This window comes from Anomalospiza imberbis, chromosome 6, assembly GCF_031753505.1.
Source record: "Anomalospiza imberbis isolate Cuckoo-Finch-1a 21T00152 chromosome 6, ASM3175350v1, whole genome shotgun sequence".
Lineage (NCBI taxonomy): Eukaryota > Metazoa > Chordata > Aves > Passeriformes > Viduidae > Anomalospiza > Anomalospiza imberbis.
The window spans coordinates 25287886-25558950 of NC_089686.1; the positions used below are offsets into that span (position 1 = coordinate 25287886).

The 271065-nt window shown below is 40.1% G+C and overlaps 6 protein-coding genes and 4 long non-coding RNA genes across 21 annotated transcripts; 6 read left to right on the forward strand and 4 right to left on the reverse strand.

The window, feature by feature from the left end:
• The first annotated feature begins 233 nt into the window (after positions 1-233).
• On the forward strand, positions 234-5202 carry LOC137475540 (uncharacterized). Its single transcript, XR_010999942.1, has 2 exons — positions 234-1375; positions 3042-5202. It is a non-coding gene; the product is annotated as an uncharacterized lncRNA (long non-coding RNA).
• Positions 5203-11145: 5943 nt separating this feature from the next.
• On the reverse strand, positions 11146-22174 carry PSMA6 (proteasome 20S subunit alpha 6). The gene is made up of 7 exons (XM_068192915.1): positions 22000-22174; positions 17974-18068; positions 17120-17201; positions 16805-16960; positions 13650-13828; positions 12912-13006; positions 11146-11352 (listed from the first exon to the last, which is right to left on the reverse strand). The coding sequence occupies exons 1-7, from the start codon at positions 22073-22075 to the stop codon at positions 11295-11297; spliced, it is 741 nt and encodes a 246-aa protein (XP_068049016.1). The 5' UTR covers positions 22076-22174; the 3' UTR covers positions 11146-11294.
• A 4229-nt stretch (positions 22175-26403) lies between these two features.
• Positions 26404-65483, reverse strand: PRORP (protein only RNase P catalytic subunit). 2 transcript variants are annotated; one of them, XM_068192917.1, is made up of 8 exons: positions 65463-65483; positions 63520-64924; positions 62391-62438; positions 60906-61038; positions 50190-50297; positions 29305-29453; positions 28491-28686; positions 26404-26817 (listed from the first exon to the last, which is right to left on the reverse strand). In XM_068192917.1, exons 2-8 carry the CDS (start codon positions 64518-64520, stop codon positions 26686-26688), a joined length of 1767 nt encoding a protein of 588 aa, XP_068049018.1. In that variant the 5' UTR covers positions 64521-64924; positions 65463-65483; the 3' UTR covers positions 26404-26685. The 2 variants fall into 2 exon arrangements, with proteins under 2 accessions (XP_068049018.1, XP_068049017.1); XM_068192916.1 differs by lacking the exon at positions 65463-65483 and having other exon boundaries at positions 63520-65059.
• A 48-nt stretch (positions 65484-65531) lies between these two features.
• On the forward strand, positions 65532-79394 carry PPP2R3C (protein phosphatase 2 regulatory subunit B''gamma). 3 transcript variants are annotated; one of them, XM_068192924.1, is made up of 13 exons: positions 65532-65649; positions 66547-66674; positions 67787-67891; positions 68480-68592; positions 69374-69471; positions 71820-71890; positions 72620-72752; positions 73862-73917; positions 73990-74065; positions 74680-74816; positions 76429-76566; positions 78199-78258; positions 78960-79394. In XM_068192924.1, exons 2-13 carry the CDS (start codon positions 66582-66584, stop codon positions 79146-79148), a joined length of 1269 nt encoding a protein of 422 aa, XP_068049025.1. In that variant the 5' UTR covers positions 65532-65649; positions 66547-66581; the 3' UTR covers positions 79149-79394. The 3 variants fall into 3 exon arrangements, with proteins under 3 accessions (XP_068049025.1, XP_068049024.1, XP_068049026.1); XM_068192923.1 differs by lacking the exon at positions 65532-65649 and adding an exon at positions 65678-65756; XM_068192925.1 differs by lacking the exons at positions 65532-65649; positions 78199-78258; positions 78960-79394 and adding an exon at positions 65679-65756 and having other exon boundaries at positions 74680-74867; positions 74913-76498.
• Positions 79395-80161: 767 nt separating this feature from the next.
• Positions 80162-115524, reverse strand: LOC137475542 (signal recognition particle subunit SRP54). 4 transcript variants are annotated; one of them, XM_068192922.1, is made up of 17 exons: positions 115369-115524; positions 111796-111904; positions 110426-110517; positions 109764-109848; positions 108731-108835; positions 107018-107084; positions 106874-106931; positions 106035-106185; positions 104959-105107; positions 103502-103602; positions 103311-103397; positions 102838-102911; positions 102523-102631; positions 101599-101769; positions 100984-101079; positions 83194-83291; positions 80162-82387 (listed from the first exon to the last, which is right to left on the reverse strand). In XM_068192922.1, exons 2-17 carry the CDS (start codon positions 111871-111873, stop codon positions 82175-82177), a joined length of 1734 nt encoding a protein of 577 aa, XP_068049023.1. In that variant the 5' UTR covers positions 111874-111904; positions 115369-115524; the 3' UTR covers positions 80162-82174. The 4 variants fall into 4 exon arrangements, with proteins under 4 accessions (XP_068049023.1, XP_068049022.1, XP_068049021.1 ...); XM_068192918.1 differs by lacking the exons at positions 80162-82387; positions 83194-83291 and adding an exon at positions 99895-100358; XM_068192921.1 differs by lacking the exons at positions 100984-101079; positions 101599-101769; positions 102523-102631; ... (10 more) ...; positions 111796-111904; positions 115369-115524 and adding exons at positions 85004-85070; positions 92107-92283; positions 93568-93666; positions 94266-94387.
• On the forward strand, positions 94373-95495 carry LOC137475544 (uncharacterized). The gene is made up of 2 exons (XR_010999943.1): positions 94373-94528; positions 94778-95495. It is a non-coding gene; the product is annotated as an uncharacterized lncRNA (long non-coding RNA).
• Positions 96505-110243, forward strand: LOC137475545 (uncharacterized). Its single transcript, XR_010999944.1, has 2 exons — positions 96505-98376; positions 107762-110243. It is a non-coding gene; the product is annotated as an uncharacterized lncRNA (long non-coding RNA).
• Positions 115525-150552: 35028 nt separating the features above from the next.
• LOC137475546 (uncharacterized) lies at positions 150553-161569 on the reverse strand. Its single transcript, XR_010999945.1, has 2 exons — positions 158034-161569; positions 150553-157290 (listed from the first exon to the last, which is right to left on the reverse strand). It is a non-coding gene; the product is annotated as an uncharacterized lncRNA (long non-coding RNA).
• A 7685-nt stretch (positions 161570-169254) lies between these two features.
• Positions 169255-233512, forward strand: BAZ1A (bromodomain adjacent to zinc finger domain 1A). 5 transcript variants are annotated; one of them, XM_068192928.1, is made up of 28 exons: positions 169255-169396; positions 170074-170223; positions 177102-177380; positions 190018-190161; positions 196708-196809; positions 198710-198797; positions 200336-200470; positions 200964-201066; positions 203075-203241; positions 204022-204117; positions 206571-206709; positions 207158-207304; positions 209664-209759; positions 209888-210112; positions 210766-210931; positions 211204-211317; positions 211959-212083; positions 213676-214284; positions 216812-216975; positions 217158-217312; positions 219735-219883; positions 224564-224644; positions 227112-227359; positions 227470-227693; positions 228948-229417; positions 230433-230575; positions 232652-232739; positions 233258-233512. In XM_068192928.1, exons 2-28 carry the CDS (start codon positions 170111-170113, stop codon positions 233446-233448), a joined length of 4761 nt encoding a protein of 1586 aa, XP_068049029.1. In that variant the 5' UTR covers positions 169255-169396; positions 170074-170110; the 3' UTR covers positions 233449-233512. The 5 variants fall into 5 exon arrangements, with proteins under 5 accessions (XP_068049029.1, XP_068049028.1, XP_068049030.1 ...); XM_068192927.1 differs by lacking the exon at positions 169255-169396 and having other exon boundaries at positions 169748-170223; XM_068192929.1 differs by lacking the exons at positions 169255-169396; positions 224564-224644 and having other exon boundaries at positions 169750-170223.
• An 11993-nt stretch (positions 233513-245505) lies between these two features.
• Positions 245506-251237, forward strand: CFL2 (cofilin 2). 2 transcript variants are annotated; one of them, XM_068192932.1, is made up of 4 exons: positions 245506-245664; positions 247101-247408; positions 247505-247581; positions 247673-251237. In XM_068192932.1, the coding sequence occupies exons 1-4, from the start codon at positions 245662-245664 to the stop codon at positions 247783-247785; spliced, it is 501 nt and encodes a 166-aa protein (XP_068049033.1). In that variant the 5' UTR covers positions 245506-245661; the 3' UTR covers positions 247786-251237. The 2 variants fall into 2 exon arrangements, with proteins under 2 accessions (XP_068049033.1, XP_068049034.1); XM_068192933.1 differs by lacking the exon at positions 245506-245664 and adding an exon at positions 245787-245810.
• Positions 251238-271065: the final 19828 nt, after the last annotated feature.

The window sequence follows — 271065 nt, forward strand, 5'->3', positions numbered from 1 at the left end:
GCCATTTTCTGCTTCATATGATCTTTCCTAAGGCTGCTCTCATCCACTTTCATAATGAATCAAGTGGAAAGCACTGTTGGGACCTGAGTTCCACTGAGTGTGCAGCCTCAGAGGGCCACATGCTGACTGGGAGGTCAGTGACAATCAGCTGCACTCCCCATCCCAGTCCCATTTAACCCCCTGTAGCACTGTGCTGCTCTGAAACACTGCAGAAACAGAAGGTCTGAGACCTCTTCCCCTAGTCCAAGTATCAGCTGGGATCTCTCCCACTCGTTTGCCTGGAGAAGGAAACACTTGAGGATGTTTCCAACAAGCCTGCAGGACCTGGGTGGAAAACACAAGCATCTCTAAGTCAGATTGATTATTTAGGAAAAAAGGATTAAAAAGTCCCATGGGAACTGCAGGACAGATGCTCTGCAGTGAAAACAAGGCACATTCCTCCCATTTTTTCAGCTAGCTTTGCCTTGCAGCTGAGCACAGCAAGAGACCTTAGTAACATAACATTTCCCTGGGCACATTTCCCTTCCTTTTTTTAAATCTTTTTTTTTTGTTGTTTGTTTGTTGTTTGCCTTTTTTCCCCTCTGATTGGTTGTATGTGGCAACAGCTGCTTTAGGAGGAAAATATTGCCGTGGCCTCAGCATCCCCTGGTTCAGCTTACTCAGCTTTTCCTCAGGGGGATTTCTAGAGGAAGGCAATCACTGTGGCTAAAGCAGCTTCCCTTCAACAGTGAACAAATAATCCTGACCTCCAGAAGAGGGGCAAATGCACCTTGCTAGAATGAGCTATTTCGCACAGTCCTCGGTAATGCCTAGTCCCTGTCCTGCTGAAAGCAGGGAGAGGAGAACCAAGGCTTCCAGTCTGATGTGTTCATAGCCCCTAATTCTCCAGATCCCATCAGGCTTGAGGGGTTTTGTGGGATTTAAAGGGATTTTCCTCTTTGTGAAAATTATACTTCTACTAAAGTTAAAAACGCTGTTAATGCTGGTTGTACACCACTCTTCTCCATTTACATGCTGAGTTGGTTTTCCCTTGCTCCTTATCTGCTTAAAATTAAGAACATTTTGGCCAAAAAATTTGCAATTTTGTGGGTTTTACAAGCTGGTTGTGCCCAGAGGCACTGTCTATTTTCCTGACGGAATGGTGTAGGATAAAAGGAGGATTCCTCCCTCCTCCACACACCAGAAGGGTCTCCCGGGGGGCGAGTCTGCAGAGACTATCATGAATGGAGCTCACACCGAGTGCTCTCTTTTTGTTGCTCAGAGGGCACCGTGTGGTTATGAGATGACAAAGGCACTGTGTTTCAGGAAGAAGAAAAGCAGAAGGAAGCTGTGCAAGACAGGGGGTTCCCAGCCTATGACACTGCCTTTAAACATGGTACTTTTGAATGGAGGAGACGCTTGGGAACAGGGAAACCAGGAGGGGGTTTTGGTACCTTTACTTCTTGCTGAGCCAGTAGCTGATCCCAGCTGAGGCTGTGGCCATTTCCCCACCGCAGGCAGCCCACGGCAATCATCGGGCAGGCCCTCGCAAGCCAGGCAGGATCCTGTGAGCTGCGAGAGGCACACAAAGCACACAAACCCTTCTTCTACCTCCTTTGCTTCTGGACCGCTCGTCTTGTACCAACTGCAGGGAGTTCTGCCATTTTCTGCACTACAGTGTTGGAAACACAACTAGGTTTGAGCCACAGGTGGAAAGAGTTCACTGCCCATCTGACCACAAGAGGTAAAGGCATAGACCAGACCAGTTTAGTCTTATCAGAGAAACCCCATTATTGACTCTCTGGCAGGGAAGAAAAAAAACAAAAAGAAAAAAAGAAGGAAGCCACACTGTCTCAGGAAGCTGCAAAGGCCTTGATAGTTCTCTGTGCTGAGCAGGTGCAGCTTGGCTGGGCTGCAGGAGAAAGGCGCTAGCACAGAAAATCCTCAGAAGGGGAAGGACTGTGAAAAGGCCGTGCATGTTGGTGAAGATTTCTACTGTATCGACAGGATGTGGAATCCAGCTGGACCCGGAGCTTGCTGAATGTTTGCCGGCGCTCCGCGCCTGCAATTAGCGAGCGTGGGAATCCCTCCGGGGTGGGGCCCGCTGCCCTGGGTGTGGCACCGATAACAACAAGCGCAGCTTTTCCCTGCTTCTTTCAGGGTGGGGCTCGGAGCAGCTGCGGGTGGGGAAAATTACCTTAAAATGTTTCTCCCCGGGTCGGTAGTGGAGTAATTAACAGCTAAGTGTATGGCAATTCAAGGGGACGGGATTAGGACTAGCAGCGATTAAAAAAAAAAATTAAATTATCCTTATTCCGATATTTTGTAATTTACTCCCAGCAGAACTTCTCATAATTTTTGTCTCCAAAAAAGGGAACTGATCCATTCTCTCAGATCCAAAAATATGGGCATGCAAGGTTTTTAATGACAGCTGAAAATTGTTTATAGAAGTTGCAGAGTCCACTCCATAATAATGTTAAAATTGTAGGAATAATCATAATTTATAATTAAGAAGAGGAAAGAAGGAAAGGTGGCAATATTTCTCATTGTTAACAGTGCCAGAAGGTCTTCAGAAACCACCTGAGATGAGAGGATGTAGCTGTAGGGGAGCTAACAAACCACCAAGCCCTGTGGACCCTTCTGCCGCAGGGTGAGCAGCCAGGACTCGGGGCTGCTGGAGACACGCCGCTGCTATCATTAGCGAGACTGCACCATGCAAGGACATTTTCAATGACAATTTCAAAGCGCAGATCCAGGAGAAACTAGCCAGGCAGGTTCTGCTGCAACTATATTTAATGCTGCTCTGAGTGCTCTCCCACAGCCTGTGGCAGAAAGCTCGTGAGAGCACAGCAGTGCTTGGCTTGGCTTCCTTTCCATGATCTATCCTCACATGACCCTGCTTACTGGGGACAAAGCTGTGTTCTTTCCCAGCTCTAAAAATCAACAAAACGGAGCGCCCAGGTTTTGATAGCAGTTTCTGTAAATACTAGCTGTGTGAAATGTCTATCTTTCAGCATTGATGTACTTGAAGAGATTTGCTGTATTTTATTTATTTTCAACAGACCCGAAGGTAAATTGGAGTCAGAACTTTATGGAAGAGCAGAAAACAACACGCTAGCCAGCACAACTAACCTGTCTCAGCAGCTCCGCTGTATTTGTCAAGACCAGAGGGAGGGAGCTGGAGTCTTTCGCCAGCTGGAGCAATTCCAGGCAGCAGCCACAGCTCTTGACTGCAGCCCTTTCAAACACCAATTTTGCGGAAACTGAAGGAAGCACAGGCATAAGGAGTTTCAGGCTCTTTGTGTGGCTGTGAATGGGGCGGCACCTACAGAGCCGGCTAAAGGACCATCTGGAGGACAGCACTTCAGTGCTGGAGAGTGCCCTGAGCTAGCCATGTGCATGATGTTGGCAAAAAGCAATTGTTTATTCTCCTAGGAAACGATCCATCTGAAAATGTTTCAAATACCAGCACAATATAACCGTAGCAACCCACAGTATGTGGCACAACCAAAGCGAGGGGTGTGCTTTTTGCACTGTGACAGGATGATGACACAGCAGCCTGTGCTAGCCGGCTCCTACCCCTCCCTGTTTCCTCAAGATCTTATCCCTCTCCACAAGCACTGCAGCCCGTGCAGCTGTGCGAGGAGCCAGTGAGCTGGGCCAGACTGAAGATAATCCTGCAGCCAAGGGATGAGCACTGGCCCAGATGGGCTCCCTGAACAGTGCCAGCTTGCAGACACAGGGCTGCCGGTGCCGGCCCAGTGTGGGAGCGAGCAGTGACTGAAGGCAGCTGTTTCTGACTCTGTGGACCTGTGCCCTTGCCTGTTCACACTGAGAGGAATGACGGGTTTATCTTCACAAACAAACCGTGGGCCTGCTGGAAGATAAAACTAGCACTGAGAGATAAAAGAAACAATGGGAAGGATTCCACTGATTGAAGAATGGAAAAAGATATTTGCCTTTACAAACTGTAGGTTTGCTGATAAACGAAATTGGATATTGAAAGATGAAAGAATCAATGGGGAAAACCCCTAAATTACATAAGAATTAAAAATTAAAAAGGAGTGTTATACATTAGAGGGAAATCTTTGGTATCAGGCATTCTGGGAAGTCTGTACCTCTCAAGTACCTCTGCCAGTGGGGAAAGAAAGAAGGGAAATGCATCCAGGAAATTGGGATAAAAAGGAGTCTGCATCCTCCAAATATTTGAGAGACCCCAGGGGAATGCCCCATGGCCTCTCCCTTTATTTGCGTAAAAGAACTCCTCTGACTCCTTTTTGGACATAAACCTCTGATGTCTGTGGATTAATTTTCCTGACAATACCAAGAGCCTAATGTCATGCATCTGTGCCTGGAAGCTCAAACAAGGCCCTTTGCCCACTCTGCACTTGCAGTACATCTTGGTCTTTCCAGTGCTTCTAAAAGCTCCACCGTCCCAGCAGAGTGGGAGTACAGCATGGATCTAGCCACACACATCAATTCTTGTTACAAAACACAAGTGTTCTGGTACTGTTTGGCATGCGTTTTGATTTGCCACCAAAGTGGGAAAGCATCACACACTTGTTATTATCTGTATTTGAAATAAAGACTGTAACATCATTTTGCAAATATGCACTTCATCAACAGAAGCAGTTTCTCAATCATCCTGCTGAACTCATTGCACATGCTTTTATCAATATGTCCAGCATCAGTGAGCAGAAAAATCCAATCTGTTCTGTTTTTCTCTATTAGTAACTAAATTCCCCTCTAGAAATTGACCTTTGCTACTTCATTTCTATAATACAGACCACTTGTAATGCTACTTATCATTAATTTGTTTTGTTATCTTCCTTTTTTTGACAACCTTGTTCTCTTTTCTGTACCTGCATACCAGGACATTCACACCTTCTGGGTCTGGTTCTTTTCTTCCCCCTCCAGACTTATTTTGCAGACCATCTCTGTACTGTAACTTCTGACTTTGAACCTATGGACTATTAATGCACTTTATACAGCTGTCCCCTGATGAACTACCTACACAAGAGCACATTTCTGTTTCCTGCGTTGGAGTGAGAAAGATGTAGGTGTCAGTGCAAAGTACTCAAAGTAGGAAAAAAGTTTACAAAATTACTTCCTTGTAAATACTCTTGTCACCCATGGGATATAACTATTTTTGCACTTCCAAAGCCAATTCTACATTATTTAGTACTTTATTTACTTGCTTTGTTACTAGGTAAGAGAAGTTAGTACTGGAAACTTCTCATGGAGATAGGAATGGGGAACATCATCACCTAATCTTCTAACAAGTATTCAACAAATTTTTCATATGTGCAGACACCCACCAGGTGAAGAAACCAGGAGCTACAGGCTGAAAAATCCACTGGAGACTGAGGTTTTGGGCAACTTGCCACTACCTTGTGGCAAGTCAGGCAGCCTTCCTGGTCATCACTGAGAAACCTCCTTTCTCTCCCATCCTTTCTGCTAACAGCTTTGACTCCAGCAATCCTCAACCTGCTTCCTGTTACCTTCAGGGGCAGTGAGTAACTAAGCTAACCTGCTAGCCTATTTTCAAGGTTCACCACATCCTTAGATGAGAAATGTTTTTTGGATTTTTTTTCTGTCAGCAGGCATTTCCAAATACTGTTAACTGAAACTAGACTAACATTCAATGCAAATAAATTTCTTCACAATGCCCTAAAGGTATGCAAGGCTACAAGTGGTTTAAGAGACAGAGACAGAAAAGGAAAAGAAAGAAAGGCTGCCCATCCAACTTGTGCTAAAACCCAATGCAAGGCAGCTGCTGTCCCCTCTGGCAGCCAGCTTGCTGCAGGTTTTCTTAATACCTTGTGGGAAGTTCTGGCTTCCTAAATGACCTCACAGTGCACTGCCCTGAGAGACCCCCTGCCTAGCCAAGCATGCCAGCCTGCAGTTAGATTCCATAAAGGAGGTTTCTATGGATTATGAGAACTAATATCCTGTCTTTCCCCAAGGAAAATATTTACTTACAAGGGAGAATTTTGACTGTCACTCCTGTCAGGTGTGCCACTAGTTTAATCAGCCCCTCCCTATGGATCCTGTGCTGCACTGCCCCCTGTGCTGGTACTATTATTGCAGGACCAGCATCAGGGTTAAACCAGTGTCCACGCTGAGCTGTTCTGGCTGGATTTTGTTGTTTTGTTTTTTTGTTAAACGTAAGCTTATGTTGTTATCAGGTTTCCTGGGTAGCCCTGGAAATTGCTGGGCTACACAGTGGTGACAGGAACTGAGGAGGAGCTGCTGTAACAGCACTGTCCCCAAAGAAACCTTCCTCAGAGGAGATGGGAGTAGTCTTGATGCTGCCCAAGCGAAGGCTCGAGTCACCCACTGACAAAGGCAAACACAACTCTGGTGAGCCAGATGCCATCATATAGGTTTAAGTCAAAGACTAGCCAAGGGCATAATGAGCTATGGAAACTCCCGTTCTTTGGTGATGCAGGCTGTGGTTTCACAGTGGATTAAAGCAGAGGCAGTGCAATCCCATTTCCCTCTTCCCTCTTTTACATCTGCACTACAGTCGATTTGGACGCAGAGTAAGACCACTCAGGTCACTTATGCAACAGAGAACTGAACCAAAACCCCTCAATGTTTTCCATCAATTAAATAAAGAGAATGGCTCTTTACAAATACAAATGAGCACCACTGCTTGCTGAAGGAAGAGCTGGGGTGGGAAAAAACCCAAGGAGATTGAGCACACCTGCAAACATCACAGCAACATCAGATGGCAATGAGTGGCATCCCTAATCCTGCTCATGCAATCCTGGTCCATGCACATTCATGCTATTTTTCTCCATCAGCTAGTAAATTTGATTCTCTAACTTGAGAGAGTGTTGCTTTCTAGTCTAAGGAATCTCATAAAGGATTAAATACCTTATGTTCACAACTCTTCATGCCACTGGGTGTCACAAGAGTCAGTTTTCTGGAAGAGGAAACAAACAATTTGCTGGCAAAAAACTGATATCTTGGTTTGTGTATGCTAATCTGCACTGCATACTATGCTGTTAGAGACTCAGAGAGAAAACTTAATTCCAGAGGCTTGTGGTCCAATGAATGTATCAGCTAAGCCACAATGACAGGTAGGAGAGAGTCATGCATCTGCAGTGCCAGGAAGCTCAGCCACGGCTGGCAGGTTCTAAAAAGAACCAGGAGAAAAATGCTATCCCCAAAAAGTGGAAGCATACGCTACTTGGAAGATGACTCAGTTCTGTCAAGCAGTTAGCTGCATTTTGACTTAGTGATATGCTGGCTCTATTTATCAGGTTTATAGCGAAGTACCTAAGAGTTACCATATTTAATATTGCAGCACAGATTTTTCATAGAACATGGTGACATGGGTAAGACCATTACTACAGAAAAGATGAGTATGCTGAGAAAATCTTAGAGAAGAGCAGCAAATACTGTCAATAACAGGGGTTTGTCAGTCACTTAAAAATGCAAGTTTATGTATATAGATATACTACAAAGGACCGGTTAAAATGTTTCATGGGGTTTTCTAAAATATGAGAACCACAATAAACAAACAAAGTCCAGACTATTTTAAACAGCTTTGCATAAGCATGTGATTATCCTTGTTTTAGTTTGGGCATGAGAGCTTTACTGTTCCAACAGAGCCTGAACTACAGGATGTCTTGCATTGTTTCCAAGTCGTTTGGGTTACAGCAAAACAACAGAACAGAACAAATTGTTACTAGCAAGAACTGGCTGGAACAAGCTGTCACAATTTAAAAATTTCCCATCTGAAAAAAAACAAAAATTCACTGATTATAAAATGAAAAACAATGTCCCTACCATTACTACCCTGGTAGTGTAGCTTTTTTTTCTAGAAGAAAACATGAATACTGCTATGGATATGCTTCACAAAACTTGATCTCATGACCCAGTAAGGCTACTGTTTTACAGAACTCAAAATACCAGGCTTTGCTTCTGTGCCAGGAAAAAAAAAAAAAAGGGAAAGTTATGTAACTTTTTTTCTTCAGATGCTAGAAAATGACAGACACAGTTCTTTGATCTTACTTCCAACAATGTGTGCTGAACTAAAATATTTCTTATTTGGTAAACCTGGACATTGATTTAATGCAAAACAGGACAGAGAAGGTAAAAAAGAACGTCTCATATAATTCCATGTCATTAAAATTGTTGTGATCTATCTGTATGTAGTCACCCCATCTGAACTCCCCATCTACCCATATCCTTAGACTGTCATCAGCTCTACAGGGAAAAGGTACAGCCAAACATCGTGCATTACACAGTATTACTCTTAAGACACACCTGAAATCCTACAGAAGTTCACTACTGCCTCTTTTAGCAGGGTTGTTGTGTGTTAAGAGAGGGTCTCGTGAGCAGAGCTTGGCCACAGTGACCATGAAGCAATCGAGTCTAAAATCTGTGTTGACAGGAGGAAAAGTGCCAGGAAAACTTCAGCTCTAGACATGAGGAGAGCAGACTTCAGGCTGCTCAGGAAGCTAGTTAGTGAAATGGGAGAATGCCTTTGAACACCTAAAGGATGCAGTCATTGATCACAGCCAGCACAGCTTTGTGAAGGGAAAGTCCTGCTTATCAAACCTGATTTCCTTTTATGACAAGGTAATCCACCCAGCTGATCAGGGAAAGCCAATAGATCTAATCCTTTTGGATACTTTCACAGGATCCTTCTGGACAAAATGTCCTGCACACAACTGGATAAACACATTATGGGATGGGTGAGCAGCTGGCTCCCCACTGAGCTACTTCAGTTTATAATACATACCATTACTGTCTTTGGGACTCCATTTGCATGGAGGGAGGGAGGTTACTCATCAGAAATCCAGATGATTTTCAGAGTTCAATAAATACTGATTTACATAAGCTGACTGCATGTACTTGGCATTTGCATCCTTACACTACAGCAGAGATAAAGAACACTGGTAATGTAAGGTGGACAGTTACAAGGCAGTGCAGAGCCAGTACAGGTAGCACTGATGTGGGTCTGGTATGCAAATAAAACTCGATCCTATTCCTGTTTAACTACTTGTGCATTCACACTGTAACTTGCATCAGCCAGTTTTCAGCACTGGCACAACAAACCACAAACACATGGAGCAACCCCAAGTCTGGTATCACTCTTTCTAAGCTCTACCCAAACTAGAAGCACCAGGATTGTACCATGCATACTCCTGTTTCTTTTGAAGTGCCAGGTTTGAGACAGCACGTGATACTAGCTACAGCTCAGCACCAGCCACAGCTGTACAGCTTGGTTGCAGGTGATATTTGCTCTAGGGTGTGAAGAATGTAATTATGTATTATGTCTAACACATGGGGGTTTCCCATTCCATCAGGCAACCCCACCTGCATTGCTGCCTTATCTTCAGTAACAAAAAGCTTTGACTAAAAAAGAAAAATCCCCATTATTAATATGAGAAGAGAACCACAAATTTTCTCTACAGGGAAAAATACTAGCAAAAATGCCATAAAAAAAGGCAACGTTCACCATTGCCTTTATAAAAAAAAGGAAATGTTCACAGTTAATATATTGTAGACAGCTTATTTCATCTCTGAACATAAGATGGTAGGTTCTGCATTGCAAAACAGGCAAGGTATGAACAAACACCCACTGCTCTAAGAACCACCACCTGAGTTTTACGATCCCATACAAGCTCCAAAATTTAGAATTAAAGGACTTGCAGGGAATTTTGATACTGACTACTATGCAAATGTGCTCTAGTCATATGGATCCCCGATTGCCATCTTCCTTTAATTTTTGTTCAAGAAGTCATTAGTGACATTTTCCATACATTATTAAAGCCGATCAAGAACAAACTATCAATGGATGATATTTTGTGGCAGACTAATGACCTAAGCCTACTCAAACTCCAACTGGAGTATTAGGAAGAAAGGCCCAAGGGGTTTTCAGAAACTGAGCTATCTACTGGCAGCTGAAATAACAGACCTTTCTAAATGTGCTATTAGCTGCACAAATGCGCCGATTGTTGCACAAACCCACACGGAATTCTCAGATAACCAACCCAAAACCAGAAGCAGGGGTGCTTATCTTATCTACACTATCTGACATGAAGGAAGCTGAAATTTGGAGGCATGAATAGAAATCCAAGAAGCTTTGTGAAGTTCACAATTCACTGTACATCTGATCCTCCTCAACTCAGTTATCACGTAAGGTTAGCATTACCCTTTATTAAAGCCACCAAACACAGAATTGCAGCTTCTTTACTACAATGAACTTGAAAAATACATATTTGAGGGGCTTTAACTGTAAAGCATGAAGAAAAAAATTAACCAATCTCAGTTTCTGACAACTTATGAGGCCTTTGCCAAATGCCTTGAAAAAAATCAAAGCGAATTTTGAAATAATTAAAGCCAATATGAGAAGTGCACAGCAGTGGAATGAAGGTAAGGAGTTACGTTGCATTAACTTGGCATTCTGTCAGGGAGACTTGTGTGCAACAACTGAAACTGCCTGGTAATCTTCCCTTTCTCCTCAGTGCCTCCTCCCTCACAACTTCATAATCTCCATGTTTACTGCTGAGGCTGAAACCTCTTCTATTAAAGCAAAACAAAAAAGGCTTTTTGCTTCCCAGAGACCTTCCTGTTCAAGGACTTTGTCTATTGGCCCTGTCTAGCCCCAACACGGCCCAAAGCCTCAAAACCTGGTAGGTGACTAAGCCAAAATCCCAAAGTACACTACACATAGAATATTTTCCCTAAATAAATGTCAGCTTCACAGCTGTTTAATTGTAGAAGACATTTCTTAAATCCACTACATGCACTGCAAATAAATCAGTCCAAAGGACTGGACTCGGACTCACAGCTGAAGCTTTTTCCTTCTGCTTTTGCCCTGTATCTTCATATGAACCTGAGCAAATAAGGTCTTCCTAACTTCCCCACAATTAAACCAGTAATGTTGTAAGGCTTTCAACATCAGGCCACGGAGAGAATGAACATGAATTATCTTAAGACACACACCACAAAAACTGATATTAACTTTACACAAAGAGCCAAATAGCTCAGACGAAAGATGCAGCTCAGAGCATAAAATTTCTCTTAAAATACAATTGAAAGGCAAGCAATTACCACAGAAACACTAAAAGTCATCAAGCATTTTGATGACAATTTCATAGAATTGGAACTTTAAAAAATAACATTAAAAGGAGACACCAAGAATTTCAAAAACCTCTGTTTTATTTGTACAGAGTAAAATACATCATATAGCGAACACTGTTTTCCACCCATAATCTAAAACCATTATTAAGTGTTTTCTTTTCTCCAAACATCCTGGCCAGAAGCACAGACAATGGAAACGGGAACGCTAATTAGTCTCTCTCTGCCAAAGCTACAAGGTGCACATCAATCTCTGCTTCTGTAAGGATCCTGAAAGAAAAAAAGAAATCTTAAATAGTTTAAATGATTCTTCCCCTTAAGCTCCAATATTACAACCTAATGTCTATACAAATAAGTTTTACAGCAATGCATCTTTCTGCCCTTTAAAGCCCTGCTGCCAGTGCCACAGGCTGACATTCCAATTCTCTTGAAAAATAAAGGAAGAATCAAAGGCACTAAAGAGCAAGGAGATAACAAATGATAGAAAAATAACAGGTAATTCCTCATGAGTAATGCATTTGCAAGTTGAGGCCTAGTGAGAAGGTAGCTTGATCCCTTGAGTGGCACTAGAAAAGGGGTCATGCAACTCCCGTGTGCTTTCTCACAAACACTGTGCTGCTCTGTTGTCCTCAGCACACACCACCAAATGCAAAACCACCCATCATCACTGTGTCCACCTTAAAAACATTAGGAAGGAAGCACTTAACAGACTGAACCTGTCGGACATGAAGGTTTGAAGTCTCTCTTCAGCCTCCACTTACCAAGTAGTCAGACTAAAGTAACAGCAGACTTTGTTCCCAATTTTACTGTTCCTTCTTCTTTTTAAATAAAAACATCAAAAAAAACCCCTCAATTAAACACTAAAGCAGAAATAACTTTATTTCTCTGCAGCAAGCCAGACTTACCTAAATTTTAGGTAAGCCATACCTGGAGGGTTCTTTTGCACTCTAAAAACTCCCAAAAACTTTTTCTCCCCATTTCATGCGTACTCCTGCAGCTATACACTGAGTTGTGAGAAGGCCGTCAAGTACACTGTATCCCATGTGAAGCTTTCCTGCCCTCAGCAGGAAGACTTCCAGGTGTTGCCTTGATACACTGGCCAAGTAATCTTGGTGCACACAGTGCAAGCAATAATGGAAGAGGGAAGAAATAGCAGGTGCCTTGCTTTCATGCGAGATGGGAATGCAAAGTACTTGGAAAGTAGATAGTTCAGCCATTTTCAAATCAATAGTGATTTTTTTAAATCCATGATCTTTTAATCTTACTAAATTTAAATACAGTTTTTCAAACTATACAAGTCCATAATCCATTAACTACATATTTTAGATATTAAAAGATGAGCAAGAATAATTTAAAGGTTCATTTTAGAAAAAGAATAAAGAATTTAAGGGACTTGTAAACATTCCATAATATAAACCAGACTTTACTGCATTAGTCAGCATGACTATGATTTGGAAGTGGACTCCAAATACCATTACTATGAAAAATGTTTATGCTTCTAAGCATGAAAACACTTCTAGACCAGATGTAACTACATTCAGTCATCACAGAAAGCAATACCCTTTTAAGACATGAGAGAGATCTCTTTTCTCTACTCTATCTCTTTTCTCTAAATCCCTTAACCATGTCATACATTTTAAAACTGCATAATTCTTTTTACACAATGTTTTCTACCCCTACACATTTTGAGGAGTTACAAGTAAAAAACCCTTCAAAACTTCAATCTCTTAAATTTATCTATTTTTCTCAATTTACAATTACACAAGAAGGTAAAACTAATTGCAGTAATCAGAGAAACACACCAAGTTTTATCAACACTGATTGCTTACCTGAACTTAGGATTTTCCACTGTGACTACACCAACTTCTATTTCTGAAGGTTTGAAATCAATGGATAGTACAGTAGACAGGCATGTTATTGCTGTCTGAAAGATGACAAAATCCCCTATCATTAGAAAGAAAGCACTAATTCTTTTTTTTTTTCTTAATAGACATAGCATTACCAACTATCCTTCCTTCTGGCTTAAAGTTACTTCCTCTCACTTCAAAATCTCAGCTTAGAAATTCAAAATAGTTTCCCCTTGCTACAGAATACAGCCCCTTTCCAGTCCTCTCCCTAAAAAGCCCAATCTACAAAAAGCAAAGGGACATGTTTTCATATCAGAAAAAGACACATCAAAACCAAACCCTTTTATCATGCAAAGATACTGTTTGAAATACCTTCTAATATGAAGATTATTTTAAATGTCACTAAAAGTTAAGTCATACTGGTATTCCCAAAATCAAGCACTGTAGTAACCAAACACCAGCTACAGTGGGAGTGCTACAATTATAGAATCTGCTTCAGCTAACATAAAGCAAAAAAAGCAGATTAGATGACCATTCAAACACTTGCAGAATATTTTCAAATAATTTTCTAGTTGGAATAGCTGCATTTGCTCTGGCAGCAATATAGAACTGTAGGTAAAGAGGAAATGCCTAACTACATTTCTCTGCATCGCAAGACTACATGCAGCACATTCATTAAAAATACTTTAAACAAATTTTAATTTCCTTCTGCTGGCCTACCTCTACTGTTTGTTCATATGTCCAGTCAAATTTCTTCTTTACTTTCTTTTCAAGAAAACTGGTTGACTCTGTCTGTTTAACTCCTGCAGCTGTGGCCTTGAATCCACAATAGTAACCTGCTGGATCACACTTGTACACCTGAGGGCCGTGTTCTTCATCAATACCAATCAAAATCATACCTTGAAGAGAAAATTTGTTAATATATTTACTTCCCCAATTTTAGCAATTTTATTCAACTGAAGAACAGAATGGATATTCCTGTCTGTGAAAAAACATACATGCCAGCAGTACATCTTTGAGAATCAGTCCCAAACCTGGAGCTGTGATTTCCTTATTATCTCTAATTTGCCATTTCTTACCAGCACCTCATTACCAGGCGTGCAACCCAGTTTAGCAGAAACTATATTTCTGCCATTGCCAAAGAAGGCTACTCATTAACCATACAAACATTTTTGCCATGCTTAGTGTGTAGAGAACTACAAAGTCAGGAAACACAAAAGTTTTATCCTGATAGAAAGTTTACCAAGCCAAAGCTCACATCCTGTGTCATATGACACAAAAGTATAAACAATAGTTCTATTACCATGTGCCTTTTACTAGAAGGCACAAACATGCTGAAACTAATGGAAATATTAAAAGATCAAATTTAGATTTCTTGTTTGTAACACTGAAAAACAGTGCATTACATACCTTTTCCTCTTTAAATTAAAAAAAATCTGAAATGAAAAGCGGAAATATCAGGATGTAACTGAGTCTTTGAAGATCATCTGACTAAGTGTTTTGAAGCTGAATAGTTTTCAAGTAACACAAACTGACCACATCACTGAAATGCATGTGTTCACCCTCACTTCTTGATTTATAGCTGCATTGCCTCAATATACATATTAAAAAATAAGTTAAAAGCAATACTTGCAGTAAAAACCCAAAACAGAACAAGGTCATGGTTTTCAATTATTTTCACTTTACACTTGTGTAACTTTCAACTAGTAGTTAGAGGTGATAAACTTCTAAGCAGCTATTACTACAACATTAAAAAAATCCCCTCGTATTGTCAAAAAGGCTAAGGGAAGTAAAGAAAAATACATTTTTATTCTTGTACTTAAAAAAAGGAATTTCCAGCAGTATCAAGGCATGGGAAATGCCAAGGGAAGAAAGAAACAATCCTTCCTGAAAATTACAAGCACTCAAGCATAGGAAAATTGCCCCATCATGGAAACTGTAGCGCAATGGTGAATGTTGCTTCCTTAATGAGAAGTCTTAGCACCTACTACGGTTACAAGAAGTGATTCATCAATTCTGAAACTATTCTCCTTAAAAAAAGAAACAAAACCCAAAACCCAACCAATCAAAAAGAAACTCAAGACAGAATGTTTAATGAAAAAGTAATTGAGGAAACCTGTAAAGTCTTTTACCTCAGTTCCTGAACAGCCTAACAGTATGTTTATAATTTGCTTACAGCCCAACATAAGAGAGAAAGCAAGTTAGAACCAACCCCAGAACACACAGATGAACAGGAACATCGATAAAAAATGACTCAACACATAGCTTCTTTTTAAGCTGCATTTGCTGTTATAAAGCAAGACATGTAGAAATATTTGCAAGGGAAATATTTTAGGCACTTTTCCCTCTACGTTATATATATGATAACTAAGGAGCAAAAACTTTGTAAATCTGTCCTATAAATACTATTTAGATTAAAAAGCCACAAAACCTGCATAAGGTAATTGCACTCTCCATTCCTCTCTTTTAACAGTGACGTTCACCCAGACACAGTGCACTGGGCTTGCACGGCAAGGTTTTGGAAGTGAGACGGCTACAGGGCTGGCTTCTGTGAAAAGCTGCCACAAGCTTCCCCTGTGTCCAAAGGAGCTGAAGCCAGCTAGCTCCAAGACCAACCTGCTGCTGGCTGAGGCCAAGCCCATCCACAACGGTGGTAGTGCCTCTGGGATAATGTATTTAAGAAATAAAATTAAAAAAAAAGAAAAAAAGAAAGAAAGAAATTGCAGAGAGAGAAGAGAGGAGTGAGAATATGTGAGAGGAACAACTTTGCAGGCACTGAGGCAAATGATGGAGGGAAGGAGCTGCCAGAGCAGAGACTCCCCTGCAGCCTGTGGTGAAGACCACGGCGAGGCAGCTGTGGCCCTGCAGCCCACGGACACCCATGGTGGAGAGACATCCACCTGCAGCCCCTGGAGGAGCCCACGCTGGAGCATGTGGATGCCTGAAGGAGGCTGTGGCCCCACATGGAGCCTGTGCTGGGGCAGGCTTCTGGCAGGACCAGTGGCGCTGTGGAGAAAGGAGCCCACACTGGAGCAGCCTGTTCCTGAAGGACTGCACCCCACATAAGGTGGGCTCCTTGCTGGAGCAGTTTGTGAAGAACTGCAGCCTGTGGGAAGGACTCACTTTGCAGAAGTTCCTGGAGCACTGTCTCCCATGAGAGACACATTGGAGCAGGGGAAGAGTGTGAGGAGTCCTTCCCCTGAGGAAGATGTAGCAGCAGAAACAATGCACTATGAACTGATCACAGACCAGCCTCCTATCTCCCTGTGCCACTGTGGGAGAGGTAGAGAACCAGGGATAACGTTAAATCTGTGAAGGAGGTAGGGGGAAGTGTTTCAAAGATTTGGTTTTACTACTCAGTATCCTATTTTTATTTGCTTGCTAACAAATTCAGTTAATTTCCCCAAGGTGAATCTGTTTTGCCCATGGTGGTAACTGGTGAGTGATCTCTCCATGCCCTTATCTTGGCAAAAGCCTTCCATGGTATTTTTTCTCTTCTATGTCTAGCTGAGGAAGAGAGTGATGGAGAGGCTTTGGCAGACACTTGGCTTCCATCCAGGGTCAAACCACCACAAACAGACACAGTTACAAACAAAGAGCATCTCCTGCTCACAGACATCACTGCACGGTGCAAACAGAGCAGGCCCCAAAAACTAAGGTGAAATAGTATCAGAGAGGCTATATTATTTCAAATGCTGAATTAATGGTAAAATCAGGGCTCCAGTTCAAGACCTGCAACACTGCTCCCTCATTCACCTGTTCATCACCCTTACTCACTCAGTTACCCATTTTGAAAATGGGTGAGAAATTTTTATATATTAATTTGCAAACTTAGATAAGATACAGTAAAGATCATTTTCATACACTGTACTTACAGCAACCAAGGGGCCTCATTTCAGCATTCTGTGTATAGACCTGAGAAATATCTGCAATCCTTTTACACAGCATATCCACAGGGATGTCATACCCATACTTGTACTTCCAGTTAGCAGCCTCATAGCGGGCTCTCTGCACCTGGGATCTGCTGTCAGCTAGACAAAAAGAACTAATATTAATTCCACTGAATATGTACCATCTTCATTTCTAGCACTGCCTGAGAATAAAAATTCCAGGCCCAACTTTACATTGTCTTTAAATATACCCATTAGAACTAGGTAAATTCTCCAAAACCGGACTGGTGAATTAAATACCTGTCATTCCTGTCATCACACAACCAATATTTTCAGTAATCTTGAATAAATGAGTCACTGTGTTGGAATCCAGTAACTTGTCCTAAAGAGGAAACAGAAATAATGTAATAGCAAACACTGTCCTTGAAGTAAAAAGAAAACAAACAAACAAAAAAACCCAAACTCTGAATCCTCTGGTTTTTACAGAAGAGCCCAAAAGGATCCATAACAGCTAAAAACTCTTTCAGGCTTTCCAATTTTTACTGCTGTAGGCATGTGAAGGAAGAAATTGGAGAATTTGGAAATTGGAGGGAAGATTAAAACCACAGATCTGGAGAAGGAGAACAAGAACATGATCAACATCACAGTCCTTTTCCCTCTGAAGAAACTTTGAGAGCCCACATACAAAGCTTGCTCTCTTGTTGCATGCTGCCCTTCCAACATAAAAGAATTTCCCCTCTTTTTCTACAGTACATCATCACTGAGCTGAAACACCCATGAAAACCTGCTCTACATGCTATTGGTATAATATTTTCTCAGCAGAAATTCAAAGAATCAGGGAACTGGTTATGGACAACTCAGCCTTTACAAGCCAAAGCAATGAATGCATGCTCAATACAGCAGGGTCAACTTATATTTTAGATTTATCCCTTCAACAACTACAGAGAAAACCAGTATTCAGTACTTAGTGAGAAAATGCACAGTTGAGCACTACATGGAGCTAGAACTTGTAATAAGCAGAATGATAATTAGATATCCAGTTCAAATAGCAATTTTTGTCAGTGCTAATAAGTATAATATCAATACTGCTGAGTTCCACCCCATCTTTTTCTTTCCTCTCCTTCCAGACCTCCCCTCAAAAACAGACTACTTACAGGTACTTTCTTCTGTGTTACAATCACTGCAGAATCTTTCCCACGAACAGCTACAGATGTAAGTCCACCTTGGTTTATGGCCTTAAATGCATATTCTAGAAAAATATACAAATGTTAATAAAAAACTTGTGTCAGAGACACTAGGACAATTAACAATTTCCCTCAACACATGAATCTCACCAATTTATGGCCTTTTAATACTTTATTACTTGTGCAACATTTTGTGTCCTTAAGATCTTTAGTACAGTGTGCATTGACTCTCTTCACAAAACCACTGTCACTGCTTCCTTGAAATGTTTCTTCTAATTTGACTTTTTGTTCAGTTCAAGCTTAACAGCAAGAGAATAAGTTTTAGTACAAAAAGGCTGTTCTGAACTTGACCAAAATTGTCCAACCTTAATCTACAGTAACCATAAATTACAGAAGAAAATTTCTGCCTTGAATTTTAGTATTTTAAAGGATTATTTTCTAATTTTTTACTGATATAGATGAAAACTGGTAGGATGACACAGGAGGCATAGGAGACAGGTTTTAACGATCATATTTGTTGCCTTGACATTCAAACACTGCAATGCTCTTCTTCACTTTTTAAAGTGCAAGCTACACAGATACCAGTTAAACACTGCTATTCATGTAAGTGCAATGGATTAAGAAGCAAACACTAAAGTAACAGTCATTAAATGATCCATGAAATAAATTTCTCCTGATTGAAGGTTTCAAAAGCCTTAGGCACAAGAACTTTAAAAACTGTTTACCTGGCAATATTTGATAAACATTCAGAAATTCCTAATATGTGGCTGAGTGGTAAGTTTCAGACAGCAGCTAAATGTAGGTGAGTTTTTTTTGTTGGCTATGCACGTGAACCCAGAATTTAGAACATGTCTACAAACAGCATAGTAAATAGCTAAAACTATCTTAAAATAATGGGAGCAAGAAACTTCGCTATTTTAAAAGCTGCACTCGGATCTACAGAAGAGATTGCGCAACAGACAAGTTGTAATCTGCAGGTGAAAAAAAATTCACACTTTGCATATTAATGTTCAAACAGCTGAGTCAGTTCTAAGGAAGGGTTCATTGTGGTGTATTTATGGCACTGTATTTACTACTCTCAGACATCAGAACATTTGCTGGTTACCCAAATGTGCCATAAAGGATGTGCCCCCTTTCCCTGTACAACTCTGCCCACCTGGGATGATCAGTGCCAGCCTGCAGCAGAGCGCAAATCCAATAAGACATGAGCCAGTGCTGCCTGCAAACTGGTCATGCTTGAAGCCCTGAGCACAGGCTTTGCAACACTTGTCTATTTATCTGTACAAGCACCTGAAGGGAGGGTGTAAAGCAGATGGACAGAGCCAGCCTTTTTTCACTGATGCCCAGTGACAGGACCAAATTAGAGGTGACTGGAACAAACTGAAACAGGAGGGTCCACCTAAACACCTGAAAACGTGTTTTACTGTGATGGTGACTGAGCACTGGAACAGGTTGCCTGTACTACTCAAGCCATCTGGAAACACTCCTGGGCATCCAGCTCTAGGAGGGCCACCTTGGGCAGGGGACTGGGGCCAGATAATCTCCAGAGGGCCCACCTAATCTCAGTCATTCTGCAGTTCTGTGACACTTAGGTGGCAGTAGGAATAGACGCCTATCACAAATTAATTTTTGCTCAGAACTACCAACAACTAGGCTTGCTAACCTGCAGCCCCTAGCAGTGTTACCACCTCCATTGCTCAGTTTTCAAGGAAACATGCCAAAGGTAAAGTGGCTCTTACAATGTAGCAAGTCCAAGTTGCCAGTGCTGAGTGCTGTTTCAAGTCTGTTTACTGCTATGTAAGTATTTCAGCAGCAAGGCATTCACTCTGAAAATAACAGCCCCTTGCTGTTCCCTGAATACATGGCAACAGCCAGAAATTTTCTTCACCTCCCAAAATTCCACTCAGAAGAAACATCACCTTTGAAGACTGAAACTAATAGGTAGCAAGAGAACACTGATGCTCTGAGGGATTTTAACCACAGTAATGTGAAATAACTTCTAATATGAGATCAAAGGCACATGAGTTTTCTGAGCTTTGGAAGCAGAAGACAGACCTAAGATGAAGTATAGGTGTTTCAGTCCAATATCACTATGCTGGAAATCTCTGTTCCCATACCGCTGAATTCCAGAAAAACTCAAGTTTTAAGGCAATCTTAAAGCAACACATGTCCATGCTCATCCTTGACAGCGCCTAGCTAACCTTAATCCAGCAAAGAGACAAAGATAAAACAAAACCACCTAGATGTGGACATTTGATTGCAAGCAAAGATGAGATTTCTGCCCATGCTGTGACTGGATGCTGGCAAACAGAGACACCCATGTGGCACCATGCCTGAGTTACCAGCCTGGCTGTGAGTAAAGTGAGCTCATTCTTGCTTGAAGTTAACTACGCACATCTACATATTTTTCTTCCTATAGCACAAAGGTACTTAAAATAGCTTTAAGACAGCTTCAGGCTGTGTGCAGAAGCTCTCAGATGCACATGCAGATACTTGTTTCTAAGACACTGTTAAAAGTTATGGAGGTACCACACATTTCTCATACATTAATCTACTGGCTGAATATACCCCAGAGGCAGAAAACCAAGACTGAGTTTCCTCTCTGCTACAGAATGCAAAAACAATTCCCAACAAGTAGTACTGTGACAGTGGGAAGTGATGCTGACCAACCAGCCTGTTTTAATGGCAGTGGAAGGTCAGAGCCTAGGACTCCTCTGCCATAGAACCACTGAAACCCTGTGTGAGGAAGCACTGTCCCTACCATGTCTATGTATAAGGAATAATAAGCATTATACATGTTCCAGATATAAGACAGCACCCACATGTAGGTACCTAGTACAGGTAACTTTCTGTCTGTGTAGACACCTACACACAGGCACCTTCCTAATTCTTCCTTGCAGAAAGGACTGCTCAAGACTGGGCCACCTGTCCATGAGGCCTAATCCACACAGGCTTCTTCCTGAGAAAAACTCAAGGGCAGTCACAAGAAAACTATATGGCTGCCATGGGCAATTAATACAATCTGACCGCAGCAAGCTCTTTCCCTGGAAAACAGATGGATTTATGGACATACTGTGCAGTGGATGTGCAGTGAAGGCACTGCAGCTGGGGAAAGCAGCATCAGGATGATGCTGCAGAACAGTTCATCTGTCCCTGTTGAGAGGATCCTCCAGGGGAACTCTCAAACTACAGTCCTGCCAGACTGTGAGGCAACTGTATCCCGCACAAAGGGCACCAGAATGCGCTTCTGTGCAATCTGGTGCACTGCAAAAACAGGAATAATAGAACCAGCGGCTTACAGAAGAAGCTGAAGCTTGGTTTCAGATTATTCCAAGAAACCTGAAAACAAAGGATGGTTGCTGCTATCTCACAGGGCACAGTGGCAGAACAAGCGGCATTCAGGTGTAACAAGAAAGCGCACGAGTTACGTCCAAGAACTGACTTTGTCACTCTGGCATGCAGGGTTTGAGGCAGTTCAAATCTCGTTTCAAACAGCTATCACAGTTCTCAGATCCCAAAACGCAGTGCTCCGAGGCTTGGCAAGATTCACTCAAAGAAACACTTAAGGGAGACTAAACAGCCTCTCTGGATGGCTGTAAGTTTGGTCTCCGAGCATCTGAAATCGAACACCGAGGACTCAGAGGAGGGCCCTCCCGGTGGCAGGGGACACTCGAGAGAGCCCACCCTGCCTCTAAGTTTTCCTTATCTCATGCGAGGATCCCTTCCCCGGGTCCCCACGCCGGCACGACCGGGGCCGCCGCCGCTCCACGCTCCCACCAGGCTTTCCCCCAGACACCGCGGGACCAGGCCAGGTGGGAGCCGGGACTCCCGAGCCACGAGAGGCGCCGCGTCTCGCCCCTCCGCACAGGCTGCCGGGCTCGGCGGAGCCTTCGCGAGCCGGCCGCGGCCCCGCTCGGCGGGGAGCGGCGGGGGCGCGGGCAGGCCGGGCCCGTGACAGGGCAATTCGGCGGCGGCCCCGCGGGCCCGGACACGCACCGACTTGGTAGAGGCGGCCCTCGGGCGAGAAGATGGTGATGTGCCGGTCGAAGCCGGCGCTGGAGCCGCGGGACATGGCGGGAGCGGCGCGGGAGCGGCGCGCGGCCGGGGGCAGCTGTCCGCGTGCAGGGCCGCGCCGCAGCCGCAGGCACCGCCGGAGCGCTTCCGGGTCACGCGCCCGGCCCGCGCAGGCGCGGAGGCGCGCGCCGCTCCCGCACCGTCACGGCCCGGCACCGGCGCTGCGCATGCCCGCGGCACCGGCGCTGCGCATGCCCGCGCCCCGCGGCGCCGCGGAGCCTGGGGGCCCGCCGGGCGTGCCGCAGGGAGTGCGCGCGGAAGCGGCGGGAAGCGGAATAAAAGTGTCATCGCGGCATCCATCAACACTGGATAAAAGCATCACCGGCCAGCCGCGAAAACAAAACCCCTCCTAAAATTCCAGACTATTTCCGCGTGTCCTCTTCAATGAGAATAGTTTTAAAGCAAGTACCTCAAAAAACGTGTTTAAGGCATTCATAGGTAATTGTTGCCGCAGCTGCGTCATAATGCGATGTTTAAAAGACTTCTTATCGGTGTCCAGTTCAAAGGGAAATTCCCCAAATTTAAACTCGTGAATATTAGTGTTTTGCCTTTCAACATCTTGGAATTCCCCTGCTCTTTGTGGGAAGGCATTTTTTAAAAGTTGGTCATTAAAAGAGTTGGAAAAGCTGCATTCTGGTATCCGCACCTCTATTTTAAAATTATTATTAGGTGAGCTTATTTTTTGTTGAAAGAGCAGAATAAAGGTGGGGTTTGTGTATGCCACGCATTAAAAGTTTGTATTCTCAAATTTTTCCAAAGACTTCTCCTTGCTTATTAATACTATGGAAGAATAATGTCCCGCTGTGTATTACAAGACTCAGCGTTTGTCCCTTTCATTAGGGAAGGGCTTTGTGGGCAGACACAAAAAGTTTAAAGGGGTGCTGCAAGCACTGGAACACAGAGAACACGAACACGTACGACTGCATCTGCTGGGTCAGAACGGAGCCAGTCCTATCCACTGCTGTCTCCAAATGCGGCCAAAAGGGCGATACCCAAGGATTTAAGACTACAGAGAGCCTTTCATGATACACTCCCTGAATCCTCTCCCAGTCTCCAACCATCTGGAGGGACTTCCCAAGGCAGGGATAGTGTCTGGTTATTTAGTAACCCTTGCTGGTTCCCTTTCATGAACTTTCTGGCCTCCCCTTGAACCCACATGTACTTCTTGAGTCCACAACATGTCATGGCAAAGAGCTGGTCAGCATAACAACATGCTGTGTGCTTTTATCTGAAGCCTCACTTCTTAGCTGAAGCTTCTATCTGCCAGTACCATTTGATACTTTTGTATTGACACCGCCAACAAAGGATCCCAAGGTGTTCCTTCCAGAACATTTGTGATTCTTATGACCTCTATGTGTCTTAACACCAGTTTCTCCAAGATGATCCACACCTTTACAGTTCTTCCATCTACAGAGCTCTTTTATTCTCTAGAATGATTTTTTCCCCTGAGAAAAAGGACATGAGAAAATCTAAGTAAATATCAAGTGTTCAGCATGATTGCCAAATAGTAACCAAGAAAATCCTTACGTTTGGAATCAAAGATTCAGTATTTGAATTAGATAAAGGGAAGAGTAATAGTTGCTCAATACCATGGACATGACAGAGTGGAAGTTAAGCTACTTTCAGAATACAGCTTCCAGAGTTCAGCATTGTTTCAGAAGAGCAATCATGCTTTTGGTTTCATGTTACATCACTTCTGATGAGTATGGGTATGGAGTCAAATTCTTGTTGCAGGATCCTGAGGAAAGCTGTTCTCACTGTCATCTTTTTACCACAGTAAGCAGTAAGTGGGAGATCTTGGAGGTGATAATAGCTGGAGTGCAGGCTGAATCAGTTCATCTTTCTCAACTCTATCTTGCCAGTGTATCTCTGTCTCCATGGCACACAGCAAGCTAAGCTAAGGGCACATTCCTTCTGATTCCCAGTCTCCTCACTCAGTGTCACAGCAAATGGCAGTCAGTGTCTCTTTGGGAGTACCAATTGCTGTACTGTTTGGAAGACTTGCCTTTCTGGCATTCAGCATGAACCCATCTGTGTAATAAATTACCTTGAATTTTTACTGTACCACTATACAAACAGCAGTAGATGTCAAATAGATCTGCTATTTGTTACTGGCTTTGGTTTGGCTCTCACATTTATTTTTATTGCCAGTGAAACCCTCAGAATTCTTTTTAGCTATTTGGAAGTAAATCCTCATATTCATCGTTACCTTGAAATGCCGTATTTCAGTAATCTGAAATTTGAAGACTTAGAGGAACCCGAAGAAATGTTATTTCACAGATGTCTTAAATAAAATTCAAATAATTAACCTCAGAACTGAGTCTCTGGATACCATGTGCATCTATGTAACAGGTAGTATACACCTGAAAAAGTCTGTAGGTTCATCACTAATGTTTCCCCTTTGGTTCCACAGAGGCTGTTAATTCCTGTAAGGATCTACAGAGAAGTGTATTAGCAGCAAACATAGAAAAAAGAAGTCACAAATCTGACACCAATATTGTAATACTTTTCAATTGTAAATTCCATATTCTGTTCCCTAAATCATCCCCTAAATATACTAGTAATGTGTATTTAGGAAGTGTTATTATTTAGAAGGCATTACAGTATCTCTCTAAGAACAGTTTTTGAGGTGAAACCCAAGTGATTGATTAGGGACATCTCGTGATTAAAAAGGAAGTAGAGGATGCACTTATTACAGCTGTATGTGGTTATTATGCACGCCTGTTAATGACCAGCATGAGGTAAAATACAAACTTCAACAGATGAATATATCTGGCAATGAAATGGGTACCCTGAAGGTGGAGTTTCTGCTCAGCTAGGGCTCACCTACGGCAGAGCTGCTGCAGGAACCCACCTTCTGCAGCCTGCCATTTGAACCCCACTCCCACACAGGTACCCATACTTGTGCAATGGTGCTAGCTGAGTGCAACAATGCCAATTCTGACCTAGCCAAAACAAAGTTTTAAGACTTGTCTCTGCATTGCTTTGGGCTGCATAACCATCAGAGCTAGGACCAAAGGAGGACTGTAACAGCACTGACTGACACCAGCTTAGGCCATGCACAACTTCAGACAGAGGGTGCAGGAGCCTGGTACAGAGCGGCAGCTGCTAACTAAGCACTCCTGCACAGGAGCAGACACCGAATTTAAAAGCAGTATTTCCATTTCCAAGGCAATGTGGCAGCTCCCTGACTTAATTATAAAAGTAATCTTCTGACAAATTAGAAGTATTGAGGAATGAGAGAAGTAGATCCAATCTCTCTGCTTTCCCTGCTGGACTCCATAGGAGCTGTCATGTTCTGTCAGGAAAAGGGTCTGTGATGAACACTACCAACAATATGATGAATTTAATGCCAAGGTTTTACGTTACCTTAAGAGGCACACAGCTCCTCTACACTTTCTGCACAGTACCTGAAGGACATGACTGTATGCAAATCACACCTGCTGGTTTACAAACGGATACCAGAACATGTGTCAGGAGTGTCTTGGAAAAAAAAATAGCAGGGAACATGCTTGAATGCTGAGTCCTGAGGGAGCTTGTCATGGGGCCCTACAAGAACTCAGAACTGTGAGTTCTATACACATAGACCTTAAATGTTTCATCCCAGTTTTGAACAGGGGATTTTTGTACGAGACAAATGTGACAAGCCTGGCATATTTCATCTGAGATTTATGTGGCATTTCTATGTTTTGGGGGCAGAAAGGTTTGCATTAGAGTCACAAGTTCAATAAACAAACACATTTACCACACACGCACTTACACAAACTTAGAACACTTTTCCTTTAATTTATACTATTTTTTTGCTTTATAACTTGGGAGAGGTTTTATAGAAATGTACAAGAATCAATTTTGTCCTATCATTGTCTTTAAGAATTTCTAGCTATCCGTTTTTATTTTAAAAATCCATGCATTTCCATCAGCAAACTATTGCAGTAATGCCAAATCCTGTCAGAAACGGTAAATTTAGGAGTGTGGAAGAGCCACAAAAAACCCCCCACATTCCACTGGTTGTTTCCTTATTCTTCCAAACAGACTGCTGCTATATGTTCCTCTAAGCAATCTCTTGCATTCTATGTGATCAAACAAATTCTAATTAAAGTGAGGAAGGCTTAGTCTGTGTGTATGTGGTGAATGTTAAATGCACTGTGTGTCCCCCTTAGCTCCATTGAATAGAGGGAGACATTGTGCAACACTCTTGCAAGCTCAGCACCACAAACTCTGAAGGTACTTTGCAAGTCTTGCTTAATTTGTTCAATGTACACAGTTTATTTCAGTGTAGATGAAAAGCTTGAGAAAAAATACAAGATAAAAATGCCCACACTATAATTGCAACAGGAAAAATCAAGTTTTAATTCAAATCACAAAAATTGCCTGTAAAAATGGAAATAATGGACATAATTCACCCCCACTGGACCACCACTGATGTTAAGAGATGTATGCAGGAATGATTTTGTCAAAAGCAGTCACTCAATTTTCTTTAGTTACACACCTCACACATTTAATCCCATAATTGTCCTGCTGAATTCTCCTAGCCAATAACAGTGATTACAAAAAAAAAAAAAAAAAAAAAAAAAAAAAAGGCAGCTTCAGCTTGTCCAATTACATTTTTCATAATTTCTGTTGAATGCAGAGCCATTTTCTTGGTACTTGATATGAAATTTTTTCCTCAAAAACATCTTTATAGGGAATATGCCATGTATCACCTGTAGTCTGTACCACACAGTCGTAACGGAGAGCAGGCTGTTGGGAAAAAACAGAGGGAAAACATTTTTTTTTAGACTTTGTACAAAGTATTAATAAAATGCCATTTACAGGTAGTTAGTTACGACTTCCAATGCTTACCTTAGAAGTCTCCACAGTTTTAACAACTCTCATTTTATTTTCTTATACAAAATAAATCCTAGATTTTAGTACTGGAGGAAAAACAAAACTACCTTCTAGTACTTTGTGGTCTAGGAGTCATTATAAGTTCTGTCTTCAATCAGCACTAGATAATAATGATTTCAGGATAATGCACTCAATTACTAGAAATGACAAAATGATTGTTGTTCTGTTCAGTTAAATGAAATCATATGGGAATTACTCAGGATGTGGAGTTTAAAGGCTTGAATGTAGGATTTAATGACATTAATGACATCTTGTATTTGTTCTCCCACTGTCTCTCTTTATAGAGCTGACTTGTTCTGTCCCAAGGAGAAGAAAAGGACATGTAAGAAAAATGTTTATCACTAACACTTTCATAAGCATCTGGCTGAACAAACTGAATAAACAATTTTTCAGGTCTATTATGTTGCAGGTATACTAATTCAACATATATAAGACAAATACAAAAGAAACATTAATGGTTGGTAATTATGGTTCCCAGGACATACTATCACTCTATATGTATAGTCTTGGAAGTCTACTTTCCTGTGGTAGCTTCCAGAATAACCTAGAAGACAGCTATGACTGGGAATATCAATCACCCAAATCACTTGCATGGGAATTAAGATGTGAAAATTAGTAGTCCCTTTGTACAAGATAAACAAGGTGTAGCTAAAGCTGTGTTACTCAGGTGACCCACCATTCATTATTTTGCTCCATAAGAAGAAATGTATATATGGCAACATATTACATGTTTTTAATAATGAATGTTATTTTACAATTTTAACCAGCAACGGAAGAAAATTAATCTGCATAGGTGCAGTATTCCTTTAAGCAGGCAATAGCAATGCAGACAGACCAGATAACAAAAGAACTGCATATAGAATGTCACATGATAGATTTTTCCCTAGAAAAATCTTAAAACAGCTGCATTCCTGTTAATGTACTGTTCACATGGATACAGAACTCCTAGACAATAACAGTAGTATTCTGCCATAACATGATATTATTTCAATTTCTGTTGCTGAATACTAACTATAAACCTGACAGGTTATGAGCTTTCCCTCATGAAACTTTACACCTATGTTAGGTTACTATTACAGAGAATACTGAAATACCTGTATTTTTCTGCTTCTTTAAAATAAAGATGAAAGAAACTCTATTGTAAAATTGGAAGTATGATATTTTATAATAGTACTGCAGAGGAGAATAAGGGATTTCAAAGTTTAAAATAAATTAAAACATTGGCACTCAGGTTTTACTGAGGCCAGTAATGGTTACAGAGTTTCCAGCTCTGGAAATATTTGTATACATAAACTTTTATTTACATTTTAAACATTTAGGTAGCATTTCTTGGCCCTCTTACAGTTTTCTTGTTTGTGGCACACTTTGTGAATCCAATGAATTTGCTGTTAGCATGGGAGTTTTGAGTGCACTGGTACAAATCCATTTCTTAGACTTCAACAAGATATTTGGCTTCCAGGGTTTGAAACAATGTATCTTCAATGAATATACTCAGTGTGTTTTCTGACTGCAGTGGGAAAACTTACCAAAAATGTTATACTCCTTCCTTCTGCAGAAGGGAAGAACACTATCTGGTGCCCACGCTGCCACTTGCGGAACAGGTGACGTGTCAGACTGTCAGAGAGACAAGCCTTGTGATCCCGGAGGAAGTCTCTAGTAACAAACCTGCAATGCTTGCCTGATCGGAGAGTGGCATATAACAAGAAGGCATCATCTTCAGAGCTTCACAAAACAAATGGAAAATACAGACGTCATTCACAAGGCAGTAAGTGGCTGCAGGAAGTGATTCAAATGCTGATCAGGATTTATTCATCAGCAACATTGAAAATTCCCACCACTACTCTAGTTCCCTGTAAAATAAAAAATTTCTTACCACAGGGCACCAAAAGCTAGAGTGCAATAAAAATTGCATGCTACTTAGAGCACTTTTTCCCTCTTCTCACAATCTGATAATAGAACAATATCATCTCCTGCCATGAAATTTAACAATACTGTGCTATGTAGAACAAAACTGCTAAAAGTTAACAGTGTACCCCCACACAGCAGCAGACCACAACTGCACACTGATGCTACCAGAAATCCTGTAGTTCAGGCCACTGTCCTCTTGGCAGTGGTTTTATCAGTCATAAATCCTAATAAACCATACAGCTGTCAATATGATTCTAAGTGATGAAAGTCTTCATAACACAACTTTGTGTACTTTTGAAGCAAGTATAGCAAGGGATATGTTTCTTTCACAGACACAGATAGAGATACTAGTAATGGTACTAAAAGCTAGAGCAAAATGCACATAAATCAGGGGTCGGTCTCTATTATATTGAGCTGTTTTCTTCAACTTACATATTTTCAGCAAAGAAGAAGTCTGCCTTATTCTGCATCTCCTTCATAATTTCTCTTTTCCAATTTGAAGAGTTCGTCAGCATATGTTTGCGGCCCAGCACAAGCAACCTGGCATTCTCTTTTGCCAGGCAGTTGACAGCATCAAACAGCTGCAGAAAACAAAGCAAACCCAAAGATTTTCTTAGCTGTAAAAACAGAGTGACATGGAATACTTTCATGTGTGTCTCACCTAAAGGGACTTCTAGACTACTCCCATTTCACACAGTTCTTAACTGCAATGCAAATTAAGCAGATAACTAATTTAATTCCCTAATCACAAAGAAGAAAAGAAACAACAAACCAATTCATTGAAGGAAGCTACTCTCGACCACACAGAAAATACAGTGCTTTTTCAAATGACATGAACGGCCTCGGGCAGAGTTGTATGGAGATGTCAGAAGTTCCAAGTCAGCCGAGGGAATGAGTCACGCTGGATTTAAGCGATACCCACTGCGATCACGGAGCACCGGGAGCCCCGAGCACACCGCCGCTCCGGCCCCACCTGCTGGAGCTGGGGGCCGACACGGGCCGGGCCGCCCTGCGGGAGGCGGCGAGCGGCAGGACGTGGAAATTCGCCACCTCGGGACTAAGGCTTTATGAAAACCACATCCAGATTAGCCGCCCACTTGTGAACCAACATACCGCTGGTAAACTCGCTTCAGAGGGACTTTTCAGCAGTCTCTCAGGGCTGTGCCTGTTCTGCAACAAGTCTTCTTAGGACAGGCACTTGTGCCTGGGACTTCCCCTCCGTGCTTCAGCCAGACTGAGCTCAGGGAGGGCAAAGGTTCTGGCTTTCAGGTTATTACTGTGGACTGCTCACAAAACAATGGCATTTCAGTTCGACCCAGAAAGACAGAAGAATTGTTTCTTGAGATTCATGCATCTGTCATATTTGAAAGACAAGGACAGTACGCTCAACCACCAGGGAAAGGTATTTCCTAATTTTTACCTGCATTTGCTACCACTGTTTGCCAGCATACAATCTCCTAATAATTCTTTAATCCTTCCTGCTTTTCTAGCTACTTCCCTCTTCCTTGTTACTGTTCCTCCCTTTAATGCCTTCAATTGCCCTTTTCCTTCTCTTGCTCTTTACCCTCCTTTCCTCCTATTTGTGATCCATCTCATTTTTTGGTATAATTTGCTTTTGATTCAGGGGCTAGAAAGAATTGTTCGTGTAACTCTTGTGTGCCATTTTACAATATATTTCGTTTCATCTACCTGCAAGTACCAGGAGAAAGGGGTGGCCCCATTCAGTCTTCTCTCAAGCTGCACAATCTCACTACTTCTTTTGTATCAGATCTGTACCACAACTACACACGAACTCACTGATCCAACAAAAGACTTTTTTGTAGGCTTGAGCTTGCAGCAACCCAGCAGATAGATTTGAGTCAAAGGTTCAATGACTAATGGGAACACATCTCTGGAGGTGGTGAGGACAGGAAGTATGGGACTGCCCTTTGCAGGAAAGGACCTGCAGGTGGCTCAAACGAAATATGCCATGGATCTGGATCTGAGGTCTGGAAGAGGAAGTCAGAAGATTTTCTACATTAATTTTAACTGTTGAGCTGTAAGTTGCTGTTGCCAGTATTGATTCTGAGGGACTAAAGGCTCTGGTTTCACACAGATACAGGACCTTGGTGCTACTGAAAAGCACAAATGCCAAACAGTACCTATTGGAACTGACTTCCTGCTTCCAGGAGATCACACTGGATGTTGGCTACACATGTGTACAATCTACTTTTCCCTGGTTAAAACAAACAAAACAATGTGAGCAGGAAAAGGCCAAAGGCAATAACTTCTCATGCACTGAACCAGTCCTGCAAATAGCTGGATTCAAATACTAAAGGAGAATTAAGTTGGTTAATCTGAGTTCATTAAAGATAATAAAAGTTAGGAATGTAGCTACTGCATCCACAGACATTTTCATGCACAGAAATCAACAGTGAAGAAATAATAACAATGAGTAACTTTAGCAAACCCTTACAAATTCCAAATAAAAATATTTTTTTCTTTTTGCCTAACATTTTGCTACATTATGGGAAGGTTAGCAAAAAATCAGGTGAAAAAAAGAAGAAAACAGCAGATCCAGATACAGATTGGTCAATAGTAGCTATTCCCAAGTATTCTTGGATTTAGGTCCTGTAGGTCTGTCTTTATGGAGGTTGTAACTAGTGGCACTTTGTACCTGTTAGTCATGTCAACTTTCTTGTCCTACATATTATTAGCATATGAGGTTTTCTAGTGTGAAGTGCTTCTGGGAGAAAATTGAGAGGTTGGTATAAATTAGCTAGAAATGGAAAAACTCAAACCAGGCTTAAAATGTAGTGAAATTAAAGGGAGTTAGCATTTTAAAATTTTGAAACTCCTGCTTACATAACAACCCACTGGCCTTCCTCTACTTAACACAGAGATTAACCTTACTTACACAACTAAAATACAGAAGATAGAAATTATTTTTGTTTCCATAAAAGAAAATTTTGTTCTGCACACCCCCTTATCTGACATAACTTCACTAAAGAACTTTTTCTCTCACTTTAGGCTTGGGTACTTAATGGGGGTGGTCTACAAGGAGTCACAGAACTTACATGGGGGGTTTCCTAAGTGTGCCTACTCCCACGCCTGGCTGCTTCTCAAGAAAGGAAGATGTGAGACACACTAACACTTGTTTCAGTCACAGAGAAAAGTAACTGAACATAATGGTGTTAATGCAAACACAGCAGTAGTGATCTGTCATTTAAAAAGTCAAGGGTATTTTATTAATCTAGTATTTCCAGAAGTTGCATGAGTGTATAATGGAGCATAAGGAAGACAGATTAATTACTCTAACTCATACAAGGAACTATGAGCAGAGCAGGATACAGATTTCCTAAGACTTCACTGCCAATCCCTTTCTGATCACTAGATCATGCTGTGCCATGTGTCCCCAGCTTAAAAGGTTTGCTTGAGGTAGCTTTCTCATTAGGTACTACTGGTAGATTCCCACTTGTGAAATGGGAAATCCCTACACACTGCTGCTGGGAGGCACACCACTCAGTGATTCAGCAAAAGGTGACTCACCCGTATACACACAGAGCATGAAGAAGTAACCACCAAAAATATTTAAATCACATTTTTTATTAATAAATCATGTTTGACATTGCTTAAACATTTGGGTTCACTAACTGCCATTTAAAAGCAAAACTCACCAACAGGTTATCTGCTGGTAAGAGCACCAAACTGCTCTATTACTGCTCTTTTCACCCACTGTTAGTGCTGCCTCCCACCCAGCCAAAGCTGTGAAACTGCAGAAGAAACCCCAACACAGACCACAGGTTCAGAGCTGCCATTACTGTACTGTCAGGCAGGGCTGAGCATGATCATTGTCCCCAGAGTTTAGCCAGCAATTGGAGCCAGTCAAAAGAGGTGATTGTCCCACTTCACTCTTCACTGGTGTGGCCTCACCTTTGAGTCCTGGGTACAGTTTTGGGTGCCACAATACAAAAAAGAGATTAAGCTGTTAGAGAGCATCCAAAGGACAGCAATGAAGATGGTGTAGGGGCTGGAGGTGAAGCCATATGAGGAGCATAGAGGTCACTTGGTCTGTTCAGCCTGGAGGAGACTGAGGGGAGACCTCACTGCAGTTACAACTTCTTTGGGGGGATAGGGGGGGCAGGAAGCGGAGGGGCAGGCACTGATTTCTATGGTGACCAGTGACAGAACCCAGGGGAATGGCCTGAAACTGGGTAAGGGGAGGTTTAGATTGGACATTGGGAAAAGCTTCTTCACCCAGAGGACGACTGAGCACTGGAACAGGCTCCCCAGGGAAGTGGTCATAGCACCAAGCCTGAGAGAGTTCAACAAGCATTTGGGCAACACTGTCAGGGACATTGTGCAATTCTTGGGGTGTCCTGCACAGGGCCAGGAGTTGGGACTGCAATGATCCTTGTAGGTCCCTTCCAACTCAGGACATTCTATGATTCTATAAATGAACTCCTGTCATGACTACATTTATTTGACTTAAGAGTTTTCACCATTTTTGGTTACCTTTTTCCATACTACAGATCAAGAAAATAAACTCAAGAAAAACCTGTTTACTTCAGTCCCACACACAGGAGAGAGACACGATGAGAAGACAGAGATTTTTGCCACAATGTGTGCTGCTTGCAAGAAAAGCTGGACTTTCTCACTGAGCCTGGTAATTTCACCAAGCCACATTCAAGATCATTACCACAGCACCAAACACAAATGCTTCTTATATTCTCTACATTATTACTGATGACACAGTGTAAGTTAGTCTCAGTCCTCTTCACTCAAATACAGGGGCAGTATACATGTTTCTTGATTTCTCTGGAGTTTATCTGTCCCTGACTAGCACGGGTGTAGCTACTTCAAAAGGGAAAACAGTGTTGGATGAATAAGTAAGAGTCACTAAGATTAATCAGCCTGGTTTACTTTCTGCTCTTTAGACAGCAGGTAACTCTTGGGAATTATCCCTTACAACACCAAGGATCTCTGCAATACTGCAGAAACAATATTGTTGGGAATATTTGTATCCTGTGTTACAGTAAGACTAGATTGATGTAACACATCATCATGCAAAACTCTACCAGTGACAGCCTTTCACACATCAGTGATGGCAATCACACAATGTTTAACATGTTTTAACCTGTCTGCATTGACTCTGTGCCTGGAATTGACTTATCCTCTCGACACATTCACTAGAGATATGTCTTAACTCCCTATCACAATCCATTAAAATTTGCAGTTCAGTTTTCGATGTTAGCTTTTACTCTTAACAGTCAACACTATTAATCAAAGGCAGATTATTGATTGAGCAGGAAAACTACCACAGAAGCAGATTCCCAAGTTGATTTAATATAGATTGAGGATGGTACAGTAGCCTCAGTTTGCACAGATGAGGCGATACCTACAGCTGTGCTACTTGCAGAGTAAGTCTGTATTCAGAGTGAAGATGCTTTTGCAGCCAGGTCCAAACTGACTGGTACCAAGTGTGTACCAAGACACCTGGTGCACCTTCACAATCCAGTGTTCCCACTGCCTGGAGAACTTGGCTCAGTTGTAACACTGGGGGAATGTAAACACATTACTTTCAGGTCAAAACTGACTACAGCAATACTCCGTGGACTGTGACCAAGCTAATGAAGCACCTTGAATCCTGAGTAGTGGGGAGAATGAAGCAGAGTAACTGTAAATATATTCAGGTCAGGTACAGAAGCAATAGCACAATTTATATTTTTTCTGTATTCATGATATCCTGGCTGCTATGCCAGTAATGGGGATATCTTTAATTATAACTCCATTTGATTTCAACTGAAGATGCAATCTGCTCAAGACAATCCCTAAAACATTGTAGAAGTAACATGTTTGTAAATAGTCTCTGACACTGCATTCTGCTATATTATAAACTGTAGGTAAAGTTTCCAATTTCAAACAATCTTGAAGAGCCACCCCTGTCTTTTTTTTTCTACTGATGAGCTCAGAGAACAACACAATACAAACCAAAACTGTGTAAATCAACCTCAGATTTGGTAAGACTATTGTGAATTTCTCCTGTGCAGATAGGGAAGGATAGGTGCCTATCCTTCCCAGCAGACAGCCATATAAGAAAAAAAAAAACTTTGAAATAGGTATTTTCTATCTAATTACAGTCATATCCTGCTCTGTCTTATTCCCAAAAGGCACAAGAAGTAATCTGATGGACAGTGAAGCAGTATTTCCTACAAGAATTAACAGAATAACCGTGGGATGCATGCAGAGAGTGACAATATATATATACAATTTAAACACAGAGTAAAGTATGACATGATGGATGGGGAGGTAGGTGACGGATCATCAGGTGGAAGAGCCATTAGCTTTTTGGAATCTGGCTTTTTAGAATGGACTGTCATCTTTAAAAGATCTCACCCACTTTGTCAGACCTAACACCTGAAAAATCTTTTAGTGTGAACATTCTTGCTCACACTTTTTGAATGTCGCTGCTTTTGAATAGTAATATTTTTATCATTATGATCCATAGATGAATGAGGTTCATCCACAAATAAAAAAAAAGAAAAATGGGAAGTGACAATAGTTCACATGCTATTAAATGAACAATGCAAAGAGCTCTAGAAATTATGACTAAAGAAGATATGGACATTTTAGGAATTGCTTAATTTTATAGTACAAGTTGCAAAAGAGAAGAACAGGCAAATTTTTCTGACTCTTACAATTCAAGAAATACACAGACAAATATTCTTCAGTTGTCTAGCTGCATTTTTGGAAGCTGAATACTGTAAGTTACTTCAGTGCCAGTCAAGTTTCTAAATCCAAAAGTTTTGTTAAGCAACTACAATACCATTTTCTTTCCCAACCACTTACTAAAAAATGTAATGTTGATTTAAATGTACAAGCAGACCCTTTCATGTTGTGTCAGCAGTTATGAAGTAGGAATAATGATGGGAGAGAAGGGGTGAATCTGAAATCCAAAGCAGCATTCTTCTGGGGTAGCAAGTGGGAAATGTCCAATTCACCATTAATTATAGCCCAGTGCTAACAAATAATTTCTTCTATTTTAATTAAAACGTTTTCTATTGCAGTTGTGGACTGGCAGTAAAGCATTTTTGTTCATGAATTTGAATTTTCTGATTGTCTTCCTTTCTAGAGTCATGTAAAAGGACAAAGGTATTTGTCCTTTTCTGATCTTCTCTGAGATATTTTTTTCTCCATAGCTGATACCATTGTATACTTTTATCTCTCCTCTTCCTCATCTTCTTTCTTGTAACAAAGAATAAATACCAAGACCTTGACAATGCATAAGGGGCAGATTATGTGGATTTGATTTTATCCAGACATCTCCTGAGAAACTACTATTTTGTACCAAAACCTGGAGATTTACAAAACATTCAAAAGTCTCAACCCTCCATACCAAGGAGAGGAGTTAGGTGATACTGTCTATCCGTGATTATACAAAAGTAGGAAAAGAAACATGTAAAACCTGAAAGTGTTCCCTGTGCATTTCCACATATCAATACTATCCTTTGTTCCCATCCTTGAATTCTTTCTGCTTGCACTGCTGTTTCTTTAACAGTCTTTTCTTACTGATCACTACACATTGTTCATTGCACCAATATGACATATACATCATCTTTACATTCTTGAGGAAGAAAGTTAAATAAAAATGAAAAGGTATGAGGTTTTACTTATTCTTGCATAAGGTTCAGATGTGAAACTTTACCTGTCAGAGCCACTGAGTGTAAATGGAATAATTTTCCCAGCTGAAGTAACAGCTTCAGAGGTCAGCCTTCTTTCACTGGAAATCCAGTCTTTGCAATTACATTGATACTGTTGCTTTTCTACTATTATCAGAACACTGTATACAAAGACTTAAAGAAATAAGGGAGTTTCTCTTACCATTTTTCATTTTAGAAACAATGCAAAATGTAAAAATTTAGCCATTGGAAATGAACTAAAAACAATGTAGCTATTTAAAAGGCACATTTGTGAGCCCAATGGAGCTGTGCCAGTCTTAAGATTTTCAGCGTGGGTCAGAAGCTACATTTAAGTACTGAAAATCCAAAATGTGAGCAGGATCTCCGGGTGGTGGTGGTGGCAGTGGCAATGGGATGTTATGAAAATGAAAGCACAAGCTTGACTGATCCTTTCCACAGATAGGAAATAACTCGGTGCAGGACTGAAATCGGCTTTGTCAGACTGAAACTGACAGTTTAAAAGGTACTAACACTTCAACTCTCACCACTGCCCCTTGCAGATGTCTGTACAGCATGACTGACCTTGTCTGATGTTAAGTGTTTTCCCTGTGTCCTAAAGTCACAGACAATACTTTTGTCCTTTGAGGAAAGGTCCTGCAGCAGCTGGGGACATCACTGTTACAGCAGGCACAGGCATGATGCTGTTATGGTATATTAAACCTATGCTTCTGCAGAGACATCCCACATTTTAATAAACTTGACAGCTTCAGAAACACTTTAACATAAGGACTATTTCTAAGCTCGCAGGACAATGGACATCCAGGTAGAATGACATGATAACCAAGGAAACATCAGTAAACTGACAACTTGCAGTTGAAAAAAAGCATCAGAGTACAGCATGCAGCAAATATTTATAACACAATTTTCACACTGTCTTTCTGCTGTTTCCCAGTAATACTCTTTTCCAGCTGCCTGCTACAGATCATTATACAGAGGTTACTTTCAAAACTTTTATACAACTTCAAGAACAATTGTTTCAATAAGAACTTTTGCAGATCTTAACACATAAATACATTAACAAACTACTGAAATGAGTGGTGATTTCTCTGAGAAGGCCAGAAAGAGGAAAATTTTGTTTAATATGAAAGAGAACATACAAAATGCTCTTCTTCAACACTACAAAAATCAGCACAAATGTTTGAGATGGAGGAGCAGCTGCATGGTCAGAGTCAGACCTATCTGCCCTGGGCCAATCATGAAACCAAAGCTTTCAGCAAGGAACAACCTAGGAGGGAATCTGTTTAATATTGCTAAGAGCATAACTGGTATTTATCAGATTGGAAAAACCTCAGGGGACTTTCTTATCCATCGGCACACCTTGCACTGCCAGTACCATGAGGCAGAAGTTCAACTGTCTCAGTTGGATCAAGGCTAACCCTGGCAAGAAACTCACTGTTCCTACAAAACCAACAAAAATCTGATGCAGTGTAATGCAGCTGATGTAAAATACGGGTCAGCATTATTTCTCTTACACAGCCATTAGTTTTGATAATTGCAGACTCATGCCATTTTACTAGTAGTAACACTGCTAGCAGTGTCCATGCCTGGAGATCCTAGGCAGTGAAAGTCTGAAAGCCCACCATGACAGCTAAAGTCCGTAAGATCTAATTTTTGTACTTTGATGCTTTTCATGTAAGTATACTGGTAGCAGTCTGCAATACTCAATAGCTGGACACTAGGCAGGCCACTGTTTTATCTGAAGTATTTTTCTTTAACTCAAAAGATACAGCAATTTGACAAACAGATGATATTGTCAGCTCCCACAAATTATTTACAGATGATATTTGGCATTTGTCTAAAGGCTTGGCCTCCTGGGAACAACCAGTTATATGAAAAACTTTGTATACTTAGCCATTTTTTTCCCTTTGTCAAGAGAAACAAGCTTGAGAATATGAAAATATGACCACCAGAAAGGCTTGGGCAACAGAAGCCAAGTAAGAACCATTCCCAAGCCCCAACCCTATTTCATAAAAGAATCTATTTTTTAAAGCAACTTTTAGCTTGGGGACTCAGAATTACAGTTTCCAGGTATCTATATGACTATATGAGCTAGCACTTTTGAGGAATTATGTTGTATCTTGCCCTCTTTTATCCATTTCCATGTAAAAGATGCAGATACCCAGCTAACAACTCTGGAGCATCCAGGACTGAACATCAGTGCTCAAGTTCAAAACAGAACTATAATTTCAGAAGTGTTTTGTTTACCAAATTTATCAGATAGCAAATGGTTAAAATTGTGTTTTATTACTGGTTATGTTAACTAGGCTGGTGGACTAAATAGGCTTGTGGAAATGAGAGTGGGTGGGATGACAAAAAAGAAATCCCTAACCTATACCATTCAAATTTCTGAAAGCTCATTTGGGAATGCCCATTGAATGGAAAGTTAAGAGATTTCACTCTTTAAGGCATGATATGCAGATACATACATATAAACTAGAAGTGAAAATGTCAAAACTCTCCAATTCTTTAAGACACTTCCTCTCACTATTGAAATGTATGGCCATTCCACATAAACAGATTCAAACAGCACAGTGCAATGTTTCACAGGGACATCATGTACATGACTTCTGATGATGATAGCAGCATAGTGACATTAATGATAGATGAGCCCAGGGTAACTACTCCTCACAAGAAGCATAGTAAATCACCATCAAATCAACATCATTGAGACTGTGTGGTTCTGCTCTATGATTACTTGCAACCCTCTTATTACTACTTCATTTTACTTATTCAAATGTGTGGCAACTTAGGGCTGTGGTGGAAGAAAACTCCAATCAATCAATCAATCAATCAATCAATCAGTAGTATAGGCAGTATTCAAGAGATAGGTATTCCAGTGCCCTTTTCTTTAGCTTGCACTAGATGCAGAAGCTCAAACTCTGGAGAACCACAGCTCTAACAAACACCTGCATCATACTTCTACTTTTTTTTTTTCCAGTCTATATAGTGTAAGGACTACCTAGTTTACCAAAGTATCACACAATTAGGAAATAAACAAGGAGAGAAGGCATCAGCAAGGTTGATCTTCCCACACCAGTATACGTAAGTCAGGAGCAACTTCTGAATAACAACTACTTCAGAACCTGTGGAACTGAACAGGCTTTTAGCTGCTGTTAGACAGCTTATGGCACACACTGTACACAGCTTACTCAGCCATGTCAACTTGACTCCTTAAAAGCTCAAGAGTCAGAAATTCAAAATTTTAGAGGCAGAAGAAATATTACTGCAAACTCACTGCTTCCTTTTTGTTGAGCATAAAAGCGAGCAGGTAAATGGATAAATGCTGGAGAATAAGGACAGGCATAAGCATCACTAATACTTTCTGATTTATCTAAGAGGTAAGTTGGTATCAACCATATGACAGAAGTACAGGTTCAGTTTTAACAGTCACTACAGGAAGCATTGTGCAAGAATAGGACAATATAGCAGCTGGAAATGGTAAAAACTATACAGAAAAATTAGAAGAAGTAATTAATACTTCATTAAACTGGTTGAAAAATAGAATTATGTTTACGTAATTTTGACAACCTTTTTAGCTTTTGACTCACTATATTTCAATGCGTATTTCCAGCTAGAACTGTGAAAAGAACTATTCAGATCATTAAAGAACTGACCGGTGAATAATAAATCACAAAGAAACAGCATCACAAGCTAGTATCTCTGGGTGGAAAGGAAAAATCAGTAGATGCATGTAAAGATTAATAGTAACTATGTAAAATACTTGAAATAGAGTATTTCTCATTAAGAAAAAGGTTTCCTAATAATGATACAGGGCAAATAGTTACAATGCCAGAGATAAACCATTCAAAGTGATTTTAAAATTGTCTAATTTTGGGGGGGATCATATTTAGGAAATAATAGTTACAGAATAGAAGATTTGAATGTTTATTTTATGGAGATGTACAGAAAAACGAGAACACCAATATAAACGATGCTTTATAAGGTTGTTTCTTCACCTAATGGTTTGCAAGTACTAATTTTTAAGATCTTGATTTAGGCATTTTTCTTGAAGGATGGGAATGAAGATTTCTATTGTATAACAGTTACTTTCCTGAAAACTTGAAGAACAGCAGCAGCAAAGGTAGCCATAGTTATCTTATTATGTTATTGGTACTGCTGTTCTTACTACATCACTCCTGTTCCTCACATGATACCAAGCAACAAAATTGTTTACAAGTCTCAGCATGTACAATACCAGCTTAATGGCACAGTTCTGGTAGCAGTCCTCTGAGAAGTGACAGATATGAGATCTGAGATATGAATAAGATTCTCCTCTTTATATTAACACAAGTAAACATATTAGTTTAATCTAATTTGATCTAATTTAGATTAACACCACAGATAAAGGCATAAATCTGAATTAGCATGGGGACTATTTTATTTCCCCTCATTTTCCCTCCCTTACTTGGAAGAACTGCACAAATGTACCCTTAAACAAGAAAAGTAAAAAGTAGAATAGGGATAGTCTCTTCCCTTTTATGTCTGTATCTGATTTACAAAATCAATACCGGCAAAAGGTGAGGTTTGCATTAAGATGTGCTTGATACAGAATGTCACCTCTAATGGGCAACAGTATTTTGGGTAAGAAGAGTTCTTACCATTTTTCAGAAGTTCAGTTTGAAACAGGAATTCTTGTGAATTGGTTTTAAGCAAGAATACAGCCAGCATAACTGTCATCCCCAGAATGGAATTTTAATTCTGGTGAAATCGGTCTCCTAGATTCAAACAGAAGTTCCTATTTCCATGTTCCAGACAACACAAAACAATCAGTTTATGAAGAGATTTAGATTAAAAGCTGTTTACAATTGTACTTGATTTTCTATAAGTCTAGATTTTAAAAAATAAAATTACTTTAAGTTCAGTTTTAAACTTCATTGCAGGTTATAATAATTTAATAATTTCAATTTAAGTATATTTACTTATACATAAATGTCTCTTCCAATCCTGCTTTACAAACAGAATGCAACTAGAGAAAAACCAACAAATGCAGCTTAATGGATTGTTGGATCATTAAACATCATGTCAATATGTAGAGATCCCTAGGAATAACATACTGTTCAAAAAACTTAGGCTTTCATAGCTTCATAAACAAATCCAATGGACTTTAGGCTTTTGTTACATTGTACCTTTTCGCCTTCAGATAACACAACTTTCAAATATGTTTTCTTTCCTACTTTTACTAGAAATAGCATATTAAATGTAAAAGCCAAGCATGAACCAAAATTGGTTGCTTTTCAAATATATAAATAAATCCAGGTGGACATGAATGAACACAATCATTGTCCTGAGGATTACCTATGCTGCTTTTAAGATCACAGTGAAACCAGCACTTCTCTCATTCAAATCAAGTATTCCTTCTTACAGAGGACTAGCCCATAATAACCCAGCCTTCACATTTTGTGGCCTGCTTCCCATAGCCTCTCACTCCTATGGAGACTTTTCATATGAAAATCATTTCTAAAGAAGCAGTTCAGTTCCCCAAACACCAGGTTTCCAATTTGGAGGCCCAGCACACTTATTGCCACAGTGATAATAATTCTATGATTATGTAAAGCAGTTGAGCTGCCCAAAGAAAATCCCCATCTTGTGGTTTCTAAGGGACAAGTGAAAACAGCAAGATAGAAACTCATCCAGTTCAGAAGACACGTTCATTTGACTTGATCACCCAGATTTTAGACTTCTCTACAACCTACAACAACCAGCCTGTTTGCTACTGTTACTGAGTTCACCGGGACATGAATCATCAAGGCAGGTTCACTCTGCCCTGCTGAATTTCAAGCTTATATTCCTAGTGGTTAGAAGAATCTTATTATGAAAGATGTGACGCAAATTCATTCGCAAAAAGAAAGGTATGATTGGTACTTGGGTGCTCCTGTAGTTACATTAACTTTTGATTTGTTATTATCACCAAATACAAAGGTAAAAATCATAAACACCAGATGGAAACCAACTGAGATAATTAATTCAACCATATGGGTTTTATTAATTTTATAGCCAGAAACAAAGGTTGCAAATAGTAACTGGAATTAACACCAGGAAGAATCTGACTCTGAGGGAAAGTAACAGGCAGAACTTGTCAAATTGCCTGATAGTCAGATTTCTGTAACTTGATCAATTTCTACTGCTCTATTCTTACCAGGAAATGCAAAGCTAGGGCGGAAACCTCTGAAAATAAAAATAATTGTTTACAGCCAACTGATGAGGCATTTACTCAGGGAATCCTGTCAGCTTCCCCTTCCCCATTTCACAATGTTGGGAATTCAGAAGTTTTGAGAAAGTTTCCCCTGTATTCACAAGTCTGACCTTGTGTTTCCCTTCTTAAAATGTCCCATCTACCTCCTACTCTCCTGTCCCAGTGCTGCAGAAGCAGTGAGGGACACTGGAGCACACCGTTATGGGAAGAGCCAGACTTGGTGGCTCAAGGTGTGTAGGCAACACGGGCGTTTCCTCGGTAGAAGCATCCATGCCAACCAGCTATAGTACTTCTGGAACCTCTGACACTGATGTCCAGTACATCTGCACTTACAGTGTAAAGGTATACAAAGATGAACATATTAAATGCTCTTTTATTTCTCTTTTAGCCACAATCAGGAACTGCCAGGTTTCAGAAAAGCTGCAGGGAGAGGAGCACTTGCAGGCCAGGCCTTCCCTCCAGGTTTCACTGGCAACTGAGTCTATCTCCTTCAGCTCTCCTGGGAAGTTTAACAGCCTTGTTCTTCTGCATCTGGTGACCAAAATTCTTGAGCTTGGGCTATGCTATTTTAGGATGGCACCAACATAGAAGGAGAGGGAAAAGATTTCTGCAGATTGGTATTGATCTCTGAGATGTGTCTTCAGAGAAGAACTGAGTTCTTCTGCTGGGATATCTAAGGAACCCCCAGAAATTAACTGATGAGATATGGATGCAATGCTGAATATTTCACTCATGAATCTCTAACACTAAAAACAGGTGAAGTTTCAAGAGTACCCTTTACTGCTTGACCTTCTTTCTCTTCTAAGATCATGTTACACAGACAGTAAAGGTGATTTTCAATGAAAACACCAAAAATCTTCATCTTTACAGTTTGTGCAATACTTATAGGAAATGAAAGTACAGGTCTAAAGAATGAAACACATGTTGCAAAGATAAAAATCTCTCCAAACCTGAGCAAAAGGCCAAATGTTTTGTTATCATGGAAATGCAAACTTGAACCACCATTAGAAGACAGGAAAAAAAAAGAAGAGAGAGAAAAGGCTGAGAGCAAATGAACAAACATGTCTGACTGCTTTGTTGAGTGGTAAGACAAGAGGTGGTCGGAGGCAGAATTGATGAACTGTCACAGTATGACAAATAAGACCTCTGTTGGATGTATTGATTCCAAACAGAGAATGACTCATGGATCTACTTCATTCTTGCTTCATTTACAGACAGTAAAGTACTTGAACAAATCACAGATGCTGCCAAAGGAGTCAGAGAAGAAAAAAATTCTTTCCCATGGATGAGTTTTTGGGGTCAAATTTATTAATAACTGCTTGCTTTGTAGGACAGCTCATAGAGTGGAGCTAATGTTTTGTACAAAGTATCACTGTCTCAATAACTGTACAGAAGATCTTTTATGCATGTTGCACGGTTAAGACTGACTTGAAGACTTGTAAAGATTACCACATGAAAACCTAAGCATACTAGTGTGTGTATTTGTCAACTATACTTGTATGCACAGGAGATGATTTTTTTGTGTGTCTCATGGCCTCAAAAACGGTTTAGTAACTGGAACTTGGGAGAGAAAGTTGTATTCACTATTTTTCTCAAACACTACAAGCTCAAATATGTTTTTTGCTCTCCTTGTTTCATCATAGAGGATTTATAGGCATTAAGGGGAGATTTCAAAGAAGCAAAATTATGTTTCAAAATTGATTTGGGTTATTAAGCCAGGAGACTCATGGGTCATAGATGCCCTGGTTTTCTTTTTTTTCCCCCTTCTTTTTAAAAATTGTGCATTTATTTGTAGAGTTGGGGTGGTTTTTTGTCTTGATAATTGTCTTTATATTTGGAAAATAAGCCTTGCAAATTGAATACAGTACATACCAAAGCAATGGTTCTGAGCTGAATTCACAAAGTGTAATTCATCAAGGTTCTTTAATTCTGTGGCCAAAGCTGTTTATTTTCAAACATTTAACAGGACCATTCACCATTTTCCTGTAGACTACTATCCTGTGTTCTATTTTTCTCCCTTATCTTGATGAAACTTTTTTTTCACTATCAGCTTTTCTTCCAAGACTGCAACCTCTCTTCACACCCTCTTTTCTCCACTGCTGCTGTAGCCAGGAGTCCAGGAATAACTACTACAGAACCACTAGAATAACTAAAATAATAATAATGTTAGTTTTAAACCTTGAATCCTCATGTTAAATATTATTTTAGATCTTTAACATACAGAAAAAGAAAATGCAACAATATGTTTACACACAAGTATTATTACTGCAAAATTCTCTTAGTCCCTTCCCCAATTCAGAGGGCAAACTCCACTTAACAAGCCTGCTGCTCTTTCCCTGGAAGAGATGAGAAACAGATGCAAAACATGAGGTGTCCCCTGCACCTGCCACAGAGCACTCCCAGTTACAGCAGTCACAGCCTGGCTTTTTGTCACAGCCTGTGAGAAGTGCAGGGGGCAGGTCTGGTGGCTTTCCTGGCAGGAGCTGACTGCTGCGTCAGGCCAGAGATGTGGTATGCTGGTTGCTGCCAGCAGATTGGGATGGGAAGGAACAGCAAGGATCTGGCTTCCTCAGCTATTCTACAGGCCTACTGCAATTTATATGGGAATTATACAAACTCATGTAGTCCATTTATAGAAGTGCTGATTAAGTTTAGGAGGAACCACTTTGAATTATCTGCCAAGAGCAAAAACTATTCCTTTGTGCATTGTCAGCCCTGAGTAACTCAATCTGGAACTATTTTACCAGTCGGTTAGATGTCTGAGTTTAATACAGAGATTAGAGTGGGTAAAGTTAGGGCAGAGCTGACCCCAACTGCCAAACTGTTTGAAAAATGGAATAGTGAGTTAGCTTTGATCCGACACACATTTGAAATATATATTCAGTTACTTCTAACACCAGATGGGTACAGCTAAAAAAAAGCACCTGGCTGCATACTTAATTTACAATGTACCAAACTCATTGTAAATTAAGAAGAGCAAAATATTCTTCAGGCTGTTCTTGCAGATCATGCTCTGTCACCCCTCTCTCACTTCCCACCCTGGTCCTCCACAGTTCAGGGGTAGCTGAAGCAGAGCAAAGTGCCTTCACTCCTCTTCTGCCACCCAAGAGCAGTCTCTAGAGCCTAACTATGCTTGCACTGGGATTCCCTCTCATTTCAAAAGGATACTTCTGCAGAAAATTGTCATAAACAGGAAAACATCAATTTAAAAACTATGTAACAGTTTGTTTAGTAGGAGAAATGAACAATTAGTGTGTGGAAATTCCCTCTCTTGACCTTTACAAGGTGAAAGGTGAGAGCACTACAGAGAGTACCAAATGTGATTGTGTTGGGTAAGGATTTATGTAATCAGATACATCTGGAGATACATACATGTCATGATACAGCCTGAATCAACTTTGCTTAGTTAAACTGCAAGGATAGCTCTGTTTGCAAGCCACATGTTTGCAGTACAGTGACTGACTCAGTCAGGCAATACCCATCAGGTACAGTCTTACAGCAGCAGATGACAAGGCTGAATGATGTTAGACTTTAGGGAGGTTTGGAATATTTTTCTATTGATTATATAGCAAAAATAATTTTCATTCCATAATGTCCTTTAATAAGGAGTCAACTTTAATGTCAAATTTAAAATGCTACAGTAAGGAAGCAAAGAGTTGAAAGGAGGTGGTGTCCACTGTTGTGGTTTTACAGTCACTATGTATGCAGTGCCTTCAAATCAAATGGGCTCACCATTCCCTAGCCCTCAAAAAATCTTTGTTCCCATCTTCATGCTGCCTCCTTCTTTTGTTTTTTGGGTTTTTTTTTTCAGATATTAAGTAATTGATATAGCCACATCATAATTTCTACCAGGAAACAGACCAAGAATAAAACCCACTTGGACAAAAGGGCAATTGGGGATTATATTTACAAACCAAGAGTGTCATAAACCAGAGAAACCGCCACAGGATGTTCCAGTACATCTGTCAAGTCAATAATATTCATGATGATTTGCTAAGTGCTGGCTGTAAGGACTGAAGTTGCCTGGGAAATCACATACCTAGCTTTCTAGAATGTCAGAACACTTTGGGAATTAAATGAGTAAAAATTTGACCTTCAACTTTTGCTTGTTTTCTGTCTCCTCTTATCCCTCAAGGTACCTGTGCCTTGCCACACAACCCAGCCACTCCCCAAGATGCCTAAGGCATGCTAAATGGAATTGCAAATTCCATTTCCTCTCTGTTTGAAACAGAGAGGAAAAATTCATCAATGTTTTCTTATTCTAATCATATGACTAAGAGTTAGCTAGAGTCTTGGTCTTCAGCAGAACATCTGCAGTTCTGAAAGCTAAGTCATGAAGTTAAACAGTACTTTTTGTTAAATTTAAATTAAGACCAGAATGCATTTAAATTACCATGTTTTTGTCACATAAATCTTGGGCCTTCTATTGTGTTTAACAACACCCTTTATTTTGCCATTCTCTCTAAATCACATAAGGGACAGGTTCCAAATAAACTAGTAATTTGCAAATAGTAACACTTAAGAGTGTGTTAGAAATACAGCAACAATCTCATTTTCTCTTTCAACCATGTTGCATACTAACTACATACTCTACCAGAAAAGTTTATAAAACAATCCTGACTGGGTCTAACAGATGCAGTAATCAACCCTTGAAAAGACACAGACTGACCCATACCAGGAGACTCAAAATAACTTAGCTTTTTGACAAGTTAAATAATTTAGATTTTGACAAGCTGGAAACTTTAACATAGGTCCTCAGAAACACTGCTCATTTACTACCTCTCTCATCAAGCAGAAGTCACAGCATACCTCTCTTCAAAATGGGACTGTCATGCTACCCTAGCCAGCCAGCTTGACCTCAGTAGCCTTCACTCCTGGCTTCTCCCATTCCTTGTGCTCTGCCTCCCACTTCTCTCACATTATTTCTCCTCTCCATCTTCTCAGTTCAGCACTGTGTTTCCTGTGTAGACTGAAGAACTTCGTAAGGCAGGCTGTAAATGCCCCATATGTGCCACTCCACATTTTCCGTTCGGCTGTCACAGGCGTGAGGATTGGAGCCTCCAGAAGAGGATGCTTTGTGGCAGAGCCAGCCCTCAAAGCACAGACTACAGCATTCAGGGAGGTCAGCATGCACAGATGGGAGACTACTTGGCAGCAACACCATAACCAGAAAAGCAACACGTGAACAGATTAGTGTGGCCTTCCCTTCCCTCATCTGAAAAGAGTTTGTAGACAGAAGAAAGGATTGCTCTGCTTTGTGGGTTTCTTTCTGTTTTTAGCAGTCTTGGAAAAAGTCAGAAAACAAGAATGCATGCTTCTTGTCAGAAGTATCCAAAATAAGAACAAAAACATAGTCCTTTTCTGACATGGTACAACACAGAAGTTCAGAGTCATGAAGAAATAAAAGGATCTGCTAGCATCCAGCATGATCTCACATTTAAACTATGTTTCCACTTGGAAAAAACTAGAAACTCAATAGTTAATACTGTAATTGTGTATAATGACATGTAGCATTAAAAAATTAAAAGTATCTCAGTTCATTGAGAGGATCAATGCAGGGAAAAGTCTTTAGTAGTCCATGTGCCTAGAATATTATTTCTTTTGGGATGTGAAGGAGCTATTTTGTTGTTTAGAGTGCAAATATACACTTCCCATGCCAAAACAGGTACTATTCAGCCAGTGAGTATCTACAGGTCTATGGCAGAAATAATGGGTTTCTGCAATCTCTCATCTCTCCATACTCCCAACAACAGGATCCAGAAAACAGGAGCAGCAAAAGACTGGCAGAAGCCCCAATGATTAGCATTTTTGTTCATGACAAAATGTAATAATCATTCACAGCAACCTAACTCATAGGACAAGTAAATTTGAGCTAAAAGAACCTTCTTCTGGACAAGCTGGCGTGAGACCAAGTTACTGTTCTGTTATGTAGGAAGGAAAGGCAGGTCTGCCCATAATCTTCCTAATCAGTAAACAGCTGGGATTCAAGAGAAATTTGACCTGTACCTATATGGAACAACCTATATAAAAGTTGAAGCCTCCATAGAGTCCTCCTGGAGCTCTTTGGCATCATGGATCCCAAAGTGCTTCCATTACAGCCCAAGCTAAGGAGAAACTCAAAGGCAATTTATGCTGTTCAGCATGCTAGCATCTCCTAGTAAGATTTCTGATCAGAAATCAGGAGTAATTATCTGCCCAAACCAGGTTGGTTCTTTGCTCAATTGCCTCCAGTTTCTACAAACCATTCAGAATCCTGCTTAGAGCTCCCACAGTGGGAAAGGCATGCACTGAGGAAGGCTATTCTTTTCCCCTCCTCATCTTTGGCAGCATTGACCTGTCTTTCTAGATGTTAAAACATTGTGCCACTATGTTCTGCCTGGAATTCTTAGATAATCAAAACTTCCTCCCTGATCCCACCCAAACAACTAGTTAACTTTTTTTGCTGTTTTTGTAGTAAGTAAAGTGCTCTCTTTGTGAGACAGTATCTCATGAAACTACACTGCCACTCTGAAACATCTTTCAGCAAGTTTATCTAACCTCCCTAGCTCACTTTCATCTACATATATGAGTATACATTACTTCCTAACAATAGCTTTAAAGTAATTCTTAGAACAAAAATGTATTTCTTGTAATTAGTAAAAGTGAATTTCTTCTTTTATTATCAAGATAATTTATAAATTCATTTTAATTTTGAGAGTGTGAAAATTTAAATTGTGGCTTTGGAATAAGTGTGAGCAGCTACTTTGCTACTCCTAATTTAAAGTAAATTCGATTGACAAAAAAATCCCGAATAACCTTAAGTCAATTCTTAGTGAAATGCTACAAGGGAATATCAAGAATTCTCAAACATAGGTATTGACAAAGGAGCAGAATTTTTCTTCTACAAATCAAGTGGAAAGAACTGAAGCCAGTTTGAGCTACCCTTGTCAAACAGGACTCAAGTCTCAAAGCAATAAGAAGTGAAATAATGTTTAAATGTGTACAGAGTGTGGTTTGAACTAAGCAAGGGGTTATTTTAATGACAACTTTTACAAGCATAACTATATTACACTAAATTTTCTACACATCAGATTTATCCAGTTCCCCCAAATCCCTATTACTATGAAAACTTACACAATCACAGTGTTTGTGCAATAATGTTATTATTGATACCTTAGCTGTAACTAAAAACACTGAATACATGAGGAAATGTACAACATTTTACAGCTAATACAGGCAAATATATAAGAGCCATCTTCCCACTAATAATTTTGAATTTGTGAAACTTAGATAACTCTTTGAACTTCATTGTGAGCGTGCAACAAAGTATTTTCTCATTTTCTCTAGAGGATAACTAATAATGAGGCACTCACTGTTTTACAATCAGTATACACAAAACACTTAATGAATATTTAACCAGCACTTACATTTTCACACTGCATCCTTCTGGATTTTACGTGGGAAACATTGAGTCCATCAATAACAATATCAAAAGGAAGTCGATTTTCCACAAATGTTTGAAAGGCCTCCAATTCCTGAAATAAATAAATAAATAAACACCAGTGAATAATATGTTGAGTTTAATAGAAAGAAATTCCATTCCATTTTTTTATTTAAAAAGGAAACAAAGCCCAAATGTCTCACTTTTCCTTTGTTGCCTGCACTTTGCATCATTACTTGATTATTTTCTAAAGCAACCACACCAAGAAAACCCACCCCCATCTTTTAAGCCATATGTCTTACACTGGATACTTCCAATATAACCATTACAACCAAAAATTACATTACAACTGAAACCCAAAACTTGACAGTTATCCAAATTTTCGAAATTACAATCTGAACTGTTCACTTCTATAGAGATACATACTATAGTCATTGTCATACAGAAGCTGCTGAACAAAGCAACTTTACAGTCCAGTAGACAGTAAAGACAGTTTCACCACTACTAGCTCTTAACATATCCAAATAAAAAATAATGATCATACTTAGGTTCTCTGAAAGAATGATGAAATTTCTGAATGCCAGTCAATATTTAAATAAACATCCATTTAGAAAGATACTACTCCATCTGCCAGAAACAAGTGGCTTTAAGGCTAAACCCATGAACTTTCTGACTAGGTCAGAAATGTAATGCACTGATTGAGCAAAACATCCAGTTTTTCCCTCATAAGGAAACCACAACTGCTTTAGGTTTGAGAGTCCGTAAGAGAAGAACAGACTACAAATCTATAATAAAATCTTCAGGAATTTCTCTCTTGATTTTGGGGGAAAGATTTAGTCTTTTTTTTTTCAGACACTTGCATAAGATTTGTAGTTTTTGCTTCTGATTGTTGTTAATAAGACCAAGAACTCTGCGTTATCCTCATGGGCAGTGACCTAGCTGCATAAATTACCTTTCTAGTAACAAGTAGTATTTATTTATCACTGACAGAGCTTTCACAGTCCAGACTATAAATTAACTTTCACAGGAACTCAAAACAATTAATATTTCATGCCTTCTGCAAAGGATTCAAGAAGTACTCTTCTCATCTTGCCTTCTTCCATGTAGCAATTTGGCATCATACATCTAAATAAAAACCACAGCCTCAGCACCCAAAAACATATAGAGCATATAGAATTCTTCCATGGAGAAAGAAAGAATTCATTTTTCCAGAAAATACAATGCTGTCAGGCAGTAACAAATGATCACTTCAAATTTAGTTGGAATGCTTATGACAAATTATACTAGGAAAAGGGCTACTTGTACTAAGAGTACAAACCAAGCAAGATAAGATGGCTCACTCAGCTGTTAAAATTTCAGGAATAATTTCCAGGTGAACAGAGGTGCACCAGTCAAAAGCACAGTGATAAGAATACAGACAACACAGGGCTCAGTCCAGCACCCTAGGAATCAATCACCTGTTATGTGATCTTTCATTTCTCCATGGCTTAAATAAATGTTACTATTGAGAAAGTATAAAACGCTGGACAAGGAAATTATAATCTAAAATAAAAATAAATTGTTGGCACTTGTGAAGTATTTTCCCCAGCCCCGTGCCCTAATCTTAATGTATTTTCCATAGATGAATAAAAATTCTCATCACCACCTGACAAGGACACCAAGACACAGAAGGAAGTCACTAGGAAAGGCAGTGGCAGGGATAGTAGGCAGAAACAAGTGCAAAACCAAACAATATGGATTCCTGACTTCTAAGCTAACACCATCCATGGACCTCCCTATGGTTCAAAATCTGGAGAGTCATCCCTGCAATACTGGATGGCTGTCCGAAATGTGGGAGAGATGAAAAGAAGCAAAACACATGCAGCCCAAATGAAATTAAGATAGAAAAGCTGAGACAAAGATGAGTGAAAAAAGAAAAGACAAAAAGTAGAAGCAGGTGAAACATGGTAAACATTCCAACACAGTGTTATTTTCTCAATGCTAACAAAGGGCAATATTATTTGAAGCAACATAGTTACAGTCAAGACATTTTTAAGAAGCAAACAGTACAAGTAATCTTGTCTTTATGGACTCAGTTCAATACAAAACAAGCACTTTGCAGAGAATTTTTCAAGTGGTATTTTACTTCAAATGACAATGGTTATAGAGCAGTTCCTGAAAAGGTGTTTTTCCCTGATGGGCAGAGTAGACTGCTTTGTTCAGGGACTACTACAGCATGAGTTGGGGAAGCAGCAGAGGGGTTCAGTAGGTCTGTACTCTCCTCTGCCCACTCTTGGCTTGGATGCCTCTCATCTCCCAGAAGAGCAGATGGTGCAGGGCTGCCAGAAGAGTCCTGCTGAGACACACCAGGATAGGCTTAGCACTCCTTAGAAGGCCATCTCCTGGCTCTCTGGGGTTTACTCCTGGAGCTGGGGAGATGCTGCAGCTTTTTTGGTGTCATTCCTTTGGCCACTGCAGGTTTCCACACCATCTCCTCCTGTCCGTGTCTCCTAACACTCTCAACACATGCCTGCCAGACAGCCTGCCCTGCCAGCCTCCCAGATCAGCTCAATTGTTTTGCTTCTCTATGTGTACACTCTGCAAAACGGGGAGGGATGGTTTGCTGGTGGCAAGAAGACTTACTCAGGCAGGGAAATGAGGAGTTAATAGCAAAATGCAGAAGACAAATGGCCAACTTTAATTCATGTCATCAACTACAGAAGACTCCAATAAAAAGCCTCAGACAGACTAAAAATCCCAAGGGTCAGTTAATTTTTTTCCTCACCACCCATATTTCCCCAGCAACACATGAGAATGTGTTCTTTCGTTTTCCAGAAAAAAAACAAAAAAACAAACATTAAGAATGACAGAGAAGGTCTCATCCCCTGAGAGACGTCCCCAGTTTTTGAGCTGCCATATTTCTCATCCTCTCTGGACACGGGAAGGAAAAGGGCAAAGCCTGGAAATAAGGTGCTGGCTACCTCATCCAGACATAATACAAACGCCCAAAGACTTACACAGTAGGAGTGTACTGGGTCTGGCTGAGCTGGAGTTAATGTTCCCCACAGCATTAAGGCTGTGTCTCCAACATTCTCCCTCATCAGTAGGCTGGTGGTGGGCAAAATCTTGGAAGGGGACATCCCCAAGACAGATGATTCAACCTGACCAAAGGGATACCCCATCCAAAAGACACCTCCTCAGAACAACATCCAAGAGAAAGAAGGGGGCGAGGGGAGGGCATTTGTTGTAGTGACCTTTGTTTTCTGGAGCAACTGCTATGCATACTGATGCTCTACTTCCCAGGGAGTGGCTGGACATCACCTGTCAATGGCAAGTAGAGAATAAATATTTTATTTTTCTTCACTTCTGCATGCAGCCTTTGCTCTTGCTTTAATAAACTATCTCTATCCTGATTCACAAGTGTTTTTCCATCTCATTATACCCCTACACCTTGTCCTGTTGAGAGGAGTGATAGAGCACCTGGTGTCCAACCAAGACCAACCCACTACAAAGAGAGAAAGTAGACAATTCAAAGAATGCTGATCATTTAAGGATTGGGATTTGTCTGGATTTTATGCAGCTCTTACTTCAGCCACAGTAGTAAACAGATGATTCATTCACAGTTCCCTAAAGATATCTCCCCATTAGCTAACTGTTGGAAGAAATTAAAGGCTTTCTTTCTAAGCAGTAAATGAAGCAAGCAGAGCACAGCTGCAGCTAGGGTACAACTAATCAAGAGAACCCAGACACGATGACCATCAATGCAGTACAAGGATGACATGAAGTTTACAGAATCCTAGAATATGCTGAGCTGGAAAGGACCCACAGGGATCACTGAGTTCAACTCTTAGCCCTGCACAGGACCATCCACAAGAGTCAGGTTGGTTTAGGCAAAAAAAAAAAAAAAAAAAAAAAAAAAGCAAGCTATTCACAAAGGCTTACCCTTCCAAATGGAGACTGCAACACATACCCTGTTCTACACATCCCCCACATGTGGTGTATGCCACAGAAGCATTTACTTGGAAACATCCTGCTCAACAGGACAAGGGGCACTTCCTCCAATAAGCCAACAAGTAACAAAACACATCTCTCTCTCTCTCTCTCTCTCTCTCTCCCCCTCACCCCCCTCCAGGTAAGAGCACCAAAACAAACACAGCAAACCTTACAGTGATTTCTAACTTGTTCTGACTGGCGTCATCTCACAAAGTTTTAAAGGAAAAGACCATTTTCCTTATGTACTCGAAAACATGACTCAAAGTGAAGGAACTAAACTAAAACCACATTTTGTATTGCTTATTGACGTGACCTTCCATAAGGCTCAGGTTCTGCACAGAAGAACTGCAATACAGCAGGGCTGTTACCTCACTGCAGGACTTCCCCCCACACGCACAGCACAGCGCTCACAGTGGCTCCAGTGATATCCTGTTTCACACCATGAACAAAAGAAAAGGGAATTTTAAAAAACTCACCTGATTCCATTCATTGCCTTACTGGGAAAACACAGGAATGCAAACTATGCAACCTTTAAAAATTATTCACTGCACCTTCTATTAAAAAATCTTTTCTTCACAAATGGATGCACACTGACTATAATAACTAAAAGAAAAAGCCAGCTATAACCAAATCCATGACGGAATTTATATTGATGTAAAGAATTTAAGAGTTTTTAAATAATTTATTGTTTAATCACTAGGGTGTGAGTGGCTCAAGTCCATTCATATCTTGGCAAAAGCACAAAGAGTTGTGATTTTTTTTGTATTCCACACCAGCTCATGCACTATTTCACCACCATCTTATACTGGTACATACCAGTGGTGCCCCAGAAAGGGATGTTTCCACCTTCTCCCTTTCCTCAGCCATTCATTCCTGGCTTTGTTCCCGCAACTACCTATGCACACATGTCAGCACATGGAGAAAGACAGTGAATGAATTCAGCCCATACAACAGTTTTTAGTCTCCACCAGTCCCTCTGCTGAGGTTACAACACAGAGGACTGTCCTGGCATGAAAATGCAGCCAGGAAATGGAATGAGAATGGTTGCAGGTAAGACTACGGGGATCACCTTTTCCCACACATAGCCCTGACTATGCTAACTGGCTAAATTATGAAATAACATTTCATGAAATGTAACTCTCAGCCTAGAATATTACAGTAAAGCAAGAGGTTGGTTGTAAAAAAGCAGAACTGTAGGAATTATTGTTTGAAAAAGCAAGCAAGAAACAAAATTACTAGTTTTGCTACCTTAATTAATTAATTTAAAGTTTTGGTTTGTTTGTTTTTTTTTTTTTAAGTAAGTGTACCTTCAGACATCAAAAGTCTGATTTACACAGTGAGAAGTATTTGTAAAAGCAGCAGTAATAAATATGAAAATAGTACTTTTTGGTAAGACAATACTATTTCAGCTTCTGTAAATACATTTATAGATTCATAGAACAGAAATACATCTTTTTCTTCCCATACCACTGTACATACAGATTACAAGCTTCAAGACCACAACAAAAATGAGGGAAAGAATTCATTATTAGTATTTACAGATACTATGTTAAACATGACAACAAAAATAAACATTTCAAAACAAAGAAAATATAGTTAAACAAGCAGTAAGATCAATGAGAGTAATCCACATGAGTATTTTGAAATAATTTTAATGTCTATAACAGTTCTAAGTATATGACAAGTTTAAAATCACAGAAAAAAATTAATCTCTTGAACATTTTTCTTCTCAAGTCTAAGAAAGAAATATGTTTGCAACTAGAAATAAAAATCATGGCATTAGTCAAATTCTCAAACCATCCAAAAGGTTTACTATCTAAATGCAAAAACCCAAAGTAATCTAACATACAAAGGAGATACATGAGTGAATTCACAGAGGACTGACAAATACAAGAAAAGCTATTATGTTCCTGCCAATGTACAGAGTTCAAAAACAAGAATTAAAAAATCCAGTAAAACGTATTCAAATCACTGCAGAAAAGGCTGTTTGTCACTTCCTCTGAACAATAATGTTTTTGTTCATATCAGGAATGGTGGAGAGTAGTTAAATTTAAAAATATAAAACTACAGTACTCAACATATATTTTTTTCCAGAAGAAGTCACAATACTTTAAGCTTTGTACAGCACAAAAAGCAGTGCTTCCTCTCTTGTTTAACAACATCCTCAAGTGCAAGGAAACAGCAAATTCTGATAAACAGAATATTATACTACACTAATGTAACTACCCCTGTTATCAAACAGGGTGTATTTTAGAGAAGTGAAAACATTCAATTTTTAACAGTTTCATAAAATACATCATGGGGGTTGCTTTGTTTTCAGCAATGTTTCTTGGTATCAGAAGAAAAACACAGGAATGAACATTATGTGTGAGAAATAAAATTCAGCTGTCCAACTGAAATCCAGACAGTTCTTTTTTTTAAGGCGCCTTGGTGGAGCACTCTTAAATCTATTTGCTGCTATGCCCAACAGGTTGATTATTTCCCCTACAGTTTCAAAGCCTGGAAATCCCCTTCAAACCCTTCTAAACAGGATGGCTTTTCTCAGTACTGTGTATGGTATCTCTATGTACCCTGGACTGCACACAGTATGTCTGGCCTCTGTTACACGCGCCTCTGAGTTTACAAATAACCCCCGAGCCAGGAACTCCCGTGGCTGTAGCCTTGGGAGGCACCGTCAGGAACAGGAAGGTGCTTGCAGGCACTGGCTGCGATGTGCATGCGCTGCCCGTTCACAGCCTCTGCCCACAGCGGGCACTGCCGGCGCAGGACTCAGCTAACATCCATGGGATTAGAGGTAGAGGAGGTAAATGGCACACTTATCCCAGGCTATACTGCGCCACATTCAGAACAGGACTGACATATAACCTAAGCCCCCTTTGGGTCACTTAGGGGCAAATCATGGAGTTGGAAGGAGAACCAAAGCTTTACAGAAAAAAAAGTATCAATCTAAAAGGTAAGAGTTAGAATTTTATGTTCAAGGTTCCTTGGAAATAGCACGACCTCATTCAGTTGCAAAAGAACTCTGAGATGAATGGGCTACTTCCTCTTGCTCGTCTTCTTATGTTCTAGAAGAATATGTAAAATCCCTGCTTAGCTCAGATCTGGTGTGGGAATTCACATGAGCACAACCCCATCTCTTCCTGCCTTCTCGACAGCATATACATGTCTCCCATGAGCTTCCTTCCCACTGCACAACAGCCCTTTCAGGCCTATCAGAGGTATGTAGGAGCCACAAAGGGAATGAAATTACAGCATTTGCGTAAACACCCAGGAGCAGCTGCAACATGAAAGTCATCACAGCAAAAGTTGATTCTGCCTCTCAGCATACCAATTATATCCTCTCAGGCTCAATGGCATAGCTCCCAATTAAATGCAGCCAGGGTAAACAAGCATCTGACAGAAAATATCACGTAGAATTTTGGTACAAAAGGTGACAGTCTTACTATAACTGTTTCCTTTCTATGGCAGCCTGCAAGGCTGTATTAGATCATCATATGACATCCTAATAGACCTTCCAGAAGCTATGCATAAGGATCTGAATTGATGCCTATTTTTAATGTGTAACATTTATTACAGATAATCAGTTTTATAGTTCATGCAAGCCATCTTTTCAACATATTTGTAAATATTGTTCACTTCTATTCTGATGTACAAACCTATGTTGTTTGATTTTCTTTTCGAAAACTAATTACAAAAAATACTTATTTTTTTTAATCACTGCACAACAAACTACTTTTGGGGGATCTTCAACAAACCAAGTCTTTGCTCCTCATTTTTCACTCTGAACACATTTATTCTTAAGTGATGGAAATAAAATAATGCAATGATGCCGTTGCAAAAGTAAAACAAAAGACTATTCCTCGGTGAAGAAAAAAAGATTCCAAATGCATTTATATATTCAATTTGAAACACTGTTGGAAAAAATATTTAGAACTCAAAGCAACTCAAACTGTTTCCCTGATTAATCATTTCATTGCAGGAAATATAGATCCACTAAAGAAAACTAGTTAGGAGAAAAGAAGGAATACAAAGCTAAAGTTTCCTATTTGAATTACAGCCACTACAAAAAAAATTACTGACTGGAAAATGAAATCCCCCCCCCCCCCACCTTCTCAGATGTATTTACTCACATCCTTATTTCAGCCTCATCACCTAGTTCCCCTCTGGAAGCCCCTGGCTGCAGAAGTCACACAGTCTGACATACCCAAAATGGGCAGCATATTTTCATCGCCACATGTCTGCTTTCATAGCACAAAGGCACTAAAAAGTCCCAAATTTATTTCTGGAAACATCTGATACATTATGACACTGTTTTGCCACTACCCCCACATCCATGTTCAAAATTCACTGAGGAAGCAGACTTTATGCATTTAGACTGTATGCATTTAATCAATCAGGCTCTCACACAGGGCAACATAATTTCTACTACTCTTCAGATTGTGTGTGAAAGTCCTGTTACACAGAACTCCCTTCCTAAATCTCTCCACCTTCAACTGGTACTGCCAACCTAGCCCTGTCTACTTGATCCATTTGAAATTTTCAAGCCATACAGCATTCAATAGAACACAGCCTTTTGTTTATTTTATTATATTATAGAACACCAGTACTAATAAATACTTAAAATGAATGCTATATTTTTAAGGAGAATTTTATTCTCCTGTACAATTCACAGGTAGATCAGATCAGAAGTCCAGAACTGATAATTAGATCTGTGTGGAAATTAGATGACTACACAATAGGCTGCATGTATTACAAATACCCCAAGACTGTTTCAAGTTTCTGTAACTGATAAACATGTTTAATGTCTGTGCCTGCAGAAAGTCTGAAGAATAAACCTGGTGTCCTCTTCCGTATTTTCAAAGCTGGTAAAGAACTGAGGTGCCAGCTGCAGCAAACGCCCAATCAATACTCAGAGATAAAACAAACCTGCCCCGAGATGTGGTGTGGGCTCCATCTAGTGGGGCTCAGCTTTGTTCAGTATTGCTACCACCAAATGTGTTATCTCCACACAAAATGTGTCAGAAATAGAATCATAGAATCATTAAGGTTGGAAAAAACCTCCAAAATCATCAAGTCCAATCTGTGACTGATCACCACCTTGTCAACTAAGCCACAGCACTCAGTGTCTCATCCAGTCGTTTCTTGAACACCTCCAGGGATGGTGACTCTACCACCTCCTTGGGCAACCCATTACATGTTTTATCACCCTTTCAGTCAAGAAATTCTTCCTCATGTCCAGCTTCAGTCTCCGCTAGCACAGCTTGATGTTATGTCCTCTTGCCCTGTTGCTGGTTGCCACGGAGAAGAGAACAACCCCCACCTGGCTGCAGCCTCCTTTCAGGTACTTGTAGAGACCAGTAAGGTCTCCCCTGAGTCTCATTTTCTCCAGGCTGAACAACCCCAGCTCCCTCAGCTGCTCCTCATATGACTTACTCTCCAGACCTTTGACCAGCTCCATTGTCCTTCTCTGGATATGCTCCAGCACTTCAATGTCCTTCTCATAGTGAGGGACCCAGAACTGGATGCAGGAACAGAGATGTGGCCTCACCAGTGCTGAGTACAGGGGAACAATCACTGCACTGGTCCTGCTGGCCACACCATTTCTGATACAGGCCAGGATGCCATTGGCTTTCTTGGCCACCTGGGCACACACACTGGATCATGTCCAGCTGCTGTCAAGCAGCACCCCAAGGTCCTTTTCTGCTGGGCAGTTTTCCAGCTACTTTGTCCCCAGTCTGTAACACTGCCTGGAGTTACTCTGACAGAAGTCCAGGACCTGACACTTTGCCTTGTTGAACCTCATAGAGTTGGCCTTGATCCACTGATCCAGTCTATCCAATCCATCAGCAGAACCTTTCTGCCTTCCAGCTCATAAACACTCCCACGCAACGTGGTGCTGTCTGTGAACTTGCAGAGGATTCATTTGATTCCCTCGTCCAGATCATCATCAAAGGTGTTAAACACGACTGGTCCCAACACTGAGCACTGGGGAACCCCACTGGTGACCGGCTGCCAACTGGGTGTAGCTCCTTTCACAGCCACTCTCTGGGCCTGACCATCCAGACAGATTTTCACCCAGGGGAGAGCATACCTGTCCAAGCCATGGGCTTCCGCAGGAAAATGCTTTGGGAGGCAGTGTCAAAAGCTTTAGTGAAGTCACAGAACTGCAACAGACTGTAGTGTCTGAAATTGCGCCCTCTCATATGTTTACCATGACCTTTGAAAAGCTTAATACTGTATACTGTAATTATAAATATGAAAGTGTTTCTTTAAAATTCAGGAGCAGTTGATAGGTTGGTGGGTTGTAAAAGGTGACAGAACAAAACTATAACCAATTATTTTACTTTTTTGCAAGCTCAAGATGTCTTATTTTGTTCCATTCACAAGGTTTTATTCCATATTTAAAATTTAGCTTTCGGAAGATCAAAAGATTTTAATTTTTTAATGTAAAACCCCCCAACATTTAAATTATTTCAGCTTCCATTAACAGCTGGCTGAAAACGTAAGAACAAGTAACGTATGAAAGATGTTGAGATTTAGATGCAAATTATAAACACAACTGGATACACACAGGATACTTTATGGCCTATCTAACAACCTACCAATGCTTAAAGCAAAGAAAAAAATTTCTGGTGTTCTCAAAGTGCCTGAACATTACCTGTATATATATACATGTATATATACTGAACATTACGTCTAGCCAATGAACCTGACAGTGTAAGAGACCTACCTTTGGAGTTGTCTTTCTAAAAGTGTCAGTTCCATGTATCACATCCCTTATTATTCTCTCACTGAGATTACTGTATTCCTCTTCGGTGAGATTGCTGTCCTCCAGCTGATGCTTGCAAACTGGACATTGTCCACTGCAATAATAGCGAAACAAGAAAATAAAAGGAAAAAGGCTTTTCAATGAGAAATTCTTTAAATATTACTAACTCATCAATAGTCTGTATATGAGCACAATTCTTTAAAAGAACCCCAACACAGTACAATCATCAGAAAATCAGTTGTACTCTTTCTGAGATGCAACCAAAACCTACTAAAGGCACTAGCTCTTATATTCTTTTTATTTTCTTGAAACCATTTCAATTTTATTCAAATACTTATACAAGTAGGCTACCTCAAACTTGTTTAGTTCAAAATAAAGTGTTCTTACAGTTCTAACAAAATAACCACTATGGAACCACTTGTCACGATTTTGTTCACAGATTCTTAACCCATGATAAAATGCGAGGTGATCTAAGTTAGTTTAGCTCTCCAAGTCTTTAACTGTTCAGAGACAGTAAGACAGAAAACAGACTTAGCTCTCAGTCAAGACAACTGACTTCAGAATTTTAAAACTCTTAAAGGCTGGAAAAGGCTGTCTACAATATGATGAATTATTATAACACAGTACAGTACCACACACATCCTTACAGAATAATAATCTATTTTATAGCAAACAAGTCTTAAAAGAGTGAGCTATTGCTGTTCTTTCAAGGAGTTCAAAAACTGTGGGCTCTACATTGTGCTTTTGCTTCACAGTATGTAACATAGAGTATTTTTATAAACCACCTAAAACCCCCATAATCCATTGAAGACATTCTCATAATTAACACATTTATAATTGCCAAATTGCTACAAAAGCATAAAACAAAGTTTCAAATAGAGTAACATTTAAAATAGCGGTTTACAGACATTAAGAAAACTGCATTGTAATAGAAACACACCCCCAAAATATACCTGTGAAAACCTAAGAACCATTTTGTCTTCACTGAAAATGAGACAGGGAGAAATCTTTCATCTGTACAAATTAACTGCAGTGTGCAAACAGTATCAGTTTTCAAAAAGAGAACACTTTACACACCAAAGCTGCTCTGCTATAGATCGTGTTAAACAACAGTATTATAAAGCCAACCAAAAAGAAAAGTTTTTAAATCCTAAACAGGAGACAAATAAACCACACAGTAAAATGGCACCTCTTATTTTTCAGTGTGTTTTTCTGTCTTGGCTCTGCTAAGCATAACTCTTTTCCAAATGTGCATGCTGGGTCTTGTTTAATGTATGAGTTGGAAACTGGAGTTTGCCAAATTATATGTCACAACAAAGGTTCATATTCTCAAGGACTGAAATACTTTTGTATAGAAGGAATGCAATTTTTTATATTTTTGAAGGATGGGTTCAATATAGACAAATCAAGACAACACCTCACTTACAAATAGAATTTTGCATTTACCTGTCTTTAATGTTGGTCAGGTGTCCTCTCCAGTTCCCTCCTGGTAAACTAATATGTACAGAGGGAAAGATAAATAAAAGCATTAAGTAGGCTCTTATTTAACAATATCTGAATTACAAGTCAGAATAATTATATTTTGGTCAACATTTAGAAATAAAAAAAAACAAACGATCATCTACCTTACAAAGGAATTATATAAAAAACCATATTAATTTAGTAACACCTGGAAATATTATATAAAGAACCAGCATTTAACAACACGCAAAAAACTAACAACACCAGCAGTTTATGCTGTCCCCAAATTTTAAGAACCACACAAACAATCAGTGTGCATTGACAACTTTTAAGTTACTGCCCTACACATTCATAAGCCATTCCAATAATCGTAGTGCATTCCCACTGCCACATTTTCCATCCAGGAAGACTTAACTTGTAAAATGGCTCTGTAGCTCACATAAATCAAAACCAACAGCTGAAAAATCACAGATGGGCTCACATCCAACCTCATGACAAATATGGAATGGGTTCAGGTGAACTCCATTGTGCATGTGCACTGTAACTAGTTGTAGTCTGCAGAGTCTGACAATCACTACTCATGATAACAGTGTGACCAGCTAAATATTGTGCTAAAACATAGAGCCTCCTATTAAGATTGTATAGAATACTAGGAGATTAAGAAAGTCAATGCATTTAATCTTCATTTTACCTAGTGGAATTTGCTGCCCCTTTCCTTTAAAGAAAGAAACTACCCAATTTTCAACTCGTTTACTACTTCTACACTCCAATAAATTACAGGAAAAGCCCTCATACACCTGTCAGTTTTCCTTATCTAGCACCCCAGAAAGAGATGAAGTCAGCTATTTTGGATTGCCATGACCCAATACAATTTCCTAATTTTTGTATGAAGGAATAATATTTAACAGGTAAAAGAAAAGGTGAAATCAGTAAAAATTTTAAACTTTCACAGTAATTTGTAAGCAAAAATAAAATGCATCTTTTCATGATGGCATGTCTCTTGTGGAGAAGCAAAAATCAAAATGAGATGTTGAGGGGTCTCAGAGTTGATCTGTGGGATAATCTGAATCCCTCCTCCTCATGAACTGCATCTTGCTATTTAAACTTTATTTACCTTTCAAACCATAGCTTTATACTCCGCATAAATGTTTTGTGAGGGTATATTTGGTTCTCTCTCAAATATAAGAGGATACCAAAGAGCTCTTTTTGTAACTCAACACCTTTCATACCCCTGCTGAAGTCAAAAAATGACTGCAGGACATCCAAGGTTGGTACCACATCTTTAGCCAACATTTCATTGTACAGTTCAAAGGCGAGTTTCATTTCTTGGTGACGACTGGCTGCTTTGATACAAGATTCGTAGCATGTCCGTGAGGGAATCATAACCTTTTTTATTTCTTCCAAAACAGTAAGGGCCGTTCTCCATTGATTTGAATTGCTCAACCCCCTGATTACAAGGTTGTAAGCCCCACTTTCTAAAATCTTAAACCTGACTTTCATTATGTCATACACATCACGGATTTCTGAAACCCGTCCCTGCTGGACACACAGGGTCAGGTATTTGACCAGCATATTGTAGGCAATGTCACCATTACGCTTTGCCAGGTGAGTCAGCAAGGATTTGGCCACATCAATGGGGCTGTTGCACCTGATCATACTGTTCAGCATCACCTCTTCAAATATTTCAGGTGATTGGAAATCTTCCCTTAGTTTGTTCCATTCCTCAGCCTGCAAAGGTTTTTCTGGAGGTTGTACATTGCTAAACTTATGCCTTGACAGAACATGACTCATTGACCATTTCTTTGCAGCTCCAACAGAGGAAGAAAACTGGAATTTTCCTTCAGGTGTTTCTTTAGTCTCCTCATCCAGTCCTTTTCCTTCTTTGCAATCAATTTCAGACTTTTTTTTGGTAGGTAAGACATCAGTTTCTTTGGGGTCCACTGGTAAAGCAGTGCTGGAAGATGTCATAAAACTGAAACAGTTAATTTTTTTCCTATTAGGGATGCTCAAAGCGGCAGCAAACAGTTGTCGGCATCTTGAAACAGGCCAGAACATGTGACATTTCCATAGCAAAGCCTGAAAACCCTGCTGACTAGTTTGAGAAAAGAGTGCCATCACAAGACCAAACTGTCTCACGATTAGCTCTCTGCATCTATTGAAGTTACAAAATTAAAAATACAGTTTGCATGGGGATGTTTATTAATAGAAGCCGAAGGGCTCTCAAGCTGTATAAGCTTCTGTTTCCAAATGCTTGTTCTATGAGTCCTTTTTGTCTCTTATGGACACAAACAATGGTAAAATCTTTTTTCACAAAAATCGATCTCTTAGACTGCGAGGACAATCACCCAAAATGAGGGTATCTTTCTTTCTAGAGAAGATGTTTCACATATTCCTGTTTGTTGGTTACAGCAGCGATGTGTACTGTCAACGTTGTACGCAGAAAGGCAACGCTGCCGCAGCTACACAAAAAGCAAGGGGTTTTTCTTCCTGCCTTTGTCCAAGTCAAGTCAGGAGATTTCCTAAAAACAAAAATAACACCGCGACATCATGACCTGCTCCGTGGTTTCCTGTGATATTTACATCTGCATGCTAGCAAACACGAAACTCAAGGTAGCTCGACGATTTCAGGTGAGAAATCCCAATCCTGATCCTTCAGGCAGTCCCAGAGTTCCTACTTGCTTCCCACACATTTTTCACCTGGTGACAAACTTCCATTTAACTTGTTTTCCCAATCCCAAATCCTTGGTAACGCCGCGGCCAAAAAGGCAGAGCAACACCGCGGGCGGTAACTACACTGAAATCCCAGGTACACGTTAGATTATACAGGGAACTAGCGGGAGGTGCGCAGGCTGCTCCGCCTTACGGGGAGACTCCGCAGGGTGCCACGTGCCTCCCTCGGTGCCCCGCGGAGCCGGCCCGGTGCCGCAGAACTCCGCAGGGTGCCGCGTGCCTCCCTCGGTGCCCCGCGGAGCCGGCCCGGTGCCGCAGACGCCCCGGCTTTTGGGGAAGTCTCTCCCGCTCGCCCCTCAGTCCCTCAGCCCTCCGCGAGGGGCTCACCTGACGCTGCGCGCGGCGGCCCGTGCGGCAGGCGCGTGCACCACGGCAGGGCGGGCCAGCTTCCCATTGGCCCGGAAGCGCGTGGCGGGCCCGGGCCCGCGCGTGGAGCCAATCGCGTCTCAGCGGGCGGGACGACACGTGATCCGCGCGCCCCGGCAGGAGGGGCGGGGCTGCTCCGCCACGTCGGGTGCGGGCAAGAAGCGGCAAAGGGCAGCGCGCGTGCGCGGGGCGGCGGGCGCGTGCCGATGGACTGGGAGCGGAGGCTGCGGGCCCGGCTGGCCGCGCGCCGCGCGCGTGAGTGCCCCGGGGTCGGGAGCGGGCGGGGCCCGCGCCCCCGGTGCCCGCAGTCACCGGCGGGGCGGGGGCGCGGCCGGCGGGGCGAGCGCCGGCCTCTCCGCCGCTGCCCTCCTTCGCCGTGTCCCGGCTGCCGCGGCGGCCGGGCGGGTCCCGGAGTCGCCCTGCGGAGAACCGAACTGCCGCGGGTCAGCGGTCAGGGAGCGGGAGCGGTGCGGGCCGTGAGGGCCGCGCTGCCCGGCACACGCCTCCGCCGCAGCCGTGGCTGGGAGCGGTTCGCTCGCGGGTGAGCGCAGCCAGCGCCGCCGCAGGGGCGCAGCGGCAGCCCCGGGCCGGCCGGCAAAGGCCATGTGAGGGGCGGCTCGCGGCGTCTCCGACGGTGCTGCTGCTGCTGCTGCTGCTGCTGCTGCTGCGGCTGCTGCTGCTGCTGCTGCTGCTGCTGCTGCTGCTGCTGCTGCTGCTGCTGCTGCGGCTGCTGCGGCTGCGGCGGGAGCGCTGCTGCTCGGCCAGGCATCCTCATGGCGCTGCCGCTGAGCTGCCCCCTACCTTGCAGCGAATCGGGTGTGTGCAGTCTTGGAAGAGGTGCTGTGTACATACTCAGAATACTTACGGGACGTACTCTAATGTAATTTATGTAATTGGTCTGTTCTCTACTCATTTCCACCTCATATTTGTGTTACTAAACAGCACAACCAGATAAGCCTCAGTACTGGCTCTCTTTTTCAAGCCCCTCGTTATGTTAGAACTCTCTTTGGAGTACAGGGTTAACATTCTTTTCTGTGTCAATCAGCCAAAAAGAGTGAACAAGAGCTAAAGGATGAAGAAATGGAATTGTTCACAAAATATTACATGGAATGGAAAGGAGGGAAAAAAAGTGACAATATGTCATATGCAAACATACCACGATTTTACTACAGGGTAAGTGAAGTGTCCAGGTAAACTTTTAACAAGAGGCTATTCTATGTTATAAAAAATGTTATGCTCACTCACAGGGACCCTGCAGCTTCAGAAGCTAAAGTAGATTGAAATCTGAGCGATGTGAATTGCTTAGTCTAATTTTTTGTTTTGTACAATTGTGAATTTCAGCAGTTTTAAATAAGTACTAAGAATCTTACCAGAGTCAGTGAAATGTTTTGCTAATGAACCTGCTTGGTAAAGATAGGAAGTTGTCCTTCAGAGGCACTTAACATTCTAACTAAATTTTGACGTACTGGTGTTACACGTATGTATCTTCTGTTTCCTGCTTAGACACGCTGGGATGCTGCCTCATGAAAATGGTGGGTCATTGGTCTTGCATACTAGAGATGCATATGTTGCTTGCATCATCCATCAGAAACACTTGGTCCAGCAACCTAGTTTTGAGGATGAATCAGATTGGGATGGGAGTACATGTTGACATCTTGATATTGCTGACACTCAGCAACTTGACCACTCAGCTGCTGTCAAACCTGTCATGGTCACGTATTCCTTAGGGTCTCACGTTTCTGCAAACACAGTTCTCAAGTACCTAATTTTCAGTTGATGGATACATGTGCAACTCTCCAAGTTCCAGTGGTGCTGTACAGTTTGGCACGTAAATATTGGCAGAACTTTCACGTTAGGTGTTCTTTATTTGTTGGCCAAACAAGTCCAGTAAACTTTCACACTTTGGAGAGTCTGGCCTACCACAAAACAGAACGTTCTGTTTCTCCTGAGTAAAACACGAGAGTGTCTTTTATGTGTGAGCCCTCACACCTAGCGACTATGGGAAAGTGCTTACTCGATTTGTTATCAGCTCTGAGGTACTTCTCTGCCTCTCCCGCTAAAGATGTCCTGCTTTAAGTAAGTACTTCATTATCAAAATGAAGACATTAAGACAGTGTGCAGGTGATATCCCTTGTAGCAGAAGCTAATTTGGTAGACTGGCTATTTTCTGTCAAGCGAACAACTTCGATCAGAGCGTGTGATTCAAGACTACCTAAGAATACTTGATGGATGTGTAGTTTTTGAATGGTCCTGTGCTGAAAATAAAAATGCCACAATGTTTCCAGCTGCCAGCTGAAGATGAAGTCTTGCTTCAGAAATTAAGAGAAGAATCTAGAGCTGTCTTTCTGCAAAGGAAAAGTAGAGAGCTGTTGGATAATGAAGAGCTGCAGGTAGGAAAATAATTTCTCTATGTCTTGTAATGGCTTCTGAATGGATTTAGATTATCTCCTGTCAGAGTTTGATGATTTCCTGTCTGCCCACACAATCTTGTGGTCAGGTGCTTTGTATTTGGGCACACAGTAAATGGTAAAACTGAAGTGCTGCCTAGTATTGGACTGGTAATGCCAGTGTGAAGCTCCCTCGTTATGTTGTATGGGAGGACTAAATTGATGGCTTCCAGTTTTCCAGCACGTTGCAATTATTTCCCTGGTGGGCCCAGACAATAAAATAAGTTCTGTTTATGTATCACTGAGAGAGACTCCTAAGATGTCCTGAGATGGTTGATTTTATTACACTGCAAAGACAAAAGGAGCGTGACCCTAGAAAAGCTAGTGATAGAGGGAGAGTGTGCGTGTGTTTAGCAGCATTTAATGGAATGGAAGTAGTACACACTCACTTTTCTGGCTGAACTGACCATGTGTCCTGATTAACTGAGAAAACCTTGCATCAAGCCCACATTTTTGCTGAGTTTCTTAAATGCTAAATCTTTTCTGTCTCTAAAGTGATATCTTCTTAACCAAATATAAATACCTTTTAAGAATCTATGGTTTCTACTGGACAAACATCAGACATCACCAATGATTGGGGAAGAAGCAATGATTAATTATGAAAACTTCTTGAAAGTTGGTGAAAAAGCTGGACCAAAATGCAAGTAAGACTTTCTTCTGTTGTATGTGCTCATTTTGACTAAACCTAAGTGCTACTGTAACATTCACTTGCTAAAATAGATGGGAACAGTTTAATGGTGAGAAAAAATCATATCCATGTAGTTACTGATGAACTAGTTACTTTACATCCTTGCAAAGGTGTACTCTACCTCTCTGAGGTGACTTGTAGTAGAGGTGCCTAAAAGAATGGTAGTGAATCCCTTTGAAGAAAATTTTTTATCAGCATGAACATTTTTAGGTGTTAGTGGTCAGCAAACAGCACATCATGTAAATGAACTGGAAATCATGTCTCCAGTGATATTGCCCAACCTTCTCTAATATCTTCTGATGCAGAATTTCCTTCCAGATGTGCACAGTGAATGGTAGTTCTTTATGCTCCTTCTGGAGATGGCTGTTGTGCATATAGCTTTGTGATTGAGCTTTGGGCAGAAGCCAGTTATTTGTCAGTACTTGCAGTTTATTTTATGCGCATATTGTTGTAGAAGATTGGAAGCTGTCAAACACATTGTAATAAAGGGAAATTGAATAAAAGCTCTCAAAAGTTCTACATTACTGAAGAGTCTTATGAGCAGAAATGCAGCTGCTTTTTATTGAGTTTGATGTTGTTACTTGGTAGGATTCCACCTAATGAGTGTAATGTAGCATATTAACACATTCTGAATTAAAACATTATTTTACAGGATCTGTAAATGTCAAATACTGTAACTGGATCTGTCAGTGCAGTGTAATCAGATGCACAGAAGTAGCTTTGTGTTTGTTTTACAGGCAGTTCTTTACAGCGAAGATCTTTGCTAAGTTACTCCATAATGATCCTTACGGGAGAATATCTATCATGCAGTTTTTCAATTATGTCATGCGAAAAGGTTAGTGGATGCTTCTTCTGTGGTCGACGTTGTTTCATTTTAGAGCTACTTTCAGCTTTATTAGTTACTTGATGTTCCCTTCAACAGCAGTGAGATCTGCCCTTAACTGCAAATACTGTTTTTCTTGAAGCTTGGGATTTTTTTCTTGTCACTAGGAGGTGGGAGTCCATCATACCTCTGAAATCCACCTCTCCCTGGCCACAGATATGGATGATCTGTTTGTTATATATATTGTCATTCTTATTTCCTTTATTCAGGCAATACTGTGAAGTGCAAAGCAATACAGTTCCATGGCGGGTGTGATCTTAACCACTGTGGTTGGGCAGAGAGCTTTGTTTGCTGTTTGTCCTTCTAGAGTGGTGCTGTCGATGTTTTCTAAGTGTTCATCAAATATGTCACCATGTTTCTGTGCTTGTCACTTACCATATTTTCAGCTATTTATTACAGCTAGCCAATTGAGCTGAAAAATGCCTTTATTTTAAAAATATGTATTAGATGTTGTTTAAAAGCACTAGGCTGGCCAGCAGAAAGGAAGATTGTCTCATTATCTTTTGCCCTGGCTACTGTGTTCTTAGATCTGCTAAAGCCTTCAGGAGAGGAGAACAGCACCTTTCTCTGAGCAGCTCAGCTTGCTTAACTTAAAATCTTGTGGTGCAGGGGATGAGAAATGTGTTGAGCAGAAAGCATGATAAACAGGTGTGCACAACATGCAAGAAATGAGTAATATTTCCATTTCCAACAACAAACCCAAAAGCTGCAGGATAGGAGACTTACAGCAAAATCTGTTAGAATTGTATGCATTTCAAAAAGGCCCACCCAGATGGACAGAGGTTTTTCAGAGCTTGTTTCAACCAGAAGTTTTGAGTCTTGTGTATTTAGGATTATGCCTTTCTTCTAAGCAAACAAACAAAATAAAAATTAAAAAATAGCCATCACCCCAAATCACTACATGTGTGGTGCATTTAACTTTAAACTTAAGCCAATGACAAAGGAGCCTCACTGTGTAATGTCTGCCATCTGACTCAGCACACCACGAGAAACACTTACCTTGAAGAGTGAATGTTATGAAGGACAGCTCATATTGCATAAGAAGAACTTTTGAACTGTTTCTTCAGAAAATGGGAGTTAAATTTAATGTTGAGTATGTGAATAATAGTTTTTATTAATCTAATCTATACTCCATCACTGTTACAGCACTTTAACAATGGCTTCAAGCACATTGTCCTGTAGATTTTCAAATTAATGTGCCTTCTCCTTACAGAGATAGATGCTTGTGTGATTCTAATTCTCGTGTTGTAACTCAGAAGTGACAGCCTGACCTTTGGCTGTAGCTGCAGTTCTGGTGCTATACGAGCGGTTGTAGCAATCTGTCTGTATATTACATTGTGCAGCTGTTTAATGCAGTGAAAATGCACTGCTACATGTTTCTAAGTCAGTGAGAGAGAGCAAATCCATATGATTCCATATAATCAACCGTGTGTGCTTGCAGCCTGGAAAGCCTGGGCTGCATCAAAAGAAGCATGCCCAGCAGGTCAAGGGAGATGATTATCCCCCTCTGCTCTGAGACTCTTGAGACCCCATCTGGAGTCAGCACAGGAAATATGTGAGCCTCTACTATGACCACAGGCTTAGAGAGAGTTGGGGTTGTCCAGCCTGGAGAAAAGAAGGCTCTGGGGGAGCCCTCATTGTGGACTTACAATACTTAAAGGGAGCATATAAAATGGAGAGAGAGTGACTTCTTATCCAGGCAGATAGTGATAGGACAAGGGGAAACAGTTTTACATTAAAAGAGGAGTCATTTAGAGTAGATGCTAGGAAGAAATATTTTACTCTGAGGGTGGTGAGGCACTAGAACAGATTGTCCAGAGAAGTTGTGGATGCACCATCCCTGGAAGTGTTCAAGGCCAGGTTCGATGGGGCTTTGAGCAGTCTGATCTAGTGGGTGGCATCCCTGCCTGTGGCAGGGGGAGGTTAGAACTAGGTGATTTACAGTTGCTTCTAATCCTAGCCATTCTGTGATACACCAAATAAAATGTGGTGTCTGCTCAGCCATGTTTCACATCTGCTTATTATAGGGCAGTCATGGCAATGGTGTATATTTATATGATAAATAGTATATATTTATGAAGTGTATATTTATAGTATACTGCAAGTGACTCTAAAAATTTAGAGACTGAAACAGTGTTTCTAAGCAGTACATGACATGGCTTTGCTTAAAGCTCTGAAAAATGGGAAGAGACACTTAAAGTCCAACTGTGCCTTGCAGCCTCTAGAATAACATCAAATTTGGCATGAACTCAAAAGCCCCATAGGTTTCTTGCATTGTAATTGTGTTTTCTGTTTCACAGTATGGCTTCATCAGACAAGAATAGGTCTCAGTTTATATGATGTGGCAGGACAAGGCTACCTCAGAGAATCAGTAAGTAAATTCTTGATTAATTTAACGTCTCTCTTTAAATCAAATGACAGAGCATCAGAAAGATCCCAATTTTTTTCTAGCCTTGTCTTGTAAAAGCTTATAACATAGATTTTGGGTGGGCACATTTGTTTGGATAAATTGCAATTCATGTATTCAAGAGATGTGGTGGTGAGAGTGGTCCTGGCCTTTTAAACTTACGGGTAATTTTCTGAAAAAAGGATTGCATCTACAAAGATTTAATGTCATCAGCACTTTACTAGATTTAGTAGGGTATGCTAAAAATCACAAATTATTCTTCAGTTAATTATTTTCCTGTTCTAAAAGGAGGTAATATTATAAAATAAATAAAAATGTCCTAGTTACTACTCAACTTAAAGAAAAAAGATTTATTAAAGAATATTAAGCAATGGCATAATCCAATCAGGAGTTATGCTCCTGATATTTGAAAAAGGTACAGTGGAATGCATTTACATTTACATATGAATATCATGTACTTTGTTACATTCTGATTTATTAATAGATTGTTTCAGCCCTGGAATCACACGTGCATGTATATGATCTGGGATTTCTTGCACATAGACAGAAGCTTTTTTGCCTGCTTTCATGCTCTTTTCTGCATTGTTTCAGGACTGTATTTTTAACAAAATACACTTGAAAGCCAGGGAGGAACATGGCAAACATGGAACAATAGTAATGTTTAATGCTTGTTTCCTTTTCTTAATTCTGCAGGATTTAGAAAACTATATTTTGGAACTCATCCCTACGTTGCCACAACTGGATGGCTTAGAAAAATCTTTTTACTCCTTTTATGTCTGCACAGCAGTTAGAAAGTTCTTCTTCTTTCTGGATCCTCTCAGAACAGGTAGGTCTCCTGTTCTATGTGCTTCCACTGAAGCTACTTGTGTATTCAAAGCAATGTGTAGTTGTCCTGGTAGGCTTTTGTTCAGCATTGAAGATTATTCTCCACTGAAGACCATGACTCTTTACTGTGGTCTAATAATCTACTTTTACAACTAATGAATTTCTGTGAGATACTGATCAGTTGAGGTACTCTAGTGTTATCTCGTAGAAACTGACAAATAAGATACTGTTGCATCATAATGAGCCATTAGCAGTAGCTAATTTTGTAAGTGTTTAGGGTGAACAGAAAACACAGCAACCAACAACACAACTGCAGGTCAGAACATCCACGGAGCTGTGGAAATGCTCAGGAATGGTTAGAGTGATGTGCTTTTCCTGTGATTAAATCTGTGTGCACCATGTAGACCCACTAGAAAAGGTCTGCAGTTAGGTCTGATAATGCTAGTTACAAGTGTAGTTCCCTCCTATGCCCTCGATTTAAGTCACAAACTGCATGTGTTTTCACGGTCCAGCTGTGCCCCTTGTAAAGGTCAGAATTGTGTGGGCAGCAGCCTCTGACAGAGGTAATTGCAAGCATTTGGAGAGGGTGGGTGGGAAGTTATAAGTGCCATTATTTTGCACAGCTGTTAGCGCAGTGTCTGTGCACCAGTCAGAGCTGCACCAGCAGAAGTGCATTCTGCTACCTTAGCTTTGTGTCACAGCTGTAGTTTTGAAGACATAAGAATATCATGTCACTTAGGAGACTATTATTATTCATCAAATGTTTTAAGCATGCTTTCTTTACGTTTTTATTTTACATTTTGAGTAGTTGATGTTGAACGTTCACATTTATTTTAATCTAGTTTTCTGGCATTTAAGGCTTCAGGATAGCTCCTGCCAATATCAGGCTAGTTTTTCCCAAACATTTTAAAAGGTATTTTATTTTATCTCTGAAATTAGAGCCTTATCCTTGATGTTTGACATGGGTTTTGTTTAGCTTTTGTTTCTTAAAAAGGCATCTTTTTCTGCTCCAAATACTTCTTTCTTAAGTAGAACCACCTAAACGAGACTAGTCAAATGGATATGTTGGCTGAGCAACTGTTAAAATGTATTTTCTTTTTCTTGCTGCAGGGAAGATAAAGATACAGGATATTTTAGCTTGCAGCTTCCTGGATGATTTACTGGAGGTAAAGGTTTCTAACATATACTGTTATATTTTAATTGACCCTTTCTGAATTCTAACTTTGTGTTTCACTTAGTTAAGGGATGAAGAACTTTCTAAAGAAAGTCAGGAAACAAATTGGTTTTCTGCTCCTTCTGCATTAAGAGTTTATGGTAGGTTCCTTTATATGCCAGCACTTTTCTTCTCTTTCTTGTATGACTTAGTCACATTATTACTGCTACTTTTCCTCTGCTTTTGTCATGTTAAATCCTGCTGCTAACTTGTCTTTTCAAATCCTGCATTCACCCTTTCAGTTTATCTTCCTAACTTTCTTTGTAATTTTGGTTCTCTGCTGTTGCTCTTTATTGTGGTTTTAAAATCTGTCACTTTGTTGCACAAGGTACAAGATTCCTCTGTAACCTTCTCTTCTGGCTCTGTTCATGCCTTTGCATCGTCTTTAGCTTTTTATGAATGCTTACAGCATATTTGTGTAAAGTAATATGCTCTTAGCCTCCTGCTCCTCTCTCAGTATCCACAGCTATTAACTTACATTAGAACTGCTAACACCTTATCATGGCAATCCCACTTCTCTCTCTCCATGATCTGTGCTTATTTCTGATGCTTTGTGAATATTATTGTGGATCTAGTAAATTCTCACTTAGCTGCATTAAATTCATTATGGAAATTAGAAAAATTAGCATTTCAATGTTTATTTTTCTCTGTTGAAAGAATTATTTTCTCATAGAGGTTCTGATATTATAGTTTGATTTTTTTATCTCCTTCCTAGGTCAGTACTTAAACCTTGATAAAGATCACAATGGCATGCTCAGCAAAGAAGAGCTGTCCCGCTATGGAACAGGGACTCTGACCAACATATTCTTGGATCGTGTCTTTCAGGAATGCTTAACTTATGATGGTGAAATGGTAATTACATGTTCTCCCTTTGTCCACAGCATAACATCCTTGGCTTATTGAGTTGAGAAATGTCTAATAGTCAATATCTTTAAAGAGTAGCTTAAGGTGAAGTAACTTTTGTTTATCAATGTGCACACAAATGACCATGCAACGCATTAGAAAGTTAATTTTCTTAAGAGCAAGGTGTTTGTAGTGTGGCCTAAAAATAAATTGCTTGTTTGAAAAAGCAGAGGTGATAAAGAATCCAGACAGCCTACAATAAAGCCACTTGTAGATTCAATTACAAAGTGTATGTTGAAAAATGCAGCAATACTTTTTAGTTAAATGTAATGTTTTAAAGAGAACTAAAGACAAGATGGCACATGTGAGATTAGTGCAAGTTAGCTAAGCTGTCAGCTTCTCCATGAAGACAGCAGTGGTTTTCATCATAAGCTTTCCATGGCTGTGAAAAATGAGAAGTCTAACTAATTTAAAGTAACACCTTATATCTATCTTCTTTGAAGCTTTACTTAATGTTTAGCCACAATTCATGTCTGCATTGAGATGACTGGAGTGTGAAGCAATAAGTTCACTATACAGCCCTTTTGCCACCTGAGCAGTTTGTTAGTCACATAATCATTGAGGTCATGAGGGATCCTCTTAGTTGTCCTGTTCTGGGCTCGAAGCAGTAGGTTCATCTCTCTTGCATGGGGGAGACCAGAGCAGGACCCAGTGCCTGGATGTAGTGTAAGCAGTGCTGAGTAGAGAAGGATCGCCTTCCTCAGCTTGCCACCAACGCGTTTCTTGATGCAGTTGAGGGCCTGTTGCAAAGCTGCTTTCTGATAGTCAGCCCCCAACTCTACAGGTACATGGGGTTATTCCTCCCAGGATGCAGGATTTTGCCTTCCCTCTGTTGAACTTGATGAGGCTCCTGTTAGCCCATTTTTCCAGGCTGTCGGGCTCCCTCTGAATGACAGCACAACTCCCTGGTGTTACAGGTAAACAGGGTCATTATACACACAGGGCTGTAGGATTTCTGTCCTTGTCACAACTGTGTCTTGATTGGGAAACCAAGAATCCATACTAATGAAAAAGAAAAATGTGATACTTATTGAATGAAAAAGAAAAAAATGATATTTATTTGGAACATTAACTAATGTTTCTGGCATGTAATTTGCCAAACCATTGACTCTGGTTTAAGGATTATGTACTTAATTGGCCATATAGTTCACTATTTGGTACCAGTAGGCTTGCTGCCACTAGACATTTAATTTATGGTAATGAAAACATTTTATATGTTTTTTCTTTGCTAGTGGGTATGTTCAGCAGTTTAAAGATATATTAAACATTGTTTAAAAGCATATATATGGCATGTTTCATTTGGATTTATGCTTGGAATGCTATTTTGCTTCTAAAATGGCAGGATTTCCCATTATCAGCAGACATTAAAAAGTAACTTTTCTGTGCACATTAGTGGTTTTTCAGTGCACATTAGTGGTAGCAGCCATTTTTTATTTCATGTTGTCTTTTTCAGAAAATAAACTGATCCCCTAGAATGAAATAGCTGCCAATTACAGAGTTCCTGCTTGCAAAATCAATTTAGAAAGAAGACTATAATAAACGTGATTGTATCTACTTCTAGGACTATAAAACCTACCTGGACTTTGTGCTTGCATTAGAAAACAGAAAGGAGCCTGCAGCTCTGCAATATATTTTCAAACTGCTTGATATAGAGAACAAAGGACACCTGAATGTCTTTTCCCTTAATTATTTCTTTAGGGTAAGTCTCTTTATACAAGTAAGCCATTTGCTGTGTTTATAGTGTTACAGCCTATGTGCTTCTGCATGCAGATCTGCAGGAAATCACTTTAAATTACCAACAGCTACAGGCAGAATAGTAACGACTTCTACGAAGATTTTTTTTTTAAGATTAAACTTGGGAAGATTTCAAAAGGTATTTTCAGTAGTTTATCTGCAGTTGAAATTAACTGGTTTGATTTTGAGTAGGAAAAATATTTTCTATTGATTTGTTGTTTTTTTTTAATTGAAAATTGTCCTAAGATTGTGTGATGATTACCTGTTAAAATCTTTTATGATGGTTCTAACTTATTATTGCCCGTGGTTTTAATTTCAAACTGTAATCCTAAAATTCACTAAAAGAAATGAAGATAATGAAATTTATTGATAGGCCTATACAGCTCTGGGATTTTTCATTCAGTGCTTTGCTTGCAAAAAGCTTATTGCATTTTTCATAGTCTGCATTTTTACACATTGCTTCCAAAACAGATTTAAACTAAGCTTAATTTTTTAGTTGCTGTTAAGATTATCTTAAGATTGTAAAATCTTCCTCCAAACTTGGTTTGTGTGTGATGGGTTTTTGTTGTTTTGGTTTTTTTTTTTCTTCTGACTACTGGTGATTTTGGTTTGGAAAGGGGACAGGTGTTTTGTTGTTTTGTCTTGTTTTTCTCATCAATACCTGAGATATCTTGGGAAGGGGAGTGTGGATGGTTTCATCTGTGGATGGTTTCAGCTGAGGTATGAGCTTGATGCTTTATTAATGTACAGGATTCCCTCAGTAGTATCTATTCAGACACAGGGAGAAACACTCCAAATTTTGTTATATGGATCTTTGTATTATAACTGTGAAAATAATGTCATTGTGCTTAGCTTTATGCTTAAAGGATGAAGAACGAGGTTTGTACTTCATTCAGGCAGTAAAGCATTCAGGCCTGCTCAAGGCAGGATCTTATATTCACCTTATTTCTGTATGGTAACAAGTCTCCTTTTGGACATGGAACGAGTTTTCCTTGAAATCAGAGCAGTTCCTTTTGACTCTGTGAATGATTGCTTTTCTGCTAGCATTAAGTGTGAGTAGGTCTGCACCTACAGAGGCTGTGCTGACAAGGCTGTGCAGCTTGTGCTAGTGAAACAGTTTTGTTCATAGCTGTTACTTGCAGATGTAGGTTTGATGATGCAGATGTTTAAATAGTACCACATTCAAATAATTGATTTGTCTTTTTGCTGATTGGTCGTTTTCCTTCTCTCTTTCCTTAGCCTGTATTTCATACTGTGTCAGAAATGTAACCTTATGGTTTGAGTGTATTAGTATCTTCAGTTTTGAGTGTTGAGGGATAATAGGAAAATTGCTCAAACACAGGTCATAAAGAAAGTGAGATTCATATCATACTCATTAAGAACTGTGAACTTAGAGATGTGTATCATTGGTAATGCTCACCCCTTCCTCACGTATGGAACTCACCCCTTCCTCACGTATGGAAGAAAAGTGATTGCAAGCTGTACCATGAATGCTTTGTGAGAGGGCAATACAGCTTAAAATGCAGAAGCATTTAATGACTTTCAAACAGTGTCAGTATAATACTGCACTAACCATTCCTAACTTCTCTTTTTTTAGGCTATTCAGGAACAAATGAAAATTCATGGACAAGAACCAGTTTCTTTTCAGGATGTCAAGGTTAGCTTTACCAAATGAAGTACTGTGTAAAATCTTTGAATAAGCATTTAATAATTTAATTACATTACATCATAATTTCTGGGTTGCTGTATATTTCCTTGGAGAGTACTAGAAGTAAGCTGACTTGTCCTACTCATAGGTTTGAAAATGCCTTTCTGGTCAGCAGTTGCTCTGTAAAATGACTGATGTGTTCTAGTAGTTTCCTTAATAATAGAGAAATTACCTGTTAAAAACATGTTGCTGTTTCTTACAATTGAAGGTACTTGCTAAGTCTGTTTTACAGTTCTGGGGATCATTCCTTGGGGGACAGGGGGCAGACTGGTGACTAAAACAAACAGCCTATAAAATTGATTACTGCCTACTGTATATTTAGTTTCAGTACTTAAAAATTACAAGAGCTTCTACAAAACTTAGCTCATACAAGTGAACTGAGATTAATTTTGCCACTTTGAGGCTGAAGCCTCCCCAGAAAAGCAAATTCTTACTTCAGATGTGGGAGCTGAAGACACTGCTCTGAACTGTAGCAAATCAGTCAGTGTGCTTTGTGTCCTAAATGCTTTGGGGCTTAACAGCTGCTTTTTGTGAATTGGTGTGGGTGGCACTAGTTACCCAAAGATCATTCTGTATATGGTATGAAATAGCCATTATTCTGCTCATTAATGTGTAGGGCTTTTCTCTCAATTTTGACTTGTCTTTCATAGGATGAAATCTTTGATATGGTGAAGCCTAAGGACCCTTACAAAATCTCCCTTCAAGACTTGATCAATAGCAGTCAAGGAGACACTGTTACCAGCATTCTAATTGATCTGAATGGCTTCTGGACCTACGAGAACAGAGAGGTCCTTGTGGCAAGCGATAACGACAGCACTGCTGATGTTGATGATACGTGATGTCAAATGGGAGCACACTGTATCCACAGAGATCTCAATCTGATGGGCCAACTGCTAGAAGCTGGAAAAGTTCGTTATCTGAATTAATTCCTCTTCCATTTTACTTCTCTCCCTTCCTCCTTTGCCCCCACATATAATATAAAGTGTGGTACACGAATCACAGAACTAAATTCTGAAACCAAAAAAGCAAGTACTGTTTAAGAGGCAAAAATAACCTTTTTTTAAAATAAATATTTTTTGACTTTTTTCATGTGTACCAAGCCCTATTCTTATTTAAATACCTTATTTTATGTGTGAATTTAACCTGAAAGTAAGAATGTGGTTCTTGCTATCTTCAGTACTGGCCTGTAATCCATGCGGCCATCCCAAGCCTCCTTCTCCATTCTGCATGGCTTCCTCTAATGACAGCACTGTTGAGCATTCTGTTGTGAAGGCAGAAGTTTTCAGTAAGAAGTCAAGAATTTAGGCCTTTTTCTTGTATGCATGACCAGCTTGAAGTGTGTAACAAGAAGGATAAGTAAATTATTGAATGGATAGTTACCTCATTTTAAGAGGTTCATTAACAGAAATAAAACTGTACTAGCTTTAGATCTAGTTAAAACTAATCCAAATGCCTGTACAGAGGCTTTCACCAAGTTAAACCTCCTGTGCAAGTGTTTTATGTAATCTGTCTTAATTGTACAACTGAGCTACAGCAGTAGCAGTCAAAGCTGTGAAACTCTCTCAATCCTTAAGAAAGCCACAGAAATGTTTCAGCTTTCAGAGAGAATTACAGTAGCTCCAGGCCAGAAGTGTTTACAATCCTGTATTGTTTATTAGTTTGAGGTAGTGCTGAACACATTAGAGTCTAAGGAAGGGGTGGGGGTAAAATGATATTTTGAGTTCTGGTGCCTGAATATTCAACCAGCATCTGTGACTTAGTAAAGATGAAAATGGTAAACAGGCACACGCACCTGTGTACAGGCATAAAGTTTCAAAGACCACACAGTTTTAAAGGAAAATCCATAGCCAACTTCCAGTTCAAAAATTATATTAAATATAAAATAACCAATTAATGCATTTACAGAAAAATTAAACCAATATGAGAGTAACCACTTTCATACAGTTTGCAAAAAAAGGAAGGATTAAGTTAAGGCACAGTGAGTAATACAGTATTTTATACAAAGAAGGCAGTGAGAGCATTTGTTATGCAACAAACAGTAGGGAAAGGAGGTAAAAAAACCAACTGACATGAATTTATTGGAAGAAAAGCAAAGTATCCTTCAGCTGTAAGGTATTACTCAAGTTATCTGACGTTTTCTTTCTTTGATGCTATAAGAACTCCTAACAAGCTGGTTTTCCATGTATTCCCCATGTGTTGAATCAAGCTCTCCCTTGCAGACATTCAGGGCAAAGGAGTAATTTTACACTGTGGTCAGCACCCCCTGTCTTACAATTCAGAAAAGACAAAGACGAGTATGAAAACAGATGGACTAGAGCTGATGATTGAATCCTCCTCCGTAGATTTTCTGTTGTACTGGAGAGCTACAGACAGATGAGAGGAAGAATCTCTGCTGTACAGGACACCAATTCAGGCAGAGGGTCATCTGAAATATGTAATTAATTCCAGAAACTAAGAGACAAGTTACCTGGCCTGTGGTGTTACATCAGGCTCCTTAGTTGGCAGCAGGAGCAAGGCCAGGGGCACACCACGATACCAAACAACCCAATTTCACTGAGGACTATTTTAAACTTTTTTTTTTTATAAATCTCAAGGACAGAAGTAGTGTTCTACATGGTAACTAGTGCAGGTTCTTTGCTCCTTTACCTACAACAGTTGTCCACAGAAAATGACTGGGGCAATGACACCTGATTGTTGCAAAGTAAACCATTCACCTTCTACAAGCTACAGGTACAAGAGTCATTGCAGTAAAATAGCCTTAATTCGTATTAGATGTGGAGCTACCTGCACTTCATTCAGACAAAAATAAAATCTTCTGTTGTTGCAAGTGCAGTATCACAACACATTATTTAACAGAAGGAAAGAGTCTTATGTGTGGTTTTGTTGTTTCTAGTTATGTATGTATTCTGTGCTAACAGGATGAAAACCATCTGCAGTGGCACATCCCTTACTAGCAATTTAACATTGAACATGTAGTTTGTTGAGGTTACTCAAGTACACACTGTGTGTAATCAATGTCCAAAAAAGTTCATAGTTCTAGAATGGTACTACATAGAGTATCCAGTGCACTTCATACCATTCAGCAAGACTTTAGTTTCTTTTCCAGACCACTGAGAGCATGCATTCAAGCACACGTGTCTCTTAATTCTTGGGCTTGGAGTGAGAACATCCTACACTGCTCTTAATTCTGAGCTTTGCTACAGCACTGGATGGAGCAGCTGAGCACTATTAGCCTCCAAGAGTGCTGGTACTTGTTTGCAAGTTCTTAAGGGTGCTTATAGCCTCCTGGAAAGTTGGGATTTTTTACTTAAAAAACAAAAAGTCAGTGGACCCTTTAATTAACATTAAATCTAACATTTTTCTCTTGTGTTAACAACAGAAAAAAATACATGCATACAACAAGTGACAATAAACAGGGGGAGTAAGACTCTATTATAATTACTTTTGAGTTACAGGATATTAATTCCTATTAATCTATTCATAGAGAGCTGAGCTGCAAACAATGTGCAAATCAGGTTTTTAGAAGTAGGAAACAGCACTGCCTCTGCAATCCACTGGTGTTAGGGACACAACAATTCAAAGAAAAGACATTTCTACTTACTTTACACAGAAATTAGCTCACACATTCCATTTTAGACCAAATGTTTGTAGTGCAATTTTCATTTTAACTGAAGTGCCAATTTGGCAGAATGCCTCAGCCTTTATTAGGCAGACAGACTGAACAGACATCGCCTAGCTCTCTCCTGATCAATAAGAATAGTAGGAGTTGTATTTCACTGAACAAGCATATCCTATTTTTTCCTGTTTATAGGCAGATTGTGACACCTGATAGTTCTTATTTCCTACATTATACAGAGCTTTACACTTAAGGAGGGACAGGAACTACATCTTGTTTATTTTCTGCAGTGGGTGGGCAATCTCCCTCATTTTCAAAGTTTACATTCACAAATGAAGAGCATGCTGTTGCTCCAGGCTGGTCTGTCTGGACAGGAGCTTCAGCTTGTTGCTTGTTCTGCTGTTCCTGATGCTGTCTTTCTGCTTCTTCTGACATCTTGTTTTCCTGTTCCTCCTCTTCCTCCTAGAAAGAGATAACCAGATTCATATGCTACTATTTACTATTTACCACTTACTTAGATTAAGTCTTTCCATAAGAGCATACCAGTTACTATTACAAGGTAAGGACATTTGTTCCACTAGAAAACACTAGTCACTAGTTGATGATAAGATGAGGTACATTCCAGAACTCCACTCCCATTATGAGAAAAAAAATCCCCAAAAGTGAAGGCTTAAACTACATGAAACAAACAGAAAAAAAGACACATATCTAGATAAGCAGTTTTAGTTAATAAAAATAGTGATAGGTCTACCTCCTCTGAAGCTTTTTCAGCTCTCAATTAAAAAAAAAATAAAGAAATGTTATCCATCTCTTCTACATGAAGATTATTAAGGGTTAGGTTTTTTGCCTAAAGCACTGGCTACCTATCAGTATTGTTCCATTATGCTTTACAACAAATGGTAACCTCGTGTTCAATTTACCCATGGGACTGTGTTGAACAGGTTTTAGAGCTGGAAAGTGTATTGCTAGCAGCCCCCTTTTACAGTGTTCAGCAACTGTCCATCCAACTTTCTCACAGCGTTGACTTGAGAATGCATTGTACAAGAGAAACAGAGCAGAGGTCAGGACCCACCCGTTTCTAAGACATGAGCTGGAGAGAAAAGGCTGATGGATAAGAAAGCATCAATCATGCATCAAATGAAAACTGGAGGCAAGCTGAAATTGAGGGTCTAAAGCTTCATTTTAATGCTAGAATACCAATTTTATATTTTAGTATACCAGGGAAGACAAGTTGGGAGGAATGCAAGAATCCTAGCTCACACACATACCTCTCTCTTCATTCTGTAATACTCATCAATGGCATATTGGTATTTTGGTGTGCTTATTCCCAGAACAGATGCAATCTTTTCCCCCAGGAAATCACACACTAAAAAATAAAGAGAGGTAAGAGAGATTTAAAGAGGATTAGTATCTAGAAGAAAATTCTTATATGCAGTTTTATTATTAAAATTATCACCATCTTTCCTTAATGTTTTTCTGTAGTCCTACTTCACTCACAAAATACAACAAAAATCTGTGAGGTTAATCTCCTTATAGGCAATTATTAGCTGAATATACTAATAATTATTCTTTAGGATAAACAATTAATAAAAGGAGAGAATATGAAATTCAATGAAAATATAAATGGTGATAGTGTTTGAATTCTGCTAGTTTCAGCTTTGGATCTAAGTTTGTTTTGCTAGGAATGAGTTAAAGGGTAAGCCTTGAGCTGAACTTTAACTGAAAATTAAGGTTAGAAAAAAGTACATGGGTACCAACTGTACTGGCAGTTCAATCTAGTGGTACTAGCAAATTTGACAGTATTTATTGACATAAGCATACTTCAAGTCAGTTTTAACAATGTTCTGTGTTGCATATTAATAGATTAATAAAATATTTATCTTTCAGCTGTCTCAATTTTCAAGCTGTAGGCTACATTCAGTGCTTCTTTGCTAAAACAGGTAGGGCACAGTCAAAAGTATGGAACAGAGGTAAGCTTGTGTCAGTCAGTTTCTTTACCATGGTGCTGGCTACAGATAACACTGGTTGAGTAAAGGCAAGCAAGAAATCAAATATTCTGCACTTCAAATTGTAAATCTGCCCCAAGGATGCAAATGAGTTAGTCATCTTCAGGGAAAAAAAGTCAGTAGTCAGTCATTGACTGCTTTAATGAACATTCACAATAACTAATTCTATAGATATCCTGGCATCCTGAGTGCTATGCAAAAGACCAGTTCAAATTACAGAGGTAAGAGCCAAAACTGAAGAAGAAAGGACTGATCTTCAAATTCATAAAGGACTTCTAAAAAAAGGAAAAACAGTATCTACCCTTGCATATGAAGAACAGATGTGTCAAGGAATATAATTACCCTGTACATTAGAGAAAATGCATTTCTAAAAATAAGGATAGGTTAACTAATACAACAGACTGCCAAAAATATAAAAATATTCAGAATTATGTGTACAATGACAGAAACGCCACAATATTTGTGGGAAAAAAACCCAATAAAGATACTTTACCTTGGAAAGAACACAAACTGTGACAAGCATTTTTAAAACTTGGCAAAATTTTAAGAGGTCCGTGAGTCAAATAAATGTCTGTGCAGTGAGTTTAAGACCCTTGACAACAGTCCTGTTTATTTTGTAACCTCAGAAGTTCATAGTACAGCACACAACTAGATGTGTTCCTGGGATACTTTCTCGTTGTCTTCAGAAAAAACTGTCCGTTTAGTTACACCAGCCAGCATTCTTTTCAGGTAACATCACACAAAATGGTTCCATACAAAATCTAATAGAAAACCAATATATTGCCTTGCCAACATCAATCTATTTCCATATGAAAAAAAAGGCGAAAAGTGTTCATCAAAAGAGTACTTTCTATTCATTCTTCCATGCAAGAAGTGTTTATTGAAAGTAAAAGAAAAAATTTTAAAAGTGCCTAAGGCAGGAGAGTACATCTCCACAGATTAAATACAGTTCAACTCATACTTCTGAAAAAATAACAAGTAGAACTCAAAGATGATTTACAGTCTGTCAACATGACTTTGTGACTTTCAAGACTCCCTTTCTAGTTTACCCAAGAATTAAATAAAGCAATACCTGATAAGGTTGATGTGGCAACTCGCAGCATGTGAAACCACAAGTAGGGTCCCCACGTGAGTGTTGTCTGCAGGAACAAGAGTAGTATGAATATGTACAGCTGTATGGCCATGGCACAAAATAACACATGCAAAACCACAAATGGCTTGAGAAGAAAGATCTGCAATGTTTTCTGTTTTCCAGCTACTACCATGTAGTAGCTTTTTTTGCTTTAAAATAAGTATAAACCAGACAAGTGAAGCAAAGTATCACCATAACTATGGTTTATCTCTGGGAAAATGTCTTTCACTGCTTTTTGTTTCCCACTTCCAGACTTGGGAAATGACAAGCAGCCAACTCAATCCCTGACTAGAAAATGCTTTCCACAACATTCTGAATTCCATCAGGCCAAGAGGAAGAGTGAAGTAACAAAGTAGTCCCTCATTACAATAGTGAGTGAACTGCAAAAGACTTTAAAATCAAACCAAACCTTCAAACCTCTGAGGAAGAAGCTGCTTTAAAACATTTACAACCAAATAGGAATTATCCCTTGAAATTACACCTGGAAAATAAAACCAGGAGCCCTGAGGGAGGGGGGCAGTTACTGCAGCTCCGAGGGAGCGGTGGAGAGGCTGCCAAGCAAAGCAGCTGGGGTGATGTGAACCACCAGGAACACAACATGAATAAACAGGGCCCAGCTGGGGTCACCTCAAGCATTTGCATGCGAGTGAGGAAGTTTCTCCGAAGAGCCTGCACGCCAGGGCACACAACATGGGACATAACCACGAGGAACTGGAGATCTGTGTGCAGCTGCAGGGGCAGGATCTCGTCAGGATCCCAGGGATGCAGTGAATGGACTGAGTGCTGCTGTGGAGGGATACAAACCATTTAGGAATGGCTGGCCAGGAAGAAAAAAGGAATTGTTCTTTGCATGACTGGGGTGTATTCACAGCTACAGCAAAAATCCTGCAGCTTCCACACAAACTGATATATATATATATATATATATATATATATATATACACACACACATTGTAAATTAAAGATTTATAATTAAATAAATTATAAAATAATGGGTGTGCACAGGCTATGCTTTTCAGCAAGGGAAGAGACTGTATCTGTTTAAAAAAAACCAAACAAAACCATGTAATGAAAAGGAAAAGGGGAAAAGCAGATTCCAAGCTAATGAGGAAAAAATTGTAGGCTTTCCTGTTTGTGAAAAGGCAAATTCAACTTTCACAGTGAACTAAAATATGTTTATAGTTAACAGGCTGTTGTATTCAGGCAAGCTCTTTGATACAGATTTCCCCCCAGAAAAGATCTCTGTAGAAGTACCTTTCTTCTGGAAAGTAGCAATTTAAAGTGTCAGCTTTTATTAAGTAAAACACATTAGCTCTACTCAGCTACATAAGTATTTATAACTTGCTGCTAAGAACGGTTTGGTAGTAACCTTTTTCTATGACCTTATTTAACAGCTATGTGTACAGGAACAACCAATATTATTGTAAATAATACAGCTACAGAAACTATCTGGTATAGCCTCAGTATATATGCAGACAAGCTACTAGACTTTGGTGCTTTCCAAGCATAGTCTCTTGCTGCACAAATCAGTGCAGCAAGTAATTGTCTGTCAAGCCACAAACTCAAGTTGGGCAGGCTGACAAAAAGCCAGATGCTATATATTTTTGGCAGTGGATATGGAAAATGTCCTGCCAAGGTAAAAGTGTAAGCAAAACCAGCTGCTATCCTGCTTACACAAAAGCACCTCCAGCTCATTGATTATGTGCTCAGTCGGCAGAAAGGCTAACGAGGAGTTTGTTCAGTTGAAGAAGTCAAAAAAAGTGCTGGAAAAGATTGTTGCCACAGGTGCAAATAATGGCACTGACAGGGCTCTGCACAATCCTTCATGATGAGGTGACAGGGTTAAAAAGCATTCATGCAGGGCACAGGACAAACAAGGACCTGCTGTGTGCTGTAAGAAAGAAGTTACAAGAGCCCCATAATATTTCAGAGTGAAAAGACAAGCTGAGCTTCAACGTGACAGAAGTAAGTCAGACCCAGAACATTCTAACAAGTTTGTGGTTACACAAACATGGGTAACAGCTGAGGCTCAGCAGACACGGAGGTTCTATTTCTACTCTTCCTCCATCACAGCTAAAAATCAGTTTGGTACACTGAAAGCACTACTAAGTTCAGCTTCCTGGGAATCTCTGCTTTCTGACAAAGCCCAACCAGACATTTCCTCATCCCTGACAGGCAAGGCTTTGCCAGACTCCTCAGTTAAAAACGTAACTTTCTTTTCAGTGTCTCAAAAGGCAATATAAAATCATGAGAGAGGCCACTTCACAGGAAATCAACAGGAGAAAGGAGATGGTTTGGAGAGTAAACCACCAGGAACAAGGGAATGCATCCAAGGCATCACCTTTTTCCACACATTCTCCCTTTACCTCCTCAGGGTAAATGTGGGTGCCTTCCTAGAGCACCTTGGAGACGGAAGCAGAAACAGTTGATGTGAGGCAAGAACTGGTACTGGGGAGACTGGAACCCTTCAAGTGACATGAACAGGGCTCTTAAGCAATGGCTCAGTACAAATTAATCCAATTAACCCTTGTCAGTGAAGTAGCTTTAATACACTGAGCTGGAAACTGGAAAACCATACCCAAGTCAGGTACTACAGATCTGCAGAACCACAGAGCCAGACACTGTATGTCAGCTTCCTTTGGCCAGCCAGAGAAGTCTTAATCTTCAGTCTTTAATCAACTCAAGGATGCAGTAGTATTGTATTTCTTGACAGGAAACAAGGGACAGTATGAAACACATACACTGTTTATAGTATTTCTGTATTTCTCCTGCAGTCTCTTTAGTAGATGTTTCTACAATGTTTAATTATATTACTCAGATATCCTGACTTTATTTTGTTAAAATGGAAAACATAATGGTTTTGACAACTGAGTTTTAAATTACAAAAAATCTTAATCTATAATTTGAATTTAAATAGGAATGCACATAATGGATTTAATCATTGATAAAACCAAGGGGCCTCTGGTTCAATAACGGAACATGATTTTGTTTTCTAGTGTGGGGCTGCTGAAGGGGGCATACATGTTCTCTTGAATTTCTGAGTGCACCACGTTCCTAAACAATCCACATATGTATTTATTTTTGGCAGATTTCAGCCCTAATAACACTTAAACTTTCAAAGATATGTAGGGTTTCTTTCTCTCAGAGAAAATGGCAAAATGAGAAAAATTATTTCCTGATTTAGGAAAAACAAAATCCTGTATTTAATAGTTAATATACACCACCAAATAGATACTTTTTCATTGTTTACTGTGCCAAGATAAAGTTTAAATTAATTTATTAATTAGTTTAATCAATGACTGAGTGTTCAATGCTATAATAGGTTCTTTTGTGTAAGACCATGTAAAACTGTGGCATCTAAGGTAAGCCAGTGAAAACAAGATCAGGAACACACCATCGTCCATCAAGAGCTTCTACCATATTATGAGTAGTTGTTACTTGGTCACTGACTATTTTTCTCCTTCATCCTCAAATTCTTAAAAAGAAAACCAGAGTTCAATGGTCCTCAAGAGAAGAATTTTTGCTATTTGAAGTTAAAGCCCTTTTAACTACAGGATATCAAGATAACCTTCCTGCAAGGATGTATTTCAATCTTCCTGAGCATTGAAGGTTAATAAAATCAAATCCCTCCTGGAGCTTTGTTGTAGATGTCTTCCTGGGATGGATTCCAAAGTTATCACACCAACAGTCATGTTGCTCACAGCTCCTCTGTGAAGACTTAGACTCCACCTTCTGCCTACTCATCTAACAGGTGAATGCAGCAAAGAGTTTACACCAAGTGTCCCTTCAGGGATAAACAGAGGGATTGTCTTCTTAATTAATACAAAATAAAGTTTTGGAGTACAAAAACAAAGGAAAATATAGACTGCAAATACCTACATTTTAGGAGAAAATAATCAAAAATACCTTTATGCTATTAAAGCATTTGAATTTCAGTGTGAGAACATTCAGATAATACTGAATGTTATTATCTAAAAAATAATCTGTGTTCTGGATTAAAAACCACAAAACACAATAGAATGGACACCCCTGTCCAACAATGTTAATGAACTGAGTGCTGACCTATAGAAGCACCAGAAGTTGTTTCAAAGAAAATTTAAAACCCAGTTCTTTTTGAGAATTGTTTTGTTATGAGTAACAGGAATCCACCACACCAAGTGCTCTGGTTATGGTATTACCAGGATATATACATACTACTTTGCTTAGAAAGAAACACATTGGCACTGCCTGCTTAGTTCTAAAACACAATTAAACCAAGGTACTTACTGAAGACATTTCTTTACAACACAGCGAAATATTTGTTTCCCTTAAACTCATTCAAAAACTGCCAGGATGCTAATACCAGCAGAGCTTTGAAATTTCACGATGGAAAGTTTCTATTCAAAATATTAAATGTGCTTTTTCTAAAAATAAACTGGTCCAGAAACAGCTATTACTTGCAATGTACTTTTTTGTATCCCAACTGAGATAACAAGTTTTAGACATGCTGGTCTCAGCAAACTGACTATTTAATTGCTTTTATAGAAATCCTACCAAAAAAAAACACATTTTAAAAGCAGCTGTTGGCTAAAACACCAAAGCTCAGCTTGGACTAACATTTCTTCAATTGTCTGGCTCAGCTGGGATACACAAAGCATGCAGGAGATAAAGTAAGCCTCACTTAATGGCAACCCCTGCTCTAATCAAGTTCATTCTGTCCAAGGTAAAAGCAATACATAATAAGGCATAGTGTGCTCCACAATAAACTACTCTGGTTTGGGGGGTCCTTTTATTAAAAAATGTATTCAAAATTAAGGATTTAATAAACTATAAAAGGAGAATAACGCAATCTTAACTCCACCATACAATATTCTTTTTGGTATTCAGAAAAGAAATCTCTATTAGGAAAGGAGGGGAACAATCATGCAGCATTCCTGGCTGTTGTGCACACTTGAGGGCTCTTTAGTTAAGTGTCCATTTGCACAGCAGCCTGCATGTCTCTGCTCTCACAACACCTACACCAAGGCTTCTGAGCCTTCCGTCACCGCATCACCATGGAACTCTTCTACTGTCAGGAAATGGCACAAAAAATTACACACATCTTGTTCCCTGATCATTATAATTGGGAACAAAAATCTCTCAGACATCCATGGACATCTGACATGACTGCCTAGTGGGGAACAGACCTCACTCTGAAGATACCTGAACATTTCCATAATAGTCAGGAAGTTTCACAGTTCCTGCTTTTATTTGAGAAGATCCTTAAGGAAGAAAAAACACCCTAGTACCCAGCAAGACAGCTTAATCTTACTTGTTTGTGATTACAATACAGTTCTTTTCCAACTATATACTTTGTGTGTATTTAATACTGATAATATCCTACCTGCTATCAGGCTAATGTTATTTTTTGTTGGATACAATAACTGCCTACCAAGAAAGAGGGCAATGCCATCAATCAATACAAAATGCATTGCAACAGCTTCACTTGTGGCACCCCCAATCCCAACTGAATTCCCACAATCTCACTGGAGCTTAGTCCTCGACCCACCTTTTTTCTTCTTCAAGATAAATTAATTTTACAGAGGGGAAGAGAGGTACTGCTTGACAGTCAAAGCAAACCTCTTATGGTCCACCACTTCTTCAGAAGAGCATAAGCAGAAAGTCAAAATCTTCAGTCCCTTCAAGAAAGCCAAGCTTTCCCAGGACGGATACATGTATTAACAAATACAGGGTCTACTACTGTAGAGTAAATAGAAAGCTTCAACCACAACATTTCTTAATTATGGATTCCCAAACAATGGTGCAGGAGTCATTTCAACAGCAATATCAAGTAGAAAGCAGGGCACTGTTTTCTGTGCATGCAAGGCCTCCTCTCTGAAGTGTGGAAACAAGCAGCTCCACACCAGTGTCTGCCTCCAGTGTGCAGCCAGGCAGGATGAGCTGCTGCACAAAGCCATGACTCCTGGCTGCCTGGCCACACAGCAGCACATCAGGGAAGACCCAGCCAGTTTGGGAGCCTCCACCTCAGTACAGGCACCTAAGTGCAGAGGGGGCCAAGAAGAGAACTCTGCCAGCAGGCAGGGAATAGGACTGCAGACTCAATTTACTGAGGCAAGGATTGCTGTAACAGAAGGGTAGAGACACAAGGTTGGGACACAAGGTTCTGGGGTTGTCATAAAGGAAACATGAGACCAGGCATGTGGAGAGACGAAGAGCAGGATGTGGATCTTCTCTGGGACTCCCCTCCAGAGGGGAGGAGCTGCTGCCACCAGTGTTGGCACGTGTGGCTGTAAGCTTTGCAATCACACTGTCACTACAAAATAGTTTATCAGACAGGCCAACAGAATAAAACAGATTATGTATTTCATTTTACCTCTAAGTGTAGATCCAGAATCATTGACAAAAAGGAAAATGCATTTTAGAAGCTACAATGCACACTACGGGCTTTAATTGTTGAGACTTCACTTGAATCTGGACGAATAAAAGGACACTCCATTCACAGGCTCAGCAATATCTCAACAGCTTACAATACAGATGAACATTACTTACATGGACTGGGCAGGTTCTTTAAAATCTGGTTATGTATCATGAATTACACTAGTCTTCCTTTATTTGTGCAAGTCATCTGTTTCTTTCCCTCCAATACTCTTTTAATGATATCAAATTGTTGTTATGGTGACCCTAAATTACAGATTTAAATCTTCAGTGTCAACAAACACAAGGAAAAAAATGTCCCCCTTGCAATTTTATTTTAAAGAACAGTATAAATCAAGCAGATACAAGGCAAATATTAGTAGAAAGGGAAATGCTGGAGAGGACAAACTAGAACTGTGAAGAAATTAAACCAATTTCTAATTAATAAGGCTACTTTAGTGGAGGAGAACTCCAGGACAAAACTTCCCAGTAATACTTTCCACAGATTTCTGAGTCCATTAAGCCAATCAAATTATTAGAATTTATAATACTAAAGGCTGTATCAGATTTGTGACACAAAAAATTAAGTATAAAATGTTTACAGCTGCCCAGTAAACCAGAAGTAGCAATTTATTAACTAAAATACCTACAGGATCTACAGGTGGCAACAGGTCTTTCTTCTCTTGTTCATCTTCCTCTTCATCTGTGCTATATTCTTCCATTGTTTCTCCACTTGCAAAATGAATAACCCTCCTTGGAATTTTCTTTTTCTTTCCTATGACACCCAGCTCCACATTCTCAAAGCCGCTTTCTCCCTTTGAAAGTTGCTATAAAGGAAAAAAAATTATTATCTCAAGTACATACTTCTGGAACTAGAAAGTTCCCCCTTAACAAACTTCATGAGATATTTAAAATATTTTAGACTGATTAGCATTTACATAGACATTTATAAGAGCTTGCCTGTAGGTAAAAGACTGAAACATTCTTGTTTGCAGATATGTAAAAACTGATCCCTTCTCTAAGACAAAAAGGTTTCTTCTGGGAGGCCATGTTTCAATAAACAAATTTGATAAGCACGGAAATGTCAGTATTTATTAAATAAATATTTTATATTTATTGTTGGGTTTGGAATTACTATCTAATGAAATTAATCAAGTAGTTCATAGGCTGTAGCCGCCTCTTTGCAAGTTCAGACACCTCTAACACAAAAGAGAGTTAAATAACTAAGCAAAAGGCTCAAGCTTTAAAAAGATGCAGGAAGGAATCTGCCCCTGTGGGCTTTCATCAGCAACCATGATTAGTACAAGGGACCAGGGTAAACAGACAACACTTAGTTTTGTGGCTAAGAACATACAAAGTGAGAAGTACAATGTCTGGCTGTGTTCTCCAACTGCTGAATGCTACAATGCAGTCTTTGGGTCACAAGCATTAAGAATATATACTTCTAGTTCAAAGGCCAGTCAATAAATCTTTAGGCTAGTCACTCCTGCAGGCAGAGAATTTTAGTAAGGTTTTGCATTGCAGCTATCAAAACAGAGCTTTCATCTTGGTAGAGCTTTTAGACGCTACTGCATCAAATGCACAAAACTGTGCTGAAAACACTTCTGTCATGTAGAGAAGGCCACAGAGGTTAGGAAATGCCAGCCACATGTTTTTAATGTACCGTGAAGGTTTTTAAAAATGCATGAGCTCATGTAATTTGAAACTGTATCATAAGGAATGACAGGTGTAGTGTATGCAGAATCCAGGTTGCATAAAATGCATTCCAGCTTCTTCCCTATGCAAGCCTACTGATCTTCACAGAGCACAATTCAAAATTATAAATAAAAATACATGTTTTATCACACAGCTGTAAGACATCCCTTAACCACTGCAAGAGTAGCATCACTATCCTCATCTCTCATGCTAGATGACACAACACAGCTTTGCAAGGCAAGCAGGCTTGGCTAGCTGGGAAAGACAGTGGGCATGGGAGAGAGAGGCAGCAGAGGGTCCTGGGGAGCAGAACCGCTTCCTTCATTCCAGCCACGGATTCTTCTCATGCCCATAGAGAGGAGGGAGGGCAGGCGGAGATCACGTGCTGAGCTCTACAGCGTGGAGAGGGAGCGCACCCATTCATCATCTCCCTGAGCCCTGTACCACTGCTTCTCAAAACTGCAAGTCATCTCAGCCCCCCCAGCACTTCTTCAGCCATGCTGGCAGGTTTCAGGCTTTTTCCAGAACGAGCAGAGCAGAATCCAGCAGCAAGTTTTCAATGGGGTAATTCAGATGAAACAGGATTGCATTTTCAGGCAGAATCACATTTTCATGTAGAAGGACAAAACTGACTGTTCTGGGGCCCAGTGCAATCCCTCTGCTATCAGTCTTTGGAACAGAGCAAAGCTACAGAAATACAAATGCTGAAAGCAGTCAAGCAACCTGAGCCCAGGGAGCGCTGCTTGCTGCCATTATAAAAGTGACACTTCCCGTGACTCAGTTCTGTATCTTTTTGTGCAAAAAGCACCACAGAATCAGCTTTTCATGAACATTCCACACTCCTTTATTGGCATCATACAATGACACTGCTTTTATATTTAAGCACAGTACTGAAGAGCACTGTTTCTTGCAAACACATCATAAATATCACTGTGGTAACAGCAAGCCATGTGAGCCCCTCCTTAGAGTTCCTCTAAAAGCACATCTCTTCACCTGATTTTGGCTCATTTAGTGCAAATGCTTCAACTATTTTAACTTTTAAAAAAATGTTGTTTAATATTTCAAGTTTTAAAAGCAAGCTTTAGTTCCCTGAACACCCATCCCGCACTCACACTACCTACATTAAGCAGCTCCACATAGCTGGTACTAGTACAACATTTCAGACAAATGCAGTAGCTCAAGACAGTAAGGATTCACCAAGGAACAGTGAATCTGGCTCCCTTAGTAATCTGGCTCAAAGTCCTACATCATTAAATAAAATCATGCATGTCATCTGTTGTTTTGGTTATTACCTAGTCAACAAACCTGAGTGTGGGTTTTAGTCATCACTGGCCTTTTAAGTTTCACCTGCACAGCAATAAAAGGCAACTCTCCCAGGTGCGAGCAGAAAGTTCAGCATCAGTAAATTTTATCTTTTCAAAACTCTGGTAATGCAGACCTATTCTAGAGTTATCAGCTAGATTCACTTTATAGCTCAAAGGTTACAGCATTTCTTGTTTGAGAATTTATACTTTTGACCTTCCTTTACAAATTTGATCTTCTTTTCCAATTTAGGAAGTTTTTACAAAGATCTTTCTTCTAATGCATGGCTTTAGTCAAGTTTCTGACCTCATTTTTCTTTCACAGGCTCCTCCTTCTCCAACACATTATATGGTCTTGAAAGACTCGGCATTTGTGGCCACGTCACAGAAGTATTTACTTTGGCTTCTATCCTGGAAACTGTTAGACACCAAGGCTGGTCACTCTTGTGCTTCTGCCACACTAGCTAACAGTCTGTAAACACTGTAAGGCAACTTCCCCTTTCTTTTAAATGTTCTCTTGGAATTTTTCTTGGCTTTACGGCACACATACAAACCTTGCCCATCAGGCAATCAAGCATTTGAAACTCAAGTTCCTTGTTTATCCTCTTTACACCCACTCCACCTCACCCTTTGTCCAGAAACAGAGAGAGAGCAGGGAATCTTTTGACAGTGCTGATACAATACCCGGCACAATAGAATTTTAGTCCACATATAAAATGCCAAAATAAATAAACTACAATTAAGGATAAGGTGTGCCTGGACACCTGCAGGCAAGCTGGGAGAGCTGACACAAGTAGTATTAGGTGATGCAATAACATAAAGTTTCATGAAGGAGAAGAAGAAAAGTAAAATGAAATAGGGAGGCTATTGACTTTGGCATCTTTTAACATGTCAAATACAGGAATCCCTGTAAGAGCTTATGATCCATAGCACCAAAGTGTGTGATGTCCACTTTCCGTGAGAAAGATGAGTAATTCAATTTGCAGAGATCTACTGACCAGATACTGCTAGTCACTAGAAGGCTGGTAATAGCTAATGAAAAATATTTCTACCATGCTATCTTGGCTGTCTTACGAATATTTTTTATAATTTTCTTGGTTAGGGTTCGGAGGGGGGGTGACTGTTTAGGCTTGAGTGGTTTGGGTTTTTTTCATATTGCTTGTTTTACTTTCCACCCTTATGTTTCAACTGAAATTAATCAGCGTAAGTCTTTCAGAAACAAAAGACAGAGACGGAGAACGACTATTAGAAAAGACAGCCTCCCAACAAGCCTCGGAAAGGCACCACAACCGGGGAAGGGGCAGCGGCAGCGCCCACAGCGCCCAGGGCGAAGCCGAGGCCGGTGCGAGGAGCGGCCGCGGCAGGGACGGGCGAGCTCGCCGGGCTGCGCTGTAATTAAGAGCTGCTGGCCCGGATCACCTCCCACGCCTTCGCCAACTTGACAGCACGGAGGGAAGTGGAAACCTGTCTCACTCTAATATTCATCAGGCTCGTCTGTCAGAGGCATTGTCCGCCGACGAGCAGGAGACACCGGAGCCACGCGTGCCCGCCGCGCTGTCTGTAATTACAGCGCGCTGCACGGAAGGACAGACTGGCTGACAGACAGACCTCCCCTCCCGCCGGGCCACTGCACCCCACCGCCACAGCGGGGAACCGGGGGCTCCCCACCCCGCACGCCCCCGGCACGTCAGGCCGCGGCCACCACCCGCACCCCGGCCGGACTCGCCGCGGCCTCGCCCCGCTCCGGAAGCGGCTGCGCCCGGGCCCCGCCGCCCGCCCGGAGCGACCGGAGAGCCGCCCGCCGGCCCCGCTCACCTGCTCGGGCTCCATGGCGCCGGCGGCGGGCGCGCAGTAGAGGGTGATGGCGGACAGCCCCTGTTCCATCCTCCCGCCCGCCGCGGCGCCGGGGGAGGGCGGCAGCGGGCCCGCCGCGGCCCGGGTAGGCGAGAGCGGCCGGGCGGCACCGCCCGTCACGCCGCCCTCACACCGCCCGCCGGGGCGGTGCTTGCGGGCCGCGAGGCTGGCCGCGCACAGGAGCCGGCACCCACCCGGCAGAGACTGGGGCACCGCTGACACCGGCTTCGCTCATCTCGCTTCTCTCCGCAGCCCGGCATTAACCGGAGCCGGGAGGGAGGCAGGGGAGAGGCCAGAGGCGGCCGGGCTGCCAGGGACAGCCGTACCGCCACAGAGGCGGAAACGGCCCCCACTGCACCGAGGGGAAAGCACACCTTCTGGGGCAGCACTCACATCATCTTCCAAAATAGCGTGAAGCGCTGCAGAATAACAGAATAATATTTTAAGAAGCAGATGGAGTTCCTTGACAGTAGTTAGGGGCCTTGCTAGCCCAGGACCACCCTTGCTCAGCCTTGCAGGATTGGGTGTTGGTTCAGGCAACTCAGCCCTTTGTAAAGAACGAACTCTTGAACGAGAAAGAAATGCAGACCAAGAGTGCCCTGGCCCCTGGGCTGCGGCTGGGTGAGAAAATATCATGCATGGCCTGGAGGGTGAGAGAAGTGTTTGCCAGGTAAGAGGTTTGCTCAGCTGCTCCTGGAGAGAGGTGAGAGCCCCACTTCCTCCAGTGTCTGCTGATACCGGCAAAATGTACGTTAGTAAATGTCAACTACCAGTGCAAACAGCTGGAGGTGGAAGCATCTGAAACATCCTTTTTATGGGATTGAGAAGGGAGTAGTTTTAATTTTTTTTTTTTTTGTTTGGGGGGGGTAGAACCAATGGCTGTAACATGCACTTACATGACAGCAAGAGCTGTCTTGCAATCCTTCATCATTAAGAATAGTTTCCAAAAAATTACACTCTATAGCACAATATGGGCTCTTAGACACTTTCTTAGTCATATTATCAAAGCATAATCCAGATCCCATGACAAAAGCCCAGGGAAAGTACAGATGCATCAGACTTAGATTATGCTAGCGTAAGGGAGAAAATGTTCCCTTGTGAAAAGGGGTGACATGCAACATATGATTACAGAAATAGAAAGCTTACAGAATGAAAGGTTAGTGTATTACTTTAGACAGTACGAGGCTGAATATTTGCTTAAGGGATTACAACAAACATACATCACTTAAAGTTGCAAAGAAACAAACTAATATTAGGATACATAAATATTTCTTACCTTTAACAGAGTACACATTCTGTTTAGTGAAGGACTGGTTGGAATAAAGTAACAGCTCCTCAAGAGCAGCATTAAATCATCAACCAAGCAACCCACTTTCCTTCACCTCTGCTGTGGTTCTAGCAGCTGTACAGTTGTATTTAACTTAATCTTTCACCTCCCAGAACAACTGGCATTTGCAACTTGGACAAGTTTAATAAATTTAGCACATTAATGTTCAAAGTCCTACAGGAAGGTAAAGAGTTAACAAAGCCATAGCTGTTTGTGTGTGCCAATAGTTAATTGTCCAGCTTCTATCACACAGCTATCTATTGACCATCATAACCATTTCCTCTTAGCAGGCTGCTCAGCAGCAGCCTGAGCCCTAACAGCTCAGACAAAAGCTTGTCTGACAGCAGCAACAGCTTTCAGCAAGATATACACAGGAAGACGGACCTCAGTCTTCTACGCATTTCCCGTGAATTTTGCTTGACTCTAGCTCTTCACGGTTCTTGCACGCTAGACAAAACTTTTCTGCAGACTTTTCTGAGATACCACAGAGGATGAGGATAAAAATTCTGATGCAAGAAAATGGTGCTGGGAGTGTTGTTACACATTTGCCAGGAGAGTTTTATTTGCATCAAGCTATGAAAGGCAAAGGCCATGTAAGTCACCAATCCGTTTAGATGTGTTCCTGTACAGGTGAACTCTTGTTCTTAGCGCCTCCATCATGGATGTATTTTTTTTTCAGACTTGAGCTCCTCAGGGAATTTTTCTAAGCAGCTTCCAAAGTATTTTCTACCTGGCTTGCTAAGGTAATAGCAATATTCACTTTGCTCATTCCAGCATATATCTTAGAAATAACACATCTTATACTTTAAAGGAAATGCATTCTCACCTTGCCCTTGTCTCTGCCAACACTCAGCTAGTGACAGCTCTCTCAGTATCTGGTTAGTTTTAGTACTTTGGAAATGGTGAACTAAAAGTTAAAACTAAATGTAGGCCACAAGCTGAATATAGAGTTAAATTGCTGGTAACTTGACAGTCTGACTGAGCCTGTCCTGGAGCACAGTGCTTCACTGTTCATCCTCAATATCCCTATTCATGTTTGATTTCCATCAAAAGCATTAACCATCCACTCTCCCCTAGGGATTGCATTTCAAACCAAGATTTTATACTCTTTCCTGCATGGTTTTGCATATTGCATTGGTTTATACAGCTCAAGAACTGAAAATACTATTAAAAAAAAAAAAACAAACATATTTTAGTAAGCACACCACTTCAGAAGGAGGACAGCTCCCCAACAAGCTGGTGATATACAAGGACTAATTATTTTGTTATATTTAAAATACAAAGATTCAAATTAACTAATCCTTTTGCAGATTAATGCTACACAGTGCATGTAGGTAGATGGTATACTTGAATATTTTTCAGCATTCTCCATATACTGAACACATACCGTTAATCAAACAGGAGATAGTTTCACATTACAAACTACATTTCAGCAGAGCTTATGTTTTATTAGTGCAAGAGTCTAATTTTGTATATTAGATATTCCCCATTAGCTGCCATCTCAGAGAACTGGCTGACAGAAGGACCCACTTATTTTAACTACTGCATTTAGCTTTTATCTAGACAGCAGCAACAGGTGTCCATTTACACACTAAACACTGCAGTATATTAAAATTTATAATATACCCTTTTACCCTAAGATAAGGGTAAAAGATCTTACCATATTTGCCAAGATCTGTGTTGGATTTCAAGATTCATCTTGGTCTACCTAGTTTCTGAAGTGTGCCTGTGGATTCTACCCTTTTGAGACCAACACAGTAAAATGAAATACTAAACTGCTATAGGAAATTAAAATCAGCATGTAGCTGTGTTGGGGCAGTATGCTCTGTTAAATACAGCTATCTCTGTTTTAAAGTTCAGTACCAGCACCAAATTCCACCTAATATGCTTTAGAAATTACCTCCAGAGCAAAAGAACTGCTTATCTGGCAGCCTGATATGAAGATTACCTTCAGCAGATGAGACAGTTTGGTATCTCCACACCTGTATTGTTTCAGTCCCTTGATTCTTTGTGTCTAGGGGAAGAATGAGGAAATTCCATACAACAAAGTCTTGTACAAACCTGAGCACAGTACATCCACATTCTAAAAATGCTCCACAGAGGAGCACCAACAGCACATTTTCAGGTACTGAACTAATCTTATAGTATCTATGACAAACATGAGTTACAACAGTCTTTAGGAAAAAAAATCAAATTAAGAAAACAATCTCATTACATACTGAAAGGACAGTTAAAAGGAACTGAAGACACAGGCCATTCCCTTGTTTATAACCACTTAAATTTTATTTTACAGTATATTTGTGACATTTTATGTTACTATAACCAAAGATCAGGGTTGTTTACAAATATAATGGCTGCCATTTGATGTAAACGATTAAAAAGTGTCTCTAAATATTAAAATTTTACATCATGATTTTGTTTTATTAAATTGAATTGCTCTTTGTGCCATCAGTTATTAGTGGAGAAGAACTAATTTAAGCAAAAATAGTTTTCAGAAATTAGATGTAGAAACTGAGAAGCCTGGATAAGATTTCAAAAGACCACTCTCTCATCACTGTAAAAAGGAAGAAAGCAAATTCATTCACTGAAGTTGCAATGAAGAGTCAACCAAGTCCATTTGTATTAAGGCTTCTTTACATATTATTGAATCCCATCATGCCTTTCATATTCCCAGCAGCACCTTGTTGAAATTGTCTCATCATTGACTGCAAACCAGCCATGCCACCTGCAGAAAGTAAGTGAGAACATGAATGTGTTAATGAACTCTGAAGCACTCCTCTCTTGCTTGAGGCATCGTTACTGTACACACACTATTCCAGTAATAGCCAAAGGCAGAAGCCAAAGACTGTCAAACCAGTTTTAAATAGCTGTTGAAAATAAAGAACTGAGTAATTACAGAAAGGTCTGCAAAACACCAGGCTTTAAGTAGGTTTTAAGATGACTCATGCATTAAGAACTAGACAGAAGAAAAAAACTGATGGAATGACTATTATCAATCAGTAAGGTTCAGTTATGGAAGTCCTTATTTAAAGTTGCTCTTGTCAAATTTAATTACTTGAGCAAATCTTAGAAGAGAAGGGAAGTCTAGGAAGATTCGTTTTAACCACAGACATCCTTCACCATTTCAAGTGCTCATTTTGAGAGCCAAATTCAAATGAAAGATTAGATTAAGTACTGCTAAGCGCAAAGTATTTGGACTAAACTGTCTGATTCTTGTTAGAAAACCCTAAAAGTACTTAATACTGATATATAATGCAGATGATCTCCCATCCCCTTCCTCACTTCTGTATCTCAAATGATCCACTATAATTGACAGTCCTCTCTTGAAGCTATAAAAAGTCAGCACACACCCATATGATGAAGAACTCTTGGATCCATCATCTTTGCCATCTGCTGATTCAGTTTGGCCAGCTGAGATGGGTTTACGTTCTTGGACATATCACCGCCTAAACAAAAAGAAAATAGCAATCATAAGAAAGTGGATTAACAAATGCTGCTAGAAATAAAATAAATCCAAATGTTACCTCCTAATTCTAGATTCAAATCCATGAGCCCATTATTAGAAGTTACTACATCAGCCACTAAGAGTCCATTTAGGATCAACAGTCCCTGCACTCCACGTAACAGACTGAAGTGTTAATACTGTAGTAGTAATCAAGTCTGCATTGGTAGAAATACAGTAGCTTTCATTGCTAAGTTATACACTGGTGTCATGAAGAACAGTGCAGTTCTTACCAGGGACATAAAAACTTTCAAACATGAAAATGAGCAAGCTGCAACTGATTTCTCCTCTCCCTAATCAGTATTTTCTCATTTCCTCTGTGTACACACATCAAGTGACCTACCCCTCTTAGTTCACAAGTTTTAGGGGCGGGTATTGGGGTAATAAATTTTAGGTACTGGATTGGGGTTTTTTGTTTGGTTGTTTGGTTTTGGTTTTTTTTTTTTTTTTTTTTTTTTTTTACCTTTGAAAAGCCCTTTGATGCCTCCCATCTTTTTCACCATCTGTGCAAACTTAGTGTATTGGGTCAAAAGCTCCTGAACATCTCTGGTAGAAACACCAGAGCCTCTTGCTACTCTTTGGATTCTTCCTGGCTGCTTACTGAAGACTTTGGCACCATCTGTACTGTCAAGTTCTGCAATTACAGTGTGGAAAAGAAAAATCCATTGAGTCACTGACATTAAAAACTGTTACAACTAGTAACAAACAGCAAACCTGTTTTCATTGTTGAGAATTTAATTTTGAGCCAGAGAATAAAAACTTAGTTTAAAAAATGATAATACAAAATTCTACATAAATCATTGAGACATAATATTCTAGGAAGTAATACCAAAAGCTCTTATCTTCATATGTTAATCACCATGATAGAAAAAAGCTGTGTGAATAAATTATGCTCTTAAGCCATATTAATGGGCTTAGCACAAGGGTAAAAGCATACTACTAAAGGAATTATAGGTGGACTAGATACAACACTTTGAATTCTGGAGACCAGACTAGGTAAATTTGAGGGTGGGTAGGAAAAAGACAGCAACGCCAGAGTAAAGATTAACATACCTTATTAATTCACAAGTATAGCATTAATAATTCATGAACAGTTACAATACAATGAATAAAAGTACACAGGTTTCCAAGAGAATGGAAATTATTTGAAATCCCACCTACTCTACACAAGACAGAGCAGTAACAGGCAAAGTATTTCTAGATATTGAGATTTATTAAGAAATTTGGAGACACATGTACTCCTTGCCTTTCCCAAGAATGTTAAATATTTCTTGTCATGTTCTATCATTATACATGCTGTAATATGAATTTTTGTTTCCAGAAAGATCTCTCTAAATAAGCTTGTTCAACAATCAAGAAAAAAAATAGTGGGTGAAATTTGTATTACCTTGATCATTCATACTGTCCATTATAGTCATGAGTTTCTTTAGCCTTGCCATTGATTCCTGTTCATTGCCTTTACTCATGAAGTCAGTTCCAAAACCAGGGATCATGCCCTTGTTTCAAGAATGGAAAACAAAAGCTGTGTCAGAATAGGCAAAGCTAATTTTAATTAAGCAGAAAGAAATATAGACAGCAACTGTTAGTTCAGTAGCTGCATACTGCAGTAGGCAAATAATTTCACCTTTTTAAAAACAGAACACAGATTACAACAAATTTCAATTAAGAGTTTTAAAATAAAATTATTTTGGGGATAACTAACCAAGATCTGACTGAATGGTCCCATTTTCATGATGTTTTGGAATTGTTCATACATATCTCTTAATGTAAATTGACCTGAAGCACAACAACAAAAGAAGAGTTAGCAGAAGTCACACTAGCATTTTGCTCTTACTCTCCTTTTTTAATTAGTCTTTGTATTCATAAGGTAAATACTATACTACATAGATAAGTAGATAAATAAGCCTCTTCACTAAACAGTTTCAGATGGCACATGCTGAACCATTAAGCTAGTTATTCTGCAGTTGTAGTCTGACAGACTTAACGTTTGAAAAACTTCATTTACTTGGCTGCCACATTTACTGGAGAAAGAATAACTATTCTTCACTGTGCACATGAACAAGTTGTTTGTGTCCACACACAGCACAAATTAACTCAGTGGTCTCTGTCACTAAGAACCTGCCATGGTCAGGTCACTGTAATACATCTGCCACTCAGGCCGTGGGAATAACTTACCATGTTTTAGCTTTTCTATGAGTGCTTCATTATCATCCAACTTTAACTCATTTACTTTATCTATCAATCCTTCAATATCACCCATACCTGGACAAAGAAAACAGATCTGAAATTACCATTAAAAAATACACTTGGACTTTCCATTATCCAATTCTAAGAGTCTTGTAAGTACAGTTGTACATTGGACATACCAAGCAGCTTGCTGATGAAAGGCTGTGTTTTAAAGGGTTCAAAGTCATCTATGTGCTCGCCAGTTCCAATAAAAATAATAGGACTCTTTGTGGCAGCAACTCTGCAATAAAATATATTTTATGAAATGGCCTCTCAAACACCATCCATCTTTTATACTATAATCAGCTAGGCATCATCAACACTATGAATTCTGTCTGAATTATCTGCCTTACTCCTCAAACTATTAATGAAAAAAACACCCAGCACTTGCTTGTTTAGATCAGAGTAATTAAGAAGATTTTTCTCTAATTAGTACTTTATAATATACAAACTCTGTTAGGAAAAAAAAACAGAAATAGAGGTTGCTAATTTTCATTGCTGAGTTTAAGAAACTTGAGAGAAAAGAAAGAAAAATAAATAATCTCCAGTTTATCCCAATACTGGGATATTACAGATACATACACTGATACTAATGATAATACTGTCAGGCATTGATTACAATTTCGTCAAGGTACCTCATACAAAAGAAAATCTCATTTTCAACACAGGAAAAAACTCAGACATAACAAAACTCAGAACCTTTGCACCACACTGGCACTATCTTTTAGATAAAACTTAGTTTCCAGTCCACAGACAGTACAGAGCAAACACAGCACACTTAAAATACACATGCACATAAAAACTCAAACAAGAGCAAAATGAAAATACCAAAAGCTTTAATCTTCCAACATTATGCTATAAATAAAGCAAAATACGTATGGCAGTTTAGGAACTCTAACACTTCAGGTCAAAGACAGGAAAGGATTTAGCAAGTCACGGTCAGTTATTTTGACTGTTCTGACAAAAAATCTCAGCTCCAGACAAGCCGTATCATTGAAAGGAGTTGAAACAACCATACAAGGCTGAAGATAAAATACAGAATTTTCTGGTCAAAACTCTGTCAAGATACAGCACATGGGAAGTCCAACAAGAACGGAATTTGGGCATGACCACAGACAGCTTTCCATCAGTTTCTGGACACTGCCAATCCAGAAGTTTGATTTCCGTTGTAGTTTTAAGGTCACTAGATACGATGAGGTACAGTTTCTCCCCTTTTGGAAAAAAGCTCTTGAGACGCAAAACTCTTCATTTAAGTCACATCTGTTGAGCCCAAATTTATCTTTCTGGAAAAATGCCTGATACACAATATGCAATGAATATTGCTTGTTGCTGATTTCAGAAGACAAAAGTCTGACCTGTGACAATACAAACTACTCTACTGAAAATACATCCTATCACTGAATGCTGATGTTAAGTATCATCAAGTGATCCTACCCACCAGTAGAAGGGTAAGAATCTAAGTGTGACTGTGACCGACTTATATTCTGTGCAGTGTGACAGTGACACTTCCACAGGACAGATTTCTGCGAGACACTAGCACATTGCGCGTCTGGCCATGCACGGCCAGATGTGGACACGATTATCGCACAGTACTCACGCACTAAGAGCTCCGCCTCCTTTGGCATGTCCATCCAGCTTAGTAACAATAACAGAAGCTACATCTACTTTGTCTTTGAAAGCTTTAGCTTGAGCTTCACAAGCTTGGCCAATAGACGCATCCATCACATAAACAATGTTATCTGGTTGCTAGGAGAAATGAGATACACAAAGTAATTATTTCCTGCTTTTCTAAACATTGTTCATGCATTATTATTATATAGGTTCAGTAGCAGAACTTACTGCATTAACAGTATACAAGAGCTGTATGCTAGAGTTTTAAAACAGAACTACTGTTTTATGAATAGTATTATCTATTATCTACTGTTTTATGAACAGTAATATTATAAGTATTATCATTAAAAAATGGGATGCTGTATGATCATGATTTATCTACAACACAAAACATTACAGTTTAATAGGTTTGTGCTCATTAGTTATGATTCAAGTGATTTTAGCTAGTATCTTGAGCCAATAAGATAATTAGAATCTCCAAGCAATTAATAGAAAACATCTTCCATTTGGTTTTACATTTTTGATGTCTTGATATTTAAGACATCCATTCCTCTAAAAATAAGTTAGCCATTTGCAGAAATTGTGTGGGAAGTGTCATATTGTCATGCAAGACCACAGAACCAAACAAATAGCCAGACTTTTAAAACCCATAGAAACAACAGCTTCATTTACATATCAAAACTGTTGAAAGTTATCCAATCATCTTCTCTGTTTCAGTGCAATTATTTGTGACAATCACAGAAAGTTTCGTATTCATAGTTAAAGGAAACCAGACCAGACTGGTTCTTTAATCTAGTTTTTCAATGCAAAGATCCTGAAAAGGAAATTTAAAGCAGGAATGGCAGTCTGGTTATATGCAAGCATCCTTGAACAGAAGAATAGAAAGAATTAAAACTATCACAAAACTAACAAGCAGTGGTCATTCAGCCTTTGCTTATTCACACCTGTTTGTAATTTCTAATGTAATCTAGGAGGTAAAGCAAAATGCACACAGAACATGAGGATAAAGATGAATCAACTGTCATCAAATGCCAAGTTACTGTATTTCTCAAAACTACTCACTATGGCATTAGCAACTTGTAACATTTCTTCAAACAAAGAGTCTTCTTGTTTGTGACGTCCACTTGTATCAACAATGATTATTTCAAAGTTTTCATTCTTAAATTTCTCAACACCTTCTGAGGCAATTATTACAGGATCCATTTCTGTATAACTGATCAAAGAGAGAAATAGAGATTCAGAATTTCATCATTTGACTATAAACTTGTTAACTATAAATCTGTCTGGATTTCAAGAGGGATGTTTCCTTTTAGGTACAGCAAAAATTGGTTAAAAATCTGTCTTCCTAAGCCATTTACCCTTACTGCTCAGTGAACTGAAGCCCATAGCCTGAAGTCTGTCTTACCTGCTGGAAGCTGCAGTATGTTCTACAAGACCCTGTATCAAATAAGATTTAGCTGAACATCTAGACAGTTCACCTCCAGTGAATCTTAGGGGAAAGTTATTTACTGCTTTATGAAAGACATTTCAGGACCCCCTCTGTCTCTATTTGATAATAAAAATTAAGCATCCAAAAATTATATGGTTTGATCTGTGAGATACTTCCCAAAAATCTGGCCATATCTGGTAAAAGTCTGTGAACTGCTATGCACTGAGTAAGCACTACAGGGAAGTACTCCTGGACACCTGATCTCTTTGTACACTATCCTACCTGCTACTCCTGGCAATATACTGAACTGGACAGAATTTTCATCTGATCAGAGCAAGTATTACTCAGAATATATTACTAAAATGAAAGCAATTAGGCCATGCTAGATGGGGTTTAGTGCAAAATGTTCAGAACAGAACAATATATAATTGGAATTAAATTGCTCTCCAAAGTGTTTCTGAAAGATGCTTACCTCCCATAAAAGGGAATTCTTGCTTTTGTGGCATTTTGCTTTAACTGGTCAAAAGCACCTGTAAGACAGGTATAGTCAAGGGACTACTTAAGGAAATCTTCAAATATTATAGATAGAGAACTACAGCATTAAAGTCTGTGTTACCTGCTCTGTATGTGTCTGCACATATTAGACAAGTCTTCCAGCCTTTCCTCTGATAGAAGTAGGCTAACTGAAATGAAACCCAAAACAAGCAGTTACGCTGAAGTCACAATGCCATAACACTTCTAACAGCCTGAAGTCACACACAGAGGACACAAACGCAAGCCAGCCCTTCTATAACTGATGCCACAGAATAAGACTGTTCACGGTTAGCATGGCCAGTATTTAAAAAAGCATGTTATAAATATTTATTAATGGCAAGATGAAAACACCTGCTTGATTCTGCCATTTCAAGAAATTGAAATCAGAAGCAATCTCTAGGAATGACTACAAATAACTTAAGTTCCCATTTTACTAACTCCTGAATTCTCCTTAGTGTTAATACTGCAGACTGGACTAGCATGTAGAAACTACCCAAAGCAATACTTCAATATCAAGTACCATAATGGCTACAACTTGTACAGCTCTATGTTTTTGTACTTTCAGAGGAACAAACATATTTCCATTGAAAGGACATATTTTAAAGCAGTGGACAGAATCCTTAACCTTCCTACAACACCCAGCTTTACGGGTGCTACGTATATTCACAAAACAATGACCAAATACAAATGTTCAAAATGAAGTCCACCTACATAAGCACTAAGAAAGCCTTCTGAAATCAGAGCAGACTATACTGAATATTTCAGTATGTGTGAATCTCAAAAGGAGATGACAAAAAAAAACAAAGTTGTGTCTTTTTTTCCACAGGATAATTTCTCCTCACAACTTGGAATGTATCAAGCTCTGTCCTGGGGTGAATGATGAGCGAGTCAAGAGCTTATGGTTTGAGATAAAAGGGCAGATTAGTGAGGGTGATGCTGTTGTGGGCGCTTGTTACAGGCCACTTGATCAAAGAAGCAAGTGGATGAGGCTTTCTACAGGCAGCTTGAAGCAGCCTCAAAGTCATAGGCCCTGGTTCTTGTGGGGGACTTTAACTACCCTGACATCTGCTGGAGAAGCAACACAGTGAAGCACAAACAGTCCAGGAGGGTCCTGGAAAATGGAAAGCAGATATTACAACTTCCTGTCGCAGGTAGTGGACAATCCCACAAGGAATGGTGTTCTATTTGACCTTACACTAACAAACAGTGAAGGCCTTGTTGCAGATGAGAACATATGTCAATTCAGAGCATTTTTTTTTTTTAGTCTTAAAAAATACAAACACAAATTTCCTCAATGAATCTGGGGCTAGAAGAGGTTTCACATCACCAACTTACAAAGTACCAGTAAAGTGTATCTAATACAAAGGTCAAATTACACTGTTTTTCTAAATAAGTAATGGAATGAACACCCATTCTTAGTACTTTGTCTTAAACCTAGAAAGTGAACTAGTGTGATTTTACTAAGTAAAAGGACAAATAAAGACTCTCTTATGGGGGTATTGTTGCATCAAGAGTTCAGTTTAAAAACTTTTGAAGGAAGTCCTACAAGCCATAAATTGCCCCAAAAGAATATTAGTATTACTTCCAACATTCGTTTCATCTCAGAAACCTCTCTGCAAACATGTCAATACATGGTAGTGAGTTAGAACATTCCTACTAACAAAACCAGCACAGATCACAAGCCAATCCTACCTAAGGAGCCCAATGACCACCAGCTTCCCAAAGCAAAAAACACCCAAAAACCCCAAAACCCAACAAACAAACCAAAAACCATGCAAAGAGCCACTGCACTTACCTTTGAACAAGTTGTTGTTTTACCACTTCCTTGCAAACCAACAAACATTATAATATTCTGTTTTCCTTTGGTCGGTGTCCATGCCTTGACTCCAGGATCTACAAGCTAAAGAACAAGGTAACACAGGTAACAGAACCAAATTTCAAAAGCATGGAAAAGGTGGTGTCACAGTCATGCCACATGCCTGGTTTCACATTAAAAGGAGAAAAACAGTTTTTGCACAGCCTTATCTTAATTTAGCTTAGATTTTTGCTGATTTACAGTGAACAACAACAGCCCTTACAAGGTATCTATAGTATATAATGTTCAGCATAATAATTCTGCAACAACAACAGTGTTAATCTAACAGCAAGCACAGTCAGGCTGGCCTGTATATATGGCACAGGGATAACAACCAACACAGAAAGGTGACCTCCACCCCTCTTGTCACTGCTCAGGATGGGCTTCTTCCAGTGAGACTCCTACAGAACAGAAGATATTTTAAGGTTGCTGTCTCATTTGTGAAATGAGTAGAAGGTAGATACATTCCTGAGAGCCGCCATAACTCTGGGCACAGACTACAGAAGAACAAATGACTACACTGTTAATTGGAAAGAGGGCAGAATACAGATACTCAAGTCCTGATTTGACCAAGCAGGCAGATTAATGAGAAATGTTGCATTGAGCTGCTGGATTGTTACTTATCACTTTTCCAAAGGCTTATAAATTGTCTGAACATTAGGGTAGCAAAGCTGTGTTCTGGGACAACCAGAGGCAGTCTAGAAGCTAGCAGTACTTTACTCTTGTCTTTACATTTTAGTTGAAGAATAAGAACAATTGAACTAAAAGCTTAAACTGAAGTTAGTTTGAGAAATGCCCAGGATGTAGTTTCAATGAGAATACTGCTGTTTGCAGTATTGCAGTTATGCTTTCACATCAGAAAGCACAACTGCAGGTACCACATAACCACCTAAAAGTTTGGCTTGCTACTGCACTACTTCCAATCCCAGACTGTACAAGGAAAGTGATGCAATGCAGAATTTTGAAGTCCTACCTTAACAAGCTCTTTAAAGACTGCATGCTGGATCATTTTTCTTTTGTTAAGGCCAGATGCCATTTCTTCAAGATCAATTGCAGACCTGAGTTAGAGAAAAGCATGAAACACTAGCATAAGTTAAAGCATGACTTGAACCTAGTAATAAAGTTTTTGCAACTGCAACAGCACACTGATTTGTTCTGAGTTTTCAGAAAGGACGTACTTAAGAAGTGACATGCACTGGAGACATTCTTATGCAGAGGACAAAGGTTTCTAAAATGCATCTTTCAGACTTGCATTTACTATAATTAATCTGAAAATAGGCAAAGTAACAGTGCTAGTCAAATACACAGGCTTATTTATAGCCAGCACAGAAGATGTGAAGATGATGTATCTAGGAAGTAATGAAGAACTTGTTTATCAGATGACTCAACTGATGATGGCAACACATTTTTGAAACAAGCCTGTAACAGCAATAAATGGCTAAATTTGACCAAAGACTCTTTTGATGGAACTGGCTAAACATTTAGTTTGAACAGCTGTTTTCCTGTTAAATGTAAACTGGGTGTTTCTAAAAAAACCCCACCTTATTAAGTTATAAATTAGTTGTTCTTTTGTAAACTCAAATTACAGCTTTTACAAATATCAAAAGTTAAATGCATTTTGATTATTTCACTTACTTGACATTTTCTCTAAGTTGCTTCACAAGTTTGATATTAACATCAGCTTCCAGTAATGCTGTACATACTTCTTTTAACATAGCATTTAAAACCTTTGGAACATAAAAGAAAAATCAGAAAAATTGTTATACAATACACAGAGATTAACAAAATAAGAATGTGAAAGTCTGTGATATAACCATGGCTTCCACAAATTAAATGCATGTAGTCCTATCATTAAATTGACTGTCACAAAAAAAGAGTCTGTGCATTTCTTCCTATGTAAAAACAGTTTAAATCTGAAAGGGAAGGGCTCTCAACTGTAACAACTGCACACTATAGAACACTAACACAAAACACTTCCTACTGCATTATGGCCAACAGCTCATATGGCAGCAAGACTTCCTGAACTCCCCTCTGGGTACTCCTTAGAGAGTACACCAAAAAAATCTCAGATCACAACACCATTTCTGTAACAGTATTCCTTAGCTAAAGATGGACATCCTGCTACCTGCATTTTCAGAAACTGGACTGCTGCTCTGATTGTATGCCTTTTAGGCAAACAGGTGCCTCAGCCAGAAAACCTGTTTATTCTGAGTTTTCAAAGTCTTGAACAGAAAGTAACACCTGCATAAATGGCCTCATTTTCACATCTTGAGCTCTTAAAGGATAAAAGTTTCCATTGCTGAAAAAATTTAATTGGGCTGTATTTGATTCAATTAAGGATTTTTTGTCTCCCGGCAGAAGATACATTAAAACATTTTCTCTATGCGTCAGTTCTAACCCTACAGCTCTCAATGAGCCTATATTTTAGTTACCCTAAGCCACCCATCCTTCCACCTGCAAAGAATTTCTAGCAATCTATGTACTCAGAGACACTTTGAAACCATCACATTAGTTAGGAGTTCAATGCAAGGTGAAAAACTATGACCGAACACATTGAGTTCTAATTTCAAACTCTTACTTAGAGAAAATACAATACTTAGAGGCCACAATAAGCCAAACTAAAGTCCAGAACCACACACTGGTTTGACTATAAATGCAGCAAATACAACACATTCCTCACATTTCAGACAGCAAAGCTTACATTTGTTCTTCCACATTTGTTCTTAGGCACACACTGCCTCCACAGAACACTAATCTCCCTAAGTACAGCCACCAGGCTCAAGGACCTTTTGACCATGGGACCCACTATGTCTGAGGTGATGACCCATGTACAAATCTAGTTTTAAATTCTGGCAATACTGTTAGGGACTTAAAACCTTTAGTAGAAATTTTACTTGAAGGAAAAAAAAAGTCTAGGTAGCCCACTTCAAGCTTCTCATCAGCCTTTGAGATCTTTTCCTCAGAACTTCTCCAGTGCTAGTGCCATCACATTTGTACGCTAATACCTCTTCATTGATAATCGTGGCATTGCTCAATGAGCGCAAGGCTGAAGTTATTTTTCTTCCAAGATCTGCCAGAACCATTTTGGCGGCTTCAAGTACGACTCAGAAGGATCTGGAAAAAATTAAAGAATAAAATTTTAAACTAGTTGAAGTTATGCATTCACAAACTAATTATTCAAGTAACCTTTAGGTAAAAATCCTGCTTTGCATTCCAGAAAATGCACAAGTTTTACTTTTTAAAGTTATTTTAGGAAATATTGACCTGAAGTTAATTTTAGGCAATCCCATGGTCTACTTAAAAAGAGAGATACCACACTTCAATTAAGAAGGATTTCACTGTGTAGAATAAATTTGCACTGAATTCACCATGGAAAAAAAATAAACAAAACAGTCCAGATAGACTTCCAGAAAGAATGCCAACTGCTTTTTATCCTCTTATCAGCAATATGCTACATGACAGAACAAAATCAGGCAGAACAGCCTAGAAACTCTGCAAACTCTGTACGACCAGAAGCAAAATATTTTGCTAGCAAAATTCAACATTATTTATCAGTTGTATTTTATCCAGCTTTCATGAACCAAGCTGAATTTCCCATTTCAGTAACCATACAAACATACTTGCATTTAAATAAGCAAAATTCATATTGTAGTTTTTAATGGCTGTACTGGAAAAACAGACCATTTTTGCTCACTAGAAACACAAATCTCACATATAAGCCTAAAGCATACCACAACTTACACTTAGGAAACCATAAAAACTTAATTTCTGAAGGGTTCACATTCTAGTCAACATGCTAAACCACTCCACCCCCTATATTAGGTGGCAAGATATTCAGGAGAACACATGGTAGAATCAGCAACCTAAAATTCTGATTAAGGGCAAACCAAAACTCCTCTGAAGAGCAAAAATTTGCAACACCACAGCTACTGCTGAAATGGAGCACTTCAAATACTTCTTGTTTATCTTCCACTTTCATTGTTGCTTTCCTGTACTCAGCTGAAACTACTTCCTTGCTGATAGCCCAAATTGGAATCTCACATTTGAGCTCCTCCTTTCAGAACCAAAAGCTAAATTCTCAATAATGGGAGTCTCCGTAATCAAAACAGATGAGAGTTTAAGATATTTGGGACGTCCCCCTGCTCAAATGAGAAAAAAACAAAGAAGAAAGGACAGCCCATTTATTGAAACTAAGAATGCACCACTAGCTACATTCTGATTTTTTTTAAGAGAGAGGGCATCAATGTGCCTAACAAAGCAGCTTACTGTATACACACATTGAGATTTATCAGCTGCACAAACCCCAAAAAGCACAGTTTAAAATGTTTTAAAATGTTAATTTTTTTTTTTTTAAATTTATAAATAATAAAATATATATTCCAAAAGAGCTAAAACAAGGCACCCATGTAAGTCAACCTCCAGATTGCTTTGTCTAATTGAGACTTACTATTGTTACCAACCTGGTAGGTTAAACCAGCAACAAAACCCCAAAAACAACGGCCAATCTAACCCACCCTCCCTTGATACTAAGGTCACAACGCAGAACAAAGTCTCCAGGAGCTTAAGAAGATGTAGGATAAATAAACCCCGTGTAAGTACAGGATTTGGGTATGGCAAATGACACAAACGTATTTACACATTTCAGATTTAAGGTATATTGAATGTACAAGCAATGATATCCGGTACAATGCCATCTCAATATTAATCTCAAAAATTAGCCTATGTTTCCTAAGGAACTCTGCCAGCAGAGTATTTGCAAACTAGTACGCCAGCAGAAATTTATGTCCATTTTCTTACATTGCTGCAAGGGGACTTCTACATGTTATCTGAAGTGGTAAAACTCCAAGGTTTACTTAGAAGGCATACAAGTCATATTACTGCAGAATAATTCTAAAAAAGCATTATCATTAATAGGCTCTACCAAACAGTCTCAGCAAAACAGGTGTTCAAAACATTTTCCAGGTCATTTTCTGTGATAATCACAATGTGTAAGAAAAAACAAAGCCCCAAACCTTTAAAAATAGAGCTGCACCTCAGTGAACTTTGAGCTGCTAAAACACCAACCAATGACAAAACTTCACTATAACACTTAGACATATCAGCTAAGAAATCTGATAGGATGACCAACATAGAGAAGTCATGCGAATACTCATTTAAAATTAGTTTCCAGAGTTCTACACATCTCCAAATACAGAAGGTTAATTACATCCTAATAATGTTTCCTCTGCAGAATTCCAAAAGCTTCTTCCGACAGCCTCACAATAGGAATAATTTAAATCCTTTGCTAAGGAGAGGAGTTTAAGCATTTTCATATAAACTGCTCTTACTAGCACACTAAGAAACCATAAGTCATCAGAATTTCTAAGGGCTGTCAAGAACAGAAATTAAGAGAACTTTTGATACAGCCCATCCAAGTTGAGAGACACACAAGATGTTTTAGCAGGTAGCCAGTTTGGGCTGGCAGATAGCCAGAAGGGCATTAGCACTAACTGCACTGCAGAACGTGTGTGTGCTGAGCAGCCTTAGTTCTGGAGAGTTTACCTTGAATGCAGCAGCCCACAAACACACTGAGCAGGGCTAAACCCGGCTGGGCCCCAGGACACCGCCGGGCTGCTGGAGCAGGCCTGGTGCTGAGCAAGGCTGAGCTCTGCGCACTCCGAGCCCCCTGCACAGCAGCAGCCTGGGCACCTCCACACGGAGCTCCCAGGTGCTGCTGCAGTCCCAAGAGCTCTGTGCTGCAGCCATAAACGGGCATTCCAGGGAAAAAGGGGCAGCAGAAACAGTGGATATCTTACTATGGCATAGCAAACCAGCAGTGAAGCAATTCTGAGACGCACTGTGCACCCCCCCCAGCATAAATCTCCAACCAAATCCACCTAGCTAAACTAGCAATACTTTAACGTACAGGGTTTTGAAAAAAACATAGGCTTAACAGGTAACAGCAGTCTAAACAGCTGCTTTAAAAGAGAGCAACTGTTTAAAAAGATAACAAGCAAAACAAATACTTAGAAACGCGAAAATAAACTTGCATTACATGTACATATACATGGATTAAGACCAACTACAAGTCTAACACTCTAACAGAGAAGTGGCTGTTTCACAGCTGGGAATGCCTTGAGCTACTGCAGCTACGCTCAACCTCAGCTTACGAGTTTCCACCTTCTAAAATTACCCGGCTGACGTCGGGAAGGCGCCCCCAAGGCAGCAGCAGGGAACGGCTGTCTCCCTTATGGCCCAGTGCCCTCATTTTCACGTGAAAAAGGATGAGGGCAGAGCCCAGTATATGGACCCAGCCACTACTCTGCCCAGGACAGCGGGGGGACACCGGCCGGGCGAGTCCCGTCCCGGTGCTGCGGCCGGCAGCGGCTGGGTCCGGGAGGCCCAGAACTGCTCCCGCGGACCGAGGGCCCTGCCCGGGCTGCCGGAGGACAGACCGCCGCCTATCCCGGGGTCGGCAGGCGCCGGTGCCTCCTCCTTCCCCGCCGGGACCGGGCCGCGACCCCTCCACGTCACTGAAAACCGCCAAGGGTCGCGGTCCCGCTTTGCGGAGCAGCTACGGCGGCAGCGCGAGCACTCACCGGGAGCGCGGCGCGGGGCCCGCGGCGGAGCCGTGCCCAGCCCAGCCCAGCCCAGCCCTGCCCGCCGGGGCGAGGCCGCCCAGCGACACTCCGCTGGAAGCGCGAGGAGTCGCGGCCGCCGCCGACCAGGGAAACGTCAGCACTGGCCGTCGCCCCACAGGCCCCCGCTGGCTTCCGTTTCCGGGACGTGCGCGGGCCCGCTGCGCGGTTAAGGTGGCAGCGTGTGTGCGTGCCGTCCTCACGCCGCGCGGCACAGGCGGGAATTGCTCCGCGCCGCCTTAAGGCGGGGCGGGCGGGGCGGCCGCGGGCGGGGCAGGGAGGGCGGAGCTCCTCCCGCGCGGCCGCGCCGCCCGCAGGGGGCGGGGCCGGGCGCGGCGCCAAGCGGCAGCGCGAGCACGCGCCGAGAGAGGGCGCCGAAGGGCGGGGCCGAGCGTGCGTAAAGGGCCCCTTCCGGTCGGCGCCGCCCTCCCGCATGCGCGCGTGCGCCAGCGGGCGGGGCTTCTCCCGCGGCGCGCACGTGCGTGAGGCGGCGCGCGCGGCGCCCCCCCGCGGCGGCGGCGCGATGGAGCTGGAGGCGGCGCGGCGCGCGGTGCTGGCGGCCGTGCGGGGCACGCGCGCCGCCGACCTGCCGCGCCTGCTGCACTGGATGCGCACCTCCCGTAAGCGCCGCGCGGCGCCGCGCCCGCACCGCGCCCCTGGCTCGGCCCGCACCGCGCCCCTGGCTCGGCCCGCACCGCCTCGGCCGCGCCGGCGGGTCGGGCCCAGGGCGCCGTGCGGCAGCCACGGCCGCGGGAGGGGGAGCGGACCCTGGGCGAGGGGCAGCGTGCCCGGGCCGGGTCGCCGCCCCCTTCCGGGGGCACGCGGCTCTCGGGGTACCGGCCCGGCGGCTCAGCCGGGCTGCGGCGCTCGGCGAGGCAGGAGCAGAGCGCGGCCGGTGCCGCCCCCCCGCCCGGCTCCGGTCGGGGGTGGCCGCGCCGCGGCCGTCCCGGGTCCGGGCCGCGCTCGCCCGTCAGGGGCTGGCGCGCCGTGACACGGGTGCCGTGCCCGGGGCCCGCGGTGTCGCGGCGCGGGCGCGCCCGGCAGCGGAGCAGGACGGTTTTTTTGAGGTGACCCTCAAACCCCGCGGCGGCGCAGGTCGTGCGCAGCCGGCCCGCTCCTGCCGCGCCGAGACGGCTTTGGGTATTAGGCTTGTTTTGTCCAGCTTCACGCGTGTTCACAGCAGCCTTTCAGAAGTTTGGAAATAGCGATTTGAGCTAATTTACAAACGCTGCTTTCCGTACTTTATGTCCCCTTAAGTTAATATAGCTTTCTGTTTACTTCCTTGTTTATGCCTGGATGTAGTTTCGTCAGCGTGCTGGAGTCAAGCATTTTGTGGCAGATGAAGAAAGGAAATATGGGTCAGTGCAGAAGCTGTAAATTTGCAGCTGAGCCCAAAGGATGACACGGAAAACCTCAACATAGGCAGTGCGTTAAAGTTGTAGTCATGTAGTGCCATGCTGAATAAAGTCTAAACGCTGCTTAGTCTCAGGGGGCATGAGCATTTTTCCATTGCAGATAGGAATCTGAAAGACTCCTCCAATCTTGTGACCCAGTCTCAAGCATCCAGTATGTATGTGTCCTGTTTATTAATGATTGTCTCCTGGGATGGTAAACCTACCCTGATGATCATGTGTTAGGAGAAATTCATCATACCATGCAGTACTTCCTCAAGTCATGCCCTGCTTTGCTTGGGTTATGCATCTTGTTTGGGTCTTTGCTCCAGCATGTCCACTTTAGGCTGAAAACAACTTCCTAAGCCAACTCACAGGGACCGTGGCACAAAGGCCAGCTCTGACACCAGGAAGTTGTCCAGTTGTCTAGGTACTTGGAGCTGCAAACTCACGCACTGTTGCCCTGTGGTTTGTGGCTCCCGCAGTCACTCAGATGGAGAGACGGGACAGATCCTTCTCAGGTGGAGCAGGCCCTCTGCTGGATTTATGGAAGAGAACCAGCTGGGAACAGCCTTTACTGTCCGTGACAGGCATGCAGCCCTCCCACCCAAACGGGTTCTTTCTTAGGAGAGACATTGCCAAATGTTGCAGAGCATCTGGGAGTCAGCCTTCATGACGAGAGCAGAAAACGGGCCTCCCTAGAACTTGAAGGCTGAATTTTGACTGAAGTAGTTAGTGTTAATTGCAATTAAGCATTCTTGTTTTCTGTGTGTGTATGTACATGTACATATGTGCATGTATATAGCTACACATGCATATGTCTGCATGTGTGTATAGACATACTGCTAGAGCAATCTGCTATAAGCAATACTGCAGCCTTCCATTTTTGAGATCTTGTCTGGACACTTCCTAAACAATGCTTGAGTTACTGTAAATAATCTTGTCAGAAATGGTTTTCTTCTATCCCATATGCTCTAATATAGAAAATCTCATTGAATTTCACATGCAATCATTCATATTGATTATTCACTTAACATAAATCATCGCAGCTCCTATGCACTGTATTAGTTCATGCGGTGTGCATATATGGCTTTCTCAGCTTCCTGACCCCTTTACAAATACAGTAAAGCACATGGGAGCTTACTAGTGAAACTTGAAAATGCTGAACTTTTTCAGTTAGGAAACTAATACTTACTATTTTCGCTGTTTCAAATCTATGATCGTGTTTTACTTCTGCCATAGGAGTTTTTAGCCAGTGTTTTAACATAGTTTATGTAGACTCCAAAATCCTTTGTCAGTGAATACATTTTAATATTTTTTTTAATGTTACAACTTCCAAAACTTACCATAGATGGTTTCTTTGAAAGATAATGTGCTGTGGTTACTAGCCTTTATTAGATTATGATCTCTCAAATATTTTTTCTGAATTTTAATTATCTAGCTTTTTGCCTAGGTCTTTGAATGAAAGGATACATACATTCTTGTCTCATATTTGCTCTTCATAATTAAGATACAACCTGAAGAGTAGATTAGGGTCCAAATTTTGAACTACTTTGTGTGTGGTACATCTGAGCAATCTTTGTCCTATTTTTTTACTGTTTGCATCAATAATGATTACTGCTGCTTCACTATGTGCATCAGCTTTAAACATAATTAGCTTTACAGTTGCCATTCAATGGCTTTTCAGCTCATATGCTGCAGATCAGAGAATAGAGTGGACAGGGCAATCAGGATCAAGCAGCTGAAGTAATGAATGTAATTTCATCTCTGTAGTCTCTTTGTCAGGCCATCTTCAGAATCTTTCTTGATTTAGGATTCTTTTCTTACAGGCTTGTGCTCTGACAATATTTCATGCTAATTTTCTCTTTCCAAAAAATGCTCATTGTTAATATCCTGGCTGAATGCTATTAATTAATATTCTGAGAAATCAAGTTGTACTTTAGTCATCTGCATCCTTGGCATTTGCTTACATTTTGTGATTGTATTTTATGAAGTGCTGATGCAGTATAGAAGTATAGGCAACCATATTGGTTCCAAGGTGTGTCATTTAGAATGTGTGACTTAGGCTAATCTTATTTCCCTGATTGCCACATTTGTGGAGACATTTAGAGCCTGTAGAATCTAGCCTCATGCTAATGCTTGTAGAAGTTGCCAGGGAAAAATACCAATGTTTACCTAGTTCTTGTGTCTCTCAAGGTGCTGCAGTCTCCCGCTCTAACATACATATATGTTTACATGTAAATATGTGGTAAAAGAGTGGAAATTAGAAAGCTTTATGCCTACGTGTAAAAACGTTTAATTGTTAAACAATCAAGATATGTTTCACTACCTCTTTGGGTCATTAATCTCTTCCTGTTTTTCTAATCTCCTTTGTTTGAATGGCTATGTCCTGCTTTATTTCTAGCTTTCACCCTGATGAGTACAGGACTAGAGTACAAGATCAGTATCTGTACCTTACTGGTTTTATTTTCTTGCAGCATTGGACAGTAAGTAAGCAGAGGCAATTGTCCTGCAGGTCACATTCCTTTAGCTTTTTTGCATTTTCCTCAGAGATGCAAATATTTAGTGTGATGTCCCCAGCATAGCACTCCTGATGATGCTTCTCTTAGTATTGTTTCTCTGAGCTGCTTCTGTGGCTGCATACTGGCAGTAACTTTTATTGTGGCTTTTTTCTTTTCTCCCTCAGAATTGTTGCATTTGAACAATTATACTGCCCATTTTAATACCTAGATAGTCCTGTGATAGTTAATAGTGCTTGGACAGAGGATAGGGAGGAGCTGGTAGAGGCTTCTGCTGCTGTACCCTGAATACAGCTAGGGTATGTGGTGTTCTCTCTATGCATAAAGAGCATTGTTTTATGGGAGATGTAAAAAGTTACCAGATCTCTCTGCCACACAGTAGTAAAAGCCTAGTCTTTGGCGATACAAATGCAAGAAGGAAACAAACCTCTGATGAACAAAATAAAAAAAAGTAGTAGGGATGGGGAGATAATATTCTGAATGAAAACTAGGATGAGATAAATGGAAACAAAAATGGTATCCCCACAGACAAACTGTTTTTCTGTGGGATGTCAGTTCCCTGCCTTCTCTTCCTGTATCCCATTCCTGTTTCTGTCAAGATGTTGAGCTTATACTTTTACCTCCAGCTGAGGAGAACTGGGCATGATTCCAGCGTTAGCTGGAGTCAGGCTTTTTCCTTCTTCACAGCTCTCTGAATTAAAGTGTACGTGCATCCTTAGAGTAAAGTCCTGCATAAGGTGGTTGACCTTTAGGGTTAGTGTTGTTGCAAAGATTATTTATTACTGTAACTTAGTTGGTGTTTTCTGACTCACACACTGAAGGCATGAAATGTTACTGACAAACTTCCATGGAAGATACAAATTGATGTATAGTAAAGTGAGTTATCTTGCCCAAACTAAAGCCTTACATATTTTGAACTGAAAGAGCATTGAACATGTTCTCACTCCAATGATTTTTGACTAACCTTCCTTAGTAATTATGGGAATGTAAGTGAATGAAATATTCTATTCTTTTTTTTTTTTTTTCTATTTGTTTTTTTTTTTCTTATGAATGTGGGGTTTTTTGTTCTGAAAATTTTGGAAATTTTGCATCTTTATGTGTGATGGAAGAAGACGTTACTGTTTTAAAGCAGCTGCTTAGCAACACTGCTTGGCTGTTTCACAATCAGCCAGCCCTTCCCACACACTGCAGTGAAATGTACGTCATTTCACGGTGACTTGCATTCCAGCTTTTCTTTTGAGTTTGTCTTAGATCTTAAAGAAAATTAAATAGTAAGAGTTGGAAAAAAAGAACAGGAACCTTTGGTGTCTTAACTTTTTTATAATGGGATGATTAATGCTTTAATATCCTTTTGCAATAACCATGTTCCAGAAGTTCCGGCTAAGAAAACCTGGGTGAAGCCCAAGAGCTAATTCAAACCACTTGGGGAACCCCCCTGACGATCCCCCTCAGCTGGGTCCCAGCATTTGATGTGTGGCTGGGGCATATTCCCACGTGAATCTCCACTGCCCAGATTTCTAAAATTTTCAGTAGCAGAAAAGGTTGCATTTGGTAAGAATGAATGCTGGAGGAGATAACCAGTGAATTGACCAAGCTATCTGTTTACATGAGCAGCAACACAGGAATCAGGGGAAGTTAATACAGGAATCTGAATCTTGAGTTTGAAATTGAAGTCACCAAACCACTCTAGCTACTGGCAACTACTGAATGCTTTTGCTGTACTTGGCGTTTAAATGCAGATTACACAGCCTGTCTCTCAGTCAATGTCAGTGAAGCACAGATAAGGTGATAAGACCCTTTATGCTTCTTGTGTTCTATCATGAGGTCTAAGATTGAAATATTTTTCCATCAGGGCTAAAACTTACTGTTGTGATACTGACTTCTAAGTTTTTTTCAGTTTATGTAACAGTGTAATAAAACACTTCTACAAACTTTTTCCAATCTATGCATTTCCTGAGAAACTTAAATATGATGCTGAGATTTCAAAGTGATACACTGGTCTGAATTGCTGATTGTTCCTACAGTACTCAAAATATTCAATATCAAGATAGTAATTGAATAATACTCATAACAGAAATTGAATAATAATCATTGCAAATATTCTAATTTAAGGATAAACAACATATAATGAAGTATAAATTAATTTTTTTGTGGATTCACTTGTACTGGGAGCAAACCAGCTTTTTAAGAGGTTGGTGCTCAATTTAGTCTTGTGACTTGAAAGTTGAGGGCAGTCAGTGCTGTAAATTCAGGCTTTTAACAGGCAGTGAGGGAAGAGTATCTGATAAAATAAACCTAACTGATTATGGAGGATGTGCTACTTTAGTACAGTGTTCTGAATGCAGAGAAGAATTTTCTCATCATACTCTTAGGAGCAGAACAAGTGTGTCCAGCATTTTCTATCATGTACTTTATTATCAAGGAATTAGCATGTTCTCCAATAGGTAAAGTTATCAGATGATAATTTTCACAAGACAAGAAGAGGAAACAGAATTAGGAAAAACCTGATTCTTTAAATATTTCCTTTCAGTCTGCAGATGGAAGTAAAGTGGAATGAGTATCTTTAAAAAGGATGAAATTGTGTGTTTCTGGAATGGGACAAGTACACTATGTGTTTTTGTGTTTGTGTGTATATGAAAAAGTAATTTAGTACAAGGCTTCATGTCCAAATTTGTAGAAGTGATTTATTCAAGTAAAATATCCTTTCAGAAGAGCTAAAAATAGCATTGCATTTTCACATTAACATTTATTTGTCAAAATGATACCATACCAAAAATCTTTTCCACTATTCTGTTTGATAAACTAAAATGGGATCTTACCTATAATTGGATGAATCATCAACTTTGGGAATTGGCATTAATTTCTTTTATTGTGACAAGTGATGCTGGTGTGAGAGAAGTCTCAGGGATACCAAATACTTCCAACTTGTTAGTCATTGAAATGTAATAATGGTGGGGAAAACTAGGGATTGTAAAACAGGTATGAGACTTCACTTGTTTAAAATTTAACTTCAAAGCTTCTTTCAATTAACCAATGTAAAAGACTTAAGCTAATAAAATAAACTCTAGTTATATTTCTGCTGGAAAAAGCCATTTTCTACCAATAACTATGTATGCTTTGGGACAGAAACGTTAGTTAGAGTTCTTGAGGTACTTGATATACTGATGCCACATCTTGCTTCTCCAATTGTTTAGCCAAAAAGGGCAATACTAAAGTTATAGGGTTATAGTGATTCTTCCTCGACTTGGTTGTCCAGTATTGTTAAAACATGCTGAATTACCAAATTAACCTCATATTAAGTAACACGGCTGTTAATATTTGTTTTTGTCTTCAGTGAGTCAGAGTATATATCTAGAAGACCATAAGGTGCTTGCTGCTATAGTTGCCTTTGCCAAATCCTCTTCTTTCCTCTCCTTCAGTGACATGTAATCTTCTGTTGTCACTTGGAAATCGCACATTGCTTTGTCTTCGGTCCTGTATTTTGCAGCGCCAGGGCGTTCAGATGTTGGTGTAGCGGTGCTCTCTATCTGGTATGAGGCTTTGTGATGTTTTCTTAGCTTCTGTAGAAAGGCTGACTAGCACCTGGGTGATAATGAGGCTTTTTGCAACGTGTTAATTAAATTTTATAAATGCATGTTGAGTAAATCCAGTGGAACCGGTTTTTGAAGTAAAATACAAACACTACACACTCAGACTTCCTCCATAAACAAATGATTGTGATTCATCTTGCAGTGTTTCATGAACTGTATGTTTCTTTCCTGGTTAGTTGTCTGCACAATGAACACAGGTTGGCTTGCACACTCTCCATTTCATGTTGTATACATTTCATGTATGTGACAGGTACTAAAATTATATATAGAATAGTCTTCTATTTTTGTTTCTTCTTTGAAGATTCCTTTTAAGGTGATGCTGAGATTCTCAAGAGCGAACAATTTGTTAAACATGAGAGTGGAGTTGATAAAACTGTACCAGCAGAGGTGCTTATTTTCATATTTGGCACTGGTGTTTCCTACTTGATGGCAATCTACAAATATTTACATACTGCAAAAGTGAATGAGTGACTGTGGTAGCTGTTGCCGTTTCTTGCTTTGACAGGAAGGAGTTGACTCTCCGTGTCAGAGATCAGTCACAGACTATACACACAGGTGTGGAGTGCTGCACACACAGCTTCTGCTCCAGCTGCCATTTTGTCATCTCAGATGAAGTCTGTTCAGACCTCCTTCTCCTTTTTTGTTCCTGCTTATTGTGCTTTAGAGTATTAACTGATAGTTAGAAAGGAGCATTTCCATTTTTCATTCATTTTTCAGGGTCAGTGTTTCAACAGTTTTTTCTTTGAGCTGCATATGTGTTGTCCTTAGGACTTGTTTTGTACAGAGCATACAAGAACTCGCGTGTGTCATACTTTGTTTCGCAAGGAGAGACCAGAGGGCCCTATGCAAGGTGGTCAGTGTTGTGACAGGTACTGCCCAGATTGAACTCAGGGCAGGGAAGGGATATTCTGGGTTAGAGGAAGATGGATGTGCTGCCTGTGTGTCAATGAGGGCGTGTGTTTCTCTTCTGTGGAGCTGGAACACTGACTAGTTTGGAGAGCTATCCATCACTAATGTTGGCCAGGAAAGGTCACCCAGGCCATGAGGGAGCAGATCCTGTTGACGCACTAGATCTGGGAGGAAGAGAGCTGAAGTTCTGTATTTGCGGTGTGATGTGGCTGGCCTGGTGGTCTAGGAACACTTCCTGCATTTCATTAAATGCTATATATGAATTTGATACTCTTAACAGGCGCTGTAACAGCTGGATGAGCTCTCTTGCATAGTAATAGTATTGTTTTAAAGCAAGTGCCAGATGTAGAGGCTTATTGCCCACAGGCACTGATCTGTTCAGCTGCTAATATCAGCTTTCTACTCTCTTGTTCTGTCTGTAGCACGATTTTTCCCCTTGCTCCCTCAGATGTTATCTGCTTCAGCAAACTGGTGCCTTGGCACTCTTGAGGGCATGTTGTGGTGCTGATGGTCTCAGTTAAGCTACAGTTAGATTTGCCCACCTTCCCTTCGCATGATGTCTGGGTTTACTTCTGTGCTGTGTCACATCCATAGAAATCTTCCCTGAGCTGGTTGGAAAAATCACTGTGCTTCTGGGATGTTCATAACAAATCTGCAAATTGTTGGATGGGCTGTGAGTTTAACAGGATGGGTGCTCATTAGAGGTTTCAAATTAACATGCTGACAAGCTGGAGCTGCTGCATTGCACCTGTTGTGTTGGTGTTTATGCTGTTGCAGCTGCTGCCTCTATCTTTGTTCCTCGCTGCAAAGTGTGCATCTTTTTAGGAGCTGAAGTTCTGGAGAATCTAACTGTAAGCACTTTGGAGAAGTGAATTGCCTTCCTGAAGTATAACAACCACCAACGGTAATGGCCCAACAGGGCTTTGGAGCATTACTACTGTACATTTAATAAATGATAAACCAAATATATCTTAGAGGAATACAGATAATTTAAATTTTCTGCTGCTTACTACAGGGGATTCAGGATTATCTGTTTGGGTCCATTTTCAGATGTGTTGAAAGAACCATTTATATTTGCAGTCTAAAGAAGAGAGCCTTTTGCACCAATGAATGATGGTTTCTTTAGTCATATTGTTCTCACTACAGTGCTTAAGTAAAAAGCATTTCAGAAGCATTTCATAGTTTAAATGTTTGCAGGTTTCTGATTCCTATACTAGCTTTAAAATTTCTCACTCTTTCTAGCATTTCCTGTGTCCCACAGGAAAGATTAAATATATTAGCATAGAGAAACTTGTAGTGTGTTCTGTAGATTTATTTTGAACCTGTTTGCCATCAAGATTTTCTGTATTACTGTTCCCACCTGGAACAGCAATGCTAACAAACATTGCCTTTTTTTAAAACACCTGTAAAAGCTGTCAGATTTTCTTTTTGTGAGTGATGCACGTACACATAAAAAGCACAGTCACTGCCCAACATGTTGGCATTCTATAAAAAGAAGCAAACCAGAAGGGGTGGAGAAGAGGGGACATACATGTCTGGTTTTAGATGACATGCAATAGATGGGTTTGGTATATTTTTTTCAGGATAAGGTTAGTGGTTGCTTTTTGTTGGTGGTGGTTGCCTTTTACAGGTTTGTAGCTTTGACCTGAGATGTGCCTTTGTTTAGAACCAGTTCAGCATCCTCAAAGCAGTGAGATGTCCAGACAAAAGGGAATTTCATCTAGTCCTTCTTTTGAGGAAAACATAGAGTACAAGGAAAACAAGAAAAAAGAGTACAGGCATACAGAGATCTTGTGCTGAATGCCACTTAGGAACATCATACTCTTAACATGAAATTGGGGGATATAAGGAGGATGTTGGCTGCAAGATGTGAAAACTCTGGTCAGAGCAAGTAAATCTTTAGCTGGAGTGTCTGGTTCTCAATACTGCAGGTCAGAAAGGATGAGAGAGTCTAGGAGATCCAAAGGGAAGTGTTGAGAACCCTCACACACTAGGAAAAAAAAAAAAAAAAGGAAGGTCTGAATAGGCAAATCTTGGTCTTTTTTTGGAAAGGAGACTGATGTGACATGTGGTATGTCTTCAGGGAAGTAAATAGTTACTATATACTGGAAGGGAACAAAGTTTTCTATTTCCATTGTGAGTGGGGCAGAAAATACTAAGTAGTGGCAGAGGACATCTAAATCAGTAATTAAGAAGGGTTTTCCTTTCTAAAATTAAGGGTTGTCAAGCACTGGAATAGATAGCTAAGGGTGGTTGTAGAGTCCTGAGCATTAATGGTCATTTTTAGAAGAGCAGTTTGAAGAAGTAATGACACTTACTGTTGTTTGAGCCTTGGAAGAAGAAAGGATTAGTGTCTTCACATGCTTTCCTTCTGAATCATTTTTCTAGATGTCTTCTAAAAAAATGTGCTAAAGTAATGCAGGAATATCCTGGAAAATAGCAAAGATTTACACTGTGGCTTTGCAAAAATGTATTGGTTTACATCCATTTCTATATTTGAAATATTTTGATAGTTTAGGTGATATAAAACGTATTGTGAGTTGAACTGTTGAACTGTGCATTATCCCTGATTTTTTGGTAAGTTTATTAGAAAGATCATACATATAAAAAGAAACTTGTATTAAAAAAAAAAAAAGCCTGCATTCAGGCAACTGTTGAGTTTTCTATTTTCTCCAATAGTTCAAAAACATCTTTGATGTTTTTTATATCTTAAACTGAAACAATATCACTTTGGTGGCAGCCCAGACCATCATATGTGAGTTATAAATTTATAAATATGAAAATAATTTGAGATTTCAGAAAAGCAGTGCATTTATTTTACGTGGCAAAGTTATTACAATCCAAATCTGTCATTGGCTAGAAAAGCTAACAAAGGCTGAAAAATGCATACGAATAAAAAGCCTTATCCATCTGGTGTTGTTTATGTCTTGCAACTGTATTCTATTGGTCATCAGTTAGTCCACATGATCTGCATATGACTGTTCTTGGGTTTTTGTTTGTCTTGATTTATAGATGACTTTGATGAGCTTGTGGTGAGTAACAATGATGTTGTGCTCAGAAATATCGCTGAAGATTTGCGGAATCGTTTACCTATCGAGGCAATGTTTACTTCGGAACATCAAGCTGTTCAGAAAGTAAGCTAATTGTTATGGTCTGCTTTTGCTGAACCACATCATTTATTCTGGTAGCATTTTTAGCAGTAGTTCATAATAGAGAATTAACATGGATTGAAGTACAGAAATCTCAGTTTGGTTCTCAGGTCTGTTGCTCTATTTTTTCATGACTCCAAGAAGGTTGCTTCATAGTTTTAAATAGTTTGATCATATGTTATTTGGGATAGCTTTCATTATGTGTGGTATGGCACCTGTCATAGTGATTCTTCAATGCTAGCTCCATAATAGACTCTAACAGCCCCCTTAAAGACAGCAGGAACACAGGGCCAGTGTTTTGCTTTTGCCATTATGTGGGCAGCCCAGAGATGATATCCAGCTCTTTTCAGATTCTCATGGCTCAGAAAAAGGTGGGCTGTGAGTCCTGTGGGAGGAGAGTGTACCTTTCCTACTTGACCTGTCAGTATACAAGGAAAGTTAATGCATTTCCCAGAAAAGCGGTGTGTGGCTCTTCAGTGGGAAAAGTGGTTTGGCCACATGCAGCAAGCCTGGAAAAGGGAGGAAAGATGAGTAGGAGGATGAAGATTATGCCCCTTGAAATGATGAGAAGGCAAGCATCCCAGCTGGTATACTTTTGATTGAAAGTGACACCCATGTTAATCAGGGGTGCTTCTAGATAGAGGCATAAAGCACAATGATGAAAATAGTCAGTTGAGGCTGAGAAGCAGAATTGACCTTTCTGCTAAATTTAAGTTACATTCTGCTCATTAAAAGAAGAGAAAAAGCTTTCTTTACCCTGTATGTTCTCTATAGCCAAGCAAGCGCTAAAGAGACAAAATTCACATAGGGCTCCCTATTCAGTCATCAAAACCAGCTTGCTCTTGTTTGTCGACTAGCACTTACTGGTTATCTCAATGGAATTTGATGACCCAATTTACATGCAGGATTTCTGTTGTTTCTTTTTTTTTTTTTTTTTTTTTTTGTAATTGTTGCATGGGGAACAACATGGATCTCAGGGATTTTGGGAAAGGTAGGATGGTGGAACAGTTAATGTGTGACAGTGTAAGTGAAGTTAAGAGACTTGGTTATGCCTTTCTAAGGTTTTGTTCATCTTCTCAGATACACCAGCATCCACTGCCCATGATTCATGTTGATGCATTCCTTTATGATGATGATGTTGTTGATTCATTGTGTGAGGAGGGGAAAATGAGTAGGAGCTACTGCACAGAGTGTGGCTCATACAAAACTGCATCTTTAGGTAAGTGTTCTTTCGGGAACAAGAGAAAAAATTGAGTTTAACTAAACTGGTTTGTGCAGTGCTGGACATGACAACATCCAGCTGATGGGGTCTTTGTCCAGACTGCTGCAATATAAAGGCCAGAATTATTTCCGATATCCAATGGAAGGAGCCTCCTACACATGGAAGTTGAATTAATTTGCAGTGTATGAGTGACAATTGTTGCCCACAAAAACTGGGCAGGTAAGAGGCAGGCCATGTATCACTGGAGAGGAAGATGCAAGAGGAAGACAATACTGTAGAGTCCGTGCAGTAGCCTGGGTCTCCTCTCACATGCTGAAAAGCAGTAGAAAGCACCATCTGTCTTAAAGCTTGTGTGTGGTGTGGTACAGATCAGTGCTGGTGCCAGTAGAGCACACCATTGAAGGAATGGTTTATATGGAGAACGTTCCATTCATGGAAACTTTGGAGTTGAAATTAAAGCTATTAATATGTCTGCCCATAAAAAGTTTTGCACAAATTGTATTTACTATATTTCCTTTTTCAGTTAAACAGTTCCAAGTTGCTTTGTTTTGCATTCTTTAACATATGTTACTGTGCAGAAAAAGGTAATTCAGTTTCATGAAGGATTTCAAAATTCTCCATGTAAGGCAAGGAATCCTCAGACTTGGGACAGGCTGCTTGGCTGATTACCTCTGATCTGAAAACCCTGCCCTAGTGCACTAGTGCAGGCAAGAAACCACACAAGTTTTCAGTGAAGATAATTCTTCAGGTTATTATTTCAATGGTTAATTACACAGTAGTTAGTACTGCCCACCCAACACCTTTGTTCTGTTCTTATTTCCCAGAGTTTATTTCGCATTCCTTTTCCCTCATGGAACTGAAGTTTCTTTATCAACATGTACTGCCTGACCTGACAGGAAAGGTAGTGGTTGACGTTGGCTCCAGGCTTGGTGCAGTGCTATTTGCGGTAACTTCCAGCACAGGAATTCATATTTTATTACTGTGACAAACATTTTCCCTCTTTTCTGACTGCCTACTCATTACTCAATATTGGATGGGTCATTCTGAGAGGCATCTCTGATCTGACTTTCTGAGTAGTGTAAGGTGCTGTTTACTAGCAATTTCAGTTCTTCCTCTGTTCCTCACAAGAGAGAATACAAATGATCATGCTTATGCAGAGGAAAATCTGTTGTCCAACAGAATAGCATATTGCTATCACACATGCTGCTCTTTTGCTTGTTCCTGATGTCTCTTTCATAAGTTTGTCCTCTTATGTCTTGACCGTGCTTATATATATAGATTAGTTATGTTAAATTCCTTTATGAAGCTGATAAACTGTTAAAATATACAAAGGAAGACTTTGATATGAATTTGTCTCCAAAAACATATTGTCCTGCTCTGCATTTTAAAATGCACATAAAATACTTCATCAAGAAACTTGAGTGCAATTTTGATTGCTTTTGGCATGGCTGGTACAACATATGGCCAACAGCAATGCAAAACACACACTACTACTTTCTTAAAAAAGTCAGTGTGTGTTTAGGGCTCAATCTTGCAAACACTTGAGCATGTGATTTTACTCATTTGAATAGGCTAATTTTGGGACCACTCAAATGAGGAAAGTTACTCCCATTTGTAAATATTTGCAGCATTGGGTCCTTAAATGGTAACATTTTGGCTAGGCTGAATTTGTTTTGAAGTATTTAAATGCTTGTATTACTATAGTAGAAGATACTCTCAAAGCACTCTTTCAAAAAAAGGGTTCTGCTTTGTAACATGGTCTTGCCTTGAAGGAGGGGTGACTTCACAGGTTGCTTTTCTACTCTCTGAGTTGAATGGTTTCAGAAAACCTTTATAATGAAGTTGTAATACATATGTATCTCAGATATTCTGTATCTTCAGCATTGTTTGTCTTTGCCATTGTTGGCAAAGTGTAATTATTGTGCTCAATGGAGATAGTGGCATTTAAAGTAGTATCTTTGTTAGGGCACTGTACACTCAAGTATTTGTACTTTTTTTTCTCTAACATTTCCAACAGCTTCCCAAAATCTTAGTCCAAAATGGAACTGTTTTTGGGGCTTAATATTAAGTCATTATTTAGCTTTTTTTTGCATATGTACATGTATGAAGCACCTGAAAATGTCAGTAATACAGTAACTTAGAGGAGCTGACAAAGACTTGATATGAAAATATTCCGCTACACGGTATATTGACCTCCATTTTCACTTATTTTGACTCTGTTATGTCTCATGTTTTTGTTCTTTTCTCTTGATATTTTTTCTTCAATTCTCCCAAGAAACAAAAATGACATGTAGAGTCTTTTTCCTTCACACTATTTTCATAACTTATTTTGTACACCTCTTTTCTTTCTTAGACTATTTTCCATCTGTTTTGCAGTTGAAGTGAACTTGGAGCTTTCCTTTTCTTCTTGTTATTTTGGTGTATCATTTTGGATCTCTTACTAAAATTTTTGAGGCTTAAGAGGGAATTGCCAAATCAGGAGCTTAGCTCTGAAAAATATTTCACATCCACTGAAAGACATTTCTCAACTCGCTATTTTAAAATGTTTCTTTAATCTTAACTCTTGTTTAATTCTCTTCTTTTAAAATGAAAATTTTGAACTTGTTTTAAAGGCATCACAGTTACTAAATTTCCTTTTCCTAATGTAGGGTTATCTTTATAGCTCAGCTTCTCAGCTCTATGGAGTAGAAATGAATGCAGACTTTTGCCAGTTGCAAGAAATGATGATTACAAAGTATGAGTTCATTGACAGAATAAAGGTAACTAAATACATGTTTTAGTCTATGTATTTTTAACCACTGTGTACAAGGTACCTGTTTTAAGTGAGTGGCTGGTAAATCAGCATTCTGAGAAGTTTCTGCCTTTGCTTGTTTTGATCCTAAACAAAGGCTTTGCATTAGGAAAAAAAGACCTTATAGCACAGAGAAAGAGAGAAATTATCAAAATATTAATCACTTAGCATTTTTCCTAACTAGACTTACCCACTGGCTCACACAAAACAGATAAATCTTAGCTGGTTCACCCAGTGAAATCAATGACATCATTGCCACTCCTATGAAATTGAGTGTATAAAAAATTTCTGTCACAAACACAAAAGTAAATGTCCGTGATTCACTTTTGTTAGCAGAAAAATATGTGTAGGATTTGCAAATTTGCATCTAAGGATACCTAAAAGACTTAGAATTATCTGTGTTTCCTTTTGTAGAATGTCAGTGTATGTGTACCTTCCACAAACAAAACGGATTTCAAACAAAGTGCTATCAGTATGGGAATAATTTCCCTAGTTTCATTATGGGAATAGCTACTGATATTTTAAAGAGGAAAAAAAATCCTTTCTGGACCAGACCCATTATTTTGTTACCAGCAAAAGTTAGTATGTAGAATATGCTGGGTAGAATACTGGCTTTAACCCTGTGTTGTTTGCATGTGCTCTTGAATAGAGTCACACTAACTGCTAAGTATGGTAATTTCTTGGGTATTAAGGTAACCCAATTTTAACCTAGAAAGAAATAATAAACATATTTAACACAGGGTAAGCAGTATCATTGGGTTGCTCAATTCAGTCGCAGATCCATAATCTTTGGGTTTTGCGTATGTTTTGTGTTTATAACACTTTATTGTGATGAAAGTACAGTTAGGAACTCTCTCAACTTAATTCAGTGGAGCTGGAGATCTATAAGCATGCTTTTCAGCACTGTATATTTTTTATTATAAGCTGTTATGTATTTTCTTCACACCTTGTAATTCTGCTGAAGTATTCATTTTGGAGCGTAAAGATAAGATAATAGGTTTTCAAAGCAGCGCTGGAGGACTTAGCTATTTGAGTCTCATTAAATGCTAATTTAGTCATGTGACTCATGTTATCACACTGCTTTGAACATTTCAATCTTATATTTTTATTTCATCCCCAGATGAATTCTCTCTAGAGGTACATATCAGGTTGAAAAATTATAGGAATCCAGATGCTGGTCATAATTCATGACACAAGTTTGAAAAACATTTTAGAGACTCTTCTTAAATAGAGATTGTTTTTTCAAGGTATTCTGAATTTTTATTAGAATATGTTCCTAAAGGATAGCAAAGTGAAATGGTATCTTTAGTGGCTAAATCTCTGAGTGAACCTTGTGTTTCTTTGGTCAACACCTGGTTTGTTAAAGTACATAGAAGGTTGCTCAGCGTCCTTTGCCATTTGAGGAAACATTTAGCTACTGGGAGGAAAGTAAACAGTTCAACAGATCTTAGGAAACTTGAGACCTCAATTCAGAAATTGTCTGTAGTCATGAAAGGCTTGGTGTGTATTCCACTGGATGACAGGGCAGTTTTAAAATCAGTTGCTGCCTCCTCTATTCTGCTGGCACACAGCCAAGCAGATCAGAGAACTAGTTCAGCTGAAACCAAACCCAGCAATATTGGGATTTTGACTGGAGCAGTACCTGGGTCTGGTTCATTGTGCAGCCAGACATGCTTATGTGGTCACAAATTCCCCAAGAGGTATGAGGACATGTTTGAGGAGAATGAGGTGCTTAGGTCACTTTGGTCAGTTATGGCCACCTACTCTGTAAATGCAGAGTAATTTTAGGTCAAGTCTTAAGTATCATTCAAGTTAAGAAAACATCAGCTTATGTTCAAAGCTTCCAGTAGTTCAAGCATCTTTCTGAATTGTGGTTTAAATTATTAGAACTGCCATTAGTATCCTATCCAATGCATGGGATTATTCTTTCCGAGGTGTAGGACCCTGCTTTTGCCTTTGCTGAATTTTAGAAGATTTCTCTCTGCCCATCCCTCCATAATATCAGCCACACCTTCCAGCTTTCTGTCACCAGTGAACTTGCTGAGGAGGCATCTCCCCTTCATCCAAGTAATTTGTGGATAAATTAAACAGTACTGGACCCAGTATTGAGCCTTGGGGACACCAGTAGTGACAGGCCTCCAACTAGACCCTGTGCCACTGTTTATGACCCTCTGGGATCTGCCATCCAGTCAATTCTCAGTCCTCGCTCATCCAGCCCTCACAGCCTGAGTTTGCCAGTGAGGATGTTGTGAGAAACGGTCAAGAGCCTTGCTGAAATCAAAGTAGACAAAATCCAGTGATCTCCCCTCATCCATGCAGGTAGTTGGTTCATCACAGAAGACAATCAGCTTGGTTAAGCATGACTTAACTTCAGTGAATCCATACTGACTACTACTTATCCCTTCAAAAGATACTCCAATTTACATTTCTCATCAGATTTGGGATGCATAATAATAGAATATCCTGAGTTGAAAAGGACCTATATGGATCATTGAGTCAGATTGATAAAATTTCTCTGTCTTTAAGAGGAAATCAAACACATCAGAGTGTTAATGAGCATCCATATTCTCCTGTCTCACTTGTTTTGAAAAATGACATGAAGTGCTAATATCCCTTTTGTAGGTGAAGGTAGATGAAATCAAAACAGCTCCTCTTGTGCTGACTTGTTTAGTAGGATCCTCCAGTGCTACTGAGTATCCTGCCTTTCCAACATTCCCAGTCTCAATATGCATTGTGAGAATTCAGCTGTCAAATCTGGGTTTCTAGTGTCTTTTCTAGCTATAATCCTTCAGTAACCCACTGACCCTGTGAGATGCCTTTTATTATCCTCAAAATAGCTTCAACTAGCTTAACTGCTTTCCTGAAATCACTGGACATTTGTGATAAAATACAGGGAAGTGAAATGCAACAGCCATCACATACATCATCTCCTCTTTTATGGCACACAGTTCTAAATCAAAATTCAGATGTACTTTATTTTACTGAGCATAATGGATTGAGTATTTTAATTAGAAGAGTTAAATCTGATTTTTTTTTTTAATTTTTGAAAGGTTATTATGGTTGTGTATGTCAGTTTTATCTACTGTGAAGCCAGTGGAATGCCTGTTTTTGTGACAGGTTCAAAAGGGTGGTAGCAGCTGCTGTATTAGGCTGACAGGCTTCATGACTTCTCAAAGGCTGTATTTGTCTCTTAATTTATGCCTTGGGAAATTTTTCTCCTTCAGGTGGTTCATGCAGACATCTGTACTCAGCCCTCACTTCTGCAGAAGGCTGATGTTGTTGTAATGAATAATGTCTTTGAATATTTTCTTGACAGACAGGAACAGGCCAGGTAAGCTCTGTGTCCAAACAAGTTACCTATTTCTTTGGCAATACATGTGTAACCTTGTGAATAATGGAAAACCTTAAGGTTGTGCTTTTTGAAGGCACATACATAATTTATATAAGGAAATTGTTTTGTACTGCCTACTTCTAATTGTTACACTTAACTGCTAAGGTGTTCTGGAAGTTGTTTATTGTTAAACCCACTAAACACTGTTGCTTTGTTTACCCAAACCTTGGCTTGAATCCTTGCACTGATATGTTAAAGCCGTATCTTGCTGCTAAAGAATCTGAAATTACTGTATCAGCATGGAGCTTAATCTTCAGAAGAGTCACTGTCTCATTGATGTCAGAGCTTTAATATATAAAGACTACAAAGCATGGTTGTGAATGATATTTCTAACAGATATTCGTAAGGTTGTGGTAGCAAACAAACATGTGGCTAAGGTTCTCTTTCAGGTACAAGGTTCTCACAGATGAGCTTTTGCTAATCCAGCAGCATCCATTTAAAGTGTAAATAACTTGATCATCCTAAGTTTAGAATGGGCAGTCAGAAAAAAGGAGTATCTGTGTCTCCACTTGGTCCCAGTCAAGCATGTCATTCTGTACCAGCTTCAGCTAAGGCTTGACCTGCTCTCCTGGATACCAGGTGATAATACCAACCAGACAGGCACAGAATGATAGTGGGTGTTTCAAAATGCCAGGAAATGTATTTCCAGGCACAGGACTGAGAATTCATTTGATTGTGACATAACTTGGGAATAGTGGTTTAGTGTTGCATTAGTAGCGTGAAAACAAATGACATTTGAAGAACGCTGGAAATTAAAGTCTTTTTAGTCTGAATTGCTGTGCTGTGAGAAATGATCTTACTTGCAAAATCAAAAAAAAAAAAAAAAGAAAGGGAATGCTGGGGGCTATATTTAAATATTCTGATTACTAATGTCTTAAAAGAAGTACTTTGTCACGACTGTACACGAAGTATGTATGTAAAGAGCAGCTTGTTGTGAAGCTTAATAAAGGACTGCACTTCAGGACTGGATTTTCTTCAAACCAGAGAGGCCAAATGTCAATGTTTAATCCTTGTTCAAAGTGAAAGTCTTGACAGTACCAAATGATATGCATGTATGTATGAGAATTATAAAGTTACAAAATCTAACATTGTAAGACCATGTATTCCCTGTGTTTTTAATACAAAGCTTGGTTTTATTCCTGCAAACACATTTGCTTAGATATTAATAATGACTGATAAGCATGTATTGCAAGTCTTTAAGCTTAGTCTACCTCTGGCCAATAAAGTGCAAATGTTAGATTCATTGTATATCAAATATGTGTGTTTTTTTCTCAAAAAAACTGGTCACCTATCTTTAATTATGTTTCAGAGCTTGGGAATTTATTGCTTGTAATGTAAGGAAAAGAGGGTCCTTATTAGTGACAGTTCCAAGTCTTGAGGAATCACTTTCAAAGCTCCAGGTAAGTTCCCTCTGCCTGTTTTAGCTGACACACTTGGTTATATTCTGTCAAAGTAGCATTTCTGTAGTTGAAGTTAGCTGCTTGCCAGTATTGCTGTAAGGAAGGATATATAATTTTGTGTAGAGATTCAAAGATGGAAGACTCAGGATTCTGTTCTGAGGTTGACCATCAGCACATCTTCCTGTACTTCGATTGTCCTCGTGTGAAAAGGAAAATCCCAGCCTGTATCATGCAGTAGGCTGCATGAATCATTGTATTAACATGTGTATTTATATGGCAGTATGAGCTTTTGGAAGTACAGTTTAGTGAGAGATGTGGTCTCCCAACTAGCCAAGGGACTACCATCAGGCATCCTGAATCAGTTACATGGCTTTAAATTGCAGTTGGAAGCAAACATCTTTCATGTCTCTATGAAGACAGTGCATCTTTCAAAGATGTTGAATGCTCTGTGCTGCTCGTGATGGGCCACGCTCCACTCTCTGTCCATTCTGCCATCGGTCATCAGCAGATCATGTGTGTGATTCCTGGTCAAATTATGTGGCCTATCTTTAGTCAGGAAACAAAACACTGATCAGACATGACAAAGTTATCTATAAAGTGACTTTCTCACAACAGTAGTTAGTTTTAGAGAAATTGAATCACTTGTTGCCTGTATGCTGATGGGTGAAGTAGATCCTCAGCCCCAAGCCCAGCAGTGGTGTCATTTGAACTTTTCTTGGAGCAGGCTGTAGTCACAGAGCAGCTGAGAAGCCCTTTGTAGCCTTAATCCAATACTCCCTGCGTGTAAAACAAGAAAATACCTGTGATTCTTCCATGATACTGTTAGCTGCTCCCTCAGCACATCTGTCAGAATGTCACCCTTTAAATTAGGATGCTTGAGGCTTACACAAATGCATAAAGAAAGGCGATTGTAATATGCTAACAAAATATCTAGACTATTGACTGAGATAATTTTTAAAGTTATCTTTATTATCTCCTATTTGAGTTAAAACGGCTTTTCCAGAAATTAATCATTGTCATATAATTTGGAATGACTAATCTCTCATATTATGTCTTGCTTTCTTAATGTTGAAACTCCTTAACCTTGAAACTCCTGCTGTTTCCTAACATGGTGTTGACTTAAGGATCTGCTTTCATTGTTTCAGGCAGATGTACAGCTCAGTCAATGGGTTGAAGAGGTGCAGCTGAACTATGATGTGTATATGGAAAAGGATATTGACAGAGAAGCGCTCGAACAGATACATTTATACAAGATTCTCTAGTACCTGGAAAAATTTACTAGTATCCTTATGATATATATTTTGGGCCTGAAATGAACTTGGATTGATTTGTGTGAATAAATCAGGTCAAAATTCATATTGTGGTTAATTTGAGTCATATATGTGTTTTTTAATGAAAAAGAGTATTTTGAAACAGATTTTCTTACTGAGGCATTTTGTCTCAACAGGATATTTTGACTTTTTACTAGGAGATAGCCTCATGGTTGATTTTTTATAGAAATGTTAAAAAGAGCGTCTGCATAGTAATGCTAAAAGAACTTTTGGTCAGTAGCATTGTGCACTGCCAATGTTTGCTAAATACATCAAACCTAAGAATAGTGAATCCTTATTGATGTGAATTATAAGAATGCATTTAGCGTAATGCTACATAAAAGCTGTAGTGCTGTTTCATTTTGGTATAAATAATTTATTCTTATCATTAATAATATTTATTAACAGTATTATCTTTGGTGTTCCTCCTATGGAATTTTTAGGTTTTCTTTCCAGGGTCTGCTTGATAACCAGATTATCTACTGGCATATGTTATGAGGGAGGCAAGTTCATCCATTTAGTTAGTTGTCCTTAAGGTGGGTATTAATATAAAATACTGAAGGACACCAAGGAGCCATGGAGAATTAATACAGCAAATCCAGGATGATGGAATTCTTTTCCTGCACTTCTTCTGTGGATGGTAGGAAGCGTAATAAGGGGTTAAGAAGCTGAAAATTCTGAACAGGTGTCATGGCTTAGCAGAGGCTTGGTGGTGGCGTAAAACAGTGAAAATTCATAACAGAGCCTCCTCAGAGAGAAAAGATCCACATACGCCCACCACATTTATATTTAGCTTTTACGTTCTAAGGATGTAAAGCTTTTAGTCAGCTGAAGAATGTTTTGGGTTTTAGCAAACATTAACAATCCCAAGTGCAAAAATATTAACTTCAGGAGTTTTGGACTAAGCATGTTGTGAATTTAGAAGCATTGCTAAAAAGTTTGCTGCACAATTTATGTCTAGTGTAAATGGGAAAACATTAATTGGATTTCAGTCTTCAAATGATGTACAGGTCATCTGGTGACTGATAATATGTGCTGTAAGCAAAAAGGATCAGTGGCCTTTAGGCACTCACCAACTCAGTAAATAAATGGGACTGTAGAAAGGATAGTGAGTTTTAAGAAGTCTTACTTTCGTGTCCTGTTCAGAGTGGAAGAGGATGTCTTAACTTGAGTGATACTGAACTGCTGCTCAAATACTGTGTTGAAACTATTCTTCATGCGTTTAAAAATGTAAAAAGATGGAAAGCTGTTCTTAAAACATTTGTTTTATTGGTTACTTAGTTGTCAGTGAGACAAGTGCCCTTAGAAAAGAAGCCTAGGAGAGGCTAAGCAACAGGGTGGAGGGCTAATGCAAGGCTAACAGATCTAATAAGGAGAGAATAAAAATGAAGAAAAGAAATGCATGCGCAGTTCAGAATGAGGAAATGAGCACTGTAGTAATCAGTACAGTGCAAGCTGTGACTGTATTGGAGTATATAAATAGGCTGCTATAAAACAAAAACTGAATGGGTCATAAAAAGCTGCTTCATAACCCTACTACCATGTGAGAAGAAAACACCATGTTGGAATGCTTTTTTACTTTTTCCAGAGTCCTGAAAGAGCTCCCGAATCAATTGTCAGGACTTGGGACTCATGGTATTGGGTATGATCTAGGCCCTGCACCTTGTTTTGGTAATATGGGAACTACAAATTTCATTGCAGTTGTTTCCCCTTTTCATGCTGAGTCTTCAAATACTTTTTTTGGGTGTTGATCTCAGATTAAAAAAATTTCAATAGACTGGAGCAGATCACCAGCATATTTAATGACATCTGTATCCTCTGACTGAAAATAGCATGCACGCATCTGGAGCTCATATGCAGCAGAGGGTGCAAAAGGGAAGCTCCCCCTGTCTTTTTTAGACATCAGGAGAAACTCAAGAGGTGAGCTCAAGCTGCTGAAATGTGTGTTTTCCTCTCCTGCCCTTGATGGGTCCTTGGTTAAAACCCTTACATTGACATGTTCACTGAGAAGAGGTGGTGATAATTGTTTAGTTTTATCAAACTCATATTAAGAGATATATCTCCTTTGTCCTTTTAGAAGCCTCTTCCTAACTTGACTTCATAGGGCCAGAGGTCACAGGGCCATTCTTTAGCATGTTATGAGCTGCCTAAATCACCTGCTGAAGAGCTAGAAACAACTCGTGTATCAAGAAGGTAGTAATTGTCTCTTTTCCAGCTGGCCCTTTTCAGTCCTGTTATACATTCCCACACACAAGGGCAGCAGAGGTAAATTGTGATGTAGTTTGCAAAACCTCGTGTGAAAGGGGGCGAATCAGACCTCCCTGTGCAGGCTCAGAAGACCTCAGATGTCAGCTGAAATCCTCCCAAGAGTGTGTGTATTGCTTCAACTCAGGTTTTGCTTGTTCACCTTGAGGAAGCTGCTGGAGTATATTCAACATGTTGAGTCCTTGTTCTTAGTTCTGCTACTGCTGAATTGCATGGTATTTGGCCAGCGATTGAACTTTTCTCTTCCTTGGTGTCTGCAGTGAAAATGAGAACAACAAATCCAAAATCAGAACAAGGTTGTGAATTAATCAAATATCAATTGCTTTGAGATTGTCATATAAAAAATGTTAAACAGTGGAGCTCTTCTTTGTAAAGTGACCTAATTTAAAAGACCTGAAAGGCAAAGATAATACCAGTACCTCTCTCTGGCTCTTTCCTTCACCTGACAGCATTGAAAAGGAAGCACAGATTAACCACAGTACAGTGTTGAAAATGCATAAATAATTGTTTCCTAGTGCTCTCAGTTTTTACACTGCCCTTGTTGTTAGCTGGCCCCTGGTGTTGGGAGGAAGGGAGAGGGGAGTATCTGGCACCCAGATTTTTGGGCCTGCATGCAGGGCAGCCCTGTGACAGCTGCTGGAGATGTCACGGTGGCTGCCACAAGCTGCCAGCCCGAGCTGCTCGCTGCCCTGCACAGTTCTGGGGCTGCACAGCTGGTGTGTGCTGCCACCGCCTGTGAAACACAGCTCTCTATGGCCTGACAGAGGTCCCAGCCCCAGCTACAGCAGCAGTACACTGTGGTCATGAGCACCTTGTAAATCACAAAATTTCACTTCTGTAGGCCTGAATTAGAAAAAATTAATGAGGGAGATGCATATCTGCCGTGCTTATAATCGCCAGGAGTTCCTGTCACACATGGAAAGCAGCTCTGCTATTCCCCAGTAGCATAACTTCCTGTGCATTAGCCTGGTTTCTGCAGAAAGAGCCATCTGAAATTTGAACCCATCAAGAACTAGTAGTAGTAGTAAAAGAAGTACTCTGTAGTAGTAAAAGAAGAAGAAAAAAAGACTCTGGATCTACTGTAGCAGCATGAAAAAAAGTCAAGCTATAAGAATGATAGATTCACTTTGCAGACAGGAAACATTGCAAATATCTTGAGACTGTTTTCAAAAAATCACCAAATGGCTGATGAGAACAGCCTGGCTCTCAAAGGTGTGTCATTTTTCATGTGCCTTTTTTCACCGAAAGCAATACTGGAAGGGGCCAATTGCCCATGCTTAGGAAAACTTGACAGTGGAGTAAGCTTGAAAAAACCCAAATCCAGCTCCTTCACTCCTCACCATCTGTATCCTCCTCTCTGTCCTAGGTTTCTCCTGTCTCTTGTCTCTTTTCAGCTGTCTTCTCTCCCTGCTGCTAGTGCCAGGACCAGCCTGTGGTGCAGCAGGAGCTGTGTCTGAGTGTGGCTGCAGCCTGCACGTTTTCTGTTACTGGAAGACAGTAATAGAAAATGTGACCTGAAACTTCAGCTGAGCAGCTTCTAGAGTTTGCTGCAGGGTGGAATAATGACAGAAATATTTTTAAGGGGTTGCTTTGTACTCTCCAGGAATTCCTGGTGGGGACTCCAGTGAAAAGAGCAGACCCTGCTCCATCTCATCTCTGAGGCCTCACAACAGACTCAGGCTCTGGCTGCCCCCTGCCCACCCTTGGTAAAGCAGTTGACATGCACAATGCCAGTACTCCTAGCCAGCATTTTAACAAATGGCCTCTCATATGGCTTTGGGCTGTCACAAGCCATCTGCAGTAGAGGGAGTTGTATTTGTAGAAATAAGTGGAAGAAGAAGGCAGTGCTGCTTCTCCAACAAATGCATGTTAAATGCTCCTGGAAATGTCTATACTTCCACTCGTTCATTATGTGAGAGCAGATTAATGTGGCGCAGTGTTTTGGGGAAGGAGATGGAACATCATGCTTAAGTGCACATGTTTTTTAAATTCCTTTGCAGAAAGGAATTTGTGCAGCTTGTATCTCTTAAAAAATTGACATGTTTGTGTCACCCTAGGGGTGAGTCTTTTCCAACAGGAGCAAGGTAGCAGTACGCTGGAAGGCTAAGTTAGAACTGATCACCTCCAGTGTCCCTTGTAGCTTGTAATGTAGGAGTTCTCTATGTGAACACATGCTGGAGTCATTCCCCATCCAACAAAGCAATATTAAAACCCCAAACCCAGAAGTCTTTTGTATTAAGCATTTGCTTCCCCTCTTTTTTTTTTTTTTTTTTTTTTTGATGCATGACCTGTGTGATGTCCCACCTCTTCCCACAGTTGGGGTACTGCTTTACCTGGAGACACTGTCTTGGGGATTTTTGCATTCATGCTTCTCTGGAGCCTCCTCTCCTCCTTCACTTCGTGGGACAGGAGAAGAAAAAGTTTTCATTCTTCGTCACAGGGTGCATCAGAGGTCCAGGTTCTCCTGATCTGCCTCTCACTCTGTGAAAATGGCTATGATTGCTTACTTTCCACCACCTGGCTCAAGCCCCACCAAACACCTTTGGGGCAGGTAGGGGAGAGGGAAGGTTCTGCATCTTTGCTCAGCTGTGCTTCCCAAGGTTTACCCAAGCAGGGAAGGCAGCCAGCCAAAACTGTCAGCCTGAGCTGGAAATAGCAAGGATGGGCAAAGTTGGCAGGAGATTTCATGCCAAAATTTGGAGTACAATAATTTACCAGAGTTGCTAGCAGCCCCAACAGAAATCAGCCCCCAATTATCTGTAGTATTGTGTTTGTGTGTGTGTGTGTGTGTGTGTGTGTGTATATCCACCAACATAATGAGACTCTGCTTGTCCTCGAGAGTCAGCTATGTACGCAGACAAAGGTAGAAGAAAGGAAATTATATTTCCTATCTTCCAGATGGGGCATTGAATTTTGTATGGTTATTGTGATTGTGTAAATGAGGTAATTGCACACACATGGTCTGCTGAAGGATTGCTGAATGCACTCTTTGTGGTCAGTATTTTTAAGGACTTAAAATTGGGAGCATGAAAATACATAGCTGTTAAATAATATCTATTTTAAAAATGACATTAAGAAGATAAGTAGTACACAATTTACTGGGGCGGGGGGAGAACATCACTGATGGCTTCCTGGCAAAACAATTTGAGACACAAGCACCAAGCCGACACACAGATAAACATTTTAAGGGCACTGGTGTAATGAAGAATTTGGGTGGAGCTGCCTGCTTCCAACTGCTTGAATAAAGAAAAAATTACTAATTTTAATAATAAGCTAAACAGAAAGCTAACAAAACATCAAGCTTAGCATCTTAAAATGAGATTAAGCATGATGTTGTCAAAGCGCTTGCCAACTAACTAGGGTTGGATGCTGAGGAGCAGTATTCCCTACTAGAGATCACAGATGCCTATAGGTTTTCTTTCAGTCCTGTGTAAGGTGTACATGCTGAGGATGTAAGTAGACAAGTATATCAACTTTGTAATTTTGAAAGCATTTTGAATAGTAAGTACATTTCAGTTAGGAGCTAGTAAGCTCAAGTATTCTTGAACAACTATGCTACATATATGCATTAGGGGTGTCACTGTCAGAAGTCTACACGGGAGCATCTTGGCATTTCTACTGATTCTTTCCCACTTGTGTATGTTAGAAAGACTGAGCCAGTGACTGGTAGGTCATTGTCAGCTCTCCATTCTTGCCAGGGCAATAACCCAAAAGGTCATCAGCAAAAACAATCCAAACCAGAGCCAGGCAATGAGGGAGTTGCCAAGCATTCAAGGATTTTATAGTCAAAACTGCTGCATATGTGAGCACAACATGTGGTGTTGCAATACTGTGAGTCTGTGTTTCTTAATGCACTTACTGAAATTAGTAAGGACCACCACTGTCTGTTTAAAATCTCTGTGTCATAGACTGTGTCATAGACTCTCTGCTTCAGTGTCATCAAGGTGTCAGCCAAAAATTCTGAGGTGGCAGTAAGATTTGCTGTGGAAGAATCCAAAATATGTACAGCTTTTGGCCCCCTTTTGGGAAGGGGCTGATTGTGGAGTACAGTACATGTTGGCCTTTTTGTATTTTAATGACTCATATTTTGGACCTTATTCCTGTTTGTCTTTCAATGCCAAACAGAAATTACTATTTAGGTCAAATTGCTGTTGTGGTACTAATAGAAGCAGACATGAGTTTTGTCGATGGATTTCACAGCTATGCATTTTGCAGGGTGAAGTTTCCTCTCTAGGCTACTTCTGACATTTAGCTGCGATGGTGTTAATACCAGCTTATGGTGCTACCTCTGCCATTTTATTTGCACACGCTCAGCTGGGGAATAAAGCTGGGAAGTTACCTTTCAGCTATAGCTTTTTTTTTTTTTTCATGCAGACTCTGAGTACAGCATCATCTTCTCCCAGATCCAGCTTTTGGGCCACTTCATGCTGCTGCTGCATGGTCCCAGCTCTTCCCTTTTCTGCTCTTCCTGTGCACTGGTGTGATCCAGCCTCTTAGCCTGTCCATGGCTGCTGCCAGCTTTGCTATGTTCTGCTTCTTTTGGAGGGTTGTTTTCTAACTCTGATTCCCCTGGCTCTTGTTTAATGCTTCCTGAGGAGTGACAGCTTTGGAGAGGAGCCTCAGCTCATGCCCAGAGGTTTTCAGCCTGTATTCTGGTCCATGCCTTGAGTCAGATGCTGGTGTGTCTCTGCAGTGAGGTTTGCTGCACTGCTGCCCTGGAACCAGTGCCTCGGGCACGTATGGAAATGGGAGACCTGCTAGCTTAGGTGCCAGATGGCTGGCACCAGCAAATGGGGTTGCTACAAGGCTCTCATCCCTTCCCATCAGGTAACAGAGTGAATTGAAGTATCTCTGCAGCACAAAGCTGACACAATTTAAGAGCCACTGTGACCCATTAGATGGTCCATGGGATTTACATAAAATTAAAGAGGGGTGGGGCTGGTTTGGCTGCCTGCTCTGTGTGTGCAAGACTTACACTGCACTGTGTGTAACTCTGTGTGTGCAAGACTTTACTGAATTTCCTCCAGTTCTCATCATCTGAGTATTGGCTCTCCACTTTCAACTCTGAGCACTGAGATTTCTGAAGACAGATCTTTAAACCAATTTATGCACAGATGCTCAGACCCTGAGCTATAGCCAAAGATATGGACTGAGAGAGAAAGTACAAAAATGGATTTTAGGTATCTCTGAATTTCTGCATTATTTGTATTACTTTGCTTGCTCTGGTTAAATAATACTTTAACTTGCAGAATAGCCAAACATGAGCTGGTTAGCAGTCCCGGGGCCTCTACTACCAGTTAATGTTTAGAAGGCCAAAAGTGCCTCCTAAGGCTACTATTTTCTTCCTTTCCATCCTCAGATTTTTCTGCAGGTAAGAGGAACCCTAAAATTACTTGATTTTTGTTCACTTTCTGAGAGGGTTGTGCTAACAGGAACAGCATGACTGAGCACAGCCTGATAATTAGGTCTGGTTTTACTTACATAGATAACAAGATGGTTTCTGTGAAATTTCCCAATCCCTTTCAAACTGATCCTCTTTTACAGTACATGTATGATATAACATCCAACACTGCTTTAATTTTCTCTTCCTGGTTTTTTCTCTTGTTTTTGTGTTTGGTTTTGTTCAGTGGCATTTTCTTTCCTGGTCAATTGTTTCACCTAAACTTTGTATGCAAAACAGTTGATGCCACCCTGAACCTCTTGTAACAGAAGGATGTTCTTACCACTTACTGCTTTGAGTTGATAGTCATGCTCTGAACTAAGAGAAGTTAGTTGCAGCACCCACACTTAATCATAACTGTGCATATGGTTTAGCTCTCACAGATAATATGGATGGGCATTTAGTAGCTAGAAGGAGGTATTTTATTGAGACTTTGAAGCAGACCATTCAACCCAGAGCTAATGGCCTTTCAGTAATAAGGATTTACTTTATTTTACTGTCTTGTAGCTACAGTGATATGTTAATCAGACTTGGGATTATTCCTTCATCCTTCCTGCAAGTGGCTGCAAAGGGCATGGAGGGAGTGGAGAAGGCAGAGCTGGTCAGAAACCTAATTCTGTCCCCTCCCCATGTAGGCCTTAATAGTAATGAAGGACCTTGGCAGAGAGGAAAGCAGACAAACATCTTGTATTTGTGGATGATGTCCCTGCTTACAGCCTAAATTAACTGTCAGAGATATCTAGGCTCCAAAACAAGTATTTCCAGTGCATGGGAATGCTGTGATCACAGCACAGGAGAAACAAGGTGCAAACTTCTCAGTATCACCAGAGCAGCCTGGTGGCTGTCTGGTGGCAAAAGCAGTCATGCACTGCTCGGTGCCCCAGACAGGAGGTAAAGCCTCCGGACCCAACAATGAGCCTAGTGCTAAGCCCTGTTTAGCAGTGCACCACAGCTGAGCCCTTTCCATCACTCCCAGCCCTAAGGAGCCATCTGTTCCTGCATCCATTGAGTTTGCTAAGTCAGTGAGGACTTCTCCCCATAAATTCCCACTTTGCTTCTGGCATGACCTGGACTGTTTTTTCTCCCCTGCCTTGCAGAACCGTCCCACCTCTCCCAGTCATGTTTCCTTGACTCTTCCTACAATGTTTTCAGAAATGTATATGAGCTATCCAATTACCTCACCCCTTGGTGAGGGAAGTTGGAGTACTGAGGTCAATAGACTGGGATCTGTTTCTGCCCAAACTGGTTCACCTGGATATTGGTTCCCAACCAGTCTTCCTGTGACATGGAGAAGGGGCAAGGCAAGAAGGAAAAGTAGGAGGAATCAAGAGCAGGAGGGCTTGTTCTGAAAGAATTAGGGGAAGATTGCTCCAGGCAAGGAGTCTGTGTATCTGCCCCTGGGAGCTGGGGTGATGGACAGCTGATGGACAGCCATCCCTTCCTCCTCTGTGTGCTCCCCGTTCCCAGGACAGTTTTAGGGAACTAGGCATCCAGTCAAGAGGAAGAGGTGGATTAGGGGGAAGAGGGAGAAAGGAATCAGCAGAGGACTGGCAGCACCTAATGATTGTGTAGCATGGGATAGCAGTCAACACTCCTCCCTCCATGGGCAACAGCCCTCTATAAAGTTCTGGTCTTCCACTGCTATGCTCATTGGCCAGAGAAGATCCTGAGCTGGAAGAGACCCATAAGAACCATTGAGTGCACCTGTTACCTGTGTTTTCCAGAGAAAAGCTTTCCAGACTGGCTATCACGAAGGTTCTTTCCCATCTCCACTGCACTCAGACCCTGGTCTTTGAAGGAGCTCTCCCTGCAAAGCCAAGGCTCAGCCCAATACTTTTAACCACCCCTACCAGTGTTTTTTTCAGAAGCCATATTTATGACAATGTATACATTAGATACAGATTGCTTAATTTGCATAGGTGCCAGACACAGAGATGCACAAAATTTGGCAGGTAAGCCCAGACACAGAGGGTGTGAGTGGTGCAAGAGGGAGGAGACAGGGCCCTTGTTTGTGTTCCTGTGAGGATTGCTGCTGGCAGAGCAAAACCAAAAGATTTCAGATCAAAGCTGTGAAAAGGCTTTAAAACACATTCTGCTCTCCTCCTGCACTGCACCAGCACTCTCTTATTCTTTGCTTTAAGCAAAAACTTTGATTGTGGTCAAATTTTTATGCGTGTGAAGAAGGTGCCACACGAGGCAGCTGCAGCAGGTTTTGGCAAATCAGCTAAGTGTGAGACATCCTGGTGGAACCTTGTCAGGTTTAGCAGTGATGGTTAAACATTGTCTGCCTCCCATCTCCCCCACCTCACTGCCGGGGTCCTTGCCCCAGCAGTGGCCAAAGCAGGGGCTTGCTGCCTCACCCTGCACAGGCCACCAGCCAGACCCCACGGAGAAATTGCCCTTCTCAGCATCTGCTCGTTTCCCCTGCTGCTGGGACAGACGGCACTGGGACAGGGCACAGCAGGCATGGGGGAGGTAAAGCATCACAGATTGCTGCTGTTCAGTTCAGCAGAGCCCATCTGTCATGGCCTTTAAAATGCATTCAGTCTCAAGATGGAGGTTTCCACTACAAATCAAGCGGCTTTAGTTTGATGCTACTTAGTAGGATCTGCTCATAATGAACCAAAAACTTGGCTAGGCACTTCTGCCAAATCTAGCCAAGCAGTTCAGTGCATTAGCATAAGCAGCTTGCTACTCTTCCCTGCAGAGTGGAGCAAGGTGGGCAACACACCTCATCCCTTCCTGTTCACAGCCCAGGGTTTTGTCTTAAGCCAATAATAATGGTGGGCTTGTACAAAAACACCAAGCTGTAAATGACAATATCCCTCACAAATGCTCGAATCCTGCTCTGCTACCTGGCAAAAGAGATTAATATTTTGTGACTATGATACCTCAAGAAGAGGTTTTGGAGTTTTGCAGACCCTTTGCTCTTGAATGAGAGTATCTGTGTAGAGATTAAGATGTCTTAAATTGTACACATTTTAGCTGATTCATCTTGAGCATTCTAAGTGGAGATATGGCAGAAATTTGCTAAAAAGCTAATTGAAATTTTGCATGTTGGCAAAAGGCCAACTACGAGTAATAATAGTGAAGGCACCTGTTGACAAGTGAGGTTACTTAAACCCTCTTTGATTTCATCACTTGTCTTTGGTAAGCAGAAGGCACATCATCATAAATTCTGCTGTCTGAGGATGACAGCAGATTGGGAATGTGGTTATCTGCCTTCACTTACTCCACTCTGAACACCCCCTCTGAGAAGCTGAGTGGGATGGCCAGAAAATAGCGAGGATGAGGTTTCTGAATTCTGAATCATGACCGTTTTCCCCCAATACTCTTATCTGTAGTAATTTTAAAATTCCAGCCTGGTAATTAGACTGTACTTGGTCCCAGGCTCTATGGGCCTTGACACTAGCTCCTTAAATTTCAGGACTAACCAGACAAATTATTTTTTTTTAATTAAAAGTTCTTCTAAAGTGATACTCAATTGGAGGTCAAGCTGAGCAACAGCATTTTAGAAGTCATTCTGTTACTTCCACTTCTGTTTGCATTTCTTCCCAAGCAACTCTTAAGTCGCACAGTAATTCTTTCTGTAAAACCTTGTAGTAGAGTCAGATTCAGGCTGCACACTAGAAACAGATAATATGAGTGAAAATATTCCAGCAATTTGATCTTTGCTATTTCTATTTGAATAGATGACCTTCAGAGATCCCTTCCAGCCTTATTTGTTCCACTCTTCATAATACCTAAGGGCACATGATGACTGTAAAGAGGTGGATGTCTCTTGCTTGCAAAGATTTATTTCTAACTGGTAAACCAGTTAATTACATGTGTAGAAAAAAAAAAATCAACTAAACCCAACCAACCAATGAAAAATCAGTCCCCCCAAAAAAATTGTGAGGCTTCCAGAACCTCAAATACATACCTCAGAATAGCTGAACTCTATTTGTCTATTTTGGACAGTAAAGATATGATTAATATTTCTTTTCAGATCAGGCTAGAGCGCTTGGAAGGGAATTCTAGTACTTTTGTCAGTTTTTACCCAAGACCTTCCTGGCTAGGGGGTTCAGCTGGTGCTTGAGTCACTTCTCTTCCGCATCTAGGTAACAGCAAGTGAACAAAGCCTCAAGTGATTAGCAGTGGCTCCTGCAGGACCCCAAGAGGTGGCTTTTAGAGATCTCTCAGCAGACTTCAGTTCTGCCTAGTGACAGGATTGTCTAGGTCCCTGATCAGGACAAAACAGGGACGCAGTGCATGCCACAGATATTCCCCATGAGAACTTGTGCTTACAGCCTGAAGTTCTGCTGCAGTAATCACCAACTCCAGTAGTATGTACAGGATTAGATATTGGTGTAGTACCTGACTCTCTATGTAGTTGAACAACAAACTCAAATTCATTCATACATTCAAGCTTCACTTGATTTAATGATCACCTCTTCTAGTCTTTTCTCAAGTTAGCTGACACATATAAACCTGTCACTACTGTGATATTAACCTTTTTCCTGGCTACTGTTCAGTTTATCTCTGAAATTCATCTTCAGGCTTTGGACCACTCTTACCATGAAAGCTGAGCAATACTAAAATGCAGAAATCTGACCATCACAATACATCATAAACTGCCTATACCTCATGGAAAAATCTGACAGATGCCTTACTTGGAAATGCTTTGGTTTAGGTATGTCATTCTATTTTGTTTCCTTAATACGTTGCTATGAAAACAGGGTCATGGTTTAGAATTTAATCTCTCTATTCCTGACTTCAGTTGTAACCTCTGTCCATGTCAAAATTAGCTGGAATATCATCTCTACAGCACACACCAGGTTTGAAAGAGATCTTTTAATCTTTTTTTTTTCTCCTTCCTGTAAAGCTCTGAAACCTAAGCAGAAAAATAATCAAAGTTTTCTCATCCTTTTAAATTATTCTTAGTGTGAATTGATTTAGTGTTATTGATTTTAGGTATACTGTCTAAGCAGTTATATTTTGTGCAATACATTAAATAGTAAAAATAATTGAGTACATGCATTTATTAAAAATAGAATAATTCATTTATACATATAACACATGCCTCTATGTACACAGACATCATAGAAATTCAGTCAATCAATGCAGCTGCTGGTTACATTATTTCATTTATTTTTCTATTCTATGTTCTTACTAGAAAATATGATAATGACCTTGCAGTTGTCTTTTTCAGTGTAGAACAGCATATACATTTGAAATTACTGGGGAAAAACATGCCATGAATTTCTATGCATTGCTGAAAAGCTGAGTAAGAAAATTGGTGAATGATACATTGCAGTAACACACAGAATAAAGCAGGCAGCACTGTATACGTAAAGTTACATATTCACTACAGGAAGGTGGATTTAAATTCAATGTCACAATGCCATCACCTGCCCTAGCTGAAAAGCCTTCTTTTGGTTTTCAGGCGATTGCATGTAAGCTATTAAAAAAAGAATCCCAAAAAAAGCAAACTTTCCCTGGAAATTTTCTGCTTCTTCCTTGCTTCAAAAGGATCCAGGAAATGGTAGACATATACATACTTCAAATCAAAGTCCAGACTCTGATGAATAGGCTACCTGACCTTTCCCAGGGAGACACAGCAGGGAGGGCTGGAGAGGGCCAGTGCAGGGATCAAGGGCTCCTTGGGGCTCTCCCTAGTTGGGGCAAGAGCTGCATTTATGCATAATAATTTCTGAACTGGGTATTTTCCACTCTTTTATGAGTTGTCTGCTATTGCTTAAGGGTTCACCTACATGCTGGTTTTGGGATTTACTTACCTGCAGATCAGTTCAGAAAGAGCTAGTTATATGGGTATAAGCTGTAGTGCTAAAAGCATCATTAGCCTAGTATAACTATGTTCACCCTAGCAGGGCAGGAGGTCACTTTATTTATATTCTTAAGTTAAAACATCGCAAGAACATTACGAAAATTAAATCATTCCTGAGAGCAAAGAGATCAGATGAATGAGCTATATTGCAAACGCTGGTTGGTATACTTTAGTGTTTATAGTGCTAATGTTGGTACTTTAGAATAATCTGCACTCTAACTTAAAAATAAATTCATAAATCTTTCCATTTATTTTAGTTGTGATTATTTTGTCTTCAGCTCCCTTGTCAATGTGTGGCTGCTTAACAATAATTAAACTGCACCTTATGAAATGCATTCATCCAAGATGGTTTCTTAGCAATCTTAGCTTGCCATGAATTGCTTTAGTCTACTTGGTATTGCAGGCTGGGACTCATATGCCTCACCATGGTAAGGAGAACAATTTAAATAATTTCACTTGAGGTCTTGGTTAGTATTTTTTACCACCATGAAATGATGTAAGAATTAAAGGATAACAGGAAACTCCCTCAAATCACATTTTCAAAAGCATTTTCCAAAAGTGACTATGTTAGTAGACTTTATTGTCACCAGAAAGCCTCTGGTAATCTTACAAAGCATCTGCAATGAATAATCTTCCCCTCCCCCATCATTTTTTTGTTGCCAGAAACAGCTTATAAATGCTCAGTTGAAAATGGTGCCAAATTTTGCTTTTAGGCACACTTGTAAATAGAAAATATTTCCACTGATTTTTGTAGAATTATTCCAGATTTACACAGATGGAAGTGAAAGCCAAATTTTGCCTGGGTCTTCCCTCATGGGTGTCACTTGGTGCCCTGATCAGCTCCAGAACTGCTGCCTGTGGTGTCAGTGGAAGGCAAGTGCTTCAGCTGAATCTGCCCATAATTTGACAAATTATTATAAACAGATTTGAACAAATATTTCTTTACAAAACAAACTGGTCAGCAGGCTCCAGGCTTTAGTCTCCTGATGCATTTTACAGGAAATAATATCAAGTTAGCTATTATGAAACTACCCCCTCCTCACACACGCATAATTGCTTCCAGCTTGCTGATTATTACCCTTTCTTTAACTGATAGAGTGAGAAGAGAAATAAAAATATATCCATACAGTAGGCCAAATCCTCATCTGGTATAAATCGACATAGCTCCATCAAAGTCCATAAAACCATCTTGATTTACACCAGTCAAAGAGCTGATGCACTATAATTTTTTTACTTGCTTTTAAAAATAAAACCTTATGTGATTGTGTAACCAACATTACAACAGAAACCAGCATTTTCTTTTGTGAAGTTAAATTTGCCCTCCCTTTGACTTGCAAACATTTTCACTTAGATAGTCCTTCTATAGCTTTTTTTCCCTTTGCCTTCTGGCAGAATGCTCCCACCACCCTTGTGTAATGAGTGAGGTACAAACTGGACTGAAAGATAATCACACATAAAATAATAATTTCATGGAGTAATGAGGACAAAGAATGAAATGCTACCACTACTCTTTCACCCAAAAGAGGAAAGATGGCTAAGCAAAGCACAAGATAAAAAAATTGTTTCTGACACTCTCTCTGATCACCATTCTCCAGTTAACAAATGTATATTAACAGCACCAAGAAATTAGTCATTCTTACTCAGGAATGACAGTACTGTAAACTACTATTATAGATTAAGTTTCTTAAATAATCTTTAAAATAGTACAATGAGACTTATTGCAAGGTTTACTGAAGCTGATAGAAACCCTCTATGTGCTCTCTCTGGACAAACATTTCTAAAGCCTTTTTTCGGTGTTCTCTAGGGGCTGTGAAACACATGGTGATTTTTTTGGGAATACTCTTTGTCTCTTGTACTTCTCAAAAGCACAGTGAGCTATTCACAGCAAATCTTTTACATCCATTTCAGGGAGTTCTAAGCATTTCCGTGCAGTATATTATCAAATAAAGGTCTGGCCTTTCCTAAAACCTTCATTTTTTGGCTGGTTGTTTTGATTGATGTGTATATTCAGAAATTCATTATAATTTCAACAACATCTTGAAAAATTGGAATGATTTCATTGTTAATGCTGACATAGTTTTGTACTGGTTCAGCAAAGAGTTTTAAGAAAATGTACACTTATTAATTCTTGGTATTTAGCATCCCCTAACAGCATGCTGGTAGTTTTATTAAAGTTAATGGTGATATTTGCAGGATTGCAGCCTTTAATTTCCAATTGCTTTTTTGAATACTGTAAAAAATTGAAGTGTAATAAAAAAAATGCATTAGCATGGATTTCCAAATGTTTTCATTCAAAATGCAGTCAAGATTAGGCTTGTTTTTAAATACATATTCCATTGCTTTGAATAACATCTTGAAAATCATTCTATGATGCCTGGAATTCACTTGCAAAGGCTGAATTGGAATTCAGTCACACATTCTAGTCTCTGTTTTAATAAATATTTTTTGATTCATAGACCAGTCTGAAACACATTCAGAATTGACTGCAAATGTTTTAATAGTAAGACTTGAAAATTTGCATATCATATTTGGTGGCTATCACTACACTACTTATTTTGATTTGCAAAAGATTGCTTATCTCCATTACACTGAACCCTTTAGCTTTGGGATCCTGCTTTCTCTGAAACAATCACTTTAGACTGCTGCCTTTATTTTGTGATGAGGCTTTTCCACCTGGTCAAATGAATGAATGACCGAGATGCTGATGCAGAAAAATTTAATTCAGGTCCTTTATTATTCCTCTGTAAAATATGACTTGAAAACAAGATCCCTGTAGAAGACAGTAGTTTCCCACATACCCTGTAAGGAAGTATTTATAGGCAGGCGCTCTCCAGATCCGTGCAGAGGAAGTTAAAAGAAAACAGAAATTGACAAACATTTTCCATTCAGTTGGCATTGAAAGAGTGGCCCTGTCTGTAAAGCAAGGTGGTGGTAGTTCTTGCCAGACAATTCGGTCACATGCAGGATAGGCCAGCCTTGCATAACATGGGCAAGGAATATCAAGGCCTGATGAGGACAAACAAAAGTTGTTCAAAAAGTCAGGTCCTGTCCTCCCTGGTACTGATGTAGACAAAGAAGCTGCTACAAAATGAAGACAATGAATCAAAAATATTTTACTTAGCTAGAAAGTGCAGTCGCTCACAGGGCAACAGTTCAGGCTTGCAGACTGTCAGGACATTTCTGAGGCTGCGGGAGCTTGGCTTTCAAGCTGCCGGTTCAGTAACCCAGAGCAGGCAAGAGGCTGCTTTCTACAAAGCTGGTTCCATTTCCTATGTAACAGTGGAGCAACAGTCTCATGCTAATATGGACACTTGCAAGGGCTGAGTTTTTCCTAGAAAAATCACAATTGTTCTTTGAGGAAGTTGTGTCAGCTGATACTGAGATGGATGATCTGGATGCTCTATGCCAGGCCATTTGCCAACAGGTTGAAGACCAGAGACCTGGTGGGTGTGGTGCCCCATTTTGGGGAGACTTCAATCAGACTTCAGCTCTGATTGCTGAAAATTTGTCAAAACAGGGTGCTTCCAATGACATGCTTCAAGTTCAGAACTTGTTTCAGCAGAAAACGCAAATGTAACCAATTCCACCTCAAGGTTCTTTCCTCTAAGCATAAATCACATATGAAATAAGTGTAGGGGATTTAGGTAACATCTTAGACTGCTTTTATTTTATACACTATGGCAAAACTTTTATTTTATTCCAAAGTGTAGCAACAAAGATTGAAAAAGAACACAGCACTGTCTTGCCTTAAGCATGCTGAAGCTTTGTGGCGTCTTTAGACTGGATTCTTGGCTTTGGAGACTAGAGAAACCAGAAAGTGTACTGGAAGTGAAGTCAAAACAGCTTGTTACCCAACTTGCTTTTTCCACAAAGTATTGAAATATTAAGAACTCAGGCAAATAATGCTTGGATACAACTCTCTTTGTTTGTGTTGAGTTCCATTTGTTTGTCTGAAGCCAAACTGGGTGAATAATTTTGCATTCTTTATCTTAGCAGTCAATTGTGTGGTTCTGAAATTTGAGTAAGATAAGATCACAAACAAGTAAAAGCATGTATAGGCTGAAAAATCAATATGTTTCAAAGTAACAGTTGAGAAACAAATTATTCCTGTACTAATAGGCTGAAAACTAGGTTTAGAAATTCTGCTAGGACTGATAGTATTGCTAACAGTAAAGCAGTATTAAAAGAAATTTGAGCTGCCTCCATAGTTATGTTAATCATGCCATCACCTAGAAATAAAGCGGCCAGAAGACGGAAAATGTAACTGCAACATTAAGGATTTTTTAAGCTTCTCAGTTTTTGCGTAATATTTAGATCTTGAAAACTGTAGTTCTTTTTAACTACTCATCCTGACGTCTGCTCTTCCCATTTATCCTGAAATTTTCTAATACTTTACTTCAATTATTCAGAGTAGCTACTCTCTTGCTAAGATGTTCCTATTTTTCAGTTCAGGACTCAAGGTTATTGTCACCAAAGAGTGGCAGAATTCCTGCTAACTTAATCACATTCAGATCGATACCATGCCCAACATGAGAATTCCATTAATAACTAGTTATACCAATCCAAGTCTGTTCTTTGAGTGATGTTACATCTCAAAAATAATTTCCTGTAAATGAAATCTAGGTTCCTGAATTTAATTGTTACTTTCTAGGAGTCACTCTTTTGGTAACCTTTACACTTTGCTGAAACAAAACACTCATTGCCCTTGAGAAACACCTGAATAAGCCATACCTAATATACAATTCAAGAATAATCAAAGGCAATAAGTGAAAACTGTAGGTTTGAAGCAATATAAAGGTTCCCTTTGCCACCAGAATCTGCCTTTTCCAGCCCCTGCTTCATCTAGAGCATTTAAAGTGGTGTAGAATTCAAACACCTGACTGTTCAAAATTAGAATCTCCAGTCTCTGTGTCTGGTACATAGTTCACTAGGACAGAACTAAAAATCACCTGTTTATTTCTATCTATATGCTGAAGTCTCCTGAGTGCTGACTTTGTCTACAAGCAAGCCATACATGTACTGTAAACACTGGTGTATTTATAACACAGAATTCCCCAAATTCTCATCACCTCAGCAGATGACTGACTTTTAAAAAAAGCTACACATGCAATAGCAGTCTCATCCTCTTTCAAGGTACTTGTTTGGTCAACAGCATTTTTGAGACAAAAGCTGTATTGACATGAAAAAGGACAGGTTGTTGAGTTATGAGGCTGTGGAATGACTGCAGTAGGGAGGACTCAGCAGCTACAGGTGGAACTGTAAACTAAGATGGGTGTCAATTCAGTGCTTGATGAAGCCAGACTGACTCAAGTGGCATGTTGAGGCAGCCACACAAAGTCTTATCTGCTTAGTTCTACATAAATGTATTAAAATGAAAAAAAAAAAAAAGGAAGGAAAAAAAAACCCACTCAGAAGTCAGCAGAGCTATATCTTCCCAGTGTGGATCATACTAACAGTGCTTAAGATGGAGATTGGACTAGAGGCCTCAACATGTGAGAAGCTCCCAGTCCAGATTCTTTGATTTTTATGAGATGGGGGAGAACTGCTGATTAAGGGATCTGTGTAACTTACAAAATTAAAATCCTCACATGTGATGTTAAATGGCTGAGGAAGGAGTAGAAATTAAAGAAGACTGGCCTATTTTTTAACCTATTTAACAATGACTGTAAATAGTTCAATCTACATGCCCCTGAAGTTCCAAATTTATTTTCTTGGAAGTTTTTCAACAGTTGTGAAATCACTTGTTACCTGCCAATTACAGTGTAACTTAGAATAATGAATGACCAGAGACATTCTAGAAGAAAAGCTGGCCACTGAGCATATGTATTTAAAGGGATGATTATGACTGGATGGTGAGGAGCAGAAGTTGGAAGGGATCAGGGCTGGAAGCAAAGGTAAGGCTGGGGACAGCAAGTGGGACTGGTGCATACAGGACAAAAATGTGTTGTGTGAAAGAAGGTGAAAACCCTTGTAGTAGTGGTAGGAGCCTCACACATACTGTGTGAGAAGCCACTGTCATTTCCAGAGGAGCTGGGCTTTCCAGTCTGGAGAAGCTGGAATGAAATGTCAAATCTCACCAAACTTGGCAATTTCTGTTAGAATGTGTCCTGCTCCTGTTCTAGGAAGAGTTGTGGTGTTGTGAGTTGATCCTATCACTTACAGGTTAGTAATTTCTAACTTTATCTTTCCAGCATATTGACAACTGTTAACACCATGACTGGGATCCTTCTGGACCAGTGACTGGAGCTTGTTTAGATTCCAGAACTGGTATCCCAGCCCTTCTGAGTTCCCAGTGGTCCTTCAAGTCCCTCTTGCTTTTCTAATCCAAGCCAGGATGCACTGTAGCCCACTCAATGTTTGCAGGGGCAGCAATCCACAGCTACATACCCTGGGGAAGAGAATGCACTCCTGGGGAGAGGCTGTGTACTAGAGATAGGAGGAGGTACCTGTGGAAGGGAGAAGGGAGCCAGCACTGGGAAGAGCAGGGCTCTTACTCTGCAGGCCTGCTGCCCAAGCCATTCAAAGGTTGGTTCTGTTGTAACAAACCCATTATCTGCCTGATGGTAACACCATGTAGCTTGTGCCATTGGTACCTGTGTTGGACCTTTAGATGTAATCCAGTGAAATCCATCATGAAGTCCAAACAATCAAATTGATGGCTAAAAACCCCTCTTAGGAGCTGTATTCAAAACAAAAAACACAACATGGCATTAACAAGATCCAAATGGAATTCATACAGTAATACAGACATGGTCTTTATTTTTTCTACAAAGTTTAATGTGGGCCTGGTTTGAAATGTACTACAATATGCATTACTTGTTATGAATAAGGAAAACATTTATGACAGAGTACCCAATGGCATCTGCCATTACAAGTGACTTAAAAGCATTCTTAAATACTATAAATATCCCAAGGAATTGTGAATTCTTTCTCCCACGAATACTTTTTATAACATCAGAGCAAGCTAACTTTTGATGTACACTACTGCTGTGAAGCTGGATATGACAGCTCAATGCCAAACTGTGTTTCTGATTGATAGGGATGCAGTTAAAGTAAAATTAACAATTGATTTTTCCTCATGATCTAAACTATTCTGGAACCATAAGTTCTAACAACTGTAACAAGTTCAGAGATAAAACAAAACAAAAACCAAGCTGAAAAGGGTGGCATTAACAGAAATGTTATAAATCTATTATTTTTGAAATTGAGTGATGAAAGGCAAGGTGAAGTTCACCTTGTACAGATAACATCTACACACCACTTTCTTTGCGAAGTGTCAGAATAGGGAGCCATCTGAATCATCTAGTGCATAAAATTTTTCTTTTCTTTTTCTGAGACAAGGTTCACATAAAGTGATAAGGAGATGGAGCAAATTAGAAGGTGAATGTTGAAATTATGAAAAGAGTAATATCAAACAGGTACCTGTGTTGCCTTTTAATTTTTTGGTTGTCACGTGTTCATCCCTGTCACTACCTAACCTTCCAAAACAGGATACGGATGAAAATCTTTGACCCAGGGTTTCATGCACCTGCAGAAAAAGAGGACAGAATGTGATCATTTACACCAGTGAAGCAGCTTTAAACAGGCTGAAATCAGCATCTTCCTCAGGTGTCCTTGATCTGTTCCTTTCTCAGTCAAACCTAGAAAGAGACAAGCCTGAGTCTGGAGAACATTAGCCATCATTTCATTTTGCTAAGTGAGCCATACAAGTTTATGGTGTCTCTAGATAAGGAGTTTTATGTGTTACCTACTACATTTTAAATTATTATAATCCTAACCCTCCTCTGTTCAGGCTGCTTACTGTACTGGCAACCAAACAGGTTTAGTTTGAGGGCGTGAAGTACTCTTTTTCTCATAACTGGCATTACCTATCTCTTAGATGCACATTGAGCATTCCTCCCACTAAACATCTGATTGTCGTCAAAGGAAAAATAACATTTTCTTCCTGGCATAAGAAGTTATTATTGGAATGTTTGAATTAATTTGTCTATCAGGAGGATAACAGGGCAGTATGAATTCTATCCCTTCATTTCAAGTTTTTTAAATAAACAGACGGTAATAAATTTCTTCTCAAACCCTGTGCTTGGTCCTCAGGTCCATTCAGTGCCCCAAATGACTCTTTCTCTCTTTTCTTTCTTCTTCCTTCTCACACAGTGTAATACCAGACAGCCCCAGGATTTGTTACTAGTTATAAAAGGGCAAAGATTTTACATCACTCTAGGCAACAAGAACACAAAACCAAAATTTCCATCCCCTTGCTCTAGGCAACTCCTAGACAGAGGGTTGGAGTTTTTGTTCTGGGGCTGGTGGGGTTTTTTGCTCCTAGAGGCAGTGTCTTCACTCTTAATTCATTCGCATCAACCTGGGAAAATCACATGCACTGCCTGGACTACTTCTTGCTCAGGCCTTCAGCAATGGTTCAACCTCTTGCTTTGGAGAGCTGCTACCTCCATGTTTCCAGAGTAACCACTGTACAAAGACACATAGCTCAGAGCAGACTGCAGTTAGCCTGAAAGAAGAGACAGTAGGGCAGCCAGATGTATAAATCAAGTAGATGACTATCAACAGATTAAAACTTTTTGATACGGATTATTAACAATTTTCAGCATTGTAAAATGTTGACTCCTTTTTATTACTCCACAAATTGTCATTACTTCCTCATCAGACAGAAGCTTGAGAGCATGTTTGTATAAAACAAGCAACAGGAATTCTAAAATGATACCTTGGATGATTCACTAAAGACCAAGGCAAAGCAAACATGCCCCCCCCCCCAAAAAAAAGCCACAAAAATTAATGGAGGATAGGAGAAGAAAGATATGACAAACATTTTGTTTAATTATCTTGGAGGTTGTTTTGTTGTTTAAAGAATTAATCCGCTGTTCCTAGCCCAGGGGGAGCATTCTGGAGGCAGAGATGCACTGCAGAGCAGGTCCATGCTTCCCATGCCTTTTGTTTCTATGTTCTGGGAGTCAGAGTTCAGAGGTAGGGAAGTGTACACTGTCTCAGCAGGCCTATGCCTGGCAGAGCTGTTTCTGGAGAAGTGAAAATACTTATGGCTGGGGCAGTTAAGCTGGCTCTAGACCTGTTTTGAACTATTGGAGTAGTGCCAAGGACCTGGCTCAACTGATAGATTTTGTTTTCAAGTTGCATAAGCACAAACCTGCAAGACTTGATTATTTTTTTTTTTGTACAGTGGTGAAGTTCAGATAGGATTATTTAAATAGCAACTACAATGGAACGCATATAACCACCTTTTATTTTACCTTAATCATCTTCCTGGGTGCTGCATCCTTGCTCGTTGGCCTTTGGGTTCTGATCTTACAGCTGCTCCAGTGTTTTGACATACTGATCACCACTGAATCTTTAAAGATTCTGCCCGAATATCTTCAGAAAAATTGCAGATCTTACTTATCCATATTATTTGTATTAGGAAAAAATAACCAGGTTTCATAATAAACACAAGAGTAATTTTAGTATGATTGAACTTATGTGGGTAACATTCTATCCTTCTGAATATTTTTTCATCTTACTGTGGACTCTTCATTCAATTTCTTTAGAAGTTCAAACACACTAACAAGCTTTTCCCCTTGCAGACATTTGCAAAGGCTTTAAAACATACTCATCTGGGGAAAATAATTATCTCTTGCAATACATAGTTATTGATCATCAAAGGAATTAATACATTACACCTAAGTGTAAAGGAAACAGCATGTAAGACAGCTAGGTAACAGTGTGTAAGTCAGCTGACAGAGACGGATTTTTATCTTTACTACTACCATAGGAGGGAAACATACTAGGACACATATTTCAGATACTTCAAGGCAAATCTCCCTTTGGTGGGACAAGCATATACTTACACCAGTCATCTGATACAGAATTAAGCAAAGTTCCTACAGAAGCCAAATCCAGACAAAAGGAAAAACTAGTCTATGCAAAAAGCTTTCACTGGCTCATCTAGACCCCTTTTACTCCTACTTAACTAAATACCTTTAAAACTCTGTGTTAATGTGCTAATGTATAGTGTTTACACCTTGTTTCTCAATGTGTCCACCTGACAGTTCACAGCTCAGCCACTAAACTGATGCCAAAATATCTCTAGTTAAACTAGTTCATGGTCTGGTCTGCATGCAAAGCTTATGATACATCTAAGAGTAGGATTTAGAAGTAGAATGTGTTAAAAAAAAACCAAGAAAGTTCTGTTCTGCATTCCCTAACACTGTAAAACCATAACAATTCACAGGAGCTTTTATCTTTCCCTAAATCCTTATGAACTGAGAGTTTACAAAATAAAGAGAGAGAAGGGACAGACTTAATTTTAGAACAAAGGATGGTCACATGCATAAGGTCTATACACCATTGAAATATGAATCACTAGTAGATTCATTCTGGTTTAACTGAAGAAACAAAGTCCAAATTATTCCCAGGAGCATTTTGTTGTTTGACCCCCACTGGAACTGATTACATTTTATGACTCTCAGCAGAAGGACCTCTTAATTTCCGTGAGGTTTTATATATACCACGCACCGATGCTAGCGCTGGACGTGTTCTGGCTGGTGCAGGAGGAGCAGCACAGCTTGCAGAGCTGCCGACCCCAGTGCTGTTTCTTACGCTGTCGGCTAAAGGGGTGCCCAAACCCAGCACCCACAGGCTTCATAGCTTTTACCTGGCTTGGAGCCAGGAGACACTTCCTACCCAATTTTGGTGAAGGCCATAAAGGTGGGGAGGGGCGTGGGCCTCCCTGGAGCAGGTGGTGACGTGCTCCATGGCGCACTGGTGGTGCACGCCTGCCGTGCAGGGGCCAGCAGCAGCCCCAGCGCTGCCCAGGCTCCCAACGCGCCGTCTGGGGACATGCCGGACGGACGTGTGGAGGAGGCCAAGGGGATGGACCTCCCGTGGCAGCCGCAGCGCCGAGCCTGCCTCCTCAGGCAGCAGGCCTGGACAACGGTGGCCTCCAGCGCCTGCACGATGGTGAGCTGCGAGGGCTGTTCCTGCTCCTCAGCCTGCTCTGGTTAAGCTTTAACAATCCTCCTTATCCAGAGGTGAGCGGGTGGACGCTCCATCTGCGACCAGGCACTGTGAGGGTCTTCCCCCCAAGGCTGCCGTGGCCCACTACAGCCCACCCATATGGATGCCATGGCCCACCAGAGACCCCTGAACTGCTCATGGTTTAGGCACAAAATGTGTAGTTCCTGAAAGTGGTTTTTTTCCAGATCTCACCGTTAATGCCAAAGTCCATCCAAATCCCACTGACAGGCCAGCCTGCAAAGTGGCACCCACCAGGGTGGCAACATCAGCCTAACAAACAAATTAATGGCAGCAAAAAAACTCCTCTGGCAGCATTTCCTCATTCACACAGTCTGACTGAGCTCCGCCAGATGAAGAGCGCTGCTTCTATTTGATTCTGCAAAGTTGTTTGGAAAGTCACCACTTTTTGTAACCAAGTTTTACATGAACATTAAGAAGAATCCATATGTGTTGGACTCAGAGATGGGTTGTATTTACAGCCTGTTGTGGAACTCATTGAGAATCCCACCATTCGCACAGACAGGAGCTGTTTCCTGGCAGACCTTTACCTTTCCTCCTCCTGATTTTTTGACAAACTGTCCTTCTGCCAAGTAGAATGTTTTAGATGGTGTGAAAGAATTATTATTTGGGGCAGGGGGGAGGAAGAGTTTTATTTCAACTTCTGTCAGCTGCTAAACATTTTTTCCAAGCATGTGCGCATGCAATATGCACAAGTATTACATAATGCTGAGGTTGTACCTCCTTTTGCTGCTAAACTCTGAGTTGCACAACAGGCAAGAAATGGAGAATTGAGGTCATCCATATGTCTTGTATGGTTAAAAACCTATCTGTGAAGCAGGAAATTCTTTCACTGAACTTCACTTTTGTCATAGAGGCACAACATCCACTCACAAACATTAGAAAATAAAAATCAAGGCAATTCAGGGCTGTAATGGGAAGGTATGGGCATTTTTAAACTTGATCTGACCTTTTAAACCTTTCCTCTTGGTACTGATTTAGTGGGGATACTTACCGGTATAAGGTGTAAAAGAAATACCCTGCACATTTTCTCCTTTTTTCTCATTATCAGCTGCATTTATTTCACTGTGCCTCAAATAAGTCTGTGGTACGGAGGGCAACTGAAAGTTATTTTTAAGGAGGGGCCTTATCCGTTGCATCCAATAAGGACTAGGCAGAGCTGTAGATGACTGTTTCTTTTTGCACTAAAGGAAGCTTGCAGTTATAAGTAACTTTCTGATTTCTGGGGGCAACACAATGGTTGGTATGCTGGTTTAAGTGTTCCCGTCTCTGTAAATCTGGGTTTGCATGCAATGTTTTACAACATCCTGTAACTATAACAAGGATGCAAACTTTTAAAATGTATTTTAGGCTGAGATATTTATGCCAATTCAACCTTAAACATGGGTACATTTAAAGATATATGATGGTACATTGAATCACTAGAAAGTGTTCCTTTAGAACAATAAACTATGTGGATATAAGCATTTTTGCAACTTTATATCTGTGTCCACACTGTAGTCTATAAGTTCTATGTGTGAAGGTAGTCTTAGGATTGCCTTTGCCTTTGCTTTTTGGCTAAGAACTTCTTGGGTGACTGGAAATTACAATTGAAATAATTGTTGTTTCTTAATTCCTAAGTTTCTGAAACAAGCAATTTCATTCTATTGATGTTTACATTTTCCTCATTGCTATGAATGCTTAGGAACTCTGTGGTAACAATCCAAATAACTTTCCAGCTGTCCTAAGTCTTCCAAAGAGAGCAAGACTATAGTATGCACTAGATTTACAACCTTTAAAGTTTGTTTCCTTTAGTTCTGCTCTACATGCATGCTTTATATAAAACAGACATTTATGAGTGCCTGACTTTTAAGAAATGTAGAAATTCTGTCAGTATCTCACTTTCCCCTGGGTGAGAGCCACCAGCATGGGCAGTGGTGTCCACCTAAATCATGTCTGTCCCTGGATCAGTGGGAGAAAGGAGAATGATCATTTGGTCTTGAGCCAGAGGAGCTCTCCTTTGGAGTATAGCATTCCCCAAGGACTATATTCTGTGGCTGTGATGTAGTATGGTTGGCTCCCCTCCAGATGTAGGACTCAGCAGGCTTGGAGCATCCTGTAAAAGCTCAAAATCAAAACTGAAGCTTGCTTTGTACACAGAGGAAGCTACCAGCTAACTCCAGCCCTCATCTGCCTTGGCTGAAATGGTCTGAGCATAAGCAGAAGCATCATGGTGGGGCTGTTCCACCTGTGCACACCATGACTCACCCATGTGTTGTCAAGTGGAGAGACATCCAGAGTCTTTTTCAGCCAGCTACTCTCCTTCCAATTCTGCTCTTATCTGGGATCTACTGTCAGAAGAGTGCCTGGATAGTTAACCTCTTTGGCTTAGCTTTTAAGGTCTTCTGTTAGAGATGAGTAGCAGGACAGAAGAAAATAAGGTGGAGGCCAAAGGTATCATATTAAAGGGATAAGTCAGAATACTGGTCACAGCTGTGAGTCATCACATTTGTCAAGTGAATGACTCCAAGAAAATCCAGCATGGTCTGTATTTGATTGAGCAGATGTATATGCTTCAGATTGACTCATCACTGTAAACTCTGACTGAATAACCCAGATCAGCTACTGGGCCAACTTCTCTTCATGTGCTCCTCAACAGAAATTGCACTGCATGGGATCATTTCAATGTGCAAACGGGTTTGTCTAATCTCAGTATTAGTGACAAAAACCCCCACAAATACCAAAAACAAACAAACAAGTTGGGACTGTACAGTCATATAATAAAATAATAAAGCCACATCCTTGAAATTATTTGTTCTACTCATCAACTAGACAGAGAGGTATTCAATGTAAGCAATTCAAATAAGATGAATGTAAACTTAGTAAATGCTAGGTTAGTATTATTCAGCTTGAGAGTTTCCAATTTTAATTTGACTGTACAAAGAATATCTTAATCATACAGATCCAGGTTTCAAGAATGCTGATTTAGAATATTTAAGTCTATTGTAAAGTGTCATATATTGCTCCAGTAGTGACAATGTACATATGTAGCAAAAATTAGCAAATCTGCCCATCATTCATTCATTCAAAATCCTTAATCGGCCATCATTCATTATAAATATTAGTTAGCAATAGAAATTCAGCATATTTTAGTATAAGAAAATTACAGTAGTGTCAATACTCTGTATCCTGTGCACTACAACTATACACGGCAGCAATCCTCTCAGTTTAAGCTGGTTTCAGAGACACTCTTAGGAAATTAATAGTGGTTTCGCAACATCATTTTATCATTTTGTAACCAGGTTAGAGGCCAATCATACATGGTCATTGCTGTACAGTAGATAAGGTCAGAGTTCCTCCCCACTAGTATAAAGTTATCAGCTTAAATACCTTTAATAGCATTTTCTGAGAGAGAAAAAATAGGATATGATTAAACTTTAAAGGAACGTATCTCTTAATTTCTAGAGTTGCACAGATATTAAACATACAATATATGTTAAAAGCAGTGAGAACCATATGTCTAAATCCTATTAAACTGTGAAAAAAAATTAAGAACGTGAAATGCCTTTCCACAGAATGAACCCAATGATGTAAGAAACATCCCAGTTCTCCCCGAGGGCTTTGCTGAGGGATGGGCTCTGCTGTACTGGTTGTTCTTTAAGTTCAACAAGACCCAAAGCAGACCCTGGCCATGACTTAATGTCCTCTGTGATAGCAACAGACCCAACAATTATGCCTGCTTTTGCAACCTTGGAATGCTTAAGGTTATTAAGAAACTACCAAAAATTGTGACCACACCAAAAATTCACTGTCAACAGGGATTCTTTACCTTTATTTGTGACTCACAAAAGCAACAAAGTAATGAATGCATCCAGCAGCTACAGAAAAAGGAACCTCCTGTTCTTGTGATTACAGAACTACTTTAAAAGTATGTTGAAATATAACTGCACCAGAATGAAAGATTAAATGTGTTGTGAAAAATCATGTGTACTTCTTCCGTGGTTTCTTTTTTTGACTGAAGAATGTTATTTGTAAGTATGTTATTAAACACTGAACATAGTGCTTTACAGCCAGTAAAAGACAATAGACCAAATGTTACTGTTACCCACAGCTGGAGTGAATTGATAAAACTAGCACATTGTCTCTGCTCACACAGTTAAAAGTCTAAATAAAGATATATGATCAAAAGAGTGAATTGACTTAGCAAGGTGACAGAGAAAGGGCAAAAGGTGAAAAAAATTGTATCAGTAAGTTATAAAATGCATAAATGGATAAATATTTTGCAGGGTGCCCTAAGCTTTAAAAAAGTGATCATTAATGTTTACATTACAGAAATTAAGGATTTTCAAAACAGCATTTGGAACAGAAAGGGATGATACTAGTCCTCCAAAATCTACTCAGTGCATTAAAATGAGTCAATGCTTGCATATATGTTATATGTATGTTCTCCCTTTATATATGATCCAGTAAACTGGGAAAAAGGTAGGTGTCATTGCTATCATGTCATTTGACAGAACAACTTACAAGCAATCTATCATTTGCACATTTCCACATTTATCTTTTCAACCATATGTTTTTTTACAAAAATGAGAGTTGAGAACCTAGCATACCATTCAGGGTCCAAGGATGTTCTTCATGAAGAAATCCAATTATTTTTTTCTCTAACTTCAGCAAAACCTTGAGAGAACAAAGGGGCAACTTTGGGGAAAAAAAAAGAAAAAACAAAAAAAAGCAAGAGAGTGTGTGGCTAAACACATTGCAGAAAATACTCTCCCAATTGCATGATAATACAGGTAAAACTGAGTGAAAATTCTCCTTTTGCACTGTTCCAAGTATATGATTTGGACAAGTATCAGTTATTCCAACATTAATTCAAGTGTGATTTTTAAACTGACAATTCTTTAGTAAAAGATGTGCTCTACTTTTTCCAGAACAACAACAATCACATATGGAATTATTTTGTAATGGACATAGTTGAATAAAAAATTTGGAGCATCTTTGTGTAAAGCAGCTCCTGGTAGTTTAAAGAGGGGAAGAAATAGGATTAGGAAATTAATCTGTAATACTGGAAGGATACAGTGAAAAGAAATAAAAAAAAAATTCAAATTATGGGGAGCTTTGAAGGAGCAGCTGGGCAGAGTTGGGGGAGGCTGCCCCAAGCCTGGGCTGACTCTGTCCCTAGGAAATTGTTCTACCCTTGTAAAGCATAGAGACCAAGTGTTTAATAAGATTTTCTGTTCCAAATACAACTATTTTTAAAGTTCTGTGAGTGTGAACTGCAATCTCCCTGTCGAGGGAACTGTGTTTAATATATCTGTTAGTGTGTAAGTCATCTTCTACAAGGAAAGCAGCTTCATTTTCACTGTTTGTGGTAAAATCCACATCAACCACCCCACTGAATGTTACCAATCATCCCATTCCTGCATCTTGAATTAAAACTACTTTCAGTAAGTTGCAAAAAAGCCCCAAATCATTGTAAAGACTAAACATTGTGTTAAAATAGAAGAAATATTCCTGTGGAAGTAAAATAAGCTTTTCCTGATATTTCAGAATTATTTTATGTTGATTTCTCAATGCCCACTTAGTAGACATTTAGCTGTCATCATAAAAACTTGTTCTAGGTCCTGCTGACCTTACTGGAAGAACCACCAGAGCCTGGATTTGTAGATTTTAAAGAACAAAGGTGAAAACTAAATGAACTGCTCCTCTCTGTCCTAAGAACATGAAAACACAGTGCAACCCTATTACTCAGTGAGGATCTGTTCACTGGAAAATCACGGAGGGAATAATGAGGGGGGAAGAACATGAGGAGGAGGAAAAGGTGAGAAGAAAAGAGAAAGAGGGCAAGAGAGAGCGAAGAGGAAAAGGGAATTTGCTTTTGATGTCACAGTTCTATCAGCTCATGCATTTTTCATGGATACCAACTAGTGCTAAAATAATGCTGTGCTGACAATACAAGCATGAAAAAAGCAGCCAGGTTCCCAAACATCATGATACTGGCTTAAAAATAATATGATTTACAAAAATTTGTAACTCAAAGCTTTTTTTCCCCCTTCTAATTCGTAAGCCTTTTGGGGCTGCATATTCCAGCATTTCTCTCAAACTTGAGATTTATTATTTTTAAGGTGACCTGAGGTCCCAATTTAATTGCATCTGCTGAAGAGCTTAAAACAAAGCTAAGTGTTGCAAAATCGCTGCAACCCTAAGAGCTGGCAACACTAGATGTCATAAGCATGGCATACTATACAGTTTTGAGGCAAAATAGACTAAAAATTACCAGAAGTTTGATACAAGTGCATTAGTTCAAGTAGCATTTGTGCCCTTTGCTAGAAAGAAAATAAAAACTGAAAGGGAAGCCAGCTGGTAAATGAAAATAAACTGGTAGGACTCAGGAATTAACCTGATTTGCAGTACAAGCTTTGAAAACTTCATTCGAAGAAGTGATCATAAACATTTCTCAGTGCTTTTGATTAAAACCTGATCTTTTAAAATAAAGTAATTAATTGATTATAGGTATACATTGTTTTAGTCACACATGCTACAGCAGTGCCGATTGCTGCCTTTACTTGCAGAAGAAAGCAAACCATGCACAGGTGCAGGAAACAGCACCGGACCTTTATTTGCAGGAACGGCATTTTCAGTTGTTGAATTATTTAGCTATCAGCCTTCAGATATTAATCACCTCAATAGTTCTAAGGACTTTCTACTGTTACTCTGTAGATTTTTTTTACATAAACACTGCGCTTAGTTCTGATGAATTACAATGGATGTGGACTTTCTGTGGTTTTTGTCTTCCAACCTGGCTAGCACTCTTAGGAACACAATTAATTTAATACTACAGTTTTAATTACCAATGACACTGTAAATGCATTAGCGTTAAAAAAAAAAAGGTAATAAAAATGAATACATTAATGAAACTATTTAATGACATTTTCGGTGAACTGGAAGGAAAAGCAATGTTAGGGGGCCCACGTACAACCCTCATGCTCATCTTAATTATATACAATCGCACTTTCTGCCAAATACACCCGTACGCCCCCGCCCGCGCCGATAGCACCGTGGCTCGGGGGCTGTAAGTGAGAGAGCAACGTGCCCGGCCCTGCACTGTCAAACGCCGAAATCCGCTGGGAATCAGCCCCGCAGGAGACGCGCCGGGGCCCCTGCTCGCAGGGCAGGTACGAAGGGCAGAGAGGGGGTGGCCCCGGGGCCGAGCGGTGGGTCTCGCCGGGGCCGGCGGTCTCACAGCTGCTCGGCAGCCCCTGGGCACCGGCTGCCGACGCCGCTGGCGGAGGCAAGGGCGGGCAGCACCGCACGCCGCAGGCTCGGCCGCCCCGCCGAGCCGTGACCGCCGTGCCAGGGTCGCCGCGCTTAAGTCGCCCGCAGCCCGGCCCGGCCGCAGCGCCGCGCGGAGAGAGCCGCTTTCCCCTCCCGGCAGCCGGGCTGGGCGCACCCCCCGCACCGGAGGTCTCCGGCTGATAATTCAAAAATGGAGGATGCGCCCTCTCAGCCATTAATTAATAATGTAGCTCGCTGTCTTCCTGTGTGACACACGCTGGAAGGCACCGAGCGGCCAATAAAGATGTAGGGGAGAGCAGAGGAAGGCTCCTCCCCGCAGCTCTTCCTGATTGAGGGCTTGAAGAAGTAGATCAAAAACTTCCCAGGAGCCGGCGGGGGGGGGGGCTGAGGAAAAAGAAGAAACGCGACGAGGGGGGCACCGCGCTCCGCACCGACCGAGCAGTGAGCAGAGCCTGCGGCCGCACCAGGTGGGCAGGAGGGGGTGAGCCCCGCAGCCCCCGCTGGACAGGCCGGAGGCCGGGCTGCCCCCCGCGCCGCGGCCGCGGCCGCGCCGTCCGACGGCGGCGGAGTCCGGCAGCTGCCGGGCCGGGGCGAGGCGCGGGGCGGGAAGGGCGAGGACCCCAGTTAGGCAGCGACCCGGCAGGAAGGGAAGGAGTGAGATAAGTGGTCGGCGCTGCCCCTCCTGGGTGTTTGCTTTGCGGAAAGGAGGCGGAGGCGGCGGGGGAGTGGAACTTGGTGTCCGGCCCGGCGTGTGTGGGTCAGAGGCGGGGGAAAGGGGGTGACCCGAAGGCAGGGGCGCCGCAGGAGACAAAGCGCGGCCGGGGTATCCCCGAGCCGAGCACGTTGCGCGGCTGGCGCGGGGGTTGCCGCCTCCGCCCGCCGCTCGGCGTCATGGCCCCATTGTGAGGCGGGCGGAGGCGGAGGAAGGTGCCGCCGTTGGTCCGCGCGCAGTCCCAGGCAGGCAACGGCGTGTCGGGCACACAAAAGGCTCCGCCGAGCCGCCACCGCCGCTCTCGCTCGCTCCTGACCTGGCTCCCCCGGGAGGAGGGACACGCCGAGCCCGCTCCCTCCTCCCCGGGCTGTTGGGCGCCTCTGCCTCACTTAATTCCTCTGTGTTTTTTATTTTCCTCCGTACCCCCTGAAGCTGATCCTGGGGCAGGAAGAGAGCCGGGAGCGGGGCGATGCCGCTGCTGCACCGAAAGCCCTTCGTGAGGGTAAAGCCCCCCGCCGACCTCCGGCCGGACGAGCGTGTTTTCTACTGCAGGGTCACTAACGAGATCTTCAGGAACTACGAGTAAGAAACAGCCCCGTGTCGGTGTCCGCGTCCCCATGTCCGTCCTGCACTCCCCCGCCAACCCCCCCGCCCTCCGGCGGCGGCGGGCAGGGACCGGCTGGAGCCCCCAACGACTGTGACACCTGGGCGGGCAGGGAGGGAGGAAAGGGGATTCCCCGGATCGCGGCGGGGAGCCTTGCCGGGGGGTGTGAGTGGGGGACCGCGGCTGGCGCCGAGCCTGTGCCCTCGCGAGGAGGATGGGGGAAGAGAGGGCGGATCTCTCGCCTGGGGCAGGGATTCCCCCTGCCCCTCCTCGGCGGGAGTACCCCGCAGCCCCCTTCGCCCGCGGGGAAGGAAGACAGCCGGCTCCTTCCCCTGTCCTTCTCCGGCTCCTTCCGCAGTGTCGCCCCTGCCCCCGCCGGGGAAGTGAAAGTTGCGCGTGTGGGAGGCGGCGGGCGGCAACGAGCGTCTGCCGGGCTCTCCCTCCCGTCCGCCCCCGCCGGCAGCCGCGTGTCGGCGGCGCACGGCGCTAGGCCGCTCCGCGGAAGGAGCCGCGCCGGGCCCGCGTTCAGCCGGCGCAGTGGGGGCCGCCCGCCCGGCATGTGCCGGTGCCCTATTGTTGTGGTGACGGCCGGGCTGGGGGCACAGGCTGCGGGCCCGCTGGGCTCCCCGGCCGGCTCCCGCGGTTAACCCCTTGCTGCCGGCCCTCGCCTCGCCGCCCAGGGCCGCGCTCGCCCCGCCTCCGCGGGGAGCCGCCGGCTGATCCGGTTGGAAATGGCCGGCGGCGGAGCGCGGCGCGGGGTCGCTGCACCTGTCCGGCGGGGCAGGGGTCCCGCCGCCGGAGCCCTCCCGTGCCGGCTGGCCGGGCGGCACAGCCGGGGGTTAAACCCCGCCTGAAGCCAAGCGAGCGTACCTGTCCCCTTAGGAGCTTTTTTTTTTTTTTTCTAGTGAGGCTTTTATCGCTCTTCCTATCCTTCTTATTTTTATTTTTTTCCGCGTGTACGAAGCTGAGCAGGATAGGTGAAATTCCCGTTAATGGGTGAAGGCGAATGGCACGGGTAGTCCCGAACTTGCAGCCACTCACTTCACCATTTGTCAGAACAATGGACAGAAAGTGTTTAGCAAGACGTTTTTCAAAAGCCGATAAATTAGGGGTTTTCACCACCGGTCTGATCCAGCAACATTCCCACCTACAGAAGGCCCCCACATCCAAACTATAATTTTTTAAAGATGTGCAGACTAACGAGGCTAAATCTAAAATGTTTTTTATTTTCAACATACAAAATAAAAGCACACCTAAGTCTTTTTCATGTTCAGACTTGTTTTTGTTGTTCAAATACACTTAATAAAATTTTAAAGAAGCTGGATTAGGTAACTTTGAAGGGTAATGCCTTACTGTTCCTTGAACTCTATACTCTAGGGGTGCTGATAATGTTGTTGGGAGTTTTGTGAGGAGTATTTTCCTTCTAGGACGTATAAGAACCTAACAAGGGAGAGGTGACAGCCTCCTGTTTCTGTAGGAATTAAGTCCCCCTCCCCCAGCTTCTGATATTGCTTTGCTTATTGATATTGAATTGCTTATTCCGATAAGCTACTTTTCCGGTTTCAATTATTATCACATCATCAGATGACTCTAATATATTTGTTGACACTAGGAAAATTTGTTGACACAGGGAAATATATTTCAGGTACATGTAGTTTTACTAAAATTTCAGTATGAAAAGAATCCTTTTAAAATGTCTGTCCTCAAAATGTTTGGTTACTATTTGAAGTATTCTGACAGGCTTATTTATACTGCAGAGGTGTTGTCAATAAGTAGGAAAGACCAAATTCCTTACTTAACCAAAGTTCACGAGTTAAGGAGTAAATTTAGATGTGTTCACACAGGCAATCCCTAGAAATGTCAGTAGGTGGTTAGCTGAGAGGTCAGGCCTTAGAATGTGGTATTTGGGAAGACTCTACAGAAAATTCTGCTATGCTTGTCTTTTGTGTATGTGGGCGTGTTTGTTTTTTGGTAATGGCTTTGTTTTTGTTGTTTTGTTTTCTGGCCCTTTTTGTTAAGTTGGGTAAAATTGGTGCATTGGATTGGAAAATGTAGTACTTTCTTCACATAGCAAAGTGTTCTGGCACAGATAGGTAGTAAGTTTAGGTTACTGTTAGTTGTGGCATAATCTGCTGGACAAGATAAATTTGGTCTTCTTTTAGACAGTTTTAAAGATGATGATCCTTGTCTCTGATGGTTGCTGATTGATAATGTCTTCTGAAAACATTACCTATTTCTTTGCCTAAGCAAGGGCAGTTAGATTAATAGGGATAGGTAGGGCCCACTGCTTAAAAATTTTATTAGCTATTTCATGAAAGAAAGCCATTGTCTAAGTCAAGCTTCTCTGAATCTGCTATTTGAGGGGAGAATTAAAAAACTACAGAGTCTGACTAGATCAAGAGGACTGTACATATATATGTGATAATCTGAATTCACCCCCTACATCAACTATATGAATGCTTTTAACTAGTACAAACAGTTCAGACTCAAGCTGGTTTTGTGTTTGTTTTTTGTTGGGTTGTTTGGTGGGTTTTTTGGCAGAGCACAAACTTAATGGTGAAAAGCTGCTTTCATGCATGTGCCAGCTGTAGTGAGTTGATTAGAAATCATACATTAGTATTACACTTTTCTATATAAAAAATGGTTATACTAATACGAGAAAAATTTGGCAAGACTAGTATTTTGTAAAGTGACTTTACTGTTAAGAATGTATTTCCTCTTTAATTTGAAATACAATCACATAATTTTGTAACCCTTTCCGAAGGGGGGGCATGTCCAGTTATATTTATCCTTAGTAACAGAAACTGGGAGAGCTGATGTTTTTCATGCTTGGTTATATTCTTGGTTAGAGGGACAGACCTGCAAGGAGAGTCTGTGGTGTCAAAGTAGGAAGATCAAGTATGGATGTGCACGACATATATGGAATACATGAAAAACATATTGACCCAGTGGGATATTACCACCAGTCTTTGACACCTTGTCTGTGAAAGTTAATAGCTGATACAGATGTGCAGAGAAAGCGACTATTAAAGTGTGGGATGTCTTGTATACGAAGACAGTTTGAAAAAGACAATGATGTGTGGTATAGATGCAGTGGTAGGAATGTTTCTCATTCTAGAATGTGAAGGGCGGGAGGAAGAGCTGTTTCTCTTCATCTTCAAAACTTAGTGGAACTTCTTTACAGGTTGGCCTGTAGAGTTCTTGGTTACAGTCAAATAGAGATCTTTCAAAAGGCTTTTTAAGTATCCTTAGTTAAATTAGGGGAATTTTCCTGTTTTCTTGAAGAGAAACTCATCACCCTAAATGTATTCCTTAATGCATAATTAACCTACAAATATTAAGGAATAAATTTATTTATCATGGGTTTTTTGTTTGTTTTGTGCATTATTTGTAATGCAAATTCTTGACTTCTTCTGGAGACCAAGAGTACAAGAAAACTCTGATCCAGAATGGCAGAGTTAGTCTTCTCTGATTACACTCCTGTGGTACACTTAATTACTTGTTTTTAACATATGCTAAGAAAATGAATAGAAGTAAATATTTGTAATAAATGCTCTTGAAGCACACTAAAAATATAGTCGATTTTAAAATAAAGAGGAATATTTGGTTAGTTCAAGAAAGACAGCCATAATTTCTAGGCTGATTTTTATATCCATTGCAAATGCAGTCAGTACAGAGATTGCAAGTAATTTATTTCTTGCTTCTGCTAATGACCTGCCTCCTATCAAATACCTACTGAGTAGTGGCATTAAACTACTACTCAATGATTTGCTGATAATTTTACAGTTTGCCTTACCTTGCATAGAAAACTAATTAAATGAAAAGAGGCATCCAGCTGAGAAGTTGGTGTTAATTACAACTACTAGGACAAATTAGTTTTTAGTCCATGCTCCTCGAGTAGTTGAGCTGATGTGGGCATCACCAGGGTGCTGCAGTTGCATTTGACTTCCTGAATGCAGATGCACCCATGCAAGTGACCTTTGTGGATGTGTTTTGTATAAACTTCTTTCTCCGTGTTGCCAAGAGTCACAGAGATCTTGAAACAGCAAGGAAGCCCCAGAAACCATAATTCCCTAAATAAAGCATCCCTAGGTAATGCTTGAGATGTGATGTAGCAGCAGATGCTCTTACTGTTGTTAAGTTGAATGTAGAATATGATCAAGGGCATTATTACCCTTCAAGTAAAGGGAAAGGGTAGCCCTGCTGCTGCTGCCATTCCCTTGATTTGGTAGCTGTTGTGTCCTCTTTGTCAAGCATTTTGTGATAACTAATGTGCCCTGGAGAGAGACAGAGACAAAAAGAGTATATTTAGTAGTATACTGTGGGATTTTGTTGTCTCTCAAACCAAGTTAAAGTGAGATCCTTAAAACACTGCAGTGAAACTCTGCTAACAGACTAAGCTACAGATGGTTTTGATGCACTATAGGTAAAGATGGCTAAATAATGCTTTCAAAATGGAATGTAGCTTTTTTTCACGCTCTTTTTTTCTTCCCTGTAAATTCACAGGGGAAAAAGCCACACAAAACAAAAGAGGAAATGAGGGAGAATGAAACTAGATACAAAAAATATGCTTGTATGCAAATGGAATATATTTTCTTCAAATATGTTTCAGTTAAAGTAATCTTAGTATTTTGTACTTGTAATGATCATGATTAGGAATTTTTAGAAAGAATTTTGTTGATTGGGATTTTTAAATTATTTTTTTCGTTGTTTTAAATTTTTTTTCTCCTCTGAGTTCAATGCTGCTGCTTTAAATAGCATGACTGTCCGGTGTCCCCTCACAAAGAATAACAGCAGCTCTTAAAGGGACACTGTCAGTGTGAACCTCTGTCTCTCCCTTGCCCTCTGATACCTCCTTGACTTTTTTTTTTAACTTTCATAATTTTTAAAAAATTATATTCTGGTACATTTTTTAGTAACTCTTTAGAGTGTTTTTCTATTTCCTGGCTAAAGATAGTTATCAAAAGCCTCTTGGGTAATTGAGACACAAAAATATGTGCAGAAACACAGGTGGGTGAATGAAGATTTAAGTAAATGCTACTTTCTCCATTGTATATCCATCCATAAAAATTACTTATTCTAATATAGAAATACTGAAATGTAGGGCAAGACAAGACCTGAAGAGTTCACATTTTATCTATTCTATCACCTCACAAAAAACCCCAAACTCACAAAACAGATTATTGTCTAACCTGTTCTTTAATATGTTTAAGTAAGTGTAATACACAATAAAGATGCACAAAGAATGACTGACAGGCATCTGTTCTTCATATCTTGAAGAATAGTTTATCTAATTCTCTTTTCTTTGTTCTTCTCCTTTTTGTCTTTAGAGTAAGCAGGCCCACATTATCCATGTACTGTCAAATATATTAAGTAGATAGCAGGATAGCAGATGATAGAAAAATCTGAAATTCTGTAGCTATTAAATATTATTCAGATAATTTATCTATCCCTTCCTCTTCTCTCCTTTTCCCCTTCTTGCAGCTTTCTTCCTAAAGCATATCTCATTCAGAGCAATCCTGTGCTCATACAGAAAGGATTATCTGAGCCAAGACCCTTCATTGTCCTCAATCTGAAATTTCCATTTTCATTTACAAAATGTTATGGTTCATCTGTCCATCTGCAGTGAACACTGTCATCTGCATCAGTGTCACCAATGAACATTTGCCAGCTTGGGTTTGCAGGGAGACTGCAAGAAAAAAACTCATTGTGAACTATCCAATTCTCTTAACCTCATTACTAGAAATTATTTGAACATTATTTAAAAATGGTTTAGTTTTGGGTTTTTTTGTAAAAGGAATGAAATGAAACTTCAGTATAGGTATCTAATGCAAGCAGTTGACCAAATACTGTGTGCTTTGAAATAACTATGTTGGACTGATAAACCTTGGTTTGTCGTGTGTATTCAGTAGTTACCAATATTAGTCCATTAATATTTGTTAAGACAAGTAAAAGCAGTCTGAACTGCGGCATATTGAAAGATTGCTTTGCTGTCTGATCACTGATCCATAGTGTATTATATGTTTTAACATGGCTTTGTGAATAGATATGTCATCTACTTCATTTAGGAAAGGTTTTAATAAACTTCTGTTCTTCTGACACTCCAAAAATGGACCGATTTTGACTAATGAAAGCTCTTCAATCTTGATTCCAATATAATAGCTAGTAAGCAAGCAGTAACAACAATGCAATTTTAGCCTTAATTGGAAATGCGTGGAAGGAGGAGAATCAATATTTACTAACGGAACAAGGGAGGAAAAGAATCTGTAGGAAAAAATATTTCAGTGCTTTTTTGTAAGAGCTATGCAAACAGTGAAGGAATAAAAACTATTTGGAGAACTACTTGACATTAATTTTTTACCTCTCCCGTCTTTTAGTTTGTGAGTTAAGGCACTCAAAATCTGGAACTTACTCAAGTTGCAACATGTTTCTGTGATCTTACAGTTATTTCATGTTTGTACAGTTTTAGGCGCTCATCTTGCAAGTATTTGTGGAAATGGGGGAGATGCAAGCACAACAGGACACCTGTTAAACTCAGTGTGATTATTATTATGCAGAAGGCTTCCTATACATGAGTATTTGTTTGCAGCATTTCTAGGTCTTGGTTCTCTTACTGTAGTCTGTAATGAGAGAAGACTTTGGTTGTACAACAGCAATTTACCGTGCCATGGCTGAAAAATGGCAAATACCCCTTGATATCTACCAACTCTAGAGGAGCAGAGCTGCTTTTGCATTTCATGCTTGTAAAAGATATTTGCAATTTGCTGCTGTATTAAATGTGAGCAAGTTTAAAATGTTAGTCAGAACTCAACTGTTTTCTTTCTTTCTTCCCCCTCCAACCTTTCTTCCTTTCCAGTGATTTTTTTGAACGCACCATTCTGTGCAACAGCCTTGTGTGGAGTTGTGCTGTCACAGGCAAACCAGGACTCACATATCAGGAAGCTCTGGAATCAGAGAAGAAAGCCAGACATAATCTTCAAAGTTTTCCAGAGGCACTCATCATTCCAGTTCTCTACTTGGCCACCCTTACCCATCGCACCCGACTTCATGAGATCTGTGATGAAATCTTTGCTTATGTCAAGGATCGGTATTTTGTTGATGAAACGGTGGAAGTACTTAGAAATAATGGTGCAAGGTAAGTATATTAAAAAATTTTTGGACCCAATACCCAGGGTAATAAACTCCATCAAACAAATACATCCAAGTGAGGTGTGATGCTTAAGCTGGTGATACTGTGCTTCCCTACTTTAATTAAGAGCAGGATTGTGTTGCTGTGCTTGATACCTTCCCTTAGCTTTGAAGCAGCTGTGGAGCTATGACAGTACTCTCAGGTCTTGACACTGCATGTTTTTTGGTTTGTGTGGTGGATATACACAGGAATCTTGGTTTTTCAGTGTAAGAAAGGTGGTGGGTTTTTAGAATAAGATTTAATGAGAAATTAGGGGAAGCTATGAATTAAAAAAACACACAAAAGTTTTGATGCCTTATTCAGAATTAATGGCCAAACTACTGAAAGCTTAAAATAATTGATAAATGTTGAATTTTTACTTCTTAGGTAGTGCAAAAATTGTGGTTGCATTATCAGTGAAGTTGGGAATCAACTGTATAATGTCTATAATAGTTGATTATCTGGAATTTAGGTAGATAGGGGTTTCTTTCCTCTCAGTGTTATACTTACTGTTATACTGGTGCATTTACTGCAAATGGTTTTATTGTCGTCTTAGACTCATTAAAACCTTGGAAGAATTTAAAGCTTCAGATGCGTTCTTTCTGATATCATTGGTACACATGCTCTGTAGTATAAATAAGCTTGAGTCTTTTTTTAAAGCAGCTTCTAGGAGAGGTCTAGAAAAGGTCCATATTTTGTCTAAATGAGTTTACAGTTTCATCTAATTGAGGTTTAAGATGTGAAAAAACATGCTCAGCTTGGACATACCTGCAGAATGGGTGCTAAAGCCTTTGTGGGTTCCGCTGTTGCTGTTGCGGTTTTTGTTGTTTGTAGGGTCATTTTATTTTGCCTTTTTTCAGAAGGTAGGTGACAGCTTACACTTCAGAGTAGAAGGGACTCCTGTGGGTAGCCTGACACTTAGTGCATAGTTTGGTGTTTGTTGGGTGATAGGAGTGGGCTGGTTCAAAATGGTCATAGGAGTGGGCTGGTTCAAAATGGTCATTGGAGAATAGTTATTCTGTGTGAGTTTTCATAGTGGCTGATCCAGATACTATTTATGGCAAATTTTGTACTGCACCAGGAAGAAAAATCTCCATGCACTGCAGGAGATAAGTTGTAAGGAAATTGGTATGGTTACATACCAATGTACATAAGTGCAGTACTTAATAGAAAAGCTTTCCATCTCTTCACTGCTCTGTTCTTTTCAACCAGTAAAGTCCCAGTCTGCAAAGCCAGGACGAGAACAACTTCAGTAGGGTTACTGCCTTCTGTATGGAAAACCGTTATCCAAAGTTTCTTTCTCATCTTTATACTTGTCCACTGACTAGACTGAGGTTACCACTGGTATTGCAGTTATTTTGCTTAGAGAATAGGTGTTTGTTGGTTTTCTTTGTTTATTTAGAAACATGAATATTATGAACTGTCAGTATTGTTCAGGTGTTCTTTTTCTTTTGCTCAGTGAAATGCCTTAGTATCTTCAGAGGTAGAAAACAGTTTCCAAAATAATAGCAAAAAATTACTGTTCTTTAAAAGTCTTTTCCCTCAAAAATGACTCTATTGCTTTTCTGAAATATTTGCATTGGTGCATTGTAGCTTTCCAAAGATGTTTCCAAAGGTAAAGTTGTGACATCTCCTTAAGAGAGTGCTGCAGTTTTTTTACCAGCCTTTATTTCAGCCTTCTGGGTTACTTGAACTTGTGTTGAGATAAACACAAATTTGTTAGATGTGTATGTTCTACTTTCATTGATCAGTACATGTATGGGATATAAGCTAAATTTCTTAAGCCTCTAATATGGGTTGGATACCATTCAAAGGATTTAAAGTTTCAAGTAAAATTTATTTCCATCAGAAATTAGATTAGATTAGATCTCTGCTAGCGATTGTATGTTTTAAACTGCATAAGTTGGTGTAAAATGAAGAATAAAAAACTCGCCTTAGCTGATAGTATGCCACTGATATTCCAGACAAAGGTATAGCAGGGAGCTAGTTCCGACCTTTAATACTAAATCCAGGAAATGCTGCAAATAGCATGGTAATGCAGAGGGACTTCTGTGCTCAGGGGTACATAATTAAAAAATACAGAGTGGGAGGAGGTGAGGCGTAGTTATTTGTCTGCCAATTAACAGTTGACTTTGACCTGTATTTTGAAGTACTGCGTTGGGGATTTAGTGTACCAACTCACGTTACTTGTACATAATATGGCTTTTCAGCAGAGCTGTTTGCACGCATTTGTCATTTGCAGCTATGTTTTTGTGATCTTTTCTAGAAAAATATTATCACAGTCCATCTATATTGTAATAGTGTCCTATGAGAGCAACAGAATTTGGCAGATCATGAAAACCCAGTTGTTTTGTGGTGTTGTAAATTCTTCTGCTGCTTTTGAAATTTTTGCACATGTAATGTCAGAAGGATTTTTTGGTTTTCTGAGCTCTGTGCATCATTTAATGCCAAGCATACTACATAATGCATGTAACCAAGGCTTGCTCAAACATTTTAAATATTGATATTTTATTTTATAACTCCTGACTTTGCATGTGTTATATTCTTGTAAGATAAATTGCAGCTTTCTAGATTTTGAACAAAATAAGTGTTAGGGAACCCAAACACTAGAAGGCTTAGCATTTTGGCTTAATATAAATGTTTTTATCCTTGAGCATATGAAGTTGTCTATAATTCTGCAAGAGATGACAGCTGATTTGCAAAGAGAAGACAAGTGCTTTGTTCAGAGTCTAGGAATATGTTGGGTTTTTTGGTTGTATGAAACCTGTGTGTTCTGGTTTATGCAGTGTCTAATGCTCCATTGCTTTTTCTGGTCTTAGGTCTTTTCTGGTTTCTAGCCTTTTGCTATGCTGCTCAGTTTTGAATTTGGCTAATTCTGCCTTGTTACTGAGGTCTGGTAAAGGGAACTAAGGAGAGTTTGGGATATACTGTCCTCCTCTTGTTTGGGTATGTCTGGTGTCTCCAACAACCGTTGTCAACCAGAAACAAATTGCAGAGAGAGCCCACCCCAGTCCTATCATGTGCCTTGTTCAGGTGGTCTCTGAAAGTTATGGGTGCATTTTGGTAATCCGTTAGAAGCAACAAGGAGATAATTCTGCTTGCTCTTTAACCCTTTCAAGTGATGTATTGATTAAATATGGCCATGTTTCTTGGTTTGTATGTGTCTGACTTTTCTGGCTGAACTGGGGCTGACTTTTCTCCAAAGTGGCAGCTGCGCTATACTTTCAGACACAAGGTGCTCAGACTTCCAGTTAAAGAAACATAGGAATTGTGTAACAACATTTTACTAGTACTGCCCACACAAAAGACAAAATTACTATTTGAAATATTGGTCAGAAATGTTATAGAATAAAAAGAGAAAACTTAATCTAAAATTAAGTTTGAGTTGCTAAAGAATTGAAACCAGTTGACACTGTAAATATTGTCCATTAGAATGTCCCACTGCAATTTATGGAAAGTAGTTTATTGAAAAAGGTGTGGAAATTATTTGAGATTTTGCTGGGGGGAGTATTAGAGCAATATTTCACGTTAGCCATGGTCAATTAAGGTGTAAAATAAGCAGCTAATGTTTTAGCTCACACTTTATTGAAGGAGAGGAAATATGTTGATCACATTACTGGAATTGCTCCCTATATTTGACATTCAGAACTGGAAGTTCAAGACCCATCATGTACTTGTTGGTCTTTTGATTTTCCACAAGGAATAGTGTCTCTTGCAGTAACCTGTCCATTTGTTGTTGTCTTGGTACTGTGTTTTATTATTGGTAATTGAAACTCGTGAAATTGATTTTCAACATTTTGACATCTGAAGACAGTTACCTGAAAGCTGAAACTATGTGTTATGGAAGACCTACCTGAAAATAACCTCAGCTAATGCCTTAGACATACTAAAAAAAAAACCCTTCAACAGCTTAACTTGCTCAGCAGTAAGACTTGTTCTTTTCTGCTTGAAGTCAGCAGCATGCTTTTTGGATTTTACAACTATTTTAATTTGTTGGAGGAAAAGCTACATTTAAAGCCCATGTAAACCACCTGTTGTGTTTTATCGTCAGTATTCTGAGTCTGGGTGCTGTCACAAGAAGTAATGTCCTTCTTTATCAGGATACATAGCAGTTTGATAATTAGTTAATTAAACTATAAGCTTTTGGTCTGACTTGAGCAGTGAGGAGATCTGACAACTCTACCCCCACTCTTAAAAATAGCTTATGTGATGATGTCTTCCCTTCCCCATGTGGAGGTTGGGGCACAACCAATTCTTGTCCATCAGTTAATTAAATTAAAAAGTCAACTACTTACAGACTGAAATAGATTGCTTTAAGGTCAGTGTGTAAGAAGGAAGCAAATAATACAGAAAGGAATATCTTTTTTTCATTGAATTTGACCACTAGATGACACCACTGCAAAAGAATACTTGCTTAAAGTCTGTGAGCAAGCAACACCAGAATGCTTTTAAAAATGAGCCTACTTACAGAAGTAGTAGATGATGTTCTGTTAGGAAGATTGCTGCATCTGATCATACATTTGAATAGGTTAAGATCCGTTCTCTGCTTTGAATGATCTGATGTTGACAATTGTCAGGCTTCAGGAAACAGATGATCAGAGATCCAACTTCTTTTGACTCGTCAATTGCTTGACTGGTGTCCCAGTGCTTTAGGAGTGTTCATTTAGGAGTGGATTAACCATTGCATTAGGCCAATTAAAAGATTTGCATGCTGTTTTCATCTCTGTAAGTCTTAACTGGGGCACAGGAAGCATGTTGCTGGTCAAGACTATAGCTGATAAGGAGTTAGGATGATAGAAGATATTCCTTGCAAGAGATAAAGTTATAGCTTCCAACTATAGTTTCCAACTATAGTTTTCCAACTTTTTTATTCAAACTGGCAAGTTGCTTATATCTATCTGTCTGTATATATATTTGTAGTTGTCTTCTGAGCACTAGGATGAGTTATTATGTAATAAGACCACTAGGTAGTAAGTGACGAAGTGTCTTGCATGTTTAGACTAATGAGTTACAGAGAATTTAAATTACTTAAATTATAATTGCTAATTGTGTGGCTTTTTAGTGGTAATGCTTAAATGTAAGTTCCTCTATACAAAGGAAGTTCACTACTTTATTTTGAAAGGTGAATTTGAATTCCAGAAAGTATTAAAACTAGTGTGGTGTCTGTGAAGCAGCATCTCTGATAGTACTGGACAGCAGCTTACCTGTTCATAAAACAAATACATTTTTTAGCATAGCTGTTTAAGGATCAATCAACTTCTGGCCTGGAAAAATCATGTTTAAGGAATTTACTTTCCACTGCCCCTAGGTTGACGAGTGGAAGATGATATATGGGAAAGAACCTGCAACTCCTTTCTTAGAGGTTGTTAAAATAGCTGTTAGAACAATTGGTACTGCCAGTCTCTGTTAGCTGTCATTGTCACACTCTCTATTTTATAACTGTAAATTCAAAGGTAAAGGTTTTAGTTTATTTTATTGCTTACTTGTTTTTAATCAGTACAATGTTATGAACCAAAGGCTGGGCAGTCAAAATGATACATATACCAGTGTGGTACTGTCCTAATTCTGCCGGAGACAGCTGATACAGCTAGTCTGTACTTGCTCTTGTCCTAAGCAAAACTGTGTTTCTTACTAGTTTCTTTGAAACATACAGTCTTAACTGTAACTTGACAGACAAATGAAGATGCTAAAATTCGAAAGCAGCAGCTCTTTCTGTGCTTTAGGAAGCCATTATGTGCATAAAACCTTTCTCCTTGTTGTGTGCTTTTGTTTTGTGTGTGCATTAAACAGTATCAGTTAGCTTAGTAAAATATGTCACTTACTCCTTCAGATCTTGTCTCTCTTTTACCTCTTTAATTACTCTCAAGCGTTTGAGAACTGTTAGGACAAGGATATGAGTGTCTGCTCGTACTTGACATTTGCTTCTTAAAAACTTACTAAAACTGACAAAACAGAATGATGCTATAGCTTTTTGGTACTTTTTAGCACTTGATACTACCACTTCTTGTATTACTCTTCTGGGGTTTTCTGTAATCAACTAACTTTGCATACTGTTTGAAAAAGTGTGCTTTTTTAATTTTGGCATTTGAAAAGCTTTACTTTCATTTGTGTGTCTTAAAAAGTGAATTTGCTTCTGACTCACTGATCATTGTGGGTTTTATTTTAAAAGTTGGCTTCAAAGTGTTCCAATATTCCCCCACTGTCTCATTTGAAACAGCTATGTGCCATCCAAGGGATAGTTTTTGTCTGCTTATTATAAAGCATAAAGAGACACATTAACAACTCATCTGAGCCTTCAGGGTATCTTGGGTTTTTTTTTTACTTGAAATGGAGACATAGCCGAATACCAAAATATTATTTTTGTCAGAGTAATTAGTGCCAGCCAGAACAAAACCTGGTGTGCAGAATGCTCAACTGAGGAGCTGTTAGAAGTGGTCTCTCCTCTCAGAGCCTTTCTAATGCCAGCCTTGGTTGGATGTAAAGGCCTGCTTGGCATTTGAGAATAACTTTTCTGGGAAGTGAAAGTGCCAGTAATTGCAGGGTCCAGGTTTTTTAGTTGGTATCCTGTAACAGTTTTGGCCTGTTACATAGTGGAGTGCAGGTCCTCTTCTGTTGTTTAAATTCTGTTCTTCTACTTCTCCAGCAGCAGTAGATGGAGATACCTGGCCTGTTTTGCAACTTTTAATAGCTTCTGTACGTGTCTTTGAGTTGCTGAGATGAATGAAAGAATTTGTTCTGGTTTGTTTCATTCTAAAGAGGAAGGGTAAAGGCTGAGTGTGAGAGAAAACAGACTGCTGGAGTCACATCCTTCAGTCCCTGAGAGAAATGCAGTGGATGGAAGCTTAGCAAGAGTCAGAGAAACCCTGACCCTCTCACCATCAGGCAGAATGGGGGGGGACCTAAAAGATGAGGGTGAATGGAAACAGGTCCCTGCCCAGGGAAATGGGACAATTACCCCTGGCCTCCCTTTCCTTTCCAAGTGCCCTTGTATGAAGGGCATTTGCACCCATATGTATGAAGCTCTGCAATATCAGGGTCAGGCAGATAATAGTGGGGATGAAGTTCTCTCTTGGAGCTTGCCCAGAACAAGTCAGCCAGATGGATCACAACTTTGGGTGTTAAGAAAGAAAGAAAGGTGATTGTAGGTGGCTCCCTTTGCAGGGAAACTGAGGGCCCCGTACGCCAGCTGGACCCATTCCACAGGCAAGTCTGCTGCATCCTTGGGACCTGGGTAAGCAATGTTATTTGTAGACTCCCAGGACTAATTGAGCCCTCAGATTATTGCCCACTTCTAGTTGTTGTGCAGGTTGGCAATGACAAGGTTGATGACAGAAGTCTTCTGGCAGTCAAAAAACTTCAGGGCACTAGGGCAACAGATTGAAGGAGCAGGAACACAGGTGGTGTTTTCTCAAACCCTTTGGTAGCAGGGAGGAAAATGCTGAAAGGAACAGGAGAACTCACCTGATCAACATGTGGCTTAAAGGCCATCAGTGGTGTTTTGGCTTTTGCAATCATGGGATGGGATTTCTATGGTACTAGGTCAGCTGGAGACAACTGGGGTTTGCCTTTCTAAAAGTCCATGAGTTGGCAGGGATGATTGAGAAGGCTTAAAATTAGGTTTGAAGGAGAAAGGGGATAAGACCAGGCTTGGCAGAGATGAGCCTGGGTGCACCTTGCCAGTGTTGGGGGTGAAATCAGTAGCCCAGCTGAAGTGCATCTATATTATACTGACTCAGAAATGTGTGAGCCATGATGGAACGTGCAGTCTTATGGAGATGAGCAAGGGACTCCTACGGTATTATGAGCCAAAAGGAAAACCACCGGAGAATTATCTCGAAGGAATTCGGGGGTGTGTTCCTCGCGGAAGGTGACGCAGCTGATAGCCCAGCTGAGGGTGCCTTTGCATCAAAGCACACAACATCAGCAAAACACAGTAGTTGGAAACCACTTTGCTGCTAGAAAGCTGTGACCTTGTTGCCATTACTGAAACATGGTGGGACAAATCCCATGACTGGACTGTGACCATTGATGGCTACAGGTTGTTCAGAAGAGATGGAAGAGAGCCAGAGGGGTTGTCCCCTACATCAGGAGGTGGACTGAGTGTAAAGAGTTGTCTCTGAAGAACAGCCATGAGCAGATTGAAAGCCTGCGGGTAAAAATCAGACACCGAGGCAACAAAAGGAAGCAAGTGGTTGGTGACTGCTACAGGCACCCTGATCAAGGGGAGCCTGTTGATAAAGCCTTATTGCTTTGTCAGGAACTATTGGTGACTACAGGAACCATTGCATTCACAGGCTCTTGTCCTTCTTGGGGCCTTCAACCACCCTGACATCTGCTGGAAAATAGCACAGCGGCCTGGCTGAGTAGGGACCTGATGTTCAAACTAAAGAGAAAGAAGCAAATATACAGACAGTTGAAGGTAGGAGTGACAGGTGACTTGGGAAGAGCAAGGCAAAACTGGAATTGAGCCTTGCAAGGGATACAAAGAATAACAGGAAGAGCTTTAACACTTGTGTTAATCAGAAAAGGAAGGTCAAAGAGGGTGTAACCCCCTGATAAACAGTGCTGGAAAACTGGTAACAATGGATGAGTAGAAGGCTGAGGTAGTCAAAAACTTCTTTGCCTTGGTCTTCAATGGCAGCCCCTCTTCCTCCACCTCTTGAGTAGATGGACAGCTCTCCATCCTCCTCTGCATTTATCCCTGATCCGTGTTTGTATCTTGCATATGCCCTAGTTCTCATGAGTCCAGTTCTCATCCCCTCAGTGAGCTGCTTAAAGTAGGTGATAATGTCACAAGCTTACCCAGCGTTTCACACTGGGTTAGGGATTTTTGGTTTTGTTTTTTTTTATGTACATTCTTTTGTTTAGTTGTTTTGTTAGGTAGTTGAATCCAGTTTCATAACAATTAATAAATGAAAGTGATTGCCAGAGCTGCAAAAAGCAAGCACCATGTATGTGGCTGGAAAGAGGAGTGGCAAAGGAAGATCTCCCCATTTGACAGGAACTGTCAAGTCATCTCTGCATCTTGTGGAGCAGCAGCCTAGGCTGCAAGTGCAGTTTGCTTTTGTGTACCTTCAGCCTGCTTCTTCCTTAGAGTTCTGTGAGTGACAAGGCTTGGTCAGACTTCAGTTTTCTGTTAGTGGTAGGCTCTTCTAAGCACAGCCCAAAATAGTTTCTGCAGAAGAAGACTGAGTTGGGTTTCCTGTGGAACTGTCCTGTGCCACAGTCTGTAGTCCCTAGCCCTTGGATTGCTGGACTTAGTTCTGTTCTTTTGCTTGTGCAGCTGACCAGCCCTAGCCAACATTTATGGAAATCAATGGAACTTCTCAGATTTCTTCATTTGAGAGAGAAGATGTGTTTTAAAAACAAATTATGTTCATGATACCAAACTCTGGCTTTGTGCTGAAAACCTTTGGACTCATGCATTGTTCTCTGTTGTTTTGGTTTTTTTTAAAGAATAAAGATAAAACCATAAAACCATTTATTGGAGCCCTTACCATAAGAGACCTCAAAGATCTTAGTTTCTGAGCTTAACAAAAAATAGATCTGTAAGCATGAGGCTATCCTTTCAATGAGCCAGAAGACCCCACTGTTGATAACAGCCTGTAGTGCAGAAATAGGAAAGCAAAATTGTTTTAAGTAGTGTCTGAGCTAGAGTTGCTGGGACTGTTGTGTGCAAGTTCCTAATGGTTCTATTCTCAGTCTGTTTTGAAGGCCTTTGGGATTCACTCAGTGTGACTCTAATCTTTATTGTAATTTGAAGAAAGTGCTTCCTGACTGATGGGGATATTAGGGTACATATTTATGTACGTTGATGCTGCTGTCTTTTTAGATTGAATTGCCCCCAAATCTTACTTTATGGGGAATAGTGAGCATGGTTTGACATAAGTTGTGTAAAGATCTTGAAGTATCTTTTTTATTAAGTAATTCAAGTAGTGTGCTTCATTTAAATGTCATGCTTCAGCTTTCAGCTATGTTGTTTTATGTGCCTTATATTATAAAATAAGAGTTGTAGTGAGTGAACTCAGGGAATTACTAGGTTATCAAGAAGAGCAGACCACTTGCACTAGAAACAGTGTTTTTGCCACTTAGTCCAGGGAATTGGTGCTATTAGCCATTACTTGACTACGGGCTAAAAAAATAATTCATAGATTATTTATTTAATGCCAGAAGGAATGGTTGCATCACTGTCTTTAATCTCCTGTCCATCAGTAAGCATTAAATTGCACACGATTGTGCTTTTATTGCACCAGGTAATGTGTGCTTCACTTGATTCCTTCCCCAAAGGTTTCTGGTAATGATTTGAATGGCATAGAAGATGGAGTATCACTTCCTTTCTGAGATAGCTTAATCTGTTAGTCATTCTTCCTGCTGAAAAATAAAGGGGAAGGGGGCGGGAGTGGAACGCAGCTGTATTGGGGATTTTGCTGCTTATTGAATCAAGCATATAGAATATGTAATTTCCATCCTTAGACAAGGAGATGTGATGCCCTGTAAATTACGGAGCTGCTCGATGGATGAGCAGGTAAAATCAGTATCGGGAAGCTCCTCGGTGACTCGAATAGTGAAGCGTTTTTGTGCGGGAGGACGGCCTGGGGCGTGTGTGCGCTGACGCCTCTTTGTCGCTGGGCGCCCCGGCTGGCGCGGTGGCTGTGGCGTGTGCCGCCCCCTCTAGCGGTGAGCGCGGTAACAGTCGGAGCGTGTCGGCAGCTTCTCCTGCTTTTCCATTAGACATTAAATGTGTGTCTTCATTCGAGTTGGACTCATTAGGAAACAAATCTGAAACAAAACTAATTCTACTAAGAAGTCTTTTTTAGGAGATAATATTTTTTGGATTTTAAAAAACTCTGCCTAATAATACACATTCTGTCATGCAGTTAGTTCCATATTATTTAGTATATGGAAGAGGTAACTGTGATGTTCCAAATATTGGAAAACCAAGTTACTAATAATAGCCTTTACTCAGAGGACTCAGAGTCTGTTGGACTTGGATTGACTTGGTGAAGAGTCACCAAGTTCTACCTCCACTATACTTGGACACACTCAGTTCTTTATACGGAGTCTGTTTAGACTTTTTACAGTTAATAAGCTTGGTCTCGCTGTCGGGGAAGACGTGTCTTCCAGCCCCAGACCAATCAGCTTTGGAAATGAGATAGGCTGCATTGGAATGGCAGTGGGCCTGTGGCCAGCAAGTCCAAGTGGGCTCGGGCTGCCTCTGCATGCAAGCAGCTCTCATGTCGCCATGGACAGTGTAAGCATTGGTCATATTGCTGTCTTTAGGGGTACATAAGGATGTTAATAGTTTTGTTGTTTAAATTAAATTAAATTACTTTCATATTTTTAATAATGTGCTGGAGCATCCTGGACCTCCCTTTCTGTTGAAGAGAGCAGCTACACGGTGTAACTGCATTAATGATCATTGATAATGTCACAAGCATACTACCTAGGATATTTTAATGTTATTATGTTATTTTAATTCTTTGGGGTTTTCTCTGGCTACTGCCATCTTTTCTTTGCCTTTCTCTGTCCCCAGTCTTTTCCGTGTGTGCAAGTCTTGGGTAGTACTGTCTGCTTTCAGAAAGATGTGTTCAAGAAATATTTTGACATTGCTTCCATTTTGCCAATGTTCAGATAGAAGAACATTTAGAATTTGTCATGGGTTTCATGAGGTTTATTTGTTATTAGCCTAAGTGTGACACCACTAGTTCAAGCCCGGGACTTCATGTATTCTTCATTTTACATCTTTCAAGTGGGACTGCTTGGTGCCCTGAGAGGAAAATTATTATGTGTTCTTTTCCTCCATGCTTTGAGCTTTTAGTGGTAGAATGTGACAACATCCATTGACTACAGCGGTTAATTTTCATGAATCAGACAAGGCTTTTGGATGTTAAGCTAAATAATAGGAACCATGGAATTCTAGAAAGGGGTGAAAGTTAGTGGTTAAAAACCAGCTATAGTACAGTCAACCAGCATGAAGTGTTTAATTAATTATACTTTTTGATATGTAGTTAATTCTCCCTTTTATAACTGGCATTCAGGATGGCAAAGGAATAGGCTTGTTTTGTCAATTGTGTGCATGCCAGATGGAGCCTTAATATGTGTCAGCAGATAAATGGGCCATTATTAAGATTAGATGCATAATGATCATTTCAGCCTTGTTTATTTAGGTCATCAACAGTAGTAGAAGATGATCTCTTACAAGTAAAATTACTTCGGGATCTCAAAATCTTTTGCTTTTCTTAGACTGCTCTGAAAATAATGTAGAAGTTTTATTGTCTAGTTTTAAAGTAACACATTAAGTTAACTTTTTAGTTTACTGAAATGAGAACAGAAAAAAACCCTCACAACCACAAGTAACTTGATTTGTTTTCCTGAGAAGTGAAGCTGATTGCTGTGTAAGCAGATGAATTTGTCCATTTATTAGATGGTACTTACAAAATGAATATTTTACCTAGTATTTCAATTGAAGGCTCTTAGTTACTTACTTAGTAGACACTAAAATGTTCGGTTATGTATGTATTCTTAAAATAACATCTGCTATAATTTTAGGCTCCTTGTACTAGTGAAAGACTTTTGATACTAATAAATGTCTGTTTTATTGCAGGTTGCAGTGTAAGGTTTTGGAAGTCATAGCTCCAGCCCATCACAATGGAATGGCAAATGGCCACACCAGCAGTGCTGATGGGGACACCATTGTCATCAGCGACAGTGACGACTCAGAAACGCACAATAGCTCTGCACAAAATGGGTACATGATGCTTTTACTGTATGTCATTCTGACTGGGTGGAAATGAGATTAAAGCTAGATGTGTCAGAGTCTGACTGAAACAAATCTCTTGATCTGTATGGATTGTGAGCATTCAGACAGCTGAAGGTGACAAGCTGAACCTTCAGAGGTGCCGGTTATGCTAACGCACCAGAAAACTGCATTATGAGAAGTGGAATACCTACAGGATAATCATTGTTTATCTCTTTGCAATGACAGTGTTTTTGCTGAGCGATGGTGGAAGAGCTGTATGTACCTCTTGGTAGTTCTCTGTGCTGGGAAATCCATGCTGCTGTAGCAGAAAGTGCAGCTTGTTCTGCATTTCTGCAGTTGGTATCACTTCACTTCCATCATGGGGCTCAGAGCTGAGATGACAGGAGGACACACTTTTTTACTGGAACTTCTCTTTACTGGAACAAGAAGTCTTCCCAGACACTTCTTGTGTTTGTGTCTATAAAACCAAAAACATACCAAGCTTTCTTCATTGTGCACGTGTCCACACAAATATATCATTGTAGTTGATGGATTTGGTTAGGATGTTAGGTGCAGTGAAACCATGTGTCTTGCCTTGAAGAACTTTCTATGGGCTGGAGTAGCCTAATAACATTGACTAGGAGAGCTTCTTGGCTGTAGCTGTGTTGTTTATTGTGTTGGAATGTCCCTTTACTGAGCAGTAATTGAGCCTGTCCTAGCAGTATAATGAGAAGAAAGACTTCTATTCTTCATAGGCATGATGATGAAAGAGGAATGTTTGAAGTGGGCCCTAATCTAGGATCTAGCAACATACAGGCTTTGCATGAACTGTTATTGACTTGAAGATGTCACATGGATATAGAAGTTAATCTGATTGCTTTATGATGAAGTCATGTCCTGACATGCCTAGAATAACTAGGTTGGAGCTCCTCACTTGGTTAAGAAAATAACGTGGCATAAATAATTTTTAAATTCCTTGCTGTCTGTTGAAGGCAGTGTCTAAGTTGTTCATGAAGATGTCCTAAGTATTTGAAAAATTAAATGCATTTTCAGTATTCCAAAAGGCATGTGGCATTTGAAAGGGGGTTATTCTTGGAATTAGGCAAGCATGCACGGAGCTGACTGTAGGATTGATCCATTATAGTGCTGTCACTTCCATGCATGCAGAGCTGGTGGTAAGACTAAGTCTTGCACTCCCAGTCAGTCTGTGGTTCTCCCCAGCTGATAAGTTATTTTGACAGTGCAGAGAAGGGAGGGAAAATAATTTCTTTGTATTAGGAGAGGAGTTCTTGTGAGAATATACAGGCTTTTGAAGCAGTGTTCTGTGACATAGCTAATGTTTATGCTGCAAGTTAAATTGCAAACCTCTTGTCTTTAAAATGCTTACTGTAAGTTTTAAGTGAGTCTGTTTATAACAGATGTGAGAGTGTAGTAACAGTCATTTTCTAGATATATTCTGGAGATATGCAGACTTGAAAAGTATTATTTGCAGTATGTGTAAAACCTATCTGTAGCAAAGCATTGTTGCGAATTTTTGTATGCTGGCATATGAGATTCTTTATACCATTGCTCATAACAATGAAATCCCACTGAACTGAATGGCATTGTTTTGCAGACCTAATATTTCAGAGACTATATTTTGCTGTTTATGGAGAGACTTGCATGTGGAGAGTATGGATGTTAGTCACCTTGGGACCAATGTCAGGTTGATATGTGCAGGACAGTTCTGCCTCAGCCTGCGCACAAATCTCAAGGTTTTGAGACCCAGCCTTTGTGCAGAGCTGCAGTGCTGTTAAACAATGGTACAGCAGATGCTCAGGGTGTTTGTGAGCGAGGGGGAGGGGAGCACAGCACAGATTGATGTGCCATCTGCAAATATTTTTCCTAAAGAATCTGTAAGGCTAGAGAATCTTAACTGAAAATACATGTCATTAGAGATCACAGCCTTTTTGTGACCCTACTCCTTGTGTCTGTGTGGGGCAGAAATAGCTGTGTAGTCTGTACAAATGTTCCTGTTGACCTTTATTGTTGTTCTTCAGTAAAAGTTGGGGTGGTACAGGGGGGAAGAGGCTATGATGCTCTTACTTTCCCTCAGAAAAACAGGCTGCTTTCTAAGGCCTGGGTTACATAGCAAAAAGTAGCAATCTTCTGTTCTTAATGTTCTAAATGTTCTTAAGACATTTCTGCTATGCCCCGAGAGCCTCTGGTACCATAGGGTAGTGGTCACATGGAATAGCAGTGTTCACACCTTGGACTGCTAGAGTTTTAAAGGTAAGATTGAACTCTTGCATTGGCTTTAGCACTTGGCAACAGCCTGGAGGTTTGAGGGCCTTTTGCTGCCAAATGCATACAATTCAGCTGCAATTTAATTATTCATGTCATTCCTTTTGCCGGGGCTATAAGTAGTGTGAATCATCAAGCATCATCAGAAACAGTAGAAAAAAACATTGGTTTCCTGGCTGGTTTATGGCAGTAAATTTGGGTGTTTGTTCAGTTTGAATTTAAGATCAATTTTGAGGAAGGGCTAATTGTTTCTGCAAATTTTGGGATAAAAAAGGTTAATAGTTTTTGGAAATAATGTCAGTGGAACCTTACCATCCAGGCCTTTTACAATCTTCAAATGAGATTTTAAACTCTATTTGGAGAAAAAATTATGAATTGGGTATGTCAAAATGTGGGCATAGCTTGTCATTAAAGCTGTATAATATCTTCAGTACAGTAAATCTTTCTTCATCTTTAATTCTTATCTTTCCTTTCTTCCTCTCTCATTCCTCCATCACTTGAATCCAAGAATAATGATGATGATTTATATTATAAGGAAAGACCAAAGTACTTGGATCAAAGGCACCTTAAAATCTTAACCAAAACCGAAAAAAGTCAGAATTTTGTTGCAAAGTGCTGTTATCTTGTCCCTAGAATGTTGTTAACAGTCTTCGGGTTGCTCTGTTTTGTTGTTGAAATTTTATTTAAGTTGCAGAAAATATTTGCAATTCCAAAAGGGAATGTTGTTGTTATTGCTCAGTAGAGAGTTCCTTGTCAGTGGCAGCCTTCAAAGATGTGCAGAGGCAGCCTTGTTATGGCGATCAGTTTACTGACAGGTTACCTCTGTGTAAGGCTTGCACTGGAGCATGACGAGACCATAAATGATTGTGTTATTTAGCTAGCATTCTTCAAGGGACTTTTTTCCATTCCCAAGTTCAGTCAAAGAGAAGAAGAAAAGCCACTGCCTTTTTCGAAAAAGTGGGACAGCAGTCATTTTAGCACTTCAGGATGGCATTCTGGATCCTCCAACTCTCAGTATTTTCCAGTGCAATTTTTCTATTTCTGTTAAATACAGTAAGATATAGGTAGCTGTGGCAACATTCAGACCAGATGGTGTAGATAGGTGTCCTGGACAAGGTAATTCAGAAGGGTAAGGTTGAAGGAGCAGGGTTGTTTGAGCATGGAGAAAAGGAGGCTCACAGGGGACCTTAGCACCCCCTACAACCACCTGACACGAGGGTGTAATGAGGTGGAGGTTGGTCTCTTCTCTCAGGTAGCAAGTGACAGGATGAGAGGAAGAGGCCTCAAATTGTGCCAAGAAAGTTTTATATTGGATGATAGGAAAAATTTCTCCACTGAAACATCAGGCATTGGAATAGGCTGCCCAGGGATGTCATGAAATCGCCATCCCTGGAAGCATGCAGAAGGCCATGTGGATGTGGCACTGAATATGTGATTTAGTGATGAGCACGGTGGTGCCATGTTAGTAGCTGGACTCAGTCTTAGAGGCCTTTTCCAACGTTAACAATTCTATGGTTCTGAGGTCTCAGAGGTTACTTGGTACTGCTCCCTTAGTACTGTGCTGTCAGAATGTAGCATAGCTGTAATGTAAGAAGAAATTTATGTTCAGGTCATGTGGTCACCATGCCAAAGTAATTGAAGGCTTGATGAGATTATTACCTGTCAGTGGTTCAGTATAACCTTATTAAAAATGCAAGATTCTGACACAAGTACTAACCACATTCACTTGAGTGCAGTAGAAACTAGTGTAATATGGGTGAGTCAGTTGCAGTTTTTACCTACTAAATTACAAAATACTCTGTATTTTTTCCTCTGGATTTGGTTGTGTGTCAGAGCTGTGCTGTGAAGATTTTTTGTAAGGGATCTCTGCTGTGAAATGGATCTAACCCTTGCTAACTCTAATGTGTTTATATAATGCTTTCAAAAATAAAATATAACCAAAAATAATAATATTTTTATGCTAAAGCTGCTAGATAATCTATGTAATTTTTATAACTTTCTTTGTGTATTGAATGACCTTTTTCTTCCTATTTTGTACTGAGCAAAATTTTTGCTATAAATTTGGAGGAGCATATCAGGAATATATTTACTTCTTGGGATAATAACTGGAAACTCAGAAAATGAGGAGAAAAAATGTACTGTGTTTTGAAATTACATTTGGGTTATTATATATGATCCACTGAAGTTGAGAAAGAGAGAGATTTACACAAACTAAGAAGAAAAGATTAATGATGAAGAGTTGAAAATTTGATTATTCTTTGGGTCCTGAATTTGATTTCAGACAGTATTGAAGCTTAGAATCTATTAAAAATGTCTAAATAAGCTGATATACTTTTGGTTTAACATTGGTGCTCTGATGCCTTTTATTTTGTATCTGAACATTATCTGTTTGGGCCATTCTGCAGCTTACTAAACCAAAGGCCTGGAAAGGCAGTGGTGTATGATGAGGTGCAAGTTTGTCTTTCATACTACCCAAAAATTCCTAGGGGCAGCCTTCATTACTTTAGCTTTCCTGTCTTGAGACTGAAGATGGTCATGGAAGGCAAGTCATGATATGACCAGAATATGAAGGCCCTTTTAACAAACTTATGTAGAGATGTTAAAATCTTGCCAGTGGATGTACTGGATTACAGTTGATCTCTGTTTTGCGAATGTGACTAGCTGGGTGGGCTTTTTTCTGTTATATTTCTTAAACTGTGTTTGGTCTGAGTGACTCAACTTTAGACTTCAACTGTGATGTGCATGGAGTGTAATGCAAGACACTGCATGCGTATCACAGCACTTACCTGTAGGTCTAGTAGATATGTTGCTGTTTCCAAGTCCGGGTTTGTTTTTTTTTATCAGTCCATTTATTATTGACTATGCTGGTAATTTAGTCATTATAAACTATTTTTCTTGAGAACTTTGCAAATTCTTCTCATCTGAAATGACACTAATGGTGAATAAGTACCGTTTCATTTAATTTGTATTAATGTATTTGTTAGACATTGGAATGTTAACATTTCTTGTATTTCTCTTTCACTGAGTTAGTGGGGGAAAAACAAGAATTGTAGCAAATTTTATTTTCAGCAGCATTGAAAAGTACAGTTCTCACCATCTTGTGTATGTTTTTTACGAGTCTAAAGAACACCAAGTGATGTACTGGTTTGTTTTGTCAAACTCCACCGGAAAACATTTTGTAAATGCTGGAAGGACTGATGATGATGAAATGCATAGTTTTTAAGTCTCTTAGTTCATCTACATAGCCGCTTCATCTTTTCTTCTTGATAAGATGATGACTGAATTCTTCCTGATAAAGCAGTACAAGTCTTGATTACAAATTGTCACCTCGGGAGAAGTTAGTTCTGTTGTTTAATGCCAAAATGCAACATTATTTAAATAAAGTCTTATTAGTTTAGCTCTCTTCATGAAGTCTGTTTACAAATACTACTCTTCTTAAAGTATATTGTCCAGGGCAAAACCCCTCTTTCTTGTAAAGGAGTGAATTTTGGTAGCACACCAGACCTGGGTGTTATCCACCTGTGAAGTGGTGTACCAAAACAGTTAATGTTATGTTAAAACTGAAGAAATATTTTCCATGATGGGGGGAAAACATCTAGGTGTCTGTAGGAATACCTGTAAAAGGGAAGTGCACTTTGGCTAATAAAGCATGTAACATGATAAGCATTTATTTTGAAGTGTAGCTATGTTGCCTTATGATTTCTGTTGCTTTTTGTTATTTTATGCTGCTGGTAAAGTGGTTGGTTTTTGGTTTGTGGTTTTTCTTCCTAAAGTACTATTTTGGAAAAATATTTTAGGTGGTTTTTATTTGTTCTGCAATGCAATTGGTAGATCAAGGGCTATTGTTTTTATTCATTTTATTTCTATCTTTTGGACTCATTTCTCGTCTTTTCTCCTTTTTCCTGTCTTCCTTTTGCCATCATGAGTACTGAGAGTATTAAGGAGACCATTTTCTGAAGTGTAGGGATATATCATTACTTGTATCATTACTCTCTTTTTCTTCCTTCCCTTCTTACCTTCCATTTCCTTGCTAAGAAAGCATTTCTCATTGTTCTTCTGGTTCATTGCAGGAACTGGTTTTACTGCAGGTTTAAAAATAGTAGTAGAAAAATTGACATAAATTAATAGGCCCTCTTTGGTACTGGTGGAAGTTACAAGCTGGGTATTTTCACAAGGTCCATTGTATAGTCATACAAATATATTAAATGTGTAAAATAAGAGGCTGATGATACTTTAATGTAAACTTCAAATTTTTAATTTTTTTTTTCCTAGGGAGAAGAAAGCCATAATTGATCCTTCTTTGTTCAAATACAAAGTCCAACCTATTAAAAAACACCTATATGAAGCTGTTATTGTTAAAGCATCTCAACTAAGGTAAAAATTAGTATGTGGAAGTTAAAATGATACTTTGTAACTATGAATTGTGTAAGTTTTTTTGATATAAAATAACATTTTAAAACAATGTTAGAGCTGTTAATTAAAAGCACTGGAACAAAATACTGGAACTGTAATACAGACCTTCTGTATCAAGGATTCCAAGCTTTGCTAGCATTAACACAGGTACCAACTCCTTGCAAGTCTCTGCTTTCATTGGCACACAAATGAGACCTGCTGTTGTTGTCTGCAAAAATCTGATTAGTTGCCCAGTGCAGCAAGCCAACACACTCAAGAGAGACAGAGGTTATTTATTTCAGGGATGCACAAGCCTAGGTGATCAGTGGTATTCCATAAATCAAGCACTTTTTAGCAAGCAAAAGAATGAGTGTTCATTGGCGACAAGTTACCTAAGTTCTCTTGCTAATTACTATATTTATTTTCTATTGGTTAATGATTCTAATTAATTGATTAATTACTGCATCTTAGGGTAATTTGTCTACATGCTCAGTCTTTCTCTTTTGAGTCAGTGAGTTTCTTGTGTCAGTGGTCCTGAATCCGTAGCCACAGATTTCCCCCTGCAGAATTACCTTTTACCCAGTTGGAGCTGGTTCGGTACAGTTGCTTGGTTGGGTTTCCTTACCTTGGGAATTCTGCTAGACGTCTTTGTGAGCCCTAAATTCTGTATTCTTTGTGTCCACAGTCAGTGGGCATTCTTATTACCAAGCTTTGTTAACCTCCCCCCAGGTCTGAGACCACTGAAGCATGTCCAGCCCTAAACCTTAACAAGACAATTCTACCAACAAATAATTTATTTTTCTAACACCTGGTCATCACTTATAGTAGCTAACAACCAAGTTCTCTGTTTCATGCATTAAATTTCCCTCTGTGATTAGGCTTGAAAGTATATGAAGATCAACATCAAAGAATATCCTTTTTTAAGAAAATTTTTATAAATTCCATATTTTGCAACACTGTGACTTCTGATGCCTTGGCTGCTGTTGTGATTCTTGGAGTAGGTGGAAAAGAGTGTGAGAACTCTATTAACAATAACAATGAACTATTGGTGTTGTGAGCACTCTGGTAGCATTGCTGGTTTGAAATGCTGGAGCAGACACTGGTAATCAGATTGATTTAAAATAGAAAGGTGTAGAGGTTTTGCTTCTCAAATTTGTCTCAAATTTAGTTAAAATACATGTTTAGAGTAGATTGTGCACCAAAACTTTATATAAACTGGATGCTGTAAACAAACTTTTGTGTGATTACAAGTCATTTAGTTCCAGCACAAATCAGGATTTTTTTTTTCCATTAACTACTCCTGTGTAGTGAAGCCTTTTCCTTCCCATGAAGTAATGCAGATTCCCTGGAATGCCAGGAGCCAGCAGAGTGCACACTGTCCTGTAGAAAGAAGTGGCATAGCTTGACTGAGAAGTGTGTGAATTTACCTTGTCATTTGTTGGCTTGCCTCTCTGCTTGAAAGATGTGAATGCTGCTTTCCTGCTGTCCCTGTTTGTTTGTTTGTCTTCCCTCTCTTCTGAAACAATCAGACTTGAGTTTTATTTAGGACTTCTAAGAAGTATTTGGAGGATCTACCATGGATCAAAAGGGTGTTTATAAAAGAGGACATAACATAATCTTCAAAATAAAAATTACAGATGCATAAACCAACTGTTTATGTACTACTTGTGTTTTGTTTTATTCATAAGGAAATTTTAAATTCAGTTGGGCTTTCAAAGAATGGTTGTTAATTGCGATAGTAAGGGTGTTATTTATAATAAAGAAAATAAGAAAAAGATCAGTCATATGGTCTATCACATGTATTCTTGCACATACTTTTGGCTGTACTTAAATACTAATTAAAGATGTTAGTTGATAATACTACCTTTCTTTCCTAATGCAGCCGGAGGAAACATCTCTTTTCTCGTGATAGACTTAAACTTTTTCTGAAACAGCACTGTGAACCACATGATGGAGTAATTAAAGCTAAGGTAAGCAAGAAGAAATAATTTATGGGAGAGACTATTGACACTATTTAGTATATTTTTGCTCTTCTCTACTAGCTGCTCAGAGCTCCTTTTAAATACTACATCAAATTTCGCTTTTTGCAAGTATAATATACTTTTGATTAGTCTAGCACATGAATTGTTTCATTCTTTAAGGTACACAGCTGGTATTTCTAAGTCAAATAAAAGTGAACTGTTTCTGTGTTGGTACAGTAAACCAGTATTATTCTGTTCTAATTCTTTTAGCTGGAAAATGTTTTATAATAGATTGAATTCAGTCTCTAGATCTTCAGTGAGACATGTGCCAGAGTTTAGGTGGCTGGAATGGGTTTTTGATAAGGCCTTAGATTTTGACTGTGCACGTGTTTGTAATCTTAGATATATGGTGATACTTAGAACAATTCAGACTAAAGTTCACATCTTAGTGGGCACCAGATGACTGAGAATTTGAGCAACTTTTCCCTTGCCTTGCATACTATACCACAAGAGATCCTGGACTCCTTCACTGTATATTGCAGCCCTGACCCTGAAATCCTTGCTATCTTCTTGTTTTTAGAAAGTTGCAGAGGTTTTTATTATGTCTGTTATTTTCTGATATAGATGTGTAACTGCTCATTCTGCACAGGAAGGCTCAGAGAGATGAGAGTCAGTGACTGTCTTGCCTCTAAAAGTTGTGGAAAATAACAAAGGCAATGAATTTCTAAATAAATTTGTACCTCTAAGAGTCTGTCTCTTCTAAATAAATTGAAATAGAATAAAATAGAGCTGAAAGTGACAAACCACTCCATTCCTTGGGCTTGTTAGTGGTCATTTTGACCCAGCTCACTGCACCACATTAAGGACTAGTGATCTGTTAGTGATGCTTTCTGGAGCCTCAGGAAAATTGCTGTATTCTGTATATGTGTATTTGTCATCTTGTCTTTATTTGGGCTTTCTGTGGAGTGTCTTCTTGTCCTCTTGCTGATTGCCTTGCATTTCAGTTATGTGAACATGTAATACTTGGAATGTCTCCTTTGTATCCTTATCTGTATTGTCCAATAATGGCAGATTTCCTGAAGTCATCAGGTTGAGAAAGTAGACTCGAAAAGAAACTTTGACAATTGGGAAAAATCTTCCTCCAGAAATAAGTATCTGTGTAATAGAGAATTATGTAACTCTTCAATAAGTTAAGTTTCTGCTTTTAGCTGTCAAAATTTATTCTTGGCACGCTTCAGTAATGTGCTAGGAAGGCACTGATGAGCTGTGTTTGCTATAAAGAAACAACATCTTACCAAATGAAGCCAAATTCTAGTTTCAGATGTGCGCTGCATGCATTATTATCATTGTCCACTTGGTAGATTTAACTCTTCACTTACACTATTTCAGAGCTTTATTTCTTATCCTCAGTTAAGCAGTTGTGGATATGGTTACTCTTATTGTCTTCTTTTGTGAATTAATGATTGATTAATTTGCTTATATTTAGATTATTTAGCTTATATTTATAAATTTCACCATGAATATCTATTTTCATCTTTCTTACTAAGGCAACATCAATTGAAAAATATAATCTAGCAGAACAAAACTTCTCCTATTTCTTTCCTGATGAACCACCCACATTTATCTTCAGTCCTGCAAGCAGACGGCGAGGGCGACCTCCAAAGAGGGCATCTGCATGTCTTGTAAGTAATAACATTTTTAATCCCAGATGAAGACAATCAGCATAGTCTATGAAGTTCTTCCGTTTGTCTGAGTTTTCAGATAATTTGAAATACAGGGTTGACATTGTTTTTGGTTTTTTTTTGAGGGCAATTGGGATATATTCCATAATTGCTTTATAGTTAAGCTGGTAAAAGGGATCATAATTGATATGTTATCTTCTTATTTTTGTTATTATTTCTGGGATCCCATCAAGAAACTAGTTTCTCAGTGTGTTATCATGACAGAGTACTTGTCCGTTCTGAGATTAACAAATAATTTACTAAAAAGCTTTAATTTGGACTCTCAGACAAAATTATGTCACTTGCCTGTGTTTAAACACTGAGACTCTTAGTCACTATACTACTTCATTGTGTTCTAGAGAACAGTTGAAAAATTGGACATATCTTTTGCTGGTCATTTCACTGTAGTTATTATGATCTTTTTTTTCCTCTTCACCTCCAAATTCTCTATCAGGAGGACAATATTAAACCTAAACAAAACACCCCAGGAAACAAAAGTAAAGCATCAAGGGAAAGGGCAAAGTTCCAGAAGCAAAAAGATGATGTGCAGGCCATAGGTAAGTTGAAGTTTACTCATATGACCGGTAGAACTAGCTTTTGCAGATTTGAGAGTAGGGCATAGTTAGAGTATTTTTGGGGTTGTACCTTTCAAAGGGAAAATGTATTAAGAGTGTACTGCCACACCACTATGGCCAAGTGCTCCTTTCAATAGTTAGCATGCTTGTTTCTTGGTTTTATTTTTTTTCTTCCATGTTAGTTGTTTAAATTGGGGAAATGTGGGAAACTTGTGGTCCAACTGTGTTGATTTCTTTCTCAGATAAATAAAGAGCTAAATATTATTTGTAGAAGCTTGGATGGTGAAGTCATGTGTTAATTTTACCAGCTGAAGGTATATCAATGCACAAATGTGTAACAAAAATCCTTTAGTTTTTCCATTTATGTATTTTCCTCATACAACAATCTCAAAATTCAAGAGAATTGAAATACATTCTGAATTTCTTTGGTTTAAAAGATTCAGAGATTTTTAGTTTGGATTGATTGAGTTATTTTGGCTTAGTTTTAACCTGTTCCTGATCAATTAAAATTTGACTTCAAATGAAGTAAGGGGCCATATGCCTTTTGTTTGGGTTTAACTAGATAAATTGGTATGTCTTCTTGAGGACAAAGGTCAGGCAAGGAGATACTATTCTGAATTGTAAGGATTGTCCTTCCTGAGGTAAGGCTTTCATCAGTGGAAGTATTTTAGCGAACTTCTGGTTCTTGCCTTTCATCTTCTGGAAGACAGAATTTTTTAAGATGGCAAGGATATTAAGAAATTACCTAGTCCAACATCTGCTTAAATAACAGCAAAGTTGTCTGACACAGCTTTGGGCCTCTCCTTTATAGGAGATGGGAACACTAGAATTGCATGGGTTCTATTAAACTTGTGTGTCCACATTCTTGCACAACAAGCATCTATATGTTCATGTGCTGGGAATGACAGCACAAGAGAGGGGTAACAGCTGATCGGTGTTACATCTGATTCCTCTCTTGTGTGGACGGAAACTGCAGCTTCCAGAAGGGTAGTTAAGACACATTTTCACAAAGTGAAAAGGTAACAAAACACCAAGTACCTTGAAAAATTAACCTTCTCAGTGTGTTGAAGACCCTGAGGATCAGCTTCACTGCATTTGTTGGCCAAATGCATACATTGCTGGTATGTGCAATAGCTATCTGTAGAAGAAACCTAGCTCATTTTCAGAATGTTATAGGAAAATATAATAAAAGTTTTTCTTGTTAGTACTATCCACTTGGTAAGAGTAAGGATCGTTTTTCATTTCATTCACGTATTTTGATTTCTAGCTTTCCTGTTTCTTCAGTTAAAACAGTAAGACCCCCTTTTATTTGTTAGCCTGCATGTGAGCTGATAGGTACTGTCTGTCCACAGAAAGTGGAAATTTGTATCCTGTTGTTCTTCTACACATGACTGCAAAGAAATCTGCATCTCTTTAGGCAGTAGCATTTATTATAATTTAAAGTTCAGCTTAAACTGTGTAACTGAAGTAAAATTTGAACAAAGCACACTGAAATACTACATCAGTTTCAAATGTATTGAGTTCAGTAATTCAGTAAGAACTAAATATTTAAAGATCACTTATTTAAAGGTTTTTACTATCACAGATACTTCACGGTTGTGTACCACACCTGGTTGTGGCATGCTTTTATTAGCCAGTTATTACTAAATATGTTGTTGTAATTATATGTTGGAATCAGTTCTCATCTTTCATATGTCAATTGATAGAAACCAATTAACAAGTAATAACCTTCTGTATACTCGTAAAACCAGATCTATTTAATTTTATTACCTGTTGACAACCTCGTAAAACATGTCTAATACATAGGCTTGAAACTCTGATTTTGTAAAGAACTTCCAAGAGTTTGAATTTCTGGTTTGTGTGGAAACAATTCAGTCTTCATAACCATACCTTTTTCATATGGTAATTATAAAAACCCAGGCTATTTATCAGTTAAAACTAACATTTTACAAAAGAAAAAATAACTTAGGTTTGTTGTTTTCCTTTATAGCTTTTGAAAAAGCTAAATTAAAACAAGAGAAAGCAAATGCTATAGAAGCTAGGAAAAAGGAGAAAGAAGATAAGGAAAAGAAGAGAGAAGAATTAAAGAAAATTGTGGAAGAAGAAAGAATGAAAAAGAAAGAAGAGAAAGAGAGACTCAAAATAGAAAAGGAAAAAGTAATGCTTTTGAAGTATATGTGTTTTTTCATATAGGAAACTGTAATGGCTTTCTAGTTTCCTTGTTTCTTAGTCTCTGTTTAAAGTTATTTTCCACTAATCATTTTCAGTTTCTAGAAATGCGCTTTAGAAGAATAGGCAGTTACAAGATTTGATGATGGGTTGTATTTCTGGTTAACGTTCTCTATAATTTTAGTTTACCAAAAGTTCATTTTTAATTTGAATTTACTTCTGAAGTAATGTGGTGGGTTTGGGGTGGTTTTTTTTGCCAGCAGTGCATAAAACTATTTGATTTGATGGTTGTCTTCTCTTTGAAGAATCTGTTCTGCACAGATTGACAGCATATCTAATGGTTGTGGGTTTCTGTGTGGATTCTCTTTGGATGTAAATTGTTAAATAACTTTTGTCAACTTGAATATGAAGAAATTATATATTCCACTATATTTTGCCACAGCAACATTCCCTATCTTATTTTGATGGTCTTTTTCGGGACAGTTTTCATAATTGCTGTCTAATTTTTCATATGTTTTCTTTAGCTACTTCCATTAAAAAGAAAACAAAACCCAAAACACCCCCCCCCAACAAAAACAACAGCATATCACTTGATTTAAATATTTTTGCCAGTATCATTTTGTACAAAATAAAAATGAATAGATTACTCCATTCTAATTAAATGTGATGTTTTACTTTTTAGTGTGATTGAATAAGTGGTGCAGTTTTAGAAATTGCAGTAAGGCCATGTAACAGTATTTATATACGATTGTGACTTGTTTTTTTCAGGAAAGAGAGAAGCTGCGTGAGGAAAAAAGAAAATATGTGGAATACCTGAAACAGTGGAGTAAGCCTAGAGAAGATATGGAGTGTGATGACCTTAAGGTATGATTGAATATGGAAGAGCTGAAGATTGTAGTTTGCAGGGTCCCCAGATGGATTAGATTCCCTAATGCAGAGGCAAATCTAGATCTGATTGAAATGCTAGAGCCTGTGAGTCACCTGCAGTGTGTAATACATATTTCCCAGTGGCAATGCTAATGGTATCATCTGCATCTGCATTTTCAACCTCCAGAAAAGCTTTACAGGCTGTGCTCAGTCTACAATGGAGTATGTTCAATGTGCTGGCATTACTGAGCCAAGGGTATTGAGTATACCTGATTTTTCTGTCAAGTATACAAAATAAGGTCACTTAAAAAAACACGAATTACATAAAGGATTTGAGTAATGAAAAAACTAAATTTTTGGCTGTGAAAGTTAGAAAATACCTTGGCTTGTTACTTCCTGTGGCATTGTTTTGATTTAAAGTGTAGAAATATACTGTATATACTATAATATACTGTATATATCATGTTTAATGCGCATCTTTCATGATGATACTGGAAACCTGTAGAAAGTAACAAGAATGTGCTTCTCAAAGAACTCAGGTTTCACACAAGAGTATAGTGTAGCTGTACATAACAGAAGATTTTCTAGTGTTATACTTTTATGTATGCTTCATTGGGATTCATTTTAGCAGGGGATAGTAAAAGGGGACAAATAGAAACACAAGGATGAGAGTTTGAGGTACCCAGGGAATCATAACAAGTGCAAGGAGGGCAAGTGGAAATAAAGGAGAGTGTTAAATGAATTCAAGTGAAAGCACTGATTGGGAGGAATATGAGAGCTGAACATACTTGCAAGGAGAGCTGAATAGCCATTAAAATGGGAGTGAAAACTCCTAGCTATGTAAAAAGGGGAAAAAACTTGAAGAAAGGGAAGGCCATTGCTGAAAGGAGAGCAAGCTGTGAAAACGGTGCTGCTGTATTTCTACTGGAAAGAAAAAAGGAGGAGTGGGAAAGCAGTGTCATCACTACACTGAGACTCTGCTGCTCTACTCACCCCACTCTGTGCCTGGTGCAGCCTCACCTGGAGTACTGTGTGAGTTTTTGGGCACTGCAATACAAGAAAGGCATAAAGCTATTAGTGTTCAAAGGAGGGAAAAAAGGATGGTGAAGGGCCTGGAGGAGAAGCTGCATGAGGAGTGGCTGAGATCACTTGGTCTGTTCCGCCTGGAGGAGACTGAGGGGACACCTCATCACAGTCTACAACATCCTTGTGAGGGGAAGAGGAGGGGCAGGCACTGATGTCTTAGCTGTGGTGACAGTGACAGGATCCAAGGGAATGGCCTGAAGCTGTGCCATGGGAGGGTTAGGTTGGATATTAGAAAAAACTTCTTCACCCAGAGGCTGGTTGGGCACTGGAACAGGCTTCCAGGGGAAGTGGTCAAAGCACCAAGTCTGATGGAGTTCAAGAACCATTTGGACAATGCTCTCTCTGGCACAGGATGGTTCATGTGGATGGTTCTGTGCAGGGCCAGGAGCTGGAATTGAAGGTCCTTGTGGTTCCCTTACAACACAAAATAACCTGTTATTTTGTGATTCTGTGAATTGACAAGAATATAAATAAAGATGAGTTTAGGTGGACCGCTTTTGAAAAGATTCCTGTCTCTGGAAGTTTATGAAATATCTTACTGTGTTCTTTCGAAGCATAGTATTCGGCTTTCTTCTTTTTAATATTTATAAACTACCACATTTGTGGAAAAGAGACAATTCGGAATTCTGAATTCTAAATTCAACTATGTGTGCTAAGAAACAGTAAATGAAGACAAATCTTGAAGGATTACTTGAAGATAGTAATTTCAAAATCAAACTTGATGTTAGGCACTGTAATCTGTGATTTGGAGGTGGTGTCTCTGTTAAGTGATCTTGTTATGTGGTTACATAGCTCCCTTTAATGTCTTCAGCTACCATAAGTGCCTTACAAATGCAGAAAACCCAGTACCAGAACACTCAGTTGTTAGACGTGATCTTGCATATCCTCGTATTAGAAGGGTGTGTTTTATGTGAACATGTTAGGGTTTTGGTTTGCTTGTCTTTGCAAGCAATCATAAGTAACTTTTAAGAGTATGTTTATTTTTGCTTGTCTAGACAGTTCAGGAAACTGAAATTCAAAACTCTTGTGAAATAATACAGGTATAAAGGAAAAAGCTTGACAGCCAATGTTTTTAACTGGTAGTGGGATTAACTTCATTTAATAAAGATACAAACTTCATGGACATGAGTAAACTTCTTTCTCAAAAATTTTACATTCAAGTTGCATGCTCTTCGGTTTCCAAAGTTAGTACTGTCACCAGTGTTACCATGATAACTGGTCATGTGTCCTGTGGGACTTGTTTGAGTAAAATGCAGAGAAACTCAACGAATACATTCCTTAGAATAATAGTCTCTTTGGTTTTAATGACTTGTGTACTTTGCACAAACCAAATTCTGTATTAAGTGGTCCCATTTGGTTTGCAGGAACTTCCCATTCCAATGCCAGTGAAGACGAGACTTCCTCCTGAGATCTTTGGTGATGCTCTGATGGTTTTGGAGTTTTTACATGCTTTTGGGGAACTTTTTGATCTTCAAGATGAATTTCCCGAAGGAGTGACTTTAGGCAAGTTGTGGCTTATGTGGCAAGGTGCCCCACTTTGGTGGTTTCCCTTCTACCAAACAATCAAACATCTTAAGTGCACACAAGTACCACTGCTACACAACTTCCTATGTGGCTTTAATCTGTCTGTGCTAACACATGCCTATCAATCCAGTTTTCAGTTCACGGTCAACTCCAAGGGATTTGTAAAATCAAAATTAGTTTTGGTGCACAAGTTGCCATTCTGCTTATCAAAATATCTACTTTTACTTTTTTCTTGCAGTTATGTATTAAGAAAATAATGTTTGGTCAGCACTCTTTCTGGCACCATCGCTCTAGGAATATATGCAGTAAATTATGGAAACGTAATTTAATTATCATACCTGAAGGAAAAAAATGTGTTCATTCTTCAGTACATAATTTTTTTTCCAACTTTGCGGCAAAAGTGACGCTTCTTAAACTTTATTCACAGAGGTTTTAGAGGAAGCTCTTGTAGGAAATGACACTGAAGGCCCACTATGTGAATTGCTGTTTTTCTTCCTGACTGCCATCTTTCAGGCAATGGCCGAAGAGGAAGAGGAAGTGGCCAAAGATCAAATAGCTGATGCTGAGACCAAAGGTCAGATCTTTAATTTTACTGCTGACGAGCTGAGATTGCACTGGAATTAACTTCAAGCTGCATGATTTATGGCACTCCTTTGTTTAACCTTATTATGCATGGATATTGTATGTAAATGGGCTTGTTTTTTCTCTTTTGTCTGAAATTAAAGCCTTAAACTGGGCATGGACCACAGCGTGTGGGGGGAATAGAGAAAAAGGAAGCTCATTGTTACTAGGATTGTATCCAGCAAAGCATAATAAGCTTTTAACAGCATTGCTTGTGTTTTGGAGGTGCAGGAAGCATCTTTACCTTCCTCCTCTTCCTCCAGCACTGTTACATGTTTCTCCTGAGGGTCAGGAAACAAATAATTTTCTTAAGTCTTCCCAAAGATGTCTGTATCTGTAAAAAAAATCTGTACCTAACTAGATTAAAAACTAAAACTTCCCAAAACAGCTGTAATGGATAATTGAATATTCATTGTCCTTCAAGACCTGAAGTTATGCATCCACAGCTCCTTGATGCTACCATGTGTGTTCTTTCACTAAAGACTCTCACAGTCACTGACTTTGCTCTAAAGCTGATGCTGCCCCCATTTTCAGAGGCATTCAGTGTATGCTAACCACTGATCAGAAGGAAGTGCAGGCTTTGTTACAAATTTGTGGTCCTGTGTTTATGGACTGCCAAATTTGCTGATTAAAGGAGAGGCTTTGACCCATCCTACTTGCCTTTATTTCATTAGAGGTAGGTACATAAGAGCACTCCATGTTTAAGGTCAAGTGAATTCCGTGGTGCCCCTGCAAGCCAGGTGTGTGAGTTAAACAAAAGTTCCTTTAATTCCTCCCTTGAAGATTGTTTATTTTCATGCTTAAGATTAATGTCCAGTCTATAAATTATCTTAATATAAAGCATGGGTACTATCTTCAATATCAGCGTCTGCTCTTGTTAATTGAATTGAGATTTGAGACAGTATTTTAATTGAGACTGTATGTTAATTACTATTGAATTTAACTATTAAACTGTATTTGTTAACTGCTGAGAGTATTGCCTTGGCAATACAAACAAGGATTATCAGGTAATCATAGAATAGTTGATTAGATTCTATATTATTCATATGGCTGATCAGAAAAAACATAACGTAACTTTCATATGTTTATTTGACTAATGGGGCTGACAATTGCAAAAGTCTGCCATTTTGTTCAGCAGAGTTGTGGGTAAGGCACTTCATTTATTGTGTTTTACTTGCCTCAGAACTTTTGTTTTTTGTCACTCTTGTTTAGACATCTTCTTTCCCGTAAAAGAATTACATAGTCTTGGCTTTGTAATTCTGGCTAACCAAACTAGCAGTAGTCAGCATGTTTGCTCAGTTAAATTCTGTACAGGCAGAGTTTCTGCAACAGGGAACACCACTGTTGCAGTGTGTGATTTTGGGGTGTACAGTACTTTCTCAAAGTGTGTTATATAGTTAAAGTGAGAGGGGAGGTGCAGAGATTCATTTTACTGTGTCTGGGTGACAGTTTTCAAACAACATTAATCATCCTAGAGAACTGTTGTGGATTTGCATTTTAGGTATTGTTTGTATAGTTTGTGGTTTTATTTTGACTTGAGGACTTTAACTGCTTAATAATTTGGATTTGAATAAAGTGAAATTGTTGAAACAGCATACACTGCTGAAAATACTCTGCCAACCCTCTGGAGAAATACCTGTAAGTGCTGAAGAAACCTTTGTTTAAAAAACAGGAATTTGCTGTTTCTCTCTTTCAATTCCCTGCTTTTCTGGTCAGTTTGCTTATGTGTGGTGGTCATTAAGTGCAGGTACTTGATTTGGTGAAATACGATTTATTTGTAATGTCTTAGTAATTGTGTTTGTGCAGAACAGGCTGTATCCGAGTAACAGATAGAAAGTATAAGGTGAATGGTGATAGCCAGTATCAAAATACATTATTGGTTTGAGTTGTGCTTCCTAAATACAAAATTATTATAAGAAAAACAGTTTGTTTGAGGAAAGGAAATACAGGTGTTCCTGCATTGCTACTTGTCTGTGCTTTCAAGTGTGTTCCTGGATTTGTTCTTGCTGCCTTCCGTGTTGCCATTGTGCATGTTCTGCGTGTTGCGGTTGCTTTAACAGCTTATATGGTGTTCTCCCTAGATATAGCATGTGGTGCATGTCCTTAGCTTTTAGTTGGATTTTTTTTAGTTGCATTTCAAGATCTGTAAATTTTTGTTTGGATGTTGAATTGATTTTTGAACACATTCATGCATCTGTGACTATCATCCCTCTTTTCGCTTTATCTGCAACTCTGAAAACACAGCTTCCTTTCCTCCCCTCCACAGTACAAGTTTTAATTTGCACTAGAATAAAGTGTTTATTTCCTTAAAGATTTAACAGAGGCTTTGGATGAAGATGCAGACCCCACAAAATCTGCACTGTCTGCAGTTGCAACTTTGGCAGCTGCATGGCCCCAGTTACATCAGGGTATGTGTGGGTTTCACTTTTTGTTTTGTTCTTGTTATTATTTTGCTCTGTATTTTAAAGAACTATTTTTATATTTATGTACATTTAAATATATGTATAAAATAACTGTTCATTCTTCTCAACTGTAGGCTGCAACTTGAAAAACTTGGATCTTGATAGCTGCACTCTTTCTGAGATTCTCAGACTGCACATTCTAGCATCTGGTGCTGATATAACATCAGCCAATGCAAAATACCGTTACCAGAAACGAGGAGGGTTTGATACTACTGATGATGCTTGCATGGAGCTAAGATTAAGTAATCCTGGTCTCTTGAAGAAACTTTCAAGTACCTCAGTATATGATTTGTTGCCAGGTAATAAAAGACAATACACATTAGAGATTATTAGATTGCTCAATAAGTGGTCAATTTTGCAACTGCTTCAGACCAGTAATGGTCAAAATTTACTGTATCATAGAGTAACTGAGTTTGGAAAGGATCTCTGGGGGTCATACGTAGACCAACACTCATCCCCTTATGCTTCAGTCCCCACAGGCACACCCCACCACATCAGAGATTGCAGAGCAGGGCAGTCTCATTACTTCTGAGTAGCTTTCCTTTCATCCCATTTAAAAAATATTAGTGTAACTTGAATAAGGGAATCTCTCTGGAAGAAGCACTGGTGTGCTTGCTTCAGCCCCTGCTTTTTTTTTTCTGTTTATATTTGGGTCTTTTGTTCTTTATTTGGAAATGGAGAAGAATTTCTATCAACTGTTCCTTTACTCTGGAGATAATAGTGCATTTTACTACATATTTGGTGGTAAAAGTTAATACATGAAAAATACAGCCTTGTGTCTCTGAGCAAAGCAGATATGCTTTCAGGAAATGACTCTGCGAGTGCACCTAGTGCACTACAAATGTTTGTTCACTTGTTCTTAAGTGAGAACAAATCCAGTTTGGAGTCTGTAAGAGTTAGGCTTATTATCAATTACATAGTGAAATATAAACATTGGTCTGAATTTTATTAGGAGAAAAGATGAAGATCCTTCATGCTCTCTGTGGGAAACTTCTGACTCTCGTCTCCACGCGAGATTTCATTGAGGACTCTGTTGATGTGCTACGACAAGCAAAACAGGAGTTCCGGGAATTAAAGGCAGAACAGCATCGCAAAGAACGAGAGGCAGCAGCAGCAAGGTAGAACTAGGATGTGGAGAACTAAATTTTGGTGCTACAAATGAGGTTAATCTCTCAGTTGCAGAAGGCATATGAGAAACAGTAGTAATGTTTCTGTTCTGTGCTGGTTTCCTGGGACAGTAGACAGGAGTGAAACTTAGTTATGCTAAATGTTGTGTTTTCCTATGTTGCTGCTATTTTTGAATGGTGTTATAGTATAAGAGAGAAAAGATGTGGACAGACCAGATAGTAGATTAATTGCAACTGGTTTTCTATATCCTTCTTACTATTAGGATACGTAAGAAAAGAGAAGAAAGGTTAAAAGAACAAGAGTTAAAAATGAAAGAGAAACAAGAAAAGCTGAAAGAAGAGGAGCAAAGAATTCCTGCTGTAGAAATATCTGTTGGGTATGATACACAATATTACTGTGATGTATAACATAGAGCACTTTTCAGCTTCCTGGCCAGACCTCACATCTGTAGTTTCATTGACTAGATCATACACAAAGCTGTATTTTAAGTATATTGTCCTTAATGTTGATTTTATTTTTCTTCATGCTGGTGTAAATTGGTAAAAAAGTTACCTTGTAAAAACTGCCTGGTTTTCTGTAGGCTATTAATTTTATTTGCTAGATGAGGCAAAATGTGTAACAAGCATTTTACAGAATGTTATGTACATTTTGGGAAGGAGACTTTTCTTATGGATGAAAAAAAATTTACAGCAATAGAACTACACTAAGATGTCTCCAAAAATGATCTGTTTATAATAATACTACTCTTCAAATGAAAGTGTTGGTACCAAAGAGCAAGTTTTAGTCCTTAATACAGAATTTCACTTTTACAGTTCAGTGGGTTTATTTTGGGTTTCAATATAGTCTGTGATTTACAGTTTATTTTTTTCAGAGCATTATAGATATTTTACTAGTTAAGTACTTGGGAGATAAAAGTACTCTATGTGTCAAAGGTGCCGTATTTTATTGTGTATTTTTTATCATTCAGCTTATATTGCATGGTTGGTTAGTCACTGTTTGTTTATTTTGCTGTGTCAGGGAGGAGGAACGGGAGGACCTTGATACTAGTACAGAGAGCAAAGAGATGGAGCGTAAAGAGCAAGACATGGACACACTCACAGAGGATGAAGAAGAGCTGGGACCAAACAAAAAACGACGGAGAGGTAATGCTATAATGAATTTGTTTGTGTACCTGTGCACCCGCATGCATGCACCTGGCAAGCTCTCGTGTTTTATAGTAAAAGCATCAATCTTTGCTGTAATTTTCTTTTAAGGAAACAAACACAAACTTGAACGTGATCATAATGGGCTGTTAAGTATATTGAGCCAGCCTGGTGTAATTCTTATGGTCAGCTGTATGTTGTTTCACACTTCTGTTTCTTCTTGTCTTCCATACATGCGTGTGGATTCCTCTTTTGTCAAAAAATGTTATGGTGTTGCCATTATAAGTACTTGCCCTCATAGGGAGAGTTGTAGGAGTTTCATCTAATAGGAGATGGTGTGGGTTTGATATTTTTACTTTTTTTTTTAATTTTTAGTAAAGTGCAAAACCAACTGGTATTTCAAAAAAAAACATTAGATCAAGTATTTGGGTGTAGTTTTCCTGTGTTAATGAAGCATCATGCCTCCTATACAGGAATAAAACCAGACTTAGGCCTAGATTTAATTTCCTCAGCAGTGTGCTTGTAGGAACTGCGGTGCAGTAAATGGTGCTGCCTGCTGTTCCTAACTAAACATAGATGTCACCACAGGAGGAAGAATGGTTGATGGCTTTGGGTTGCTAGCTCATCCGAGTCTTTCTGCCGGGATGGCTTCATGATGTTGTCTGTGCCAGTGAAAATCCTGGATGATTGTGGACTTAAGTTGCAAACTTGTACAGTTCCTAACAGTACCTGGAATGGAAATTCTGAGTCATTCAGTAATACAGATTTACATGTTTGTTACAGCTTTGCCATGAAAAAGCAGTGAGCTCTTAAACAGAATTTCAGGTTTCTCAAATACTCATGTTTTGAAACATTGTGACTGGATGACAAACAAGTGTTATTATTTCATTCATACAACTAGGGAACTGAAGGTCACACTGGAAAGACTAGAGCTTGAGTGTTGACTGCACCTTTCAGGTTGCATACATCAAGTATGAGACATAGTACTGGTCTAGATGACCACCAGGACTTAATACTTAGGTAAACTAAAGATGTGAACAGAAATGTTTTCAGCCGGTACAAATTGAGGGGTGAAAATAATACTAGATACTTGATTGCTTTAATTTTTAAATGCAAGATCCATAAAAGCTGCTATGGAGGGATTCTGGTCTTTCTTGAGACCTTTGGCAGTTTAGGATCATCATTTTGAGTATGGTAAGTAAAAAGTTTGGATCGTAGTTTGTATTCAGTAGTGAAATTGCTAGAATTTTTTTTATTCTTATAAGATGTTTCTATTATACATTTTTGCTTTCTTAAAATTTTGGTTCTTTTTATATGATATTGAAGATGAGTGTGTCTGTAAATGAGACTTAGTCTAGTTTCTGCAAAGTGAAGGTGTATTTAAAGTGGTTACCCGTTCTTCTGGGGAATGGGGATTAATCACTTGAGTTTTTCTTTAATAAAACCAGTATTGTCTCTTGACTGAGCTGGTGGTCTTTGACAGTATAAGTCTGGATAACCAGAAGGAGACAGAACTAAAATCTGCCCTTTACTTGAGTTTTTGGCTAAAAAAAATTATAAATTAATTGCTATCATACTTCTTTTAACTTTAGGAAGGAGAGGGCAAAATGGATTTAAAGAATTTACAAGACAAGAAGAGACCACGTGTGAAAAGAGTGAACCTCTTACTGCTGAAGATGAAGAAGCTTTAAAACAGGAGCAACAAAAGAAAGAGAAGGATCTGTTAGAAAAGATTCAGAATGCAACAGCCTGCACAAATATCACCCCGTTAGGTCGTGACCGCCTGTACCGACGCTACTGGATTTTCCCTTCAGTTCCTGGATTGTTCGTAGAGGAGGACTATTCTGGTCTCACAGAAGACATGTTGTTGCCTCGAACCTCTTCCTTTCAGAATAGTGGACAGTCTTGCACAAATGAACCTCAGGTATTCAGTAAAACTGGAGAGTCTTTGAAATCCTCTGAATCTACCTCCAATATTGACCAAGATTCACATACCAGTGTTGTCGTAGAGGTGCCAAGGCCAGTATACAAACCAAACCGTTGGTGCTTTTACAGTTCTCGGGAACAACTGGACCAACTCCTAGAGGCTCTCAATTCCCGAGGACATAGGGAGAGTGCCTTAAAAGAAACTCTTTTACAAGAGAAAAGTAGAATATATGAACAACTAAGCAGTTTTCCTGTGGAGAAATTCCATATTCCAGGTAAATGAAAGGTTCTTGGTCTTAATTTGCTTCTACAGATAAAACTTCTATATAATACTATAGAAAACTCTAGTTCTAATTTAACTGTAATTTCTAAGATCTAAGGATTATTCTTAAGCTTTTTTCACTTGATGGAAAACACATTTGGTTTTTTTCCTGCCTTAAATCTTTTTTTTTTCTTCCTGCTTAACAGACCTTTGGAATATTTTAATCATTCTGTGATCTTACTGCTTAGTAAACCAGGATTGGCTTTTAAACATTTAGCTTTGTAAAAAGATTAATTAGGGAATAAAAGTTAACACGTGCTCAAAAGCCATGTAGCTGTGTTCATTGTTACATGGATTAACATCAGTGCAGTGGCATTTTGTGATATTATTTTCTGAGGTTTTTTTCCCTTTTCTTCCTTTGGCAGATACTCAGTGCAGAAGGAAGCAGCAGGATAGCAGATGTTTTTATGGGTTTTTAAACATAGGAGTGTACTGAACACCATCCTAGACCTAAGATTTAGGGCTGTTTTCCTTTTTCTCCTAGCAAGTATTTTGCCATTTATTAGCAAGGCATTGGCTCCAATCACTGATAAAATTCTGCACATACAGGCTGGCTTGCTTATAGCATGTTGGTGGGCAGACAGTGTTACCAAAGTGAGATTCCCTAGGGTAATGTTTAAGAAATTGCATTTTGTTTTTAATTATGACAAATTACCTTGAGGATTTAGGGTTATCTGTACTGGGGCAAGGGAATATTATTCACAGCAGACACAAATTCTGTTTTCCTGGAGTGGGTATGCTAGGACATGCTGTGAGCACATCAGATACTGCTAAATTTATAACTGATCTAGCATTTCTTTTGGTGGAAACTAGCACAGGACAGAGTTTTTGCATAGTAATTAAGCTTTTTTTTGAGGCCTTTTTTTTATATTGGGTTTTTTTGGTGCAAAAATCTCCGTCATCTTCTGATACGTTTGAGTTTGTACATATGGTTCCTTATTTTCTTAATCACCAAGCCTTTATCTGTATTTTGTGTTGCTTTCTGCTCTGAAGCAACTTGATGTCCACAGTCACAGATTTTTCCTTCTCTTTTAATGTTAGAATAGCATTGACTTTCATTTAAAAAAAAGAGAGGCAGCTTTGAACTTCATTTGAATAGAGATTGAGAAAATTCAAATGCTGTGGTCCAATACCATTGGTGCCACACCACTGTGTGATAAGCAGGGATAAATAGCCACATGTAGATGTACTGTGTTGGGAGCTTTTCTGCTGTGGACTCCAGATGCTGCCCTGTTGCCTTCACTCAAATGACTTGTAGGACAAGAGGGATTCTCCTGCACTGTAGGCTGCATTTCTGACTTCTCCAGTTCCTGCTCAAAAGAGCATGGAAATAAAATTGGTATATGCTATTACTTGATTTTATTCCAGTATCCACTAAATTCTCCTTGTCAATTATTTGAAAAGCAGTTGCTGCTTTTCTAGTTCTTCTCAGGAAAAAATACTGCATTTCTTCTTTGCTTTTAAACCAAAAAGGACCTTTCCCACATCCAGGCATTAGAGTTGCTAGTCTACAATTTGCGAGTGTTTGCATGATTGCTTTAAGTTACAGGGAATTGTTTCAGCAATTGAGAGCACCTTAGAAATTCATCCTGTGCTTTCTTAGCAACAGCTTTATTTATATTATTTATTAAATACCTCTTAAATTGTTGCATGCACCTTCTTCTCACTGTACTCAAAGATTTTAAGGTCAATTCTGTGAACAAAAATATTCACCACTGATGCAGACTTGCAAGCACTAACTTAGGATTTGGGCAGACTTTCAGCTCTTTCCTGTGGCTTTTGAGTTTTTGCATGAACTTTGAGTTCTCTTGGGAGTAGGGTTTCACTTGAAAGCACATCATCATCAGCTCTCACCTTGTTTTCATAAATTATCATGTTGTCTTGCTCCTTTTTTCCCCTGCCTTTAATTAGAGGACACAGTCAGTCTTGTCTGTGCCTGTATAATCTTATCATTTTGTTTTAAGGTTAGTTTTTTAAAAGAGATTTTATCTTGTCTTGTTCTGTTAGGTTTTATGATTTTAAGTTGCACATGCTTATTTTAAGTGTTTCTATGATAAAGATACATGCAGGAAAGACAAGAGTTCTCTTGTAAAGTAAGCGCAATCAAATAATAGAAATGTGACTTTATTCTCTCTTTTTTTTTCCTCCTTGCACTTAGAGCAAGGCTGGTGTTACTTATCTACTACTTTCAAAAGAATTTTAAGACAAAAGAACTGCTTTTAAATTAGCAAGGATTTCTCTCATGAGTTGTTCTGAGTGGATGCCAATCGTCTATTGGCCATCTATTGGTCATCATTACCTTGCTTGGTTGAATCAGATTCCTTAGTTGGCACAGATGTTGGTGTTGGCACCTAGCTACAAGAAGGGAATTGTGAACCCATATTTTCAGCTTGTTCTGTCTTGTTCTGTTGTTCCCTCTGCCAACTGCTGCTTTAAAGGAACAAGATCTACTAACACCAAATTACTTGCTGTTCCTGCAGAAAAACCTCAGAGTGATGTCAGACCTCCTATAGGACGGGGAAGGATGCAGAATGTCCATGATGGATCTCACCTATCTGCAGAGAAGCAGCTTGAACTGAGACTTAGGGACTTTCTTTTGGACATTGAGGACAGGATCTACCAAGGAACGTTGGGGGCTATTAAGGTATTTGTAAATGGTAGAATGCAGGAACATAGTGGTGCCATCAAGTCTGTAATTTAAATGAGAACTCTTGCATGCAGTGGTTTTACTAAAAGCATAATTAAATTAAATGTAGATAGTAATGGGTACTAAAAGCTTGTTTTCTTTGATTCTTTAGAAACCTCAAATTTGTATGTTTGCTTCAGGTTACAGACAGACAGGCTTGGAGAGCAGCCCTGGAACATGGGAGATACGAGTTTCTGAATGATGAAAACAAAGAAAATGGCATTATTAAAACTGTGAATGAAGAATCTGAAGAAATGGAAACTGATGATCACGTTAAGTTTATTGTGAAAGACAGGTAAGAGCTATAGTTTAAATAATGGTTCTTCTCTCTGAGTTTTATAGCAGTGCTCTGGCTTTGTTTGGCTGGGGACTTTTTGACCTTCAAATTATTTTTACCCTCAAATTCTTCCACGTGGTGATTTTTAAGACTGTAAATCTTAAAATGCAGGATTTTACTTTGGTTTATAGTCTGTAAATGATGCTGCTCTATTACCATATAAGACTAAGGCACCCATTTTTACATCTTTCAGTATTCAGATATTACACTGCTCAAAGTAAACATTAATTATCAAAGAAGGAACATGTGGATTCATTTTGAAATAATTTTAAATGCAGGGAAAAATTATACTGGCAACTGATGATGTGTTTTCCAGAGGAACCTCCCCCCAAAAAAAACCCCAAACAAAAAAAAAATTCACACAAACAAACAAAACTCCAACAAGAGACAAAACCAAAAACCACCAAACAAAACAACAAAATCAAAAACACTTCAAAAGAGTAGGGGTGTTGAAAAGGAAAAATGGTCACAGTAATTAATCTCTGGTTGAACTGGCCAGTTCACTTACCCCGTGAGTCACAGTAAGAACCACCGGGGCAACAGGCCATGGTCTGGATTAACTTTAAGCATAGCAGCAAAATGGAGATGTGATTTTTACAACTTCAGGAATGATAATACTTCTGTGGAGCAAAAAAAAAAATGTGGCTCTTTGATAGCAGTTCTTGTTGTAAATCAAGCTTCAGAAATCACAGAAGTAGTGAAGTTTTCCGAATTCTTAATTCTTACAAGTTGCATACTTGTCAGAAATAAATGTCTAGCTTAATATAGTTAATGCATATAAAATTCTATCTCTTGATAGGGTGTGAATATTGAAATACTTCAGGAAAAAGGATTCATTTGAGACAGTCATTGTACTAACATACTGTTTGCCTTACGTATTTTGTGTTAGACTACGTATTTCTGCTGTTAGACTTCTATAAAAGTTGTATTTCTGAGTGGACTAATGAGTGCTGTGTTGGATGTTACGGATTTGAAGTTCTTCAGGTTTTCTTCCCAATTTATTTCAGTTCTCATTCATGACTGTGAATTAGAATTTTCCTGTAAGACTGTCCTTTGAATCAGAGTTCTCTAGTTCCATGCAAAATGGATGGGGTCATCCTTTATATTAATCACACAATTTACAGACATTTGGTTCCTGAAAACCACAATGTAGAAGTGTTCCACTGTTTTAACGAAGAAGCTAAAATTCATCTGTTTCCACTTAAACATTAGATACTTGTTGCATTGCCAACTCTCAATTCAACTGCAGAACTTTGTAGCTTAATGTTTTTCCATTTGATACTGACTCCATCAGAGTTTCTGAATAAAGTCTACTCTAATAAAGTCTTGCATATCAAATCAGACTATGGGATTCTGAAATCATGTGACAGATTGCTTTTGATATGGGGCTTTTTATCCACCTGAGAGCAAGTGACATCTCATTAAGACCTTGGAGTTTGACTAGTGAAATGTAAATAACTACGCAGCTTTCTTTCTGTTTGCTTTCAGGCTCTCAAAATGTGTGTGACTGCAAAATATAATGAACAGCTTTTAAGTGTGAAAAAAGAACAGGGACAACCAAAAGCATTGCTTATTCACAAGAATAAGGCAGAATCCAGACAGTGTTAATTAGTTAATTTTTTATAAACCCCAAGTAGAAATAGAATTTTATTTTAAGTGGTGTGAGCTGCTCTCCTACACATTACTTAATGTTTGTGGTTCAGAAAGACTGGCTACATTTTGAAATTACTACTTAGTCTTTTGGTCCTGTTTTGTTGGAAAACTACCTCTTTGGTGGTCTGCTTGTTTGTTTGTGGGGTTTGTTTGGTTGGTTTCAGGGTTTTTTTTATTGTTTGGGAGGTTTTTTAAACCATCCTTACATGAAAGTATTTTATAAAGATCCTTCAAGGATGAGGACGTACAAGTTAACAATTCTTGATTTATATTTAAAAATTACTTTAGTTTATATTTTCTTTTCAAAAGTCCTTTTGAAGATGTAGTTGAACTGCAGATGGATGTGTTCTAAAAGGCTACACTTTGCCATTGGAAGTGTTTTCACTGAAGAGTTATTGGGACTCTGTTCTTCACAGAAATCTGTCATAAACTAGCTGATGGATGTCACATTAGATTTTTTGGAAATCTTAATTGTTTTGAAATTTGTCATCCACATGTCTTGCAATTTACATAACTCTTACCTAAAGAGGATTTGTCTAGATCAACTAGGCTAGCTGAGCAAACATAAACATTAGGATAGCTCGTCACACTGTGTAGTATCCGTTCATGTCAGTAATCCATGCGTATACATGAAGTTAAAATAAGAAGCTTCTGTAGATATATTTGCACGTATCTCTGGTTTTAAGTTCAGAGACTTCAAAGATAATTTAAAACATTTCTCTTCTAGACTCCTTGGGTTAAAAACCGAAGCTCCAAGTGCTGCATCAACAAGCACAAGTACTCCTCAGCCAGTCAGTAATGTGGTCCACTACTTGGCATCTGCACTGCTTCAGATAGAACAAGGAATTGAACGCAGGTTTCTCAAAGCACCTCTTGGTAAGTCTCAGAATTGAAACTATGTCTCTAGTCTTGTGTAAGATTTTGTGACTAACAAACCAAACACATGCACCCCAACACTGCAGTAAGACCCCTGACCCCAAACCCACTTGCTTGTTTTGTTAAGACTGGATGCTTTGGAAGGACATCTTGGGGAAAAGAACAAAAAGTTAACACACTCACTTATATATTTTTATATATATATAAAATGTATTAACTAACAAGCAAATTCTTAAATGCATGCTTATTTAACATAAATTTTTTTTCAGTGACCTTGTTTATGTGGTGCTACAGTTATACTGATGCATTGGGAGACAAATTGTACCCTTAGGCAGAAATTGATTAAGCTTTCTGGGGGAACACTATAATTCAGAATTACTGTTGAGACCAGTATATCATGCAGTTCTAGGTTGCAAAAATGTTTGCTTCTTTTTATACTGTTTCAGAGGAAGCAATATAGGCCTAGTTTGCCTGGATCACCCTGTTCAGCAATAACAGAATACTTACAGTAAAGTGTAGGAAATACTTACATTGCAAACATTAAGATTCTCAGGTTTTGCAGTTGTGCTCTAAAACTTGGAAATAAAAGGTTGCAAGAAAACTTTAAACCAAAGCAGGATTATAGCTTGACTTTGACACATATTTCTTACTTGGCTTCCTCTGATGAGGCTCCAGAGGTGAGAGAGAGGATCCAAAGTGCATAAAGTCAGTTTGTTTTCCCATGATCCCTTAGGTCTGGATTCCTTAGGATCCTTTTGCAATTCAGAAGTGGACTCTGATCTTAGAGAAATGTGTAAAGGTAGTTTCTCCTTCCCAAGGTGGCTGTCTTGGTCAGACTTCCTGTCTTTATGGCACACTGGGGAAGGACTATGCTCTGTGCTTGCTGGGCTGCTTTACCTCTCACCTCTGGTTTGCCAGCACAGTGCATTCCAGGGTCCTCCAGAGCAGCAACTACTGCACACCCTGGTAGACTGATACTCTCCTCTGATAATCGCTGTGTATAAAATCCTTCTGCTCTGGCAAACTCTGCTGTAGTAGTTGAAGACAAAAATGCAGGTTTTGGTGTGTTAACACAAGATGTTAATGTCCTGTTGGTGCAGTTGACCTGAAGTTGTTTCTGCATCTTGGCTGCTCCTGCATGAAGCCTGCTGTTTGGGTATCAGTTGCCACTGAAGATGGCTTTGAGCAAGATTTGTGCCAGAGACTGACACGTGGCCATGGGTTCCCTTCCACAAACTTTTGATATCGGTGTGATGACCTCTAGAAGAGGGAAGTGTGCAGCAAATGATTGAGATGAAAGGGGAGAGCACAGGAATAGTTGAAACTGCAGCTGTTTAAAAGGTTTACTTGGCTGAGTGTTTGGTCAACTCAAATATGTCTGCACTTTCCAAGCCAGGCATGATACAGCTTATTTCCTGCTATATGACTAGATTGCAACCTGCACAACTGTTAATTGACAATGCTTCTAGCATTTGTCCTACTTTTCATGTACAAGTTGTAAATACATTGTGCATTATATGCCTCCATTTCCATACGAGGTCTGAGAGTACTTTGCTGGCAGCCCCTTGCTGACAGTTGTAAGTTTACTATTCCCCTAAGGGGAAAAACATAGTTATTGGCAGGCTGTGGCCATTGATCGTGCATCCTGAGTTAGAGGGAAAAGACTGAAAGAAGAAAAACGCCCCAGAAGTATTGGAGAGAAAGCTTTTTAGCAGTCTTCTGTCTTCTTTTTGGTGGTTTCAACTCTGCCATAATCTTATGTTGGTTCATGTTTTTACCTTACCTTTGGAATGATGGTGGGTTGGCTTTTTTTTTAACTTGGAAATCCTGTTCTCTTAGATGTTTTATACTGATTGACAAAGGGAGTATATAAGGAAAGCAAATATATGTGTTTTGCATGTCTTAAATCTCTGATGTTTGTTTACTGTAATGTGTCCGTGCATCTCTTCTGCTGTGAAAAATGCTACCGCTCTAAGATTACAGTAATGTATAGAATACCTACATCACTGAGGAGCAGGAAGGATCCCAGGTGTCCTCTGGTCTGGCTTGCTGCCCTAATCATTAAGTGGCAGTGTCAGGTTCCCTCTTGCTTTTTGGTGCCAAATGTCTCATGTTTTCAGTGGTGTAATGGGCCGCTTTTAGCAGGAGGTGAATCTGAATGAAGGCAAGATTGTATATGAAAACAGACAAAGTTCTCAACTTGACAAGGAGGTGTTTGTAGTGCTGCTAAACCTTTTAATGAAAAGTGGACACTTGTTTTTCAGGACTGCTGGGTGCTCAAAGCTGTGGTGCATTTTTCCCCTGGCCCCTTTAGAGTGTGACCAACAGCTTTCTGATGATAAAAATTAACTCTAGGTTTGTAACCACTGGGATTTAGTTTGAGGAGATTTTGGGTTTGTTTAACTGTTCTTCTATAGATTACTGTGTCTCTGCACTCATTCGGGTTTTTTTTCTAACAGGAGGGATTTTTTGTAATAGTCGTTCCAGTTATGTAAGGGAACTTCCCCTAGACAAAATGCCTTGCATATCTGTTTCTCGTGTTAAATCTGATAATCCCAACTTTTTTGGCTGATTGAGTTAACATTGAAGTAAAAATATTGGAAGTCAAGCAAGTGCTGGGAGTTCTATTTCGGTAGCAGTACAGGGGAACACTTGCAGTAGAAAGAGTGCCCCTGCATTTCTGCTTTAAACCACACTGAAAATGCTGCCTTTGTCAGTATTTCAGTTCTTCCTTTCACTGCAAAGTTTCTTTGCCTGCTCTATCCCTCCCTTTACTGTGCTCTGTTCCTATTAGGGAATGGAGCCATACTTAACAATTTTTTGTTTTCATTTATGGCTGCTAGTCCTAAAGCCAGCACACTGAAATTCCCTGCGGTCACTGGCAGGTTTATGCTGGTGGCCTCCAGGGTGCAGAGCAGACAAAGGGACCCAGCACAGCAATAAAAGGACCAGCTGCTCCTCTCGGCTCCGTTTTTGTTTGAGGCTCTATCAGGCTGCCAAGAGCCTTGCTGGTGATTCTGATAGGTTTAGAGTTGAGGTGCATACCAAATGTTCAAGTGGAAGAGCAAGAAAAGACTGACAGAGAAGATAGCGATGTGAAAGGAGATCTGGAAACCCCAGAAATGGCCCCTTCAGCCTCACAAAACTGCTTGATGACCACTAATCTTCTGTTGTCTGGTGATCAAATGTAACATGATTTAAATTGTATGCATTTCTTGATTATGAATTGTCTTTTTGAAATCTTTTCATTGAATATTACTAGAAAAATTTGGCTTTTCTTCCTTCAGTGCAGCCCAGGGTAATGTTACAGGAGACTCATGGAAAGGAGGGAGTGCAGTTGCAGTACATTGTTTTCCTGCAAAAATTTCAGAGTTAAGATGTAAAAAAGCCTTTTGCTTTTTTCAATAGTTGTTTGTATGAAACTCTGAAGTGCTGCTTCTCAGAAAAAAATTGTTTGAGAAGGAAGAAATACTAGCAGTTTTTATTATGAATTTTGCTTCTCTTTTGATATAAATTTACTCTTCCTTACATTTCAAAATACTTTGCAGTGCAGTAATAGGTCTCATCATTCCTTTTACAGAGATGTGAAAGTTGAGGTATAAAATGATGAAGTGATTTGGTTGCCCTGGAGTTCAATGAGGCATCCACAAAAAAAGTCTGCCTTCTGCACTAGTTCAGGACTTCAGTCATTTAAGCATCCTTCAGATTTCCATGCAAAAGGTTGGATTCTAATTCATGGGAGCACCTTTGAGATTAATCAAGGGAAGCATTTACCTGCTTTGTAACTCATTCCATGCACTTCTTGCATGACAAAAAAAAAAAAAAACAAACTTTTTTTTTGTTCCTTTTTGCTTGTCTTTGTTCAATTCCATTCTTTTTAGTTTTTATCTTTGTTTCCTGTACTCCCAAAGCTGTTTCCTTTCCTATTTATAATTGTTCTCATAATAACATCAGACATCTTCCAACAGTATCCTGGGATATGATAGGTATATACACATACTTTTTTCTTATGCTTTCATTACTTCCCTGCAGAATTTCATGGGCAGAGGCAGCAATGGTGGAAATGGGCTTTTTTATGATAAAGAATTTTTGTTTACTCTTCAGAGAAGACAGTCAAAGAAGGTGCCTTGTAATTGGAGCAGAGGAGGTTGACCATGGCTCTTCCTTCCTGAGAGGTTAATTTAATCATTTTAATACTTGAGAACATACCTGCACAAAAACATCCAAAATACATTGTTTCAAGTGGACAGAGGAACTAATTCTCTTGGTCCTTGAGAACTGTGCCCATAACCTGGCTACATTTTTTTGAGCTGGGAGGAGATTTGTGGTAGCACAGACCAAACAAATTGTTTGCTGAGAGAGAAACCTGTGGTTAGTATCTGTTCCTGTGGCCATTTGCACCAGAGATGGACAGAAAGGTAAGGCAGGGTAGGATTCAGAGCCTTTAGTTCAAGCATTCTCTTTGTAGTGGGAGTCAAAGTAAACACTGGGATGTGCAATTCATCCATGCACAGTACTCCCTTACCCTTCACTGTCTACCTTCACTGTCTGCACATATTGTGAACCACTGTTCCAGTCATGTTTTTAGACTACACATTTATGGAATATAAAAAGTAATTTAAAAATAATCTGCCATGCTTCAAAAAGGTATTTGAAATAACTCTATGAATTTAATGTTAGGTAATGCAGAAGATGATGAAAGGCACCACTGGGGGTATAAAAGGAGGAAGAGAGTGAAAGACAAGACTAGTCAGAGAGATGGTAAATTTTAAATGTTACTTGTATTGCTAAGAATTAGAAAGCATTGAATATCAGGTTTTCTTTTTTATTGTTTTTTACTTAATTAATTTTGTAGCCAGTTCCTTACATTGAAGGTACTGAAGCCAAAGGTTTAAACATGAAACAAATACAGCTCAAATATTTAAAACTAAGAAAAAGGTTTCTGCTACCAGAATAAAGAACTGTGGTTTGTTGGTTTTTTTTTTTTTTTTTTTCCACTTTGGGATCAAAATCTGCCTGTTCACATAATCCTGGGTTTTTTTTTCCCCTTTCTTTTAATGTCCTCATTTTTTCTGAAACTTCACAGCATTGTGCAACTGCATATCCTTTCTAGAAAAACAAATGGAAAACCCTTCCCTGAACTCAATTAGCTGTTGATAGATGAGTGCATAGATCTGTCAAATGACTTCATTTGCATTGTAGCAAGGCTTGGAGGACTTAGCTGACAGAAGGGTATCCCACTGCGCAGTGTAGAGCTGCTCAGATACAAAGAAAGAGGCCATTTCTCCCTCCGAGTTAACAATATAAATGAGAAAGATGATGGATGGAAGAAAAAAGTGTTATTCTTATTTTATAAATTGGGATCTGAAACAGTGGGTGTTGTTTGGCTTGTTTGTTTCAGCAGCAGGACATGCTGAAGCAGGTTGTGGTCAGTAATTTTCGTCTCTACTTACTCTGCAAATTCACAGTTCCAATATATTTGTTGTGTTGTGTGATGAACTATATTGGTGAGCCAATCCAGGCTGAAAATAACCTCCAAATAAAAGTAATAATGCTCAAGCTGTCATTGTTAGCCAAATAAATGCTTACCAGACTATATATATGCTTAAGATAAAGTGCCTTCTAAGAGTTACAGTAAAAATACGATTTAAGGTATTTTAATTTTCCTACTGAATTTAAAAAAAAATACATGGAGATACATTGCAGTGCTGTGAAAAGGACCTTTTCTGCTGTCTTCAGAAGACTGAACTTAACACAGGAAGCCTAAGGTCTAAGTAATAGGAAATGTTAGGAAATACAGGTTTGCAGTTCAGGAGTGGCTGGATTTTATTTATGAAGCTGTGTTGCCTGTTTATCTGCCTTCTCCCATCACTTCTCTTGTGCTGCTTGCTGCTAATGCAAATGTATGCAAGGTTAGACAAATCCTAACAGCCAGTTGATGAAAAGGCAGAATGGTCTTGCCAGGAGAGCAATTAGTCTCATTTTTGTTCTTTCATTTTATTTGTTATTAGATATTTTCTCTTCCTATTCCTGAGAATAAATAATTTGGCAGACAGGTGCATCACAGGCCATTCATGTGCCCACTGTCAGTAGTCCAGCAGGCAGGGTGGTATTATGTACTGGAGTGCATCATTAATTAAGTGAGATCATGCAGTAGTAGCTGGACTGTCACTTGTAGAAGGGAAGTCTGCAGATATCTCCATAACTAAAAGCACTGTTGTATTGTCTCTTCCTGTCCTCAAACCCTCTTACTTTAAAATGAAAAAAATAACTTTTGGCTTCAATAGGGAAATGAGCTTTCTGCTCAGCAGCAGCAGTGCAGGGTGTCATTTATGCCTTCTATTTTCTCTCAGGTTCTCAAACACCCTGTTTGCTTCTCTAGTTCCCAGCTGTCCATTCCCATTCAGTAGTGCCCCCTCGCTGTATGTGTTTGTGTGGCCGCTTCTATGGCCTGGATTGCAAACCAAAACTATTTGAAAATACCATCTAATTTCTCACCCTTATTCCCTCCCCTGTTTATTTTAAACTTAATTAGGAACTCAGGTGTTACTTGGTTTGACACTTGGTGTGCACCACAGTTCCTTCCTGTGTGCTACATTGCTTAAAAGGCATTAAGGAAACAGTTATATTTCATCCAGGTCAGTCACACAGAGATGCAGATGCTTGTGAAGGCAGAGAGCAGGGCAGGAAGGAAGGCAGTGAGGCATGGGCAGAGGGCTGAAAGGCTCTCTGGTAGACTGTACTGGAGCAAGTGTGGGTAAAAAGTGCCCTTCAAGCTGTTCTTTGCCAGTGAAGTTTCAGGCCCTTTCTTTAAATATTTTGGGATTTCCAGATGTAAATAAAAGGAAGGTAAATTGAACATGTGATCATTTTTAATGATCTTAAGTAATGTTTTATACTTTATAAATTGAATCAAATTAGATTTCCAGATTGATGTCTGAGTTTACTGTCTTATTAATGACCTGTGTATATGCAAGTTCTAAGTTGAATAGTTATTGAAGAGTAAAATCTTAAAGCTCCAGCATCTTGGAAACTATGGAGAAAATACTCCAGTACTGAAGAGATAAGACAAAGGTTGAACTATTATCCCAGTTTGCTACTTGCTGTTTGACAGTCAGAGTATTACCTCTTATTCTAGATTAACCTGGATATTTGAAAAACAAGTTTGATAATTCTGTGGGGGTTTGTCATTTTTCTTATTTTTTTAAATCCCCTTCTTCAATGGAAGATGCCAGTGATGGTGGACGGTCCTATAAAACAGTTCTGGATCGCTGGAGAGAGTCACTTCTTTCTTCTACCAGCTTGTCCCAAGTCTTCCTTCACCTGTCGACATTGGATCGAAGTGTCATCTGGTCCAAGTCCATCCTCAACGCTCGCTGCAAAGTGTGTCGGAAGAAAGGCGATGCAGAAAGCATGGTGCTGTGTGATGGCTGCGACCGAGGATATCACACTTACTGCATCAGGCCCAAGCTGAAGGTATCTCAGGAGAAAGAACTGCTTCCTTTGCATACAGGACTTGAATAGTTCTTAAAACATACTTGCATATTGCTAACGCTTTTTCTCTTAATTTCCCCTTCTGTTTCTAGGTCATTCCTGAAGGAGATTGGTTTTGCCCAGAGTGCCGACCAAAACAGCGCTCTAGACGCCTCTCCTCCAGACAGAGACCTTCTGTGGAAAGTGATGAAGAGACTGCTGAACAACTAGAAGGGGAAGAAGAAACAAACTATGATGAGATGGGACAAAGTGAGGAGGAGCATTATGAAGAAGAGCAAGATGAGGAGGATGAATCTCAAGAGGAGGAAGAGATAAGGTAAATAGACTTGTTAAAATGTCACCTTGATCATTATCTGGAGTAACTGTTCACATAAGCATGTATCTTGAAACTCTAGTTTGAAAAAGATGTTTATTTTTAGAAAAATGGCAGCTTGTTGTGAATTTGGCTCTTACCAAAAGATTTAATACTGACAAAAGCTAGGGCTACTGGACTTGGGTTCACTTTTCAGGATAAAAATTCCAGCTTTGAATGTGTGGGTGAGAGAAGGCCATCGGAGCTACAGTTCTGTACAAATACTGTTTGAATGTCAAGAGAGTTTCAAACAGTAAAGGTTTTCTGGAGAAAACTAGGAGTTAATTTTTTGTCCACTTTTGAATTTTGGAGGACTAGATGCATACAGTATTAGAACATTAGAGAAAGCAATCCATCAGAGGCCACATGACATTGGGAAGGCTTGAGGACTAATGCAGTAGTTGTTTAAAAAAGGCCAACAAACAAACCAAACCACTGTTACCCACTGAAAAAGCCCCCCAAAACCATAACTCTGCCAAAACAAACAAAACCCAAACAAACAACCCAGGAAAACCTCCTTGAAAAACAACCAACCAAAAAACACTACACAATCAACTAAATAATACAAAGTGATCATTTCAATAAAAATGTGATTTGATACACATGCCAGCAACATAAAAATTGAAGGAAACTTTTCTGGTCTCAGAGTATTCTTCTTCTCTTTTTTGTACAGTCTTTTGAATTGACTAAAGCAAGGTTATTTGCAGCTCTGACAGTTGAGATTCAGTATGCCCTCAGGAAATAAATTTATCTCTGGGATCTTGTCTCTCCGCTGTAAAGGGAGTCTTGAGTATTAGTTATAAACCCTGACCAGAGCTTAATTCTTACAAGTAGCATTGTACAACTGCATTTTATTTATGTGGCTGATAATAATGTTCAGAAATCCTAGTAGTTAACACTTGCTGTGAGAAATAAGTGATTTAAAGAAATTGATAGCTGGTGCTCCAGTGAATGTATTTCTGTTGCATAAGCTGCAAAGGTGATCAGAATTCTGAGCATTTCTTTAAGGTATGTACTCTACATAATATTTCATTAAGAGGCCCCAGAGGAGTATTTAAGATAACAGTAATTATGGGTGACTGCATCAGGTTGGTTGCAAGGCAGCTGCTTACCAGTTCAACCTTGAATGGCTGGGGTTTTTAAATGCTGAATTAGAAAACTGAGGGAAAAGAGATGAATGGAATTTTGGATAAATAAACATAACTGTTCACTTTGTAGCCCATCAAAGCAAGGAAGATCTCAGGTCAAGTTTCCATTAAAAATGAGAGCAGCCAAGCTCAACAATCCGTTCTCAAGTCAGAACAGCCAACGTCAGGCAAGATACACTTCTCGGAGCCAGCAAATTGAATCTTCATCGAAAATTACCAGAAGGGGTTTAAGAAACATAAAATCAGCCTCTTCACCAGTGACAAAGCCCACTTTAAGACTTAATAGCCGAACCACTCGTCAGAGCCAAAGTTCATTACAAGCAGATGTTTTTGTGGAGTTAATCGGTCCTCGAAGAAGACGAAGAGGAAGAAAGAGCGCTGATAACACACTGGGAAACAGCCCTTCCAACTCTCTTGGGTTTAGAATTGTTGATCCTGCAGATCCCAGTGAACAGCTTAGGAAATTTCCAGTTTCTGCTTCAAAGGTTTCTCTTCCTGTTGCTGAACCCAAGAGAAGAGGCAGAAAACGACAATCTGCAGGTTAGAGAAATATGTTTATCACAGCAAAATCCACATTCTGTTCCTTGCTAAAATATTTGTGTGGTAGAGCATGGAGACTATAAGTAGTGGTTGAAGGCAGTTTTTCTTTCACAGTGACAGAAGTGAACCTTAAAATTTTCAGCCATCAGATTTATTGTATCTATATTTGAAATTTCATATTTGCACACAATATGCTCTATAAGTGGATAGAAAATTTGGAAGTGCCTTAACCCATGCAAATGTTTACTTGTAGCTTTTATGATTTTATTTTATTAAAGAATTAAACAGTGAAGAACACAGATAGAGGGAAGGTAGCGAAATTGGGAATATACACACAGAACAAGAAACTGCTGCCAGAAGAAAAAGCTTGTCTGCCTGGTATAGGGCTAACAGTGTCCTTGCTTGTTAAGGTAATACTTTGATGGTAAGGAAATACTTGGAAAGATACAATACCTTTTAAAAACAAAAAGGACCCAGTGTGAGACTGAAGAGTGTAAAAGAGCTTGCACTCCAGTGTAGCAGCCTTGTATTCTTCATTGTTTCTGTCACTATTCAGAATTTCTGAGCTTTTCCTTTATCTACCCTGCTGACTACTCTTGAAAGCAGATAAAACGTGTCTGAATAGAGCTTTTGTGAAAGTAAAAGTTTGGAGCAGGCAGCTTATTCTGGTTTTTCTCTAACAGGGCTTTTCTTCAAGTGTTTAACAAATTGTTTTAAGATTGAAATCAGTGAAAAAAAAATCATGTCCAAAATTAATACAATGGAGGAGGCACCCAGCTAAGGCCTGGTACTTAGCATTTTGTATGCTAAGAGAGACATTTTAGTAGTAAATGACAAGACTGGAATATAGTTAATACTTTAGGCCAAACTACATGCCTTGTTCTTTTAAATTACAGTTTTAGTACCCCGAAATAATGGTGTTTCAACTTTTTTTAAAATTTATTTTTTAAATTTTATTTTACTTATCAGGCTTTAATTTTTATCTGGTGGGGTGTTGGGTTGTCATTTTTTTCAGAATCATCTCCTCCAGTATTGAACAGGAGAAGTTCAGGACGTCAGGGCGGAGTCCATGAACTCTCAGCTTTTGAACAGCTCATAGTGGAACTGGTGCGGCATGATGACAGCTGGCCTTTCATGAAACTGGTTTCCAAAATCCAGGTAACTGAAGAGCTGTAGAGGGAACAGTAATGGCTGAGAGTATTGCTTGCTGCTGGTAAACCTTGGGAATTTACAGCATGGTGCAAACAGGGGGATAGAGCTAAGCAGTGGGATTCAGGAGAACTCTTCCATTTCAGCTCAGATGTTTGGTGCCAGAAATAACTTCTACAATTGGTGTGGTACTGGCAAAATTTTAAATACACTTTTCATTAGGCATATTAAAATATGAAATGCTTTGGTTTGAAAAAACCCAACCAAATAATTAGAGGACACGGCTGCTACAGGTAAACGTGTGGTTATTAATTAATTAGTTGAATTAATCTTTAATTTATGCAAAGACCTTCTGAGAAGAGACCTGCAATAAATAATAAGATAGAAACAACTTCACGCTGATCTTAAAAATATTGCAGTAAAAAGATGATTCTGTAGCTTCATTCTTCATTTCCCTCTTGTTTAAATTGCAAAATACTGGATGATAATGTGGGTACCCAAAGTAAGTGCTGCTCCAGAGGTTTTTACTACAGCAAAACTTCCCAAAGCTGCTTTCTGCAGGCTGCACTGGCTTGTCCGTTGTAAGGCACTGCTGGAGCTATCTGACCCTGCCAAAGTGCCTGTCCTTTCCAAGCCCTCTGGGGCAACTCTGCACAGGCATTCTTGAGGATCTAGCGTTTGGTGTTTAAGAGCTCTGCTAAAATTAGCAATGATAGCTGTTGAATGAAGACCTGAAACACTGAATTCAGAGACACAAATAGTTGGAAGGATTAATCTAGCTGGACAAAGAGAATGATGTACAAATGTGAATGAACAAAGTAAGCGTAGAGGAGGAGAGGAATTTGGAATGAAATGGAGATTACTGACTGCCTACTAGAGTATTGGAATTATGTTGGGAAGGGCAAGAATCTGGTGAATGCAAGGAAAGCTGGAGAATTTAACTTAATTTTGATGCTGAAACTAAACTGCTAGAATTCAGTGCATTCTGGTTTGCCTGAATCAATCACTAAGGGATAGTCTCTATACAGATGGAAGGAGAAATCCATACCTGACCCAGATTTTCTTCATCATTATAGATATTTTGGTTTAAATTTTTAGCTGCCTTTAAGACAATATAAAGAATACATTGAATGAGCAGTGCACAGCAAGCTGGAAAGAGAAAAATACTTTTCTTTTTAGTAATTACATAAATAGTGCTCCTAAAGGGAAAGGAATGAAAAACACATCGATTTAATTATGTTTCTCTACTAATTCTTCCTTTAGGTTCATTTGCAGGTTGCACTTGATCTAGAGTACAATTACAGGCCATAACCAAAAACTTGGTTTTAAAACATACATGATAGTGCATGCGGGTATCTCTCCTTGGAGGAGGGGAAGCCATGTTTGGATCGGATACCTTTTCTTTTACTTCTCCCGCCCCACTTTGTGAGACGGTCACCCTAGACTTGGTGCTTACTGGGATTCAAAATTGGGTCCAAATGATGAGTACTCTTACAGGTTAGGCAGTCCTTTTCCTCCCCTGACTCTTGATCCCATGGACGTTGTTCTGGAGTGGCGGTTTCTCTCTGGTACTTGTGTACAGTCTCCTGCTTGCTGCTCTTCAACACAAGTAAATGGGATCTCTGAATTCTGAATGAATACTGGTGGAGTCAAAATGGTTATTACTCATGATTAAAGAGCTTTAAACATTGTAATATATTACAGGAAAAATAAAAAATCATAAATATTGGAAGTAATTTTTGTGCTTGACAGATGGGAATAGCTCGGACAGCATAATGCTTATCTGCTGATGCAATTTTCTTACAGTTGTTCACAGGGCAATTAGGAGTAGATTTATTTATTAAATTGCTGGCTAATGTTTGTTGTAATCTGCTACTTGAATGATGGGAAAAAAAAAAAGCAGTGCCTGAAAACTAGTGTTCAGTTCAGGGTATGAAGGTAGTTGTGTAGGACTCCTCTGTTTATTTAAAAGCAAAACATAAATGCTTTTTGCTGATACATTAAAGCACATAATGTTTTACATAGGCAGAATTTAAGCTTCCATTTGTTTGTCCATGAATCTTGTTTGGATTTTTTTTTTTTTAGGTACCAGACTACTATGATATAATCAAAAAACCTATTGCCTTAAATATAATCCGTGAAAAAGTGAATAAATGTGAATATAAGTTAGCATGTAAGTATTATTTATTGAAAGGGTTATATTGTACCATGTTCTCTCACTTTTAATGCTTGACCTAAAATAGAACTGTGTTGAATGATTAGAAAGCTGAAATTGTGTTTGCTTTGGGGTTTTGGGTTTTTTAAAAGAGCTGTTAGTAATATTTTTTTAATAAAATCTGTTGAACATAGTTCCTTTCCTACTAATGTAAGAGATAAGAAATGGGCAGCTATAAAACTTCTGGTAGTTCTCAAGCCTTTAATATCAATGAGTGACACTGATGGAATAATTAGAAAAGGTACTGTTGTTCCTATCTCTGATTTGTATTTCCTGTATTGATATAATCAGAGAAACTGAAGAATGTTGACACGGAACGGCACCGATACAGTGATAGAAACTTGACAGACGTAAAGACACTTCTGTGTTGCAGCTCTGCATAGGATCACTGTACTAATTTATTGGTGTCATACTGGTTTGTCAGACTGCTGTCTGATGACTTGAAACGTGCTAAATTACTTTATTTTATTCCCTAGCTGAATTCATTGAAGATATTGAGCTGATGTTTTCGAACTGCTTTGAATACAACCCTCGTAACACAAGTGAAGCAAAAGCTGGAACTAGACTTCAAGCTTTCTTCCACATTCAGGCTCAAAAGCTTGGACTTCCAATCACATCTGGTAACGTGGACCACACCGCTCCCGCGGTGAAGAAGTCACGAATCTAACCTCTGCCTTCCAAAGGATTTTTGAGGGAATTTATTACATTCATTAAAATGGATTGTTAAATTACGCAGTCGTCATGTCTATTTAAAGCAATAACAACTGTTTAACCACCTTGAAGTGTGGCCTGCACTATATTCTCAATATAATATTAAGCACTCAGGAGAATGTAGGAAAGATTACCTTTGCTACAGTTTTATTCAGTGTCTGATAATTTTGATAGATGTACTGGATACAGTACTGGTTTACAGAGGTTTTGTACATTTTTATTACATTCATGTGTCCAGATATCTTCCAGAAGTACTTTGTTTTTTCCTGCACAAAATAACATTGTTTCATCCTCTAGATTTTGTAGGAGCTGTGGTATTGAGGGCTTTATCAACTCAGAGAAAATCTTCTGCTGTAGCACAGTTGAAGAAACTGTGTGTGTTGTTAAAACTTGTTTGAGTATATCTTCTCAACACTAATGAGTACAACTGCATATCTTTTCAAGTACTGTACCAGTGCTGGCTGGAGGTATTCGGTCTGAGTTTATTAAGTAGATATTTATTTAGCATTCAAAGTAATTTGTGAATTTGTTTTGTATTTATAAAATTTGTACTTGGGGCAAAAAAAAAGTCCCATAACTTTTTAAATTTTGGAGGGTGGGGTTTTGTTTGTTTGTTTGTTTATTCCCCTCTGACTTGATGATCAATCAATAAATACCTTCTCGTGTCCCTGGCAGTTCTTCTAGCAATGAGTAAATTTGCAGGACTGTACTCTTGAATTTCTACATTCAACTTTGGAAGTGTACAAATAAAATGACACATTTTTTCAAAGTATGTTGAGCTTGGACATCCTCTTGAGTTGTTACACCACCTTCCCATTAACTTACAAGGACAATTTGCTGGAGGCAACACAGCAGAATCTGGTTCCCATATGGGTATCCCAGCCAGCACTCTGGGCAGCTGCAGCCACTGTGATACCTGGTCTCTGAGGGATGCAAGTGTCCCTCAGTATGTACAGTGTAACTTGAGTAGCGTAAGTTGTATGAATCTTTAATTTGAATCTCTAATGTGTAAAACCTCAGATTTGTTCAGTTGACCAGCAGCTTCTTTAAAGTATCCTTAGTATGCTTGATAGTTTTATTTTCAATATTTATTAATTTAAATTAAGCTCAGTTTGAGTTGATAGGTTTAAATCAGTCATGCCCTCATGGAGATATGCCATACTTCAAGAAAAAAGTAGGGAGTGGAAGTTTGAGGATAGGAGGGAGTGGTAGGAAAAACTGAAACATGAGGCTTGCTGCTGCAGCATCTTTTCCCCCTGTGTTTATGCAGCTTGTGTTAAAGGGTTAAAACCTGAATATGCTCCTAACAATTACTTGCTGTGTAATTGTGGGCTTTCTTTGGCTGCTGTAGTGCTTACCTTGCCTTAGAGGTGGTGAGAATGGGCGTTCTCTTGAGTTGAGGGAATGGGTGGCAGTGGATAGGAGACTGATCAGTTCAAAGTGTTGCAGTTGTGGGCTGGGTTTTTTTTTTAATAATTTTTAAAAATCATAAGAGCGAGAAGGAGGAGGATGTTGTTCAGAAATGTTTGCTAATACTTACAAGTTTCTTTGGAAGCTTTCCACAGAAAGCTGTCAGTTCAGAGCTGACGTCTCTGTCTAGATTTATGAGACATTTTTTGTTCCCAGAAAAGAAATGCTCCCAGTAAAGAATGCTAAATTCTGCAGGGAATATGAGCAGCAGAAGACTTGGTTGCAGGGTATAAGTTGTGCTTGATACCCTTGCATCTGTCCAGTCCTGAGAGCCTGTGAAAGTCCTGACTGGTAGTTGCACAAACAGTTGTGCTTGTTCACATGAATAATCCCCATTGACTTGAATGTGAATACATTTTGAGGAGGGGGCACAGTGAGCTCAATAAGTCTATCTGTGGCAGATGTAATTTAAACAATTTCTGTCCCAAACCTGCTCCCAGCTGTCCATTCCTATCACTCTTTTTCCAGGGTTACTTCCTTCAATAGCATCCCCTCAACAATGCAGCTATAATTTTGGATTTGGATAGAGCAAGTGGGAACAGTCCAGCCCAAATCTCTGCTTATGACAATGGTGTTTGTATGCTTGTACTCAGTAAAGTTACAAATTTCTCTTTAAGTTTGCGAGCCTGAGGCCTCACTTACATTGCACTGAAGGTGAAATACAGGAGGTACTATTCTGCTTTGAACTGCTGTGCTTAAAATACTCCTGTCTGCTGTATGTGCAGTTCAGCTCTGATTGTCCTTGGCTTTAGTGGTGCTCATGGAGCATGAACCAAGTTCCTTAGAGCAGGCTGCCTGGTTTGGTACTTTCTTTGAAGCTTTTTCAAACTTCAGTGATGCTTTTTCTGAGCTATGTTAGGATAGCTTTCTTATGGCCTTTGGGAAAAGGAGTTACTTCTCTCTCCCTCCTTGTCTTAGGGGCTGAAATATTCATGCTCCTCATCAATCTTTTCCCCTGATCAGCCATCCCACCTGACATTACCATCAGAGTAAGATCTGTACAGTATCTGCCAGGGGCTCCAAGCAAAAGTTTTTCATGAAGGTGTCAAAATGGATAGGGTGAACAGCTTCATCTTGGATTCAGACTAATGAGGTTGTACCAGACTCTTACAGAAAACAGGCAGTAGGCTTCATTGAGCTTCAAGTGTAGCATCTGTCCTCTAAGCATTTTAACAAGATGCAACAGTGAAAGTCTTGCCTTCTTGGTTGCTCCCATAGATCTTAGCCCTGGCATGTATCCGGATACTGCAACACCAGCTGCTTTTCCTGATGTGCACATTCTGCCCCTTTCATTCATGTCAGAGCTGAGTAACTGCCCTAGGCAATTTCTTCTGATGTTTTTTTGTACATGACTCTTCAACAGCCATGGGACCAGTCCCTTTGGGTTCCCAACCCAAAGGATTCTCTTGTCCAGGAAACACCAGCATTTCCTCAAAACCAACTTGCTCACCTCCTGGCCACCACATGCTACAAACATGCAGAAGACCAATTCCTGCAGTGACTGCTGGTACTAGAAGCAGCCCTTCCTACCCAAGCAGGATGAGGTCACAAGGAGAAGGCCACTTCAAATGCTGGCTGATGCCTTCTGAGGTGGTTGCAGTCAAGCTGATACTGGCTGTTCATGTTTAGGTGTCAACACCAGTGTAGCTAGGACTTGTATCAAGTGCCTTCACCTGTATTAGGAGGCAGGTGATCACCTTGACTGGCATATCCAGTGTCAGATTCCTTCCTGCTGGAAGGAAGTCTGATTTCTGGAAGCCTGTAACAATGCTGGAAAGCCTGTGTTGCTTTGGTCTGGCAGCCCACATGACAGATGTGAGCTAGCACTCTTCTTTGTGAGGGGTTTGAGCTGGGGACGGTGCCCCAGCACCCACTAGTGGATGGCTCTTTTCTGGAGGGGTGAGGTTTTAAGCACTTAGCACAGAGCACTTAAACATTAGTATTAACAATAAAAAAATATTATCTTGCATAATCTTAGCAAATATGGGCATTAGAAACCAGTATGTAGCAGCTGAAAACCAGCCTGAATATATAGTTATAGGGAGGCAGACCCTGAACAGCCCCACTCCACTCACTGCAGTCACCAGCTGCCCCACAACCAGCTGTCCCTGCATCTGTCACAGTGCAGAAGTGAAGAGCCTTCCATGGACACGTGCAGGGAGCAGGTCTCTGGGGACAGCTGACTGTGCTGGAGTCGTACCCAACACCATGTTTGTGCTGCACTGGTAATCTGGTACTTCAGGAATTAGGAGATTACACTTGTGGTTTATGAATCATTGATGTAACCACTGAGTTAACCCTTACCCTGCAGCAATCTTGACTCTTCCAAGTTTTATCTGTTTGTATTCAATAAATAATATCTACCACTGGTCACATTGCCTCTTGGTGGTCACTGCTGTAACTGATCACAGCGGTTCTAGATAACTCTTCTTGAGGCTAGCAAGAACTCTTTCTGAGGACTATTTCTACACTGTGTAAAAACTCCTCAGAGACTCTCCAATTACCACCAATAAGAAAGCTTCCCATTTCAGGGCACTCAGGTTTGAAGATGATGTCTGGATGAAGACTGATGCAAAAAGTAAAATAACTTGTGCTGCAAATCAGAAGAGTTATAAAGACAGGTAAGTAAATTGATTACCTTGTTTCCCAATAGGGATGCTGACATAGCACCATCCCTAAAATGTGTTTGTGTATTTGTGAATGTATGTGTATATGCTTAGGCAAAGTTTGGGATTTTTAACTGCTCTAAGTCACTGACTATTAAAACGATGGTTATCATTAATGAATCCTAGAACTTAGAGAATGGCTTGGGTTAGAAGGGACCTGAAAAAATCATCTTGTTCCAACCCTGCTGCCATGGGCCAGGGATGCTAGACCAGGATGCTCAGAGACCCATCCAACATGGCCTGGAACACTGTCACAACTTTTCTGGACAACCTGTTCCAGTGCTTCGCTAACCTCACAGTGAAGAATTTCTTCCTCTTACGTAACCTAAACCTGCTCTCTGGTAGTGGGAAGCCATTCTCCCTTGTCCTGTCACTCCATGCCCTTGTAAATTTAAAGACCTTCTCCAGCTTTCTTGTAGGCTTCCTTGCAGTGCATTAAAATGCACATTAATACAAGCTACACCTCAAATGTTCTTGGGGCAGAAAGCCACAGACTGCATGTGTTTTCCAAAAAGTGCACTGACATCATAATATATCAGTTGCCTGGATTTATAGTGCTTCTTTCCTGGAAAACTGCTGAGATTAAATATAATTTTTCCAGTGCAACTCAATTTAAAAATTATTTTTAGGGGTGAAATAAGGAAAAAAAAGTGTTTCCTGGGTCTCCAAAGACAGTGCTGTATCAGCAGCTGCCCTGTGAGTGGCTCTGGGTACGCAGCAGCCAGCCAGGCTGGAGGTGCTCAGCTCACACGATGTCCCACAGCCTTTGCCAGAGGGGGGAGAAGGCAGCAAGCCCCAGCATTCTGCCAGCGCCTCCCTGCTTGCTCACAACGTTTATCCAGCTGTTCAGGTCACTCGCTTTTGATGAGAGAAATGTTTGATTGGGCCAAGTTTCCTACAAGGATGTTACATGACAGCATACTCTCCAAAACGCTGGCCGATGGCCATGGAAGATCAGCTTTCACTTCTGTCTTCTCTGCTGTTGTTCGTCTCTTTCCTTAGATTGATTTCAAAGAACCATGAAAGAAAGGGTCTTTATTTGATTAACACAGAGCTGCTGCACCAGCACTGTATCACAGCATTGTGGTCTGGAGTTATTCTGGTGCTTGTGCTACCTGGTTTAACCATGCCATGTGGAGGGACTGAAAATGGCATGCTTGTCCCAGAATTTCCCTGTAACAAGGTTAGAAGGAATCCTCTACAAGGATTACCTTGCTCTGCTAGGATAGCGCCCAGTCCAACTTCAGCTTTGTCAATTTGCTAGCCTTGTCTTACCAATATATTTAGGATTTATATTGATAGTTCCTAGGTTAACAGTCCTATAATAATGTGTATTATAATCTACGTGCTTTCCAATTTTTCTCCTTCAAGCACCCTATAGATAAAATTAGCTTGGAGAGGAAAGGACTTTGAAGAGACAGGCAGTGCTGTGGCTCAGCTGCTGTGAATTCTGTGTTCAAAATGGCAGAAATGGGAGCCAGGATGCTAAAATGTTTGGGGTTTGGATGGCAGTTCTGCATTTGACTCTGGGCAACATGGGGCTTCATAGTTGCTTTTCATGAGCATTCCTGTGCAGATCCCACCATCAGTCACATGCTGGGCTCTGCAGTCCTGGCACAGCTCGTGAGCACTGCTGTCACCAGAGGACACTTCTGCACTGACCGACAGGCCCCACGATCCAGCAATGGTTATAAATATTCCTGGGACTCAGTCATCCTAAAGCCCATCCTCAACCACCAGAAAGTGATCTCAACTCATGTATTTAGCATGTTAGGCTTAGCTAAAGTTTTATTTTTAGATTGCTGTCTGAAAAAGAACAACTTTGTGGTTTTAAAAGGCACTATCAACTTTTTAAGCACCATATCTTGTGAGGGGGCTTTGAAATGCTTGAATAGGTTTAGGCAGTGCATCTTTTGTTTCCATAGCTGTTGCTTTTAAGGGGTTTCTTAGAACCAACCCTTGGGGTCAACCTTCAACAAACAGAATTTCCTTTCATTCAGATGCAATGCTGCAAACTAAGTCCGAGATCTGTCTGGAGCAACTTTAAGAGTATTAAAACTCCAGAACCAAAAGTGTCTGTCCTCCTTTTTGTCCAACTTTTACAACTTCCAATCTAAACAGGCCATATGAATTAATCTCTGCTATCTTTGCACTTTAGTCATGGCTTCAGCTATCTCCTGGAGAGTATTTGATCCTTTACTGGTGATTCTTTTTTGTATTTAAAGGATGTCTTTTTAAGTCACACCTGCAATACACAGAAGTGCTGGTCATGATTAGAAACAGTCCATTTTCCAAGGACCTTATTCCAACGTGATGACATAACCCCAGCAGGAAAAGGTTAGTAGCAGAATCAGGCTAAACCTGGAAGACTTGGGATTAATGCCTGAAATATCTGTACAATCTGTGTACAGTACTGCTTTGCACTTGTCCAGGCACAGAAAAACAAGGACTCCTTGTCCCACCAGGAACCCTGGCTGTCTCAGGGGGGACTTTTCTGTAAAAAAGAACATAACGAAGTTGAATCATTATACACATTATGTGTCAGCCAGCCCCAGTAACTCAAAGGTCTGCACGCACGTATCCTAAAGGAAAAGAGCTTTTGGAAACCATTGCCACCTTTTCCTGGAAGTGCACCAGTTTAAACTGTGCCATCTGCTGAGATGGCTGGCTGTATCCTAACTTTTGGCAGATGTCCTGCAAACCAGGCTGAGGCTGTTCAAGAAATGACCCTTTCCAGCTGTCATGCTCATCTGCTGAGAGAAGTTGCTGCTCTGTGGCTCAACAGGTTTTCAGAAACATAAACAAGATGAACTCACTGCTAAGAGAATTGTAGATGTGCACTTCAGTAGCACTACTGTTGTCCTTGCTCCTTCTTTTTGTAAGATCCACTATATTTAGATACTAAATATAATATAATATGTAATAATAGAATATAATTAATATAATATTGTGAGCAAAGAACCAACTGTTGAGCCACAACACAGAGTAAGGAAAGAAACCACACTTTTATCTCTGTTCTGATTTTAAAAAGAAACAAAAACTTCTGCTTCTGTGTTGTGGTAAGTCTACTAAAATCCTAGCATAAGAGGCAGCAGAATTTGACTTTCTAAGCTTGAGGATAGAAACTTGGAGACTGACAGCATATGGACTATCGCTCATTTTGTAAGACATGGGGAAAGTGTAAAAATTGCTGAGTGCTATTTATGCGTGTGCATAGCAAAAGGACACTGCAGCAGTTGGAGACATTTTGTAGGGCATACAGGAATTACGAAGGCTATCAGGATAAACAGTAGCTATTTCTTCTACTGCTACAAATGTGTAAACCCTTGTAAGAGTCGAATATGTGCTAATTATGTAAAGGTAATTTTTATCTGTTTTATTAATAAGGCTGAGCGAAGTGTCCCCGTATTTTAAACTGTAGGGGAATTTTTTGTTCTGTTCTGCCATTGTTTTTCGTGTTTTTCACAGGACAAATTTTTATTTCCTTTTTTTTTTTTTTTTTTTTTTTTTTTGCTGTGTTTAAATACCATCCCTAACATGATGTCATCACAAGACAACATTTTAATTCAATCTCTCTTTTGCTGTCCATTGACGGGCCCGTGGCTGCCCGGCGTTGTGATTCAGTGACACGTGTGACTTACCAGCACGGCGGGAGAGGGGGAATTCCACCCTGCCCCGAAAAACATGTGCCTGCTGCTCCTCGAGCATCCCTGCTGGGCTTATGCTGGTGCCGCTCCCTGCTGCCTCCTGCCTGCTCTTCTGGCATACGGCCATCAGGTCAGCTCGTCCAGGGAACGCGGATGGTTGACGAGCTTTGCAAGCGTGGGGGAAAAAGGAGCTTTTCCTCAGCCGTGTCCCTGAAGGCTGAAAAGGGCCTTCCCCACTTGGCAGGGGAAGAAGCCGCCTAGCCCGAGTGAAGCACCACAGCGCTCAGGCCGGCATCGCCGTCCGGGGACCGCGCACGCCGCCTCTCCCGGCGCATCCCCTCGCCGCAGCCAGCAGGGCGGAGGGGAAGGCTCCCGGAGCCCCGGGCGGCGTCTGGGCAAGGCGGCGGGAAGGCAGGCAGCGCTCCCGGCCCTGGGGCAGCAGCTGGCAGGCCGGGGCTGCGAGGTGGCGGCAGCGGGAGCAGCCGGGCCGTGACTCCCGCCAGGAATGTCCTGGCACGGGCGGCCGCGGCTCCCGGTGAAGGTGACGCAACGGGCTCGGCTCGCCCGGCCCCGCTGCGGGCGGAGCCCACCGGGCGTGACCGGCTCCTCGGCAGCCAGCGCCTCGCCCGCCCGCAGCCCTGCCCGAGCCGCCGCCAGCTGCAGCGAGAGCTCGCAGCCCCAGAGGGAGTTTGGGACCGCACCGGTGGACGAGGCTCCGTAAACCAGCAGAAGAAGGGACCCGTGAAAAAGGGATAGCGGAGTCTGGAGCTGCCCTTATGGGGCTTGCTGGGGATCCGTGCCTCACGCTAGCGCACGCACGCTGCCCCTCGCTTCAGGCTCCTGGAATTAGCTCACAGGGAGGCACTGCAAGTCTTCCTAAATTGCAGCAAAATCGTGCTAGGATCCACAACTTAAGAGTCAAATATATTTATTGTTGGGTGTTTTTTGTGGTTGGTTTTGGTGGTGGTTTTTTTTTTTTTTTTTTTTGTGGGGGGGGTTTGTTGTTGTTGTTTTTGTTTGGTTTTTTTTTTTTTTTTTTTTTTTGAGGAATGTATCTGCAATGTAAGGAGAGAGAAAAACTCAGTGTTAGCATTTCACAGCTTTTCTCTAATACTGTCTAACATTAACAAAAGTGAGACTTTGTCTGGCTTTCTTTGCACTCCCACTGAAAATACAGAATTGTTAGAGGGAAACCTGATATTTTGCAGGACAGCAAAGGGGAAAAAGAAGTATCCTGAGCAAGAGATCTCATCATACGCAATTTCCTATGGATTTTTCTCCCTTGACAGGTTGATTTTTTTAACTGAATGGTATTATGAATCTCTGTTATTTCAGTGTGCATCTAAGCAAGTTTCTCTGCTTTTCCTTTCTCTCTGCTTAGTCCTCTCAAAGGTAATCTGGCTACACCATAAGAGCTCCAATGTCCCCTAGCAGAAACCAACAGGTTCCTGAATTGGACTAGTAGACATATAGCCCACTTTCTTTTATCTCAAATGGATTATTTTATAAAATTTAATTACTAAATTAAGGATCTTAATTACTTTTGTGACCTCTATTCTTCTGTCAGATTTAACTCAAACAAGCTAACAAGTTAAAAAGTTGCTGAGACAAGGACTAGCCCAAGTGAGAGAGGAGATGCCTGAGGAGGCCAAGCAGAGGCCTTGCTTCCCTGGGAAATGAGGCTGAAGCAGCTCAGTGAGGATGACAGAAAAGCAAATAGGATGCACAGCAAGGAAGGACAGTGATACCAAAGAGCTTCAATGCATAAGGCAGCTTAGTCGATTATAATAATTTCTCACTAACGAGCACCCAGGAGCTGAATCCAAACAAAGAGTGCCTCCTGCTTCACAGTGAGTCATTGCTTCCATCCACAGAGGGCGAAGGGAGCCTTGGAGGGCTTCCTCAGAGGCATGTGCTCCACAGAGGGTATCATTCACAAAGCTTTTAGTGCTGCTGCTGCTGGGCTCTGTGAATCATTGGGCTATTTCGGTGGTGCCGGGTGGGATGCAGGTCTTGTGGCATACGGGTAGTGAAACCCGATGCTTCCTGAGTGCAGTGAGATGCCGAAGTGAGGAACCAGCTTTGTCTGAGTGTGCTTCAGCAATAAGATTTGCTTGGTCATTACTGCTTTTGGCTGGGTACTGGCCATTTCTGTGGCCTCCAAAGTTCACCACTGGGTTCTGCCACAAATTCCTTCTCTGATCACTGCAGTCACCAGGGGTACAAAATTCATTTCCTTGAAAATGAGAAGGCCCTTTCTGTTTACCTGTGACCTGTTTTTCACTGCTAAGAAATGCTCTCAAATTCTAGTTAACTCATTGCTGTGTCAGAGATTTCTGTAAAGTCAGAAAATACTCCTCCTTCAGCCTGAGCTGCTTCTGTACTCTGATGACTGCCAGGTATCAGTCAGTGATGAGCAGCAGCAGCAGCAGCTCTTAGTGCCTGGATAGCTCAAGTAAGCACCTTGTGAGATGAAGAGGGTAGCAAGCACTTCTAATTCATTATTCGGTTTCCATGGTGTTAAAAACAGAGGGTGAGTCATGCACAGTTTTGCAGTTGTCATCCCTGGAGCACCTATCCAGCCACGCAACTCCGGAGCTGGTAACTCCACACCTTTCATTTTAGGAGCCTGGGATATGCAGTGCAGAGGCTCCATGTGGGTGGCTGAGGGTGCTCTGCAAGGGCATGAGATTAGGGCACTCACATACAGCAGATTCCTGGTCTTGTGCACATGTTAGAAGAAGTTTGCTGAGCCCATGGCAGCAACCGTGGTCAGTAGCACCAGAGGACGTACTGCACATGGGCACAGCTACATCTGCTTGCCAAATATACAATTATGGTACTCCTTCCTGAGTCCCACATTGCTGGCACTTGCACAGGCAGTAAAAGTACCCGAGTGGCCATCATCTGGAAAAAAGACTTGAGTCTTTTTGAACAGAGCTCAGTGGCAGCAGGACGTCCTGAATGTGTGGCTGTAAGGAGCTGAGAGGTAAATATAGCTCTGGATTAGTGATTCCAAGGTTGATGGATCAAATTTTGAATATTGATGATGCAAATCAGCCTTGAATTCTGCATCCAGAGGGCAGGATATACGCAGAGGGCTGGGTGTAACTCAAAAAGTACATTGGAAACATATTGTCTCAGCTAGCAACACGGTAATGTATAGTAATGAGGAAGGGGGTTGGGGGAAGACAACTCATCCCTCACACAATACAGGATGATTATATGAATACATATGTATCTAAAACACATAGAGGGATCTAATACACATACACACATGCTGACAAACGCTGGCTTGTCGGTTTCTACCACCATACTGGTAGCAGCTCAAGTGTTTGGGGGAGAGAGAGCTGGCTGGTCTCAACGCAGGCTGGAGACTCACAGGTACAGCTCCTTGAGGTCCTCAATGTTTAGGATTTCTGTTTTCAGACACACCAGTTCAGGGTGCAGTCACAGGACTGAGAGTCCTCTTGTCCACTTGGATGGGCTAGAGATAAAATGTTTGTTGAGATAAAATGTGTTTGTTGCCCTGTGCCTGAAGCCCTGTACAGCTCAGCATGGAACAGTAAAACACTGTTGGGAGAGCTGTCCTACCTTGTTTTAAGTCATTTTCTCATCTTTTAATGCACCTTCCGCCCTACGTGCTGCGTCCCGCCCCACGGTCTGAGCAGCTCTGCCAAGACCGCAGAAAGAGCAGTCTTTGTGCCAGGCCCTTTGTACCCAGGGCCTTTCCCTGCACAGCCCGGGGCGGCCGCGGCAGCAGCACAACCCTTCGAGCGGGGACACGGCGGCGTGGCACACGGGAGCGGCACAATGCCGCCTGTGCCGACTGCTGGGGCGTCAGCGGGCAGCCTGACAGCGCCCGGCCACGAACCGTGAACAGGGGGCAAACCCCTTAGAGCAGCAGAAAGCGCCTCGGCCAGGGGAGCAGCGCCGGGCGGTGCGGGGCAGGGCGGGCGGCGGTGGCTGGCTCAGAGCAGCCGCGCCGCCATCGTGCCCCGGCCTGACGCTGGTGCTCCGAGCCCAGCGGAGGGGCTGCATCGCCCCCTCAGCAGCCAGCCGGCCGCTGCCGGGCCCGCTGAAGGGGCCGCCCGGGACTGCGGAGCCCAGGCCGGACACCCGCAGTCCGGCGTCGACGCTGCCTCCGCCGAGCGGGCCGCCGAGCCCCGCCGCCCGCGGGCCCTACCCCGCGGGGGCCGGCCCAGCGCGGCCCGGCGGCGGCACGTGGTGGCGGCGCGGCCCATGTGACCGGCCCTCCCCGGCCGCTGCGGCTCATCCCCCGCCCGGCCGAGTCCCCGCCCGCCTCGCCCCCAGCGCAGCGCAGCGCTCTCTGCGTGCAGCAGCCCCGCACCGCAGGCAGCCGCCGCCGCCCCGGGACCCGGCGCCATGGTAAGGGCGGTGCGGCGTGGACGGGCGGGGAGGGCGGTGCGGGCGGCTGGCGCGGCCCGGCGGAGCCGAGCGAGGCTGAGCAGAGCAGGCCCGGCCCGGCGCGGCCCCGCGGCCTCCGGCGGCCATTTTAGCCTAATTTTAGCCGGGTGCGGGGGGAAGGGGACGCGGGAGCGGCCGCGGGGCAGCTGCGGGCGGCGGAGCCGGGGCCGGGGCCCGGGCCGGGGCCGGGGCCGAGCGGCGCAGCGCTCCCTGCGGCACCGCCCGGCGTGCGAGTACGGACGGTGCGGTGAGGGGCGGTGGGCGAGGAGAGAGGGGTTCCGCACTCCTCCCTCGGAGCCGCCGCCGCGGCCGCCTGCTGCCCAGGCCCGAGGGGCGGCCGGGAGCGGCCGTGTGGGAGCGCTGGGGCCGGGGCGGGCGTGTCGGCGCGCAGGGACGGAGGGCGCGGGGCGGCGGGGTTCCCTCCGTCCCCGCGAACAAAGCGGGGAGAGGGCCGGCGGCGCCCCCGGGGACAAAGCCGGCGGCTCCCTGCGAGCCGCGCACCTGCCTTCCCTCCCCGGGCAGCCTGCGCTGGCCGCGCCTGCCTCGGCAGATGTAATTGCTGGAGCGAGAGCAAGGGCGCTGCAGATGGGCTGAGCTCGCTTGCTCACTCGCAGCGGGGTTTGCTAAATTATTTTCATTTTGCCTCGAGCTCCCCGTTTGCCCTGCCGGTGTTTTGTTTCCTTGTTTGTTTAGGGGCTCTTATTTTGAGTGGCTTGCGAGCTATATGGGGAGCTGTACAATTGTAATCGGTATTTTTATATGAACGAAGAGCAGTCAAACAATACTCCCGCAGCAGTAGGAAGTAAAATTCGGGAGTTCTTAAGGCGCGGTGTTGAAGCTGACACAATGCAGAAAACATTTCTGCTGCTTGTAGAGCCTTACCTCACCCAACAAAATGAGAGTCATGACAGTGCTGGATGTGAGCTGCTGCTGTAGTGTTTGCTCTACTGAAAAAAAAAGCCAACAAAAATCTACCCACCAAAAACCCCACCCCCTCCTATCCCAACCGAAAATTACAAACTGCTCTCCTATGTCCCGTTCCTACCCCCTCATCGCTCCCTCTTCCCCTCCCCCCAAATAAGCCAAAAGCATGATAAGGTAAAGTAAAACTGTTCGAGTGGTACAGTTGTATGACTAGTTGTATGAAAGTGCTATCCAGAACTGCAGCTGAAAATGCTGAGAGCTACAACAAGAAACTACTGAATACACGCCTCCTTTATATTCTCTGCTCCAGTCCTACAAATATTACTAAATTCATAGTCCGTTCAGGTTGAGTATGGTATTTTTATTCTTACGGGGGCAGACAGACTTCTTTATCTAGCACTGTGGGCTATCATATTTTTCTAGTGAGTGTTAATTTTTGCTGTTTAAATTATTCCTTTGATCTCATTTTACAGGCTTCTGGAGTAACAGTGAATGATGAAGTCATAAAGGTTTTTAATGACATGAAAGTAAGGAAATCTTCAACCCCAGAAGAGATTAAAAAAAGAAAGAAAGCTGTTCTCTTCTGCTTAAGTGATGACAAAAAACAAATAATTGTAGAGGAGGCAAAGCAGATATTGGTTGGTGACATTGGTGATACCGTGGAGGACCCCTATACAGCCTTTGTGAAGTTGCTACCTTTGAATGATTGCCGATACGCTTTGTATGATGCCACATACGAGACAAAGGAGTCTAAGAAAGAAGATCTGGTATTTATATTCTGGTGTGTGAAAGCAAAGCTTGCTGTTAGAATTGAATATTCTGGAGCTACCACTGGATGACTTCGTAACTGTTTTGTTGTTGGCTTTTTTCTTTAAAGGGCTCCTGAAAGTGCACCTTTAAAAAGCAAGATGATCTACGCAAGCTCTAAAGATGCCATTAAAAAGAAATTTACAGGTATGGACCTAAAGATGTTTTTCTCGTTAACCACTGTGCCATTTAGATGTTGAGGTTCTCACAAGTACATTGTTGTCCATCTGTCTTTCAGGTATTAAACATGAGTGGCAAGTAAATGGTTTGGATGATATTAAGGACCGTTCAACACTTGGAGAGAAATTGGGAGGCAACGTGGTAGTTTCACTTGAAGGAAAACCCTTATAAAAAGACAGACAAGTGCCATCTGGATCTAAGGAGCTTCCATTTCTGCAGCTCGTTCAATTGGAATAGTATTAGTCTCCCCATCCCCTCCCCTCCTCAAAAAATAAGTCCCTTCCCCACCGCCCTGAAGGAGATGTCATTGTTAAGCAGTCTACCAGTGGTTGCCATTAGACTGTTTAATCCTGGTAGTTTTATGTAGGATTCAAGGAATGCTTTCACGTCATACTCTTGGCCAAAACTGACGTTGCAGGCATTCCTTGCAACATGTTCAATGAATGTGATAGTTAATGTAAATAGTCTAGCAGACAGCAAAGGGTAAGCTAATCGAATGCCTTGAAAGTATTGTCCACTGGTCGGATGGTAGACTCTCTACAGTATTACTTACAGTTGCACTTGATTGCAGTTCCATGAGGCTCTTGTGCATTCATACACCTCACCTGCCTTGACAAGCCTATTTTTGTGACATGGCAGCACACAACACTATGCATTTAAAGCACTTTTTTGTAATATGTTTGACCTGCCCCCCCCCCCCAAGGAATGCCAATTAAGTTGCTGTAACTGTGTCATCAAATTATTGTAGTACCTCAGTTTCATTCCTGTTACATGCATATCTTTATAAATGAAGTAGCTGTTACGATGCCTTTCGTTTTCCATTGAATGTACACTACTGAACAGGAGTAGAAGTTATCTGTTTACCATATGAGTCTTGAAACACTAAAGTTTTGTAAAACATCAGTCATGGTGGCAATTTCTGTATTAAAAAGAGCCTTAAATGGAACATTGTTCTTTGAGATCAAAAACTGGCCACGTTGCAATAAAACTTGTGGCTTATTACAGAACGTTGCCTTGTTTTCATTGGAAAATATAGTTTTTAAGTGTTTAAGCATATTTCAAATAACTTCTGTGAAAAGTATTGTAAAGGTAAACAATCATTAATCTCATCTTGAATAATGCAAGTTTTTAATACTGATTTAGGCACTGCTTTACAATACTTTGTGGCTCTGTTCTGGCCGTTCAATAAAGGACCTGCTCCTAGTTTACCGTAAATTAAAGAAGCTACCACTACTGGAGACCATTAGTTCCATGAAACACTTGTGTCAGAAACTTAAAAATACAAAGTAATTAACCATGCAGTGTGTTTTGTCCCTGAATGTTCTTAAAGTTCTACATGCTAGAGTAAAACCTTGCACGAGTTTTTACAGCTTGCCGTTTTTCTGGGTAAGATGATGTGTAATGGCAGTTACATGCAGAGTATGAAGCGGGGAAAAAATTCTTGTTTCTTGAGTGTTGAGTGTTATAGTTAGACTGACTCAGTACAAGAATTAGCCTAAATGAACTGTTCTCCTTGTTAGCTTCTATGTAAATAGAACTGGAAAGTGTTTGCCACTACTGAGGCTTGCATGGGGACGTGTTTTGGCTGGGAGCCAAATTATGCTCTCCTTATAGAGAATTTGATCTGCTCTGTGTGAGCAATCCTCCGTTAGCCAGAGCTATTTATGGCAAACACATGCTTTTGTATCTTGTCATCGTTATCCACAAATGGCAAAACTGGACATGATTCTCCTGGTATGCATAAAGGAGCGCTGTTAGGCAGCCACTGGCAGCTGAACTGTACATGCTGCTAGAAGGAATGCTCTTTTATCATTACCATATTTTAAAAAGTGGTAGAGTAGAACTGTGGAGCTTTTAAATGCAGGCTCTTTATGTTCAGTCCATTTTCAACAAGGAAGCAGATACTAATTCAAATACTTTCTCTTTTTCCTCCCCCAATAGTTTAAGCAACATAGTGGTATTGTGTTTAGGCTTTCTTGTCCTGTAGAACTTTAAGACTTCATTTCAGGCTCCTGGCTATCCCTATGACTTGCACACTTCATTGTGTTTGCTGTTCTATGTAGACTAAACTTTACTAGAATTTAAGTAAAAAGGCATGATGACCACTGACTTACTAAGTGTATTAATGAGTCTTGGTTTTGTTCTACAAAACTCTCCTTTCAGGTACCTTTTAAGATTGCAAAGTAACTGATGGTATGCATGTTGTCTAGATGAAAAAAAAAAACCCACAACTTCTTATTCCTCAAAATAGTCTATTTCTGATCATTCATGTTGTATGCAAAGCCCAGTTTAGTGTAAAGATATTTGTGCTTTATGTTTAACTTGAGTTCAGTACAGTAAAATGAAATTACATTTTAACTGATTTTTCACAAGGAATAAATTGTTTCTTTAGAAAAAGCCAAAACGGGAAATATTAATTTTTAATAAACCATTTGAATTTTCATTTTAGACAGTAAACTTTTTTTAAGGAGTATCATGTTTAAATTTATTGTTTGTCTCTGCTGCAGTTCGGAAAAATGTCTGTAGCTTCTTAGTTGAATATTATAGGTTCCTTTTTTTTTTGTTTTGTTTTTTTTAAACTAGTTTAGGTGTATGTTCACTCAGTCTAACTAGCTATGAAATTGAAGCACAAACTGTCTTTATGTAAGATTCCTACCAAATTAAAGTTTTGGATCCAAAAGGATCAGCCTGCCTTCAGTTTGTTCTTGAAATGAATGACTGACTGATGTGAGGTCCAATTCAGATGGCTTACTTTAAAAAAAAACAAATAAAAAAACAAAAACCAATAAAGTGCTACAGAACTGTTACTGTTTGAATTATAAAACAAATGAGAGACAGCTGGCATCTGTTCCAAAATGGTTTGTCAGCTGTTGTTTTCTGTCATTATGCAAAATGGTGAGGGCCTCATTGTGATCGAGGAGTGGAGGAGAATCCTCTCAAGTTGAGTATCTTCTGTGTATCTCTGTGTAGACGTGACTTTTGGATATCTTGGCTTCAGTTATTTTATTGATAAAGAAATGTTAAATAAATTTTTCATGAGAGTAGCTTGTGCAGAAATGGCATTTTTCTTCTAAAAAAATTCAAAGCCAGCAGTTTTGTTTGATTTGGTAAATCCTGGAAGATGTATAGATAGATGGGTTTGATTTCTCTGAAAAGGGAAATCAGTCCAAGACTAGAGTGTGTCAGTGAGGTTTATGCTTGTGGTGACTTTAGAAGTGCAAAGCTTAAATTTATATGGACTTGAGTGTAAAAAGCACTCCTCATCAGATCATGAAGGGGAGTTTTGAGTATGCTCTGTTAAACCCAAAGTGTTTAGCTAAGTGGAAGACTTTTCCTTCTCTACCATTCCCTCAGAACAAGTGATGGAATACAGCAATTGCCACAATTTGATAAGCTTTACTCTCTTATGCCAATTCCAGTATAAACCAAATTTTCATGTCTGCCTATTTTTTATAAACTTCTGTAAGTCCCCTTTAGTTTGTGGTGGCGAGTTAATGATTGTAGAGTGAAAACACAGCACTAATGGTGGATCAAAGATCATCAATGTAGCACCTGTCTATTGAACTTCTTTGAAATATTTCTGATTTTGAAAACCTGGTATAAATAAAATTAATTTAAATGTCTTCAGTTGTTGAGTTTGTTTGTGTGCTAGACAGCACCTACGCTAATCACTTTGTTGTCTTTGGACTGGGAGCAGCCCAGATACTGTGAGAGAAGTTGTGGAATACCCGGATTTTTTCTAACAGGTTTCATCTGCTGCCCATTGAGTTCAATATCCAATGGTAGCAAAAGCCAGCACCAGTGGCTCTGGAGATGGATATAAAGAAATTTTTAGCGGGTTGGTTCTAGATAACCTTTTTCTTTTGTTGGATCCCAGCTCGTGTGTTCAGAGAAATAGATGGCTTTTATATAGCAAATGTAAGAAGTATATTTACACTGGCGAGTCATTTCTAATACAGGGAAGGAAGTGAACTGGTGTAGTGTGAAAAAACTGGCTCCATGAAGAAAGATCAAAATATTGTTTTGGTATCAGTGGCATCTCTATTGTTAATATAAGATTTCTTTGATCTGGAAGAGTTAATTTTGTAAACAAAGCTGTGAAGAAACAGCTTCGCTGGGCTCTCTGGAGAAGGCAAACTTTTAACAACGTGCACTAAAAAAACCTTTACTGTTTCTCTAATATAAGCCTTCTCTATGACTGTGGGGAACATACATAAGAATGTGCATTAAAAAGAATGAAAGGTTTATGAAGTTTTTAAATAAAAATTACTGTTTGGTTTAAAAATGTTCTGTTTTGACAAAATTCATATCCAGTGCTTGACCCCATTGAATTTGGACATTTTTCTTCTCACCTCCCATGCTGTTGAATCTGCAATAATCCCCATACATCTTACTCTTTCTTGCATTACTTAGCTATACATTCTACTAGTAACCTCTGAAAAATAAATACAGCAGTAAAAATTAAATCTTTTCATAGGAAGTTCAAACAGGTGACATAATTTATGTTCATTTAATGATTTCATAGAATTGTCTTTTTACATTGTAAAGCTTAGAGAAAAAATGTGCTAATTGGAGGTACTGAAAGTAATTTTGACATTCCTAAGATTCTGTGATTGTCTTTTTAATAACTCTTTGTAGGTTAATGTTTCTGTTGTCAGCTTTGCTTCATAGTTATTTAGAAATCTAATGATTGGAAAAGAAACTTGAAGGTGCTGCTGATTATTTTTAGAAGTTTCTAAGTGTCAATTTGGACTATAAAATAATATACAAACTTCCATTTCCCACTGCTCGTCTAATTTTTTTTCTTGTGTGTACAGGCATAGAAACGTATGTGTAATCATGCCTCTCCTCTTCCACCTCTTTATTTTTAAAAACAGCTGTGTCACTGCAAATCCCTACCATCTGCCCACTGTCTTCTGGAAAGGTTTACAGACAATCTCCCCTTGTACCTTTCAGTGTCTATTTTCCCCCTCTCTTGTTTGTGATTGTAGGAGTTTGGTTTAGAAAAACTAACCGCTGTAATATTGTGCTCCTCGAAACTTTTTCTATTATGAAGAAAGTTAAAAGCATCAGTTAATCTCTGGTGAGCACAGCTGCAGGGTGTACATTGGCTTGGAAAAAGAGATGTGATTTTGAGAACAATTTAGAGAGCCTTATTTGTGTCTGCTTCCTCGTAGTGGCAGCACTGCTTTCATCTGTGGCCTTCTATTAAAGCTGATGTGAGAGCTAAGCTTTTCTTCCATTTTGGCTGTTTCAACAGAAAATGGAATGTGCTTGCAGCAAACAAGGTGCAGAGAAGCAGAGGAGGTTTAGAGGCAGCAGTTTTTCATAGAGACCTGTACATCTGGTGGGGGAGAAAGGGTTACAGCAGAGGATTTGTTTCCTTTTAATTTCAGTAGGAGCTTGCAGCTGTAATGACTGGGCTTATGTTATCTTTTGCTCTCCCTGAACATACTGATTCCACAGTCTCAACTGTCTCAATGCTTTCACGCAGTGAAATGTGAAAACACAGCTCTTTATCAGTGAAATGTAGTTTACTCCTACAAAAGTGAGCCCTGCTACAGCAGTGCTCTTGGTTAGCCATGTCATATGGAGAGATGTACCTAAGCTGCATTTGAACAATCCTTTAAAAATGTGTGGGTTTTGATTACACCAAATACAATAATTATGCTATTACATGGGCACTGAGGATGAACGGGTGTAGTTCTTAATTAGGTGACTGCAAGTGACAAATATAATTCATGGTCATATTTTTGAATCTTAGCCGTGTTATTTAAGCATGACTTAAAGATTAAACACTTCCCAGTCCACAGAATTCATTGCCTGCATAAATTCTTTTAAGCAGCAGTGGCATAATTTTAGCTCTTCACTGAATATACTGATGCAGAATCTGTCACCTGAGGGTTTTTAGTCGTTTGCTTGACAAATTCCTTTTGTAGTGCTGCATTATTTCTCTGCATCCACACTTCAAATTCAGTTCCCAGAACTCTCCTTCCAAGTAACCAGAATTCCTAAACAATATTTATTCTGTGTGACTAAAGTAGAAAGGCATCTTGTAGAGCACCCATAGGAAACAAATGCATGGTATTAGCCTGCGTGGCCACTGAACATGTTTGGCCCTGCGTGCCATCTCTGACTGTTGGGTTATTCTGATGAAAGGTCAGCTCATTCAGGTTTGTGTGGAATAGCCCAACACAGAAAATTTGTGGAAACAGGAAATAATGTTTTAATTTTGCTCAGATAAAGACTTTGCAAACTGGGTGTGATAACAACTTTTTTGATTTTTTCTTTTTACCTGTCCTGACAAAAATACCTGTCTTTGATTCTAGCCAGTTTTATCGATTTAGTTCAACAGGTGCACTGGTTGGAAGTATCTTCAGGACAAGCTATATTTAGATATATAACCTTTTGATAATTCTGGCAGATGCTTTGATCTCATTTTTTTAATTCACTCACTTCATTACAATTTTAACTGCCTAGTGTTCAGCACTGCCAATGTAATCTCGCAACACAGCTTGGGGAACATTTAAAAGTAGTCGTCATCAAAATTAGTAATACTGTAAATCAATTTTATTTATTTCTTTTATTGAGCTCAGTTTTGCAAGGACAATGACAACTCTCTTAGGTGGTCTTCTTCTCTTAGGAGATCAGTCAGTTATAGATCTTTGTGATGAGATGGAAGAAGAGTTGGAGCATTCATATCAGAGCAGTTTGCTTTGCTTTCTTGCATAGCTGGATGCATTTGCTCTCTTGGAAGATGTTGAGGTCACTGTGGTATCAATATTTAAAGTATTTCACCTTCTATTTCTGAATAGAATGGACAGACTGCAATTACAGCTTAGGATAATACAGTCAAGGATCTCAGCTACGAATTTCATTTTTTTTCCTGATTACCAGAAGGGAGAAAAGAATGTGTCTCATCCCACTGTGCAGCATAAGGCCAAAACACAGCACTGCAATTACGTGCAGGCATCATAATTGTTTGCAGCTATTTGTACCTGTTTGCAGCTATTGTACCTGCAGGTACAAAATGTGATCTTGTCAAATGAGTTGTGCACGGTCTTGGAAAACTCCAGAAAAGAATTGTGGCAAAAGAAAATACAAAGTTGAGATGCTTCTAGTAATTGCTTTGTGCACACCAGATTCATGTGGCTGTCTCTGTGTTCATCTGCAGTTATTTTGTGCACAAAGTAATAATGACACATAAATATATATTTAACACTAATAGTAATTCAGAATATTATGTTAATTTAACAGCTATCTTCTATGGAAGACAGTGAGGGTAAGATTTTTACCTTGGTTTTTTTTGTTTTTTTTTTTCCTAGCACTGGTGTTAATAACCAGTTTTTCTGCTGTAACAGCAAACTATGGAAATGGGAGAAGAGTTTTTTCTCTTCGCATCAGCATCTTACATTGTGTGCAAATACAGATCCTCTCAGTTTCTTCTTAAAATAGTGCTTGGATCACGTTCAGTGGTTAACGGACAAGAATATAGGATTTTTGTAAGTCACATTTTACAGTGTTAATGTGAGCATGCACATGTTTTTTGAGCTGTGAGAAAAAAAGCTTTAATTACAAAAGGGCATATTTTGGGAGAAAAAATTAATAACTTTTTAAAGCTTATATTTTCCTCTGCTAGTGCTTTTTATTCCTGAAGTTACCCATTAGGATCTGTTCTTTACTTTTTTTTAGTTTTTTTGGTTTTGATGTTCTCACTTTCCCCACACTGCATCATGTTTCAGCTTAATATGGACTGGATAAAATTGTTATTGAAGGAAGAAGGTATTATGTCTATGACATATACACTTTCTGTAGGAAAGAGTAAACTGTGTGCTTGACCCAGTTTTATGAAGCTATTTCTTTCTACAGAGATGGGATTCAGTCAAGCAAGAAGGACAAATGGGTTTGCTGAGAGTATTTAGGAGCACTTAGTGGGAATGAGATTATTTCTGTAGTGCTTAATTCTGAAATAATCATACATCATCTCATCAACGTTGCATCAGCATCTGAGAGACATAAATATTCTAGCTACTTTGTGATATTAGTCCAAGATAATTTTCTATTATTATAAACTTGGAACACTTCAGATAAATATAGAATATTTCTACCTGTGATCAATGTTTTGATGTTTTCACAAACATCTGCTGTGTCTTTTAAAAGATGATTTCAAGCTAGTGGAAACATATTTCTGAAGAAATACATTTTTTTTTTGTCTGAAAATTAAAGTAAAGGTTATAGAAGCAACCACTTCCCTTAATCTCTTTTGGGGAATTCCTATAATGTTATTAGGCTTGATTTTCCATCTGTTGGGCAGGTATGAAAGAATGCACAGAAAGGCTGTTATGGTAACATAGTATCTGTTATCACTGACTTCAAATTCATTTCATGGTAGTGAAGTTACAAGTCATGGTGTATGCAAAGGGAATAAAAAATATTCTCAGATTAGAATTTGTCATTTTCATAGACAGTAACATTTAGTTCCCTTTGAACAGGTGTAATTGTCGTGCTGTGTCTGTGTTTCACTGAAGATGAAAATGACAAACCCAAGCCTTTCTCTGCCTTTGATTTTCTCTGTGTCCTATCTCCTCCAAAGCATTTTCCCCTTCCTCCAAAGCTTTATCCCTGAGATACTGCTCACCTGGTTCCTCTAATCCTCTTATTTACCTCACTTACCTCAGTTTCACTTCCTTTCATTGCTTTTTATCTCCCTGCTAGTTCTGATTTTCCTCTGGTCCTGTTCCTTCATATTAGAAGTGTCCTTTAGTCTTCATCATAAACAGAGAACAAACAAGAAAAAAATTCCCACAAACCAAACCTCTTTTGATCTATTTACTGTTTTCTTTTAATAAAAATATGAATCCTTATGAAGAAATTATTCAAATAGTAAACCTGACTATCAAAGTTTACTGAAGTGTCAAACGGTTTGAAATAATCTCTTGAGATGTTTGAACAGTTCTGTTCTGTCCACAGGGTTTAACTCAGAAATCCAGACTCCACCATTTAGATGGGAAATTGCCATATTGGGTTATTTTATGCTGTCCTCTGTGCCAGAAGCATGAACTCTCCTTTTTTGCAGCCATTAAAGCATCTGATTTGAGCTGTTAACTTCCACGAAAGTGGTTAAGTACTTACAGTGTGGGGAAATGCTACAGATGCATGAATTTATGATATATTGAAAACTGAAGCTGTAGAAATAGTGTGAAATAAACTGTGCATCAACACAGAAGCTCGAAGTTAATTGCACAGCTCACTGGTTCACTGCCAAATGCACTGGTTCCTAGTAAAATCAAGAAAATCTCAGTATTATAAAATGCATAGAAAACTGCTACAAGAATTAGAGGCCACATTTCAATATTGCACGTTAAAAAAAGATTCAATAAATCTTGAAGTAACATTTGTATAATCAGAAATTATGTTAATACAATACATTTTAAGTGTTTTCATCTGCTTCCTTTTTTGGAACCTTGTGTTAGGCTTATTCATCTCCTTGGGCTCTTCTCTGCAGTCAGAAGTGCTAGAAATTGACAGCATTGCATTAAGGATGTATGTCCTTACATTTTAAAAAGAAAAGAAAAAAATCTGATGAAGAGATATATGAAGCAGAGCCATCTGAGGGTGCTATTTGGCAACCTAATGAAGGCACACTAGTGACATGAGTGGAACAAGAGGGGGATTCCTGCAGAATGGGCTGAATGCCCCCTTTCATTTCTGGTGCTTTTATCTGCCTATCAGGCAGTGAATTTGTGAATCTACACTTCTCACTTGCTTTGGAAAAGTTTTTTTTTTTTTGCTTGTTTAGGGAGGCACGATGCCTGAAATGTTTCAGATGTTTCTGAGAATTGCCTTGGTCAGCATCTGGTATGCAGGGTGTCCGTGGGGGAGCTAAACTGAGTGTTCATTGAGGGGCTGGAGCATGTCCAGAGAAGGGACACGGAGCTGGTGAAGGGTCTGGAGCACAGGTCTGATGAGGAGCTGCTGAGAGAGCTGAGGTTGTTCACCCTGGGGAAAAGAAGGCTCAGGAGAGATCTTAGCACTCTCTACAGCTGCCTGCTAGAGGAAATGACCTCAGGTTGCACCAGGGAAGGTTTAGATTGGATATTATGAAAACTTTCCTCACCAAAAGGGTTGTCAAGCATTTGAACACACTGTCCAGGAAAGTGGTGGGGTCACCATCCCTGCAGGTATTTGAAAGATGTGTAGGTTTGGTACCTGGGGATGTGGTTTAGTGGTTTAGTGGTAGACTAGACATTGCTGGGTTAATGGCTGGAATCAATTATTTTAATCCCTTCCAACTCAGCATATTCTATGATTCTATGGTTTTATAAATGATTTTATGATTCATGACAGCCACCATACTCCTGCATGTTGCTCAGTGTATTTTCAGGTGATGCTGGGGTCCTGTGTTACATATATGTTGTACAGTAAATCCAGCACTTCCAGGAAGAATTGGACATTCTCTGTCCATATATTACACAGATGATGTGTATACTCATAATGTATTTAACAAAGATCAGAACAATCAGATGTTTGGGTCTCTGGTAGGTAAAGAATGATTCTGACATCATCATCTTGTGTCTTAGCTGGCAAACCTGGGGCAAAAATCTGGAAAGCCCAATGATCACTGGCATCTCAGCTTCTTCTTATGCACATACTTTAAACTGTGTATTCTTCAACACTCTGACTCCTGCAGAGCAATGGTGAAATTCAGTCCATCAACACTCAGCTGCTGATCATGCAGCACAAGACATGTAAAGGCATTTTGGTGTTTAAGGTGAAACTGGGAGTTACACTACATCAGACATGTGTGTGCCTGACCCCAGCTCTTGCTTTCTCCCTTCACTCCTTTTAACAGTGCTCCAATCACCCTTCCCCCATGAAATCCGTGATATGAATTTACTGAATTCCTCAGATTCTGAAGTTCTGACTGCAAGCTTTCAGAGACTGGGAATCCTGCCATGCCATAGTATTCTGAAGGGTGTAGGCAAGCATGCTCCATGTACAGCACAGTTGCTGAGCTTTGAATATCTAAGGGCCAGCACTTCTAGAGAGTTTGGGTTTCGCTTTGTTCACTTAATTAGTGAGAAAAAAATTGTTTTTTCAGCTTCACTTTCCTGTTAGCATTCCAGGTGAATTGTATCTAGTGGTGTTTTAAGTGGGAAAGTAAATTAGGAATTTACTATAGACTAGTCAGAAAACAAAAATAATAGGCAAAATAGCTCACCTGATATGCATCTGGAATTCAAGCAGTGCATGTATATGCTAAAAATAAATTAAGTTGGAGGGGGTTTTTGTCAGGGTTGATGTAATCCAAGCACTATTAGTGTAGTTCCATTAAAATCAGCAGAAGTTAGAAATGTTTATTAGAAGTTCCTTACTATCTGGAATCATTAAAACAATATGGTGTGATGTTAATGGCAGCAGGGAAGTGCACTGGGGGTACAGTAGATGAAGCCACACATTTTGCCATCATTATGCATATTTCAGAGCATGCAACAAAGATTTGCAGTTTTAGGCAACAAAGAGTCCAGACTGAAAAGTGATGGGTCTCAATATATACAAGAAAGGCATGATTACCCATGATGGAGGAAACCTGAATTAATCTCTCTTGTGACTAGTTATAGTTCTAATTCACGTGTTAGTGCCCTAACTAGGTCTGAGAAATCCAGTCTCTGTTTGCACTGCAGGTTAGGGGTTTCACTGGTGTTCCTGTGTGACAGCCTGGTCTGATGGGCAAGACTTACCCCTTGATACTGCCAAGGTACAAATCAGTGCTTTAACACACCTTCACACTGACTGCAGCGAAACTTTGCATCTTGAAGGACACTGGTTACTGGGCAGGAACTTGTTTGCCTGGTTTCTGCCTCCAGAACTGTACAAATAGTCTACGTTTCTTAGTGATTAGGGAGCAGACATCTAGAAATCAGATACAGTGGTGTCTGTATCATCATGGTGATGATATAACATCCTATCTAGCTCACTTTGCACTTCGTAGATTCAGCTCTTAGAGATCATAACATGAACACCTCCACATCTAACACATACCTTACTCGTGTTATTTGTCTGTTTAGTACTTCTCTTTAATAAGCTGGGTGAGCTTTTTTGAAAAATCAGATTCAGTTGTCAGAACAATTCTTTATTTGTTTTGATGGCTTAACATCACCATGAGTTTAATTTTATTCTTTCAGGAATCATCTCCTGATCACTGTCTTTGATCAGAGGTAAGTAAACATGTTTTTCTCAGCCTAAGCTCCAATGCTGAGATGCCAAGAAATATTTCCATGCACTCATAATCTGGGAAGTGAGATAGGCATCCCTGTAAGTTATTGCTATAAAAATCAGTTACTGCTGTAAATTCAGCACTCCACATGTTGCCACGGTGGACTCACTGACCAAGTCAAATCTGCGTGGTTCACTTCTTCTCACACGGGAATTGCTTGGTCTTGTGCATTGCTGAAGGATAGGGCTGCCACAGCCAGAGGTACCCAGGCTCACAAAGGTACCCATATTCCAGCTGTATGGTGTTCCACAGCACCCAAAATGTCTGCAAATCTGACCACGGAGCTGCACACCTGCAGATGTGGTACAGGTCAGGACTCCGTGCAGCACACGTGAAAGCTTGCACGTGGTTTTTCTATGCAAATCTACCTGACAGAAAATAGAGAACCTGACCCCATCCAATGGAGCTTTCACTCCAGTCATGGCCTATTGCCCGCAATCAAGCCAAATTGCCCCTCTTCCTTCTCCCTCCCTCAAATGCAACAAGTGCAACTTAATTTTTTTTCCCTAGTACTGTGATGGGGATGATAATTCAGAATCCTGCATTGAGGCCTTCAGGCCTTATTTTAATCCTAGCCTAAATAAATTCTTGGGCATTTTATTTTGTATCTGTATTGTTCTTTTTTTTAGAATAACCTTCCCTTCCCCACTTTTTTATCCTCTGATAAATATATATTCCCTTATATTCCCTTTTATTCCCCTTATATTCCCTTTTTTAGTATGTTCACACCAAGATATTTCCAGTAAAATAGCCTTCTTCATCCCCTTCATTGTTCTAGCAGTACCTCTTGGTACCTGGTCCAGTCTGAATCATTCTTTTTCAGACACATTTGACCATGCTTTACCACTACAGATTATGAAGATATTATTGCATTGCTTTCTCTGCATCACAGGATCCTCTGCCTTCTTGCATAGAAGTCTGATTATATCACATGACTAGTATATCTAATTATTTTTGCTCCTCTGCTCTTACAGAAATTTCTTTTGGCTCATTAAGATCATCACTTTTCATTATTTGCTAAAAAATCCATCCTATGTCTGTTACTGCAGTCTTTGAGGTCGTGAAGGTATTCCTGCATGATACTCCAATCCTCTTCTGTATCAGAAGTACCCTCCAGTTTTTTGTTTTAGCAGATTTTTCTTGCTCATTTACCTCCTATTTTTTGTGCCAAGATCATTAATGAGAAGATTAAATAAGAATGTTCCCAAAGTGAATCTAGGAGACTCCATTAATAATTCCCTTTCTCCTGACAGAAAACTCCTCTTCAGTCAGTTTCTTATATGCTTTACAGTTCACATGTTAGTCTTGATTTTCATCTTAATTAATATTATACAAAATACCTTCAGGAGTCCAGCAAGTTTAGGTCTAGAATCTATCTCTGTAAAGAACACAAAATCGTTTTATCAAATAAATATAGCAAACAAATCTAGAATAATTCATCCATGATAAGTGGTGTACTTTTATGCTACTTCTGAGCCTTCTTTATCATTTATGATGTTTCCCTTCCAAATGTGTCATAAAATCCTGATCATTATTCAGCTCAGAGATACATACTTTTGCAGCTACCTAGTTAATTTATTCTCTTTCTTGGTTAAATCTAAAAACTAATATTAAGAGATTGATATCTCGATTTTATTGTTAATAAATTAAGCCCCAAATATTTGATACTTAATTCAAAATTAAAATGCTAAAATGAGAAAAAAAATAGCTATTTTCCAATATTTTGTTAATAATTATTAAAGAGTCTCAGAAATGTTCAAAGAGAGGAAATATGAAAGCAATTAAATAGATATAAATGTTATTGTGGATGGCATTCATAAATTCTGTAAACATCATATAGCCAAATTTCAATTTAGGACCATGCTGTTATCTCACTGTGGAGCCCTACCTGACTGCCTTGTCCCCCAGTATGAATCAATCAGACTCAGCTGTGACATTGCACATCCTTAAAATAAATTTCAGCATTGATGTGTTTTAGATTCAGAACCAGATGTAAAGAGCAGGTGACCCAAAGAGGAAGGGGTTAGAAGAATTGGTAGAACATTGGGATGGGACTTAAGCTGAAAATGTGTAGATTTAACAAAGAGCCTTACTGAATCTAATTGAACCTTACTTGCTCTTCCGATTTGATTTAGTTCATCACGAAGTTTACAGGTCAGACACAATCTGAAGCAGCCAAAAAAGCATTTTATGATTCATGCAAAATGAGTCGGGCTGTGTACCTTAGGCCACTGGTTCAGAGGCGTTGCAGAGGGAAGTGTCACCTCATGAATCACCACTATGGCACGTGTTAGTGTTCTTTCCCATGAGCTTGTCCCACAGGTACTGACGTGCTGTACCTCAGTTTTGGTTTGTCTGCAGGATTCGATACAATCTTGTACCACTACAGAACACTGGTGTGTTTTATGGATCAGAAATTAATGTACACGCTGAGATAAAGTAATCATGATTAAGTAAAATTCTTAGCTGTTGGTGGCTCAGAGCTGATTTTGTGACTATATGCCTGGGACACAGGATAACATTAAGTCCAGAGCTAAGAAAAATCAGCCCAAACTGGAGGGGGAATCCATTGCCAGGACATACTATTGTAACTCCTCAGTCTTCAGTGCTACACCTAGGGGATTATTTGAGATGTAAAATAAGAAATACAGCAAATAAAATGTTTTTGTGAGAAGTGAAAGGCAAACTTAAGCAAAGACCTTTATCAGGTGCATTTGCAATTGAACTTTACACTCTTTTGTAAAGGCCTACCTTTATCCTAAGCACTGATTCTCTGGGTGGGGAGATTTCAAAGTTTGAATTCCAAAAATAGAATTGCCTTAAATGCTGGGAAATAAGCGGCATTGCAGGTTTGGTAAATCTGAAGGTTTTGTTCAGCCACTTAGCCATAGCTGCCCCCTCAAGCAAGAGATAGCAAAAGGATATTTTTTTGAGAAGGTGGGTCTAGAACAAATATAATGACCTGAAACTGCATGGGTCCTTTGAATCTTATAAAAGAATTTAGAGGTAAAAGATTTCCTACTGTAGAGTATTATAAAATGACTAGAGCCAATAAACTGTACATAATGATTTTGACTTGATGTAATCAGCAAAGCTCCATTGCCTTTATGGAAAAACATTGATTTGCACTAGCAGAAGAACTAAGTGGAAGGCGGTGCATTACTGATTGTCTTGTCAATGTGGGTAATTTTCCTGAAATAATTCTCAAAAATAGAGATTAAGGGTTTGTGTTTCTTTTGTAGCTCCATTCTGCAGGTCCTTACACTTTCAGTGCCAAAGCTGTAATAGTACTACTGCACAAAGTGCAAGGAACACATTCCAGAGGGGAGCCTGAATTTATTGTCTTTATTTTCCCTGATCTGGATGATCCCTCACCAGTCCTGAGGCACAGCTCCTCTCTCCAACTGCTGGTAGGTATTACTTTGTGCACTTGTACAGTGTCTGCCATGGGGGCAGAGTGAGGTACCTGAGAATTCAGCAGCAATGAACAGGACACTCAACTCCCTGCCTTTTGCACAGAGTCAAACATTACCCTGGCCACACGTAAAATTCTCACTTAGGCTGGTTCACCTGTTCACCATCAAATCCACCCACTCAGATGCAAAAATCTGTAAGTCAAAAGGCATTAATGTGGAAAAAGAACAAAAGAAACTCAAAGCACCAGTGCTTTCTTTCCTTCCCTCCCATACGCATTGTCCAGCTGGGACAAAAAGCATCTTTAACACTGCTTGGCTCCTCGCTGAAGAGCTGATCCTGGACCTGTTCATGAACATTACAAGTATCTCTCTGTCTGACCACATGCAGTACAGGGCAGGGGCTTAAATACCAAACATTTCAGTTCCCCACATTGCAACACAAGGCTTGTTTGTGCTCAGGTACACAATTACAGTTTTGATTTCTACATACAAATATATAACCTCTCATAGTATCATATTATCTTTGCCTTGACCGCGGGACTATTGCAACTCAATAAAGTGCTAATGGAAACCCAAATGTTGTTTCATTAACTTTCATTCCAGCTTACAGCCTGGCCTGGACAACATCACAAAGAACTGCTGGCTAGAGGCTGATGGACAAGTGCTTTAGTTATCTTTTGTTATCTTTATGCTTTGTGCAGACCTCCCTTGTCATACAAGCTATCCCAGCTGATTTTGTGCTTAATGGGCTCAGTGTGTTTGCCTGTTGCCATGTCCTGTCCATCAGTGAAAACCACTGCATTACTCTAAAACATCACAGCAGAAGCCATGACTTTTTTTTCCTGGTGTTCTTACTGGATTTTCACAGTAGGGTGCTTTACTGTAATGTACCTGAAGTGCAGAATGAAGTAATGTACTAGCCATGCCACAAGTGGTTTCCTGATTGGTTTGAACCAACCTAAAACTGCACTGCTGCTAAAAAGCATTGTGCTACTCTTAATACTCTCCCTATGTTCTTATTATGCTGGCCTAAGTGAAACTGATCCTGCAAGAAAAACAGGTAAATTGGATCAGTTCCCTAATCTCTCTGCCCCTGGGGCTGCACTGAGGGAGCACTGGGACAAAAGAGAGAGTAGGGGCATGACATGGAGAGACATGACTTCTCCCTCAGCAGGAGCATGGCCTTTGATGTGTGCCCTGGTTTCAGCTGAGATAGGTAAATTTCTTTCCTCGTAGCTGGTACAATGCTGTGTTTCAGATCTGGTATGAGAATAATGTTGGTTGCACACCAATATTTTAGGTGTTGCTAAGTGGTGCTTGCCCCAAGTCAACGACTTTTCACTGTTTCATGCCAGTGAGGAGGTACACAAAAAGCTGGGAGGGAGTATAGTCAGGACAACTGACCAAACTGGCCAAAGGGATGTTCCATACCACAGAATGCCCAGTATATAAAGTGGAGGAGTTACTTGGAAGGGCACTGAGTGCTGCTTGGTGATGGGCTGGGCATCAGCCACCATGTAGTGAGCAATTACATTGTGCATCACTTTTATTTTAAATTTGAGTTCTATTTATATTTTACTTAATTTCAAGTACTAAACTGCTCTTATCTCAACCCTGTGGTTTTACCTTTTTCTGATTCTCCTCCTGACCCCACTGGGGTGGGGAGTGGGGAGTGAGTGAGCAGCTGAGTGGTACTTAGTTGCCAGCTGGAGTTCAGTGAGGACAATGAGCTTAATCCAAACTGAACCCTTGGTTGTTTTACATTCATCATCTCCAGATCGAGAGAAATGGCCTGTCTGGAAGCATGGGCTGCAGCTCAAGTGCTGGTGGTCACACTGTGGGAATCAGTTACTCAGTGCAGCTGTCATGATAAACCTGCACATTTTGGCTGCTTGCAGTGAGCACCATCAGTTGAGTTAAGCTGTCTCAGGAGATGTTAACTCAAAAGCAGACAGCTGGAAGTAAAACTGCAGTGAAACTAAACAGTGAGTGCTTTCTGTGGCTGCACTTTAACCCATGCCTCTTATTGCAACTAGCCGTCCAACACAATTTAAAATTAACAAGCATCTGCATCTCCATAGATATTAAGTCAGAAAAAGAGAGCTAAGAAGGTGATTGGTTGGCCAGACAATGTCTCCATGGCCCACTTTTTTCTTTTCTGACTACCCCTCAAGTCCTAATGCCTTTGGCTCTGCAGATGCTACATAGAAAGGAACACATTTGGATGTAAGGTAGAATTATTTTTTTTACCGGTCCTCTGAGCAAGCAGGAGTTTGAGACCATAAATGAAACACAGGATGTATCTTAGGGTGGCTACTCCCATGCAGCTGTGCTGTAATTTGAATGTCAGAACAGATTTACCTGGAGATGGAAGCAGCTTTGCTTTTGAGTCAGATATCATCATATTTGAAGAGCTGTTTTTGGCCATTAAATAATGCCTCAGTTGGTTTAATGCTTCTTGATGGCATCTATCAAACAAAGCTTTTTCTCTGGTAAACATGTCAGAAGTAACATGCTTGGGGTTTTTTCTTATCTTTGATCATTCAGAATGAGACCACTTTAATCAGAAAAATTGTTAGAATGCTGGTCAGGTAAGGCTTACCTGATATGTGCAGGAAGACAAAGAGCACACAGTTATATTTGGTTGGCACGTGAATGTTGCTTCAAGCAGAACATGTTAATGGTCATCACATCCTCTCACACTGCAAGTGATGCCCTACTACTACTGGCATTCAGAGGAAGCACTGGGAGACATCTAAGGTTTTCAGAGGAGAAGTCAGAAAATTGTCTCTTTCAAGAGTACTACAGCAAAAAACAGGGACCAAGAAGCCAGTGAGGAACAGAATAGGAGAACAGAAGACTGAATCTAAGACTGAGATTAAGAAGAGACAAAAATGGAATGAGCTGATTACACAGAGCACCTAAAGGTTTGGGAGTGAGGGGAAAGTAGCAATTTTGCAATAAGCTGGAGAGAACTGACAGCTGCCCTCAGTCAAGACCAAAGGAAATTGGGGTATGGAATGGGGTGGTCCAACAAAGAGAAAGGAAGAAACCGATTGGAAAGAGCATAACGTAACAGTAAGGCAAAATGGTAACTATTAAAAAAGAGGGGAAAATAACCAAAAAAAAAAAAAAAAAAAAAAAAAAAAAGTAGGATAAAATAAGATAACAGGGAACAAAAGAGTAGTAGTCCCCAACAATACTGATATATACTGAATTAGGCAGAAAGTGTTATTCAGTCTGTTCTGACAACATAAGCAGCACTGTGCAGTCCTTCCTGATACCCACTATTGTACCAGTGACAAGACATGACAAGAGCTGCTTTGTCTTCCCTGCCTGGTGCTGCCCTGCTGGGGCAGAGCTGGCCTTTGAGGAATGACGTGTATGAGGTCAGTCATAGCAAATCTGCTTTTTATCCTTCTTGGCTGCACTTTTATCAACAAGGCCTTATTTATACTGAGGAGTTCTTGTCAATTTTACTATTCCCTAGCTGTGACAAGCAGTACTGTAAAAGGTCTTCTGGTATTTTTACCTCAGACTCATCTCAACATCTGACACAAAAAGAGCAGTAACACTGCTTTGGAGAAGTCTCCCATGATGCTCTTACCGCTGCAGTTACTGACTGACAGAGTTAAGATCGCTGTGAGGCTGATACCCAAAGCATTCTTATTGCCCCCCACAGCACATGGATTAAACCAGGAAGCTCTAAAATTAAAAACCTGATATCTGACATGGGAAAACAATCTCCCTGTTTTCAGCTGTCATGTCACCAAAATGGTTTTTCTTTTTCTGTTATGATAATGAATTTTGTTACAATCAAAAATTAAAGAATTTTGTGCTGTACTTGGTACAAGTAAAACCCTTAGTATGGAGCAAAGGTGAGGCAGGAAATTTTGGCTTTCTCTTAAAAAAAGGACATTAAGAACTGGGAAGAATGATCAAAAAGAATTCTCTCAGAATGTTCCCTAAAATACTCCATGTTTCAACTGGTTTATAAAGAAGGGACTGGAGTTTAGGAAAAGAGATGAGTTCAATTGTTTTAAATCCAGAATAGGCAGCTGATGCTGATCAGTCTGTGACTTGTTTATAAACATTTCCATGCATCCCAGTGAAACAGGGAGGAGAGAGCTTCTTTATAGTCTCCCTCCTAGACAATCCTACAGGAGCTATGGGAGATGCAGTCTCCTTTTGCATCCATTTGTAGTGAAGAATTTGTGCAGATCTGTGATCGCCTACAATCTGTTAGAGAAATATGACTATTAGGTTAATAACAGCATGCAATCCAAAGAAGAAAAAAACTGTCAATATGTTCAGAACTCAGAATAAGTGAATTTGACCTGTGTGTACTGCATAATACATTCTTCCCCTTACAGCTTCTTGGTGCTAGTTCATGGCACTGTTGAAAAATGAGGCTTTAGATAGTTCAACTTTCTGCATCAGTGTAACTGCATATGGGCATTAAGTCATTCATGGCAGACAGTGTCTGTAGTGCCATGTAAATTAATTTAAAAAAAAAGAATTTGATTCTTTCCTAGGGAAGAAGTGTGCTGAATTGCTTTACAATATAGCTTCATACATACAGTCAGCATCTTGCACAAGGAGGCCAGGATTTTTAAAACTGCACAGTGAGCCTTTTCTGGGTCCCTGCAGTCTGAATAGAAACCCACACATCCTTACTATTTGCATATGTCCCCATTATGCTTTGGAATTCAGAGAAGACTATTCCACACTGAGGAATAGATATTTCTTTTCTTTTCTTATGGAAATTACTGTTCCTCAGATTGTCTAGAAGTTACTGAGCAGTACTAAACTGTGTTTCTCTTTCTTCTCTATAATATTATACAATTTTCCCTGTCTGTTCTTTTAATCCTACATATCACATCCTCTTTGTCTTTCTAAGGAAATATGATCAGTTTGATAGTATTTTTTTGCTATAAAGCAATCTATCTCCATAATGGGTAAAAAGCCTCTATTGCTAACTGAGCTTTTTAGACAGGTTTTATAATAAGGTTTTGAAGCCTTTTTCTCATTCAGCCTTAAACTTCTGAGAACATTACACTTAATAGCTGAGTTTTCCACAGAAATAAAAGGTAAATATTGATTAATCTTTTACAAAATATAATTATCTGCTCTGTCACACAAAAAAAGAAAAAAGCACCACCATAAAGCTTTAATGATAAGGGTCCTTAATGCAGTTTCAGCTAGCATCAGTAGGGAAAATTGAAATGAAGTATGTTAGGGAATACAGTGTTTTTATCTCAAAGACAAAACAAAACGAGGAATCAATCTGTTACTGAGATACAGGAAAACTGGTCCTTACAACCAGAGTTGGACTGCATGATGCTGTATTTGAGCTTCACATGAACAGTAGTACATGAGGTAGTTTGAAGGAAACTTTGAGTAATTAGATTTAGAAAGGGAAGTAGAGAAACTTCACAAAAAGAAAAAAGTGCATGAAGAATAGTTCCTCACACTTAAAAAAACCAACATATCAGCTAATGAAATACCAGAACAACAGTTCCTGCCTGTATCAAATGTTTGCATCAATTGAATCACTCCATGGTGACTCATCCAGGGCAGACAGTACTATATGACATGATGCCATGGAGTGGGAAGACTGAAGATCTCCCCAGCGATTCTCTAATAAAAGCCAAATACTTCTTAAATTGTATGGCTTCCTATTTTTCAGGGATAACACGCTCAAACACAAAGGAAATGCTATTGGTTGGATAAACCTCGACCGAAAAGAATTCTGAAAAAATATGGATATAGCACCATCTACTGACATTATGGGTCTTTGCAGGTGGATGTTTTTTAAAACTCGGGAGACCTATGGCTTACAATAGCGCGGCAGCGTTCCCCTAACTGGCACAGGTTCGGCTCCTCCTTGCATTTACAGCTCTGTAAACTCAAGATAATGCTGATCCTTGACTCAAGGGTTTAGCAAGTGAAAAATTAAAATAAGAAAACATGGTATCTGAATAGAAAAAAATGAGAAAAAAAGGGAGGAAAAATGAGACCAAAAATGAGTAGCTGAGTGAGTCAAGGTGTGTCCTGGAGGTAAGGGAGGATATTGCTAGTAAAGGGAGTAAGTTCTTCAGATGTCATTTGAAAGCCCCAACACTTTCCTTCCTTTTGGCTTTGAACTGCATTCATATGGGCCATCCATACAGTTTATCAAAGTCAGTGGAACTCACTGTTAAAAGAGTTTCCCCGTCCTCTATCCAATGTAATTTCCTGCTGGTGAGATAGGTTGACAGGAGTAAGGGCCTGCTTGAAGACCAGAGTTGGTGTAGACAGCCAGGTGTGTGGAGGAGGGTAGGAATGTGGTCATACCAAAGGACTGTCAGATTGTCTCAGTTGCAACTTGTAATTTCATTATTCCTGGGTTATATTTAGTTAATTGCCTTGATTTAGACATAGAAAATAGTGTGCAAACAGCCAAGACGGAAACCTTAGGTAGGGTGAGCTCAGCTCAGTCAAAGAAAACTGCTGCTGGAGCTGCAGAGCAGGTTTATTAAGTCGAGTCTTAACAGAAGAGCAGTGAGAAGAGGTAATGCACTTCTCCCACCTCCTAGCCAGGGTGTCCCCATGGCATATACCATCTGTCCCTGCTGCTGAAGCAGGCAGCATGCCTTGCTCCGCCAGTGGGGAGCAGCATGGGGAGCAAAGTAGGGCAAGACATGGACCTGGGATACGTTGATAAGGACAGGATGAAAGGTTAATACTTTTGGTATCAACTTTTAGAACCGAAGCACTGCTGCTGTTTTGGAATACCATAGAATCACAGAATCATAGAATGGGCTGGGCAAGAAGGGACCTTAAAGATCACCTTAAAGATCAATCTTAAAGATCATCTGTGGGTAGGGACACTTTTCACTAGACCAGGTCCCTTATGAGCCTCTGTGCCAACCAAAACATGACCAGACCATGCTCCCAGAGCCACGCTGGAAAGCTATAGAACCTTATATTTTTGTGGATGCAACTGAGATGGTCATCCTGCTAGATTCATACTAGTCAGCTGATCTACTTAGCTCCCCCCCGTAAGAAAAAAATCGTGTCATTATTCCTTGTGAAGCACTTCCTCAACTTTTTGACCTGGATTCTTTGGTTCTAATAAAATGTATCCACAGTAAATAATAAATATTAAGAAAGCAAACTCAATCTGTGACCAAATTTAATTTTTTTCCATAAAAACAGATGTTTGCTGAGTGGAATGGTATACGATACTGAAACCAGAATGTGCACAGGACAGGATACTAATGCAGGTGAACCCCCAGAAATCAGTTTCCTGTGTGACTTTGTCTTTACCCCTTCAGAATGACAAAGCTGGTGTTAAACCAGAGGTCTTTCATAATTTCTCCGTACTTCATAAAATATTTTTATTTCTCTCAACCTCAGAAGTAAGTCAGTATTTTGGATGATGTTGCACATGTCTGTATCAATACAGAAACAGGCTGCATACTTGAAAATTGTTTAAAGAACAGCTTCTAAAAATATTTACAAAATGCATACTCAAATATCTTTCTCCATACTAAGAACAATTTTCAAGAGATTTCCTTTTCTGAAACCTAAATCAGCCTTCTAAGCAGTGTGGAGTTCAGAAAGCATTATCTTCACTTATCTTGAGGCTACCCGAACACCATTTCTCATGGTGCCGTTTCCTGATGGGCTTAATTCCACCTAAATAGATGGTGCTTCTATCCCACTCGTACTTGTAACTAACTATGGACTTGGCTAGGGAGCCAGCTAGGATGG

What these genes read in the sequence shown, in the direction of transcription:
- BAZ1A (XM_068192928.1), top strand. Translation starts at nt 170,111, where the DNA reads ATGCCGCTGCTGCACCGAAAGCCCTTCGTGAGGGTAAAGCCCCCCGCC. An exon ending in TGGAGTGTGATGACCTTAAG is followed by an intron (nt 204,118 to 206,570) that starts GTATGATTGAAT and finishes TTTGGTTTGCAG; the next exon opens with GAACTTCCCATTCCAATGCC. An exon ending in ATGTGAATATAAGTTAGCAT is followed by an intron (nt 232,740 to 233,257) that starts GTAAGTATTATT and finishes TTTATTCCCTAG; the next exon opens with CTGAATTCATTGAAGATATT.
- LOC137475542 (XM_068192922.1), bottom strand. Translation starts at nt 111,873, where the DNA reads ATGGTTCTGGCAGATCTTGGAAGAAAAATAACTTCAGCCTTGCGCTCA. An exon ending in TCTTTAAAGAGCTTGTTAAG is followed by an intron (nt 108,836 to 109,763) that starts GTAGGACTTCAA and finishes CTTGTTCTTTAG; the next exon opens with CTTGTAGATCCTGGAGTCAA. An exon ending in AAGAGTTCTTCATCATATGG is followed by an intron (nt 83,292 to 100,983) that starts GTGTGTGCTGAC and finishes TTTATTTTTTAG; the next exon opens with TGTGTGATTTCCTGGGGGAA.
- PPP2R3C (XM_068192923.1), top strand. Translation starts at nt 65,708, where the DNA reads ATGGACTGGGAGCGGAGGCTGCGGGCCCGGCTGGCCGCGCGCCGCGCG. An exon ending in TACCACGATTTTACTACAGG is followed by an intron (nt 66,675 to 67,786) that starts GTAAGTGAAGTG and finishes CAATGTTTCCAG; the next exon opens with CTGCCAGCTGAAGATGAAGT. An exon ending in TCTGGATCCTCTCAGAACAG is followed by an intron (nt 72,753 to 73,861) that starts GTAGGTCTCCTG and finishes TTCTTGCTGCAG; the next exon opens with GGAAGATAAAGATACAGGAT.
- PSMA6 (XM_068192915.1), bottom strand. Translation starts at nt 22,075, where the DNA reads ATGTCCCGCGGCTCCAGCGCCGGCTTCGACCGGCACATCACCATCTTC. An exon ending in TAACACAGAAGAAAGTACCT is followed by an intron (nt 17,202 to 17,973) that starts GTAAGTAGTCTG and finishes TTTCCTCTTTAG; the next exon opens with GACAAGTTACTGGATTCCAA. An exon ending in CATATGAACAAACAGTAGAG is followed by an intron (nt 13,007 to 13,649) that starts GTAGGCCAGCAG and finishes GTCATCTTTCAG; the next exon opens with ACAGCAATAACATGCCTGTC.
- CFL2 (XM_068192932.1), top strand. An exon ending in GATCTGGTATTTATATTCTG is followed by an intron (nt 247,409 to 247,504) that starts GTGTGTGAAAGC and finishes TTTTCTTTAAAG; the next exon opens with GGCTCCTGAAAGTGCACCTT. An exon ending in CATTAAAAAGAAATTTACAG is followed by an intron (nt 247,582 to 247,672) that starts GTATGGACCTAA and finishes TCTGTCTTTCAG; the next exon opens with GTATTAAACATGAGTGGCAA.
- PRORP (XM_068192917.1), bottom strand. Translation starts at nt 64,520, where the DNA reads ATGGCACTCTTTTCTCAAACTAGTCAGCAGGGTTTTCAGGCTTTGCTA. An exon ending in GAAGGATGCAGTGTGAAAAT is followed by an intron (nt 29,454 to 50,189) that starts GTAAGTGCTGGT and finishes TGTTTTCTGCAG; the next exon opens with CTGTTTGATGCTGTCAACTG. An exon ending in GAAGGAGTATAACATTTTTG is followed by an intron (nt 26,818 to 28,490) that starts GTAAGTTTTCCC and finishes TTTTCCCAACAG; the next exon opens with CCTGCTCTCCGTTACGACTG.